The sequence below is a fragment of the Spermophilus citellus genome (assembly GCF_964194105.1).
Source record: "Spermophilus citellus genome assembly, chromosome: 15".
Lineage (NCBI taxonomy): Eukaryota > Metazoa > Chordata > Mammalia > Rodentia > Sciuridae > Spermophilus > Spermophilus citellus.
The window spans coordinates 66,338,064-66,626,421 of record NC_138195.1 but is presented as its reverse complement, the minus strand read 5'-3'; the positions used below and the strand labels follow the sequence as shown (position 1 = coordinate 66,626,421).

At 42.7% G+C, this 288,358-nt stretch overlaps 4 protein-coding genes and 1 pseudogene across 5 annotated transcripts in view; all 5 read left to right on the top strand.

The window, feature by feature from the left end:
• Positions 1 to 77,142, top strand: part of PIK3AP1 (phosphoinositide-3-kinase adaptor protein 1) — a gene marked incomplete at its 5' end in the record, with an annotated part of 117,228 nt that extends 40,086 nt beyond the window's left edge. Inside the window, 15 exons of the mRNA XM_081268242.1 lie at positions 14,272 to 14,408; positions 17,617 to 17,761; positions 18,441 to 18,583; positions 18,709 to 18,841; positions 21,123 to 21,319; positions 23,714 to 23,909; positions 37,360 to 37,455; positions 41,854 to 42,051; positions 47,867 to 47,932; positions 49,675 to 49,880; positions 53,108 to 53,180; positions 59,053 to 59,208; positions 66,273 to 66,343; positions 67,619 to 67,737; positions 74,175 to 77,142. Coding sequence (XP_081124368.1) covers positions 14,272 to 14,408; positions 17,617 to 17,761; positions 18,441 to 18,583; positions 18,709 to 18,841; positions 21,123 to 21,319; positions 23,714 to 23,909; positions 37,360 to 37,455; positions 41,854 to 42,051; positions 47,867 to 47,932; positions 49,675 to 49,880; positions 53,108 to 53,180; positions 59,053 to 59,208; positions 66,273 to 66,343; positions 67,619 to 67,737; positions 74,175 to 74,232 — 1,994 coding nt within the window. The 3' untranslated portion in view covers positions 74,233 to 77,142. The remainder of the gene's footprint in view (positions 1 to 14,271; positions 14,409 to 17,616; positions 17,762 to 18,440; positions 18,584 to 18,708; positions 18,842 to 21,122; positions 21,320 to 23,713; positions 23,910 to 37,359; positions 37,456 to 41,853; positions 42,052 to 47,866; positions 47,933 to 49,674; positions 49,881 to 53,107; positions 53,181 to 59,052; positions 59,209 to 66,272; positions 66,344 to 67,618; positions 67,738 to 74,174) is intronic.
• Positions 77,143 to 80,866: 3,724 nt separating this feature from the next.
• On the top strand, positions 80,867 to 143,261 carry TM9SF3 (transmembrane 9 superfamily member 3). The gene is made up of 15 exons (XM_081268859.1): positions 80,867 to 81,267; positions 91,094 to 91,289; positions 100,758 to 100,880; positions 103,386 to 103,546; positions 104,613 to 104,690; positions 110,900 to 111,031; positions 112,304 to 112,470; positions 115,503 to 115,597; positions 118,435 to 118,565; positions 130,289 to 130,428; positions 133,084 to 133,152; positions 136,740 to 136,886; positions 137,408 to 137,491; positions 137,607 to 137,683; positions 141,911 to 143,261. The coding sequence occupies exons 1-15, from the start codon at positions 81,172 to 81,174 to the stop codon at positions 141,976 to 141,978; spliced, it is 1,764 nt and encodes a 587-aa protein (XP_081124985.1). The 5' UTR covers positions 80,867 to 81,171; the 3' UTR covers positions 141,979 to 143,261.
• Positions 143,262 to 150,040: 6,779 nt separating this feature from the next.
• On the top strand, positions 150,041 to 272,826 carry TLL2 (tolloid like 2). The gene is made up of 21 exons (XM_081268857.1): positions 150,041 to 150,585; positions 176,729 to 176,839; positions 207,956 to 208,033; positions 222,320 to 222,475; positions 224,738 to 224,855; positions 228,520 to 228,698; positions 229,676 to 229,781; positions 236,428 to 236,552; positions 239,044 to 239,159; positions 243,278 to 243,380; positions 252,013 to 252,129; positions 253,306 to 253,451; positions 254,242 to 254,437; positions 258,959 to 259,084; positions 259,585 to 259,745; positions 260,918 to 261,098; positions 261,643 to 261,768; positions 263,170 to 263,297; positions 266,075 to 266,288; positions 268,425 to 268,675; positions 270,144 to 272,826. The coding sequence occupies exons 1-21, from the start codon at positions 150,393 to 150,395 to the stop codon at positions 270,276 to 270,278; spliced, it is 3,066 nt and encodes a 1,021-aa protein (XP_081124983.1). The 5' UTR covers positions 150,041 to 150,392; the 3' UTR covers positions 270,279 to 272,826.
• LOC308634783 (superoxide dismutase [Cu-Zn]-like) lies at positions 218,125 to 218,586 on the top strand (annotated as a pseudogene). The gene has a single exon. The product of its transcript is annotated as a superoxide dismutase [Cu-Zn]-like (transcript).
• A 2,318-nt stretch (positions 272,827 to 275,144) lies between the features above and the next one.
• Positions 275,145 to 287,810, top strand: OPALIN (oligodendrocytic myelin paranodal and inner loop protein; the record flags this gene model as incomplete). The annotated part of the gene is made up of 8 exons (XM_081268241.1): positions 275,145 to 275,165; positions 275,322 to 275,444; positions 275,942 to 276,019; positions 279,959 to 279,994; positions 281,708 to 281,743; positions 283,445 to 283,570; positions 285,919 to 285,975; positions 287,637 to 287,810. The coding sequence occupies 8 exons, from the start codon at positions 275,145 to 275,147 to the stop codon at positions 287,808 to 287,810; spliced, it is 651 nt and encodes a 216-aa protein (XP_081124367.1).
• Between the last annotated feature and the right edge of the window lie 548 nt (positions 287,811 to 288,358).

Here is a 288,358-nt window from a genome sequence, read left to right as displayed (position 1 = left end):
TAAGTTTGATTTGGCTACTTTTGGTTAGAAAAACTGAAGGTCGTTCCTCTAAAGATAAAACCCAGGAAGTTTCAGTGTGTGTTTTTGGTGACACTCTGGGAAATGGGGACTGGAAAAAAAGGCAGTGGTAGAAGAGGCAAGTGCAGTGTGGGGGCTCTTTCCTGGTCAGATCTTGGTCATTACTGTCACCAAGGCACAAGGGGAAGCAAGGTTGGCAGAGGCCTGAGCCATTTCAGCTGGGGCCATGAAACCTCTAAGGACTTCAGGCCCTCGCCAACCCAACAAGGGGATACTGTGTGACTCCAGTAAGCTGCAGGGGCCAGAGCCAGCAGTATTCAGGTGGTGAAAGCTGGCCATGTTTAAAACAAACAATAACAACAAGCCAATTAAGGTTGAAAGAGATCAAGGTAAGCAAGGAGTCCCCAAACAGGTACTTATGACATACACAGCATGACAGAGCCTTGTCTTGCAAGCCCCAGGAATGATCCTGTCTGGTGGGAAGGTTTCCTAACCATGTTTTCTTTTAAAGACAGAAAGTGGTTTCAAAGCTGGCAGGGGATAGACTGGGGACATTGCAGATGAACCACAAGCAAGCAAAAGAGAGGAGATTGTAACTATAGGTAGATTCTGGCACAGTACAACCCATCCTGGTGGCCCTTCCAGGAAATAGCTGAACTGGGAAAGTCCCTCTGACCTTTCATTTATAGACAAACTGGTTTGGTTGTTTGAACTGCCAAACCATGGTTTTAGGCTATGTACCATGTCCCTGTGGTGGCCTCATAAAGCTCCAAAACAAGTGTGCAACAATGGGGCTATTCTTGGGTCCTAATTGTTAATAGAAGTACTTCATTAATAATAATGATCAGAGAAATGGCAGCTTCCTTTTATTGAGCCCTTACTACTGGCAGCCACAGTGCTCAATGTTAATAATTCCGAGAGGTAGGAATTAGAGTCTCCATCATATAAATAAGGAAAATGAGGCTCTAAGAGGGTGAGTAACTTGTTCAAAGTAACCAGCTGGTAAGAGGCAGAGTGAATCCTGATTGTTGAGATCCTAAAGCCATGCTCTTAGGTACTGCCATGAATATGGCAGACATGAGAATGTGCCTCTGAGACCTCCGGCTGCCAGGAGTGGAATTGCCCCGGGACCCACTGCCTCACTCCACATCCATTCTGGAGTTTGAGAAAGCGGCCCTTGCTTCTCATGGGTTGCTTCAGCAGGCCCTCTCCTGAAACACTCAGGACTCCAATGGCCAGAGCCAGTTTGATGATTTCCTGGTCGATTTGCAGAACTTTCCTTAGCCTACTCTGTGGTCTAGGACACTTCCCCTCAGCCCTCCTTCCCCATCTTGTTCTTTTGGGCTCAGATGGTCTCAAGGTTCTCCCAGCTTCTCTCCCCATTTTCTATTCCAGGTACTTTGCATAATTAAATCTCATATGCTTAAATCTCATTTCAGCCTTTGTTCCAAGTCTTCTGGAACCATGGGGTACCAGGTGAATTTTCAGGGCAGCGTGGTTTGGCCTGTAGCACAAACTGGGAGTTATAAAGTCTCCTAATTCTCTTCCAATTCCATGCTAAAAGCCTCCACGCACAAGGCCGTGTAGTGGTCCTCCCCAAGATGGAGGTGGTGTTTTCCCTGCTAGTAATTTAGGTGGTTGGTCTTATCTCATCCATTGATTCATCCATTCATGCAAGAAGCATTTATTGGTTTCTCGCTATATTGTAGGCTCTGGGGATACAAAGATGAATGAACATCAGGGAATCTGCTCTCCAAGAAACCGCAGTCTAGTAGAAGAACAATTTGGCCAACAGATAAACAACATTAATTGCTTTAACTTTGTCTAGCGCTTTTCAATTTTTGGAGGGATTCTGCATGTTTATCATTTAATCCTGATAAGCCTGTGCAACAGGCCAGGCGGGTAAAAATATTCTCATTTTAAAGGAGAGGAAATTGATGCTTGGGAAGTTTACAATTATCCAGTAAATGGCAGAAATGGAATTGAATCCAGTTTTCTGTGGCTTGGATGAATCTCTCAGTAACTTCATTTATGATGCTAGGAAATATTACAGAAGGTGTTTAGATCCTTGGCCTCGGTAGCCCAGGTTTTATCATCAGACCAGTCAGCAATGCCTGGGTTAAGAGAGTTTTAATTTTGAGCTTAATCATTGAAACAGAAGTGCCATTTTGTCACTTCATGTTTCCTTTAGTCCCTCACCAAGGAGTATCATGCCACATCTGACTTGACCAGGCCTGGAAGCCAACACAGCGTTTTTCTGGAGAGGAGTGAAAGAGAGAACTGCCCCGAAAGTGGAAAGTGAAACAGACCAGCCACTTTCCTGGTTTCAGCTGGTCAGGAGACTTAGGGTCAGTAGCATGGGAGAAAGTAAACACCCTGGGAGCCATTTGGAGAAGTTGGAGGATTGGGTTGGAGAGCTACAGAAGGAATGAGATTTTCTTCTGAATTTCCTACCTTGGTTTTATTATCACCGGATGCCTTCAAACCTCCCAGTTCTTGGCTGGGTTGAAAAATAAACCATATTTATGTGGCCTGCCCTCAAACAAAGCCCATTTGTCTGTTCTTACACCTGCAAATCCAGACATCATTGTCTGTTTGGATTAGAATTGATTCCTGAATCAGGAAACCAAGAAGAGCCTGTTAAAAAGACCAGTTATTAATGGCCTCATTTCAAGCCTGCATTGTGCCATTCGAGACAAATTTACATAGAGAGAGGAAGCACATTTATAAGTGTCGGAAACAGATGAAGAAAGAGGAAACCTTTCACGGGGGCCGTGGCACCTCCTGCTTTGTTAGCAACACTGGGGTTTCCTGAATAAGCAAACAGGGGCCTGCAAGCCTCCAGACCAGGTTGCTCCATGGCTGGGCTTTCTCCCAGCACCAGCCGTTGGGACAGTGCCTCTTAAGGACTTTGATGAACTCAACCAGGGAAGCTTTCCTGGGCGCCTTTGGTTGCCTGGGGTTGGCCGAAGTAGCCCCAGAAATTCTGAGTCCAGGACAGAAGTGGCTCTGGTGTCCTGTTTGCCATGGTGGGGAAGCAGATTTCCCCTCAGCCCTTTCTAGGCTTCTCTCCCGGAATCTGTGGTTAGGAAGCAGCCCACCCAGCAGGATCATTCCCCCAAAGGTGGGTTAGCTACCCCATTTGCTAACCAGGTCTGGGGTCAAGAACCCTGATTTCTAAATGCCTACCTTCCATTCCACTAACAGCAGAGGAGCCAGGGCCAGTCAGTTCCCATTCCCCTGCCTCCCTGGTTCCACTTGGTAAATGGAGATAGTTGCCTTTGTCACATGAACCTAGGGATCCTGAAAGAAACAACAGAGAACAAATTAAGAAGTTCTGAAGCTCTGGGTGGAGAGAAACTCCAAATAACCCTTTGCTCTTGGGTGACAGGGGAGCAACTTGATTACTACTCAGGAGGTTGGAGGGCTCTAGCCAAGCCCCAGCCGAGAGAGGGCAGGGAGAGCCACAGCAGACTTTATCCCCAGTGGACAAGGGGGAGCACACTCTACTGGTTGTCATGGCAGCCTCAGCTGCAGTGCTATTTTTGTTCAAGCTGAAGAGCAGGTAGGGTGGGTTGGGGAGGGGAAGGGAAGAGCTGTCATCCTCTGCTTCAAAACAAAACAAAACAAAAAACCCTAACACTGAACAGTTCATTTAGAGCGGCGGGCCTGGGTAAAGGTCATAGAGGCCTGATGAACTCTCACCTCCTGTCCTGCCCCCTTTATCCTGAAACTTAAGACCTTGAGGAGGGCCAGGTGAATTACCTGGTGAATGCAGAACAAAAGGTTCTTTGTTCATGTGAACTGGAAAAAACGTGGATGGATGGACTGCAGATTCTTGACCAACACCTGCCCGGTGCTGCGGGTCCACTATGTGTTGTAAAGCCAGAGCACCTCAGGAATCTGCAACTGGCGCAGAACACCTGGATGGCAAGGCAGATTGGATGTGATAGGTGAGTCAGCCCCAGTGCCAAAAGCCAGCAGCACCCTGCCGGCCTCTGGAAGTCAGCACAGGACTGCAGGAGTGGCTCCCTTCTGTCTTCCTCCCCCTCCTTTCTCCTTGCTTCTGAGGAGGCAGAGTGGCCACCAGGAGTTTACTTAAGTCTGAACTGGGAATGTGTCCTAAGGATTCTGCCTTATGTTTTTGGCATCCTGAAGATGTTGGGGATGATGAAAATAATGAGGACGATGGTTGATGTCACTGCATTAGAGTAAACTACTCTAATGCCACTAAATTATCACCTCCTCCCTTCCTTGACATTCATGCCAGTAAGTTATTTGGTGGGTCAGAGCCTGGCAATTTCACTGACTCTTTTACCTTCAGTTTGATGACTGTATGTGACTTTGGGGACATCAGGTGACTTGGCAGGCTGGGTGTACTTGTTACTCTGTTTTAGAGCTTGGTACGTGAAAGGGGTTAGTTGGACAGGAAATTCAATGCCCCTTAACCAAAGTGGGGTGAACAAGGGCGGAGGATGAACTGTGGGCGATGACTGAAATGGAAAAGAAGTCTTGCTGCTTGCCAGGAAGCCAGGGGAGGCAGGGGTGTTGAAACCCAAGATCTGAACCCCACCATCGCAAGCTGTTCCCCCTCCACCTGGTGTTACCTGCATCTATTTACAGTGTAGCAAAGGATCCTTCATTGGTGGACTGGGCCAGACTCGAAGTCTCCCTTTTTGCTTTCTAAGGACACAACAGTAGGCAGGACATGAATTTCTAAACCACTAGCCAATACAAACAAGACGAACACGGTGCAAACAGGAGAAATGTTTATGGTCTACTTAAGACTCATTTTCTAAGCATTTTATAAACCAGGCTTGTGGTACATTTTCAGACATCAGTTAATTATAGTATCTCTCTTGTTTCTGAAAGCAGATAGAGCAGGATGTTGGCTTGGTAACACTTTGGTCACCACCAGTTCATGTTGTTTTAAAGGCAGAGCTTGCTCAGGGTGTGATGGGGTGGTCAGCTGCTCCTCAGTTCTAACGAGACTTTGCAAAAGAGCGGATATGCTCTGCTGGAGTGCCTAGGATTATTTTGAAACTGAATCTTCAATCTGTATTTGACACAATTTCCTCTTCTCATGAAGTCCTTTTGCTGACAGGTCTTCAATATGGAGACCCACCCCCCATTTGCATGACTTTCCAGGGTCCTCTCAGACACCCAAGCTCCCTTCCCCTCTGACACAGCATCCTCCAGTTGATGCACCATTATATGGCTCCCCAAATCCCCAGTGCATCATTGACTGTCATGTCTTTAACCATGGTTTGCCCCTGTCAGGGAAGTCCTTCCAGCTCTTCCCAATGGTGGTCTCCCCAATACCAGAAGGGACAGAAATTTTCTCACTCTTATCTTTCTTGGGGGGCTGGGGATAGACTTTGAATATTTGTTATTCATTGATGGGCAATGAGTGTTAGAGGAATAAGAGCATGAATGATAAATTATTTTATTAATTTAAATAGAAAATATCATACCTTTCTATTTCAGTTTGATGCCCAGCATCAAATTGCTCTTTGACTTAAGGTAACCAGGCATGTCCTCTTTATCCGCCACAGTTTTTCTCAGCTTTTTCAAACTTCTGTCATATTTTTCATGTGGCCACACTTTTCAGAACACTTAGGTTCATCCATTCACCTAGTTTAGTTATATTTATAGTCTCACCGTACAGATTTGTGTTTGATGATAAGGTATTACGTGTTCTCTCCATTTCTCCTGTTGGAACCCCATCTTCCCAATTCAGTTAAGTTCTTTATGGAACAAGATTAGGGAGGTTTCATTCTTGGGATTCCCCCAGGGATGGTGCTGGAGCTTGATGGATGTATATATTTATTATGTGGTGTTCATCATGTGATTAGGAAACATAAAAAGCTTAGATGTTAGAACATTTTACTCAGGACTTTGAGAAATCACTGTCTCGGTATCTTGTCTTCGTTTAGGTAGTTACGGTTGAGCATCCTAACAGCTGAGAAACCTCATTATGAGTAGAAAAGCCCCCAGAAGTTTCTCTCTGAATCCCTGACCCATCTGCATGGGTCCCATGGCTAAATTTGGGTCCCAGACTTGGGATGCAGACACAGAAGGAACACAACCCTCTCTTCTGGGGACCCCCAAAACTTAGGCTGCTTGGCTACTTATTTCTTCTGTATTCTTCCAAGGAATCTTTGCATCTTCTCCACTCCTTTCATCAGCCACACTGGAAACCTTGGGTGTGAACTGGTAACCCCCTCGGGCTTCATCTAGCATGAACACACATGTTGCCTGCTGGATGGCCGTTTCAGTTCCATTCCTGCTTTGACTAGATTGGTGGAAAACTACTAATTCTCTGTCGGAAGTTGTCTCTCAGATTCCTTCTCTGTTCATTTTCTTTTTCCTTATCATCGGCAATTTAGAGAAAGTACTTCAGTATGCTTACACTACAGGTTTTGACCCGTCTTTCCATCTTTGCTTGTCCAAATGGAAGCAGTTCAGCAAAATGCAACTTTCCCCAATCTTCAGTCATTTGGCAACCAACAACATGGTTTTGGGCTCATTTTTGTACCATAATCCTATTTTTTTTAAAACAGCTTATTGAGATATAATTCATGTACCATACATTTCCTTAATTAAGGTGTATAATTCAGGAACTGGGGATATAACTCAGTGATAAAACATTTGCCTAGTGGGTCCTGGGTTTGTTTCCCAGACTGCAAAAAACAAAGTATATATTTCTGGTGTACTATGTTGGTAATTTTTTAAAATTGTGGTAAAATATATGTAACACAGTATTTGTCATTTAAACCAATTTTTAGTCTAATATTTCACGGCATTGATTACATTTACAATATTGTGCCACCATCACCACATCTACCTGCAAAGTTTTCTCATTCTACTATTAACTTAATATTCTATTAACTTAATAATCTAAGTGCATTTACTGTAAAAGGAAACTGCCCCTGTAATTGAAAAAAATCAGCATTTCTCAATGTAGATAGGAGGTGATTATAAAATTTAGACCATAAAAACTGAACATTGGTATTACATTCTACAAGATTTGGGTGTTTACAGAGGCTACGGACTCAAGGCCTTCTTCCCACCATCAAGTTGTCTTATTGTAAGTGGGACTGAAAGAATGGAAAGGAATGCTGTCTTAATATGAAGGCCAGTGTAGTTAAGCATTTGTTGTCCACTGAAGACTCATCCTTGTAGCAAATGAGTGTGTGGCTCATGATGGGCAGACCCCTGGCAGATGGATAGAAATGTGCATTTGGGGGTTAAATTTCCACACAGCACGCACTGCGTGATTTGGACAACTTCATTAAATTTCATCTGTGAAATGGGTAGAATCATACCAATCTCCTACGGATAAAGTGGAATCATCTATACTGTGCTTTGAACGGTCCCTGGCATAACATAAACGTGCAATGAGCGGCAATTGTGGTTGTTTTCAGGAACAGTATTTGATTATACCTTCTCCAAGACTAAGCATTACCTTAAAGAGAAGTCAGCCTGTGTATTTCAAAAAAAGCTCTCAAGATCAGCAGAGCCATTCTCCCCTACCTCTGCCTTCAGGAGTGCCTGCAGAGAAGCAGTGCCCTGAAGTACGAGAGGCAGTAAGCTTCACTGGAAAATAAGGGGGTGCAGCTGTGGGTCAGAGGCTGCTAGGGCACTCGGGACCCTGCCTGGCATTAAGTGTGTCTTGACTTACACCCCATACTTGGAATGTGCCCATTCGCCCTGGTGCTGGGTCATAACCCACCTAAGCACAGCAGCAGCGGCAGAACCAGGCAGCAGGCCTCGGTGGCAGTGAAAGCTTCCTTTGTGCAGAGTCACAAGCCCAGACCAGGAACAGCAAGTGACTCTGCCTTCCACTGCCAGGACCATATCCAGAGAGGAGGCAGGGGAGAGGCCAGAGGTGCCCTGGGGGTGCAACGGGGGTTCTGGGTCTGCCCCTTGCCTGTTGCTTGACTCAACTTAGCTATTTCATTCCTTCCAGGCCCAGAACTTCTATCTATAAGATGAGAACAGGTTAGTGACTGTTGTCTGACCATGTATTTGGGAGGATCCAGGGAGATGGAGAGTATGGAGCAGTTATCACAGTATTCAGCACGTGGCCACTTTCTTTGTTCCCATGATTAGTAATAATAATGTGTCACCAGCCCTCCTGACTCATAGGGGCTGCTGCATGTGGCTTAGGGGTGGAGTATGTGCATGTGCTGGTTACATTAAAATCATTGTTTCCAAACCTGAACAGTGTGTAGCCTCTCATAAAGGAAAAAACAACAATAACAACAACAAAAAAAAAAAACCATTACGAACCTCTCGTGTTGACAGATTAATTATTTTGATGTTGTTTAGACAAGTATCACCATATTTAGTTCCTTCTGCTTACTGTTCTTTCCCAACTCTGAAAGAAAAGCAGGTAAACAAGACAAATACAGGCATAAAATAAATAAAAGGCAATGGGGTACGTTCGTCTTGTTGAAGACAGGGCTGGTTTTCTTGAGCAGTGTTGTGGGCTTGTGCTTCTGGGGGAGGGGGGCTGTCGCAGCTTCCCTGTGGCATTTCCAGATCTTGGATCTCTCGCCACATTTCTCTATTTAAAGTAGTTCGCAGGGAAACCTTGTGTTCACTAGCAGAATGCCTCATTTACGTATCATCCTGCCCCTTCTCCTTTCCTCACCAGACGTCAGCATTTAGCGTAGCATGATCTAGACACAAAGTGGTTGCAAAGACACACCCAAAGATGGGATTCCAAAATTCTGATTGTAACGTGACAGTCGTGCAGGCAATCTGAAATACTCTCAGGTTGCTTAGTGCCTCTCTTTTGTTGAGGCTGGCTTTGAACTCTTGATCCTCCTGCTTCAGCCTCCCTAGCCACTGGGATTACAGACATGCGCCATCACACCTAGCTTATTTCAAATGTTTAACAAATTTGAAATTTGCCATTGAATTTTTTTGGGGGTACTCTTAAAAAATGCATTTTTAAGGCATTATCTAGATGAAGAGCCCAAACACAAATCCCTGTGAGGAATATATCTGAGGACTTGGGTCAGTCACTCGTTTGAGAAATAGTGATCCACATGTGAACAGATCCCCAGAACATTTGAGGCAGCCTCCAAGATTCGAACCCAATATCAAAAAAGAGAAATAGGCAAAACTAAAGAAGTGGAAAGAGTGTAAAAGAGGTTAAGAACTGAATTTGTCACTGAGCTGCCTGGCAGCAAGGGCAAGAGATGAAACATGCCATGTTAGCTTATTCTTATTGTCTTATAAGAGAAAGCAAGTGAATTCTCTGCCATTGAATTCAGGTATTTGTCATTTGGCCCCTTTACAGATTTGGGGGCACTGGATGCCCGAAGAGGTCTTTCTGTATTTTCTCCAGCAGTTCTCTAGACCTGATAGGAGCCCAGTAGATTTTGTTATATTTTAAGGCAGCAAAGTTACTGTTGACATCTTAATAACATTTTTACACTGTGGAGGAGCCATTTCGATTTCCAGGGTGGCTTCACTCAAAGCATTTAGTATTTGAGTCACTGGCAGCAAAGATGGTATTGTCTTCAAAGGGTGGGGTAGGATGCAAGAGGGGTCTCCACATTCAAGTGGGAAAGTTTGGGATCATCTCCTTTGTCAGGTGGGTTTCAATGGTGCTCATGTCCGCATTGGCTTTTCCTCCAAAGGAAGCTTTTCATGTGCTGAACTGTTCGGATCCTGGCCCCTTGAGACACCTGGCTTCTCTGTAGTAAGAGGCCACAGTGACTTGTCAGCTGGCGGCGCCATCAGCATCACTCTATGGAGTGAATGACATCCTGCCTGACTTCCTGAAATGAGTGAGCTGCTGGTAGCTATCTAAAGTGATTCCCTGAGTGGACCCGCTGGAAGGAAGTGTTTACATGGCCCAGCTGAACACTGGGGAGTAGCTGCCAAGTGCCGCACTATTAGGATCAATCTCATTTATGTCAAGCTGGGCTCTGCTGGCACAGTGATTAGCCCAGGGATTCAGTTGTTACTTTTCTCATCACCCCACCCCCACGATCAAAGCAAGGCTTTCTCACTGTGGAAAATATGAGAAATGCACAAAAGGTGGGAAGGAGGGAAAATAGGAGGCGGGAGGAAAGGAGTCATGCAGAATCCAGCCACACAATTTCTTCTGACCTTTTAAAATGCATTTTGGAAACACAGTTGAAATCCTGAGGTATAGGAGATATATGATTTTATATTCTGCTTTTTTTTTTTTTTTTTTGCTTTATATGTTGCAAGCTTTTACCTGTGTCACTTGAAACTCTACAAAAAGAATGTGTTTAATGTTTTTCCAGACAGTGAGTTTTTTCACTGTTGCAAAGGCATCCTTAGTTCATTATCTTTGACTACACTTTGCACAGTTATTCTCCTTCTTAAGAGAGAGTTCTGGAAGTAGAATTATGTGACAAAAAAGTGTAGACATTCTAAAGCATTTCTCTCCTGTGGATTGGATGTGTGGCTTTCCGGAAAGCTTACCCTTGTTCAGTGTCAAGCCAGAGCATCTGCCCCATGGTGACCTTCAAACAGCACAAGGAGCAAACCTGGATCTGTTTTATAATTTGAAGAGATAAAAGAACAATGCATTATTTTTATTTGCATCTTGGTGATGATGAGTGAGAATGAGTGATATTTTATTTTACTTTATTTTTTGAATTGGGGAGAGAATTTATACATTTTTTTTTCCTTTGGGGAATTACCTACTTCCTGGTTATTGGGTGTTTAAAGAGATTCTTATGACCTCCTCTAACCTGAAAGAGATTAGCCCCATGTCATATTTATTTCAAAATTTTTTTTTTTGTACAGAGGATTGAACTTGGGGGCACTTGACCACTGAGCCACATACCCAGCCCTATTTTGTATTTTATTTAGAGACAGGGTCTCTAAGCAAGTTGCTTAGTGCCTCACTTTTGCTGAGGCTGGCTTTGAACTCTTGATCCTCCTCCTTCAGCCTCCCTAGCCACTGGGATTGCAGACATGCGCCATCACACCTGGCTTATTTCAAATGTTTAACTAGTTTGAAATTTGCCATTGGGTTTTTTTTTAGGGTAACACCTTTATTGAGATAAAATTCATAGACCATACAATTCACCCATCTAAAGTATACAGTTCAGGGCTGGGGCTATAGCTCAGTTGATAGAGTGCTTGCCTTGCATGCACAAGGCCCTGGGTTCAATTCCCAGCACCAAACAAAACAAAACAAAAAACAGTTCAGTGTTTCTTTTTTTAATATATGTACAGATTTGTGCAATGATCACTACAATCCAGTATCAGTACTTTACTTCTTTTTATTGCTGAATAATATTTAGTTGTATGGATATACCACATTTTGCTTATCTGTTCATTGATTGATGGATATTTGGATTTTTTTCCATCTGTATTGTTTGTTTACCAAGTTTTAAATTCATATCTTCAAGTCTGTGGCTTATTTAGATGGTGATTTCTTTAGTTGTTTGATTAACAAAGCTTCTCCCAAATCAATGACAACATATTTCCCTTGTAATTTTATCCTTTTAATTTTTAAAAATTGTTTTATTTTTGTTTCACATTTCAATTGACAATCCACCTAAATTTCATTTTGGAGTTATGAGAATTAGGAAAAGTTTAAATAATATTCCATGGTCCCCCATCTGCCCCAGGAGCTGATAATTTCCAGGTGTGTCTGCAGAGTTATCACTGACCATTTCCTTTTTTTTTTTTTTTTTGTACTGATTTATTTTTTAAAAGACTTCATTTTGAGGTTCACAGCAAAATCAAGTGGAAGGGACAGAGATTTTGCACACACTCCCTGCCCCTGCATATACGCAGCATCCCATGCTGACAGCATCCAGCCCCAGAATGGCAACTTGTTACAATAGATGAGCCTCTTGGACCCATCCTCATCCTTCGGGGTCCAAGGCTTATACTAGAGCTCCCTTTCAGTGTCTATATTCTGTGTGTTTGGACAGATGTGTAATGTAATGTATCCATCTCAAAATATCATGCAGAGTATTTTCTGTGCCTAAAAATCCTCTGTGCTCTGCCTGTTCACCTCTTCCTCCTTCCTGACCCCTGGCAACCACTGATCTTTTTATTGTCTTCATTTTGCATTTTTGTAGAACGTCATATAGCTGGTGTCACATGGCATGTCACTTTCTAATCCTTCTTTCATTTATTAATGTGCATTTAAGCTTCCTCCAGGTCTGTTGAGGAAACTGCTTGAGGGGCTCATTCCTTTTGAGTGCTGAGTAATAGTGCATCATTTGGTTGTACAGTAGTTTATTTGTCCATTCACACACTGAAGGACATCTTGGTTGCTTCCAGGATTTGGCATTGATGAATAAAGGTGCTGTAAACATCTGTGTGTAGGTTTGTGTGTAAGTTTTTAACTGACTTGGGTAAACCAAGGGGCGTAATTGCTGGATTGAATGACAAAAATATACTTAGTCTTGTAGGAAATTGCCAAACAGTCTTTCTAAAGTGGCTGTATCACTTTGCAATTGCCCCAGCAATGAAAGAAAGTCTCTGGTATTCCATGTCCTTGTCAGCATTTGGTGTTGTCAGTGTTCTGAATTTTGGCCATTCTGCTGAATATGTATTGGTATGATGTCATAGACTTTTTTGGGGGAGGGGTATTGGGGATGAACCCAAAGGCATTTTACCGTGAAGCCACATCCCCAGCGTCACCCCCTTCCCCGCCCCGCCCCCTGCTTTTAAAAAATCTTTTAGTTGTAGATGGATACAATACTTCTATTTTATTTATTTATCTTTGTGTGGTGCTGAGGATCGAGCCCAGTGCCTCACATGTGCTAGGCAAGTGCTCTGCCACTGCACTACAGCCCCAGCTCCCCCAGCCCTTTTTTTTTTTTTTTTTTTTTTTTACTTGGAGACAGGGTCTCACTAAGTAGCTTAGTAATTTGCTTGCTAAGTAATTTGCTTGCTTAGTAATGAGCTTGCTAATTTGCTGAGGCTGGCCCTGAACTTTCAGTCCTCCTGCCTCAGCCTCTGTGTCACTGGGATTACAGGTATGCCTCACTGTGCCCAGCACACTGTTTTTTTGTTTTGTTTTGTTTTGGCAGGGGTTGGGGTACTAAGGATTGAACTCAGAGGCACTTGACCACTGAGCCACATCCCTGGTCCTATTTTGTACTTTATATAGAGACAGTGCCTCACTGAGTTGCTTAGCAGTATATGGATGTTTTAACTTGCATTTCCCTGATGACCCAATATGTGGAGCATCTTTTTGTGCACTTATTTGCCATGCCTCACATGTCTACATGCCCCTGCTCACTTTCTCTGAACCTGTGCATGCCCTAATTTTCCAGGACAGGTGTTGGCTATGGTATTGATCTGGAACCCTGTTAGACTACCTAAGGTTTTTTTGAAAATGATTGCTTCTCACTGTGGCTTCCAGAGGGGGTGGGGGACATTGGCCAAACTTGACTCTGAGGTCTCATGACTTTTTGGGCAACACAGGTTTCACTCTGTGTTCCAAGAATGACTTTTAAGTAGTATCACCAGCTGGTGAGCTGGCGATATGAACTGAGTTCAAAGGGGTGGCTATATCAATAACCAATAAAACGTTGAAGAAACCACGCAGCACACGAACATAAGTTTCTAAGGCAGGACAGCTAGGCTCGGTGACCCCAAGGGTCAGCTCCAGTGCTGGAAGGAGCAAAAGAGAGGGAGCACATCCTGAACCCTGGTATTTGTTGGGGAGAAAGACATTCGAGAAAGTTCCACCCAAATAAGGCAAGGGATTGGATTTGGGAGGGTGGAGTCTTGCTTGGTGATGTCTTGTGGTCAGCAGATTGACTGACATGTTGGAAAGCCACACCCACCTCAGGTGCTGTGTGGGATCAAAGGCAGAGAGAGAGAAAAGGACGTCAGGCCAGTCCCCTCATACGCTCAAATGAGCATGGCTTATACATACAGCCATGGCTGGCTCGCGACAAAGTAGGCAGTTCCTTTTTGACTCCTCTCCTCACAACCATTTGACTTTGCAGAAGGCCTCGGTGAAGCTTCTGGAAACATGCTGATTGAGCCTAGACGTGACCTTCCCCTCCACTTTTGCTGTCACCCTACTTTGGGGCCGATGTGGTGGTTGACTTTTCCCCACTGGATCCTCTTTTATAACTTCCTGAGTTATTCCCTTCAGCTTAAATTTGCTTGACATTCAGAGCCTTTTCCTATGCGGTAATAATTGGGGTTCTTGTGGGGTGGAACACGCCCACTAGTTCTTTCTTCTGTTCCCATTCAGTGGTGTCCTCTGTTCTGTAGATTCTGGCTGTGACTCAGTCACTGACACAGAGCCTGAGGACGAGAAGGTCCTTCCCTACTTGAAGCAGCAGAACTTGCCAACGGAGACTTCACCTGGGAACCTGATGGTGGTGCAGCCGGACCGCATTCGCTGTGGGGTAGGCACTCCTGGGGGCCTGGGAGATCCATGTCAGAAGTGGGCTTTTCAAATGGATGCTTTTGTTATGGTAAAGGGAGGAGGTCTCATGTTGCACCTCAGTATAATCTCAGCCTTCCCTTGGGATTTCCCTTGGGACCCCCATGACCTAGGCTTTGGACACGTCTTGACCTGTAAGTCAACGAGGAATGTATGTATCATCCATGTAAAACTTCATTTTATAGGTCATTTACATAGAACATGCAGGACACCAGTAAATATGAATACTTTCAGATATTGTGCTGTCCTTGGAGTTAGAGGCCTGTGTCTGTTCCTGGCACTGGACCAGGAGGTGGGGCGTGCTGAGAGCTTGCTTTTTTTGTCACCTGGCCACTGGTCTGGCCCAATAGACTGCCTTAAAGCTTGATGGATGAAACTCAATAGCCAATACTGCTTGATAAAAAGGTAGATGAATGCCTTAGTATCATGTGATTGGCACTTTTAGTACAGAGAATATATTAACAGGTGACTCAACTGTGACGGCCTAACAGCTGAGCCACTCCATTCATCAACAGATGAGCAATGAACATGGTAGTGATATTTTCATTATCTTTCTATTCCTGATGGAAAATATATAGCTTTCTTTTTTTCTTTCTTTGCAGTGCTGGGAATCAAATGCAGGGCAGGCCTTGTGCATGCTGGGCCAGAACTCTACCTCTGAGCCACTCCCAAGTCCCCAAAATGTGTAGCATTTATGACAATTTGGGGCAGTGAAATGCATTTTTCTTGGTTACTAGCTCATAGCTAAGCTTGCCACTGTGGTCTCCTTGAGATGGCAGGGTGTGAGAGTCTTGGCGACAGGATACATGGGCACCAGCTTCCTTGCACTTGGGAGTAGGTTTCTGTGCAGCCATAGCCCCGAGACATCGGGCCAGGGTTCCTTCTGTGGGGTTGCAATCTGCTCCTTCGGACTCCATTGGGTGTTTGACTCATAGACATGTTTGGTTTGAACTTCACAGTGTTTTTAAAATTAGCCATAATAATCTGTGCTTCAAGCTTCCTTTGAATCAGAAGCGGGTAATATTAGTCCTGCGGTGACCAGCTGGAACTGAACAGCCTTTGCGTGGGATGTGCATCCTCTGGCTGGTGCCTACCACTTCCTATTCATTATTCTAACTTCACTCCCTTCGCCTACTGACTGGACCTGGCTGGGCATTTTAGTTTCAGTTTCCCATACTGCTTCCTGACGTCAGAGGGTCATGGGGAAGGGTGCATGTGGGTGCCTGTGTGTGTCTGGAACTCAAGCACGTTTCCCTTCCCTTGCCTCTCTGATTTTCTGGGTTCTCATTGCTTTTCCCATCTGGGCTGCCTATGATCTTGGGACTCTATTTGTTGCATTCTCTAGACTCTGGATCCACGGGTGGCTGGGTCTTGACTATCAACAGGACGGACACACATTATCTTTGGCTTCTTACTTCTGTGGGGTAAGGTGCATGTAGGACAGGGCTCAGCCTGCAGCAGGAGTAACCACAACTACAGTGTGTGTGTGTGTGTGTGTGTGTGTGCGCGCGCGCGTGCTTAGCCTTCACACCTAGAATTTGCCCCTTCCTCCATCTGCTCTGAAATCCAAGCTTGCTGTACTTTTCTTGTGGCCCTTGTCAGGAAGGTCTACATGAGGACCTTATGGCAGGACCTTAGAATGAACATTCGGATTAGCTGTGACCAGAAATTTCTTTTTCTCCCTGTTATTTTGGAGCCTAACCTTACCAGATCAGTTTGAAGTGAGCATTTTCCAGTTTAACCAACACAGTTAAAAAAATACAGCTTGAGTATCCTCTAATCTGAAATGTTGGGGATAGAAATATATTGTATTTCAATTTTTTTTGATTTTGGATTATTTGTAGATACATAGTAAAATATGTTGAGGAAGGGAACCAAGTCTAAAAATAAAATCCATTTATTTAATTAATTATTAACATTCATTGGACATCACACGGACATTCATTCATCCTGTGTATACACATAGGCTGAAGGTAATTTTATACAATACTTTCAGTGTAGCTGTGTTTAGGCTGCAACCTGTCATGTGAAGTCAGGCGAGGAATTTTCCACTTGTGGCCCCATGTTGGTGCTCCAAAAACTTTCAGATTTTGAAGCATTTCATATTTTGGATTTTTTGTGTTAGGGATGCTCAACCCTTAATTCCTTTTGGCAGGCTCAGTGTGAGTTTTTTTTTTAATTTGTCCTTTTTAGTTATACATGGTAGTAGAATGTATTTTGATAGATCATACATACATGGAGTACGACTTCCCATTCTTGTGGTTGTACATGGTGTGGAGTTACACTGGTTGTGTATTCATATATAAACATAGGAAATTAATGTCCGATTCATTCTACTCCCTTTCCCCTGCCCATCTCTCCTCCCTTCCCTTCCTCCCCCCACCCCAATCTGGTGAACTGCCACTCCTCCCTCCCCCCAGCCTATTCAGAGTCAGAATCAGTGTGAGATCTTACATCAAAGTAAAAAATAGCTGTTTAAGTTGATACCTTGGAAAAATTACTGCCCGCCCCCATCCCCTGCCACCTGCCAATGAGTTATTTTTGGCCCTCTAGGAACAGCATGAGGAGCAGAGCCCTGTCCAGGCCAGGGCCTCTCACCCCTCAAGGTGCAGAGGAGTCACCTGAGCATCTTGTTAAAATGCAGACTCTTGGTCAGTGGTCCAGGAGGAACCTGGCAGTCTGCTTTTCTACCTAGCTTCAGGGGTGCCAATGCTGCTGGTCCCTTGGCTGTACTTGGAATAATAAGACTAGTCTAGAACAGCGCTTCTCAAACTACCATGGGGAAGAACTTTCTTTTAAAAAAATATCCAATTTTGCAATGATGCAGTGATTTTCTAAAAACAATAATAAAAGGATCCTATAAAATGAAATTAAAAGACAATGACATACAAGCTCCAGTCTTTAAAAATTTATTATTACATGAACAGACATAAAATAACTCCATAAAATTGCTATAAGGGGTTATACATGTTTACTATTGTCTTTGGCAACTTGTCTTATTGGGACAGTATCCCAGAGTTCCCTGCCTGGTCCTGGACTGCTGAGCCCATGGTGCTCTGGAGCACCCTCGCCAGAGAGAGCTGGGACTCAGGGAGCTAGGGAGACCCTCAGCCCAGCACCCTAAGGGGACCCAGGAGGGAGAGGGGACCATGACCTGTCTCCCATTCCAGGCAGAAACCACTGTCTATGTCATTGTGAGATGTAAGTTGGATGAGAAGGTGGCAACAGAAGCAGAATTTTCTCCTGAGGATTCTCCGTCCATAAGGGTGGAAGCCACTCTGGAGAATGAGTACACGGTGTCCGTGAAGGCTCCCCGTAAGTAGTCCCAAGGTGACAGGTCAACGGTGCTTAACTGTCTTCTGAAATATTATCACTCTCAAGCTTATTTGCTGTTCCCACTCGGAACTGGCACTTTGAATAAATAATTTCACATGTTTTTAAAAAGCAGTCCATTGTTTTAATTTGCATTTCCTTGATTACTAATGAAGCTGAATATTTTTCCATGTCCTCTATTTGCAAGCATTTCCTCTTTTGTGAATTGAATCTTTGTGGTTGGTGTATTTTTAGTTTTTTTCTTTCCCCTCAAAACCCCTTCCGGTCCCACCAGCCCAGAGTGGCAGGAACAGTGTCACCTCCCAGGATCCTTCACCTTCTGCAACCACTGGCTTTTGTATCAAGTGCCTCAAACCCAGCTTTTTTTCCTGGTCATTGGGGCACTAGGCCTACAGTAGGAAGCAAAACAGACGAAAATCCTTCCAAATTTAAATCGCATACCCAGTGAGGACATTTGCTCTGACACAGCCCTGCCACTTTGGGCCTACTCCTTTTCCACTTCCACCCTTCCCCCGGTTCCCCTCCCCGGCTGGCCTCTGAGAACTTTCTCCCAACCCCCAATTAGTATTTTCACATTCGGTGAAGCATCCACTATCTGTATGCTTTTCCCTGGATCCTTGTTCTCACTGGGCATTTTCACACTAACTTTTCCTCTGTTTAGACCTTTCATCTGGGAATGTTTGTCTGAAGATATATTCTGGGGACTTAGTGGTATGTGAAACCATTATAAGCTATTATACTGACATGGAAGAAATTGGGAATTTATTGTCCAATGCTGCAAATCCTGTGGAGTTCATGTGTCAGGTAAGGACAGGAAGCCTGAGCTCTCTTGGGCGTGTAATTTCTGCTTATGTTTTTTTAGCCTCTTATCTTCTGGGCAGGAGATAGCTGGACATCTTTAAAATCTGACTGCCTTCACTTTTTTTCAGGCCTTTAAAATTGTGCCCTACAACACAGAGACCCTGGATAAACTGCTCACTGAGTCCCTGAAGAACAACATCCCTGCAAGCGGACTGCACCTCTTTGGAATCAACCAGCTGGAAGAAGAAGATATGATGACAAGTAAGTCTACAGTCAGAACCCTGGACCAGCAGCCTGCTGGTTTCAGCATCTAGCAGGTTCTTTCTGCTAGTCCCTGCTCTACAGCCCACCCTAGGAAAAGGGCTCTTGCTTCCCTGGGTGGCCGAGATTCTTCTCAGTTGCACACCCGAATCCGGTCATGCGTCAGTCACCTAGCCATGGGGATACCTTCTGAGAATTGCAGTCAGGTGATTTCATCCTTGTGTGGGGCTTCTAGGGGGCACTCACACAAACCCAGCCAGCATGGCCTGATCCACACCCAGCCTTTGTGGCCCACATATACCTGTGAGCCAAGATGAGCAGAAAGACTCAAGGATAAATCAGGCACAAGAGAAGATGGTGCAAAAAGAAACACAGTAGGCACAACATGTACGGGGCTGCTGCTGGGGCAACACAGCAGAATATTTTACAGTAATTTTTTAATAAGTATAATCTAAAGTAACAAAATCCATGGTATAGTGAATACACAAGCCATTTATCATTTGCTGTCATCAAGTGTTATATACTGTGCATAACCATGCCGTGCTTTTACACAACTGACCATGTAGCAGGTTTGCTCACACCAGCATCATCACAAACATGGTAATGCCTTGTGCTATGATGTTAGACGGCCATGTGTCACTAGGGGATGGAGTTTTTTAGGGGCATCCTAATCTTACAGGACCTCTGCTGTTGTCATGAGGGACATGACTGCGCTTCACCCCCTTCTAGAAACACATGGTAGTTCCCACTCGCCTTCTGGGTGAAATTCAAAACCTCAGCCTGCTAACAATCCCTTCCCCAGGGCTGCTGCCCTCACCTCTCTCTGCCCATTCCTTGGCTTCTAGATCCTGCTCTAAGGATGGGATGACCTTCTGTCACCCGTGTCTTGCCACTCCACTCATGGGAACAGTTTCTTTGTCCCCGCCTTGGTTGCCACTTGCGTGGCTCGCTTCTCCTCATCTCCCCATAGCAGCTCAGGCAGCGCTTCCTCTAGGAAGCCTTTTCCAGACGTCCACCTGTTGCACCACCTGCTGCGGGCTCCCCAGCATGCTGGGGCCTCTGTCCTCAAGCTTGACAGCTGAGTCTGACTTTTTTTGCTAGGTTCTTAGCTCAGCAATGAGTGGAAATGTTTCCAGGTGGCCAGCTCCTTATAGACCTAAACCAGTGTCTGTCCTGTGAGGGAGGAGCAGGCCTTGTACACTGTGGGACAGTCACACCACTCACACGAGGATGGTGCCCAGTGCTCTGGACAGGATGCCTTTGCAGTTTTCTTGTGGACACCATTCTTCTGTCATACCACGGTGGCCCTGCCCAAATGGAACCAAGTCCCATGGCTTCCCTCTGTCTGCGTCACAACCTTCCATAGCCTGAGGACCATAGGTTGGAGCTGCCTTAACAAAGCCTTGTCCTAAGGGTGTTCTTTCTTGTTGCCTCTCCTCACTTTTCTGCTGGAATGTTCTTTCATCATGTCTGGTAGATGTAACTACTCTATATGCCTCAACTCAGGGCTCAGGAGATAATATTTCATGGCCTGACAGTCTGGGAACCTGGGGATGGTTTTAGACCCTTCTTCCCAAGGATCATGACCTGGTGAATAGGAAGCTGGGTTTGCTATTATATCATATATGTATATATACATCTATATAATGGTATATAATATAAATTGTTAGTCCCACAAATCAACTTTAAGGAGAAAAAAGATTTTCCTTCCAACTCCACAACACAATCATATCTACTTTTTTGGCATTCTTATTATGAAATTGGGAATAAGAATTAAAAGGATGGGCTTCTTTCTCTTAGCACAAAACAATAGTTTCAAAGCACTCTGAACTTTGTGGAGAAGGTCAAAATATGATTCTTTGCTGCAACTTGTGGTGGATATTTAAGTCCCTAGAAATCATCACCTTGTAGGGCTGGGGTGGAGTTCAGCAGTACTGCCCTTGCCAAGTTTGCATGAGGCCCTGGGTACCATCCCTAGCACTGCAAAGAACGAAATCAGCACCTTCTGAATTGGTACTATTTCTAAGGTTTTCCAATACTTTTGGAGCAAGAAGGTAGGCTATTAATTATTGGTATGCTGATTAATTAAAATTTTATTTTTCTCTGTCATGTGAGTACATGATCTTCAGGGGTGCCCCAAAGGAAGCATGTCAGATGATATGCCAATCAACCAGTAAGTAATGATTGAGTGTCTACTGGGTGTCATGCTAGACTTGGCAGCTTCATCTCCTGTGCCTTCATTGTTATCTATCAATTAAGTTCTCCTTGACCCTTTTTTCAGATCAGAGGGACGAAGAGCTGCCCACCTTGTTGCATTTTGCTGCAAAGTATGGGCTGAAGAACCTGACCGCCTTGCTGCTCACATGCCCAGGAGCCGTGCAGGCATACAGTGTGGCCAACAAGCATGGCCACTACCCCAATACCATCGCTGAGAAGCATGGCTTCAGGGACCTGCGGCAGTTCATCGATGAGTATGTGGTAAGATCAAGGCAAGGGGACCCCATGATTGGAAGTGCATCATGTGGCTCTTGGCTTCCTCTTTACAAAGATACAGATTCCATCCCTGGAATGTCTTTTGGGCCTCTTCTGGCTGTGGGCAGTATGGGGGGTGGGCTTGAAATGAGCCCTGAAGTCACATGGGTCCAAATTCCTATATACACTTGGTAGACATGTGACTTCATGGACAGAAGGGAGATCATAACAGTTCTACTCATAGAGTTGTTTTGAGGATAAAATGAAATAATGCAAGCTCCGAGAAGCACCCTCAAAGAATTTAGAGAAGTATTTATAGGGTGGATTGGCTAAAGATTGTTGCTGATTCTCTTCATCACCTACCTACCTCCCCACCTACCTCCAGATCTTCCCAATTTACCTGGTCCAGCTTCAGCCCTAGGTGAACTGTGTTAGGATTAATTAGCAGATACCACAAAAAGGTTCTGCACCTGAGGCGGGCAGTGAGGTTCTGACTCTCTGCCTGGATCTGAACTTAAGACAGGCAGATGCACCCAGTTTATCTGCTCATCCGGTTTTGGGACTCCATTCCTCCTTGATCATTGGCTTCTGTGTCTTTCCCTGAGTCTGATCTCACCCCATGCCTACGTTTTTCCTGCGCCCAATATTGCCACTCTTGTCCTGGAGGCACTTGCTCTTCCTGACTCCACTCATTCCTGCTTTACCGTCTCCTTCACAGACCCTCAGAGGGCACCCAAGAATGGCTCAGTCTTTCACATGGGGCTGTGACCCCCAAGAGAAGCCATGAACACTGACTGTCCAGGCTGGCTGTCTACCTCCAGAAGGGAGTGAGCCTGACAGCTTTCCAGACTCTTAACTCTGCTCCGTATTGGAAAATCTACAAGGCAGGGACCCACCAAGGCACAAGGAGGGGACTTCCTCAGCATTTTTGAATGAACAGAATGGTATAAATCCTGATTTTGGGCCTCACTGACATAAATGGATCTCAGAGGCCCTTGTAGTCTCAGAATATTTCATTTAACTTTCTTGTCAATTATTTTTCTAAGGACATATGGTATTCATGGTAGTAATATTTATTGAGTTTATTTAATTGGCAAATGCATTATCTCATTTAATCCTCATCACAATCCTTTGAAGTTGACAGCATTGTGATCCCTGGTTTGTGAATGAGAAAAAAGACTTAGAAAGGCAATGTGGTTGTGCCTGGAGCCACGCACGGGGAAAGTGTGGAGATGGGATTGGAACCTAGTTTGATCCTAAAGCCAGGGCTTATTATCCTGCTTTATATAACAGGGAAGTTTATTTACTTATTTATTTCTGCAGTACTGGAGATTGAACCTAGGACCTCAAGCATGCTAGGCAAGGTACATCCCTGAGCTACACCCTTGTCCCACACAGGGAAGTTTAAATATACACTTTTAGTGAATATTTAAATATAGAATCAACCCACCTTATTTTCCCACCACCTCAAAATCAAATGCCCAACCTGGAGTCTCCAATACTGTATAGCTGTCACCAGTCCAGTCAGTCCTACCAGGAAACCAATGCAAAGAATCAGTGAAAGAGCAACTTTCTTGGGCAGTGATGATGAAAATGAGGATTTTCTGTGGGTGGAAATAAGGATTGTGACACACCTAAGTTTCTTACCAGAAAAGACTGTTGTAGCGGTTTCAGAGAAGTGGGCTCTCTAGCTTCACAACCACCTAGAGGCAGAATGACTGCGAGCATCTTTACTGACTCCAGGGCTCTTCCACCAGGACCAGCTCTCTCCTTGGGCATACAACATGAAGCTCTGGAAACCACCAGGCACCTTGAAGAAGCCTGCCAGAAGGGATGGGGTCTGAGGGAGTCACTCTGGGACCCAGAAGCAAGGCTCAGTTGGGCCAGCTTGCATTTCTCTGTGGCCTCTTGTGTCATTTGCTCCCTATTGAGAAACCACTAGGATGAAGTAGAAAGGTCAAAATCCAGGACTGTAACCCCTAAAGTAAAGCACCACAATTTTTCTGAGCTTTGTTTGTAAACTAGGAAATAATAACTTTCTCAAGCAGCGTGGAAAGAATAGCATGCATCTAGTTATACAACCAGCATCGCACTGACCCATGAGAGGTGCTCATGAGAAAGTAATTTCTTATTTGTATCCTCTAGCTGTTGAATATTTAATCAGTATCTCTTGAGAGCATAACCCTGATGAGTGTTAGGGGAAGATATGATGATTAAAGCAAAGAACACAGTGTAAGGAAAGAAAAAATAACGCCTAAAGCTTGGCCCCAGGGAGAACACAGGTAGGTACACCAGGCAAATGCAATCCCGACTCATGCGAATGCCTGCTTCAGGCCCCCTGGGGACCGAAATGCGCCTGGCTCAGTGTCATTGTGCCTGTGGGCCCGTCTTCTCTTGCAGGAGACTGTAGACATGCTGAAGAGTCATATTAAAGAGGAGCTGATGCATGGGGAGGAGGCCGAGACTGACGCCGTGTACGAGTCCATGGCCCACCTGTCCACAGACCTGCTCATGAAATGCTCCCTCAACCCCGGCTGTGACGAAGAGCTGTATGAGTCCATGGCTGCCTTCGCCCCTGCGGCCACTGAAGACCTCTGTAAGTAGCCCGGCCAGTTCTGGTTGCATGTTTCTGCTGAGAAATGACTTTCTTCATTCTGGTCTGTTTGGGGAAGTCCCTGCTTACCCCTGCCCCACTCAGACAAATGAAGATCCTGTGTTCGTTTTAGGCCTGCAGTCATGTGCTGTGGCACGTAGAACCCTTCCCCACACTTCCCCTGTTGTGGCTGCTGTGAGGGTTTGCCTGGAAGTCACAACTCACAAAGGCATTGTCTTGTGATCTGAGAAGCTCCAGGCCCCCTGCCTGGTCCAACAGCAGCTTTTTTTTTTTTTTTTTTTTCAAATTGTATTGGACACAATACCTTTATTTTATTTATTTATTTTTATGTGGTGCTGAGGATCAAACCCGGTGCCTCGCACATGCCAGGCGAATGCTCTACCACTGAGCCACAACCCCAGCCTTGCAACAGCCTCTTTTTATAACCAACATTTTGTAAAGCCCCCTTTGCTACCCTGCATGACATTCATGTATAATATAGTGTACCTACACATGAAACCCTGAGACACTCAGTTTCCTGCCCTATTTGAAATATTAAATAGAAATTAAGGGAGAGGACATGGCCAGGCACGCCTGCCCATGAAGACACTTGAAACAGTTCCAGGTAGACACCTGCATTCATGATCACTGTAATGTCATGGCCTCAGATGGAGACTGACATGCATCCAATATCTTGGTGACTCAAAGGCTATGAGGAATGTTGACATCAATGCCTGGATTTTCTGAAATTGTGAACTTCTCTTCACAATTTCCTAATAAATGAGTTCCTGGAAAATTCAGAGCATGCAAAAATAAAAGGTATTTACATATGAAAGAGTTAGGTTCTAGGCTCAGAAAATAAGCAGGTTTTTTTTGGGGGGGATAACCTGATTTTACTGGGTTAATACACAGTAAAATTATTTCTAAAATATCATGCTGCAGGATGTGATTTTTTTTTCTTGTAAATTTCTTAACTAATTTTGACCATTTGGGAGTAAGTATGTTGTTTTTATTTTATTTTTCCACTTTCAAAAGTAATAACATTTTTACAAACACTTGAAGTAAAATAGAAATGTACAACTGAGTTGATAAAAGTCTATATGACCCCCCCCCCAGTAAATATAGCATTAATAATAGTTTGGTATTACATCTTTTCCTTATATTTGTTGATATTAAATTTAAAATTTTGCACACACACACGTGTGTGTGTATATATATATATATATATATATATATATACACAGATATGCACAAATGCACACATTTGTATAAATATGTATTATAAACTTTTTTTTTCTAACTTATATATGTGTAATGGGATAACGAAAGCCATGGGGTACACCAACACTTCATTTTGCAAGGCTGTCCCACACATTGCAGGGTGTCTGGCTTCCTTTCCCCTTCTATTGAATGCCCTTGGTGTCCCTAGTCTTCGTGACAACCCAAAATACTCTCCTAGATCTTCAAAGTGCCCCCTAGGGGGCAGTGTGCCACCCTTGAGAATTGCTGATCTAATTAGCATCGGATTGCAATGCATGTACTGGTTGGTGGTGAAGCAGGAGAACCACACAACAGCTGTCCAAGAGGATTTTTAATGTCTTTACCATCATTTGCTATCAAGTGCTAAGCACTGTCCAAGACTTAGCCCTCCTTTCCTCTGAGTCTAATTAGTAGATTCAGGAAACATGACAGACTAGGGATGTAGCCAGTGGTAGAACACTTTCCTAGCATGCGTGACACCCTGGATTTAATTCCCAGCACCGTGGGGAAAAAGAGAGAGAGAGAGAAAGCGAAAGAAACATAAAGACAGATACCCAGCAATGTATCAGCTTTATGGGCAGAGGGCTTTCTGGATTGGGCTAGCTTGGATGTTGTCACCCTTCCAGGGACTGCAAGGAGGCAGTTCTAAGTTTCTCATGCACAAATTCCTGGTAAAGCAGGCACCATGAATGTGCCTTGGAGCAATAGGCATAGGCTCATTGGGGACTTGGGGTGTCCCTGACACCAGCAAGGTCTTTGACTCTGACCCCAGCACCTGCAAGATGTGGGCCAGTGATTGTTAGGCCTTTGCCATTGAGATCAGCTGCGTCTCTGGGGTAGAGGGTAGTAGAAGCCCCCTTCCAGCACCTAATTGGGAGGACTGGAAGCACTAGTGTGTGCTTTTCCCAAATAGCTATGGCCTGGCAGGCACATGAGAAGGGAAGGAATCATTCCTACCATCCACATCCTTTGTCTCATTGAATCCTTAAAGCAACCAGACAGGGCCACTTCATGATCTGCACCTTAAAAGTAGGGAAACTGAGGCACTGAGAAGTTAAACAACTTTCCCAAAGTGTCACAACTGATAAGTGGGAGAGCCTATATTTGAATCCAGGCCTTTCTCTAGGATCATATTTTTTATTCCAGGCTAGAAATTTTCCTCGAACATTGTAAATTTTAGTCCATTTCATTTAAAGAAACCCTTAACCTCTGTACTCATGCCTCCTCTATCTATGCTCCAGACATCAGATAACCAGACAGCCTCTGGCACCCCTGCACTTGCACATCTATTCGCCTACATAGCCAACAAGCATTTCTGGAGCATCTGTGTATTCTAGCTCCTTGCCTCTCCTGGGCACTGGAGATACAAGATGGACCAAGACCAGTCCTTCCCACTGTGGAACAGGGACCCATTCACAAAAGAACACTTGAAGAACCACGGGAACCCACTTGGGAATCCAGAGACTATGCATCATTTCTGCCCTGTCCCCTAGTTATAGGACTGTCCCACAATGAAAAAACTCCCCACTTTCCTGGCACTTTGTGTTGACATAGTCTTAACCCTTGTTATCCCCCTGGATGCTCCAGTACATGGAGCTCCCTACTGTATCACTGGACTCCTGCAGGGAATGCTAAAGGCATCCATCCCATTACTCCTTGTCTGCTGGGCCCTTCACAGTGGAAATTCTGAGGTTCCCCAGTTCTTCCCACAGCTCCGTATGCTGGGCAACTAGGCTGGTTTGTGGCTGATTGGCAACTTGTAAAGTCCCATGGCGCCTGGGGGTGGGGAGGTTTGGTCATTGTGGAGCTGGAAGGGGGCTACCAGGAGAGAGGCAGGCTATAGAATGTGGCTCCATTTTGAGTGAGAAATGGAAACCCATCACATTTTTCATTTGCTAGATCATATAATCTCTGAAATTTGGGATTTTAGACATGTTTGGTTTGTTTCTGTCTCTGCAATTATTAGATTTAACCTTGAGAACGGTCCCTTCCCTACTGACTCAGAAGATGCAGCAACTTGGACCTGGGAAGAGTCATTCATTTTACTGGTGTTGACTATCTGAGTGAGAAGGCAGCTTGGTTCCTAAACGAGTAGGATAGAGACCACACTGATAAATCTAAGATGCTTATAGCAGCACTAGCCAGGAAGGCCATAATTCAGTATCTGGCAGTCCTTTGAAGTCCACTGACTGCTTTCATCTCTGTCATCTTATTTGATGGTCCTTAGGCTTAGTGGATAGAATAATCTCCCTTTTCCAGGGCTCCAAGAGTTAGTAATTAATCTAAGTTCCATCAAGGAAGAACTTGGATCAGGAATCTGGGCGTTTGGATGGGGTTGAGGGCTTTCCTGGTGTGCCCTTCTGGGATCTGCATTTGCCAGCCCTGGGATGGGCACATCAGAGGAAGTGTTTTCCAATGTCTAAATAGCCAGGGTTATCTATCCCCTTCCTGTGTGGCTGTTTGTGATGGTTACTCTAAATGCCGAAAATAAACACATTACCAAATTGGGCTGTGTTCCTTCACTCACTTGCTCATTCATTCACCTGCTTGCTGGACCAGTATTGTGGACTAGTGGGCTTTAGACCAGTTTGCAGAACTACTTTGGAGATGCTCTAACTGTTTTGGAGACAGATCTGCCTCTTTCTGACTTGAGTGGGGGGAAAGAGATGTGATGACCTCCCCTTTACCAAAGGAGATTCTAGAACAACCACTGAGTAGAAAGATCGACAGGGGAAATTCCCAGTATTGAGTAAAGGGGAACTGGGAGCTGAACCTGAGATTTTATGATCCTGCTCTAGGCTCTCTTTCCCTGAAACTTTTGTGTGTACACACACACATACACACACACACACACACACACACACACACACACACCTCGCAGTCTTTAGTTTAGATATGCTGCCACCAGGTGGCAACTGCATGTCTTTAGTATTAGACCTTCTACTTTGCTGTCAATCCTCTTGAGAATTTTTTGATCAAGACTCCACAGATTTAAATCATCAACTTCCACACTTCACGATGTAAGAAATAAATGTCTTTACGGATAAGCTTATGGAAACACTGAATAAAAATCAAACCAAGCCTATCTTTAGGTGTTTTCATTATCTCCTAATCTTTTTCTCCTTTAGTTCTGTTGCCTCTCTCCTTCCCTTCAGAGAATGATGTGATAGATAGTCCTGGCAGTCCTTTGATGTTGGTCATTAATTTTATTATGAAAACTTTGCCTAGTGACTAGTCACTTCCCTGAAGCTCTGGGTATGAAGGCCTCAGGAGCTAGTTCTGGGAGGCCCTTGTCAGGTCTCCAAGGGAATCACTTGGTGGATTTTGTCTTTGCTTACATATCTCAGAGGCTTGTGCTTCTTCCATAAGAGAAAGGAGCCAAAGAGAAAGGTATAGTGTCTTGTTACTAGTAATTACAGACTCAAAAGGGTCTCTCTAATCTAGTCTCTCTAATTTAATAGTCATTCCAGACAGCTATTGTACCTCAGGGTAACCTGTTAGAGTTCCTTTAAACTCTAATCCCTTCTTTACCATCTGTGTCAGCTTGAATTTGTAGATGGCCAGAGTTGCTGTGGCCCTAGCTGAGAACTGGCATCATGTGACCGATCAGTTTGTGTTTTCTTGAGCTTTCTGATTGCATGCCCACCCACAACTGGGTTCCCTCCATAACGGAGGGCATGGTTGAGCAGCTCAGCCCTGTAGATCTGAGTGAAGCCAAAGGACAATTTCTAAGCAAAATTACTAAGTTACTGGTTTGCTTCTGCAGCCTGCGTTATCTGCACCATTTTCCCTCAGGAGCCTCCTTTCCTGCAGCTGCAGAGGCTATCATCCTCTTGCTCTCCCTTTTGGGAAGATTCTGACCCATACAGACAAGAGATGCTTCAGGGCAGTGGTGCTGGAGGGGGCCCCCATGGTGTTACCAGCTGGGATAGAACACTGCAGAGACAGTGCTGTGAGCACAGTGCACTTTGTAATTTCCTAAGCGTAAGAACTATGTTAAGATTTATGCACTTAGAAAAGCACTGGATTGATGGTTCTAAAGTTAATAAGTTAATAAGATTGTTGCAGCAGCAGCAGCAACAATCTCCTTCCTCTCTATTTTTACATGCTTGCTTGCGGAGCACTGCATACAAGTCCCCCTGGGCTCTGGTTATTCACCTGTTTCTTGGGCTCCTGGCCTCTGTGGGAAGTGTGTCTTGTGACTTTGTATCCTCCCCAGGGCTCAACACAATGTCGTGCACAACAGATGTCCAACCAGTTCTTGAATTTGAAGTGCTGGGAAACAAAACATCATCCCAGACTTCCTGGGAGTCCAAGTGTGAGATAGTTAGCAGCATTCCAATGCAAAGACTTCGCTTTCCTGACAGGTGGTGGCCAGACATCTGTCAGATGCCCCTTTGTGAGGGATCAATGGGGGCAGCAGTAACTCTTCCAGCCTCTGCCAGCTGCCTTTGCAGTCATGGCTTTCGTTTTCCCTTGCTGTCCTTTCTGCCTGAATTGCCCTTCTCTTTTCTTAGCTCAGGAAATGCCCAGGTTCCTTCCCAAAGCTGGATGCCTCTGTATGTGTGTCTTCCTTGTTCCTTCACTAGTTTGCTTGCTCAGTCATTCATTCATTCAACAGATATTTATGGATCCCTTTGTGTGTTCCAGTCACTTGGTGCCAGGTGAGGAGCAGTCAATGAACACCTGGCACAGTCCCTGACTTCCAGAACTTGTGTTCTGCTGGGAGACCTGGATACTAAACAAAAACACCATGTAACTAAACGTATCCCTCGAATGGACCCCTGCGTGGCAGAGGGGCTTCCTGCCTGCCCAACAGAGGGACCGCAGAGAGCCCTTGTGCTTCTCCTAGCCTTTTCACTCTTAGCCCTTCTTTTTTATCTCCAATGCCAGCCATCACTACCCAGCACCTCTGATTTCAGACTGTCATTCTTCTCTGTGCATATGTGTCTGTCTGTCTGTCTCTCCTTCCCATCACTTCTCCATTAGGGCATGAAAAAGTTGGGCTTCCTTATTGACGTGGTCAGTCAAACCATTTGGTGCAAATGAAACTGAGCTGTTTTCAGGTTATCTTCAGATGTTTTACTGTGAGAGTCCTGCTCTGAGGCTCTTTTCTTGGCCACACAAGATGCTTTCTGCAGGGAGAAAAGTCCTTTTGGCTTCCTGTAGGGTTGGGGAACCTTTCTCCAAGAATAGTCTGTCAGCAACTGACATTTTATTGTATTACATTCTCAGGCTTGATTTTATATTAAATTAACAACATATAATCTGCGTGGAGTGTCCACTCAGCTAAGTGGTCTAGATTTATGTCACCCGGGGAGTATCAGAGGCATCTTTATTGGGAATTCACTGCTGCTCTTGATTCAGTTCTTAATTAAGTGCCTGCTGGGGTGTTCTCTCATCGGAAAGCTCCTTACATTCCAGGAATGGATTCTTGCTGATTGACTCCTTAAAATATGGTATAAATCAACAGCTGGCTCTTCTAGAAGGGAACTGTGCCCCACAGTCTCCTTGTTGCTGTCATTATTGTCTTTTCTCTGCTGAAATGAAATGACTTTGCACTTCTCCTTAGACCAACAAGCTTCGGTGCATTTCCGTTTATTTTTACCTGGCAGGGGGTGAAGCTTATGTGCTTGGAATCTGCAGTACAAACTCTGATCATCCAGGAATGCAAGGATTGTTGTTCTGCTTCCTTTACAAAATACCCCGTGTCTGAAAACAGATTCCCTTTTCCTGAAGAATCTTCTTATGCATTTCAGTCACACCTGTGCTACTCTCTGTAGGCTCGGGTCATATACACACAAACAGTTGTCAAATTTCGACTACAAGAGGGTATTATGGATTATTAACTCTCAACATCTAGGTATCTTTTACTTATTATTATGAAAATAATAGCTGCTACCACCGTAAGTTTAGTGCCTAATATAGGTATGACAAATAGTGTTTAAAAAATAATTTTATGTGCCACGGCTAGTTTCCTGGTATTGAGCACCTGAGTGCTGTGTTGAAAAGGATTATGAGTTCAGGAGAATGTTTGCCGTAGATATAGAATAGGAGGGTGGGGGCCCATACATGTATTTGTTGTTCATGGTCTAACTCAAAGATATTTATGTGCAATTAAATATAAGATTGGCTTTTACCCATGATCCTGGCTGCTTGAAGCAGGGCCAAACTGCAGAACTGCTAGGATTGCCCCAGCATTTCATTGCTGCAGCCACTAATAAAGTGTGTGATGGGCCTAGGAAGTGGACAGGAGCTTCATGTCTGGACTGTACTGCAGCGGCACAGCCTTGGCCAAGGAGGCTAGAAAACTTGGTCTTCAGAGGCCATGAAAAAGAAAATGTCTGGCACATCTTTTCTATGAGTCAGACTCCTATAAATAAGTCTTCTGTAAAGAATTGGCCTTGTGGGCTGGGGATGTGGCTCAAGTGGTAATGTGCTTGCCTGGGATGTGTGGGCCGCTGGGTTTGATCCTCAGCACCACATACAAAATAAAATAAAGATGCTGTGTCCACCGAAAATTAAAAATAAATATTAAAAAAATTCTTTCTCAAAAAAAAAAAAGAATTGGCCTTGTGTTAAGATCCCTCATGCTTTAACTATGTTCAGATATTAAAATATCAATTGGATATAAATCTTTACTAAGGAATATATAATGTGGTATTTCAGACTGTGAATACATGCAGAAAGATTAGAAGACTCGAGTTAAAATAAACTTACTATGAAACAGTGCAAATTCAAGCAACAGGAGCAAAAATAGATAAATGGGGTTGTAGCAAGCTAAGGAACTTCTGACGCCACCCCAACGGGGAAGGGACAGAGTAAAGAGACAAATGGGAGAAAATATTCACCCAGTAAGGGATTAATGGCCAAGTATATAAAGAACTCAATAGCAAAAAATCCCAATAATTTGATTAAAAAATGTGAAAATCTGAGTAGACACTTCTCAAAAGAAGATATGCAAATATCCAACACATATATGAAAAGCACTCAACATCATTAACCATCAGGGAAATGCAAATCAAAACCACAATGAGGTTCCATTTCACCCCAGTTGGAGTGACTATGATCAAAAACATTAAAACAAAATGCTAGTGAGGATTCTGAGAAGGAGAGCTCTTATATACTGTTTGTAGGATGTAAGCTAGTTACAGCCATAGTGGAAAACAGAATGGAGGTTCCTTAGAAAACTAGAACAGAACTACCATGCAATCCAGCAAAATCCCACGCCTGGGTGTATATCCAAAAGAAGCGAAATCAGTATGTCCAGGAGACTTCTTCATTTCCATGTCCTTGACCCAAGATAATTGTGGGCAAAGAGTTAATACGAGAATCTGAAATTTGATTATCATTATCCATGATAAGCAAGATATGGAATCAACTGAAATATCCATTGGTGAATGAATGGATAAAGAAAATGTGATGTGTGGGCATGCATGCACACACACACACACACACACACATACACACCCACAATGGAATATTATCTAGTCATAAAAATGAATGAAACCCTGTCATTTGTAGCAGCATGAATGAACTGAAGGACATTGAGCTAAGTGAACCTAGCCAGGCACAGAAGATAAATGGCACATGTTCTCACTTATATGTAGAAGATAAAAATGTTGATATCTTAGAAGTACTGTCCAGCTCTATAGGTTAGGAAAGGGTAGTGGGGAGAGGAGATAATGGGAGCTTAGACAATAGTACCAAAATATAGATACAGAGGAAGAGTAAATTCTAGTGTTCTAGTCAGTAGGGTGACTATAGTTCACAATGATTATGTATTTATAAAAAACTAAAAGGGAAGTGTTCAAAGGTCCCCAACACACAAAAAAAGATATATGTTTAAAGAGATAGGAATGCTGATTACCCTGCTTTTATCATTATGCAATGTATAAATATACTAAATTATCACCCGGTACCCCATAAATATATACAATTGTTATTTGTCAATTTGAACTTTTTTTGTGTGTGTGTGGTGCTAGGGATTGAACCAAGAACTTTGCACATGCCAGGTAACTGCTTCACCACTGAGCTTCATTCCCAGTGTTAAAAATTTTCAAATGATTCTTCCTTTTTGAATTGTTCTCTGCTTAAGACGTTAGCCTCTGTATAGGAATTACTAATAACAGATAACAGTAATAATAATAGTCACATTCATATATGTGAAGCACTGTTCTTTTTTTTTATTATTGTGCTGGGGATTGAAAACCCAGGGCCTCACACATGCTAGGTGAGCTCTGCATCACTGAGCCCCAGCCCCAGCCCTGCTACGCACTATCCTATGCTCTTGGCAAGCTTCTCATTTAATATTCAGGACAACCCTATGAGATATGTACAATTATCATCACCATTTTACAGACAGGAAAAGAGAAGCTGAGCGGGTTAAGCAATTTGACCCAAGATAATTACGGGCAAAGAGTTACTATAACAGCTATCATTTCTCTTTCTGCATGAGAATTTGACCTTTGGTTGACTTCCTAGCTCTGTTACCCTGGTAACCTGATAAGAGCCAAATGTCAGCTGTGTTTCTAGGCAACATTACCTATGATAAAAATGACTCCTGATTGGTTAATTATATCTAGACCTGGGAGGAGCTATACATAAACTATAAATACCCGAAAGGGACCCATACCCAGGGCTTCTCTGAGGGCAACGACTGGAAGCTCAGCCTCTGGGGGTGCTATGGGAAAATGGTGGTCCTGCAATACAGAGGCTTTGCACCAGGGCAGCTCCTACACCTGCCTGCTAGGGATCTCATGGCCTTTCCTCTGGACTTACAGCCTGGCACACCTAGTCAATGAACGCTTCTTAACATTGTGATGCTGGCCTGCATCCTGCATTCTTTTGAGTAGACGGATGCCAGTCATGGTCATTTTGTGAGTCTGAACATTCTGATAGACCTGTAAATATTAGATGGTGTTGGACTGGTGGCTGTGTAGTCATACAACCAGGAGAATGAAAGAGGTAGAAAATTAAAATTGGAACCTGGGCATTCTGATCTGCTGCTCAAGCCTCTAACCATTCGGCTAGACGCTCTCAGGGAGGCTCAAGGAGGTTGGTAACTCTGCTAAGGTCACAGAGCACAGGTTTAGCAGAGTCTAGTTTGTCGACTTCCAGAATCGTGGTTAAGGTATGACTTTAAAGTGAAAAGATTTGTTTCTCACAGGAGGTGTGTTGAGCGCTACTTTGATCCCTGTACCCAAATGTGCATATGTCATCGGAAGGTGCTTGCCTTTACAGTGTGGGTGGGTGGGACAGAAGCTCAGCACAGGGCCACCAGTGAGTTATGCTTCTTTACTTCTTGTTACAGTTCCTCCCCTCCTCGTCTCATCTTTTTTCTTCTTTAAAAAAAAATATTCTGAGCAAACTTTTAGCCTTAAAGAAACGTTACAAATATACTAGAGCTCCCCCCCTTTTACCCAGGTTATTTGATATTAGCATCTGAGTTAGCCACAGTACAAAGGTCACAGTGAGGGGCTTCCGTTGTCTGGGACAGCCTCCTACACTGCAGACCTTGTTCAGCTTTCACTGGTTTCCCTGCTAATGTCCCTTTGCTGTCCTGGTATCCTGCCTAGGATCTAACAACACATTAGTTATTTCCCTTTAGTCTACTCCGGTTTGAAATAGTTCCTCAGTCTTTCTCTGTCTAGGTACTTTGAAGAGTGCTGATCCCCTATCTGATAGATCATCCCCCAGGCTGGCTGGGTCAGTGTTTTCTGTGAGTGTACTGAGGTTATGAGCTTTGGGTAAGAATGCAGTAAGAATGCTGTTATGTCCTCATCAATGCATAGTGCATCAAGGGCTCGTGGTGTGGATAATGTCTGATTACTGATGTGTCTTCTTTTTTCTTTTCTTTTGTTTTATTCATTCTTTAAGTCCTCCCCCCACCCCCATATTCAGCTCACTAAGATGGGGCTTGTGATCCAGGGTAGTTATTATTAGCATGTCAGCTCCAGCCAGGCAGGTCTTGCTGCTACTGTTTTCTAACATATTATATTTTGCTAATTTTCTTTGTAGTCAGTTCTGCAGCCACCTCTCAGACATGGAAAACAGTTCTCTCATATTGAACTTTGCTAGTGAAAGTGGCTGGGCCGTCTCATGACCCTTTCACCACCCTGTCAACAGGGATGACAGATTGTGTAAGTGAGGTCTGTGCTCTGCTGTTACCAACCTGAAGAATTTGGTTATAGTGATTGAAACTGTCCTGAGGTTGCTGGGCCCTGGGCCAGGTTCTTGGAGACACTAGGGCCTGAGCCAGCTATGGGTTTCTAGAGGGTTTTGTGACTTACAGTTTGAAGCCCAGCGATAGGCCTCCAGAGTTTCCCCCATCCTGCATTTCTGGGGGTATCTGACCCAAGCAGGTCTTTCCTTGGTCCTCTGTGATTCGTTGTTGGGTAAATGAAGTTTCAAAATGAAGAATTTCAAAAGTTGAGTGGGATCAGGGTCAAGGTCGGGCTGTGGAGGTTGCACTATGGACCGGGAGGGGATAGTAACACAGGGTCTTGGTCAATTAGATGAGGGTTCTGTTGTCAGCAGGGTACACACCTGTAGGATATGTCTTCCCAGTATTCTAACTCCATGGGGGAAATGCTCCATAAAACTGTAATTAAATGGACTAAACTGAAAATCTCATAAGTAGAAATTCTGTGGTCTTGAATTTTGCTGGTCTTGAATTAAGAATAAGTTATTATCAGAAAACATTTTGGAAAATTAACCAACCCCTAGGTGTGCACTCCAATCTCACTACAGCCTCCGTTGTAGAATTCAGGGGTTCAAAGAGGGGATAGTGACTTACTAACTGGTTCCTTGTTTGGAATCTCAGGGCTTTTGCACTTGAGGGTGTCAAGGCCTATGATAGTCCGTGCAATGTGTCCACTAAGAAAGGTAGAGATGAGAAATTGGTTTTGTTTTGTACCTTTGTGATAATAAGGTGACACAAACAATGGTCAGAGCACTGCATTTCTTTCTTCCTCTTCCTCCTCCTCCTCCTCCTCCTTCTTCTTTTTGTTTTTTGAATAGGGAAAGAAAAAATACTAAAATGTGACCAGTGGAATAACTTTCTCCATTTCTTGTCTTCATCTTTTCAGTTCCCAGGAAACCACTGATTCCAATTTCTTACATCTCCTTCCAGAGTTTTTTTTTTTTTTTTTTTTTTTTACATATACAAGCAAATACAAAAAAAGAATCTTATTTTCCCCCTTTGGGTAACATATTAATTATTTAAAATATATGCTTTGGAAGATTCTGATTCTTCAGATTTATCAGAATCTTCAAGAATATGTATTTTCTTTGTTTTTGTTTTTGTTTTTTTGGTCTCAGATTTTTTTAAATTAAATATTGTGGTCCCAGGCGCAATCCCTGTTAACACCTACTGGAATCTAGCTGTCCTTTTTCCCTCTCCAGAGCTAACCACTATGAGGAATTTAACGTTACCATTCTCAGCATATTTATATGCGTACTATATTTTTATGAATTTAGAAACAATTTATAACACTATTTAAAGGCCTTCAGACATTATATAAACACAACATATTGTAATCACCTGTCTGTAACTTTTTCACCCAACTGCTAGGTTTTTGAGATGTCTATGTTGATAGATGTGAATCCAATCCATTCTTTTTAGCTGTTGCATAATGTTCCATTGTTTGAATAACCCACAGTTTATCTATTTTCTATTGTTTCTACATCCATTTTGGTGTATATATTTCAAAATTCAACCTGTTCTTTCAAATGCATATGAGTAACTATACCTTCTGGGGTCTGTGACTGAGAAAAGGGTCAGGAATTGTGAATGTTGCTTTCTTTTATGCTCATACTCACTACATGTTCTTACTGAGTAGATAATTGGATGAAAGGATGCATGAGATGAATGCTTAAATCTTTTAAATTTTATTTTGTTTTCTGTTGCTGGGGAGTGAACCCAAGGCCTCATGCATGCTAGTCAAATGCTCTACCACTGAGCTACACCTCCAGCCCTTTTTTTTTAGTTTTTATTTTGGCCTCAAACTTGTGATCTTCCTACCTCAGCCTCCTGAGCTGCTGGGATTACAGGTGTGTTATGCCATGCCCAGCTCTGAATGAATACCTGGATCTTTTAAGAAAGTTGCTAAATGTTGTAAATCCATGTATAAAGTCACCTTGCCTGTACAGAAGAACAACACATCAACGCCTAGTCTCCCTTTCCTTCTAGATGTTGAAATGCTTCAGGCCAGTACATCTAAACCTGTCCCTGGAGATGGCTTCTCTCGGCCCACTAAGGACTCTATGATCCGCAAGTTTTTAGAAGGTAAGTTGTATCTGTGAACAGAGAAGCAAAAACGGAAACAGTGCCTGATTCCATATGAAGGTTGTCCCACTCAAGGAACAGGCTGTCACATAATTGCATCTGATGTGGTGATAGGTACTCCTCCTCCCCACTCATCTCTGCCACCTATTCCTCCTGCCCGTTACCCATGGGCCAGAAGCTCCTGCCACTGAAACCACTCATTTGGTAGACCAGTTGCCTCTAGTAAGAAGTCTTTTAAAATACATGTGTTTATTTGTATTTGATAGATATTTATGTAGTATCTACTACGTGCAGAGCATTATTCTGGAGGTGAGTCTGAGGACATAAGGAAAAGTAAGATGTGATTACTTTTTGGTGGAGGAGGAGAATATCCACAAGTTTGACTAAGTCAAGACTATTTTGATGGTGGACTCTGATCTGTACTCACTTCCTCCTTTGGTTAACTGGGACACCTCAGGCCAGTTACTCATCTCTTCTGGGCCTCAGTTTCCTTAGCTATAAATGTTGTGAGGATTCAATGAGTTATTGTACACTTAGGCTTCAGAGCAGGGCCAGGCACATAACCCAGGTTTATAATGTTGTCATTATTAGAATTGAGGATTTCATAGGTGAAAAGTATTGCATTGTATAAATAATTCCTTAACCCTATCCAGTGATTTATAACTTATAATGTGCCTGTTGATCAAGTAGATAGATACAGAAAGCAGAATGCTGAAAGGATGAGGCTCAGGATGGACAGGTGGCACATAGTAGGTGTTCAGTACATACTAGCTGCCAGAGCAAAGCTTTCTAACATTTTTTCCTTTAGCAGAGGTTCTCAAACTTGAATGTGCATCAGACCCACCTGGAGGGCTTGTCAAAACCCAGATTTCTGGGCATCTGATTCAATAGGTTGGGGTGCGACCTGAGATTCATCTTCCTGACAAGTTCCTGGGTGATGCTGCTGCTGGTCCAGGGACCCACTTTGAGAATCTCAGGTCTAGGGCAGTGCTTTCCTTTCCTTTCTTTCTTTTTTAAACAGTGGAATCCTCTTTTGATTCCCCTTTGTTTCTCACTGGTTGCTGTTGTTTTTTAATATTGTAAAATATGCAAATAGTAAAAATTCAAGTGATACAAAAAGTTAAGCAATGAAAATAAGTCTCCCACTATAGATTCTCCAAAAAACTCCTGAACATGTTCATATGCACATGAATGTATCTCCTTTTCTTTTTATTCACAAGAAATATCATAGAAGCACAAACATTCATTTTTAACAGCTAGTGTTCCATTATATATAATATTACCTAATGTATTTAACCAGTTTCCTGTTGAGATTATTTAGGTCATCTTCAGCTTTTTGCTTTTATAAACATTTGCACAATAATAGCTTTGTTGTGTGTACTATCTTTTCACATGTTTGGGTCTGTGTGTACTATAAATTACTAGAAATGGAACTGCTGGAGCCAGGAGTGGTGGCATGCCCCTGTAATTCTAGGAGAGAATTCTTGGGAGACTGAGGTAGGAGGATTGCAAATCTGAGGCCAGCCGCTGCAACTTGGCGAGGCCCTGCGCCAATATAAGTAAAGTAATAAGTAAAATGAAAGAGCTGGGTATGTAACTCAGTGATAAAGTGTCCATGGGTTTAATCTCCAGTGCTGGGGGAAAAAGAGACAGAGAGAGAGAGAGATAGCGAGCAAGTGAGAGAGCATGCGCACATGCAAGCACACACGTGCAGCTCAGGCAGGGGAGAAATAAAATTGCTGGGTCTAAGGAAGTGCATATTTATGAGTTTGACAGATCACTTTCCTTTGTGATATTCTACCAAGCTTTTATTCGCACCAGGGGTGTCTTGAGTACTGTTTTCAAATAAAATCTTACATGGAGGCTTAGTGTACAATGCAGACAAAACTGGAACTGTTCCCCAACTCTCTGCTCAGCCTCTCATTTCTATCTAATGTGATCTCTTGGATTCTGCAGAGAGGAAAGAATGCAGCTTTGAGGAATTTGTTTGGTAACAACATACCTGGTGTCTATGAAGGGTGGGAAGGGAAGCGTAGAGATGAGGCTGGGACAGGTGACCTGGGGCCAGGCTTTGAAGACTTGTCCCCTCACTTCATTCATGAGGCCAGCAGCCAGTCAGCATCAGAAAGTTGTGAAGTTCTAGGCAGGGATTAACTTTCTGTCCCCAATAAAATACAGTCCCTGGCACTAAGCAGTACCTGGATTATATTGGCAAATGTTTGTTGTTTAATTCATTAGTTAATTGTTTTAAATGGCTTGATCTGATCAAGATGAGAGTGACTGAGAAACAGGCTCAGAATTCATTCTGGCAGGGACTCCAGTAGCACAGAATTCAGTTCCTTTGAGGTGACTTTATACATAGGGCAGTAAATCTCTTACAATTTTTCTCTTTTGCTTCCCTAGCATTTGTTGGTCCCAGGGAGCCTGGCAGCTGGGGTGGCCTGCAGATTCTTCCTTCAGACATCTCTAGTTTGGCCAGCAGGAGCCAAGGGAGTAGTTGGAGTGCTTATCTGTAGCTGCTGATAGAATGAAGGAGGAGCAGGATGCACAGTCCAATAAAAGTGCTTCTTCCTGGCACTTGCAACAAACGTTCCACCTGTAGACAGACATTGCTAAGGAAGTAGCTGTTATTGGTCCCTAGGCTCCTGAGTTTCTTCTATGACTTCTAAAACCATAAATATTTCTCTGCCATGGAGAAAAAGCCTCCTCTTACCCTGATAGTGTAGTATCCTGAGATTTGCCTGAGGGTCCCTCAGAGTCTTCCCAGATCAGATCGGAAGAGTTGGGAAGGAGAGCAGTCACGGTACGCAGGCTGTTGTGTGGGCTCAAACCTGATGCATGGATCTCTGCTTGTCCCGGAGAGCATGTACCACCCAGAATTTATTCATCCATTCTTTCTAAGGATGTTCCTGAACACCTGCCATGGGAAAGGCCCTGCATTTGACTGGAAGACATTGCAGGGAGCCAGGGGCAGGAGCTGTCCTCCTGTAGCTGACAGTCCAGGAAGTGAGAGAGGCAGGAACAGCCTGAGCACCAATACATAGGGTGAGGATAAACCACAGGGTGGACTCAATTTAGACTGGATGATCAGTGAGAACTCTTAGAGAAGGCGGCAGTTCAGATGAGACTTGGGGAAGTCACTCAGTTGGCCTGGCACCACGTGGAGGGAAGAAGGTTCTAAGCAGAGGAACAACAGGCCTGAGGCAGTAAAGAGTTTGGCTGGATGAACTGAAGCAAAACCAATGTATCTGAGGACTGTGAGAGAGAGACAGGGGCTATGGGATTCACTGTCACCCCTATAGGGTGGCCAGCAGCTCCTCCAGGACTTCTCATTGTGTTAATATCAGACAACACCCCTCCACCCTGAGTTTCCTTATGCCCTTGCACAATATGTTCAAAGATGGGCATATAAATAGAAATATATCTTGAGGGCAGTGCCCTATGAACTAGAGCCCTCTAATAAGTTGGAACTAGCCTGGTCAATCCCCTGGACCATGATGCTAGAAAGCTAAGAGCAATCTCCCTGCAGCACAGAAACAAATGCAACAAACCAAAAGTCCCCAATAAGTCTCCCAAAGGCCCCGTCTCTATTCATTCCTGTATCTCAAATGGGCATTTAAGAATGCCCATTATTAAATGCTAGGGAGAAGAAACTGAACACTGCAGAGAAAACTTGAGGGCTGTGGGCCCCTGGTGGGCAGAGGGTGGGAAGCATGTTTCCATTCTCAATCTTTTTGGGCAGCGGGGAGCAGTGTTGGGATTAGAGGTTGCAAAAGAAGCAAGAGATTATGGGGGTTAAGAGTACAGCTGTGGTATGTTTCCTGGGTGCCAACCTGGCTCCAAGTAGCTTTGGGCAAGTTACTTAAATCCTCACAGGCCCAGTTTATTCATCTGCAAAGTGAGATTAATAAAAATAACTGTGCCACAGCATTATTATAAAATCAAGGGAGATAATGATGAGGCGATACACCTGGGGTAATGCTTGGCATGGAGGAAGTCCTCAGAAGCTATTTCTTGGAACCATTTTGAGGAGGACAAGGAGGATGCTGAAGAACTTGGTGGCAGGTCTCCAGGACATCCTCACACTGGGGATGGACCCACATGACCTTGACCTGTCAGGGTTGTGCTGTCTTTCCCCCAGTTCTAATGGGATACGGAACAGCAGTTAATTTGATGTGTTAGAGCCTGATGCTCACTTCTCTGGCTGCACTGATAGGTGGCAAATGAAGGAGACATTGGGTTTCTCTGAGAAGATGATGCAGAAGGTGATGCAGGAAAGCCCTTTGCCCAAGGCCAGAACTGTACTGATAAGGAATGGTCATTTTCTCTGCTCTCATGACTGGCTGTTACCCAATTTGTTTGACCATTGCTTTCAGATACCTTTCTCTGTGTTTCTAGGGAACAGCATGGAAAGGGCTAATTGGAAGAGAGAGCAGCACCATCCTGGTGGGGAAGAAGATGTTTATCACATAGTGGATGATGACGAAGCCTTTTCTGTGGACCTGGCCAGCAGGCCCCCTGTCCCAGTGCCCAGGCCAGAGGCCAGTGCTCTTGGCACTCATCAGTTGCCGGACAATGAACCGTACATTTCTAAAGGTAAGTGTGGCAGAGAACAATGCTCAGAGGGGTCTTAAGAGTATCTCAGGAATTTCCTGGGTCCCCTGGCTTTCTCAACCATTACTTAGAGGCTGTTCTCTCCTGAATGGTCTCTAGCCAGCCCTAGGAGCCTGGGTCATAGCTTGGAACAAGTTCTGGAACTAGATCAGAGGCAATGATGGAACTCAGTGCCAGCCTTCCCGAGTGTTGGCATTCATGTGCAATTGCAAAGACAGGCAAATAGAACCTCAGTCAGTTCTTATCTTCTGAAGCCCTTTTGGGTATTATTCATAATTTTAATAGCTACCATTTATTGAAATCTACTAAGGGTACTCTATCTGGAAGATGACATTTAATCTGTATGATGATATTTTAGGTAAGGGCCACTAACCCTATTTTACAGATAAGGAATTGGAGGCTTACAAAGGTCACTCAACTACCATGCAGCAGAGCCAGGATTTGAACCCAGGGATTCTGACTCCCCAGCCTTGACTTTTAGCCTTTATGCTAGGCTGTCTACCAACCTACACTAATAAAAATTGGTGAGACTGGTGTTATAACTGTCCCTGGGTCACCAGTTAAATACTTATGGCATTGTCAGTTTTACTTCTTTCAGAACTTGATTATATTAATATGGTTTCAAGTACTATAAGAGTAGAAGAATCACCAGATCTGTGCTCCTGACTTATATTCCACTTTTAATAGTTATAAGCATGCTGTGGAAAGTGTGCTAAAAAGAGATTGTAATAATACATAATTATACCCTGTCATAACCTAGTGTTCAACCAGAGTGCCCTGTAACTGGGTTGGGGTTGCCAGACAAAATACAGGATGCCCAATTTGAATTGAAGATGAACAGCCAATGAATTTTTAATGTATGTCCCAACTAGGTCCCTTCTTTGGTTTTGTTTTGCTCAATCTGGTAATCCTAAATGTGTTGCAATACAATTTGGGGATTTTCTGTACTGGAAAATGCCAACAATACTCACATTTCTTATTTCCTTGGGTGTGTCTCCTTTGGCATATCCAGCAGAAACTGTTGGTGCCCTGCCCGTGTCCCCTTAGCTCTTTATATTTTTGTCCCTACTGGCTGGATTCCACCTGTGTGCACTGGTTATCTTAGCCTGACTTTCTCTGTGGTCTGGAGCTTCCTCTGTCCTGTTGTGGGACAGTCTGGAGTCACTGGAGAATTAGCACACAGGGCCCTTCCCCCAACCAGTAGAGAAGTTGGTGGAGGAATATCCTTGCTTACTTGCCCGGCTGGTAGGAGAACTCTGAATTGCATGTTCTACATTGCTTTTCAGGGATCCCTGTATTGCTCAGTGTGGCAACTTGCTTGATAACCCAACATTTCTTGCTTCATCTACTTCTTATCTTGCCTTTATCACCTCCTGAATAGTCTACTTGCCCTTGAATTGTCTCAGGGTCTGCTTCCGAAAGAGCTCACATGAAGAAGCATGCAGATATATATTGGTAATTCCTAAACTATACAGGGGCTGGGGGCAGTGTTGATGGCACAGCTCATACAGGGAGGCAGTTGTGACAGGGGCACAGTTGATTCCCAAACAGCTCTGATGGACTCGCTAGGAAATTGTGGAGAAGGAAAGGAAAAAAACAAAGGCTTGAGGTGACAAAAGTGGCAATGTGTTGGAGGTTGGAATACCTGTGTTCAACCCTCAGCTCTTGTATTTTCAAGCTGTATGGCATAGGACATTAGATAATCCATTTCACCCTTTTTAACTTTCTTTTTTCATCTATAAAATGGGTATCATAATGATACATGTCTACACTAATACATATGTCATAATAATGCATGATTATACCCTGTCATAACCTAGTTGTGAGGGTCAAGTGAAATAATACATGAAGAAGTACTTTCAAACTTGTAAGATACTAGATAAACATCAGTTAAATTACCTAGTGTTTTTTTACTGCCTTGTCTAATGTCAGATTTTGCTTATCTTTTTTTTTTTTGGAGGGGGGGGTATAGGGGTTGAACCCAGGCATACTTTACCACTGAGCTACATTCCATCCTTTTTTAATATTAATTTTTTTTGAGGCAGTTGTCTCATTAAGTTACTAAGACTGGTCTCAAATTTGCAATCCTTCTGCCTTAGACTCCTGAGTCACTAGGATTGCAGACATGTGCTACTGCACCCAATTCTAGACCCAACGATATGTTGTTTGCAAAAGGCTCATCTTATAGGCAAAGACAGCCACCAGCTGAAAGTGAAAGGATAGAAAATTATATTCCATGCAAATAGAGCATGAAAACAAGCAGTAGTAGCCACTCTCATATCTGATAAAGAAGACCATAAACCAAAATTAATCAGAAAAGACACAGAAAGTCACTTTATACTGTTAAAATGAAAAATCCAACAAGAAGATATAAAGATAGTAAATATTTATGCCCCAAAGTTCAGTGCACCTAAGTACATAAAATAGACATGGCTCAATTAAAGACTCAGCTAGACCTCAGTACAATTATACTGAGTTATTTCAATATACCTCTCTCACCAATAGATAGGTCATCCACAAATAAAGTTAGACTAAATAAACTTAAAAAGTATTATAAACCAAGTGGACTTCACGGACATCTATAGAATATTTCATCCAACAACAGCCCCCAAATTCATTTCTCAATTGCTCATAGATCTTCACCAAAGTAGATCATACTTTAGGCCACAAAATTGATAAAATTCTTTGCATCTTATCGGATCATAATGGAATGAAATTAGAAATCAGAAATCAACACCAGGAAAAACTACAGAAACGATATAAACACATGAAGATTGAGTTACCCACCTTTGAACTATAAATACGTAAAAGAAGAAATCAGGAGAGAGATTAAAAAATTCTTAGAATTAAAAAAAAGTAGTGGTACAATATACCAGAACTTTTGGGATACTATGAAGGCAGTTCTAAGAGGAAAGTTAATAGCTATGAGTGCCTATGTAAGAATATCAGAAAAAGCTCAAATAAACAAACTAATGATGCTTCTCAAGGCCCCAGAGAAAGTAAGAACAAACCAATTCCAAAACCAGAAGGAAATAATTAAGATCAGAGTTGAAATAAATGAAATAGAGAATAAAAAATACCAAGAATCCATGAAACAGTTGGTTCTTTGAAAAGATAAATAAAATTGATAACCCCTTAGCCAAACTAACCAAAAGAAAAAAAGACCCGTATTAATAAAATGAGTGATGAAAAAGGAGAAATCACCACAGACATCACAGAAATATAAAGTATCACTAGGGACTATTTTGAAAACTTATACTCCAATAAATTGGAAAACCTGGAAGAAATCTCTAGACACATTTGGCCTGCAAATTGAACCAAAAGCATACAGAAAACTAAAATAGGCCAATAACAAGAATGAGAATGAGACAGTAATAAAAAGCCTTCTAACAAAGAAAAGCCCAGAACCAGATGGATTCTTAGCTGAATTCTATCAGAGCTTTAAAGAACTAATGCCAATCCTTCTCAAATTATTCTATGAAATAGAAAAGGATGGAACACTTCCAGATTTCATTCTATGAAGCCACCATCACCCTGATATCAAAACCAGATAAGGACACATTAAGGAAAGGAAATTATCTCTGATGAACACAGATGCAAAAATCCTTAATAAGACATTAGCAAATCATACTCGGCAAAATATTAAAAGATTATATACCAAGAACAAATTGGTTTCACCAGGGATGCAAGGAGGGTTCAAATCCACAAATTGATAAATTTGCATTTATTGATAAATTAATAGAAGCAAAGACAAAAATCATGTAGGTATCTCAACAGAAGCAGAGAAAGCTTTCGACAAAATTCATATTAACTAGTAGTGCCAAGGCATTATTGTGTTATTGGCATTGATCTTGAAGTTTAAATATGCATGATGATAATGAAAGCTAACATTGAACATGTGCTTGACACTGTTCTAAGCACTTTCCTAGTATTAACTCCCTTAATCCTGATGACAACACAATGAAGGCACCCTTATCATCTTCATTCTACAGGTAAGAAGTGGAGACAGGGAGAGGTCAAGCCTCTTGTGCAAGATCACATGGCTCATACGTGGCAGAGCGAGAATTTGGATCCAGGGAGTCTTATTCAGACCCCAGGGAACTGTAATACCTACTGAGGAAACATTTATCACTTCCAGATTTTCTCTGTTGTTCTTTATTGGTCTATCCCATGTGAGTGTCTTCATCTTAATCCCTTTGGAGCTGTGCACATACTTCACCTGCTCCACTGCCTGGAGTTCTGTCTTGTTGGCACTTGTTGGCCTGTTAAGTGGTAGGTACCCCCTTTTATTCTCAAACTGCAAGGTCTTCCATGGCTAGCTTCAGGTGTTCTGGGATCTGGGTACATCTCCTTGTTCCCATGATCTTTTTCTTCTTCTTCTTTTTTCAACTCAAAACTATTTTTTTTTTAGAGTTTATAGTTATACTAGTAGTTGGGTTCATCCAACAAACTCTTACATGCATGCACTTTTATTTCAGTTCATTATTCCCCCGCTTTTCCCTCCTGCCCTCCCTCCTCTCTCCCATTCTCTTTGCTCTACTTTACTAGACCTTCTTTCACTCATCTATTAATTTATATTCGATTGCTTCTTTCTACCTGTGCATAAATGTGAGGTTCCCTATTGTGCAGCTATACATGCACGTAGCATGATTTTCTAAGAATTTATTCTGCACTGCCTCCCCTTACCCACCCCTCTACTCTGCCTCTTGATCTCCTTCTTCTCCATTACTGATCCTTTATCTTTATGTTATCTTATCCTTCCCTCTTTCCTTAATTTATGTACACACACACACACACACACACACACACACACACACACTTAGTTGTAGTTGGACACAGTACCTTTATTTTATTTATTTATTTTTTGTGTGGTGCTGAGGATCGAACCCAGCGCCTCACACATGCTAGATGAGCACTCCACTGCTGAGCCACAACCCCAACCCCCTCTTTCCTTAATTTTACCCTAGCTTCTATATATGAGAGAAATAGTTGACCTTTGAGTTTCTGAGTTTGGATTATCTCACTTAGCATGATAGTCTCTGTTTTCATCCACTTAACCAGCAAATACCTTAATTTCATTCTTTTTTATGGCTGAGTAGAACTCCATTTTAAATATAATGTATGTATATATACACCACAATTTTTAATCTATTCATCTATTAATGGGCATCTGGGTTGATTTCATAATTTAGCTATTGTGAATTGTGCTGCTATAAACATTGAGGTGGCTATATCACTGTAGTATGCCGATTTTTGATCTTCTGGAAAAATACCAAGGAGTGGAATAGCTGGATCATATATGGTGGTTCCATTTCTAATTTTTTTGAGTAATCTCCATACTGATTTCCAGAGTGGTTTTACTAGTTTGTAGTCCCACCAACAATGTACAAGTGTTCCTTTCCTCCCACAACCTTTCTAGCATTTATTATTGCCTGTTACCTTGATCATTGCCATTCTGACTGCAGTGAGATGAGATCTCAATTTACTTTTGATTGGCATCTCATGATCCTTTTATTTAATGATCTTGTAAATGCTGACCTGTCCTCTGGCTGACTCTGTAAGTTTGAGATCTTGTTTGTTTGACCTGTCTTTTTTGACCATCTCTACTGCTTCTCTTCAGTTTTCTCCTTCTGGAGTCTTGGCTTACACAACTAGAAATGGTGGTCTTACATCTTCATTCAGTTTTTTCCCATTAGATTTTAATACATTATTTTTCTTTTGCAAAAGTTATAGAGCCCTGAAGAAAGAAAAAAGAAAAATGCTTTTTCTTTTACTCAGAATATTATTTCTCTCACAGTTTTTGCAGAAAAAAGTCAAGAGCAGCCTGGAAATCTCTATATTTCCTCAGAGAGCATCAGAAAAGGTAAGCCAGCTCTTGTCCTCACATCCCTTGGATAAATTGAGGAGAGAGGAGAGAGGTGTTCACATCTCAGGGAGGGGGGCGGGTTTCCAAGTATAACAACAGTTCCTTGGCATTGCCACATAGAGAGACCCAAGAGGAGGAGCTGTCTGAAAATCCTGTACTGGAGGTAACAGAAGAGGGGGAAGAAGCAGGTTCCCTAGGCTGTTGTACAAATTGATCATACAGAGGACACTTGAAAGTGTCCATTCAGCACATAAAAGCACAATCTAAACCTTGAGACTGATGCCAACAGAATGCAAGTGGTGACCCGGCACCTGGTCTTTCCTGTGATACATACCTTTCAGGTTACCTGTTTATCCTGTCTATGCTAGTTCAACTGTGCTTTGATTCAACTTTGTTTTGAAAGACATTTTTTTTTTTCCTGTCGAGTAATAACTTGGACATGTCATTTTTCTAAAAACTTGTAGTGGAAGTTTGAGGAACGAAGTGCTGCCTCTGCATTCCTTCCTGGAGGGTCTCTACTGGAGAATCTGTCTCTTTGCTTGTTCACATTGTGGACAGAATTTGTTCTCTGTGATTGTAAACGTGAGATCCCCTTCTCCCGCTGGCTGCTAGTGGAGGGCCAAGCCATCCCCAGCTTCTGGTGACCAGCCAGCCATGTTTAGTTCATAACCTTCTTCCTCGATCTTCTTTTCCTCTTGATTAATTTGCATGTGCTACATGGAAGCATATGCAAGATCCCTTCAAGTCTTTTTTAGTACCCACTGGTGAAGCCATCTCTCTTTTTCCTTCTTGCTATGTCCCGAAATCACAGTGTCCAGATGGGGTTGTGCTGAAGGAATTTGGAATCAAGTAGCCCTACATGAATTGAGAAGTAAAATGTCAAGTTGTCCTTACATATCCCAGTGGCCCCATTCTCTCTGCAAGTAGCTCATTTCCCCACAGAAATGAGGTCATAGCCTGGTTAGTGGGGTGGCTGGCTTCATATTTCCTTAGAATCTCCAAAGCAGAGAGCTGTGCATTTGTAATATAGAAAAGAGGTGGGCACAGAACAACCCAAGGAGGTAACCCAGCACTTCATTTATACCTGGAGGTATTGGACCTGGGCCACAATTCCATTGGCATTTCAGTCTCCTTTGGCATTTCATGGCTGTCTGTCCACAATTGTTGCTCAGAGACAGGGTGGGAATGAAGCTGGGAGATGCATCCTGGGTATATTCTCGGAGTGCACTGGAGTCTAAAGAAGTGGTTCTCAAATGGGGGTGACTTTGCCCTTCTTTACCCAAAGGATATTTGGCAATATCTGGGGACATAGTTGGTTGTCAGAACTGGGGAAAGGAGTGCTACTGGCACCCAGTAGGTAGAGGCTCAGAATGCTGCTGAGAATCCTCCAATGCACACGACAGCCCTGCAATAAAGAATCATCTAGCCCCAAATGTCAATAGTGTCAGAGTTGTGGTCCAAAGGTGCCTCGATAATTAAGGCTTGGAGGATCAAGTGACTTCATGCCTCCCTTTAATGTTGCAGCCTCGTCTGCTTTCAGATGACAAACTTTGAAATTATTAGCTGCTTCCCTCTCATCTGATTTTGTGTCATATTTTCCCCTTGTTGGTTTTGCATGTAATTGTTCCTTTGGGCCATGTCCTCTCGAGCCTGTGACCAGCCTCATTACCCCACCCTCTTCCTCGGGTTCGCTCTCCCTAGTGAGGAACTGTCAAGTTGAGTTCTGCCATTTTTTCCAGAGCCACCCGTCAGGCCATGGAGGGACAGGCCCCAGTCGAGCATCTATGACCCATTTGCCGGGATGAAAACACCAGGCCAGCGGCAGCTCATTACCCTGCAGGAGCAGGTGAAGCTGGGCATCGTCAACGTGGATGAGGCCGTGCTGCACTTCAAAGAGTGGCAGCTCAACCAGAAGAGGCGATCCGAGTCCTTTCGCTTCCAGCAGGTAGCCAGCTCCCTCTGCATGCTCATGTCACTTCTCAGCTGGACAGTGGAGTGGGGGCCATGGCCGTCTTGTGCGAATCTGTACTGAACACCTACAGCTGTGCCTCTGAACATCTGCATGGGTGTCGCTGTGAGTCAGGAGCCCCGTGTCTGTGTTCCCTTGTCTGGAACCCCACAGTTCCCTGGCTGAGAGCTGGATGGCTTTTTGGGGTGCTGTAGCTGGAGGTTAGGAACAAAGACTACTCTGTATACCCTAATTCTGTTACTCTGCACTTGGCCCTTAACTTCTGCTTCTCAGGTGTTTTTTTTTTTAATATTATTTTTTCTCCCTCTCCCTGTGTCCATCTCTCTATTTCTTACTTTGTTTTGACAAGGTTTTACTAAATTGCCTAGACTGGTCTTGAACTCATAGTCCTCCTGCCTCACCTCCCGGTGGCTGAGATTACAGGCCCCACCATGCCCGGCTCAGCCAGCTTTCTTCTTTACAGTCTTTCCCTACTCTCAGAGCCAAACCTCTCACAGAAGGATCCCTTTTTAGGACTCAAAGAGAACTTGGAAGGTTCCCAAGAAATATGATTAAATGAACAAAACAAGTTACAAATACAAAACCACTCGAGTTAAAACAACTCCTACACCAACAGGCTGCGTTTCTCCAGGCGCCTGGGCTGCACAGGCAGAGCCCTGGAAAGGGTCAGTGTGTGCCTATCCCAGTGGTTACCTGTGGGAGGGACTGAGATTAGAGGACAGGGTGTCACAGACTCTTGCTTTAGCTATGTGGTTTGGTTTTTCATGAGAATAGATAATTCCACGTTTTAAATTATACTCCATGTATATATGCTAAAAAGGAAGATATGGGACCCATGAGGCTAAGAAACACGTCCACTTCCCTACTAAGTGACTGAGTCAGGATTAGAACTATTGCCTTTCAATCTACCTCCTGTGGTGTGTATTCTAAGCCCTGTTCTCACAGCATCTGAGACACCAGCTACTGGGGCAGGGGAGCTTGTGGCAGCCACCCAGCGGTGACCCTGGTGTTCTGGGGTGGATGAGGCGGTGAGAAGGCCGCAGCAGTGGAACTCTGAGAGCAGTGTGTGGGCGCTGTGCTAGTGTGGAATAGACCTAGGCTCTTCCTCGCTTCATAGCATGCTTATAAAGTAATCATCACACCCATTTTACAGAAAACTGAGGCTTGGAGAGGTGATTCCATCCAGCTCCGGCTCCCTCTGACACTCCACCTTCCTCCTCTTGGTGCTCCTTAGAATGGGGCACCCTCCATGCCCAGCTCTCCCTCCCTCCCTGACCCTCCCTTCCTTCCCCTGAGCTCTGAAGGGTGAAGGGCACCCTGCAGGGCTGAGGGCAGGAATCCAGGCCCCTCCTCACTCAGGATCCCCAAGGTTGTTGCAGGTTGGCAGAGAAAAGACTGGCCCTGGACAAACAATGATTCCTCACCCCCACCCACCCACCCCGTGTCTATGACCACGTGGCACAGTATACCAGCAGCCAGGCTCTGGAGCCATCAGCCTAAGTTTACACCCTTGTCCTGCCACTTGCAACCAGAGGACCTTGGCCTTGCTGTGCCCCCATTTCCCCACCTCTGAAGTATGAGGACGGAGATTAGATGATGTAAACATGGAAATCCCTCACGTGCCAGGCGCAGAGTAAACACATACTGAAGGGAGCTGTCTCTGTGCCTCTCCATCCAAGAGCATCTTTCTTTCCCATGAACTTGCCCAGAACTCCTGGGTAGAGCGGACAACTGAAATTCAAGTTCAACACATCAGAGAACCCCTGTCCATGGGAGCACACCCTACTCTGTGCCTTTACAGCCTCCTGATGCATCCTGAGACTGGTGGGGTGGAGGCTGTTCTGAGGCCCCTCTGTTCTATTTCCTCAGCCTCTCTGTCTGCCCCCCTATCTTCTTCATCTCCCATTTCTACCAGAGGTTCCCTTCAGCTTCTCTGTGCAGGTGACTGTTGATTCTGAGTCTCCAGTGCCACAGTTCCAGCCACCAGCAGGATGTGTCCTTCTGAGGTGCCCTAGACCTGCTGCGTGTCCAACACAAACCATCCTTCCAGGCTGCTTCCCTTTTCCCACTCCCTCTTCCTGTTTACTGCTCTGCCATCTTCCAGAGACCTCAGGCCAGATTCCAGGATTCTATGGCTCTTGTCCCATGTCCCTCGTGTCTAGTCAGCTGCAGACCTCGCCTGGTCATGTTCTGTGGCATTTTCCTCTCATATCTGCTCCTGTCTTTCCATTACCCCAGCTGCATCCCACTGTCAGCTCTGTCATCTGCATCTGGTCTGTTACCTGGTCTCCCGTGAGGCTCCTTATCTCCAGCTCCTCCCCTCATTTCACCAGAACCTTAAAGCCATGACCCCTGCGCAACTTCCAGTGTTTCCGGGCTGCTTCTGGACAAGGCTTATTCTACTCATCCTGCAGTTATGAACTTTCTAGTTTTCCCACCTGGGATTCCCTAACAGGGACCTTCTTCTCCAGCCAGATTGTCTGGACATACCCTCCAGGGCATTGAATGCTCAGATGCTTAGCTTCCCTAGAATGCTCAGATACTGTTGTTGTTGATTAACTAAAGTAGAAGCAAATCTTGAGCCTCAAGTATCTATTCAACATTTATTGAATGGCTACTGTGGACCAGATGGCAGGATTATAAAAAGGTACAACACCTGGCCTCTCGCCCTTGGAGAGTACACAGTGTTCCTGAAGAGGCAAGGCACACACATAGGCAGGCACACATGCACACATGCACACACACACACACACACACACACACACACACACTTGCAAGTCAGCATATCCCCAAGTGCTGTCAGGGTGGACACCAAGGCCCAGAGCAGTCTGGGGAAGTTTCAGGGAGAAGGTGAGTCTTGACCCAGGCCCAGAACAGACTCGTGGAGAGAAATCAGCATCCTTCCAGGTCAGGGTGATAGTGGGAGTACACAGTCTCAGAGGCAGGTGTATGAGGAGTGTTTGTGAGCAGATCAGAGACCAGCTTACCTCTGAGGTGTCTGTGGAGGAGGGCAGTGGGTTATAGGGCTGAAAATGCTGCCGAGAGCCAGAGAGGAGGGAAGAGACGTTATTGTGGAAGAAATGTCTTTCTTTAGGTACAAATGTGAAAATGTTTTAGGCCTTGCCTATAGCTTAAAATCAGAAGGAAGCTCTAGAGTATTCAAAAAGTGTAATTCTGGAATATACTTACATTTTTTTCCCCAGGAAAATCTTAAACGGCTAAGAGATAGCATTACCCGAAGACAGAGGGAGAAGCAAAAATCAGGAAAGCAAACAGGTATGTGGCTTCCTGGGGCGCTGCACCGAGGAGCAGTTGTCCTAACTGTTGTGGCCTGAATGAGCAGACTGCTTGCCTAGCACCTGTCTCTCACTCTGTTTACAGATCTGGGTCCTCTACTAGACTGTGAGGATCTTTCAGACAATGATTCTGTCTTGTTGATTCTCTAAACAATCTAGTACCCAGCACACCAGAAACGCATGCCCACAAATGAATGAATGGAGGGAACTCTGCACCGCTCCACTCTCCTACTCAGAGAGGACGGCAGTCTCTTCTCCTGAGGCACGCCACTCTACCCTTGGCACTTAGGAAGACACATGTTCTTTGAACACAGAAAGCAAAAAGCCCATTCAGTAAAGCCCATTCCTGTTTAGAGGGGAGACTGATGTCATCAGAGTCCACACTACTCGTTGCTTCTCGAGGACCTGCTGTAGCAAGGCTCCCCTGTGCAGCCACAGGGCTGAGCATTTCAGCTGCGCACACTGCAGACTGGGCCTCTCTGCTCCCCTTGACTCCCCCTCCCCGAGGCCACCCTGTGGCACCTCCACCCTGAGCAAGTATCTGGCATATTCACACTGCATCTTGTCACCCAGAGCCTCCGGCCTGGTGGGTGCTTTTTCCCTGGCCGGGCTTCTAGAAAGAGGATCTGGTGAGAAAAGGCTTTCAGAGGCCCTCAGTCCTGAAGGAGGCCCCTCCCCTGAAGAGCTAAGTTGAAACCTAGCCTTGCTTTTGTGCAGCTTCATAGTCTGCATCCAGCTGCCATCAACCCCCCACTCCTCATGAGCTTCCTCAGGCTGGTGCTATCCTGGTCCCCAACAGAACACTTTCCCACCACAGGCCCCTTGCTCATGCCTCTTCCTTCGCACCTGTGTTCATATAACTGGGCTGCGAGACCCCACCTGGCAGCCTGTCTTCTGGGCCCACTGCAGGCCACCAGGTTCCACCCCCATTCCAGCATCTACAGGACCTGCTGTCTCTTCCATTCATCTGGCACTTCTGTTTTACTGCTCTGATTGCTGTGACTTCATTCCTTCATTCAAGCCACCAGCAATCCCCAGGGGTTCTGCCTCCAAACTACACTCTAAATCTGGCCATTTCTTTTAATTTTTTTTCTTAGTTGCAGTTGGACAGAATACCTTTATTTTATTTATTTATTTTTATGTGGTGCTGAGGATCGAACCCAGCGCCTGCACATGCTAGGCCAGTGCTCTACCGCTAAGCCACAATCCTAGCCCCTGGCCATTTCTGACCATCTCCTGTGCCACAATTGCAGCCTAACCACTCTTGCTGAGACTGTTGCAGTAGCCTCTTCAGTTGTCCCCCCATGTCCACTTTTGCCCCTTTACAGTTAATCCTCCAACTGCAGCCAATGCCTTTTTAAAAGTAACAAATCAGATAATGCCACTCCCTTGCTCTAAGCCATTCAGCGGCTCCTGTGCCACTCAGTTGACAGCAAACTCATCATGTGGCCTGCAGAGGCCTACATGAAGTAACCCCTAAGTTCATCCTCCATTTTCCTCCCACCTTGTATCCCACCCCACTCCCCCATGGATTCTTTTATGTTTATCTAACCAGGCAAGATTATTTCTCCCTCAGGGCCTTTGCACTTGCTGTTCTGCCATCTTTCCTGCTGGCTCTTTTTCATCCTCAAAGAAGACTTTTCTGCCATTCTTCCATGATTCACTTCCTGTTGCCTTGCTTTCCCCACTTTTGTGTAGTACAGGCCAGAATTGCCTTGTGGTTATGGCCTAGAACCCTGCCTCCCTCCTGCAGTAAGCTCCATGAGGGCAAGTATAAGTCTGTTTTGTGCTCTGCTGAATCCCCAGTGTGCAGTACAGTGCAATGACGGAGCTCATGAAGTCTCTGTTGGAATGATTGGTGTCAATAAAATGTGACACCGTTCATTCATTCCACAAACACTTATTGAGCAGTAGGCCTCCAGCCAAATAAAGAATCCTATGGAACCCTGTCTTTGCCCTCTGGTAGCTTATGAGTTAGTTGTCTTTTTATTCATAAAAGTCTGAGTTTCCCTGCAAGTTTCTGTCCCCTGATGCCTAATATAGTGTATTGTGGAAAATCATAGCCTAGTGAATGTTCATGATTTTGACTGTCAGATGGAAGAGGGGCTAAATGTTATAACTGTGGCAGAATCAGAGAGCTTCTGCCTGTGGGTCCAGATTTTAAATTTATGCTACCGCTACAGATTGTTATGTGCTCTCCTGGTGGAGAGGAAGAGAAAGCAGAGACGGCAGAATGTCTGGCTCAAGGTCTGGTCTGCACAGTCGTCTGAGGGTCAGATAATAGGGCTCTAGGTGGTAAAAGGGCTGAGGTGCATTTTAAAACTAGAGTTCATGAACCCAAAGATACAAGCCTTGATTAAATGAAACATTGCAAGCTTTAAATATAGGCAGCACCAAGAAACCTGTGATTTGGTGGTGCTCCCAGTGTCTGAAGGCCCAGGAGTTGTAGCGTTGGAGTCACAAGTGCTCAGCAGTCTGAGCCTTCTGAGTGTCATCACATCTTTACCACCCCCCTGGTTCCACCTGGCACCACAGGAGATACTGAAGCAAGAGAAGTTTCCATGCAGGAGATCAAGGGTCATAGGCATGAACCCTGGACCAGCAGGGTTGGGGTCAGATTTTTGCTCACTGCCAGCTAGGAAACATGGGTAAGATGCATCACAATCTAGTAGCCTCTGTCCCTGTCTGCATAATGGCAAAAGCAAAAAGTGCCCACCTGTTAGGGTTGCTGTAAGTAAGCCAGGGTATCACCTGTGCCTAGCATAGTGCCTGGCACATGGAAGCACTCTAAACCCAGCTGCCCCTGTGATTACACATGCCCACTCACAGGCTGGTATCCTCTCAGGCAGGGCCTTCCACATTGAGTGTATTTCTCTTGGACTTACCATCCAGGAGTGGGCCTTAGAATCATGAGTTCACCCAAGACTAATCAGGCTCCAGATGAGTGATATCTACCTATTAGTAGTGATAGTCTAAATCAGAATGGTCAATATCTAAAATTTTCTAATGAAGCATGTCTTAATTCCCTCCAGCTGCTCCCCAAGAAGCAGACCCTTTGATAAAATTTTTCTTGTTAATTTTTAAAAAACTTTTTATATCAGGTGATTTAACTAAGCATAATAACTATTAAGTATTAGGCTATATATAATTGGACACTTTATTAGTCAGTATTCCATCTCTGTAAAAAATACCTGAGATAATCAACTTATAAAGAGAAAAGGTTCATTTTTGACTCACAGTTTTGGAGGTTTCAGTTCTTAATCAATTGGGCCCATTGCTTCAGACCTGTGGCTGGAGCATCTGGCAGAACAAAACTGCCTCATGGCTAGAAAGTAAAAAAGAGAAAGAGGGAAGGGATGAAGTCTGATTATCCTCTTTAAGGGCATACTCCCAATGACCTAAAGACCTCCCACTAGGCCCCTCCTCTTAAAGGTTCCACCACCTCCCACTAGTGCCAAGTTGGGGACCAAGGCTTTTAACACATGGGTCTATGGGGAGGATTCCAGATCCAAACTTGAACAGGCACTGAATATTAATGACTAGGGATGGCAGCAGTCCACATGGGGAGAATGTTCTACCCCATAGGCCTCAAAATTCGACCTTATTTTGCATTTTTATTATATTAAAATATGCATAACACCAAATTTACCACTTGAACCATTTTTGAGTACAGTTCCATGGCGCACAGTGCATTCCCCAGGCTGTGCAGCCAGCAGCACTTCCGTTTTTTAGAATATTTCCCTTCTCTGGCAAGGAACTGAGAGCAGATAGCCCGAATGGAAGGTGATCCCAGGGGACAGAGCAGGGGGTGGGGAAGTGACACAGAGAAGGAGTTGAAGGAGAACACCTGCTCAGCGTTACCCTACCTGAGGAGCAAGCATTTATATACCAGCTCCCATCTGTCATTGGTTGAGGCCTGCTGGGAGGGGGCACTCATAATTTGGCTATCTTAGGTAGTTGGAAGTTGGACCCTGGACTGCAGGATGAAGCCCAGGGGCGTCAGAGCATTTGCCAAAGAGAAGGTATCATTTATGGCTGAGTAGATATGATTTATTAGTTAGCTCTGTAAACCTTGATTGTGTACTTACATGCTGGCTTGAAGTTATCTGTTCTGTGGCTTTTCACATTGAGCTCCTTGAGGGGCCTCGGGGCTGCAGTATGTGTGTTTATGGGGGTGGGGGTAGGAACTGGGCTGAGGGAATGGATTAGGGTCCTGGGCTGGGGCCACTGAACTCTGCTTTGATCATGCAGCTTTTTAAAAATCTGTTTTCTGTGTTGAGCTTCTGTTGTCACTAAAGGAAAGAATTCTGTTTCACCGAAAACAAAAAGCATTTGAAAATAATTGGCACGCAATCATTGTTCTACAGGAACATTTGGGTTGATGAGTGGCATTTCTGCCTAAAGGGCCTTTTCTAAGAATGTAACTCATTTTCCACACAAAGACTCAGTCTTAAATAGGCAACTTCATTTGTCTTAGCAAAATTGTTATTATTTTCTTTAACAGGGGTTGGAATACTAAGGATAATTGAAAACGGAGCCATGGTGTGCTGGTTTTTCTTCAGCCTCAGAGAGTAGCTTTGCTCTTACTGGGCTGGGGCTGGTGGCAAAGGAAATCAGCCAAGGCTGGTGTGACTTGGACCTTGGTGAATGCCAGGCCCCACAGAGAAGACAATTCATATTTATGTTCTGGGTGTATCCTATGACACAGAGGAGCAGCTGAGTCCCAGGGAATCCACATTTGTGCCCCCTCTTTGTCACTGAATTACCGTGCAATCCAGGACCGTTCCCTTTAACCACTCTGTGCCTCGGTTTCCTCACTGGAGTTACACTGACTTACCTACTTAGTGGAGAAGTCATGGCGCCCGGGGGGAATACAAATGTCAATGAAGACACTTTGGGAAAGTGCTATGCCAGATAATAATGATAATTATTCCTGACATTGTACCTTTATTCAAGGAGTGTCAGGACTTTGTAAACATGTAGACTGGCTCTACCTGATTTTTTTGAACTTTTGACTCCCATTTTTTTTCCCCTGTGTGTTTTACTTTCCTTCCTCATACAACCGGTTGAGGGTAGAAAATTGCCACCTTGAAGTTAATTAAACAGACAGGAGCCTCCCTTTAAAAGATGATTTTTTTAAAATGTAGGACAAAGCTGAGATGGAAAAAAAAATAATGTGACATCTGTGTGGGTCCTGGGACCCTGGGGCTCATACCTGGATGCCTGGCTCTTCTCTGTCCAAGTGGCTCCAGACCTGGTTGGGTGCTTCCACTGGACCCTTGTAACCAAGAGAGCCTCAGGATGTGTAAGATTCTACAGTACATCAACAGCTGGGAAGCTGCTTGACACAAGGCCCAGATGGTGCCCATGGACCCAGAGTTCTGCTGGACTGATGATAATACCATTGATTTCTTGGGTGTTATAGGGATTCGGTGACCTACAAATATGGAGCCCCTTAGAACTGAGCCCTGTGCACAGGATGGCCTGTCATTACTGCCAACCCCTACATAACCCCCACCTCAGACAAGGGGAGTAACTCAAGAGAGGTTGACTGACTTGCGTGATGCACTACACAGCTGCTATGCGGCAGGGCTGGGATGCCACAGCATGTTCTGTCCACTCCCTGTGCTTCTCTGCCTCTCTGTCTGGCTACCCCGCCCTTCTGTCTCCCAGCTTGGCCACTTAGCATTCCCTGGAAGTCCAGTGCTGATGTAGGCAGGGAGAACAACCCATGGCCCCAGCCCCTCCTCTTGGCACCCCCAGGCTCAGGCATGGGAGGCAGGCGGCCATGAGCAGTTTGGCAAGTGACAGACTGCCATCTGGAAGCTCATCTCTCTTTCCTCTGATTCCAGACTTAGAGATCACAGTCCCCATTCGGCACTCACAGCACCTGCCTGGAAAAGTGGAGTTTGGAGTCTATGAGAGCGGCCCCAGGAAAAGCGTCTTCCCCCCAAGGACAGAGCTGAGACGAGGAGACTGGAAAACGGACAGTACCTCCAGCACAGCGAGTAAGCAGCCCACACAGCTGGACTCCACCTTCAGAGACATTCAGTTATGAGCCCAGAGATCTCAGTTGGGGCCTGATATGTTTTTTTTTTAATTTTTTATATGTATTTTTCATTGTTGATGGGCTTCATTTTATTCATTTATTTACATGCAATGATGAGAATCAAACCCAGAGCCTCACACACACTAGGCAAGCAAGTACACCACTGAGCCACAATCCCAGCCCCCTCATATGGTTTTGAGAGGTGTAAAATATGGGGCATGGTTAGCCTGTGAGGTTTCTTCTTATCTTGTGAAGCCAGGTTGCATGATATTCTTCTTCTTCTTCTTTTGGTAGTTGGAGATGGACAGCATGCCTTTATTTTATTTGTTTATTTTTATGCAGTGCTGAGGATCAAACCCACGGCCCCCAAGTGCCAGGCAAGCGCCCTGTCACTGAGCTACAGTCTCAGCCCTACCCTTCTTTTTTATAAATGGCAAAACCTAACTATAATAGTTAACATTTATTGAGCATTGGCCATATGTGAAGCATCTTTGTAGATTATTTCATTCTCACAAAACCTCTATAAGATAGGTACTTCAACCTCTGTTTAATGAAGAGAAACTTCTAGGCTTGGTGCCTGTCCTGGGTTGAGAAGCTAATGGGGTCAAGCTGGGATTTGAACTCCCATCTGGATCCAGAGCCAAGATTCTTGACCCCTATTTTGCTGCTTCTCCAGCTGTGCTAAGGGGAAGGCAGGGGTGCAAGATCAGAAGCATTAGAAAACAATGGACTCAGATTCAAGAATTCCAGCTTTACTGGTGGTTGAGAATCTCATTAGGAAATGTCTTCTTTTGGCTTGAAAGCTTGAATAGGAGTCTAATTGCAGCAGACATTGCCTGCCAGCAGGCGGGCAGGGGTTGGGAGCTTTGTTTTCTCATCCAGGACTGTGTTAGCTGACTCCAGACACACTGGCTTCACAAGCCCAATAGGTTGGGCTTCTCTCGTTTTATATATTTCCATGTTATTAAAATAGCTAGAAAAGCAATGAAAGAGCCAGAGAGAAGCTGAATTTCAGAACTCATGTCTCCTTAGATGTGAGTCAGAGAACCCCAAAATGAATGTTGGAGCAGGAAGGTCATGTAATTTGAGGTTCTTAATCCTTTCTACATCACAACCCCCTTGAGAATCCAGTATGTGTTATGGATCTGTTCTCCAGAGAAATCCACACATCTGTACACACACACACACACACACACACACACACACACTCACAATCCTAATTTTGCCCATCCATGGACCTACATCAAGAATCTCTGAACTAGTTGCCCTCTTTATTCCATAGATGGGTTATTTGTGACCCAGAGAAGAAAAAATTTTTGTTCAAGGCCACACAGCGAGAGCATCAAAAGTGGGAGTAGAGGGCTGGGGTTGTGGCTCAACGGTAGAGCACTTGCCTAGCACATTCGAGGCCCTGGGTTCGATTCTCAGCACCACATAAAAATTAAACAAAATAAAATTATTGTGTCCAGCTGAAAAATAAATATTTAATAAATAAATAAATAAAAGTGGGAGTAGAACCCAGCCCTTGGTCTCTTTCAGGTTAAGGTTCCTGCCACTATTACCTGTCCAAATAGATCCAAAACTTAAACACTACCACATGGGAAGTCTAGATTGTACAGAGGAGAAAATCTCTCTATTAAGAGTGGGGGTGATAATGTGTAGTCACCCCTCCCCGCCCCCACCAGGCCATTTGGGAATTCCAACAACTTTAGAAATGGGAGAGAGTTTCCTAGCAATCTCAGGTGGCAGAGGAAGCAAGGGGCAGAGTGCTGCTCTGGACACATGGGAGAAGAAAAATGTTAGAGCAGGCTCCAGTGAGGACAATGTATTCCAGAGTTGGGGAGGGGACCGACAGCTGGAAATTTGACAAGACAAATGCAAAATCCCCATTTCATGTGAAGGGTACTATAATTGAAAAGAGATTATGTACATGTTTTACTTTGAAATTGGTTGGGATTAGGACAAGATGGAAAGAATACACTGTAGTTTTTACTTTGTGTAGTGGTTTATTGTCCAGGGATGGCTACGCATCAGTTAGAAAATGTTACTAAATGACAGACTAATGGATTGTATGCTATTTTGTGGCTATTTGTGACACTCAGTTTCTTTTTTATAGTTTCCATTATCTACTGCTATGTAACAAACCACGCCCAAACTTAGTTGCTTGAAATATAATCACTTATTTATGCCTGATTCCATAGCTTGAGCATATTTGGAGAGGATGGCTCATACCTCCTTTGTGTGGCATTGGCTGGGGTCACTCATGTGACTGCAATCCGCTGGAACATCCAAGATGGCCCCTTATCCTCCAGGGCCTCCCTCCACATAACCTTTAATTCAAAAGCCTGGATTTCTTACAGGGCAACACAATCTGGAAAGGGAACATTCCAAGAGGAGGAGCCCCATTTGTGCAAGTGCTTATCAGGCTTTGGCTTGCATCAGTTGCACTTGCTAATGTTACATTGGCCAAAGCCCACAGTGAGGAGGAAGGGGGCACACAGGGGCATGGATACCGTGAGGCGAGTTTCACTGGGGTTCCTACAGGTTGGCCTGTTACCTTGAAATTGAAGATGATGAGGAAAGATATTACCATGAATCAAATGCTTGCTTTTTGCAGGCATTACCACATGATCTAATTCATCCTATACCACAATGTCATGAGTTTCTACATAAGAAAACTGACTTAGAGAGGTTAGGCAACTTGTCCTGGGTCTCTGTGCAAGAATGTGGGGGTGTCTCTGGGGACTGAACCCAGGGGTGCTTTACTGCTGAGCTACATCCCCAGCCCCTTTTATTTTTTATTTTGAGGGTCTTGCTAAGTTGCAAGGCTATTTTTGAACTTTAATCATATTTACCCTTTCTTGATTTCTTTTTTGGGGAGGGCAGGGGGTAGCCAGGGGTTGAACCCAGAGGCCCTCAATCACTGAGCTACATCCCTGGGCCTTTTGATGTTACTTTTTGAAAATAGGGTCTTGCTAAGTTGCTTAGGGCCTCACTAAATTGCCGAGGCTGACTTTGAACTCTCAATTCTCCTGCCTCAGCCTCCCAAGCCACTTGGATTACATGGGTCTTGTTTTGCCTTTTCTTTCCAGCACTGGGGATTGAATCTACCACTTAGCTACATCCTTAGCCTCACACCCCCCCCCTTTTTTTTTTTTAAATTTTGAGACTATGTTTCCCAAGCTGGCCTTGAATTTGTGGTCCTCCTGCCTTAGTCTCTTGAGTTGCTGGGATTATAGGCATGTGTCACCTTGCTTGACCCTCTTGTTTGGTTCAGGGGACTGAACCCAGGGGTGCTTTACCACTGAGCTACATCCCCAACCCCTTTTATTTTTAATTTTGAGACAGGGTCATGCTGAGTTGCAAGGATATTTTTGAGCTGGCAATCATCCTGACTTAGCCTCCCAAATCACTGGGATTACAGATGTGCACCACCATGCCCAGTGTGCCTGGCTCTTCCTGAGCTCCAATCTTGGGGAAACCTTGCCTTCCAGAGGAAAATAACTCCCAGGGCAGAGAGGAAGTATGAGGGTGTCTGGACTCTGATCCATCAACTATCTCCACAGTCACATCTTGAAACTATCTCTATTTTTAGAGCTAAATAGCTGCCATCTTTGGGAACTATAGAAAAACATTTGCAGATTAATTCTGGTTAGAACTGAAAATTTAGGCCTGAGATATTAGTGTTATGTCTAAGAGAACAAAAGTTCCATTGCAGAGAGTCTTTCTCCTAGACTTTTTTGGTCCAGATTTCGTAAGAGTTATACTGTATGCATTTCCTTTTCCTCCTCATTCATTCATCCACCAAATAGTGAGCAGAGCTCTATGCAAACTGAGCTGACTGCATGCTGGAGACACAAAGATGAAAACAGAACCAGATCCTGTTTTTAGGGGTTTGTAATAGAGGAGAGAAAATACAGAAACAACACAAGTTAGACGCTCATCTGGTCCTTCTTCCCTGATGATGGGACCTGGTATGGGGTGGCACTGCTCTCCCAACCCCTGGCAAGACTGAAAATGATGGGGGGTGGGGCCAGGGCCTCCTACTAACTGTTCAACTCGGGGCAGATATGGGCCAGAGTCATCAGCCTAGAGAGGGGACAGGGCTGGGCAGTTGAATCCGGGGGCTGAGGTTTGGAACTAAACATTGGGGTTAAAGATTTAAAGATGCCAAGGGAGTGGACAGTGGGAGCACATAGGTATGAATTTCCAGAATTATGGGGCCAGTAGCCATGATTGCTTTTTACTTCCTGCTAGCTAACAGATGACCTTCACAACAACAGTCTGGTTCTTTAGGAGGAAATATGATGCTCAATCATGAATGACCTGGGGAGCTTACCACAGGCAGATGGCAGCCCAGGGCCCAGGAGTTGCATTTAGCTGGAGGAATCTGGGGGAGGTTTTGATGACATTTGTCAGTGATTAGGAGGTTTTAGACTTGTGAACAGCAATGAGCCAGGGGGAATGGGGATATAAAGACATTCTGGCCAGGTGGACAGTGTTCTGGTAGATAGGGACAGGATCCCATGTTCTTTTTTTTTTTAGATCCCATGTTCTTTAATAAACAAATTTGAATTTCCTAGTTTACAGATATATTTTGCCACATTATTTGAAATTTAAAAATCCCATATATAAAGAACTCAAAAAACTTAACACCAAGAAAACCAAATAACCCAATCAATAAATGGGCTAAAGAACTAAACAAACACTTCACAGAAGAAGAAATACAATTGATCAAGAAAGATACAAAAAAAATATTCAACATCTCTAGCAATTGGAGAAATGCAAATCAAAACTACTCTAAAATTTAATCTCACTCCAGTCAGAATGACAATCATCAAGAATACAAGCAACAACAAATGTTAATGAGGATGTGAAGAAAGAGGTACACTCAGACATTGCTGGTGGGACTGGAAATTGGTGCAACCATTATGGAAAGTGGTATGGAGATTCCTCAGATAACTTGGAATGGAACCACCATTTGACCCAGCTATCCCACTTCTCAGTTTATACCCAAAGGACTTAAAATCAGCATACTACAGTGACACAGCCACATCATTGTATATAGCAGCTCAATTCACAATAGCTAAACTATGGAACCAACCTAGGTACCCTTCAACAGATATATGGATAAAGAAAATGTGGTGTATATACACAATAGAATATTACTCATCCTTAAAGAAGAATGAAATTGTGGCATTTGCCAATAAATGGATAGAGCTGGAGAATATCATGCTAGAAGAAATAAGCCAATTCCCTAAAACCAAAGGCTGAATGTATTCTCTGATATGTGGATGTTAATTCACGATGGGGGGCCTTGGGAAAGAATAGAGTTACTTTGGATTAGGTAGAGGGGAGAGAAAGGAGGGGAGTGGGTATGGGGGTAGGAAAGATAATAGAGTAAATCAGACATTATTACCTTATGTACCTATATAACTACACAACTGATGTGATTCTACATCACTTACAACCAGAAGAATGAGAAATTATACTCCATTTATGTATGATGTGTCAGAGTGCATGTACTGTCATGTATAACTAATTAAAACAAATTTTAAAAATCACAAGAAATAATCCAAAATTACAACCTAACCAACTCTTTCCCAGCTAACATCTAAATAAATTAGGTCAAAGTTGATACCATAAGCAGGTCAAAACTAAGACTACTTACCTGCAAACTAAAATGATTTGGACCTATTTTAAGAGGAAACTCAGCAAACCTAAGATCTGGTGATACGATCAGTGGCATTATTGGTAAATCAAAGTTAAAATTTTCTTGCAAAATAGTTGATTAACTCTTACTTTTCCTTCTTCACTGCTAGACCACCATGTGCTTAGGCAGCTTCTAATGCTGTACTAGACAGTACAGTAGCCACTGGCCACATGTGGGTATTTATAGCGAAGTTAATTACAACTAAATAAAATTTAAAATTCATCTCCTCAGATGCACTAGTCATGTTTCACACTGACTACCATTTTGAATAGCCCACAATGGAACATTTCTAGAAAGTTCTATTGGGTAGTGCTATCTAATGACAGAGGTGATGAATTCCCAACTCAAAAACCTAAACACCTAAACACACATAGTCACAGTTTCTACCATGAGCTTAGATTATACTTTTGAATTTGTGTTTTGCATTTTTTTTTCTGTTTTTATGGTGTTGGGGTTTGAACCCAAGGCATTGCACATGACAGACAAGTGCTCTACTACTGACCTACATCCCCATCCCCCCCCTTTTTTTTTTCCATCCAAGGGTCTCTCCCTTAATTAGCATGGTATGTGGGGCTGGGGCTCTAGCTCAAAGGTGGAATGCTTGCCTAGCATTCGTGAGATTTGATCGGTTCGATCCCCCAGAACCACAAAGAAACTAAACAAAAAACTAATACAAGGGGTGTATGCATGTGTGATTCATGCACTCATTTCCTAGACTTTCTCAATGAGCACTGCAGCAACAAAACTAGCTTGCAGATTTCAAGAGATACTGAGCAGCGCTGGGCTCAAGTGGTAGCGTGCTCGCCTGGTATGCGTGCGGCCCGGGTTCGATCCTCAGCACCACATACAAAGATGTTCTGTCCGCTGAAAACTGAAAAATAAATATTAAAAATTCTCTTTCTCTCTCTCTCGCTTAAAAAAAAGAGAGAGAGAGAGAGAGATACTGAGCAACTTAGAATGAGACCACCTCTACTTCCCTGCCTGTCAAATCAAAGCTCTCCTATCAAATAGGATTTTCAAGGGAATTAACTGGCAATCATGTTTCTGAAGCACTTAACGTGTGGTAAGCCTTCAGTCAATGGCAGCTATTAAGCCACGAGTGGTCATCAAAAAGTGAACCATTTCATCTCATGCTGAAAGAAAAACTGAACGCTGATAAAAGGGCATACGATGGACACATTTGGAAGAATCCTCTGTTCACAGCTTATGTATTGTTTCTTTCCATAAAAATAAATAAATGCTAGAGCTCTGCATTTCCTTTCCTCCCGAGAGAATCCAACCGTCTGGCTGATTTTGTTCTTACTCTCTAGGTAGCACAAGTAACCGATCCAGCACACGGAGCCTCCTGAGTGTGAGCAGCGGGATGGAGGGTGACAACGAGGTGAGAACCGGGACTCCCACCCATCTGTCTGTGCTAGGTGTTGTTTCATTGCAAGAGACTGAAATCCAGGTGAAGAAGCCAGACACAAAAGGTCTTATATTAGAGGATTCAATTTATATGAAATCTTAGAAGAGGCAAATCCAGAGAGACAGAAGGACGACTGGTGGTTGGTAGGGGGTGGTGGGAGGCGGGGAATGGGGACAAACTGCTTAATGGGCACTAATGGTTACACGATTTCCTTTGGGGATTTCTTCCCATGTTGGGGATTGAACCCAGGGCCTCATGCATGCTAGGTGAGCTCTATACTGAGCTACATCCCCAGCCTTTTTTATTCCTATTTTTGAGATAGAATCCTAAGTTGCTCAGGCTGGCCTTGAACTTGCCATCTTCCTGCCTCAGCCTCCTGATTATCTGGGATTACAGGTGTGTGTCACCATGCCTGGCTATGAAATGTCTTGAGACTAGACAGACAGCAAAATTGTTCACTGTAAAATGGTTGGTTTTCGGTTATGTGAATTTTCCCACAATTTAAAAGGAAGGAAGGGATGATGGAAGGAAGAGAAGAGGGAGGAGTGGAAGGAAGGAAGAAGACAGAAACATTCAGACTAATTAAGCCAAAAGGGGTATCTATGGGAAGCAGCTGGGTGAGTCTCAGGAGATTCAGGGGCAGGGATCATGCAGGGGCCTAGATCAGGAGCTGCAAGCCCTGCCAGAGGGACAGGGCCAAATGTGTGTGTCCTGTGTGTCCCAGAGCCAGATGCTCTTTGGTCTCTGCCTCTTTGTGCAAATCGGCTTTCTTCTCGCCTGTACTCTGGCTTTTCCTGCTTCTCCATATGTGCAGTATCACAGTCCCCAGAAAGCCTCTGGGCAGAGAGGAATTTTAGGCTGAGGCCCCACTCCAAGTTGGCCCAATTTGGGTCAGGTTGTGTACCCTGATCTAGTGACCGGTGGCTGGGAGGAGCAGCAGGGACCACTTGCGTCACCACCGACTCTGAAATCTCCTGAGAACAGGTCAAAGGAGGCCATTTCTGGCCTCCTTTAAGCAATGAGGATTTAAAGTCCAGGAGTTTGTGATAATTTGGGCCAGATTATCTTTTTCAGTTACTCCAGGAAGACATAAAAAGCTGCCTGGTGTTTCTGGGTTGATTACCAGTTTATAGACACCTGTACAGTCAAAGCCCAAGAAGGGCTGATGGGTGGTGGGGATATGGGTGTCCAGCTATGTGGGTGGTTTAATGTAATTTTCACCTGTCTTTCTCATTTTCTTTGCTGTAGGACAATGAAGTCCCAGAAGTTACTAGAAGTCGTAGTCCGGGCCCCACACAAATGGATGGACCACTTACTATTCCCCTTGAGAGGCCTCCCAGGGTGCCTCCTCGAGCTGCCTCCCAGAGGTAACATTGAAGCTGATATGAAATATCAGGGAAGGGTAGGATTCAGGGGACAGAGCTACCTGGAATGCCAACTTTTTCAGCGTGGGCTTTTCATTAACTTAGGTGATTATTTAATTGCAGATACTTTAAGTAGCAAATGTACTACTTCATAAATGAAATTCATTGACAGATGTCAACTCTTAAAATAAAGTCTGTTTGGCTAGAATCCAAGTCCTTAATATTGAACTCGCTTGACTGTATTGTGGGGACAGTGTCTTTGGGAACAGGAGATAAGAAGGACTTGGAAATGAAATGAAGGAGGAAGCAGACTGGCCTGTTAGGTGTGCACATGGCTCCGGAGCTACCCTCCTGGGGCCAGGTGTCCAGCTGATGAATTCAGTGCTTGGATGAATTGTTGCACTTTTATGTGGCTCAATATTCTTTTCTATAAAATGTGGTCACTATCAGAAGTCTCTCACTGAGTTATAAGGATCGAGTTCATGGCCTATGTTAAGAGTTCAAAAATATGAATGGTATGTCTTATGCAGAAGAGCAAACACCCGGAGATTTGAAGATGAGCATTAGCATAAAGAGTGTGACTAATATACTAGGCTCTGGTGTATGTGTTTATGCATTTGGTACTGGACCTCTGGTAGGAATCTTCTTATAGTCTTTGTGGAGTAACAGAAAAAGTGGTCAAAGCTAGCTAGTGTGTCCACCGATACAGAAAGGAGCCATTGGGAATAAAAGCCTTTAATTGTCTTAGGAGTTTAATTCTTTGATGTTTAAAATATAATATGCTAGGTGCAGGGGATAAGAAAGGAGGAACCCCCCCCCCCACACACACACACACACAAACCCAGGATGTTTTTGTACATTCTGAAACTTTAACATAAAGCTCATTAGTGGAATTTGTAAGGAAGTGTAACCAGGAGGCTTTTCTTCTGGTTTTCTGAAAAGAGAGACCAATTTTGTGCTTTTCCATTTCTCCTTTGCTATTTACCACTTTTGCATGTGCTCACCAACATTTATGAACTGACACCTGCCTCTCAAACATCCTACGGCCCCAAGCCGCACCACATTCGACAGGCGTATTTCCTGGTGTGGACCAGAGGGCACATATTAGAATATCACCACTCTACAAGGAACCTGAGTGCTAATCTAGTCCAGTCTCTTGAATTTGCATTATGTTCTACTGGTTGAAAATTAGCTGGTGATTGTGGAGGCACCTTATTAAGAGCCATTATGGTAATAAATGCCATTATTTATTGTGACAGGTTTTATATCAAACACAGTAGATACGTTATCTTGTTTAATTCTCTCCACAACCCTAAGAGATGGATATTTAATGTTATCACATTTTGCAGATGCAGAAACTGGGGCTTAAAGTTGGGTGGAGACTTGGTCTGTGTGACATACCTGAGCATAGCTGACTCTGGGACAGTTTTTTTTTGGGGGGGTTATAGGGGGTTGAACTCAGGGGCACTTGACCACTGAGCCACATCCACAACCCTATTTTGTATTTTATTTAGAGACAGAGTCTCATTGAGTTGCTTAGTGCCTTGCTTTTGCTGAGGTTACTGAACTCACGATCCTCCTGCTTCAGCCTCCCAAGTTGCTGGGATTACAGATGTGTGCTAACACACCCAGTTTAGGACACAGTTTTTTAGTCACTGTGTCAAGAAAGTCTCCATGTCAGGGGAAGAGACCCAAGATCCAAAACCTTTTATTTCTGAAGGCTGAGGACTTTGGGGGCAGTTGTCTAATTGTGTTAAAACAAAAGAGTTGGGCTGGGGTTGTGGCTAAGTGGTAGAGCACTTACCTAGCATGTGTGAAGTCCTGGGTTGGATCCTTAGCACCACATATAAATAAATAAAATAAAGGTATGTGTCCATCTACAACTAAAAAAAAAAAAAAAGAGAGAGAGAGGAAAAAAAAAAGAATTGTCGAGTTTGAAACTATAGCTATAAAAGATTTTGTAGGATTTTGTTTATGGAAGATAAAAAGAGAGTGATCAAGGTTCCAGAAACTAGAGACTGGAAACTGGGATGCACTTAAATACCTAAAAAGCGATGGCAGATGAATTATATTTGGGGAGTTTGAAAGAATGTTGTGAAAACGATGGGAGGAAAAGGGGAAAAATACTCTTTGTTAAAGAGACAGCATTTGCAAAGAAACCTGTAATTGATGGAAGTTGGGGTTTCCACGCATTTTTTTTGGTGTGAAATAACATTTGCAAATATGCAATTGTATTGTAAGCATGCATTTTCATAATAAAATGAGGAAAACTTTGAGCAGGGAATAAAGTGAGCTCCTCTCCTGAATGGCTTGGATGACTGACCTGCTGGCAGGCTGCAGAGGCTGTGTGTCCCTATCTCACTCTCAGATCTGGGAATGGGCGATTGCTCTCAGCCCTTGTTCTCCTGAACCACCATTCCCACTCAAGCTGCACTGTCCGGTACAGTCTTGATCCCACACTATCTCAGACCTGGTCCAATCCTGGGCTCACTCCACGTTTTATCCCCAGAACCTGAATTGCCTTCAGCAGATAGCCTCCATACCTCCATTGTCATCTCCATCTTCATCTCCTGATGTTGACTGGGGATCTTCACCCAGATGCCCCACAGGGATGTCAGACACTGCCTGTGCAAAACTGAGCTCACCAGCCTATCAACCATTCTGGGCCCAAGCTGCCTCCTTCTCATGCATTCCCAGTCTGGGATTGTGGTGTCATTCTTTCTCTTCTCTAAGCCCCAAACCCAAGAGTCCTCCTCAAGATTCCCCACTCCAGACTTTGCCCATTCTGCTACTCTGTCAGCTCTCAGAGCCACCCCCTCCTTCCCATCTGCCAGTGCCTAAGTTCATCTTGTAGGCCCACACCTACCTCCCTGCCTCTCGTCAGTCCCTCCTCCACATGCAACCAGCATGCACTTTCTAGAACAGAAATAGCTGATGATGTCATTTCCTGGCTTAAGAGCCTTTGGATTTAAGTCTGTGGATTAAGTCCCATTCCTCTCCTATATTCACCTATGCTCCAACCCATTAGGAAATCTGTGTTATTTTGTACTGTTTTCTTTCTTCAATCTGCTCCTTTTGCCTGGGAAGCTGTCTTTCTAGTCCCTTCCAGTCTCTGCTTATACATTCTTTAGGACTCAGTCCAAACATTACCTCTTCTAGGAAGTCTTCCCTGATGTTTCCATGCAGAGTGTTTTTACTTTTGTTTCCCCAAATACCTCTATTCTAATCCACATTGCAACCCTTATTACATCCCTGTCTCCTCAAGTGGATGGTGAACCTTGCAAGAGGAAACTACTTTTGATTTAATTTTTTAAATGTTTCCCCTGGTGCCTGACACAGGGGAAACTGGGATGCACTTAAATACCTAAAAATACACTGACGTGTATTAGGAACTTAGTAAATATTTATTGTGTAAATGGATGGATGGATTGTAACAGCTTGGGTTGGACTTCCTAAGCCCTTAAAACAGCCATCAAGCCACCCACCATGGTGCTGGTGGTTTGCAGACAGTAGAAGGAACTTCTGCACTCACCTACTGTGAGTTCCCAGTACATTTATTTGAAGAGACAAAGAAAAGAAGGAAGATGGTGGTGAGGATTGCAGCAGGTGTGGTGTAACATTGCCTGGCATTTCCCTTGCTCCTTAGACCCCTTAGGGTGGGACAGTGTTAGCTCTGCGTAGGTAATGTCCTGTCACAGTTGAGGGGAAAAAGGAAAACTTTCACTAAGTATTTCCCTTTTGTTTTGAACTTATTTGGCCATTCACTAGTGAGTTGCCATCACTAGCCAACACTTGGATTTAAGGAAAAGCCTGTGACCTATATGACCAGAACCTGCTTCTGGAGGCCTCCTGCAGCCCCATGAGTTAATCCTTTAGTTTCTGACTGAACAAGGTCTGTGGAAATCCAACGAGGGACTGGAGAGGTCAGGAAGTGAGTGGACTTGGGACACAGCTACATATTAACTATTAGGGAAGTTAAAAATTATGTTAAATAGAGTAAATGACCACACAAAGGCATACCAGAAAGGATCCCTATTTTAAAAGAACATTAACCAACCTCAGGACTGAGTGCTGACGATGTGTGAACCAAAGTCTTCATAAGTGACCTGTCACCCTGAACAGGGAGGAGAAAGAGGCCAATGCCTACATGTCTCTGATCAGTCAACTCCAACTTCAGCTTCTCAGTGTTCTGGAGAGGCAGGCTCTCCACAGACCACTCCCCCATTTGGATCTAGAACCTTTCTACCTCCCAGGTTCCAATACGTGTACAAGTCCCTTTCTCCCAGATGGGGTTTCCAGTCTGTTCCAGGAGTTGCTCATCAGAATGAAACACAGTAGATGAGCATGGAAGCTCTGCAAGCGTGATATGGCATGCTCGCAGGTCCACCCAACTGCGGCGTGTGGCAGCAGAAGGAGAGAGAGGCATTGGGAGGGAACTGTGTCTTGTAGAGGGAGATAAAGTACCAGTCTTCTGGGGAAAAGATCTTAGACTAACCTTTCATCCTCATAGTGAAATTTTTAGCGTTACTTCTCAAGTGCCTACTCTAAGCCCCAAACTGTGCTATCTATCCAGTTGTCATTGCTATGTCACACATACTCTAATGTAGGTGTCATTAACTCTGTTTGCCAGATGAGTAGACAGTCTCAGAGAAGTTGAATTTGCATACACACACAGGTGTGCATAAATATATCCACTAGATGTTCCTGTATGTTCTTAGCTTCCCCTATCAAAACACTCTAACAGAGTGTCTGAGTTGGGCTATTGTCTGTCTCATCTACACATTTACAGTATCTTAAGGGCCAAATCCATGCCCATTTTACTTGCTGCTACATACCACACGCAGGAGTACATGCATGGTAGGCAAATGTTTGTAAAGAGAGGAAGGAAGGGAGGGAGGGAGGGAGGGAAGATGTTTGGGGAGGGAGGGTTTCTCAACCTTCATTGTTCTCTTATAACACACAGTTTATAGGGCAGGCTGGGGAGAATGGGAGCAGACCACCCTTTCACTTTCACTGGATAAAGTTCAGTTACTCAGCGACAAAAAACACAAAACCATCTATCTCAGGGAGCAGGGCAGGAAGAGGTCCTTCTGTGGTTATTCATTGCTACTTCTACCTTGTTCCTGAAGTGGCCCTGCACTTCCCAGCTCCGTTTTCATTTCCTTGACCTACGTAAAACTAATATTCAGGAGACATTTAGTAAATATTTACTCATTGATTCATTCAGTCCTCGAGTATGCAACTCCCGGGTAGCACAGTTCAATTACAGCATCTGACAAAGCTCTCTTTCTGGACTTATTGACTTGCTTCCAAGAGAATTAAATATTGGTTTTACAGCACACATGTGGAAATGCCATTTGTAATCATTGAACCTATCTGTAAATAGACTCGCCCTGGTCTACCTGGAGTGTCATTTAGGACCTTACAAAAACCTTCCAGAATAACACGGAGAGGGGCTTTAGGAAAGCAAATGCAGAGTTGAAATAAGACTTAATGGTCCCACAGGAGGTGGTTCGAGCAGCAGACTAAGTTCTCAATTCCTCTCTCAGCAGGCCTCCCTACCACACGTGGGCTCCTGCCTGGCTGCCTATTTGAATCACTGGTGTTTTAAGATCTAGGTTTCATTATTATTTAGGTGTGGTAAGGTCAACATATCAGGAGAAAATGGCCACTGAAAAAACATAGTTCCCAAGAGCAGGGAACATGTCACAGCATGGCGGGGGGCGGGGGTGTGCTCACACCAAGAAGCACCAAAGTTGGTTGGGAAGCAGAGGGAATGAAGGGAAGACTTGGGCAGGAGCTTTCATTATGGTTTCCATAGGAAGAAATGAGTGAGATAGGGTTGCTGATTTAGGATCCGCTAGTGGGATCTGGAGCATTGGCTCTCCCTAATTATCTCATATCTGACCCTGGGGAAAATCTAGATTGGATAATGGCCCCAAGGAAATGGTTGGATATGGGTGTGGATGAGGTGGTTTGTAATAAAAGTGTGCTTGGTGCTTGCAGATGGATATCTTGTTTATGAATCAGTCAGGACCGGCTAACCCTGGAAAACAGTCCCTCCAAGGGCGACAAGACTCCAAGAGGGAAAAGCATCAGAAAATAAAAGATGTAGTTAATACAGGTGGTTACAGAAGGGACACTATTAAAATGTTTCAATGCTTGAGCCATGTCCTCCAGAGATTATGATGGGATGCATCTCGGATGGAACCTGGGAATTGGTATTGTTAAAAGCTCCACTGGTGATTCTAATGTGCAGCCAGGATTGTGAGCCACCGCTGGCATGCATGTCACTCAGACACTTTCAGGGTGGGTCCAGTTTCATTAATTGAGGGATCTGTCCTTTGTATATTACACAAAGTTTACCACAAATCATGGATGCCTAAGAGGTATTTAATCAGGTTACTTTTAAAATCGAGTTGCCTTATCTTTCATTTCAGACCTCCAGCCAGAGAGACCTTCCTTCCTCCTCCACCTGTTCCACCCAGAGGTCGCTGATTCCGTCTCCTAAGACCTGCCTTTTTAAGACTTGCAATTTCCAGCCTGTTAATGATGACTTCATGTTGAGTTTTCTGGCATGACTGCTGACTTTAAGATCCAGTCTCATTGCTGACATTGTTGCAACCCTGCTGGCTTGGGTTATCCTTGAAGAGGAATGAAGAAGTGAAAACCAAGGACTTGATTCACCATCGTCAAGTATTTTCATCCTCTTTCTTGTTTGCCAAAAGGATGAAGACTCAATCAGGACACTTACCTCAAATCTCTCATATCAGAAATCTAACAAGAGTGATCAGAAATGTACTTTATAAGTGATTATATGGCAGTGCACTTGTATTAGTCCCTATGTATTTGCTAGTCCAGTCTAATTTCTAAAGGGAGTATAAGACTTTCAGTATTCAAGTAAGAAAAGAAGTGACCTAATTTAAAATAATTCTTCTACTTTCCTGTATGTTCAGGAGTGTGTTTGAGTGGTAGAACTAGTCATATACAAACAACCTGAAAAAGACTTTGGAAAAAAATTAGTCCTAATTCTTCTTATACAGAAGGCAAATCTAGGGTCCCCTACAAGTCTAGAACCAAGAGTGCTTGGTTGGTTAGAAGAAGAGGAAGGTTTAGAATCTGAGTCTGCTGATTCTAGGTTACTACACTCTCCATCCAAAAGGACAGTCCCTCTTTCCTTCAAGAAATGCCTAAATGTAGAAATTCACCAGCAACTGATTATTGGCGTTCTAGAAGCTTTTCTCTTCCATATCTCCAAGGCATGGAACTACCAAGTAGCTCTTTCAGTTTAGAAATTTATATTTTCAAAACAGTGATGTTTGCCAGGGAACCACTGAAAGTGGTTAGAACCTGAAGCTTGGGATTCCAGGGAGCCCATTTCTTGTTCTCTTATCTTCCTAAGTCTTAGTTCTGGCTATAAAGAGATAGGAAGAGCCTTGGCTTCCCCCCACCCCACACACACTGCTGAAGAGTCTAAAGAGGGAGAAAGAATCTAAAATAGTAATAGTTGTCTATTTTCTTCCAGACTTATTATTAAACCAGGCTTGGTAAATCTGTTTGTGCAGAGAAAGTAGAGACTTAAATATGTCATGAGTTTTGAGTCCCCATCAAACAAGAATACCTTTAAAGCTCACATCCTTAATGATGCTTAAACATTTAGTAAAATCAGTATCTTAACTGTTGCTTTAAAAATATCAGAAATCTGGTGGTTTCAGACCAGACCAGAGAATAGACTTATTCTCCAATCCCTCACAGATATATAAAAAACACATCATTAATGGGCCATTTAAATACAGTTTTATCAGATCTTTTTCTAATAATTAAAGGTTCTTTCTCAATCTCATTCTTCAGCACAGCAAACAAGAACTTTTATTGAAGTTAGGAGCTTCTGGGGGAGTCTTAGGTTTTGTTTGGTTTGGGTTTTGATATAAAATACAGTATTGGCCACGCCATATTGAGAGTGTTTGCACCGATTATCTTGTGTAGCGCCTGGCACATGGTAGCTATTCTGTGGATGTGCCCTCAAAGGTCCCTTTGCTTTCTTTATCACTTCTTGGGGAGAAACAGAAGTATGTGAGATAAAAAGAATAAGAAATTACAATGTTGATATGATTGTTCTTCCTGTTTTTTATAGATAGTCTTTTATCTAAAAAATATTTGATTTTGATAAGAGATACTTTTTAAATATTCAGTACCTCTAAATCTCTTTTTGAATGCCAAACAGTTTTTGTGCATAGTCTGATGAATAAGCATGATTAGTAATATGGTAAAATCTATATCGGCCAATGGTGTTAGCATCACTGTGCAATATTTTATTATTTATTGCATTTTGTTCTTATATTAAAATAAGTAGAAAACACAAAATGAAAATGCTGATGAGAAGCCTGTGTCTCATGAATGTGGCCCACTTTAGACATGGTTGGAACTGATCAGAGGTACCCAGTCGTAAGTGACAAGTCTTAGGCTCTCAGTGGATCCTCATTGAACATCCAAGCTGGTTAGCTGCATATAAAAGAAGGAAGTATTTAGATTAAAAAATGGTATTGTGTTATCAAAGAATTTTGCTAATGTTGAGGAGAAAATTTTATTTTCTAAAAAGAAAACTGCACATTATAACATAAACTTATTTAATTTCCACATACTCAAAGCATTTGTATACCTTTTTAGGAATACATTATGTGACAAAACCATAGACTGTGAATATCATGAGGATCAGAAACTAAACTATAAGCAGTATCTAAGTAGACTGTTCCAGAGTATTCTCTATGATGCTTTGGGAGACAGCTCTGCTTCCACCGTTCTTCTGCAAGATTTTACAGACTGGCTTAATAGAAAGGGAAGGAATTGGTCATATTCACTGCTATTACTTTTGCCCCTATTTAGAAGGTAGACTGGCCTCCAATTTCTAGGCCAGCACTGTTCCTTCATCTTATGTTAAAAGCCAGGAGCAGATAACCCAACTAAATAAGCCATAAAGTATAAGACTGAGAGATTCTGAACAAGAGGTTGTGTTGCTGTCAAATAATTTAACTTGACTTATTTAATGATGTGAATAAACCCTTATGCTTTGCCATAATTACACAAAGTGATGGAATGTAGATGACTTTAATGAATAGTTTTACAAGTCAAGTTACCCAACCCTCATTTTTTTCCTTTGCTTTGTTATTAACAAAAAAGATCCTAATCAGTCCAGTATCATTTTAATAGCTGGGATTTTTAGATACCTCTCCCATATTCCAGGAAGTAAAAGTTGTTTTTTCCTGCTCCTCCTTCAACGAATAGTGTGTAGTTTTACAGCTGCATGGTGGAGGAAGATTAGTAATATTTATTTTTGAGAAAGACAAGTAGTTAATTTGGATAATTCTAAGATTTATCCTAAACATCAATCCCTAATTTTAAGAAATCTGCTTATATAAATATTTTCTTTGATTGGATAAATAAATTTTGTTTGGTTCATTTCCAAGCAAGTTATTAAGAGTGTGAAATGGTCTTCATTCATTCCTGCTGGCCAGTTTCTGTGTTCACCAGGGTGGTAAAAGGAGGAGTGGGAGGTTGAAATGCATATTTTGAGATACAACTTGGAATTCATTTTCTCATAGAATCAGCAAAAAATAGACTTCTAGGCTAGCTCTCCAAAGCTCATTGAACCCCATGGTGTGGGAGAAGTGTCTTATTCATGGACATAGTATGAGCATGGTGTAGAGAAGAGAATGTGGGCTTGGAAGTCTGGAAGCCTAGTTTTTATTTTAGTCTGTTCCTAACTTGATGGCTTCACATGACTCACCTATGTGGCTCTGTGTTTTATCATCATAAAGTGGAGAGATAGAAGTCCATGAAACTCTGTAAGCTCAAGTCTAAGGCAAAGGATGAGGAATCTCTCATTCTGAAGAAGCATGGAGATAGCCTTATTTAACTGGCAAAGATTTCCTTATTTAATTGGTGAGGATGCTGAGGATCAAACCAAGGTACTTACACATGGTCAGCAAGGTCTCTACCTCTGAGCTACATCCCCAGCCCAAGGATCTTTTTATTATGTGAATTCCACTGTTGTGGCTTTCTGGATTATTTTACCTGTCATAAGCTCTTTAACCAAAACTGAGTCTTACTAAAATTATAAGTGGCTGTACAGCCATTTCACTGCCATTCCCTCCTTCCCTATTTTGGCATGAGGGAGTTCATTTATTTAGATGAAAAATCTGGTGGAATAAGATATATTGATGTTTTTTACTACCTACTTTGGCAAAACAACCCTAATTTTGATGGTGCTCCTGAGCCCCTTTTTTAGCTATGAAATCATCAGGTTCTAAGGCTCTCTGAAGCCACACTTCATTTCCTCTAACCAGTTCCTTTATTTCCTATTCCTGTTTTCCACACTTGCTGCTATCAGACTTATTATCACCTGATGCCATTTATCAACATCATTTCCCTGGTAATCTACCAGAGTTCCTGACACATAGCAGAGGCTCAATAGCTAATGACCTTACAAGCCCTGCCCTCTATTATACTTTCCCAAATACACCACTAGTCTCCCCTTTTCTCATTGGTCATTGCTCTTAATGCTCACATAACATCTGTTGGCTACATATTGTGCACATCTTTTTTTGTACTATTATTCTTGTTCTCTGTTGTATGTAAAGTTTCCTGGTTTTAAGTCTATCTTTCTCAGATGAATACTTTATACTTTTTATTTATAATATTTATACTTTTTCTTGTGTCCTCTACAACTCCAAGCATTTGCCAGCCCAATTTCCCCCACAAAACCCAGCAAGAGCTATGGCTCAGATCTGTGGAAGCTGGTGATGGATGTTTAAGAAACTACTCATCCATCTTAATGCAGCTCTTGCACTGCTTGTTCTTCAATTGCCCATCATCACTTCATTCAAAGGCTCTGTGATTATTCATTCACACAGCATTTACCAAACTTCCACTATGAGCAACTCACCAGCTAGGTGCTTGGAAGATATACAAAGATGAATAAGAAGCCTTCTCTGATTTCTATAGCAATTACTGATGTACGAGTCATACAGCAATTAATCTTGTACTGCCTTGTGATGTCTCTTATGCTATCTAGAAAGCATTCTTTAAATCCTGGTATGCTATTTGACTTTTCACTTGTTAATGTCTTCACTCATTCATTCAGCAAATAGTTGTTGAATGTATATGATGTGTCCAGCACTATCCTAGTAGCTGGGGCAGATAGATAAATGAGTGGGTGTGCTGGTACATACCTACAATCCCATCTACTCAAGAGGCTGAGGCAGAAGGACTGAAAGTTTGAGTCCAGCCTGCACAACTTAGACAATGTTTCAAAATAAAATTTTAAAAGGGACTTGGGATGTAGTGCATGATTGCATACTATGTGCAAGTCTCTTCTGAGTTCAATCTTTAGTACAGGGTGGGAGGGGAGGTGGTAACAAAGACAAAGATCAACAAATAATAGTTCCTACCATCAAAAAAAGGTCTGTCTATAGTACAGAAGAGGAAATGGAAATAGACCAGTAATTATGACATAATATGCCAAATGCTTCTAGAATCTCAAAGATGGGATGCTCAATTTCCTAAGGGCATTATGCAAGGTCTCACTGAAGAGGTGATCATTCAACTAGGCCTAGAAGGGTAGTGTCAAATGACAAGGCAAAGCAGAAGATTCTAGATTAAGAGAATATCCAAAACAAAGGCACAGACTATAAAGAACATATTCTTCACATGGATGAAGAGACTGGTGGGAAATAAAGTTGGGGAGATGAATTAGGGTCTGATTGTGCAGGTGCATTTTAACAGACTACGGAAGTTGGACTTTATCCTTTAGCAAGAAACTCCTCCCTTCCCTGGTTACCTACACAGTCATGCACACTGTAAAAAACATACTAACATTTACAGGCATGTACAAAGTAGAACATTAACCACTTGTGGTTTGGGTCATAATCTTTCAGCTTGTTTTCTACAGGTAAACAAACATACTACCATTTAAAATAAAATCATGCTCTATTTTTTTCTTGATGTAAGTACCTGTTAGATACCAGTCCACGCCAGTCCATGCAGGTAATATTTCACTTTTTAAAATGGTGTATAATTCATAATCCATTAGCAGAAAAAGACTGATTATGGGATCAGACTTCATAGTCTGGTTCAGCAAGCCCACTTAATAAGCTTGTGCTTGTTAATGCCTCTGTAATGTGAATGTAGTAAAGGTACTTGTTGCATAGGATTTTTTGAGGATCCAATCAATCAATATGTGAAGAGTTCAGAATAGTGTCTGGCAGATGAAAACCTTAGTGGTGATTCCATAATTTATTCAATATTCAAGTAGTGTTTTAAGCAAGAGAGTGATAGAATCTGGCTTCCTTTTAGAAAGATCACTCTGGTACCTTTGGTGAATGATCAACAGGGAAGGAAGAAGATTGGTGGCTGGGAGCTTATTGAGAGACTGTTGCAAAGAATGGCGATTTGGAGTATTAGCTGTTTACTGGCCGAGGAATGAGCAAACAAACTATAGAGATATTTTTAAGACACCAAATACTATGATTTGTTGACTACTGACGGCTGAGAAGAGACAACTACAAGTTCCCCATTTTTAGCTCGGAGGACAGTGTAGATAGAAGGCGGTGCCATATTCCTGTGTTCCCTTGACAAGTACTTTTTGAGTCCCTACTCCGGGTTTAGGTACAGAAAATAGGCAACAGGATCTCTGCTTTGAGAAGCTTAAGTTCCAAGATGCATTTATGACTGAAGCTGGGAGACCAACAAATAATTGGACAATAAATGAACAGGAATTTCAGCCTAGCCCACAACTGATTGAATAGCAGAGGTCCAATAAATATTCAATGACTTTTAAACACATCTCCAATCCTGAAAAAGTTTAACAGTCTGCCCTATATGATGATTATGGAGTCAGTGACTCATTCAAAGCGGTAGAGGAGAGCCCGGAATGAAAGGGTTATTTGAGCTGGTTCTCCGAGATCGAGGAGCGGCAGGTCAAACGACCAGTGCCGTTTCACAGCCAGGGAGAATTACGCGTTTGGGCCAAGGTCACACAAGCCCTAGCGCCGGGGCGCGTCCGGGAGGTCCTGGCCGGGCCACCGCGAGGGGCCGGGGCCGAGGCCCAGCGGCGCCGGCGCAAGTGCCCGCGGCTCCCGGGCTTCAAGTTGTTGCCGGCGGGGCCGGCGCGCGGCCCGGCGGCGGTTGCGGCCCCGCGTCGCGAGGCACTTCCGGCGTGTGCCGGGGTGGCCGGATGACGTGGCTGAGTCAGAGGAAGAGGCTAAGGCCGGGGGGGGCGGAGGAGGCTCGGGAGCGGGCGGTGACGGCGACGGCGGAGGCAGCGGCTGGGCCCGGGCCCCGTGCGTCTGTCCGCGCCCCGTGGATGCGAATCGGCCGCGGCACAAGCGGCGGCGGCGGAGGAGTCGGTGGGCCGGCGCCGGGCCGGCGCGAGCGCGGAGGATGAGGCCGCTGCCGGGCGCTCCTGGCGTGGCGGCGGCCGCCGCGCTGTTGCTGCTACTGCTGCCCCGGGCCCAGGCGGACGAGCACGAACACACGGTGAGGCGCCCCGGAAGGCGCGGTCCCCCCCCACCGTCTTCCCCGGCCGCCGCCCCAGCGGGCTCCGCGCGACCTGGAGGGTCGCGCGGGGCCCGGTGCAGCCCGGCGGCCGCCCGAGAGCTCCTTCCGGTTGGGCCTGGCTGAACAGGAATCGCGGGAGCAGAGAGGAGGCATTTCCGTGCGCTCCCGGGACGGGGCTCCCCTCCCGAGTGTCTGGGCCTCCCATTCCCGCTCCGACCTGAGTGGCGCCGCGCCCCCACTCTGGGAGCCCTGGGGGACCCGACGGAGCCTGGGGAACCCGACGGAGCCTGGGGAGTCTCTAGGTTCACTTTCCTGCGGGAGCTAGGCCCGCAGGCCGGAGTGTTCGGGGGTCGTGTTCCCGGGGAAGGGGCTGCTCTCCGGCTGTGGGGAGCTACGACGATAGCAGAAGATGGATGCATCACAGTTACCCCTCATACAGGAAATACCCACCACTTATGATTCTCTCTAGCCTTCTTTTTTTCTTCCCCCTCTTCCTCCTGCCCAAACCGGATTAAAACCCCGGGGTGGGGACAGCGTTGATAAACTCGAGGTGAGAGCGGTTTACACGTGTGTATGCTCTCACCCCGTACGCTCTCAATTGTGAGGCCCTTCTTGTAACTTTCTCCTCTTAAGTCCCCAGCAGCGGCTCCATCCCGGTGGTCTCCAACTTGGGCCACTTCTGATCATAAAGTTTCCCAGTCTAAGGCCTGGCCCCTGAACAGTCTCTTGCATTTGGTCTAAAGTTGATTGGCGGTTTAATTGCATTTTCACTTTAAAGCATGGATGTTAACGACTCTAGGAGTGGCTTTCACTTAGGACTGTAACTTGATGGTTTTCAGAATGGTGGACGGGAGCAAGGCGGGAAACTCAGGTAAATGGAGAAGGTTGCTTGGTCAGTAATTGTTTTTATATCATTACCCATTAAGTTATGATTTTGCGTGAGAGTTTGTGTACATACTAAATTTTAAAAATTGGGGGAGTTTTCTGTCATTGCTGTTAGATGAGGAAGTGAAGTAATTTGTATCTATTTAATGGACCCGGTTTTAGGTTTTATCTGAAAATAGCAAAATTTTTCTCAAGTCTTTGAGTTAGCTGGACTTTTATTTTAGATAAAGAAGGCTCTAAATTTGGCTATTTTACCTTCAGGCACAGCCAGAATTGTCTTACCTGTATATGTAGTTTTTTTTTTTTTTTTTTTAAGAGACGAAAGTCCCTAATTGGTGACATATTTTTTGTGGTATCCTGTGCTTTTCACGTTAAGATAATTTTGTCTATCAAAATTAGTTTGGGATCATTGATTGCTTTCTATTTTCCACTGGGCATCCTTTTAGTTAGTGGTATTTTAAGATTTTTCCAATTTTGTTGACACATAAGAAAAGTTATTATGTAAAACCCAGAACTCAACTATAGTTCTACCACGTATACATACAAACTTGAGAGTAGTAGTCTACTTTTCAATACTTGAGGAAGAAATTCTACTTTTTAATCTTGTTTCATAGGGCTGTAAATTGGTATAACTATTAATGAAACCATAGGGGCTGGAGATATAGTTCAGTTGGTAGAGTGCTTGCCTTGCATGCACAAGGCCCTGGGTTCAATCCCCAGCAACACACACACACACACACACACACACACACAATAAGTAATAAGTTAGGGGTATATAAAGGCTTTAGAATACTTTACAAATTTAAGAAGTAGATGCCAGTTTCAATGAAATTTTATTGCTAAATTGTCTTTTACGTTTTTATTAGTAAATACAAAATACTTGTGAAAAAGTTTTTGTTTTCTGCCCTAAAGAGAATATGGTATTTATGAAATAGTTATTGTACAAAAATTTAGAATCCATGTCATTTTATGTTTACATTACTCTTACTTGATTACCCATTATTACATACGAAGGCAAGAGTTATATGAAGAATAGCATTAAGATACAAACATAAATTTCAAATAAATGTCATTTTATTCCTGATGTTTGCTATTAGCCAAAATATTTTACTTTTTCTAAGTTTCATGAAAATATTTCTTGAAAACTAGGAATTCACCTTGTCCAGATTATAGTACTGGAAGAGGGCTATGATCAAGTGAACATTTTTTTTTTCCTTTCTACCAAGAAGACAGAAAGTAGCTAGTGAAGAGAGAATGGTACTAAAGAAGGAGGAGACAAATTGCCAAGGGAAGGTTGCTGAGTGTGTGTTTAATAAATACCTGTAGAATTGGATTATCAATTAAAGAACAGCTTTCAGAAGCTATAGAGCTTGCCCTTTAGATTAACTTTCAGTGAAGACTATTTCGGATAGAAATAAAACTAATGATTTTTATAGCAAAATGTGCTAGGTTCTCTTTTAAGTGCTTTACCCACATTACTTCATGTTGAACTTACATTAATAACTATGAATTGCATGATATTATGCCCTTTTTATAGATGAGGAAACCGAGGCCAGCATAGTTAGGTCACTTGCATGAGGCCACACCCAATGTAGGAGTAGAGGTGGGATTTGACCCTGGGCATTCTGAGTTAATAGTAGGTACTCTCAACTGATATGCTTTAAAGCCCTTTGCCCTAACAATTGAACAATAAAATCCTTGGTGTTAAATTGAGTAGTTCTGTATATTGATAGTATGTTTAAGTACTTAAGGAAACATTTGGGTGAGTCTAGCTCTATAATGGGTTAGCATTAAAGAGGGACAGGGCCTAAATTCCTGGGCCACAGTGGATGCATGACCTGAGCAGTCACATGCTGGACTGTTCTTGTTTAATATGCTGCTGAAATTCTTATCTTTGAACAAAGAGTTTTGCATTTTTGTTTCGTTCTAGGCTCTACAAGTTATGTAGTTGGTCATAACGGATAACTACTTCCTGCTGTTCCAAAAAATGCTTTTTTCTGCCTTTTTTACTGTACCTGCTGAATTAGGATTCAGTTGATCATGTAACCCACAGTATTTTTTATGTGCTTATTTTTCCAGAGTTTTTGTAATATTCTCAGAATGATGAAAATGAAATATATACTTGTATATACACATCTAGACTATATAAAGATATGTTCATTTTAATTCTTGAGTCAGAACTGAGTATAGTAGGTCAGTGGTAGAGTATTTGCTTAGCATGGGTGAGGCCCTGGGCTCAATCCCTAGCTCTTCATAAATAAGTAAATAAATAGAAGTTGAATCATATATGGATTATAGGATATATTTTTTGAAATCAAAAGGCTCCTAATTAGTGATTAGAAGGGTTATTAAAAGGTCTCTTGAGAGTAAGTGAAAAGTAGGTGTGTAGGGTTGATTACACTCCTCTCTTGGTTAAAGCACAAGGAAGCATCTGGAATTAAATGATAACATATCCTAAGATTCCAAATGATTCTATTAAAAACTATTTCAAATTGAAACTCAGAATTTTAGAACTGGAAAGACTGGAGATCATTTCATCCAAACTTACTTTACAAATTGCCTATAGAGCCCCAATGACTGGCTCAAGAGAGAATTGGGGATTCTGGGCTTTCTGATCCCTAGGCTTTCCTTTTTCTACCTGTCTATATATCTGATTTCCATAACAGCAATATGGAAATATGCCAACACTAAAACACCAATAATCCAGGGTAAAGAAATCTTAGAGCATTTGTACTTGGAGGTTTGCATTGTAGCATTGGATTTTTGTTGTCATTTTTCAGTGCTTTGGATTAGCCTTGCATTTTTATGAGTTTATTTACATGATCACAAAGTCACCCCCCCTTGCCCTGCTCCAGTCTGTTAGATATCCCAAGCACTGTGCTCTGCATAACTAGTAATGTTTTTTAAATTTGTTCTTATTACATACACATGACAGTAGAATATATTTTGACATTTTATACATATAACTTCCTATTCTTCTGGTTGTATATGATGTGAAATCGCATCCGTCATGTATTCTTATATACACATAGGAAAGTAATGTCCGATTTGTTTTACTATCTTTCCTATTCCCATTCCCCCTCCCTTCCCTTAACTAGTAATATTTGACAGTGCTTTGCTGAGTGACTTGAGTAATTAGGGAGCTACTAGGGACAAGGATTTGCAATATTTGAAGCATGAAACTGTTGCTTAAGGCACAGTGAACAAACCCAAGCCATTGTTAGTTTAAAGTGCATCATCTTGGGTATGACTCTTATGGTTTAAGTGTCCCTACCTAGGCCCAAATCCCATTTCCTTGTGGCCCCTTGTTCTGGAAATGTTGGGACATGTAATGTTGGAAGCACCCCATCTACCTGGGATAGCTTGCTTGGCTTCTGTCGTAAACTGTGTTGTACCACTGCATGATTTGAAAAAAGTTGTTTACTTTGGCAACTTTTCTTCTTTGTTGGGTGTATAGGACCTCTTGAAACTTTTTTGAAGATTTATAAAGGGAATAAAATATTTACTACAGGTGAGTTTGTGAGTGCTGCAATGCAGGTTTAGTTTTTAGGAAATGCCATAATCATTGCCCTATTTTCAGTGTCAGTCAGCGATAGACTAAACGTTTATTTAAGTACAAAGTTATTTTGAGAGAGAACAGTTTATCTCAAGAGACTATTCAAAAATATACTTCTAATTTAATTGTATTAGAATTCAGATGTGTATTTGAAATAGTTGAAAAACTTTGAAATTATGACTTCTAAAGTATTCTCAAAACTTAATTTTGCTTTCTCTGATACGTATTTAAAGTAAATATGTCCCTTTCCCATGAAAATGGAAGATAGTATTTGGGTGGTTAGTCTTGGCTCTCTGTATCTTGCTGGTCAGTATAAATTCTAATTTATTAATTCATATTTTTCAAAGAGTATGTCAGCAACATTGTCTACTAAAGTATAAGTAGATTCTCTCTCTTTCTCTTTAGGTACTGGAGATTCAACCCAGGATGCTTTACCACTGAGCCATGTCCCCACCCCTTTTTATTTTTTATTTTGAGACAGGTTTTGCTGAGTGGCTTAGGGCTGTGCCAAGTTGCTGAGGACGGCTTTGAACTTGTGATCCTCCTGCTTTAGCCTCCTGAGTTGTTGGGAATACAGGCATGAGCTGCCATGCCTGGCACAAATAGATTCTTAAGATTTTTTCCCCCTTTAGGGCAGATTAAAAGCTCAAATGGAACAGTTCACTATTCAGTGTCATCTTTATTGTCATCTTTATTTGCTTTGTACACTTTTTCATATTTCCTTGATTTTGTTTTTGCCCTTTGATTAATGAAGCTCACTAGGAGTTAGCAAAAGCATTCCTAAACTGATAAACTTGGTACTGCTTCGTTATGTATTCTTGGACAAATTATTTAACATCTATTTTTTGTTTTTGTTTTTAGTCTGTAAAATGAGGGAAATAATAGGACCTATCTTACAGAAATTTGAGAAGATTAAATGTTCATGTAAAGACCTTAAAACATTAGATGAACCTATGAAGTGTTGTTGACGAGATTTTGTTGCCCAAGCTATTGCGGTCATGTTATGTTAGGCATTTGGTCAGCATAGCTTCACATGGGGATATGAGAAAGGAAGACTTGAGCAATTCCGAAGATTAAGTGGAATTTGACCAAGTGAAGAAAAGAGGGCATTGTAAATTTGGGGGAATTACAAAAGAAGCAAGGTGAAGCATAAAAGGAAAGGAAGACAGTGTCGTAACTGTTTTGGCTGGAGTGGACAGTTCATAAATTGAGTATAACAGTGAAATTCTTCTGGGGGTTGGAAACTGAGTAGGTGAAGAATGCAGGTACCTGAACTGGTCTGCTTTCATGTGGCCAATTTTCCCTGAAGCCTTAGATGAAAGGAATTATTGCCATCCATGCTCAGAGGTTTCCATATCCATGCTGTGCTTACTCGCCATCCCCCCCCCCCCCCCCCCCCCCCCCGCTACATTTTTCAGGTAAGTTATAAAACTCCATCTTGCTCAGTGTCATTGGCAAGTCTGAAGTTTTTCCAAGGAAAGTATTTTAAAAGAGCTTGATAGAATTTCCTGGAATTTTGAAAAGGAATTAGATTAGCCTTTCTACCATAGGTTCCTAAGAAATAGGTTGGTCAGGAAGGAGCCCTATTTAGTGATCTCTTATCCCAGGGTTTTGGGGGCTGAGGGACTGTCTACAGCTTTAGGGAAAGAAAATTAAAAAAAATAAAATTTTTCTTAAAAAGCTATGTGAAGTTTTCCTTTTTATATGTTCTAACTTCAAGATATTTTAGAACATATTTTCTCTCTGGAGAAAGAACTCTTATCCTTGGCTTGGGAGCATTTATTTTTTAGGGACAATCAAAATCTTGAGATGAAAAGTAAATGTTTAAATTCATTGTATTTGACGTAGTCTGTGTGAAAAGGAGAAATAGAAAAGAAGCATAATTTTTGCCTTAATATTCACCCTTAGGCCCTGAATTTGTTTCAGTCCTTTTCCCAGAAAGATCCTTAGACTTCAAGGCTGTGTAAGTTTTGTTATAATACTTGCATTGTGTCATCACACCTCTATCGGCCTATTAAGATTTTTTGGTGTTTAAAATGAGTAACTTAAGAATGTGTAGTGTAATACACCCTGCAGCCCTTAGATTACTTTAATCCTATGTCTCAGTTTGTATAAAATAAATGAGTGCTATATTTTAAAGAAATATTTATGTTCAAAGTTTTTTTATTTTTTAAAGGAACATGTACATCGATTTACAGAAAAAATGTCTTTGTATTATTTTCCAAGTTATATAATATTTCTACAAATTCAGAGAATTAATGGCAAGGATCTCATTAATGGGTACTCTAATTCAATGTCTAATCTCTAGTACACTTTTCTTGTTTCTCATTTCTCTAAAGTACTGTTGCAGTCAGTGCACCTACCAGTCAGTGTATATGCTTCAAGCTTTTATTAAGTTGCCAGTAAACTTTACATTTTAGTATTTCTTCAAAATTTTCCCATTTTATTTATCAAATACTTATGTACATTGTACTGTGCAGAGAGAGCATTTTGTGCTGTTGAACAGATTTTATTTCTAATATCAGCTCCGGTTAGTTAGTAGTGGTTGGCTTAGAGCATGGTTTTGAGAAGAATTCTGAGGCTGTATATATATTTAGCAGAAAGGAGTACTTGGACTGATAAGTGCTCAAAGACCATGAGCATTGGTTGGAAGAGTGGAGACATATATTATCAATCCTCACAAAATTAAAAGAAGAATGAAGAATTGGGGCGTATGAATATATTAACATTCACATCTTTGATTCCTTACTTTACGCATGAAAATTATATACACTTTTTTGTACTCATTTGAAGCTATTTATTTTTCTATATTGTTACCCATTTTGACCCTTCTCTGCCAAAGCAGAATTAATCATTGCTACAGTAGTTCTTTATTACCTTAATTATAACACTTATTGCTCCAATGTTAATCATTTGCTTTTTTGGCTCCACAGTGGATTATGAACTTCTTAAGGGAAAGGAGAATATTTACTTTTATATCCTTTTGTGTGTGTGTGTGTGTGTGTGTGTGTGTGTGGTGTGTGCTGGGGATTGAACCCATGGCCTAGTGCATGTGAGACAAGCACTCTCCAGCTGAGCTATATCCCTAGCCCTACTTTTATATCCTTAATGCCTAAAACTTGCTTGGTCCATATTTCACATGTTTGAAAAGTGAGATTGTTTGCTCTTTCCTTGATGACCTGGATGATGTCTTACATGAACAGTGACACATTTATTATGTTTGGAGATGATGAAATTCGAGTCTTAGGGTTGTAGTGATGATGTGAATCAAAATGAGGAGGCAAATGCCTTGGGTAAGAGTAGGCAAGTTAATGTTTTTTTTTCTGGAATGCAGAAGATCTTGAGGTTTGAGTGTCCTAGTCTGAGAGAATGATAGTACCAGTAGGAAAATAAGTTGAGGAGACTAGATTCAGGTAGGATGAATTTAGGAAGACAGGAGATAAGGGTTTCATAGTGGACTCATTGGGTAGCTTTCTTTATTGCATGCTCCATAGCAGCCTTCCTTATTATAATTGCTTGTTCAATGTCTGTCTTTCCCTTTAGACATCAGTAGAGCAAGGAACACATTCAAAGCTAAACCCTCGGTTATAGACACAGTTGTTGGCACGTGCTGGGCACTCAGTAAATAATTGTTCAGTGGATAACTAATGCACTATTAAATTATAATATTGTCAGTTAATATTTCTAATTACAAGTATTGCTTTTGAAATTACCCTGGTAATCTGTTTTCACAGAATCATGTTTTAGTCAACTTTTTGTTGCTATGACTAAAATACCAGACAAGAATAATGTAGAGGAGGAAAAGTTTTTCATTGCTCACAGTTTAGAGGTCTCAGTCTGTAGACAGTGGAATCCATAGCTCTGGGACCAAGGTAAGGCAAAACATCCTAGTGAAAAAGTGTGATAGAGGAAAGTAGTTCATGATATGGCAAGCAGGAAGCAAGGGGGGGAGGGGAGGGAGGAGGAGGGAGGCAGGGAGGAGGAGGGAGAGAGAAGAAGAGGGAGGGAGGGAGGGAGGGAGGTGGGAGGAAGGTAGGGAGAGAGCCAGCTATAGCAAGCACACTTGCATGCACTCCACTTACCAGGGACAAAATACAAACTCAGACTTACCACCACACCATACCTGCTTACAGTTACCACTCAGTTTATCCATATCCATGGATTAACCCACGGATTAGGCTGCAATTTATAATCTAATCATTTTACCTCTGGGCATTCTTGCATTGTTCACACATGAGCTTTTGGGATCATCTCCTATCTAAAACATAACATTAGGATTTTAAACTTCTAAGCATCTTATAAATCTTGGGCAGACCCCACAGACCCTGGGAAGGTGAAGTCAGCTACCCCAGATCTTTGAACTGCTATCTCTATTTAGCAGTAGTTTTTTCCTTTGGTATTGGGAATTGAACCCAGGGGTACTCTATCACTGCACTACATACATACCCAGCCCTTTTTTTTTGTTGTTTTATTTTGAGACAATTTAAGTTTTCTCTCAAACCTGAGACATCCTGTCTCAGGCTCCTTAGTAGCTAGGATTATAGGTTTGTGCCAGCTATATGTAGTATTCACTGATGGGTAAAACCATAATTATTCAAAGAAATATGCATATAATATGTCTTTCAGGCTGATAACAAATGGCATGATGACTTGAATGGACTTGGGGTTTCATAGTATGGCTTTTCTTCCTTTTAGTTATTTTTCTCCTTTTAATGCTTTGACTAGTGGTTGTGTAAAAGACTAGAAGGGAGAGGAGGTTTTTTCTATGTGCGCTGGCAACTTTAGTTTTTGGGGTGTATATGATGATGAGCATGAGGTTCTGGATAAACTGTTGGTTTTGGTTCCTCCTCTCTTGTCCATGTTAACCTGGTGAATTATATTGGTTCAGTGTTTACTGTTCTTTGATAGTATAAATAGTAATTATAAACATACTCTTCTGAGCTATTGGACTTCATTTAAAACTATCTTCTGTAAAACAAAATTTGGAAAAGGTGGATCCTGAGACCACAATGAGAGCTTTTTTTTTTTTTTTTTTTTGTAGATGGACACAATACCTTTATTTTGTTTATTTATTTTTATGTGGGACTGAGGATTGAACCCAGTGCCCCACCCATGCTAGGCAAGTGCTCAAATACTGAGCTATAGCCCCAGCCCAATAGGGTATATTTTTGATATTTAAGTGTGGACATTGATTATGAGATTGAAATAAGCTTCCAGTATTCTAGTTTCCTGAACACCAAAAGTATACTTTTATTTGGAAAAGATAACAGATATCCCCTTAATTTGAATTAGATTTTAAATATATACATACACACATACATACATGTAAATATATATATATAAAATTTTCTTTTCTTATTTCAGTATCAAGATAAAGAAGAAGTTGTCTTATGGATGAATACTGTTGGGCCCTACCATAATCGCCAAGAAACATATAAGTACTTTTCACTTCCGTTCTGTGTGGGGTCAAAAAAAAGTATCAGTCATTACCATGAAACTCTGGGAGAAGCACTTCAAGGAGTTGAATTGGAATTTAGTGGTCTGGATATTAAATTTAAAGGTAAGTAAACCTTAGTAGTCCCTATGATATGAGTTAGACTATAGACCAGAACTTCTTAACTTTGGACCTGTTGACATTGGGGCCAGATAATTTTGTGTAGAACTATCATGTACATTGTAGGATGCTTAGCAGAAAAATTAGTAATAAAAATTATGTTTTCTTGACTTTTTCTGAAAATTTTTTCTAGTAAACCTTCTAGTGATTAGACATGTGGGTGGGGAAGGCCTTCATAATCAAGTATTTTCTGGAGGTATGAGACTGTTATGGGATATGTGGTTACTTAAATAATTTTATGTAAATTCTTAAGTTCAGACTTGTACCATTGACTTATTGACTTATTGTGTATTTATCAGTGTTGTATTAATTTACCTTCTCAACGCCTAAAGGAGATTTAAATTATGAGTCAAAAGATTTGTTAAACTTGGTAAAAAAAAAAAAAGTCATCTTTAGCTGTTTATTATTGTAGTTACCTGTTTATTTGGGCCTTTGAGTGTGTTTATACTTTGTTTTTCTCTGTGAAGTTTGTCAGAGTATATTTCCTGCATAGGCAATTTTTGTGTTCTGAACTAAAGCTTGAGTAATTGAATATTTGCAGGATCTTTAATTGGGTGTCTTGCTTTTTTGAATAGTGTATGGATTTTGTAATCAGGAACTTTGAATTTTAATTCCATTTATTTTACTATATTGATTTTAATAAAGTTTTTTTTTTTTTTTTTGGTGCTGGGGGTCGACCCCAGGTCCTTGTGCATGCAAGGCAAGCACTCTACTGAGCCTCAATTTTAGTAAAGTTGTTTACTCCATTTTTGACTTCATTGTTTCTTTGTGTAAAATGAATAATAACTGCTTTCTTAGTACTTTAGAGAAGAGGATGTGAAATGAAATATTGTAAAGATAATTTTACTTTAATTTTGATTTGCTAAATTTTATTCTTGTTTTTATAGTTTTTTGTTACTTTTATTGAAAATGAGAATGTATATTTACATTCTTTTCCCCCCATAATGTTCCTTTGGGCTTAACAATTAAGTTCTAAATTTAAGCCATAGTAGTGTGGCCTATAATTTTTTTGAATTATTATAAACATGCCCCATGGCATGTATTTTAATTTAGGTAATTTAAATATTTAATCACAAATTAGGAGGAAATTCAAGCTAGAATATGTAATCTTTGAAAACCTGAATACTATATTTATCTCTTTTTTTCATTTTTCATATTTGATAGACATTTCTAGTTTGTTAGAAAGGAACCAGCAAGAGAGAATAGGTGAAATCCTAGAATCATACTTTGCTAATATGATTTCATCAATTTAAAAAAAATTCTCGCCTGTACTTGAATTGAAGAGTACTGTCGATTCAGCAGTCTTAACCTTTCTTCTTTATTAGTTCCTTGAGACTGAGATGGAGAGATTGTTTAAATAGAGGCAGATAGCCCTCATGGTCTAGAAAAGTGGAATTTATTTTCTTTTCAGATTAAGCTAAGCACCTTTAGACTGAAAGAAGAGCTAGCCAGGTGTTGTTCCCTGATTGTTCCCTGTTCCTTGGGGTCTTGTCAGCTCTGCAGTGAGTCAAGTGGTCTAGATAAAATAGTAAATATTGATTAGATTTCTCTTTCCCCTCTCCTTTAAATTTTGCCTTCTCTGTTCAAGGACAAAATCGATCATGCTTTGAAATGGTTCTGGTTGTTACTTATAGTATCAAAGAATTTTAATGTAATGATGACCCTTGGAGATTGTATCAGCCAGTTCCCTCTCACAGAAACCCAGAGATGAAGGGATTTGCTTGGGGTATATCATATATACTAATAATGTAACAGAGACTAGAACATCCTATCTCTGAATGAAATACAGAAATATTTATATTGTTAATTTTTCATCCCTTAAATATTTGACATTTGAAGATTCTTAAGAAGGCATATTCAGATATAATAAAATTTTGGAAATATTTTGAAAATAGAATAAGCCATATGCACACATGCATATATGCATATGTATGCCCCACATGCGCGCGCGCGCGCACACACACACACACACACACACACTCACTTTTTTTTTAGTCTAGCAGATTTTGTCAGGCTAGATGGATTGTTATCATTTTGTAAAATGAAGGTCACTAGAGAGACTATTTTAAGGAACTAATGATAGTCTAGGTCTAATGTAGGATGCCTCTCAAAATTTTACAGCTTTTTTTCTTATGTGTTAGTTCTAGACAAAAATGCTAATAGAGACCATTTAGAGAAAATACATTAATTATAGAAGGGCAGACTTAAATTAGGCATCTTTGAACCAGGCTTGAATTTATTATCCTCTAATTTTACAGGGTATGTTTTAGAACCTTACCATTACAGAGTAGAAAAAACATGTGCTTTAGGGTCAGAGAGATTGGTGCATCCCAGCTCTGCTTCTACTCACCTGTGTGGTTGGAGGCAAATTATTTAGCTCTTTTGGGAAATTATATCTGTTTGATAGAATTGTTGTTACATTAAAGTGAGCTAATTCATTTAACAAAGTTCCTGGTATATAGTTTTATGTTCAAGAATTGGTAGAGATGGTAATTGCTATCATTACTAATTGCATATAGTATGGGTCTGTAGTTCCAACTTAATTTTGCCAGTAATTATGAAACATTAAAGTTGATTGATAATAGGATTTGATTATAAGCTGTTGTGCTAGCCTGTTGGTTCTGCCAGGGTAGGGACAGTGCATTCTTGTTCACCACTCATCTCCAGCGATTTAAGAGAAAGTAAGCTTGCTTTATTTATTTTTTTATTTATGATACTGAGAATTGAACCCAGAGTTGCTTTACCACTGATCTATATATCCCCAACTCTTTTTAATTTATTTTTTATTTTGAGACAGGGTCTTTGCTAAGAATCTCCCTAAATTGATGAGGCTAGTCTTGACCTTTCAATCCTCCTGCTTCAGCTTCTTGAATTGCTAGAATTACAGGTGTGAGCCATCATATCCGGTTTAAGAGACAGTAAGGTCTATTTTTTTTTTTTTTTTTTTTGGTACCAGGGATTGAACTCAAGACACTTGAGACCATTTAGAGAAAATACATTAATTATAGAAGGGCAGACATCCCCAGCCCTATTTTGTATTTTATTTAGAGATAAGGTCTCAGTGAGTTGCTTAGCACCTCACTTTTGCTGAGGCTGGCTTTGAACTTGTGTTCCTCTTATCTCAAGCCACCTGAGCCTCTGGGATTATACAAGCATGTGTCACCACACCCGGTGAAATAGTAAGGGCTTAATAAATTGTCTTGAACCGGGGTGGTTTGTGCCTACTTCTTACAATAATTGGTTCATTTTAATTATTAATTGATCTGGAATAATAAATTTTGGGGGGTGCATACTGGGGGTTGAACCTAAGGGCACTTAACCACTGAACCACATCTCTATCCCCTTTTTAAATTTTATTTAGAGAGTCTTGCTACATTGTTTAGGGCCTTGCTAAATTGCTGAGGCTGGCCTTGAATTTGGGATCTTCTTTCCTCAGCCTCCTGAGTTGCTGGGATTACAGGCATGTGCCACCATGCCCAGCTGGAATAATAATTCTTAACCAGGTGAAGTCACTGCACAGCCCTTCTATTGAGAATCCTGTAGTATAATGAAGAATATTAATTGTTGACAGTCATTTATTGTGCTAGCCTGTTGGTTCTGTCAGGGTAGGGATAGTACATTCTTGTTCACCCCTCATCTTAAATAGGTGATTTATAGAGGATTCCTTTCTGTTTTTAGTTGATCTTCCCTTAATTTTCTCTTCTTTGAATATCTCAACTTTGTAGAGGGAAGAAGTTATTCTACAGTATTTCTTCTTACCTAAAGTGAATTGCTAAGTTGAGAGTACTGCAAATAGGGAGAAATATCAAGGATTGCTTAAAGCCTTATGTACTTCTAGTTCAATGATTCTGTCCTGGCTATTCTGATCCTTACTATGCAGAATTTCCACCCAGATATCTGCTTGGGTGGTATAGAATTGATTGCCAAAGGATAGAGAAGAGGTCTTCGGGGTGCAAGATATGCCAGGCCCTCTAATTCAGCAGCAAGATTTACCTAAGGTCATCCCCACTTTGTTTTCAGTTCATAACTTCCACTGTTCCTGCTCAATCTTGTTTCTGTAGGATTTTTTAAAGCCTCTAGAAATTCTCTAGAGGAAGCTCTGCCTCTGTTCTACCACAGAGAATAGAGGGTATTTATCTTGTTGTTTGGTGGGTGGTGGGTGGAGACGGGGACTTGAGCATCCTACCTCTTCATATACACATGGGTATCTGTATGCAGTCCCGTGTGTGGTTTGCTTTACATCTGTTCCCCACCTTTCAAGGTCTGTGGTATCTCCACCTTGAGTGTCTTGAGTTCTGATACCTTTCTCCTCCCTTTGTCTAAGGATCAGCTTCAACCAGAGTGTTTTAGCCAACCAAATAATTTGAATCTGGAACTTGTCAATTTTTTATTAGTGATTCTTTGAAACCTTGTGTCAACTGCAGATTTGTTAACTGTGGCCTTTTAATTAATTAATTTATTTTTATTTAAGACTTAAATTACTAATATAATTACTTTATAATTTTAGGACTTTTCTTCAGCTTAGATTTTTTTGCATTTATTTATTTTTAGGTTTCTTTATTTATAAATAAAGGGGGACTACATGCAGGTGGGATGCTGTGTATTAGGTATATATATATGACAATAGAATGCATTTTGGTTCATTGTACACCATTGCAGCACAACTTTTTATTTCTTTGGTTGTACATGATGTAGCATACATGTACCTAGAGTAATGTCCATCTCATTCCACCATCTTTCCTGCTCACATGCCCCTTCCCCTCCCCCTGCTTTGCCCAATCACAGTTTCTCCATTTTTCCCATGCGCCTCCCCCCTACCCCCACTTATGGATCAGTATCCACTTATCAGAGAGAACATTCATCTTTTGGTTTTGGGGGATTGGCTTACTTTCCTTAGCATGATATTCTTCAGCTTCATCCATTTACCTGCAACTGTCATAATTTTATTCTCTTAATGCTGAGTAATATTCCATTGTGAATATACACCACTGCCTGTGGTCTTTTTATAAATTCTTATTTGTATCATTGATAACAATATTTTTCAGATTTATAGCCCCCCCAACAAATGTGCACATATTTTTTTTCTTTGTGATTTTAACAATGATAAAGTTTCAGTTATACAATTTAGGAACTGCAGAAAAATATAAAGAAGAAAATTAAAATCACCTGGTTGTAATTATCATAATGGTACATTAACTGTTTTGGTATATGTAATTCTTCTACTGTTTTCCTTCCCATTCATCTGCATTGCTTTAAAATATGTCAAAATTGAGTTCATGTTACCAATGTGTGATTTTTTTTTTTTTTAGAAAGTGTATTTAACAAACCCTTATATAGTGCTTATTATGTGCCAGATAGTGTTCTAAGCACTTCTAACTCATTTAATGTTATATGTTTTTATCCTGCTTTTTCTATCTTAATGTTTTGAGTTTATCCTTCCATTGTTAATTACTCTTATAAATGTGGTAACATTATATCTGAATACTATACATACTTAGATACTATAATCTTTCCTCATTCTCTTGTTATGATATATTTCAGTTATTCTTTTCATTCATCCTTCTTTCCTTTTTCTTCTTTTTTCCTGTTAGATATAACAAAGCACTTGTTTATCCTTGCACATGGTAGTTTAAAACATCTCTGAGTGTTTTATTAGAATAAATTTTTAGAAGTGGAATTACTAATTACACACACACAGACACACACACACAAAACAAAATAAAACACCCAAAGACTATATACATTTTTAATGCAATATGTGATACATTTTACCAAATAGCTAGCCAAAAAAATTGCAGTTTATGATGCTTGTAGGTTGGTCAGTTAATCAGTAGTCATAATATACCAGTTTGTCCGGTCTGTGTTTTCTTTTAATTCTTTTGACAATTATCAAATTCTTAATTGCATTCTAGCTCTGGTAAACTCTGGGTATAAAGAGTTCAACCAGGAGTTTTCACTTCATGGGTCCATGGGCCTTCTGAAATTATGCCCTTAGTTTGTGTGTATGTGCATTTTGTGGGGACAAAGAAATATTACTTTCATCAGATTCTCAGAGGGATGTGCGACCAAGGACACTTAAGAACACTGTGAAGAAAACATTGGTACTATCATTTCTTAAAACATCTCTGAAAAAGAGCTAGAACAGATGTTTTCTGTTTCACAGTTGAGGGAACTGAGGTTTACAGAGGTTCAGTGACTTCCTTTTATTCACATAGCTAATAAGTAGCAGAGCTCAAAATAAAACTCACATTTCTGCTCATTTCACTATAGTGATTTCTTGAAACTTTGCCAAGTGCTGCTGTATTTGAGGTAGAGTATTTCTGATTTTCTAGTTTAGTAATGTTATCAAAAGAGAAACTAAACAAAGTGTGATGGCATGACGTATTCTTAAAGAGCTCATAAATAATTATCATATTCTTTTCTCAGCTTTCACTGTGCTTTTCACTGTGTGTCAAGGGTATTATTGGGAATTGACAGACCAGACGGATGGGGCTTGGTTTTTAGATGCTACCTAACCTTGCCTTCTGTTTGAAAAATCAGTGTTAATGTTTGCCACTTTACAACTTGAGCTTTTTGCCCCTTCCTGTGTAAAGTATTTATATTGGTAAATTCTCAAGTATATTTTCTTCAAAATTTATAGGTTTGTGTTTTATCTGAGAAAAATATAAATTTAAATTATTGTAATTTAAAACTGATTTATGGTGATTTTCCAGATTGTTTTCTGGTTATATAGAATGCTGAATAATGATTTGGCATATTCATACATATTGCATTAGTTGCCTTCAGAGCAGCTTGCTCCTGAGAGAAGTGCTGTTTTGGTTAGGCAACCCGGCTCTTCAGTTATATGTGTTTGTATTTGTCTACATTCCAGGAAGAAGAATTTTGTTAAAAGATGACTAACCAGTGCCCTTTTCACAGCCTGCCATGATGGGTTTTCTCTTTTACCACATTTAATTTAGATTTTACACCAGTGAAAGATAAATCTGTAAGACCACTTTGCCAATCCTGTGAGAGACTGCTCAGAAGTTTCATTTGTTTATATTGACATTTACTTTTTTTACACACACACAAAACACACATAAATTTATACACATTCATATGCATTTGTGCCTAATATATTTAGAAATTTCATTTGCCAAATAAATGGCAAATCATATTCTTAAAATTTGTTAGAATGTTTTGTTTGTAGTTCTTACTCTGCAAGGTACTGAAGCAGGTATAGCTGGGGGTAAAAGAATGTAATCAGTCATGGATATTACTCTCCAGGCCTCATGGTGTTTTTTTTTTTTTTTTTTTTTTTTTAAATTTTTACTTGTAGTCAGACACAATACCTTTATTTATTTATTTTTATATGGTACTGTCGATCGAACCCAGGGTCTCGCACATGCGAGGCAGTGCTCTACCATGAGCCACAACCTCTCATGGTGTTTTAATAAGGCATTAAGATGCTGGTCTTGGGTAAAGAATGGTACATCCTATGTACCTAAAGGAAGTATGGAGAGGAAGCCATGGGACTTCAGAGAAATGAAAATGTTGGGGTGTCTGCTCTGGAGGAAAGGATAGGGGATGGGAAATATTTTTAGATGTACTTTGAAATGGAGTTAATAGCAGGAGCCAAAAAAAATCCAGAGGCCAAGAGAATACCAGGTATGTGGAAACTGCAGGTAGTTGAGTTAGGTTAGAGTGTAAGGAGAGAGGGTGATAACAGACAGAGCTGAAGTCGAGTTCAGACTGTGAGGAACATTTAAAAAGCTTTACACAGGTAATTGTCATATTGTGTATCTTAGAATTCCATACTTTAAAACTACCACATTGTTAAAGACCATTATCAATGAATGTCTTGTAATAACAGCAAGAAATTTCATGCTTTGCAGAGGTAGCTATGAGGTCTCCAGCCATTTGTTGCCCTCCAAACCTGGACTTCTTTGTTTCTGACTGTCCGATCTGTAGCTACAGCTGCCTGCTGCCCTTAGTTTGTTATCACACTCCATGGAGATCCCATTTGGGAATGTCTTGCCCATGGTTCTCCTAACTCCTGCTGTAGGAATCCTTTATAGCAATCTCATTTCCTAACTCTCCCTTTCTTCACTGCTCAGCTTCAGTTTTTTACCATTATAAAAATCATAAATGCCTTGCTGCCCTGAAAGGGTTTGGGTAGAAAGGAAATCTGTGTGGGAGTCATTGCTGGAAGATAAAGTTATTTTCTTCTCTTACTTCAAAGGAAGGAGTATTTTCCTGCTTCCTTCCATGGGACTTATTGTTTATCATTATTTTGAGGGTAATACCCACTCTGAACTGATCTATAAGTAGAAGCTGTTCTCTTGAGGGTTGGGGAGACATGTTGTGGAGCATCTTAAATTATAACTGCTATTTCTTATAGAAATAATGTTATAGGCAGTCATACAGTTCATGGTTCAATTAGTTTTTCTTTAAGAAATTTTAAGATATTTCAGAAATTTAATGTTTTGGGAAAACTGCATTTCAGATGCTAAATATATCCGGTATTTTACAAACAGTCAAGAGTGGAAATCAGTCATTTGGTAGAGTGCTTGCCTTGCATGTCGAGGGCCCTGAGTTCAATCCCCAGCACGCACACAAAAAAGAGTGGAAATGATTCCCTTTTGGGGGTAACTTTTTGGGTATTTTATAAATAGAGATGCCTGCTGGATAGAGGTTTGATTTTTAATCTTCCTAATTATGAAGAGTCGCTGGGATTCATCATAGAATCTGTGACTTCTGGTATATCAAAGAATGTTAAAATGCATGTTTATTTCAGAGCTCTTATCTTACAGCTAGACATTGTTTTCTGCCTCCCTTCACCCTACCCATGTACTGGGGATTGAACCCAGGGATATTCCTGCTGAGCAGTATCCCCCGCTTTTTTCTTTTTTCTTTTTTTTTTTTTTTAAGTTTTTTGAGACTGAGTCATAGTAAGTTGCCTAGTCTGGCCCAGAATTTGGGATCCTAATGCCTCAGTTTCTTGAGTGGTTGATATTTCATATCATATTTATTAAATGGAATCTTTCCTATGTGTCTTAAACTTTTTTTTGCTTTCTAAGTCAATATTAATTTTAAGGTTACTTTGTTAATGTTCTTGTAGTTTTTTTAATATGAGGGATTTCTTCCATTAGTGAGGTGATCTTTGATTATAAAGATGATTAAAGTACTTTTCCCATAAAAAATTTATAAAGATATACAAAGGAAACAATAGTATACTGAACCCCTATATATTTGTCACCCAGATTCAACAAATATGAATAGAAATTTTAACTTCAGGAAATGTTGGAGATATATATATATATATATATATATATATATATATAATTATTATATTATATTATTATATATATATATTATTTTCCCTGCAACTATTTTTGTAAACCAGGGCTAATTGGCTATTTTTATTTTATGCAGATGATGTGATGCCAGCCACTTACTGTGAAATTGATTTAGATAAAGAAAAGAGAGATGCCTTTGTTTATGCTATTAAAAATCACTACTGGTACCAGATGTACATAGATGACTTACCAATATGGGGTAAGTATTGTATGTTATATTTAAGGTTTGGGAATATTTATACAATAAGCAAGAGTTATGTAATGACTATTAAGGTGATTGCAAACTAGATCATGATATAAATGTGTTTTTGCTATTCCACAGGACGATTTTTATACTGATTTTATGACTCTTCCAGATGATTTTTGTACTGATTTTATGGTTCCCCATTTCTTGAGGGATTTTTGATATTGCCAAACCTTACATGAAACTCCTTCAGAGTGTAAATTTTATACGGTATAACTTTTCAAATTCAAGGAATCAAAAGATCAAAAGTTGCTTGGAACAATCTGAAATACCCTTTTGCTCTTTTTTTTGTTTTGTTTTTTTGGGTTTTTTTTTTTGGTAATGGGGATTGAACTCAGGTGCTCAACCTCTGAGCCACATGCCAGCCTTTTTATTTAGAGACAGAATTTCACTGAATTATACTAAGTTGTTAAGGCAGTTTTGAACTAGCCATCCTCCTGCCCTCAGCCTTCGAAGATGCTGGGATTACAGGTGTGTTTTTTTGCATTTTTTTAAAAAATCTTAACTTTAACTTGTTCTTTTAAGTATAGTTAGGAGGTGCTAAGTCGAATTTTGGAATTTAACTCTGTCTTTCTCTTATGTGGTACTTTGGAAGTATGGTTGTTGGGTATGATAGTTTCTTGAATGGCTTGCTGTGTTATTTTCCAAAAGCTCTTGCTTGTCCATACTGGTGGAGAAGAGCTATGGCATAGTTAATACAAACTTATGCATAATCTAAAAGTCATTTATGTTAGACTTGATTTAATTATTTAAAATGAAAAGCATAGCCAGCTATTGTAGTCAACATGTTTGATCACATTTTTCTTTTAGTGATTTTTCTTTTTTGTTCCCAGATATTTTGTTCTTATATATAATTAATGTTTCTTCTAATTCTTAAAATTGTTAGCAGACTATTATGTTCATGAATGGCAAATTATGAATGACTAAGCATTATCAGATCAGATGTAATATTGTACTAAGATAAAATTTGTAAGAAAGTTAATCTTAAGAGATAATTGCGTGAATTATCACCACTGTGTCACATGTTAATTATGTATATATAGTAAAGAGTTCAAATAAATGATGGTAATTAGTGTTACAGTAACACATGTGATCCGCTCTAAGGGAAGCAGGAAGATGTGTTGAATATTCACTCAAGATTTCTGAGTCTGTAGTTCAGAAGAATCTGTTAGGCTAGGCTTTCTTCATTTCTGGTGAGAAAGCAGGTTCCTCCCTTGTTCTTTTCTATTGCTAATGGGTTTTTGTCTGCTTGTTTAGATCCTTAGGATAGATAGAGGAGATATATCGTCCCTTCTAGTTATTGCTGTGGACTTCTTTAGCAACAGTGACAACTGTGCTTTCTTGTCTCAAATAATTTTTAACCCTGGAATTTCAGAGTCCACCATATTTGGGGGATGCTTTTATATATCCTTGAATGTCTGAACCATGGAAAATTCTCATCAGGGGAAAAAAATCCAGTCTGACTTTTCAGAATCTTTAAAAAGCTTTTCAGAGAAGAGCTGCTTATTGGGTATAATTGTGACTTTACCCCCAAGTCTGGTTTCCAGAGTACATAGTTAAATAAATTATAATGAAATTAATTGTTAGAAGGATTTCATTATCTTCTACAACCCCCCAAAAACAACTATATTCCTTGAATTTGTACTAATCAATTAGATTCACTTCAGTTTAATAAGCAAATATTCCTGAATAAGAAATAATCATATTTTCCCCTAATATTTGAATGGGATGCTTTAAACATAGGGGGAAGGCCGTAGGAATAGTTTCTAGAGCATAAGGCTCTTGGGAAGTGTGTAGGCTTAGGTGGAGAACATGGACAAATAACTGGCAGTTTGAGGCATAAAAGATGGGTCTCCAGCTATCACCTGTTGCCTCACATTGTTTAGCACTTCCCCATCTAATATCCCAAATTATGATCAAGTGGTCATTTTAAATTATTGCTTTATTGTCATTTATCTATAACATTCCTTTAATTTGATGACTTACCCAGTGATAGTTTTCATACTTGAGGCATAAAGAGAAGTATTTTAAGTTTTGGTACATTTTATACACATACAAACATATCTTTCCAGAGATGGTTATTAAAGAAAGTACTGGATTGGGCCTCTGGAAACCTTTGTTTTAATTTTGCCTTTATCACTAGAAGCTGGGTAACCTTGACAGATTGTGACATATTATGAACTTTATTAAAAATTTGAAATGTTAGAGAATATGCACACATAAGGTGATAATTGTTGCAATGAAGGGACTGGTAATGATAAAGCCTGAACTTTGAGGATTAAATGAGTGATCAGTTATGCTGAGCTATTATCAGTTTTTCACCATGATCTGACCATTGTGTGTTTATTAAGAAGTGCATTTGCTTCTTTGTATTTAAAAAAGTGTAATGAACTTTTAGCTTCTGGGGTGTTTTAAATACTAAGTAGTATTACCTTGTATAAAGTGTTTTTTCTTTTGTAGGTATTGTTGGTGAAGCAGATGAAAATGGAGAAGATTATTACCTTTGGACCTACAAAAAGCTTGAAATAGGTTTTAATGGAAATCGAATTGTTGATGTTAATCTAACTAGTGAAGGAAAGGTGAAACTGGTTCCCAATACCAAAATACAGATGTCATACTCAGTAAGTATTAAAATAATTGTAAATAGGAAGAAATGTTTGTGATTATGTTTTAAACATTAAAATTAGATGCAACAGAAAATTATTAAAGTTGTATTTACTTATGGTATTTGAGTAAGCCTTCTAAAAGCAGGGAGTAGATGAATGTCAGGTCTGTTGTATTAGATACCCATTATGCATTAGCAAGACCTATGTACCATTTGCCTTAGAAGAGTTTACTGTTGTAATTGGGTAGGTCAGTTAACCCAGCCATGTATTTTCATGGTTACATTTTTAGACTGCAGTAATTTATGCTGTTTTTCCTTCCATTTTACTGATGTAGATACAATTGATACTGTATTGGGGGGCCGGGGTTGTGGCTCAGTGGTAGAGCGCTTACCTAGCATGCGTGAGGCACTGGGTTTGATCCCTGGCACCACATGAAAATAAACAAATAAAATAAAGGTATTATGTCCATCTGTAACTAAAAAAAAATTTTTTTTGAAAAAAAAGAATTAATGCTGTGTTTAATCCCCAGCACCCCCAAAATCAAAACAGAACAAAAAGCCTTTTTTCATTCTGTTGTTTAAATCAATAAAGAGGATTACAGTACATGGGAAAACAAAATGCCACTTTTATTATTATTGATGCCAATATTGGAGAATGTGGCTTATAGTCATGGTCAAGAGGCTTCTTACTACTGAAACTGTGAATTAGACTTAACCCAGCCAGTGCTGTACAATTGCAAGCTACAGATTCTTATTTTAATTGATTTAAAAACTTGTGACATGGGCTTGTATTTATTCAGTTCTTAACACATTTATCAGGTGAGTCAACATCAGTAAATAGTCCTTGACAACTGAAATGACTTTGTTAAGAAAAATTTTAAGATTTATTAATACACAGAGAAGAAAAGTGTAGTTTTGTGATACTGTTTCAACTTTTTAAATGTCAGTAACTTTCCACCATTTCTCTAGGTAATTTTAATTAACTAAGTGTGTAAAATATTTCTAAATTTTGTTCAATTTGTTATCAGATTTTAATGTATTTAATTGGTCTTGGTTTTCAAATGAAAAAAAATTTTTTTCAGGTAAAATGGAAAAAGTCAGATGTAAAATTTGAAGATCGATTTGACAAATATCTTGATCCGTCCTTTTTTCAACATAGGGTAGGTAAATTTTAAGACATTGTATGTGTACACAAATCAATTTCACAAATATTGAGTGTTTACCCTATGTAGGGCACTGTGCTAAGGCTGTGATTACAAGATTTAGATAATGGTGATTTCAAATGTGTGCTTGGAGTAATAAGGGTGATAGGGAGTTTTAGAGGAACAATTGAAAGCTCTCTCTTGCTGGATGTGGTGGCACACGCCTGTAATCCCAGCTACTTGAGAGAGGCTGATCCACAAGTTCAAGGCCAGTCTGAGTAACTTAGACCTGTTTCAAAATAAAATAAAATTAACTTAGGATGTAGCTTAGTGATGGAGCACTTGCCTAGCATCCCGAATTAGACTTAACCCAGCCAGTGCTGTACAGTTGCAGGCTTCTGTACAACTTATGGTGTGGAGAAACAGCAGAATGAGTACATCCTCTTGGAAAGGATTGGATTGGAAAATGGAATGAGGCCAGGAGTTTTTTCTAGTGGAAACCCTTCCTCATAGAAAGAAATACCAAGAATGGGAAGAAATGCTTCCCCCATTCCTCATCCCCCACTAGCAGATAAAAGCCAGGTCTTGGTTCATAAGACCAGTGGCTGGCATTGATACTGGTTTTGTTCAGATAGTTTTGGTTCTTTATAACAAAAAGTAGACTTTATTTTGTGACTTCTTTCTTTAACAAGAATAGATATAAAAATATGACAAAGCATGAGGGGATATATATATTCTTAGAGTCTCTTCCTAACTTGCCTTTTCATTCTTTTCATCTAATCTTTTGGACTGGAATTTTGAAGTTTGTTAGTCACCTCTTTTTGAGATGGCCCATAAATTTTTGAGGTCTCAGATTTATATCGTCACTGCTAGGTTCCACCCTTAGACTACATTAGAATCTATCACTACTTCTTCCTCGGGGTCCTAGGACTTAAAAAAAAGAAAAAAGAAGAAAAAAAAAAGCTTTGGAGGGATTTAGACCTCACTGAGGGATTTGGCACACTGCCCCTGGAGCTACACTACTTCTTCCCCTTTCCACCATGTGTTCTGAGGTATAATGCTCAGGCAGTCCTAAACATGGGAGTCCAGTTACAGGTGTGGCCACAGAATACTTCACGGTTTAATAACATTTAAGAATATGAGAGCTGTTGACTAGCACTCCCTGCTGTAACTCATAAGTCTGCCTTGTTTCCCATTGGATATTAATGACTTGGGGAAAGATTGCCTTCTAGCATTTTTTTTTTTTTAACTGCAGAGCAGTATAGCTTGTTTATTTTTTCAACATATGTTAATCGAGCATCTGCTGTGTGCCACAAAATATCCTAGATAAATAGGACACTAAAAAATAAAAGCAAAGAGCTTACATTCTATTCTAGAAAATAAAAAGTAAGATGTATATTGTGGTTGTAGTCCACTGGGGGGCAAAAAAAAAAAAAAGAGGAGAGCTGCTGAGCAAGAGTGTCACAGGCAATTTTAATAATGCAATTTTAAATATGGCAGTCAGGGTAAACCTCTGAGAGAGACTTGTGATCAAAATCTTGAAGGAGTTGAAGGAAACAATGTAGATATCTGAAGGAAAGGTGTTCTAGGTATAGCAACACCATTGAAACACCTGTAAAAGTGGGAACATGCTTGTTGATTTGAAGAATAAGCAAGAAAATGAAATTAGGGCGATCATCCATGGATGATCTAGGAGTTTGAATTTTACTCTTAAAGGCAAAGGGTAGGGTAACATTGTAGTTTTCAGGGGAGTGACAAAAGAACTGAGCCCTTTGTCTTATTATCACCTTAGAGTTTAGGGAGAATGGGAGAATCTAAGGGCTTTGAGGGGAAAAATAAGAATGTATTGTGGAAGCCAAGGGAAGAAAGTATGTCATGGGGGACAGAGAGATTAATTCTAAGTTGTAGCTGATGGGTCATACAAGATACCTTTGTCAGCTTTCTTTCACTGTAACAAACTATTGGAGATTTTCAATTTATCAAAAGAAAAGATATATTTTGGCTCACCATTTCAGCATTTAGTCTATGGTCGGCTTTGTTGCTTGAACCCCATGGCAAAGCAGCACATCACAGTGGGGAGCATGTAGTGCAGCAAAATGCTCATTACCCCATGGCCCAGAATTGAGAGAGAGAGAGAAGAAGGAGCTCCAGTAACACTATTCCCTTTGAGGGTGTGCCCCCAGTGACCTAAGACCTCCCACGAGGCCATATCTCTCAGTTTCCACCATCTCCAATCCAAGCTAGGGACCAAGCCTTTAATTTACGCGGACCTTTACAGGATATTCCAGACCCAAACTTGATAGACCATTGGATTCATTTAGAGTTACTGGTGAACTTGAAAAGGAGTGGTTTTTGGTGTAGTGATGGGGCAAAATATGAACGGAACTATTCTAAAAGCAAAGGGGAGGAGATGAACTGAAATAGCAAATATAGTCTGTGTGCAGTTTACCTGTTACAGGGAGCAAAGAAATGGCACAGTAACCAGTAGAGAAGATGGAGCCAAGTTACCTCCCCCCAACCCCCGGTGCTGGAGATTAAACCCAGAATCTCATCCACGCTAAGCACTCTATTTCCCCATTTTTAAAATTTATTTTGAGGGAAGGTCTCACTAAGTTGCTGAGGCTGGGCTTGAATTTTTCCTGTCTCAAACTCTGGAGTAGCTGGAAGTATAGGCCTGTGCCAATGCCCTGTTTTATACACACACACACACACACACACACACACACACACACACACAGTTTGCCTGTAAGAGTTAAAACTACCCACAGACTATACTTCTTTTTAAGGTGGACACACAATAACTTTATTTTTTTATGTGGTGCTGAGGATCGAACCCCGTGCCTTGCACATGCTAGTGGCTTTACCACTGAGCCACAACACCAGCCCTAGATCTATATTTTAAGGAATAAGTGGAGAGAAGAATTACTACAATGTTTTCTAAAAGTTAGTGGGAGGTGATGGGATCTGCTGTGTAGGGCTTGTATAGAGTTTATGTCTAACTCATTGAGTAAAAGCACTGACATAGACGCTAGAGCCGAATCCGGCAGTGGCTCTGGTATCCCCATAACCTTAGTTAAATGACTTCGTTCTTGAGCTCCTTTTTTCTGAAGGTGTGGAGCAGGGATTATAATATCTTGCAAAATTGCTGGGCAGTTTCCCTTTAAATGTTTCTAAAACATTCATTTGGTGTTTGGCATGCAGCAGATGCAGTGTGAGGTTCATTGTTATTTCCAGCCAAATTTTCATCACAAATTTGTATGGCTTTAGGTTTAGCAACACTAGGGGGTGCTGGAGAGCAGTAGTAAGTAGGGTCAGTAACCTCTTTGTGATACCAGAATTTTTATTATTATTTTTATTTATTTATTTTTTTAGAGAGAGTGAGTTTTTTTTTTAATATTTATTTTTTATTTATTTATTTTTTTTGTGTACACAACACGCATGCCAGGCGAGCACGCTACCGCTTGAGCCACATCCCCAGCCCAATTTTTATTATTTTTAAGAAATTTTTCCCCTGGTATGAAAATTTAAAAATCAAACCATATTTCATAATTTTGGAAGAAATATTATAAATATCAAGTTATTGGTAGTACATTATAACAGGTATAAGTTTAAAGTTTATATCATAAGTTGTATATGTCTTAGATTAGAAAATAGCAGAAAATCTTGTTAGAAATTTTGATTTTTTTTTTTTTGTTTAATCCAAATTTGTGTGTGTGTGTGTGTGTGTGTGTGTGTGTGTGTGTGTGGTGCTGGGGATTGAACCCAGGGCCTTATGCATACTAGGCAAGTACTCTACCAACTGAGCTATATCCCCAGCCCTTAGATTTAAATTTTTTAAACTGATACATAAAAACATAAAATTATACATATTTATAGGTGCCATATTATATTTTATACATGTAAACATTGTGTAATATTTAAATTAGGTCAAACCTCTGTCCTCATTATCATTTCTTCATGGTGAAATCATTAAAAATTCTTTGTTCTAGTTTTTTGAAAGGTATATTATTGTTATCTTTAGTCACCACTCTGCCATGGCACATCAGTAACTGGGCATTCATTGCTCACTGTTTCCTCTTCCTTCTCTCCTCACCTTCTGGTGGCCACCATTCAACTCTCAACTTCTACAACATCAACCTTTTGACATTCCACATATGAATGAGGTCCTGTGATACTTGTTTGTCTGTGACTAGCTTATTCACTTAACCTAATGATCCCAGTTCCATCCAAATATATCTGTATAAAATTTGTTTTCTCTTGACCTTTTCTGGGTTATTAATTTCTTGTAAGTGGGAATAAAATCAAATCTTTGGAAAAGTCTGTCACAGACTGCTTTTATAAATCTTAAGCAACACATTTATAATAAATTTAAACTTTTAATATAGTCTTTTGGAGACACAATTTCAAAATATAATGGGATCATTGTTTCCTTTATGATTTTAGTAAGTACTCAGTAAGTAAGCTGTTGAATGAAGGAAGGAATGATCTTATGCAAAGGCAGAACAGTTGGCTGTCTCTTGCTTTTCAGGAAAAGCCATAGTGTGTCCTCTCCCTGAAACGTCAAGGTGGGTAACAGCCAGTACTGCCCTTCACCTTAGTGTACATCCTTAGCACATTAGCCAAAGTTAAAATTTTCCTAATCGTATAAGACAGTACATCTGTATGTTAAGTTTTCTCTGGATTTACCTGTAGAAATTTAGAGCAGGAGGATTTCTAAGGAATTTTGTAACATGGAAGATGGAAAGTTCTATAGATGAGAGGATACTGCTTGAGTTGGAATTTAAAGACTAGGTAGAATTTACAAAGGAAAATAGAAGCAGATCCCATGTGAGAAGAAATTAAGAAAAAAACAAAAGTGGAATTGAGTATGCTGTACTTGTGGGTCATTGAACAAGGGTGGGCCTATTTGAAGTCTAGGATATAATAGAAAGGTGACTATGGAATATGGGGTGGCCATATTACAGAGAATATAGAATATTAGGAAAATATTTTAGGTTTGGTATGGAAGAAAGAGAATATGATGCTCTTAAATTTTAGAATAGAGGAATGATATATGAACATGAAGTTTCAAAAAAGATTTGTTTGGTAACTTTTTATAGGATACATTGGAAAGAAGGAGATCAAAAAAGAAAAACCCAAAAGCATACCGCCAATCTTACAAAATACTTAAAATTATTACCTGTGAAAGATTGAGAAGAAAAAGCCAGAGATAGCTCTGAAATTTTCCAAGCAGTATATTAGCACCATTAGCAGAAGTTAAAAGAATCAGAAGTGATTCTATGTGAAGGAAGATTATGAGTTTAAGGTAATCTGAATCTGAAAGTTCAGCAAGACATTCAAGTGGAAATCATGGTGTTTAGCGAAAGTCTGAATCATGAGTGAGAATCAAGGCTGGAAACTTGGAGCAAGGCGGGGCAAGGGGTGTGTCAACAGCTTCACTGGAATGCTAGTTAAAGGTTCTGAAAGCCCAAGAAGTTATAGTACAGTACCCCAAACTGGAGCACTTGGAACCAAGTTCACACAGGGGTAGGAGAAGCAATGTGGAAGATGAAAGAGGAGATATGGGATGGGAAAGTGTCAGAGAGGTTAGAAGTGGTGGAGAGGTCAAGGAGAGTGGACAGAAAATTGACTGCTGAATCTGTTTAGAAGTTCATTTAAGAAGGTGACCTGAGTCCATGACAGCAAAGTGTGATAATGGACTTTTGTGTTTTAAGGTGCTTTTCAGGTTGTTGCTCAGTTGTGGGGAAGAGAAGAGAGCTAACATTTGTTGAGTACCTACTTTGCCAGACTTGGTGCCATTATTTTTAACATATGTTATTAAACCTTACAAATCAGTCAAGAAATAAGTGTTATTTCCTCCATTTTTTTTTTCAGATAAGAAAACTGAGGCCACATAGCCAGAAATTGGCAGAACTTGGGTTAAAACCTAGGCCTATTTGACAGGAAAGCCCATGTTCTTTCTGTGCAATGCTGAATATGCCATGTGGCCAAATTGCCCTTTATTGGTACAATAAAATTGTGAAAATCTGTATAGATGATAGCATGTTTTCAATGTATGGAAGCTTACTTTAAAGAAAGCCAATCCCTTGGCATAGTAAATACTCAGCCCCTATGTGTTTGTTTGGCTTTTTATGTAAGAGATTTTATGACTTTTTTGTTAACATCTTGAAACTTGTGGATCTTGTGTCTCTCTCATGTTGGTGACATTTTGTCTTCTGTTATTTTAGATTCATTGGTTTTCAATCTTCAACTCCTTCATGATGGTGATCTTCTTGGTAGGCTTAGTTTCAATGATTTTAATGAGAACGTTAAGAAAAGATTATGCCCGATACAGTAAAGAAGAAGAAATGGATGACATGGTAAGCAAACAGTTTACATTATATTTATAAAACCCATTTATCTCAGTGTTATTTTGAATTTTGAAATGGTCACAGTTTCTTACCTGAAGTTCTGAAGCCAGAGGAGTTTTCAAAATTCAGACTTTTTAGGTTTTAGAGAAGTGTAAAATTCCAAGTGGGATTCAGGACTATGCCCAATAATCAAATAACTGAATGTTTTTTCCACAAAACAGATAAGTGTAAGTGAGATAAATAAGCAGTATAAATAAATAACCTCTTGTTTGATGTCACAAAATTAGGACATATCAGACTAAGTAAATAAATTTTAGTTTCGAGAGCATTTGATTTCAGAAGTGCACTGGGAAGTTGTAGACCTGTATTATCTCTCTCTAATACTGTTAAATATTGCATAAAATTCAGGTAATGGATGGAAATATTATATTTGATTTCGTGGGTTAACTTAGTGGGTTCATATTTGTTTTCTATATGCTTTTAGTAAATTGTAGAACAAAAACTGTATTCCATAGAATATTAATGGCTATTCTACATAGGTACACCTTATCTTTGAATAAATTTGGGAACCAGTTTAAAAATTTAAATTTTAATATGCCCAGCTACATTGTGAAGTGTCAGAGGTTAGATAAAATATTTGGTCCTTTCTCAAAACATTATCTTCACCCCAAAACCTATTACCTTGAGGGATTGCCATTCCTTAAGAAACATTTATTTTAGAAATTATTTAAGAAAAACACTTGCTTACTCAGGATGAAAAGTAAAATTCAATTCTTTTTAAAAACTGTTATAAACATTTAAATAAACATACCCACATCTGACATTTTCCCCATAATTCTTACAGAATTCTACAGTTCTTAGATTGTAGGCTATAAAGGATGTTTCTTCATTTTTACAACAAGCTCTATTCAAATGAACATTCTCTTTTGTTGTCTATCCTGGTTACTTATGAGCCAGTCATGAAAGTAAGGGTGTAAAAGTAACAGTAAGAGAGTCAGTTCCCTGTTCTCCCAATTTCTTTTTGCATTTCTTTTTGCTCCCTCTTTCTTTTACTGTTGAGATTCTCTGAACACAATCAGGCGTTTCCTTCCTGAATCTTTTCACTTCTACATTATAAGTGACTGTTTTAAATTTGAAATGTTCTCAGTGTTTTGAACCCCTTTAAAAAGCTGTAAGTTTGGAGGGAGGGAACTTAATAACTATTTTTTTTAACCTGTCTACCATGTTTTAATTTGATTCTGAATTGTTTTGTTCTTTCTGTACATATGTATTTGTACATAGGATAGAGACCTAGGAGATGAATATGGATGGAAGCAGGTGCATGGAGATGTATTTAGACCATCAAGTCACCCGCTAATATTTTCCTCTCTCATTGGTTCTGGATGTCAGATATTTGCTGTATCTCTCATTGTTATTATTGTTGCAATGATAGAAGATTTATATACAGAGTAAGTGCTTATACTTTTATTACTTTTTTGTTCTTTGAATAATTTTGATAATTGAAAGCTTTTAAGGCAATCATAAATATTTGCTTATTTCCCTTATCTTAGAATTTAATATAAATGTCATTATTACAGACAAATAAGCTATGAGTACCTTCCTCTGCTCGTACTAAAATATGCTAACATTACTGAACAGTTTGGATGGTTACAAAGGTTACATTTCATTAGAAATGAGCAGAGGTTACTTTCATTCTAGAGTTGCTTAACAAAGTGAACAGGCTTTTTTTTTTATGTTGAAGATTCAATTATCTTCATGAAGAAATGTCAGTATTTCATAGTTACTAAGTTATTACTTCACATTTTCCTCCAAAACTGGGAGCCTCTTTTAAGAAGAAAAGAAAGCATTGGAAATAATGGCAAAAAGAGTGACAAAAAATATCACCTGGGTTAGAAAGATAATTTGATAACTTTTTAAAAAAATTCTTAGGCCAGTATCCTCTCTTTACATGATTTTTGGCACATTTTTTTCTTTTGCCAACAAAGACGGTTTGCAAGAAATTTTTGATTTGAGGTCTTTGAATTGTTTAAAAAGTTGTATACATTCACATAGATCTGAAGTCCCTGTTTAGGGTTTAATATATTTTTAGATGAACTGAATCCTAAATATTAGAAAAGCATTTCGAATCTGCCAAGAAGACACAATTTACATTAAATACTGACTTTAAGTTCATTACTTTTGAATTGACATTGACTGTACTATCACAGTTTTATGAACCACTAGAGAGTAACCTTTCCTAGAATTTAAGTTTTTGCTTTGTTAATCTGTTTTTGGTTTGCTTTTCAAAATGTTAGTGTTACAATTTAGCAACTTACTTTTTAATGCAGAAGCTCTTCTATATTCACTAAATTTCATTTCATAAAGACCTTTAATCTCAAATAGATGGTAGTAGCAGGCAAGTCATGGATTTTTTTTTTTTTACTGTCATTAAAATAAATGTTTGTTCTATGTTGTGTTTATTTGAAGCAAATATAATTAATTCCAAGCACTAAGTCAGTAAATAATACTGTGATATAAAAGAGTCTACTAGTATTGAGGTTCCGTGTTTTGTGCTTTATGCATATTAGCACCTTTAATCTTCACATCAACTTTGTAAAGTATTTACATACTATAGACAAAGTAAAGCTCAGAGAGGTAAAATAATTTGACTGATATCATACAGCTACTACTGAAGGGTATTAATAAGCTGGGATTTGAAGTTAGGCAATCTTACTTCAGAATTCTTAAGTTGCCTTGTTACAGAAATGAAAATAGCTATAATAATAAATTGAAGTGGTGAGAAAATAAAAAATGTACATGTAAAATTGGGATGAATCACTCCAGAGAAGGAATGATCCTAAAGAATAAAGAGTAGCTAATGTGACACATGAAATTTATTTTGTCTTGGGATCACCATAAGAATCAGAGAGGAAAATGTATTTTGCAGGTGTGGGTAGAGGATCTGTATCACCATGGATACCTGTTAATGTGTGGTATTAATTCTTGAGAAGTCATAGTGTTTGAAAAGTATTGGTGAGCCTGGTAATGCCACTGCTGCTGCTACTCTGAAACTTTCCGGAGAGAGTGGTAGGGTAGGGGCAAGTGTAGGCAAAGCTGCACCAGAATGGTTCCCCTTTATAGTCATGGGATTGGAGGCTCCCCCAGCAGATTTTTCAATGTAGATGAAAATGTTTTATTTTGGGGGGTGAGGATGAAATGCCCATAGAATAGTTATGAACAACGAAGTGGAGAGTATGTCTGCTTTTTAAAACTTTGACAGATGTCATGTTTTTCATTTAGTAGAAATGTCTTTGGGGACTGTAACTTTAAATACTTTGGTAGTCATTTTGTACTCCTTTCTGCTGGTATTAGGAACTTCTGACGGGTATTGGACTGGTCTTACACTGAAAGTAGCCTTGCTGTTTTCAGCATTGTTAGGTCTTTGTCTGCCTTAACACACACATTTATAACAGAGAATGGGTCAAAGTCATTAGCAGTGGTCCGGAAGGAGTAAATTAGTGCTTGCAGTGTTTAATTGGGTACTTGAAATAACAAATTTGGCTTTTGAAACTGATTAACTTTGAGACTCATGATCTTTTAAATTTGAAAGTGACAAATCTTTATAATATACTTACATTTAGCTGTGTACTGGTGAGAATGAAATATTGCCATGTTTCCACTGTTAACTCATGTACTTTAGGAAGGTGAGCATAGGTGTTTGAGTAGTGGAGTGCTACATATTGCAAGGCTCAGGCATTGAAATATGTGATGGGTTAATAAGTCCATGTCTATATTATGGAAAATGATATACTGCTATTTATCATTGTAATAGTTCTCTTTGCATCTAGCCTTTTAAAAATGTTTTTTTCCCTCAGTTTGCTGAACAGAAAGATTGGTCTGAACTTCCTAGATATCATTATTGGAAGGGGAGGTTAGAGATTGTTAATCTGAGTTAATGTTGACATGTGGACCTATACATTTTTTAAAATCATCTTTAACAGCACAAGGGAAAGTAGATCAAGAAAGTTCAGTGTTACACCACTTAAAGTCATAGTGCTTAATATAAATTGTCCTACTTCCATTTTATTTCTGCTAGCAGGCAAGAATCTTAAGCAGTTGATTCAGGTTATCAAAGGAATGTTCTAGTCATTTTTTTTTTTTAAACAGATGAATATCCTGTTCCATATGATGGGATTGGTTTACAGGGTTGCAAAACAGTTTTGGTGCCAGCCTACTATTTTTGCCAGAAAAATGTGAAATATTTATTGAGAGTTGATTATGAGATTTAACTGCAGACCAGAAAAAAAAATAGTACTAGCCTGATACACTTTTAACTAGAAATTCATTCACTAGAGATAATCTTTTGAGGCTTTTTGCAGTCCAGGGTGTGATATTTTGTGTTTCTGTCAAAATTTATCTTTGAAATTAAGTTAATGCTAATAGGATGATAATATGATATTTTCTTTAAATTTTAAGTTTTACATGTTTTTACTCTTTTTAGGAGGGGATCAATGCTCAGTACAGCCATATTTGTCTATGCTGCTACATCTCCAGTAAATGGGTATTTTGGAGGAAGTCTGTATGCTAGACAAGGAGGTAACTTATGAGTTAATACTGTGTATTTTAAATTATAGACATTATTATTTTGCCATGGGTTATTTGGAATTTAAAGTAGGTAGTACAGCTATTGTGAAATCCTCTGTTATTTCATTTCACATAAACTCCAATAAACTTATTATGTGCTCTATCCTGTTTTATGGAATCCTTATATTTTATTTCTTCAATTATGAATAATTAATAGATTATTTCCATTGTGAAATTAGCCCTGTAGGAGTGTGCATTTAAGTTGTTGAAATTATTGCATTGTGATACCAACTTCCTAGATGTGCCCCATATAGGGACCCCATGAGGCTATAACTGTATAGTGAATATGAAGACCTGTTTAATGGCTTGTGGGTAAACCTTCTGGACAGAGAAAAGAGAGATGTTTGTTTCTGTTGTCTTAATATTTATCAAAGGACTGTTATTTCTGTTATTCTGTGAAACAATCTCTTGTTGAGAGCACTTCATCCTTGGTATCCCCTTGGTTTCCTAATGTGACTGGAAATGATGGGAATAATACATAGATAACATTATGGTTACTGCTCCTTGATTTATCCCCCTCCTGCAATGGAATTTGGGGGTCTTTGAGTTCTTTTATTTTCCTATAAATAGTCTGGGGTTCAAAAAGTGCTGAAAATAGTAGATTTGTATATTTTGGTTTATGAATGAAGGGTTGTTAAAAGATCTTAAAATTATAGCCCCAAGGATGGAGACTTTCTAATGTGATTTTCCACAACCTGTCCTAAGCATTAAGGGATCCTGCCTTCCTTCAGGAGATGAGAGAGAGTTATAGGTTATAAGAAATCAGAGTATGTGATCATTTAAAATTTCCTCAAGATATTCTGGTTTACCTTTGTTTTTTTTTTCAATAGGTCCTACTAGACTATTCTCAGTATAGATACTACTTTTATGTAGATAATTCTTGGGATTGTCTGTGGGAGTAGCATTATGCATTCCTGATTATTCTAGTTAGATGTTTAGCTTCTAAATTCTATTTCCAGTTTTAGGAAACAAAATCCTATCATATAGGACTAAATCCTTAAAGAAATAAGGACATCTAAGATAATGTCTAAGATACATCCACTTCTACTTTGAGTTGACTTGTAAGTTAGTTAGACTAAAAATTTTATAGTTTATGGACTCCCCAAGAAAAGTCTCCATAGCAGAAACAAATTTATGTAAAACAGGAAATTTATTCCTACTTGGACAAAATTTGTTTTAATCTGATTGCAAAGTTAAGAGCATTCAGCCACACTTTTCTTTACTATACTTGATTTTGAAAGCTGACAGCATTCAAGTTCAAGTCTAGGATTATCAGGTTTTAGAAAGTATCATCTGAAGTTTTATTTTGATTAATAGAGACCTTAGAAATTAAGAATTTCTAAGCTCAGGATATTCAAATCCTGTAGTTCGGTATAGTGGGACTCAAGATACCTTGAGTTCACCGTCCCCAATAATGCTCTAGACCCAATGTGAAGCCAGGGATAACCTGGAACTTGATTAGAGTCTCCATGGGTGTGGGGAGCAGTAGAAAGTACAGCATAGATAACTGGGCTACTGGTTGTACCCATTGGAATGTACATGGAATTCTTTCTATTAGAAGGAAAGGGAGAAATAGAGTTGGATAAGGAGCTTTATTGATACAGGTCTGAATCTGAGAAGATATGAAAAGTGCAGGAAAGGAAAGTGCTAGGAAGGAGTTGGAATTAAATAGAAGAAATATTTTAGTTGCCACCCTTTTTGTGGTAATGTTGAAGTGCTCAATATTATTGGGAAGAAGGGGTTCTTGAAAAAGAAATGAAATAGAGGAGAAGGTTCCAAATCAAGGAGTTTTTCTGGAGGAATGTTAAAACTTGGGGGTGGTAATTCTGTGAGATGAATGTTTAAAAAGGGTTTTATAGAGAGAAAAACAAAAGTTAGGCTATTAGTTGTTTCTCCTGTGGCATTTTCTGTTTGGGGCCCTATTGCTTATGATTGTGGGTTTGAATTTTCATAATGATGTGGTGTTAGATCTTTACATTCTGTCCCTAAGTTGTATGAAGATGTTTTCCATTGGCAGTACACTTGTTTGTTCACTCTGCCGTATTAGAAAGACAGCTAGCTCCCTGTGTTGTTTTCCTTGTTGATATGAACATGATTTAAAGTTTGTTTGTTTTTCCCCCCTGGGTACTGGGGATTGAACTTGGGGGCACTCAGCCACTGAGCAACATCCCCAGCCCTATTTGTATTTTATTTAGAGGCAGGGTCTCACTGAATTGCTTAGCACCTCACTGTTGCTGAGGCTGGCTTTGAACTCATAATCCTCCTGTCTAAGCCTCCTGAGCTGCTGGGATTACAAGTGTACACCACCACACCTGGCTGATTTAAAGTTTTTGATTATAGTTAAATATTTCTTCCCTTGTTTACTTGAATAATATGTGCTGTGTGAATTTTGGCAGTACACGGAGGCACAAAAATAGTGAAACTTTTGGTGTGTAACTCCCTTTTCAAATGAAAACTTATGCGAAACTCCATTGTGCAAAACTGAAAATTAAAGTGTGATTGAAGCAGAGCCAGGGGACCTGGGGTTTTCCTTTGTCATGGACCTCATGGGCAAGTTGAAAGCTCCATAGCTCTAATAGATTAAAAACTCCTATCTAGGCCAATTTATAACCCAGAGAGATGGAGTGACTTACCAAAGTTCATAGCATTTCATTGGCACAATTAGAACAAAATAGGGTTTTTTGTTTTTGTTTCTTAAGTAAATAACTTGGTTCTAAATAGTTACATTTTAACATTAATATGCTTTTGTCTGTCTAGCTCTAATTTTTATAGTTTCCTTTCTCTTTTAGGAAGGAGATGGATAAAACAGATGTTCATTGGGGCATTCCTTATCCCAGCTATGGTGTGTGGCACAGCCTTCTTCATCAATTTTATAGCCATTTATTACCATGCTTCAAGAGCCATTCCTTTTGGAACAATGGTAAGTTGCTTCAGTCTTACTTTTTAAACTGCTAATATGAGGTCTGCTGTCTTTTCAGAGTATCTTATCTTTTCTTGGATGTTTTGATAGTTTGAGCCAGTCCCTATTCAGTCCTGAAAAGCTGAGTGAACAGAAAACTATTGTTGTTGATCTCTGTAAAGTTTTAATTAAGTTTAAGCCTATAGTTGCCCCTGCCCCCTTTTCTTGATTCTGTAAGCCAGTGAAGTGAAAAGTTTAACACAAGAGAGCACTATAGCTTTTTACCAGGTATGGGAGAAATTGGTGAATATGCTTTCAAGAAAAAAATGACATACCAAAAAACTTGAATATTTAAGGTTAATAGGAGAGTACAGTGGTAGAAAATAAAGCTTCTACCTAACATATTTTGTATTAACATGCTATTTTTAGAACTCCGTTAAGCATTTATACTGATAATATATTGCTATAGATATTAAAATTCTTTTACATATCTTAGTTGTAATCACAGACTTTGAAATATTTTAAATCATTTAAAACCAGAACACAGATATAATGGTACTTTATATGATTAACCCAGTCTCCTAACCACCCTGTTGGTTTTTATTAGAAACAGAATTTTAGACCTGGGTTAGATTTCAGTCTTAACATATACTTGGGCATAAGTATACAAATGTATGAAGTCATATAAACATGTGTATAAGAGCTCAATGATTTGAGCAAGGTCATACAAGTAGTTTATGGTAGAATTACAACTAGCATCCACATCTCTGTTTTATCTTGTTGAGGTTTTTTTCCCTGTTGTATGGGAATTATCAAATGGTTTCACAGAAATTCCCGATGACTTTAGTTGTTTACAATCCATGTTTTTCAAAGACACATTGAATTATGAAATTTTTACTAAATTTTTACTAAATATTTAATACATTTTAGTCAAAGGTTAGGAATATTTTAAAACTTGCTTTAAAATTGAATATTTTATTTTTAAGCCAAAGAAAGTGATACTGGTTAGAAAAGGATAAAGTAGTTAATTGCATGTAGATTAAAAGAATTTGCTTCCATAGTAGTTCCAGGGTATCAGAAAGTACATGTGAAGAGTCAAGTTACTTCTAAAAGATGTTCATATTTTTTGCTTGCTGAATAAATTATTTTCATAGTGCTTTAAAAATTAGGAGTCTGATTTTGTTATAATGTTTCTCAAAAGTTTTTTTGAATTTAATAAAAATTAATTTTAATGTTGCTTTGTCTCACTAAAATATTATAAATTTAACTGCTTTGTAATGGAGTTTGTTTTTTTAAAATAGTTTTTTAGTTATAGATGGGCATAAGATCTTTATTTTTTAGGGATAGGGCTATAGATTTATTTATGAGGGTCAAACCCAGTACCTCACATGTGCTAGGCACTTGCTCTACCACTGAGCTACAACCCCAGCCCCTGCAGTGGTATTTTGAATGATGAGATGTGTAAACCCTTTACTGAAGTTGTAGTGTTCTGGCAGAGGTGCTTGAAATTAGATTGATTCTAAGAACATAAAACCCTTTGTGAATTTGTACAATAGTGATATAGGTGTAACACCCAGAGGTTCTGGTCCTATTAGTTACTTGGGAATGGATTTGCCTGGATATTCTGAAGAAAGATTTTGGGCATGAAATCTTTCGTGAGCTCTAAAATTCAGATCCTGAATTTGATGTTTTGTAGACTTTCAAAGGTCAAAGAAATAAGTTGTAGAGTTTTAAAACTCAGAAGCAAGGTAGCATGGGAATGAATCACTTTTATGCTCTTAACATTATTCACCTGAACATGCATTCATAAATTGACTTACTGTATGCTTTTGTCTCTCAGTAGAAAAATTGATAAAGGAGAGCTACAGGTGTTGTGGGTGAGCCATGCTGTATTGACATCTTATGGCTTTTTTCAGCATGAGAGGGGAATATTGACCTTAATCAGAAATAAGCCATAGACTTTAGAAACCAGATTGCACAGAAATTTAGGGAAATGCTTTCTCATAACCTAAGACTTGAGCAATAGTGGGAAAATGACATGAGAATTGGATATCAAAATGAAGTGCATGATATGAAATGAGAAATAACCACAGTGAGGAAAAAATGGAGACCAAGATTAAGAACTAAGTATTACTTTTTGATGCAGACTTCAGAGTGCTGTCTCTCAGAGGTGGTCAGAAGAGTATAGCATATCCAAACATAAAAGAATAATGAAGCTTTATCAAAGTAATGTTAGAAAAACTCCTTTACTTGAGCTGAACTGTTGACAGATGCTAAGGCAAATGAGGATTTTGTGAAGATATTTTCACAGCAAAGCCTCCTTAATGGGATCAGTCACAATATCAGCATCAGTATTGTGTAAAAGTTCCAGTTGCTTCATACCAGTGCCAAGACTTGATTTTAACCATTCTAGTAAGTGTGTAGTGGTATCTCGTGGGTTTCATTCCTAGTGACTAATCAGTCATGTTGAAGATATTCTTGTTTGCTTATTTGCCATTTATATATCTTCTCTGATGTCCAAATTTTTTGCTTTTTTTTAAAAAATAGGTTGCTTGGGCTGGTGCTGTAGCTTAGTGGTAGAGCTCATGTCTTGTACGTGTGAGGAACTGGGTTCGATCCTCAGCACCACATAACAATAAATAAATAAAGATTTTGTGTCCATCAACAACTAAAAGAATATTTTTAAAAAATAGGTTACTCATCTTAGTGGAGTTTTTTAATATATTGTAGACACAGTCCTTTGTCTTACATAGTTTTACCTCTTAAATTAGGTCCATGATCCATTTTTGGCTAATTTAGTATGCAGTATGAATTAAAGGTCGAGGGATTTTGTTCTGTTTTATTTTGCATATGGCTGTTTACTTGTTCAAGCTGCACTTATGGAAAAATTATCCTTTTTCTATTGAGTTGCTTTAGCATCTTTATTGATAACCAGTTTATATATGCAGATATATAAATTGTATGTACATATGTATAAATTGGTTTTGGGGTTTTCTGTTTTATTAATCAGATTGTCTCTTTTTATACCACTGTCATACTCTCTTGATTTTTTTTTTTTTAATAAATCTTGAATCAGTTCTTTTTCAAAGTTTTGGCTTTTTTATACTCGATGCATCTCCATATAAAGTTTAGAATCAGCTTGTTAATTTCTACAAAAAGCCTGCAGAAACTGCATTCAAAAGCACATCAAGGGGCTGGGGATGTGGCTCAAGCGGTAGCGTGCTCACCTGGCATGAGTGCGGCCCGGGTTCGATCCTCAGAACCACATACAAACAAAGATGTTGTGTCCGCCGAAAACTGAAAAATAAATATTAAAAAATTCTCTCTCTCTCTCTCTTTTTTTAAAAAAAACACATCAAGAAGATAATACAACCAATATCTCTAATGAACATAGATGCACAAATTCTCAATAAAATTCTGGCAAATCGAATATAAAAACATATCAAAAAGATTGTGCACCATGATCAAGTAGGATTCATCCCAGGTATGCAAGGTTGATCCAACATAAGGAATCAATAAACGTAATTCATCACATCAATAGACTCAAAGATAAGAATTATATGATCATCTCAATAGACACAGAAAAAGCATTTGACAAAATACAGCACCCCTTCATGCTCAAAACACTAGAAAAACTAGGGATAACAGGAACATATTTCAACATCGTAAAAGGCTATCTACTCTAAGCCCCAGGCCAACATCATTCTAAATGGAGAAAACTTTAGAGGCATTCCCTCTAAAAACTGGAACAGGACAGGAGTGCCCTCTTTCACCACTTCTATTTAACATAGTCCTTGAAACACTGGCCAGAGCAATTAGCACTATTTGCTGATGATATGATTCTATACCTAGAAGACCCCAAAAGCTCCACCAGAAAACTTCTAGAACTAGTAAATGAATTCAGCAAAGTAGCACGTTATAAAACCAACACCCATAAATCAAAGGCATTTCTGTATATCAGTGACAAATCCTCTGGGAGGGAAATGAGGAAAACTATGCCATTTACAATAGCCTCAAAAAAAAAAAAAAAAAAAAAACCTTGGGGAATCAACTTAACGAAAGAGGTACCATTGGTCTACCAGTCTGTTTTGGTGCCAATACATGCTGTTTTTGTTACTATTGCTCTGTAGTATAGTTTAAGGTCTGGTATAGTGATGCCACCTGCTTCACTCTTCCTACTAAGGATTGCTTTAGCTATTCTGGGTCTCTTATTTTTCCGAGGAATTTCATGATTGCTTTTTCTTTTTTTTTTAATTTTATTTATTTATTTATTTATTTTTTTTATTGTTGGTCGTTCAAAACATTACATAGTTCTTAATATATCATATTTCACAGTTTGATTCAAGTGGGTTATGAACTCCCATTTTTACCCCGTATACAGATTGCTGTATCACATCAGTTACACTTCCATTGATTTACATATTGCCATTCTAGTGACTGATGTATTCTGCTGTCTATCCTATTCGTATTCTGCTGTCTATCCTATTCTGCTTTTTCTATTTCTAAGCTAAGAATAGAAGGAATTTGCCTCAACATTATAAAGGCTATCTGTATCTGGAGAAGATAATGCTAAGTGAAGTTAGCCAATCCCAAAAAAATAAATGGCGAATGTTTTCTCTGATAAAAGGTGACTGACTCATACTGGGGTAGGGAGAGAAGGAGTATAGGAGGAATAGACAAACTCTAGATAGGGCAGAGGGGTGGGGGAGGAAGGGAGGGGGCAGGGGATTAGCAATGATGGTGGAATGTGATGGACATTATTATCCAAAGTACATATATGAAGACGTGAATTAGTGTTCATACTTTATATACAAACAGAGATATGAAAAATTGTGTTCTATATGTGTCATAAGAATTGTGATGCATTCCGCTGTCATGTATTTAAAAAATAAAAGCAATTAAAAAGAGTATTCAAGTTATCATCAAAAAAATAAAAAAAGAAGATAATACACCATGATCAAGTGGCTTATATCCCAGGGATGCAAGGTTGGTTCCACATACATAAATCAATGAATGCAATTCACCACTTATATAGAATTAAAGACAAGAATTACATTATTGGGGCTGGAGTTTGTGGCTTAATGGTAGAGCACTTGCCTAGCACATATGAGGCACTGGGTTCGATTCTCAGCACTGCATATAAAATAAAATAAAGGTCCATCAACAACTGAAAAAAAAAATATATATATATATAAAGAATTACAGGATCATCTAAATAGATACGGAAAAGGCCAGCACCCATTTATGTTAAAAATGCTAAAGAAGCTAAGAATAGAAGAAATTTGCCTCAACATTATAAAAGGCTATCTGTAACAAACCCAAAGCCCATATCATACTGAAAGGAGAAAAACTGAAAGCGTTTCCTTTAAAACCAGGAAGAAGACAAAGATGTCCACTTTCACCATTTATATTCAATATAGTTATGAAAATACTAACCAGAGCTATCAGGCAAAAGAAGGAAATCAAAGGGGGATACAAATAGGAAAAGAAGAAGTCAAATTGTCTCTGTTTGCGATGATATGATCCTATATCTAGAAGACCCCAAAAAACCCCACCAGAAGACTCATAGAGCTGATAGAGGATTCAGCAAAGTAATAGAATACAAAATCAGCACCCATAAATCAGTAGCTTTCCTGTACTACAACTATGATTCTGGTGAGGATGAAATCAGGAAAACCATCCCATTCATAATCATCTAAGCAAACAACAAAAAACCAAAGAAATAAAATGCTTCGGAATTAATATAACCAAGAAGGTGAAAGATTTCCACAATGAAAATTATAAAACACTGGGAAAAAAAAAACACGAAGGAGACTTTAGAAAATGAAAAGACCTCTCATGTTCTTGGATTGGCTAGGATAGGTAGCATTAATATTGTCAAAATGGCCATACTACCAAAATCAGTACACAGATTCAGTATAGTCTCCTTCAAAATACCAACGCCATTTTTCACAGAATTAGAAAAAACAATCCTTAAATTCATTTGGAAGAATAAGAGACCCAAAATAGCCAAAACAATCCTGAGCAGGAAGAGTGATGCAGAAAGCATCACAATACCTGATCTGAAATTATACTACAGAGCATGTTATTGGCATCACAGTAGGCATGAAGACCATTGGAACAGAATAGAAGATACAGAGGCAAACACACATACTTAGAGCCATCTTATACTTGACAAATGCCAAAAATGTATATTGGAGAAAAGATAGCCTTTTAAACAAATGGTGCATGGAAAACCAGAAAGCCATATGTAGAAGAATGAAACTAGATCCCTATCTATCACCGTGCACAAAGGGCAAATAAAAATTGTTCAAAGACATAGGAATTAGACCCCAAACCTTGCAACTACTAGTAAAAAGCATAGGGTCAACATTTCATTATACATGTGGTGGCACCAACTTCCTTAACAAAGACCCCTAAAGTGCAAGAAATAAAGCCAAGAATCAATAAGTGGGATGCCATCAAATGACAAAGCTTCTGAGTATGAAGAGAGAACCTACAGAATGGGAGAAAATCTTTGCCAGCTGCTTTTCTGACAGAGGAGTAATATCCAGAATATATACAGAAGACCCTATCTCAAAATAAATGCTGGAAAAGATGATGGGGGCGGGGGGGGGGGAGTATACATTGCTGGTGGGACTGCAGACTAGTTTAACCACTCTGGAAAGCAATATGGATATTCCTCAAAACACTAGGAATGGAACTGCCATATGATCCAGCTATCCCACTCCTTGCTATTTATTAGAAAGAACTAAAATCAATGTACTATAGGGATATAACCACCTCGTTATTCACAATTCACAATAGCCAAATTATGGAATCAGTCCAGATGAATGGGTCAAAAAAATGTTATACACACACACAAAATAAAGTTTTACTCAGCCATAAAGAAGAATGAAATTATGGCATTTGCTGGTAAATGGATGGAAATGGAGAACATAATGCTAAGTGAAATAAGCCGCTGCAGAAAATCAAGGGTTGAATGTTTTCTTTCACATGTGGAAGCTAAAGCAAAATAAAGGAAAGAAGGGAGGGAAGGATCAGATATAGGGGAGATCAGTAGAGTGGGAGGAGACTGAGAAGGAGAGAGGAGGGATGGGAAAGTGGAGGAAATGGGGAATAAATTTTTAAAAATCATACTATGCATATAAATATACCACAGAGAATTTCACCTTTATAAGTAGAAAGAACCAATCAAAAATAAATAAATTGATGAGTGAAAAGATCAGTTAGAGTAAAGAACATAGGAGGAGGAATGAGGGGTCGGAAAAGTGGGGGGAGCATGAGCTGAAATCAAATCCCATGCATGGGTGAATTTCTTTGGATGAGCCCAACTACTATTTATAACTATAATGCTCTCATTAAATAGATAAGTAAAACCAAAAGCCCACTGGGATTTTAATTGGTATTACATTGAATCTCTAGCTCAATTTGGGAAGAATTGATCTTTCTTTTTTATTTTTAAGTTGTAGATGGATACAGTATCTTTATTTTCTTCATTTAGTTTTTTGAATGTGGTACTAGGGATTGAACCCAGTGCCTCATTCATGCTAGGCAATTGCTGTACCACTGAGCCACAACCCCAGCCCGAGCAATGACATCTTAATGATATTTGAGTCTTTTGATTCATGAACACAGTATGTCTGTTTTTGTATCTTTAATTTTTCTCAGTAACATTCTTTAGATGTTAGTGTTCCAGTTTTATACATCTTTTGCTGAATTTCCCCAAGTTTTTCATATTTTATGCTGTTTATAAATACTATTTTTCAAATTTCAAATTCTAATCATTTATTGCCAGTTTATAGGGAAAAAATTGATATTGCTTTGCATCTGACAACCTTGCTTAAATTCACTTGTTAGTCTTAGCTGCTTTATTGTAAAATTTGTTGTTAGATCATCTGTGAATAATTATCTGCAAATAAAGACAATTTTACCTCTTTTTTTCTAATCAGTATGCCTTTTTTCTTCCTTCCTGTCTTCCCGCCTTCCCATCTCCTGCCCTCCTCCCTCTCATTGCACTGGGCTAATTCCAGTACAGTGTTGAGTAGGAGTGGTAAGAGCAGACATCTTTGCCTTGATTCCAGTCATGCAGGAAACATTCAGTTTTGTGCTTGTTAAGATCTGAGCTACAGTTTTTTTCCAGATGCCTTTTGTCAAATTGATTGTTTCCTTCTATTTGTAGTTTGCTGAAAGTTTTTATTGGGAATGGATGTTGGATTTTGCAGCAGCTTTTTCTCTGTCCTTTTGAGATGATGATGAATAGCATTAGTTGATTTGTCTAATTATAACAATTTGCATTCATTTGATAAACCTCAGTTTGTTGTGATGTGTTATCTGTTTCATATTTTATTGGATTTCATTTGCTAAAATTATTGCAAATAGAATGATTTATGAGAGACATTGGTCTACAGTGTACTTATAATTTTTTTCTGGTCAGGCTGGGTTTATAGAACAAATAATTCATGTAAAATCTGGTGTTTCTTCCACTATAGTATTGAAGTACAACCTAAGGAAGAGAATGATGAGTGATATATTAATATATTATCTCTGGATAAAATAAATGGGCTTCTTAGATGCTTTTGTGTTTGAGTTGGTAATGCCCTAACCAGTATCATCCCATTTGTCCCTCAGGGTGGTGGCTGAAATGCTTAAATCAATGCTAAGCACTTCAGATAGAATAAGTAGTTGCTATCTATTACCTTAAAAAAATAATAATCTTTTCTATAGCATTCCAAAATAGTCCATCTTAGGCCATCTTTTCCCTTTCCAACCCGTTCATACCAACGGCCAGTCTGTAGAACAAGTAATACTCATATTCATGGTTTCTAGTTGGTAGATCTTTAGGGTATTAATACTTAGTATTTTTTTTTTTTTAAGAGAGAGAGAATATGAATCTTTTTGGTAGATGGACACAACACAATGCCTTTATTTTTATGTGGTGCTGAGAATGGGACCCGGGTCACACCCGTGGTAGGCGAGTGCTCTACCGCTGAGTCACAATCCCAGCCCCAAGTACTTAGTATTTTTTTTATAACTTCTTTTTATGTAGATAGGAGAGATCCTCCATGTGAAGTCTTTCCTCCCACCCCTGCCCACTTAAACTGTCTTTCTAGGGGCATGGGAAAGACCTGAGTTCCAGAGTTTCAACAGTGTATTAGACCAGTAGTTTTTGCATTCTTAGCTGCTAAATTTCATTTTAAAATGTAACAGTGTGGAAGCTCAATAAAGAAAACAGATATAACATGACTCCTATTGTTGTAAATGTATTTTAACACTTTAAATTTAATGAGAGCAATAAAGGTATGATGAATACAAATTCGTTAATTAGGGGTATGAATAACAGGTTAATCCTATCTCCTTCAATAACCAGTTTATTTAGTTGAATGTCAGTAACTTCACAAGTAAGTTAATTCCATGTGATTTTTAACAGCTTTCCCTGAAATCTCAAGATATTCTTCAAATAAACTCATCTAGAACTTGAAATAAATTGGTTTCAGAGATTAATCACTACAATTTTTAACAAACTGCTTTATTTTAAAATCATGTATTCAAAGAAGAGGAAAAATTTTAAATGTTTAAACATTGATAATGTCTTGATGAGACTGTGTGTAGGTTACTTGATTTGATTCTTGCTCTAGGTACAGAAGATCCTCCTTCATCTGCCACTCAATTATCTGTGCCACTAAGAGGTTGTAGTAGTGCCTCTCTGCTTGTACAACTTCAAGGAGAGCAAATCTGTAGAGGCCTGAATTGGGATGGGAGAGGGGAGGTAGAATAAAAGATATAAAGTGTAGCATCACAAACCATCCTAATTGATGACATTTACCAGAAGTTCAAATATATACAGATACAGCAGGAGAAACTTTATTCTGAGATTTTTGTAAAAATGAGTCAGTCGGGCTGAGGTATCCCTAATTCATTAAAATTGGTGTAGAACTCATTTGATATTCTGTATATTTTTAATTATGGTTAAGAATTTAAAAAAAAAAACTTTGTGCTTTAAAATAATTAGTTTGTTTCAGATTGCATATTAAAACAACAAAAATGAAAGAAAACAATGCCACTGCTATTCTACCAATCTATTTATTTTTCAGTATTTCTTCCTATGAGCTGTTTTTATAAGAAATACTGAAAACATGTTTCTATATTCTTAAGTTGAAGCTAATAAGACCAGGAAAACCAAACAAGAAATTCAGTTTTAAAATTGAAATTAAATTCATCTTATTTGTAGAGGTTTTCTTAGTTGACTCGTAAATATTGTAACAGATTCAGAAAGAGACTTTTCTCTCAGTAAAAATAACTAACATAGAACAAAATAACATCAAAGTTCCTAATGATTTTTTTCATTTTTTCATGCAGTTTGATGACATTTAGAAATTTCACAAAGTTCTTAGTACTAGCTTCAATGAAGCTTTAATAATTTCCTGTCTTTTTTTTAAATTTATTTTTTAGGTGTAATTGGACACAATATCTGTATTTTATTTATTTATTTTAATGTGGTGCTGAGAATCGAACCCAGGGCCTCACATGTCCTAGGCAAGCGCTGTAGTACTGAGCCACAATCCCAGCCCCAATAATTTCCTGTCTTAAAAATGCTTCCCATCATTAAAATTTATTATAGCCATTTTCAGGGATTTTTTTTTTTTAATGTTGCTTCAAAAGCAGTTCTTTCCTTTTCATGTAATCACTGGATTTTCCACCCTATACTTGTTCATTTCTCTCAGTTTCTTCAGTATTCATGCAGTTGTTTTCTCACTATTGCTGCTGTTTATTAGAATTCCAAAATGTATAATTAAAAGAGATTTTAGAGGTGATTCAATTCTACTCCATTTTATAGAATTTCATTGACGTTATCTGTACTAGATATTAGCCAGAGAAGAGTTTGCATGTCCTTGTATACCCAGATTTCATAAAATCCACAAAAATAAATTTATTTTCCTAATTATCCACTTTGGTAATAGAATCTCTAGATGGCCTTCTCTATAATTATCAGGCTGGGATTGTGGCTCAGCGGTAGAGCGCCTGCCTAGCACGGGCGGGACCTGGGTTCGATTCTCAGCACCACATAAAAAATAAAGGCATTGTGTTGTGTCCATCTACCAAAAAAAAAAAAAAGATTCTCTCTCTATCTCTCTCTCTCTCTCCCTCCCTCCCTCCCTCCCCTTTGAAAAATAAAAAGAAAAGAAAAATATTTATCTTATTTTTGTAAAGGCATATATAGAGAGAGATGCTTTTATTGTTAGGATTCCAACTAAGGTATTGTAGGACAGAAAAGGACATGGGCTTTGAGGTTAGCAGATCTGAATTGAAATTCTAGCCTTTATATCTACTAGCTGTGTGATCTTGGGAAGTTAGTAATTTTGCCTCTCAGTCTCATGTACTTCATCTGTAAGATAGTAAAATTAGTACTTGAACCTCCATGTGCAGTAAAGTATAGCTAAATAAGTTGGTTATAATGATGAAAGAGTGAGATTAGATAAGTTAAAAGCAGACAGCTGAGAAGAAGAGAAAAAGAATTCTATCTGGGACAGTATGGAAGAATAGGAAACTAAGTGGATTAAAAACAGTTCACCTTGTTTGGTTCGATTCTAACATTTTTCCTATTTTCATTTGTGTATATCTTGTATAATTTTAGCCCATTTTGAACTAAAACACTTTCTTCTGTGATCAAATTATGAAACTTAAATTTTTAAGTCTTTTATTTGTTTTTATTGTAATCACACACGTTTTTGTTTAATTTGCAGGTGGCTGTTTGTTGCATCTGTTTTTTTGTTATTCTTCCTCTAAATCTTGTTGGTACAATACTTGGCCGAAATCTGTCAGGTCAGCCCAACTTCCCTTGTCGTGTCAATGCTGTGCCTCGTCCTATACCGGAGAAAAAATGGTAAAGTGAATGTTAAATCTTATGTGATTGTTTATCATAATATGAGTTCTTAAGACTGTTGTATACATATAACTTTTATTTCATTTTCTGACTCTTGTGCCATTTACAGATATGCCAAATACTTTGCTATACTAGTGTGTACAGGTGGGAGGGAAGTAAAGCTGGAATTATGAAGGCTTACTGCCCAATTTTGTAAATAAGGTTTTATTGAACACAGCCATGTCTAATTGTCCATTTACTCTCTTTGGCTGCTTATACTTTACAGTATCAGAGTTGACAGACCAGTAGTTATATCAGAGATCATATTACCTGCAAAACCCAAAATATTTAGTATCTGAACCTTTACAGAAAAAGTATGCCAACTCCCGGCTTATAATTTCTTTTTTCTTTCCATGTATCTTATTATCATAGACAATATTGACACACATTTATAGACATACACATCCTTTTGAGAGATGAATTAAGACTGAAACCGTTAAAATTATCTGACAATTATATTGTTTATCTTTATTCTGGGATTGTATAAAATCTCTCAAATTCATGTTTGTCACATTTTATGCACAGAATATATTCTTGAGGACTTCCCATGATTCACAATTAATCCTGACAAGGGATGGCAAGCATTTTTGTTTAACAGCTGAACAGATGCCTCTCTGGCAATAGTATAAATATAGTATACATTCTGTTTGACCATTAGGTTTGAAATTATGATTCTTGATGGATTTTTGAGATAGTTTGTCCTTTCTCAAAATTTGCACATAAAGTATTAATATATTTATATTCCATTATGCAAATTTGAATAAAATATAGTATGTATTTTACCTTTTAAAATTAGCACATTAAATGTTTGCTGATTTCTGCAAGTCTGATTCTCCCCCCCCCCCCCCCCCCAGGTCTTAATGATTGACATAAAATAGAACAGTCTTACTGTACTTTTATTTCATCTCATAACAATAAGTAAACAGTAGATTTTTGATTTTGTAAGAATAGCTGAACTGACTATATCTTTACAATAAGGATTATATAATGAAAAGCCTTTGTTCTTAACTATTTTACCACATTATAAATATAACTTGCATGTAAGATACTTATACAAATAGATGATAATTACTCTGTGATCTTTTCTAAGTGTGTAAGCATATAGCTATATGTAGAAATGGAGGTTGAATAAAATAGCCCCTGTAGTTTAAAGGAGAGCAGTTAATTCTAGTCTCAGGAATTGGCCAGGTTCTTTTCTTTCCTTAGATTTGTGCTTGTGAGGGACTTTGGATGAAATTATTTTTATTAGTTTTATGATTTATATAAAATCACATAATTACATAGAATAATGGGTTTCACTCACGCAAATAACATACCCTTCCTAATTTTCCCTTCATGCTTCCTCATCCTCCTGATGCCCTCCTCTTTTTCAGTAGTTAGCTAGAAATTTTTTTTTAGTTTTTTTTTTCAACTATTTTTTTCTAAATTAATATTAGACTATTTAGGCTCAATAATATCCAATGTTCACCTCATCACTGGAGGGTAAGGGTAAAGCCAGAAGTCACAAAAGTTCTTCTAGTTCCCTCCCTAGCTAATGAAGGAGAAGAATGAACCATAGGTGACCATCCTCACAAAAGAGGTGTCACGTTTAGGTGTAGGAACATGGGAACCAAAATCTCAATACTGTGTCTGACTTTCACTTATTGTGTAACCTTGGGAAGATCACTTTTAGCTTTTGTATTTGTTTCCTCTAAAAAAATGAAAGACTAGATTAAATGATCTTTAAGTTATTTATTTATTTATTTTAGCTATCAATTTTTTAAATTTTCTTCTCAGTGTTTTAGTTTGTTCATCCTAGTGCTATTAGTTTAATGTCTTTTCTGTTCCAGATGCTGTGCTAGGGACTGAAATCCCTAGATGAATAGTTTCTGTCTGCTAGAGTTTATAATCTAGTGAAGTCTGATGTGTTTAGTTAGTTACAGAATAGTGTAGCAAGTGCAGCAGTGGACTTAAGTTCACGAGGTGCTGGAAGAACAGGAGAAAGGGCCACCTCTTCTTGGGAGGCTCAGGAGAGGCTATAAAGGGCAACACTTGAGTCAGTGCTTGCAGGGAGAGAAGTGTGAGAGGAGAGGTGTTCCAGGTGGGGAATTACAGATTGCAGTCAGTAAACATTTGTTGAACAAATAAGTGAAGTTTGAATTTTTTTATTCTTTGACCCATTGCAAATCAGAACTTCTAATACCTTAATTGTATAATTTGTTGGGGGAAAAAAATTACAGAGCCAAGGAGAAAGTGAATACATGACAAAGCCATAGTTTAGGACCTTCCTTCAGATGGGAGACCTGAAGACTCTCTCCTTCCCTATGGCTCTCTGTGTAGATGCCTATAGAGTTCTTAGAAGTTATTGAAAAGAAGTAACAAAGTAGAAGTAAACACATAGTCCTGGGGTTTTGCCAGTGCCAAAGATTTTGTTCCTTAAATACTACCTCAGGCTTTAATGTTGGAAGGAAAATTAATTATAACCTATGGCTAATATGAAGCCTTACCTGCGTATTTTGTGCGTCTTTGGAGTTTGGTTTTTCTTTTACTTTTTTTTTTTTTTTTTAAGTATTAAACATCACCTCTCTATTATCAGGATCATATTAGAAGTTTACTGTTAATTTTAATATTTTCCAGGTTTATGGAGCCTGCAGTTATCGTTTGCCTGGGAGGAATTTTACCTTTTGGCTCTATCTTTATTGAAATGTAAGTTTGGCCATTTGTTTATATTTTGAGGGATTTGATTGTAATGAGAATTTAGTGGATAGGATAGGTATAGAATCTTTAGATGACTTGGCATTTGTATTAGTCCACTTGTGTCACTATAATGAACTACCTGAGGCAGCTAATTTAGTTCCCAGTTTGTGAGGTTCAGAGTTCAAGATCAATCAGGTGAACTCATTGAATTGGCCCCTGATCTGGGCACCAAATGATGATACATCATGATGTGTGTGGGAAGAGAAAAAAGGAGAGAGAGACTCTGTGTGTGTGTGTGTGTGTGTGTGTGTGTGTGTGTGTGTGTATTTAAGAGCACACCCCCAGTAACCTAAGGACCTTCTCCCAAACCAAAGCCTCCATCTCCCACATCTTCCACCATCCTGGAGACTAAGACCTTTAATCACAATGGATCCTTAGGGGACACCCAGTCCACACCCATGCCATTGTAGCATCTAACAGTCTATTAATTCTATGCCTTCCAGAAAGGGGTCTGCATAGGCTGTCTAAAGGTGATTGCCCTGTTTTCAGATATTCAGGTGAAGTGCATACTTTTTGTTTTGTATTCTAGGCCTCTCTCTCTTAACAGGAGAGCTAAAAATTCAAAGCATATATGCTAGAGATTGGTAGGCCTGCTTTTCATCACATGTATGATGGAAGGAATTTCTGATTTTTATTGTATTTTTGAATATTTTTGAAAATCCAAGGAACTAGGTAAACTATTACCTATTAGTCTAGATCCTGAGATCATTTGATGTCACTCTGAGGTTTCTTCCAAACAGACCTCAGGAGTGCTGGGAAGGTAGTAGTATATGTGTTTGGGGATGAAGGTTTGTGCCCACTTATTATGCTTCATGTCTGCATCCTTCACCATTGCAAAATATAGGTCTTTATTTTCTCTGTGGCCCTGTATTCCTTGATGGCAATGTTCTGTTTATTTTAGGCAAGGTATTTCTTTGTATAGGACTTTCTCAAATACTACTCTTGGCTCCAGCCCACTAAATTCCAGTCTTTGTGACAACTCTAAGTACCCTTACAGGTTTTCAGATGCCATTGAGTACAGTAGAAGTTCCATAACAGACATGATTGGTTTGGTAGTGGTTAATTTAAAAGGTTGGTTTATGTAAGAGAAATATTAAAAAAGATGACATCTATAATATTTTAAAATAATTAAATGTACATCTATCCATTGATTTTTTTTTTAAAATATATAGAACCAAAATCTTACTTTGCTTATTGGTTGCAGTTTCAACCGTTTTTTTTTTTTCCTATGACATTCATAATATAACTTCTGTGTTTTTGAGTCTTAAAGTAGAACAAGAACATAAAGAACCATCTGAAGCATTCTAGATTTGTCTATTTGTCTCACAGTCTTTTTTATTTTATTTATTTATTTTTGGGGGGGGTAGATGGACGCAATACCTTTATTTCTATTTATTTATTTTTATGTGGTGCCGAGGATCGAACCCAGTGCCTCACCTGGGCTGGACAAGCGCTCTGCCACTAAGCTACAACTCCAGCCCTGTTCTTAAGTCTTTTATAGCCATCTCACCCATACTTAATTTTATAGCTTTTTTAAAAAAAATTCACCTTATTAAATCTTTCCAAAACATTCAACACACTTCATAGCAGCGACACATCTGTTTTATAAATGCTCTAATGTTTATTGGTTCATGTAACATTTAACTAAATTGTCTCTGTTAGTCAGTATTCTATCACTTGACAAATGCCTGAGATGAATCTACTTATAAGGAACCAAAGCTCATGGTTTCAGTCCATAGTTTCTTGCCCCCTTGCTTGCCGACGCAGCTCATCATAGTGGAAGCACGTGGCAGAAGAAACTTCTTTACCTCGTGGTAGCCAGGAAGCAGAGAGAGAGAAAGAGGACGGGGCTGGAGTTCCTCTGTCCCCTTTAAGGGCATCCTACGTAGTAACCTAACTTCCTTGTACTAGGCCCCATTTTCTAAAAGTTTCATAGCACTACAGACTGGCTACTAAGTAATCAACACATGGTGTTTGGGGGATTTTTAAGTTCCAAATCATAATATTGCTTAATGATACTATGAGTACAACTAAATAATACATATGGTTGTCAGCTACCAGCTGCGAGTACACTGAGCATTAGTCAGTACCTTAGAGGAAAACTAGAATGTGTGTCACTAACTTATGGTTTCATTGCATAAGTTTAGGAACTGCCTTTGTACTTCTAATCTGGTACTGCTTTGTGTTCTCACTCTGACTTGACCTCTCTGTTGTTCCTTTTCTGCCCTTGACACCATTTTTCTGGATAATGTCACTTTCTGCTTTCCTAGGTACTCTGTTCCATTAGATAGCTTCTCTGTTCTTTCTTTAAAGTTGCCTCTATTTTGAACACCCTCAAATTTATTCTCATAGCCAAGGGATTTTTTTAACCTGTCAGTCTGTTTGTGTTACTTCTTTGTTAAAAACTTTTCATTTTTATTGAGATGGGGTCCCAACTCTATAGCATAGCTTTCATAATAGGAGCTGATCCTGTTCACTGACTTAGCTCTTGCCTCTTCATTTAAAGTTCTGGCTATACTGAATTCTTTTGAGTTTTTCAAAACACAGGGGATTCTTTTATTTGTAAAGTCCTCTGCCTTTTCTGTTGTGTTCTTTTCTGTTTTCTTTTCCTGTGTCTAGATCATTCTACTGGCTTTCCCCACTCCATGCATGCCCTATCCAGGTCTTCTTACTGACTCCCACAGTGTGCACCCAACCAAAACTAGGAGATGCCCTCTTGTGTCCATTGGGGTATTGCGTATCACAGTGGATAGTGATTGTCTTGTTCTGATGTTTCCCAATTAGCCAGGAAATGTCCCTGAGGGTAGAGATATTGTTTTCACAGTGCTATTTTTCCTACCTTCCTAGCTGATATGTGGTGTAGGGCTCTTGTAAATATTTGTTGAAAGAATGAATGACCATCAGATTAACCAACAAACAGAAGAGAAAAAAAAGAAGCCAAGCTAAAAGGCCCCGTTCTGATTTAGTGATGACTTGAGTAATAGATTTAGAGTAAAAAGTCTTTTTTTCTAATGAAAAATCTTTCTGCTTTCCCTCACTGTTGTCTGAAGACAGGGTAGATCTTCTTTGAATTTTCTCTTCCTAATCTTACATCATACTATTACTCTACTAAACTTATTTTACATACTACTATATTACTCTATCAAACTTATTTTTCTATTTGATAGGATGTTTATACGATACACTGGATAGTGTATCTACAGGCAAATGAAAGAATGAAAGAATTGACTTCATTTTACAAGTACAGATTTTTCACTGTTTTCATTTGTTCTTTTCCACATTTAACTCCTTTAAGCTTCTAATTTATTCAGTTTGCTTAGAGATGAATACCTTATTGAAGAATCTTGAAAAACTATAAAAAATATTTTTAGGATAATTTTCAAAAATTTGATAAGAAAGGGTAAGGGAAACTGTTGGAAGTTACTGAAAGAAAGATACTGATATAAGTGAGGTGAAAATGAGGAACTAAGATGTGAGAGCAGAGTTAGCTTCAAGAATGAAGACTAGAAACCTGTGTCTATATTGCATTTTCTTAGGTATTTCATCTTCACGTCTTTCTGGGCATATAAGATCTATTATGTCTATGGCTTCATGATGCTGGTGCTGGTCATCCTGTGCATTGTGACCGTCTGTGTGACCATTGTGTGCACATACTTCTTGCTAAATGCAGAGGATTATAGGTGGTAAGTACTTGTGAGCAGAAACCCTTAGGTTCATAATATTTTATGATGAGTTTGCCTGTGAAGTGTATCAAACAGAGGAAAAGATCTGGATAAAAATATTGTTACTTAAGATAGCGTAGAGATTTTTCTTTTTTTTTGGTTATAAAAATAAAGAAGATTTTAGAGGAAAAATAATATCAATCAGATTTTTTGTGCTAATGTTAGAGAGGAAATATTTTTGTAAAGTGCTTAATGTGGAAGGGTTTTATGAGGAAGCATCTTTTCATTTTAAGCAGGAATAGCATTAAGTCTGAAAAAGGAAATTTTTTATATTTCATGTCACTTACAATAGGGAAAGTGAGAAAATTCATGATCTCCCCTAATTTTTAGGCTCTCTTCTTGTTGACTTTAAGCACTGTGTACAAACATTTGTTTTTTTTAACATACAGAATTTTAAAGGATTTTTTTAAATAAAATGCTTTGCTTTAAAATTCTTGGTTTTAGTGCCGTTCATTTAAAAGTGTTCTCTCTTCTTTTTCCAGGCAATGGACAAGTTTTCTCTCTGCTGCATCAACTGCAATCTATGTTTACATGTATTCCTTTTACTACTATTTTTTCAAAACAAAGTAAGTGGAGACATTTTCTCATTTTTTCTTTTCAGTTAGAAAACTAAGTCATAAGACCTTATGTTGAAAGCAAAAAAATATATATGCTATATGTAGTTATTTTGTTTTATTGCAGGATGTATGGCTTATTTCAAACATCATTTTACTTTGGATATATGGCGGTATTTAGCACAGCCTTGGGGATAATGTGTGGTAAGTTCTGAAATTCTTGGAACATTATGAGTAAAAGTTAAAGTGTTTCAAAATTAGAAAAAATAATAATTAGAAATTAAGAGAGTATTCTGTTGCCAAAATAAATGACCTTCAGTTCTTTTGACTCTTCCTCCAAACCTATTTTATCACCTTAATTTCTATTTTCATAGAAATTTTTAATAATTCCGTACCACAATTAGTTTTTTATTAATGTTAAGAATTGGAATTTTTAAAGTTTTGGTTCGTTGGAAAAAATCATGTGTAGGCAGGTTAAGGTGTTGCCCAGATGACTTCTGTTTGGAAGATCCTCAGACTGTTGATAAGAGGTACCAGTGTGTCGAAGGCAGCATGGTTTACTGACCGTGAGTACATACATGGTTGTCTGCAGACTGGGCTTCACTTCTGACTGTGCCACATGTATTCTCTGCACCTTTATCTGATGCCCCCTCTCCAAGCCTCTATAAAATGATAATAATGCTACTTGTTTCATGGGTCTTATCACAGTCTTCTATCAAAAGGAAGAATAGTTGTCACTATATGATACAGTCCCTATCATGTGTGAAATACCTAGAAAATAAAAGAACTTTTGGAAGCAGCATGTTGAATGGAAGGGGCATGAACTTTCCAAAAGTCCAAAAGGCCTAAATGAGCTTTCCATGCTGCTGCTCACCTTTTTTGTGGTCATGGAAATTACATTGACCTATGACCCCTTCTCATCTATAAAATGAACATATCTTTCAGAGTGGTTGAGAGGAATAGTGTCATGTGCAGGCAGCATCAGAGGTAGTGCCTGGACTGTTACTAAAGAGAGAGCTGGTTACACAGGAGAGACATGGTGAGGAAGGGGAAGAGCTGAGCTGAGGCTTCTGGGGTCAGTCAGCCCTGAGTATAAATTCTGTTATCCCTACTTAACAGCCATGCTTTTAAACTGTTCTTCCTCAGCTTTCCTCATTTACAAAATAGAAATAAAACCTACCTCTTTGAGTTGTCAGAGAATTCAGTAACTGAGTATGGGTGGTAAGTAGAGTTCTTACCTAGCAGATGAAAGGCCCTGGATTTGATCCCCAGGTCTGGGGGAAAGAAAGCAAACCCCCCCCCCCAAAAAAAAAAAAAAAAAAAAAAAAACTAGACGGTGTCATGTACAAGCATCTTAATATCCTCAGGCAGTTAGATGATTCCTTTAGTGTTATTGGCCATCCTTTCTTCAGAATATTCTTTACTTTATTTGAGCTCTTTCTTGATTGTCATCAGCATTCAAGGAGGTATAGAATTAGGTGATTCTGAAGTGTGTAAAAAGTTTTTCTGGCCTTGAGTTTTTCTATATGTGATCGTTGGAAGACCTAGAGAAGTATTATCTTGTCATTTACAAAGAAAATGGAATAAATCTAGCTAAATTTTTTTTAGTGCTTTTCCCAGTGAAATTTCATCTTGCTTCCTAGAAATCTTGGCAGTTCCCTGCCACTTTGGCAGTGTACCAGTGTTCATTCTTGAATGGGTTTTGTATGCCTTTGGAGCTGGGTGAGGGGGGAGAGATTACTGTTCAGACTGGAACTGATCATAATCATACAAAAATTATGCATACCCATCAATTTATGTTGCTGTAATGTTTAATTCAGTAATTAAAAGAAAGCTATGTGTTTAGAAAAAAGAAACAACTACATCAAGTTGTTATTTGTTTAGATTGCTATAGTCTGTATATAATGAGCATAGCATTTCTATTTTAAGGAAATTAAAAGTACATCTCTCTTATTCCTAAGACATTTGCTTTTCTAGAGGGCATATTTCAGCATCCTTTATAATAATGTTTTATAAAATTATACTTTTATGAGTTTATTCTTGAGATACTCATAAGATTAGGAAAAATGATTCTCTAGGTCTATAATATTTTGATTTTAAGCATATCTGCTCAAAGGGGAACAATATTTTGTACATCTAGAAAATTAGATTTGGTTATTGAATTTGTGTTTTATTTTTCCAGTGAAGTTTTTTGATGGTAATTAAAATTTTATAGATATTTTTATGTTCTAAGAATCCAGGTTTATTTTTATAAAATTGAATGATTTTTATCTTACATTAAGAATTTTATTGTAACTTTTTAAATGCATTATCAGTATTTTGAAGTGTAATATCATTATTTCATATTATAAAAGAAATATTTTTTTCTTGAAAAAATATAGGTTTACATTGTCATTTTGGTGGACTTTTTGCATTTTTAATATTTCATTATGAGAAAATTTTCAAACATACAGAAAGAGGGACAATAATGTATACAGTGAGACCCCATGTACCCAATACCCAATATCAGTAATTATTGTCTCATGGCCAATCCAGTTTTATTTATATCCTCATTGCACTCCTTTTATTCTGATATTAATCTCAGGTTTTATGTCATTTTAGCTGTAAATATTTCAATGTATCTATCTCTCTAAGCATAATTTTTTTTTCTTTTAAATGAACCTTTATTTTATTTATTTATTAAGACCTTTTATTTATTTATTTTTATGTGGTGTTGAGGATCGAACTCAGTGCCTTGTGCATGCAAAGCAAGCACTCTACCAACTGAGCTATATCCCCAGCCCTCTAAGCATAATTTCTTAATATGACAAAATATTCAGTGAGTATTCAAATTTACCCAACCTGTCCCCACTTGCTTTTTAATGCAGTTTGTTTGCATAATAAGCCAATTAAGTCTCATCCATTGCTTGGTTTAAATGTCTCTTGGTGAGCTGGGGATATAGCTTAGTTGGTAGAGTGCTTGCCTCACAGGCACAAGACCCTGGGTTCAATCCCCAGCAGCATACACACACACACACACACACACAATACACAATACACAAATGTCTCTTGGCTCTTCTGACTATATATGGTCCTTTTCTTTTCTCTTGCTGTTTATTTTCAAAATATTTATTTATTTATTTAAGTTTTCCATATTCTGGTTATATCCCTGCTGATTGTATCTGTGAGGTGTCATTTAATGTTTTACCATGAGTGTCCCCCAACCCATACTTCCTATTAAGTACTAGTTAGAGCTTTAACCATTATAATCCCCAGTACTTGTCCAAGAATACTTAACAGGTGGTTTGTAAATTTTCATTACATCGTGTATGTCGTGTCTGGGCCTCTCTGTATGTGAGGTTAGCAGCCATTGACAATTATTGCCTACCTGAAGTAATTAATTAGTGGTCATAATAATCTAATTCTGTTGTTACTTTTGTATTTATTAGGTGGGATACTTCTATATGGAGAGCCTGCCTTCATCAGCCATTTGGTTACCTTGAGGGTACAGTTCATGTATAGGAGATGCAGGGTAGATACATGTTTGTTTCTTTGCTTTCATTCACCAGTTGGGTGAATAAAAGATGGTTCAAAAGTGACCAGTTAGGCACATGTGTGTGTACCATTTTTTAATTCATGGACAGTTTACCTTAAAACTAAGAAAACTGAGCTAGGTAGTGAATTCCTAAATCTAGTAGAGAATTTTCTCTGACACTTATTCTAAAGAATCCCAAGTATTTGTAGTAAGGAACTATCCAATTTGTTCATTCGTTCAACAAATACTTATTGAGTACTTTTTCATGTACCAGTCAACTACTTTAGACGTGGGAGGTAGATATTTTATTAATAAAATGACAGATATCACTGCTTTCAAAACTGCTGATTTACGTACCTATATCTCTTGTCCATTTCTTCAAATATGTTATCCTTTCTATCACAGACACACAGCTTCTAACTTAAACATAAGAAGATGTCAGAAAGTACCTTTTCTCTAGAGCTATAGAAGCCACTGGGCCAGGGTTCTGTGTTCCTCTCTGAGACTATCCCTCTTCACTTCTTCTTTTTTTTTTTTTTTTTTTTTTTTTTTTAATGTTTTGTTTTAGTTGGACATAATACCTTTATTTTATTTTTATGTGGTGCTGAGGATGGAACCCAGCACTTGCTAGGTGAACATTCTACCGCTGAGCCACAACCCTAGGTGCCCCCCCTCTCGTGATGTATCAATTTCATAGTTACTGATTATACAAGTAATAATTGCTATTTGATCAAAAAAAATTACATTAGTTCAAACTTGGTATCTGATGGTAACAGATACTTTGCAAAGCAAATGATATATAGTTCAGTAAGTTCAAAGAGAATGCTAATGTAAAGACATTATCTTAGAATAATGTTTGTGTAAATAATGGATACTGCTCTATGTTTGTTTTAAAACATCTTATTTTATCTTTGCAGGAGCAATTGGTTACATGGGAACAAGTGCCTTTGTTCGAAAAATCTATACTAATGTGAAAATTGACTAGAGACCCAAGAAAACCTGGAACTTCGGATCAATTTCTCTTTCATAGGGGTGGAACTTGCACAGCAAAAAAAGCGCAAGAAGAGATTTGGGCTTAACACTGGGTACTTTGTGGGTCTCTTTCGTGGATGGCTTAAAGTAACATCTATTTCCATTGATCCTAGGTTCGTACTGACTGCTTTCTCCAACTGTTCACAGCAAATGCTTGGATTTTATGCAGTAGGCATTACTACAGTACATGGCTAATCTTCCCAAAAACTAGCTCATTAAAGATGAAATAGACCAGCTCTCTTCAGTGAAGAGGACAAATAGTTTATTTAAAGCATTTGTTCCAATAAAATAAGTAGAGGGAAACTTGGATGCTAAAATTACATGAGTAGAAATCTTCCTGGCACTTAGTGTTTCTACATTATTGAAAAATGATGTTCCAGAAAGATTACTTTTTTTCTCTTATTTTTACTGCCATCGTCGACCTATTGTGGGACATTTTTATATATTGAATCTGGGTTCTTTTTTGACCTGTTATAGGTTTTTTTCTCCTCCAGTTCAACTGCATCCTTTTTTTAAAAAAAGAGAATTAAAAAATATTAAATTCTGCATGTAATATATCTGCTGTCATCTTAGTTGGACCAGCTTCCCATTTATTTATCTTAAAATTATCCAGTTATATCTTAATTCCATCCAAAGAAGATACAGTCTGAAGATAGAGGTGTACTCTCTACAATGCAATTTACTGTACAGTTAGAAAGCCAAGTGTTAAATGGAGAAGATAAGTTGTTTTTATTAAACATTTTGAGATTTAGATAAACTACATTTTAACTGAATGTCTAAAGTGATTATCTTTTTCCCCCAAGGTTAGTCTTAAAATTTTTTTTTGAGTTTGAATGAAGGCTTTACATAAGAAATTATTAAAAGCAAGGGGGGTGGGTAATAAATGTATATAACATTAAATAATGTAACGTAGGTGTAGATTCCCAGATGCGTTTGGATGTACAGATGGACTATGGAGTACTTTTTTCTGATGATGATTGGTGTAGAAATGTGTGAATTTGGGTGGCTTTTTACATCTTGCCTACCATTGCATGAAACATTGGGGTTTCTTCAAAATGTGTGTGTCATACTTCTTTTGGAAGGGGGGTTGTTTTCTTCTGTTTCTTTTCTGAGACTCCTACAGGAGCTAAATTTGTAATTTAGAAACATTTAATTTTGTTAATCCTGTCTGGGACACTTAAGTAACATCTAAAGCATTACTGCTTTAGAATGTTCAAATAAAATTTCCTGACCAAATTGTTTTGTGGAAATAGATGTGTTTGCAATTTGAAAGATAACTGTTCAAAAGGCAATATTACTTAATGCCAGTTATTTTTTAATAGACTATAAAATATGCCTTTCTAATACAGAGGACCCTCACTTCAAAATCCCCAAACTGTCATACATCTAGATTATCCAGTATAGTCACAAAGTAAATGACAAACCTTTTGAATGAAACTATGGTGCAAAATCTGTTAGGTTGGTATAACGTGTAAAGTGGGGTGGGGTATAAGTGGTTAGCAAATATAGGTTACAGTTTTCTAAGAGATTTTAATTTTGATTACATTTTTCCCAGAACTATCCATAATGTAAAGTTTTCCTAGAACCACTGTTTCTAGTTTAATGGTTTGCTATGCAAATGACCACCTAAAACAATACTGTATATTGGTATTTTTAGAAAGTCTCAAATCAGTTGTATTAAACCTTAATGTGAAAATCATGTCAATAATAATTACATTAGATGTTTTCATTACAAAAATATATTTCTATAAAGTAATGGACTCCATATCCTATGTTGTAGCATATAAGACCTATGAAGAGTGAATTTCTCACCTCAAGTGTGGTTGATATAAACAAACAGAAACTGTAGGTAGAACTTCTTTTTCAAGACAGAATGTGATATTAAATGTAATCCACTGGTTCTTCCACTTTGTCTTCTCACCTGCCTTTATGATCTTGTAAGAAAAGAAACTAAAAGGCAATATTTAATTGCTTATATTGTGTAATTTTTTAACATGTTAGAGCACTTTTAGTATAAGAACATAGGCTATCTGATGGAGTATAAACTGAATGGCAAACTTTTGTCATCATCAAAATGCAGTTTATTTTTGTGATATGACTCTTGCAGGTAAGATATAAGGTTGAGAATATGTTTAGCTGCTTTCAGTTGCACCAACTCTACTAAGTTGAGCTGTATTTGACATTCTTTGGAATCTTAAAAATGATTTTCTAGTTTCCAAATACATTAAGAACATCAACATTAACATAAATCACTTTGAAAAGTCCTTTAGAAAAAGGCTCATTGGTTTGTGGCTTCATAGAGAGGTAAATATATATGTGAGTCTTGAAAAAGATATAATTTACAAATGGTTTAGCTCCCTAGCACTCATCAGTTGTAGAATAGTAAAGTAGAATATTATTTAAGTTAATTGAAAGGTGGGGTTTTTCTACACTCCATCAATGCTGCATATGTCTTCGATTTGCTAACGTTGGCTCAACTGACACTATCAAAAACTAAGGATAAACTTTCTCTGTCTTTAAGCATGCTTCTCCTGAAATTTAACTACATTAGTAGTTTACATTGCTTCATATATCTGCTCATCCAAGGGTAGGATAAAGTAGAACTGTAACAAAAGGAAGGTGGTAAAGTTTTCTTCAGTATGTACCATGTTGGGTTCTTAGATGGTACTGGGTTTGCCCATAAATCAAATCCCATACTCTTAAAATTCATTTATTGTGGTGATGTCTGAACCTAGTGAATGGTATACTCGGGTATTTTCCTCTGAAAGTGGATAGACCTCTTTATAAAGGTGGTTGCTGCAAATTCCAGTTCTTCCAAAAGCCACTTTTAGGGTTTATCCACAAATTATATTCATTTTGATATAGCTTTTGTTTCCTAAATGTTTACCAACCACCATATGCCAAATGTCTTGCAAATAAATATTATTTTAAAGTATCCTCAATTTTTACAAATGTAAAAAGATATACAGCATATTAATGTAACTTGTTCAGGAAAAGCTACATACTGAAGGGCTTCTGTATATGAATTCTAAGGGGGAAAGGCCTGTTTGTAAAAATCTATACACCGCAGTTCCATCTGGGTTTTAAGTTTAGATTTCAGTGTGTCTTAGTGCTTCATTCTATTGGTTTATTGGAACATACAATAAGTAGGAGTAGTGCTGTATAAAAACAAATATTCATTAATATTTTATAAAAGATTTTCATTAAAGTTCTATAATTATGAAGCTATGTTTTAATAATCAAGAGATAATCAGAGAAGTGGAAATTTAGGAAGATTGTTTGAAAATGTGTACAGAAATAGACTAGATTTGCAGATAGAGTAGATCAGAGTTAACATTATACCTGCAGAAATTTTGTAAGATTTAAATTCAGTCTGAGTAATAAGTCTAGTTCTCTCCTTTGAGCATTCCCTAAAAGGTATCTGATTTGACATTCTTAGAGCTGCAGATAGAAATATACAAAGACAAAAATAAAATTAAGTTCTCATTCACTGTTAGAAAATGGCAACAAGAAACTTGTGAAACTGACTTACAATGAAGTATTGGTGAACTAGGCTCATAGTAACTGACCGACTAAGCATAGTTTGTGTTTACCCTAGTTCTTCAGTTTAGATTATTTGAGAGTTATAAAGATTATTAAGAGCTTAAGGCAAGGAAGAAAACATGGAATTCTGTTGGAAGGACAACAGAGCATTCTTGGAAAAGCAATCCCACTTGGGCTTTTCATCTGTGTTAAACTTGAACCTATAAATCCCCACAGAGCATGGACAATCAACAGAGTTGGAAGGAAACAAGTTTTGCCCGATGATCACTTCCATTTTGTATACACCCTTGGTTTGTGTAGGCCATATTCTAGCTGGCTTTCAGTCATAAAAATCCCAGTATATAATGTATCAGATACAATTGAGGTTCTAATCTAGTCTGTTAATTTATCTGAAGTTGGATTTTTAAAAAGTAATAAAAAGTTAAATGTACTTCCCTTGGATGCTTTGTTTCTTTCCTTTTTGAAACAGGTGAACCAAGCGTAAGGGATCACCAACTATTATTGGCACACATATTAAGAGATTACTGATAGCTTTCTGCAGTTAAGTAGAGCAGGAGTCAGAAACTGTTGAGAGCCAGGTAGTAAATAATTTAGTTATTGAAGGTCCTGCGGCCTGTCACAAGTATTCTGTCACAAAGCACCTATCACAGGTAGTACATACATAAACCAGCACTACTGTGTTCCATTGAATATACAAAAGAAACCCTCTGGCCATAGTTTGCTGGCCCATGAAATAAAGATTTAAAATTTAGGGTGTGGGTTTTTCCCCTAAATTTTAAATCTTTATATTTTGGGGAAAAAAAAAAGTCAATGTACTGAGAAGTTGGAAGAATAGTTTTGTTCCTTTAAAAAAATGATCTTTTTTTCTTTCTATTACCATTTCATTTGACTATAAGCTTTGGATCCTGTACTTAAGTCCTTCACCCCTGTCCTGATTTTGTCCCTCTCCTGATTGATAACACATCGCCTTTTGTCTACTACTTTTTACTTCTTCAAAGACATTTCATGTGTATCCTTAACCATCTAGGAAGCTGGAAGGGTACATTAGAGTCTAAGTCGCCTAAAGAGGCTCTTATTTTTAGTCCAAAAATAATCAAGATCAAGGCCCTGTTGTCTTGGTGATTGTAACAGTAAAATGGAGGTGTCATCTTCCTAGCCTAAAGCAATGGATAATGCCTGGAAAGTCACATTGAATATTAGTGTCCCTGCAAATAGAGGGGATTATTTGTAATGTGCTAAGTTGAAATCAGTGTAATTTTTCCAGGTCTATTTTTACTTTTTCATTTTCATATTTTTAACTAGTTTTCATGATCTTTATTAACTTATTTCGTTCTTTTCTCCCTCTAATTTTATTAGCTGCCTTTATGTTTGGCAATTTCTGTTAGCCAGATTATTAGTACAAACTTCTGATTTTAATTAAACATTATGTCTGGTTGGAAGACTAAAGGTAGAGGGATCTATTATGCAGTCAGCTTCTCCATTTCAAAATTTAAGTTGTTAAATCTATGATGTAACATTAGAAAAGGAGGAAATAGACCTACACTGGATCCCATGGAGTCAACAAGTCTAAAAATGTATTTAAAGTCATTTGATTGTTTTAAATGATTTTCCTTTTCAAAGTCTGCATACTTTATGGTGAAAGGGGTTTCAAATGAAAACAAATGGAGGTAGTTGTAGGGAGAAGTTAAGTCATTTTAACTGGCCAGTGTTAATAACATATAATAACAATCTAAGTCACTGAGGTTACTTGACTTGATTCTGAAGGTTGGTGAAGGAAGGTGAAGGTCTAGAGAGTGAGACATGGAAGGTGACTCCTAGCTGGATTTGGTCAGAGAGGTGTGCTACAGTTAGAGACCAGTAGGGTAGGGCAACCCTGTTGAATAGGCAAGGACTGTGGATGTAATAGTTGCTATATTCGATGCTGGATGTAGGGTCTGTGGCTATCAATCTTTCCCAGGCAGAGACTTGGAGATATGAGATGGCAGGATCCCATTAGGATGACTAGGTGTTTACAGGGGCAAGAGAATTGTGGGAGATGGCAGGAGCCAGTACTGGGAAGGTAAGAGGCCTGAAGGTGAATTCAGGGCCTGGTTTGTTACCTCCAGCAGGGACAAAGGTTTTGAAGAGCCACAAAGGGTCTTAAGTACTTGCTAAAAATATTAACAATTATTTTAATTGCCTTCTCTAAAGAACATAGCACCTTTTTAGTGGTCATCAGTGTAAAGGAAGAAATGAGCTGGTAGGGGAAAGTGCCCACTTCATTGTGGAAATTCTACCCTCTATGCTAAAGGAGGTTTTGATATATAGTGATCTGGAAAGGTAAAATGATAAGTGGCCAAGATGATATAACTACAGAGGATCAATTCAGTTGTCTGGGAGGGGTCTGAGAGCACTGAAATGAACCTAGTTACTTTGGGCATAGGGGTACAGATGGAAGAAGCTGGCAGGGTAAGACATCTCACCAAGCAACGAAAATCCACTTGCAGGTTTTCTACTGAACCTGGAGGTAATGGGGAGGAAACTCTCACATAATTAGGAATGTAAAATGGAACTAAATTGAGCAGCTTTAGGTCATAGAGCCTTTTATTTTAAATTTACTCAGGTTTTTTTTTTCATGGGATTTAAATTAAAAATGTATTTTTAAAATTATTCAAACCCAGAATTTACTGTAAAAATGATGAGTGAAATCAGGAGCCATAGAATTAAATATTGACCATCCCTGTTATTCCTAACAATCTAAATATTTTATTGCTGTTTATTGATAGAGCAAAGTAGCATCTAAACAGGCCTTCTGACATAAAACTGTACAGTTTGCTCATCCAGGAGCACCAGCCTTCAAAATATTTGGACAAAAGGTGTTGAGAAGATCTGGTAGCTCCTCACTAGGTGGGTTGCAGAGGCAATAAAAGCTCACAACCTCAGTGCATCCCAAGAGGTGGTCTCTCATCTATTTTCCTCTATTTAGAGGAATTCCCTGCTAATGAGGAAGCCAGTTGGCTGTTTGCCTAGTGCCATCTGGAGACCTGCAAGTGTCGCAGAAGTTTGTTAGGCCTTTTAGATGTTGACTTTGTGGATTTGTCTACTGACAGGTGGTGACCTTCACTGGGGTGAACTATGGCGTTGGGTTTGACTCCTTTCAGCATTCAAGCAGAAATGCTGTTCAGTTGCCTCCCACACCTATTGCCTATTTAGTGGCCACTTGGCCTTCCCTGCCATTTGGTGGCATTGCCCCTCCCCCCTCTGCATTCCTTCCTCCTACCTGCCAGTTTCTAAACAGATCTTGCCCAATCTGGCTCCATTCTATGTGTACCCATTTGAAAAGAACTTGGGTAACAGGCAGAGATAGAGGAGGCTCTGCATTTCTTTGAAAATTCAGGACAAAATAATCCTACAGTACCTTCCAGTGGTTATGCTTTTACCTTTTCCTGATTTGAAGAAATCATCTAGTTAATAGGTGAGAAAACATAAGAAATTGAGAATCTGGTGTAAAGCCCAGCTCAGTGTCTCATGTGAACTATTTTGTCATTAGTGGTTGTAAAACCATATGGAAACTCCGAAGAAAAGTTCAGTCTAATTTTCTGCTTTCAGTCTGAATGCAAGAAGATTCTACTGGTGTGTTGATAAAAGCCTCTGCATGTACACATTGCAGTGTTATACTTAAGGCAATTCTGCTTGCATAAAAAGATTTTTCAAAAGTAAATGATAATGTCTCTAAATCAAGATGGCTCAGTTCTGACAATTTTTACACATAAGGTACAACATTCAAAACATAGGTTTCAATTTTTTTTTTAATTGTGCTCCTAAGCTATCTGGGCATATGTTTTTCATTGGGGGAAAAATTCCAGAAATTGGTCATTTTTATCAAATAAGTTCCTCACCATTTAAATTAATGGTGAGGAACTTATTTGATAAAACATGTCTGTAATTCAACACAAAAAGCACGTTCATTTGTTCTTTTTGCCTGTAGGAAATATCTTAGACTATTTTACTAAAGGATAGGGTCACCTAAAGGGGAAATCTGTCGTCTTAAATCGTTCTTTACACATCATCAGCCAATACATGAGCTTGGGTGGGTGCTGCAACAACTGGAGGAGGGGATGTTGAGAGAGCTCAGAGAATCCTTGCTTTTTCCTGCGGTGAGAGGGACTTCATCTCTTCAGAGAAGCGATGGTCTGAAAACACACTACGAGTTGGTAGAGACGCAAACCGCTCAAATAGGGCTGCTGGCCGTGTTCCTGCCTTCGTCCACGTGTGCCTCGGGGAGTTGTAAAGTGAGTTTTGAGAATAAGGCGGGAAGCCCAGGTTTGATATCCTGGAGCTATGTTCCCGAGGGCCCAAGGCCAAGGTGGCATCCAACCAAGGGCGCCTTCCACTGGGTGGGCGCGCTGCTGGTCCCCGGCCCTTGCCTTCAGCATCTTCACCTTGCTCCCCTTCCTCCGAAGTTGCGGAGGTGCCGGGAAGAGGAGGGGCCTCGTCTCGGGCGCCCGAGTGATTGGTTGTCCGGGGTCCTTGGCGAGGGCTCTGTGGTCCAGCCCTGGTGGAGAGGGGCGGAGCGGCCACTGCTCCAACCACCGCCGCCACCGCTACAGTCGCAGCCGCCGCAGCCCCGGCCGCTGGGCAAGTCACTCCGAGCGGCTGCTTTCCGGGTGCCCCGACACGGACAGGGGGCGCCGCGCTCAGCTCGTTTTGCTCCAGAGCCATGCCGGGCAGCCGCGTGTAACCGCCGAGCTTCGACCGCCGCGAGCCCACCTCGTGCACCGTCCCTCGCCCGAGCCGAGCTTTCTGTGCACGCAACTCTCTCGGCCCCCGCCGCCCCGCACCACCATGCCCAGGGCGACTGCCTTTGGGGCCCCGGTGTCACTGCTGCTGCCGCTCCTGCTGCTGTTGCTGTTGCCGCTGCCCCGCGGCACTGGGGGGCTAGAGGAGCGCTTGGACGTCGCCTCGGACTATTCGGCTCTGGAAGGCGAGGAGGGTGCGGAGCAGCAGCTGGAGCATTACCACGACCCGTGCAAAGCCGGTAGGTGCTGTTGCCTCCGGGGAAGTCCGGCAGAAGTTTGCCTTTGAAATGCAAATGAGTGGTGGGCAAGCCGGCGCTGCAGTCTGTGGGGCTGGTCTCCCCTCCCCTCCCTGGAGATGCCCCGGGTTTCCCGGGAAAACAATGCTTACTAGGAGCTGCTTAAATACCCCTCTGAGCCCTGGACGTTCCGGCAGGTTTGCTGCGCTCACCGGGTGGTGGCCGCAGGGACGTTCCCAAAGTGAATCGAGTTGAGTACCCGAGGCCGAGAGGGCGCTGAGGGTCCGAGGCTGCCTGTCAGCCGAGGGTTCAGCACCGGCCGCCGCCGGACGCTTTGGGCTGTAGCAGAGCAACCGGCTGGGCGCGGCGCTCCCGGGCTCAGATGGAGTTGCTGGCTCTAGCTTCACAGCATTTGTAAGTTTTGCTCAAAGTTTCCCAAGATCTGTAGGTACTGTTGGGAAGAAATTTTAAGAAGAAAGAGAAAAGCTTCACGGTCTGTAGAAGGAAAGGTCGCCTAGGAAGAATGCGCAGGACTTGAATTGCGGCAAACTTCCCGGTAGTCCCCTCAGCATCGTCCCGGCCCGGAGATGCCCTGGGCAGGCGGAGATGGAAACCGGCAGGTGCTCTAATCCTGCCAGGAAGCGGCGCCCGGGACGCGCGGCTTCTGCTTCCCGCGAACTACCAACTAGCTGGGGGTTCTCTGGGTAGTGGCTTCCGAGCAGGAATCCTTGAGTTGTCAGCCCCAGAAGGACCCAAGCTCAGGTTCCAAAGATAGCTGAAGGGGCAGTTCCCAGCCAGGCCAGGGGGTTGCTCTCCTCCCGGGGAGGTGCTGGGCTCAGAGGACCCCACTCCTGCTCTGTGGCCAGGGGCCCGAGGGTAGTGGTGTTTATCTCTGAGCATTGTCTAGCCAGTGTCACTTAGTGGCCAGCTGAGACAGCAGAAAGAGGTAAGCCGTCACCCTCAGAAGGCAGGTTGCATCTTCCAGGTCTGTGCCAGTGTCATGGTCCAGAGCTGCATTCTCTCCTTCCTCTTTCAGCCTCGTTTCCTCATCTCTAAATTGGGGAGCAAATAGGAAGGCTCAGATGATTTATGGAAAAATTATTTTCCAATGGAATGACGATGATAGCATTTTAGTTATTTTTATTGTTACTGCAGTGGCTCTGGTATAGCCTGGGTGGAAACCAGAGGAAGACAGGAAAGAAAAGGTTCCTAAGAGACTAGAGGACCTAGGGAATTTGTGAGACCTCAAAATTACATAAAGGTTGAAGATCAAACCAGGCATGAGGAGCCTGGTTTTACCACAGGGAAGATTCTTGCAGAATATCCACCTAGTGCTATGTCTTGTGGGTCTTCTGAGTTGAGAAGGTGGGCAGAAGTAATTCAAGAGAATGTCAGCAGGTAGCATGCGGTGCCTCAGGGGACATCACTCATAGCCAAGGGAGAAGGGTATCCAGAGTGCTGTTGGGATGGCAGTCTGGCCCTGAAAAGAGGGTACTGAGTTTGGGAGAATGGGGCAGGGGTGAATCAGCCACTAGTGACACCTGTCAGGTACTAGTCTCTGCCAGGTGGGAGCTGGCACTTGCAGAAGGCAGTCCAGCAGCTGGTGCTCAGGAATAGGTTGAGCACCTGAAGTATGTTGGATGCTGGCCTGGACACCGCAAATCCAGAGGTAAAAAAGACACAGTGCGGTCTGTGAGAGCTTCCCAGCCTGGTCTCAGCCTTGAGGGAGATCCGTGAGGCAGTGTAGCCTGATGGGACCTCATTTTCTCTAGCAGTTTTGGAGAGAATGTTGGATAACCAGGGGCAGGCATGTTCTGCAACTGTTGCCCACAGGATGGGATGGGCTGGCAGGGCGAAAACGTGGAGGATCCTGGGAGTGTGGTTTCAGTCAGCTCTGTATCCTCCCAGCCCTCTGGCCTCTCTGGGCTATGTGATGCTGAGAGTGGCCAGAAGAGGGCAATGGCAAGGGAGACCTAGGGAGAAGGAAACAAATCTCATTCTACTCAATCTCATGGAAATTCCTTGATCTAGGGAACAGCCATATGGAAGGGCAACAAGCAATTCAGAGGGCACTGAAGTCTCAATGAAAGGATTTGCCTTTGTGCTCAACTGAAGGGAACTGCACTTCCTGGTTGCGTATTTAAAGCAAACCTTTAAGAGCAGCTCATTCCTGTCTCAGCCAGAAGCCCTTCTCCTAGGATCTGCTTCAGGGTTTCTAATCTAAAATATTTCCCACGTATCTCTTCTCCATTGTGGGTCTCCATTCTCTGTGGATCCCGCTTGCAGAGGGGAGAGACTTAGATCTGTTCCTGGCCTCTCAGTAGCCATGTCACCTTGGACGCATCCCCTGTGGAAGGAAGATTTTGGTCTTGTTAAGAGTGACAGTTCTGGGGTACTTTCCTCTTGGTTCTCATCAGCCATCTTTCCCTGGGACCACTTTACACCTAACAGGCATTTGAGCCCCCCCCCCCCCCCCCCGTTCCTTCCTATTCAGTGTTTTATGGTTTTGTGACCTTTGATTCCAGCCAGGCTTTCAGAGGCTGAGCAAACTTGCAAGTGTTATATGTACTATTTACAATGTTAATGTTTACAGTTCATCACTTTTTCAATTTACTTTTTACCATTTTTACCAGTTTACCTTTATTTTTACCATTTGCTCTGCCGTTATAAGTTGCATGACCTTGAACAAGTCATTTGATTTATAATTTCTGACAGATGGAAGTGCTTAGAACAGTGGTTGGACACATTGTTAGGTACTTTATAAATAGATTTTCTAGAAATATGTGGAAAGAACATCTTCATGCAGATCTTTTGAAGCAGATTTTAAGCTGTAAATTCTATATTTACTAATAGATAGTCTTTGATGCTGTGAAGGGGGATGACTTTTATATCAGATGATTATGGAGTGGGACTGAATCTGTGAAGCACTCCTGGCCTGGGACTGGTGAGGGACGTTGGGTTTCTGGGGTACATATTTTTGTCCAGTGGTTTATAGCTCTGCTGTTTTGCTTTTCCTCTGATTCAGACAGAACAACCCTGTACTATACCGTAAATCATAACACCCTCCCACTACCAGGCCTCTGAGAGCAAAGCTTGGTGCGTCTTTTGCTGCTGCCTGACCTCATCCATAGCTCTTTAAGTAGATTCAAGCCAGAAGGCCTGGATCCTTATCAGACCTTGCCTCTTACTCTCTGTGTGACTATTAACAAGTCATTTTACTTCTGCGTGCCTCAGTCTCTCCATCTGCAAAATGGAGATGAGAGCAAAAATACTTGTCTTGTAGGCTAGATATAAGGCTAGTTTTATTTGAATTCCTCAGAGAGCAAGGCCTTATACAAGGACTTGTGTGTAGACAGTGTATTTGGAAAGCAATCCCAGGAACCAGAGGGGAGGGAGCAGGAAGGGTGAGATAGAGAAGGAAATTCCATGTAGGGAGTGGGATTGAGGTAGCTGTTTTATGTGATGGGATTTTGACCCCAATGAGACCTCAGAGAAGCTTGCAGAATATTTCCTAGAATTATCTGCCCAAAGGATAGGAGGCTGGAGCATTTATCCAGAGGCTGCTCCCTTCGTTGTTTGCTCCCTGATCCAGTCTATATTCCTGCACAAGAGACCACCCCCAACTCAGTAGTGTAGAACAATCACCATGTTCTTATATCTGGAGTCTGTGGATTAGGAATTTGGAAAGGACCCAGCAGCACAGCTTTTGTCTGTTCCATGTTGTCTGAGCCTCACCTAGGAAGATTTGCAGGCTGGAGTGACTCACCAGCTAGGGGCTAGAGTCCTCTGGAGGCTCGTTCACTCACATGTCTGGCAGTTGAGATTGGCTGTTGCCTGGTACCTCAGTTGGACTGTTGGATAAAACATCTGCAAATGGTCTCTTGTGGTTTCTCTGTGAGTGCTAGTTGGGCTTCCTCATAGCATGGCCACTGGACTCTAAGTGAATCCATGAGAACCAGATGGAAGCTATAGTGCCTTTGATGGTCTTGCCTTGGGCTTATGAATCATCACTTCCACTGTGGTCACAAGCCCTCCCAGACTCAAGGGAAGGGAACAGAGACTCACCTGTCTAATGGGAAGAATGTCACAGTCACATTGTTAAACGAGAATGTAGGATAGGAGATATTGTTGTAGCTGGTTGGGGAAACTGACCTGCCATCCTCCTGCACATCCAGGCTTTGTGGGCCCTCCAGGTTCAGAAAGTCCTAGAGCAGAAATGTGGGGAGACATGGAGTGAAGGCATGGAATTGCCCAGAGTTGAGCTGAGAGCATGTGACTCAGGTCATCAAAATTGTTTACATGAGGCTCAGATTATGTGAAAGTGCTTGTATAGCCTTTGAATTTATTAAATCCAAGGGAACCTGTGGGCAGCCAGCTTTACTTTTCAGCCAGTGGTTGGACAGGTGCCAGAGCTTCCTCACAGCTGAGTCCTGGGTTGGTGATATGATAAAGTTGGTGGCACCTGATGATGCATGGCTCAAGAGCCAGTGGTGAGGGTTGTGGCCTGGGAACTGGTCTATTTCTTTGTGAGCAGGTTTAGATCCCTTTCACACTTTCAGACCTTACTTCTGCCTAGAATTTGGGCCTCACTCTACCTTGTCGTTCTCTCCAGGATGCCTTACTAATCAGGTGTGTTTTGGAGGGGGTCACCTAGATAGAGCACTCTCTGGGGCATCTCTTGCCAGCAGCCATCACATTGCTGATGTAAGACTAGAATGTTAAACTTTACAGAGTCGGGGATTTTGTCACAACGCCGGTACCTACCGTATCCAGCATTCTGAAGGCATTGGTCATCATCTGTTGTACCAGGGAGGAGTGATTCAGGCCCTGTGTGGGTTGGGTCCTTTGCTGATGGAACTCCATACTTGCTGTCAGCCTGATAGGAAAAGTAGCCCTGGCCAGAGGGCTGCAGACCTCATGGGAATTCCTGGAGCTCTTGGGCCCCAGGGCAGGGCTTCTCCAGCCTTTCTACCCTTCATGGCAGGCACCAGCACCCTGGTTCCTATACAGAGCTGAGTCTCACAACTGGCATCCCAGTGGTCCCCCAGGAGAGTCCCACGGGCCACGCCCTGGTTAAGGCCCCTGGCATTTCCACAGCTTGATTTTCATTCCCACTTGTCATGAGGTGCTTGCTGATAGGCAGGTGCTGATTTGATGGAATTGAAATGTTTCAGGGCCATATTGGATTTATGTGTTCGTCTTCCCAGTCTCCAGGCAGAAGCAGCATCTAGTCTACCTCTGTCTCTCCTAGTTCATTCCATGCAGTGTCCCAGAGAAGACTGGTTAAAGGTACAGGATCTGACACCTGCCAAACATGGATTCAAAATCTGCCCCTTGAGCTGGGCATGGTGATGGCACCTAAACTCCCAGCTACTTGGGAGGCTAAGGCAGGAGAGTCACTTGAGCCCATAAGTCAGAGACCACTTTGGGCAAATATAGCAAGACCCCATCTCAAAAAGAAAAAGCCCCACAAAATCTTTCCCTTTGCAAGACTGTGTGACCTTGAGTAAGTTGCTTAGGCTCCCTGAGCCTCAGTTTCCTCACTTGAAAAGAAGTGCTAAAATCTACTTGCTATAAGCATTATTCATTAATTTTTCAGCAGTTTCTGGCATGAGGCAAGTGCTCAATGATATTTATATAATTATAGTTCACAAGAACTTATTGAACTTATTTGCTGAAATGCTGTAGAAGAATTTGAATTTTTGCAATAAATAAATTAATAATTTCATATAGTATAATTAGAGTTGGGGATCTTTTTAAAAATTAAATACTTTTTAGTTATAGGTGGACACAATATTTTTATTTTTATTTTTTATGTGATACCGAGGATTGAACACAGTGCCTCATGCAAGCTAGGTGAACGCTCTATCTATGAGCCACAACCCCAGCCCAGAGTTGGGGATTCTTAATTTCAGATCTGCTAATTGTTGTTAAACAGTCTCAAAATTAGGTGAAGAGGACTGGGCATAGTGGCAAGTGCTTGTAATCCCAGCAACTTGGTAAGCTGAGGCAGGAGGATCCCAAGTTCAAAGCCAACCTCAGCAACTTAGTAAGAACTTGACTCAAAAATAAAAGAGGACTAGGATATAGCTCAGTGGTAAAGCACCCTGAGTTCATTCACCAGCACCAAAAGGAAAAAAAAAGTAAAGGGTGAATTTTATAGTATAGGAGTTTTATATATCAATAAAAATGCTTTAAAAAAATAAGAGTAAATAAAAATGAGGAGCAGGGGCCAAATTGTGGGAATAACTCACTGTCTTGGCTTCTGAATTACAGTCAGCTAAGAAGTCAGCTAATCCAAGCAAGCCTGATGTGTGGCCATCACATGTCAAATAGCCCAGGGCTCCCAACAGTGGCCGCTACTCACACGGGGTAAGCAGTGTCTGGAAAAGGGGAGACTGGGCTGGGAAGCATGCCTGGTACATGGGGCTGCTCCGAGAGGTAAAGATAATAAGAACTCCACCCGTGACCCTCAACACTGCACCCAGAGTACACAGCACAATTTTGCCTTAGAGGAAACTGAGATTTGGGCCTGGACTTTCTACCTGATAATAATGCTTCTTTAACTTCCAGTGCTCTCCCTGTGAACAGAGCCCATGTTTGCAGACACAAAATCCACATTGACATCATCATAGATAGGTCCCCAAATCTTTCTCTTTTTTAAAAAATATTTGTAGTTGTAGATAGACACAATAACTTTATTATTGTTATTTTATTTTTTTATTTTATGAGGTGCTGAGGATTGAACTCAGTGCCTCACAAGTGCTTGGAAAGCACTCTACCACTGAGCTACAACCCAGTCCAGGTCCCCAGGTCTTGCAGTGGAGTCCATTTTTCCTTTTTTCTGTGCCCAGAGGTGCAGTGATTAGAATTGCACACCTGTTTTAGTCCCCTTTTTTTGCTGCTGTGATTAAAAGTTTCGACCAGAACAACTATAAAGGAGGAAGAGTTTATTTGAGGGCTCACAGTTTCAGAGGTCTTAGTTCATAGAAGGCCAGCTCCATTCCTTAGGACCCAAGATGACACAGAGCATCATGGCCGGAGAGTGTGGCAGAGGGAAGCAGCTCACATCAGAAAGCAGAGAGAGACTCCATTCTCTAGATATGAATATATACCCAAAGCCACGCCCTAATTCCCACCTCCTGCAGCCACACCCTGCCACTCAGTTACTACTCAGTTAATCCCTGCCAGGGGATTAAATCACTGATTAGTTAAGACTCTTAGAATCCATTCATTTCTCCTCTGAACCTTCTTACATTGTCTCACATGTGAGCTTCTGGGGGATATCTCACATCCAAACCATAACAACACTCTTCCTCGAGGTGGCATGTGTGTCATAAGAGTGTCCTTTCCTTTGTCCTGCATAATGAGACAGGAGGAGGGGAAATAACGTTATTGCAGAGCCACCCACAAAGCCCCAGATCTGCAGGGCTTCTGGCACATGCCAAGCTCTGCACTGATGATCTATGTACCTGTCAGACCTCGACACTGCCCCTGGCTCCTCTTGCCTGTGCTGACACAGCTGGCTGCCTGAGCAGGAAGATGCTCTGAGATGGAAGCTGAGTATAGACAGGTCAGCCAGGTGTCTCATTCCCCAGCACTTCTGTGGTCAGTTTTGAACATCTGGATGACCACTGCTTCTCCGGACACCCTCATGGTCCCCCCTGCCTGGGCCATGGTTGTTAGGGTACTTGGCTCCTCCCAGGTCCACAAAGGACAAGGACCTTGTGGTAGCATTGTGGTTCCATACCATGATTTGGCATCAGGCTGACTTAGGTCCTCCTTCTCGGCTCTTACTAGCTGTGAGACCTTGAGCAACTCCTCAACCTTTTAAGCTGCAGTTTCCTCATCTGTATTATATGGTTAATAGAAACTCCTATTAGCAGGCTGTTGAGGTATGAAAGATAATTGATATTGTGCCTAGCAGATAGAAGCATTTGATAAATATGCTACATACTCTTAGCATAGATTCATTGCTAGAATTACATGGGGCTGCTGAAGAACCTGTCATGGTCCCCAAAATGTATGGATGAATTGGTTCACGTAAACACCACTGCTTTCCGTTCCTGTAAGGCAGCAGGGGCGAAGCAGGCAGACACTATAGGCCATTCGCCTAGGTTCAAGTCCTGGCTCTGCCACTAATAGCTGTGGGACTCTGAGCAAACCTGCTTAAGCTTGCTGAGACTCAGTTTTCTCATCTACAAGATGGAGATACTAATGTCTGCCACATAGGATTACTATGAGGATTGAATGAATTCATATAGGTAAGGTACTTAGAATAATGCCTGGAGATGGTAGATGTTTAGTAAATACTTTTGTTTTTATTATCATCATCCTGCAGAAATCCAACAAGATTTCCAGCTGGCAGGAAACCCAATATCTGAACAACCAAAGCCCGATGATGTTTTAGGAGTTTGATGTTGACTGATGACACAGGTAGCTCCTCTATATCTGGAGACCTACAAACTGAAACCTACCTAGAAGCTTGGGAGCCTCCTTGGGGACGGTTAGGCTGAGAGTTTCTGTATCACCAAGACACTGACATCTGGTCCCACCTGAGAAACCAGCTCCTGGTTGTTGGGAGATGTGCCTCCTGGCCACTTTTCTTCCCAAATCAGTGTTCCTATGGCCTTCAGGTTCCAAAGAGCTCCAGGCACCAGCCTATACCACATTGTTGGTGGCACACAAGGTCTCCTAGGAGACCTTGCCCCTCAATCTGAAGAGAAGCTGTAACTCCACGGGTCCTCAAACCAAGAAGACTTGGCTCTCGACAATGTTTTTCAAGAGGAAAAATGAAGATATTAACCCTCCCATTGCCAAATTTCCTTGATTCTGGCTACAACTAATAATTTACAAAGCTTCTTTCCTTCCATTCCCTCTACTGGTCTCTCAAACAGATCAGATTATGCGGATGCCCCTAGGACATGGCCTGGCCTCATGTAATTTCCCGGGCATTGTAGAAAATGGTTTGGGTGCTTGTGTAGGGGACAGTCTGGGCTGGCCCTGCCCAGGATTGAGCTTGGAAGTGGTAGAACAAGGACCTCAAATCCCTGCTCTCCACTCCAGGCCATGTGGCCTGTCCTAACTTGGATCCTCTATCTTTTCTCAACTCTGCTACCCACAGTAAACAAGCATCTAAACTGTGCCTTGTCTGAAGGTCATGTTTGTTGTATTTGTTCCCCAGACTACCATAATGTACCACCTTGTCTCTGCCCTTAGCATAGGAATCTGACAAGGATGAGAGAATTCTGGCCTTCAAAGCACTCTCAGTCCCAAAGCACTGAGAATAATAACGAATAACCCAGGATGTTGAAATAATCTGTCCCTCTCTCTGTTCCTCCATCTTTCTTCCAGAAGGCCCAGGGGCAGTGCATGAGTGTCAGGTCCAGCCATGCTCTTTCCCCTAGATAACCTAGACGATCAAGTTTCCCAAGGAAGCTCTGGGTTTCAAGAGCAGAAGCAATGAAACACCTTGCAAGTGACTCTTTTGGGGCATCAGGTAACCCAAGGCTAGAAGCCCATCTCTTCCCTTACTATCAATTTGGCTTCGATCAAGTTTCTTAACCTCTCTGAGCTTCAGGTTTCCTCATTTGAAAAATGGGAATGATATGAAAACCCATCATATGGGTTTGTTTGAAGATTAAATGTTAATGTGTTTAGCAAGCTATCATTCATTGTTAGCTCTTCTCCTTGCTATTATTAGTATTCCTATTATTGTTCCCCACTTAAGAATTTCCCTGTAAGTGACAATCTCAGTGGCCTGCAGATACTTATTTCTCCCTCTCAGGACTGCCAAGAGTTCTCTGGGGATCTGCAGCATGTGGCAAGTGATAATGTTTTCTTCCACTGCTTGCTCGTTCTCACCCATGAAGCAGGGAGAGGATGACAGATAAACCAATGCATATAAACAGGTTTATCCTGGTGCCCTCAGCCTGCTCATAATCCAGTTCTGCCTGGATGCAAACATAGCAACAGGAACCGAGCTTTCCTGCTGATTGGTTATGGACCTATCTGTGATCACGCCACCCTCTAACCACTTCTGCCAATTACCAATAAATATTCCCAAGCTCGCCTGCATGAGCACTTGAGTGTTGATGTTCAGCCCAGGTCTTTGCTGCTCCGCCAGCTGGGCCACTTATCTCCCACCTCATCCTGCAATTTGCACAGAGCCTCTTCCCCTTCCTCCCACCTGGATTCCTAGCCTAGAGTTGCTGCGAGTCCTCTGAGCTGTTCTCACAGAAACAGCCTCAAACTACCTGCCTCCTGAAACTCTTTTTCATGTCCCTGGACTTGTTATCTCCCTGTTGATCTGGGCCTGGTTTCCCATCGTGTCCTCCATGGCTCACAAAGTTCTGGACCCCATGGTCACAGGTGCCAGAGTCCACCCAGGTGGACTGGTCACCAGCCTGGCCACCTGACTCTCTCTCCCTGTGTTATGCAGTCCAACCCAAGTCTTGTCAGTTATGTTTCCAAAATTGAGTCTGTCCATTTCTCTGCATCCTTACTGCCACCATGGTCCAAGACCCCACCAGCCTGCATTAGAGCCTGACCTGATGCCACTTTTGCCTCAGGAAATCTGGTTTCCTTGATGTAGGCAGAGGGATCTCTCTGAACTCATATCTGAGCATGTTTGCAAAGTTGGACCTCCTTAGGACACCTTCGTGATTTCCAGTGTACTTGGTAGGAGAGCAGTCTGCAGCCCTGTGTGCCCTGGTCATTGCTCAGCCTCCCTCTCCTTACTGATCATGCTGTCTCAAGTAGGTTCTTTTCCTGCCTGCAAAGATTCCCTGACTGTCCACATGGTGAACTCCAACTCCTCCTCCAGGACTCATCTTGCTGTCACTTCCAGTCACAATCAGGCCCCTTCTCTTAAATCACTCTTCCCCCTTGTTTTTCAGCATAGCACTTTTATACACCTAGAACTGTAGTATAGTTGCTGTGACTTGCTCAGCGACTATTTCCGCCTTGCATAATGAACTCCCAGAGTGAGAAACTGGACTCATTTGGTTTTCCAGTCACTGACACAATGCTAGCCCCTGGCAGGTGCTCAAGGAAATACCATAGAGATTCAGAAAAAGTAGCAATCACGGTGAGACAATTAAAGAAGGTCTCCCGGTGAAAAACTTGGGAACCCCTGAGCTTGGCTGAAAGCATGGTTGGGATTTGGAAGAGCTGGGATGCCGGAGAAGGCATTTCAGGTATTGTGAAAGGTGAGGCCACAGGCGTGTTTGGGATCTGTTTGGAGCTGGGAGTTTACTCTGGTTTACTTTGCAGAATAGCAGTGACAAGATTGAACTAAGCTTGGAATGGTAAATGTCAAGCTGAGGCATTTGAAACATATCCCTAAGGAAATAGGGAGCTGTTGCTGGGCTTTGAGCAGAAGACTGTTGTACTGAAGGATATAGAGCTTGGGATCCACAAAAGCAGGAAGCAGAGGAACCGCCAGTCATCCTGGCCTTGGGAACATGAAGACTGGCTTGTGGCCTTGAGGATGGAAAGGGAAGGAAAAGATCATAGTTTTGTGGGTGGGAGGGATCCTGAGCTGTACTGTGCCTCAGGGTCATGGTTGAAATGTGAACTAAGTCATCCAGATATGTTCCAGATAAGGTACACCCTTGAGGTGGAGAGGAAAGGGAGATTATGTTTTAACATGAAACATTTTTCTGAAGTACATGGCAAATATGCAAGGGCTAAATATGTTCAGTAATCCTGTTGCTTAGAAGTAACTGTTAACATTTTATTCTATCTTCTTCCAGATTTTTTCTATGAACATTTTTAACATTTTTTTCCCTGAAAATACTGCACACAATTGCTTTGAACCATTCTTCTATTTCACTTTCTCTTAGTTCCATGAACATTTTTCTATGACTGGTAATAAATGCACTTGTAGAGCATCCATTTAAGTTGTTTTGTACCTGATTGCATAGATGCATCATCATTTATTAAACCAATCTCCTTTGTTGGGCACACAGATTTTTTCCCCCTGGCAAATATGCTTTTATAAACAATGATGCTGGATCATCCTTTTAGCTCGATTTCTATGTGCATCTCTAATGATTTCTCTAGGATAGATTCCTAGTGGTGGAACTGCTAGGAATATAGCTGCTTTTAGAGCTTTTCAAACTACCCTTTGGACTGGGAGTTTAGTTCATTGGTAGAGAGCTTGCCTAGCACTGCCAAGGCCCTGGGTTCCTTTCCTGCCCCTGCAAAAACAAAACCAATCAAATCTCCCTTCAAAAATTTCTGACTCCTGGGCCCGGGGTTGTGGCTTAGTGGTAGAGCATTTGCTTAGCATGCGTGAGGCACTGGATTTGATCCCCAGCACCATATAAAAATAAAATAAAATTATTGTTTCCATCTACAAATTAAAAAAAATCTGACTCCTTTACATTCCCATCAGGAGTAAAACTTTGTATTCTAGTTTTTAAAATTTTTTTGCCTTATTTGCCACTAGTAATTTTTGGAGAGAAGATTTTTTAAAAAACACTTTAAAAAACTTATCTGTACCTTTCACTGACTTTTTTCCCATGAAGGTTAATATGGCTGAATCAGTTAAGATGAAATCACTAGTAATGGACCCAAGTTCATTGGCTGTGTCCATCAGGGTCCAGTTGGGGGAATGGAATCACACCAGTAATTTGAACAGTAATTAGTAAATCTAATATCAATAATTGTTAACTCACAGAAGAGGACTGACTGCTAAAGGAGAAGAGAACTTGAAGGAAAGCATGACTAGCAGAGGAAAGGAACAACTACCAGGGAGGGAGCCTACCCAGCCTGCCCCTCCAGGCTGACATTCTGACTTCACAACAGAGGGTGTGGCTGTGGTCGGCTGAAGGTTGGACAAGTTCGCTGAGAAACAGTGCCCACCCTCGTTTTGTGTTAGTCTACTTTTTGTTGCTGTACCCAAACACCAGACAGAACAACTTAGAGGGGAAAAATATATATATTTCGAGCTCACAGTTCCAGAGGTTCAATCTCACTCTGGACCTTGAGGTGAGGCAGAACTTCACGGCAGAAGGGTATGACGGAGGAACACAGTGCAGGAAGCAGAGAGAGGGAGAGAGGAGTCAGGGGTATGAGATCCTGTCCCCAAGGGCACACCCCAGATACCTACTTCCTCCAGCCTTGCCTTATGTGCCTACAATTACCACCCTGTACAATAGTCCTTTCAAATTATTAAACCATCAAATGGATTAATCCACTGATTTGGTTATAGTTCTTATAATCTAATCATTTTACCTCTGAGCATTCCTGCATTGTCTCCGACATGAGCTTTCAGAGAAAACTTCATATCCAAGCCATAACACCACTTATCTGCAGGGGAGATGTTTCAACACTTCCTGTGACGTACTCTGAAGCATTGCTATGTAGTACCAGAGGTAGTCTGTCCTGTGTTTTATTTCCTGCTGCCTCCTTTGCATCACTACTTTTGCTTTGAGGCCCTCCAGGCTGAAATTCTAACTTCACAAGAGAGGGTGAGGCTGTAAAATAAGGGTTACTAAACACAAGCCCTGTGATACTGAGATAGTCACCTGATATCTGAGATGGCTACTAAGAGACCAGTGAGGCAATAACGTATACAGCATGGATATGCTAGATGTGTTGGTCAGCTTTTTGTTGCTGTGACCAAAATACCCAACAGGAACAACTTAGAGGAAGAAAAGTTTATTTGGGCTCATGGTTTCAAAGATTTCATCCATGGATGGCCAACTCCAGTGCTCTGGGCCTGAGGTGAAACAGAGCATCATGGTGGAAGGGTGGAAGAAGAAAACTACTCAACTCATGGCAGTCAGGAAGCAGAGCGAAAGATGGAGGGGCCAGAAGAAGAGAGATAATCCCCAGGGCATGCCCACAATGACTCACCTCCTCCAGCCACATACCACCTGTCTGCATTTACCCAGTAATCCATTCAAATTATTAGTCCACTAAGTGGATTAATCCACTGACTAAGTTATAACTTTCCGGATCTAATTATTTCACCTCCTGCATTAACACAGGAACTTTTGAGAGAGATCTCATATCCAAACCAAAATCTTGAACAAAAAGATAAGTCACATTCTAAGCAGGAATGGGGCAGGATGACATATGATTTCATTATGCTATTCAGAACAGTTGCACAATTTAAAACTTGTGAATTGTCTTTTTCTGGAATTTTCTATGTAATATTTTCAGGCCATAGGTGATGGTGGGTAACTGAAACAATGATGGTGAGGGAAACAACAGATGGTGAGGGAGGGACTACCATACTGCAGGAAAAGACTGGCCAGTAGAAATTTGTCCATTGGAGACTGGCAAAACTCTGAAGGTTGGTACCAATGGTTCTCCTGAACACTGTCAGCAGCAATTCTTATAAAGTAAGACAGACGAGCTCACCAGAATCAGGATGAGAAGTCCTCTCTGCATGCAGTATCCCCGCAGTGCCCTCCACCTACAAAACCTAACATTGTGCCAGCAGGTGGAGAAAGGTTATAGGGCCCAGCTCCAGTACCACACAGCAAGACGAAGAAGGATAGATTGGGGGCTGAAGGCAGTATATCAGTAGCTGGGGGAGTGGCTTCAGCAAGCAGGAAGTCTATTTCTTTCTCACATCAGAGTCTGGAGGATTGCAGTCTGGGGCCAGTATGGCCGTTCATCCCCAGGAGGTCCTCCAGGACCCAAACCCTTCCCCACTGACCATTCCACTCTCCCTAGCTTGAGGCCCTTGTCTTTGGGGTCCAAGATGGTGTACAGTGCTCAAACCATCACAGGCACTATCTAGACATGGGAGCCATGGAAAATAAAGAGAGAGAGGGTGGGGGGGTGGGAGCAGGGTAGGGGGACAAAGAAGAAGATTCCCAGGAGCTGTCATTTGTTCTTTGTACCTCATCTCACTGTCTGGAACTTGGCCGTAGATGTGCCCAGATGTGGGCATCTGGAAGATCTTGCTTCTGGAAGGCCTGGAACTAAAAATCAGAGGTTTTGTTAGTATAGAAGAAGGAGAGAAAATGTGCTGGTGGGCAATGAAGCAGTCTCTGCCACAATAGACCAAAACTGCTGGACGTTTATGTAGAAGATTCAGTCAAGATAATAAGGGGCTGCTACCATTTCTAAAAGTTAACCAGCTGAACCATGTAAAGTCTTTTTTTAAATTTTTTTTTTTAGTTGTAGATGAACACAGTATTTTATTTATCTGTTTTTATGTGGTGCTGAGAATCAAACCCAGGGCCTCACACATGCTAGGCGAGCACTCTACCACTGAGCCACAACCCCAGCCCTGAACGATATAAAGTCTTTGAGTCAAAGCTGGTAGAATGTTAGAGCTGGGAGGAGCCTATGGAATTGTTTATTCTAGGTTTTCTGTGTTTCCTACAAGAACCCTGAGGGCCTAGAGGGGCAGTAACTTATCCAAGAGCACATGAGTAGCTATGGGTCTGATTGGAGGTAGACTTTAGGCCTCCTTGGTGCTACTCCTACTGTATCTTTCCACTCTCTGCACTACTTAGGGTCTCCAATGGCCTTCATCATCAGAACGAGTCATGCGTAATTACACTCATAATTTATGGCTCTACAGAAGATCATTCCACAGTGGAGATATTAGGGTTTATGAGATTGCCTAGTCCCGGAATCAGACACATAAGAGGAAAATTACAATCCAAGAAGCTTTTGGCTTTTAGGACCTAAAGTGAATCCTTGTCTCCATTATTGAGAGGAGCCCATATGAGCTTGCACTGTGGGAACACAGCGGGTGTGAGATGGTAGAAAGTCATATTCTGCTGAAATGAAGCAGTGAAAAGCATCGTTTCAGACTGAAGTAGTCATCCCTGTTCCCATCTTCCTTTTTAGCTATAGAAATAATGGAAGGATTTTCTTAGAATAGCTATGTAAGTCAGGAGCCCAGTAGGAAACAGAATTTAAACCCCATGTTTCCGATGAAGAGACACTAGGGAAGGGACCAGTTAGACACACAGGGTTAAATAAGAGAGGTGAGACACCCAGAGACTGGACAGCTACCCTGTAGGGAAGGGACAGGAGAGGAAGCAGCATTCCTACAACTGGAACCAGGTGGGAGGGGAAGTGGCAGAGAGAGGCATCTATTGCCAGGCCTGCAGAACAGAAAAAGGTCTCCTCTTCTCTCTAGTTTGCCAGAGTCTTCTCGTTGAGTGCAACCAGAAGCCAGAGCAGGCAGGAAATTGGAAGATGAAGCCTATAGCAGGAGTCATCTCCCTGGGCACAGAGCAGAACAGAGAGGATGGAGAATAAGACAAAGAATAACTGAAATCAGAGCTCAGGACTTGACACAGATATTCATTTACATAGGCTGAAATTTTTCAGTATTTTTACAATATTTTTTAAGTGGCAAATGTGTGGCACATACAATGCTGCCACCTCCCCACCTCCCCATGCCAGTGGCAGACATTGCTCATTGATCGTGGGTTCAAGAAGTCACCTCATAGTGCTCAAGGAGACACCATCAATTGAGTAGTGTTGGCATGTGCAATGAAGTCTATTTGGAGCTATAAAACTTCAATAGCCTTTCATGGCCCACCTGCCCATGCCAATCTGGTACATATTTTTTTTTTCCACCCACTGAGCAGATATTTGTTGAGCCAAGTTCTTAGAAAGCTGAATTGTGGCATGGCTCTGGAATATATTGGTGCAACCATATTGTGACATGCAGATGAAGATGTGAGATAAGAGGCAAGGTGGCCACCAGCCTAGGCACCAGCCAGACCCTCGTGGCTCATCTGTAAAGTAGGATGATGCCCACTAGGTCAGAGAGCAGTACTGGGTGTTCTTTTGAGATGCGATCAGTTCTTGAACTGCTCTATAGGATGCCTCTGGATAGGGCGCTCTCCTAGGTCCTGACCGACCTTTAACACAGGAATCTGTGGAGTCCTAGGTCCTGTAGGGTTTCTAATGTGCACATACAGATTGGAGTAGAGTTTCCGTTTTAAGTGGCTTTGAATAGCTGGAATAAATAGATAATAGGCTTTGGATATTGCTGGTATGACATAAGGTATGAATGACAATAGGTCTCAACTCCTGCCATTTCTATCAATTCGTGCTGGCCCTTCTGTGGCAGGCATTGTGTTGAGATGGACTCAGAGACTGTGTCCAGGTTGAATGGACAGTTGGGGATATTTGTCCTGGGCAAGAGTGGGTAAGAGAAGGCACATGTTAGTCATATCTGTCATTTCTGGTGTGGTGAAGAGACTTGGCAGACACAGTCTCTACATGTGATATTTTGAGTGTGTTGTTTGGCCTTCCTGGGCCCGTTTTCTCATATGGAAAACAAGGACGTCCCTTAGATGACTTTTAAATTTTCCCCATCTTAGAAATTCCTTGATTCAAATTAGTTTTTTAAGTCTCAATATACAACTTGCAACAAATCTGCTTGATCCAATTAAAATATTTACAACTTCCCACTCCTCTCTGCCATATGCTCGAATAACTAAGCCATCCGTCCTTCAAGAAGGCCATTTCCCCAGGAGCAGCTGGGGATCCTGGAGACAGGAGGCTTCCCATACTAAACAGATCCTACCCTTTAATCTCAACCCAAAGATCCAGGCAGTGATTCACACTCGCCCCTTTCCTCTCCTCTGTCCTCTGCAAGCCTGAACCTCTCCCCTCCTGCTCTGCAATTGCGCCTGAATGCAGAGTCCTGAAATTTAGGGTCATGGTTTCAAAGTTCATGGTCCTGAGAATAAACAAAAAAACTATTGTGGTTGCATAGAGCTGTGGACCCCATTAACACCGTCCCATGAATATTTATAGCGTGGAACTACAAAAGAACATAGAGGCCATATTGTATTTCCTAGAACTTTCCTTCCATGGGGTCCTTTCTCTGTGAGTCACTTTAATGTAAGCTTTGCTTATTTAGTTGCACACTTTAAGCCGATTAACTTTTTACTAAAAAAAACCCTCCCTGTTTGTTTGTACATACACTCCCTCGACAAAGATTCACAGAAAACTGCTTTAAACCTGTTAAATCCCTCCGCTGGAAACTTGAAGTGAACTAAATGCATCTCTGGGTAGGATTTCCCTGTAATTCTCCCCGCCTCTGGCCCCTCCACCCCACCTCCGCCTGTTTCCTGAGAGGAATTCCAATGGTTTGCATGCTTCCTCTTTAGTTCCTCCAATAACCTAGGCTTATCTCTAGGTGACTACCTGGAGGAACTTTAGTGAGGTTCTTCCTTGCTTCTCAAGTGGCTTGCTATTGGGTGAACAAGCAGCAGGCCCAGGCAGAGGCACAATACTTCTCTAAAATCAGAGTGAAATTAATTGTTGGCTCTGGGGGGGCCACAGAGACCATCAGCTCCATAGGTTCCTGAACTTCAGTGTATGTTCCTGATCTACAGGGGTGAGGCAGGGCTTACATTTAAAATGTATGTTCCTGGGCCCTGGCCCCGGAGATTCTGATTTCATAACTCTGGGTTGGGGCCTGGAGGTCTGCATTATCAACTCTCAGACATTTCTAATGCTTGTGGGTTGTGCATAGCACCTTCAGAAATACCAAGCTGGTTCAGCTGTCTCATTGTACCAGTGAAGAAAATGACACTGAAGGTCAACTTGACCAAGGTCACTCACAGCTTCCAGTGTAGACCATTTGAGTTGCACCCTCACTGTGGAATACCTGTGGTTAGGATCTAAGTAGAAAGTGACTTGAAAAGCACCCACACTTCAGTGCAGCCCCAAGTTATAAGTGTAGATGTGAAAACCAGGAAAGGACTGATTGGTGGAGGTGAGGTGAGGTGAGTGAGCTGAGGTACCTGCTGGAGGTCTCCCTTGGTTTTGGAGTGAACCCAGGACAGTGTAGGATATGTGACCAGGATGCACTGGAAACGTCTTGCAAGGGGCTGCGCTGGGCCTGCGCCGTTCTGGGAGCCAGGGAGCTGAGTCTTGGGGAGGGTGCAGTTAGCCATAGAAGGTGGCAGCAGAATTGAAGGAGTCCCCCTCTGACTGCCTGGGCTGCTCCCTGCCTCACAGACCCCACACCGCAGCTCTGCAGGCCACCAATCAGGAACCTGATTGCATTCAACACTGCCAGGATTCCTCAGCCCCAAGACTCTTGGAATTTCCATTGGGGAGGGCTATAAAGCACCCTCCAGGACCCCCCTCCTCTACCCAGTCCCAAGCAACTGCCAGACTGTCCAGTTTTTGCCAGACAGGAAGCTCCTCTGCAAACAGAACACCTCTTGCTGACCTCACCTTGAGTCTAAGTCCTAGAAACTGGATCTGGGTGGGGTAGAGAGACAAGCTCTAGGTTTGGAGTTTGGGCCCAAAAAGTCTGAGTTGAGGCCCTCCCTCTTTGATATAGACTCCCATATGTGTTGTTCCTTCATTTCCCTAAGCATCACTTTCCCACGTAAAATCAGGGTTCTGGCCCACCTTCCCTCCCCTAGGACTGCTGCAAGGAGCACTCTTTTCTTGTTCATTCATTAAAATGTTCTGAGGGTCAGTGCCAGGCCCTGTGCTGAATGCTGGGGTGCTGGGAGTCAGAGGGAGGAGGATGTGTACATGGAAGCCATGGCAAACTGTGAAGTGCTGTACCAAAGTGAGGGACTCCTTTCGACCCTTCCACTTTAGGTGCTCTTACAGCCTTGGGACTTGTTCCCTGTGTCTGAGCCTCCATGTCCCTGCCCAGCCTCTGTTCCTGCAGCCACATGTCTACCTTGCTCTTGCCATCTTCCATAGTCCTTGCATCTGGACCCCCCACTCCAGCTGTCCCCCTCACTGCCCCCTTTCAACCCCTGCCCTGACAGAGCCTTGCTGTGTCACCTCTGGACCTTTGCATGTGCTATCTCTTTGGCCCATATGACCTTTCCTCCTATTAGCCACCATCAAGCTTCTGCTCATGTGTCATCCTTCTACTCAAGTGTCACCCCTCAGGGAGTCCTTTCCTAATTCCAGCTCAGAGGCTGGGATCTGTCACTCCTCCTTGTCAAGGTCACCCAGGGGGACTTTGTGTAGAGGATAGCAAAGGCACATGGCAAGTAAGTTAGAATTCAGAATTCAGCTGGAGCAAGCTGCCTAAGCTGGCTCAGCCCTCTCCTCACCTGAAAAGTGGAGCCAGTGATGTGTTGATTGTCTGGCTCATGTGAAGGTAGAAGGAGGCCAAGAGCCTGCTTGTGGCTGGTGCTCAAGACGGTGGCTTTTCATCCCTCCCATGCTTTCCTTCTGAGAGAAGATCCAAACACTGGATTTGGGAAAAAAAAAAAAATAAGGAAGGATGTGAACTCCATGTCTCTGGATGTGTGTCAAAAGAGACTGCTCAGATGTCAGATGGGAGATGGGAGATGGGACCCTTTTACCTGCTGGGCCCCTGCTAGTCCCAGGAGTCTATAATTCCTGGAGCATTGCTGAGTAGCTCAGCAGTCTTTGAAATTTGTCCCTTAGGAGAATAATCTCAGTGAAAAGAGATTCCAGGGGCAACCATGTTGGGAAATGAATGAGGCATTTCAACCTTTCTCTCGGCATCCTGATAGTCATTAGGATTTTAATGGCTCTGAGTAGTCCTGCAGGAAAGAACACGATTTAACACAGCATTCTTCAGAAACCTCTTAGAATGTAAAAGTTTGGGAAGTGCTGGTTCGGGGTATGAGGGTTCTGATTTGGGAATCAAAGAGACATCGGTTGACTTCAAACGCCTGTTCTTGCCTGCATGATCTTGGCCAAGTCCTACACCCTCTCAGAGATGAGGCTTTGTTTGCCTATCTGTGAAGGAGGAGCAAGCAAGGCTTCCTCACATACCGTGGAAGGATGGATTTAGGTAATCAGTAGAAGACATTTGACCTGATCCCAGAGATAACAGTGAGCACTGCATGCTTCTGCTGTAGATGGGGACAGACAGACTGGACAAGATGCGGTGCTGTGCAAATCCTGGGTGGGGCTGCACTCAGGGGTGGGGCTGCACTTAAGGCCCAGAGCATGGCTATGTTTTGCAGCTGTGGGGGTCAGGCACACACACACACAGGCATCAGATGGGGGAAACAGAGCTTGGAGACCATGAGGTACTTTGCACATATTGTTGTCACTAGAGTCATGTGCTGGAGCTGGCTGTTACTTGCTTGTGAAGGCCAACTGTGCATACCTCTTTCCTACTCCATGTTCAGTGACTCTGAAATCAGCCATGGTGGACATCAGCAAATACTCTCCCAGCCACTTGTTAAATATCAGCCTACCCCTGAGAGAAGATATGGTATTTCTATACTTATTATATAATAGCTTTTCAACTGTATTTGACTAATTTCTAAGGATTTCTTTTTACGATTTCTGAAAAGCATTTTTCCTATTGGGTTTCATTATCTGTTCCTGAAGTGATGTTTATTTATGAGCCAGAGCTTCCTAAGCAAACACTTCCACCTGATGGCAGTGACTTGAATTGCAGGTTGAGGTTCCCCTGCAGCTAGCCAGTGTTGGAGTGGAGGGCAATTTCCTTGTTGTGTATTTGAGTTGCTTCCTGTGACCTCTCCATTCAAATTCTACATCTCTACAAAGAATTGCTCTGCTTGACCTTTTCACTATAGCCATGACATGCATAAGAGAAATGGTGGTGAGCCCGTGACACCAGGGTCACAGTTGTTGGAGATTGTCTCTGGTCCCTTGCTTCAGTGCTTCTCAACATGTCATGTGCATATGATTTACCTGAGGGATCTTGTTAGCATGCACATCCTGATTTGGCAGGTCTAGGGTCTGAGATTCTGCATTTCTATCAAGCTCCAAGATGACGCTGATGCTGCAGGTCTGTGGATTGCACTTTTAACAGTTGGAAATGGAAGAGGTGATGAAAATAATTTGTGAGTCTTCTGCTGGCACGGGTCATGTTTGCCTTTTAGTAAGAATTCAATAGCTGTGTGTGATAAATGTGCAAATTGTCATGTGGTATCTATGGGGTGTTGGTTCCAGGACTGTCCTTGGATATGGAAATCTATGGGTTCTCAGGTCCCTTATAAAAATGGCATAGTATTTACAATCTTCTGCACTTCTTCCTGTATACTTTAAATAATCTCTAGGTTACTTCTCATATCTAAGGCAGTGTAAATATGTAGTAGTGGTTATACTGTATTGTTTAAGGAATAATAAGAGGAAAGATAATCTTTTCATGTTCAGTATAGACACTGTTTTTTCCAAATATATTTGATCCATTTTCAGTTGAATCTATAGATGCAAAACCCATGGATACAGAGGCCTGACTGTATAAATTTAGCTCATTTGCTTCTAAATATTGTTGAGCCAGTTGTTGATTAAATTTTTTAATTTGGAATTTATTTTGGTGTTTTATTTGAAGTTCAAAGCCAACTTGATTTTTCCTCAAATAGCTAACCCATTTGTTTTAACATAATTCATTCATTAATCTCTTACTTTCCACAAATTAACAAAACCTCATTTAATCACAGAGTCTTCTTATATAGTCTAGAGACTGCTTTCGAACTATTCTGCATGGCAGGATGGTTGAAACTTTATCCCATTTTGATGTATGATGAAACCAGTTCTCCTTTGGTCCTCTTGTTCTTACTGTTATCACCTACTTTTGCAGATGAAATTTAATATCAGTTTTTTAATAATAAAAATTATTGTGATTTTTGTATTAAAGTGTATTAAATATACACATTAATTTGAAAAGGGTTAATATTTTTTGTTATATTCTTCCTTCTTCAAGAATATAGTAATATGGGAGTTGAATTAAGCCTTGTGGGGGCAGGGTCTTCTGGAGAAGGAAAGGGAGCAGGGTAGAGACAGGTGTCTAGGCAAACTCAGTGAAAATTAGAGTGGCACCACTCATTACCTCCAGTGTTCCCTGTGGGCCAGGTCCTGGACTGAATGCTCAATCATTTAATGAGTAATCAACACATCTCATCTCATTTCATCTCACACAACTCTACAAGGTATTTCCAACCCTGTTTCCAGATGAGGAAACTGTAGCTCAAAGGGATCAAGTGATTTTCCTAAGATTACACAGCTCTTAAATAGCAACAGAAGGGTTTGACCCCAGATCTTTCTATCTCGAAAGCATGTACTTTGAATGCCCCTACCTCTCTGAACTCTGTGTCATCGCCTCAGAGGTATATGTCTCATCTCACATCTTCACTCTGTGTCCCAGCCTGTGGAGCCACTAATTTATGAATCATCCTTCTATCGATGTGGGAAAAGGGAACATGAAAAACCTTGTGCCAGGTCTCAGAGGTTCTGCTTAGAAGTGACTCATGTCACTTCGCTCACTTTCAATAGCCAGGAAAAAAAAAATCACATGGCGAAAACCGACATCAGAGAGACGTGGAAGCACAAATTTATATCTAGGAGAAAGAATACATTTACAAACAATAATAGATTCTATCATTCATCTCCACTCCTCTGGTGATTAATATTTGCTTTCCTTCTCCCATATACACAATGTATTTATCCTTCCACAGGGGAGACCCCAAAGTCCTGTGCAGTCTTGAAACCAGCCTCAAAGTCCTCGGTCTTGTGATCCTCTATACTGAGTCATGAGGTGACTCCTCTTCCTCCAGAGACTTGCAAACTAACAAAACAAAACTAAATAGAATTACATACTCACTCCCTCCCATTTATACTCAATATTCAGTGATAGATCAGAAATAGGATAAGTGTAACAGACATTTCCATACAGAAAGGGGACGCCTGGGAGCAAGAATAGTCATGGTTCCATAAAAACACTGAAATCATGTTGGGCAAATGTTGCAAAAGGCCCTACAACTATTAGGTCTCTTGTGGTCATGCTTGGGGCCCCTTGGGCACTGTGCTGTTCTGAAGATGTTGGTCATCTTCACGTCTGTGTGGACCACCTCTGTACCATGGCCACACAGTGATTTCCCAGCCAGGTGTCTCTGCTCCTTTGCTGTTATTAATATCCTGTGAGAGAATTTCAGGATTAGTCTCCTTTACTTGTACCTTTCTTTTTTCAATGGAAAGGATTTACTGGGCACCATCCTGATTGGTCCTTGCTACAAGGTTGAGTTTATTTTCCTCTAATAGTTTCCTGTAGGTGTAACTTTCATACTGTATAATTCTGCCCTTGTTAAGGGTGCAATTCCATGATTCTAGTAAATTTAACAATTTCTTGAATCTAATTTTAGAGCACTTCATCAGCCTGAAAGTCCCCCTCATGCTCATTTGTAGTCAATCCTCATTCCCATCCCTGGTCCTAGTCAATTACTAATATTCCTCAGTCTATCAATTAGCCTTTTCTAGACATTTCATGTAAGTAACATCATTTAACATGTAGTCCTTTGCATATGGTTCTTTCACTTAGAATGATGTTTTTTGAGATTCATACATGTTGTAGTACATGTCTACAGTTTATTCCCTTGAATTGCTAAATGATGTTCCAATGTATAGTTATGCCACATTTTATTTATCCGTTCAACAGTTGATGGACATCTAGATTGTTCTAAGTTTGAGGCTACCCTCAATTTGAGTCCCCCAAGTCCTTATGAATAAGGATGCTACAAACATTGAGTATGTGTCTTTGTATGAATTTGTTCTCATTTCTCTTGGGAAGATCCCTAAGAATGGGGTTTAAGATTCTTATGATGAGTTTATATTTCATTTTTTAAATAAAGTTGCCAGTTTTCCATTCCCATTAATAGTGGATGAGTGTCCTTATCTACCTATACCACGAAGCTGAGTTTTAATCAGTCCTTATGACTCAAACTTCTCAGTTTTATTGTTTCATTTTGAGAAGAGATTGGCTCTTTCAACTCTCCAAATCCCTAAATTTTTGCACACTTCTTATTTATTTGTTTGTTTTATTCCTAATAAATTTTGTCCAGTTCTTTTCTGAGCTTGTTTCTTTCTTTAGGACCTTGTTCACCATAGCTAATAGCAACCAAAGCAGGCAATTAACATTCTGAGTTTCAGTCCCTTCTCTTAAAGCCATATGCTCATTCAGTCCATCATCTGCCTTCCAAATTAATGAAGGCAACAGTTTACCCGATGCCTCATCACTGCAAACATCCATCACCTCTTTTCAGCCTTTAGTAACAATCTCCTTGACAGCTGGCCTAAAGATAGTGGGTTCTTATTATACTACCAGACCACCTTTGATAGCAATTTCTGTATTAATCAGGATAAAAAAGTTGTGCTCTAGTTACAAATGTTCCAGAATCTGAGAGGGTTATAAAAACAAGTTTTTCTCCCCCCGCCTCCATCCACGCTACAATCAGCTTTCTGTTACTGTAACAAATACCTGCAGTAATCAACTTGTAAAGAGAAAATGTTGATTTGGGCTCACAGTACTAGAGATCCAGTCTGTGTTGGGTTGGCCCTGTTACTTTGGGCCTGTGGTGAGGCAGCACATCATGGTGGGAGTCCATGTGGAATAAAACTGCTCACCCCATCACCAAAGAGCAAAGAGAAAGAGGAGGAGGCCAGGGTCTCCTTCAAGAGCATCCCCAGGACCTAAAGCCCTCCCATAGGACTCCATCTTTTAATGGCTCTACCATCTCCCAATAGTGTCACCCTGGGGACCAAGCCTTTAACACATGGACCTCAGATCAGAGCAGCACATCCTCCTGACAAGCCCTGCCTGTGCTTCACATCATCTGTGCTGGAGATCCCAGGGTGCTGGGCTTACCCTGTGCAGAGCCTTGTTGTCTTCTGGGAGAGGGAAAGGAGAACATGGTGAATCATGTGCTAACTCCTAAGGCCTCCTCGCACACTGGATTAGTCACCGCAGGTTATGTGGCCAATCCTGACATCAATGGGGCAGGGAAATATAATCTTCCTCTGGGGAAGGGCAGCAGATATTGTGAACAATAGTATGAATGATGACATTATGCTTTTTTGTTGTTGTTTATATCCTGGGGACCGAAGAAGAGAAAAAGCTTTCTTTATATGGCAGCTTTACCCAAAGTTGCCTAGAATTAGGGTAAGTTGGGGGCCTTTCAAAATGCCTTGTACACCAAGGATCTGGATTCCCATGGATGTTGGCCCCTAGCCCCATGGCTTTCATGTGCAGAATAGCTGCCGTTCCTCTTTCTCTGCCAGCAATTTGAGTCCCCCCAGTTGCGCAGGGAGAGATTTGATTGGGGGGACTGTCTTTTCTAGAGTTTGCTCCTCAATATCCCACACCTTCTGGGGACTTTGTAAATTCATTTTCTTGACTTCCAGCTTTAGTTGAACCACTTTCGTTTTTCCTTCCTAGCTGTCTTTTGGGGAGACATTGCTTTGGATGAAGATGATCTGAAGTTATTTCACATCGACAAGGCCCAAGACTGGACCAAGCCGTCAGTGGAGGAGTCGGGTCATAGAACGGGTAAGTACTGATTCCCATTCTCCTGCCCCAGCTGGCAGGGATGGGGGCTCCAGCATGTCTGACTGTAGGTCCAGGGAAAGCCAGGGACAAGTTACCCGTCCTTCTCTAGGGAAGAAGTGCAGTGGGGCCTCCAAGTTGGCAGGTTCTTCTAAGATGTCTCCATTTGCCTCTTTATCTGAGGATCTAGGCTGGAGCCCTGTGTTGGTTCTTTGGACTCTGGCTAGGGGTCTTCCTTATCCCAGACTGGAAAGAGTTGCCCATTGGGCTGGTTTTAGGACATGTCCATTGAAAATGTTAAGAATGACCACCCAGGGGGAGGTGTTTGCCCTGGGTGTGTGCCTGTTTGGCTGACAAGCCAGGTGATAGTCACCTGGGGCCCAGGCACCACCCAGCCTTCAGACTCTGGTTGCCTTCTCCCTCCTTGCTGCCCACCTGAAGTAAATACTACTGAGACTGGTCTTCTGGGTTCTCCTCACCTCCCTGCTCACTGGGTCAATGGCCTTGGCTTTATGGCATCTTAGACATAGTCCAGGGAGCTGAGTATGGGAACAGGTGTCTGAAGTGGCAGGCAATAACCTGTTATTTGGTGATCAACAGGTAGGAGGCACCTGTGACCCTTTTTCCACCCTCCCTTCCTTTCTCTTGGAGCTTTTTGAGCACCTTCCTGGGCCAGCGGCGGTGCTGTGGAGGGAAAGAGGAGGCGATGCAGCTGCTGCCTTTAGGGAGGCTGGTGTGGATCTGGCCCAGCTCCCTGTACAATGGGGGTGAGACCAACCTCACCCCATAGAGGTTTGGGGGGAAGACTCCAGAGGTAACAGGCTGCCCATGGCCTGGCACATAAGATCTTAGGAAAGGGCAGGGATTTTACTAAGAAACTCCTCTGGCAATGTGTAAGGAACCAAGGGCAATAGGAAGAGAGAAGGGTGAGCAGAGCCTGGCATCCTGTGAATGGTACCCTTGCGTTGTGTCCTGAAGGACAATCAGGAGTCCCTAAGTGGGAAAGGGCATTTTGGGTGGAGGGGAAGCCAGGTACAAAGACAAGGAAGGTAAGAGGTACTCTCTTTCTTGGGGAGACTGGGATAAGGCATAGGTCCCTGGAGGGTGGCCCTTTGGGGTGGGCCTGTGGGAGATGTGTCTGGCTGGGTTGGACTGGGAGGGGCTTATCTGACCAGTCAGTGAACTCGGGCTTTACCTGTGGGCTGCAGGGCTCCTGCCCTTTCTGAATAGGTGTATGTAGGACAGAGTGCCTTGGGAGAATCCCCCCACCCCCCACTGCTCTCCTGAGCTAGGTTCCTGGCTGGAACCTGGGCAGCCTTGCCATGCTGATTGCTGGTGATGGGGACAGGGTGAATCAAGCAACCCCTTCCTCAGCTGCAGATGGACTTGGTGACATCCAGGAACATCCCTGAAGCTTGGAGGGATGAAGGTGGGAATGTGACCAGATTGGGGCATTGGGAAGGGAGGGGTGGTGACTTCCGTGGTTCATGAGGAACATGAGCAGCTAGAGGGACCAAAGCTCAGCATAGGGCTTGGTGGATGAGGGGTCAGGGTTGTCAGGAGGTCAGGGGGAACCATTGCCAGGGACTGGGGAGATGGAGGTCCCCTTAGCCACACAGACCTTCTTGGTGGCATCTGGTTCTATGACTAGTGTTCTTAGAATTTCTGAGGCCTCTTTCATATGATTTGGAGTCTTAAAATTTGACATGAAGTCTTAAATTATTTTTCTTTTTTTTTCTTTTTTTTTATTGGTTGTTCACAACTTTACAAAGCTCTTGACATATCATACTTCATACATTAGATCGAAGTGGGTTATGAACCCCCAATTTTACCCCAAATGCAGATTGCAGAATCACGTCGGTTACACATCCATAATTTTACATACTGCCCTTTTAGTAATTGTTGTATTCTGCTACCTTTCCTATCCCCTACTATCCCTAAATTATTTTTCTTAATGGTACATCCACAGTCTTAATTGAGCTCCACAAAAAACGAAAAGTCTCTTCATAATTCTACCATCTACCATGCCATCAAATCACTCTTCTCTTGCTTTTCCCAGAAGCCTAGAGAAATTAACCTCACTAGAGTCTGTGTGGTTAAGATATTTTCTTAAACGTTTCATGTTGCAGTGTTACTTAAAATTAGTGAACTTCACATATCTTGAATATACATTATGATAAACTTTTATGTAAGTAAATGCCCCTGTAACTACTCCCAGGCCAAGATGTGGAACATTCCAGGCTCCAGAAGCCTCCTTTCCCCTGGTCAGCTCTTGTTCCAAAGTCACCTCTAGTCTAACCCCCATTACCAGACTCATTTTCCCTGCTTACAGGGGACCCTATAGCATGTGTTTTTCTGTCTTCTTTCACTCAGCTTTATGACTGTGAAGTCCTCCCATGTTGCTAGGTGGTATTCTATTGTGTGAGTAGACCCTGGCTTCTTCATTATGTGACAGACAGTTGGGCAATTTACAGTCTTTGGCTATGAGAAATAAAGCTGCTGTTGACATTCTTATATGTATCTTTGGTAGACATAGAATCATTCATTGCTGCTGGCCATGTACCAGGGAGCCATGGCAGGGTCCTAGGGTACACTAGTTTAGCATTAGAGGAAACTCTCAAACTATTTTCCAAAGTAGTTGTACCAATTTACACTCCACACCAGTACTTATTTGCTTAGAAAGCAGGAATGATGTTCACACAGGGTCTGTGAAGGCCTCTGGTCTTGGATGTTGAGAGCCACAGAGAAGGGGCCCCAGCAAACTTTCAGACTGCCAGCTGATGATTGGCTCACAGAGGCCCCAGCAACTTCTAGCTGATTGGCTCCTCTGCAGTGATGCTCATTGAGCTGTTTCCCCGCCCTTTCAGACTGCCAGCTGATGATTGCCTCACAGCGGCCCCAGCAACTTCTAGCTGATTGGCTCCTCTGTGGTGATGCTCATTGGGCTGTTTCCCTGCCCTTTCAGACCACGGAGCTGCTCATTGGGGGACTTTTTTGGCTCCGCCCACACGACCCAGCCAATTGGCCTCAAGAACAGGAGGAGTGGGGAGGGGGAGAGGCTTGTGAGAAGCCGGTGGTGGCAGTTGGGCTCTGAGGGTTTTTCCTGAGGAGCTGTTTTGTTTGGCGTGTGTGGTTCTAAAAATAAAGTTAGTTTCTTTTGACAAGTGGCTCCTTGAGTAACACTGCAGCCAGACTGTAGCACTTGGGCCTCCCAGCTTGGGCCTCTTTTTGCCCTCTGGGCCTGAACAGCGATCAGGTGATGTCCATTAGTCATTGCAAATGCTCAGGCTGCTCCTAGCTGCTTTCTGGCACAGCTTAGGGGTTCAGGATTGGCAAATATGAGTGAGAGGCACCAGAGAGAGACTGGGTGGTGGCCAGTCACCATGCCAGCTGTATTCCCAGCTGCTGGAGAGACCTTGTTAAGGAAGGTCTCCTGAGGATGCCATGGCAAAGGGAAACCTAACGCTTCACCTGTCACCGCACTTCCTCTGGCTGGATGTGGAATGTGAAGGTGGAAGTTTCTGTCTTTTTCCCCCTTGAGGTGATAGAGGGCAGAGGCTGCATCACATTTAGCTTTGGACTCGGGAGAGGTAGGCCAGCTGTTTTAACTTAGAAGGCAGTGGCCAGAATTGGTGAAGACAAGAAGAGGTGGACAGAGATTGCAGACCTTGGAACCTTCTTCCAGAGCATGAGAGGAAACCAAAAACTCCGCACATCTGGGAAGGACGCTTAGAGAAAAATGGTCACAATCACAGCCTTAGAGTTACGCTGCCTGGGCTGAATTCTTGAGCTGGATCTTAGTTTCTTTATCTGCCAATGGGAATAGTAATAATACCTACCTCAGAGTGATGTCATGAGGACAAAAGAAAAGAATATGTGCAAAGTGCCTGGCACAAAATAATGCTCAATAAATAGCAACGGATATCAATAAATATCAACAGTCTTCTCATTCCTATTAACATTTCTAGAAAGAAGGTGGATCGAAGAGGATCTAGGATGAAAGTGGGAAGTGGAGATTTGCTACGTGTGGAGGGAATTTGGGGGCGTGGGCGCGCATCTTTAAAACATAGACCTGGTGTTTCCTCCTTCCCAAGCTAGTTATGTATTTTTTTTCTTTTCGGTGTGTTTTTAGGGCAAGGTAATTTTTATCCTGATTGCTTTTCTCTGCGGGCCAATAGGACTTTGCATCTATCTAGAATAGTTATTTTATTTTCAGAATGGGAATATGTTTTATTGTTTAGGCTGATTAAACTAATACCACTTGTAAAAAAAATAAAAAGTTCAATAGCTCATAATTGTATAAAGCATAAAGGGAAAATCCCCTGTTATCCCAGCCCCAGGGATCCCTATCATTAGTTGCTGCACTTTTCCACTATTAATGTGAGTGGGCCACATGCACAAATATGTACACATATGCATGCATATATTTTAAACATAAAAGAGATACCTACTTTTTAAACATAAAAGAGATTTTACTGGACATACTCAGTATAGTCTGTGCTTTGCTTGACACCGCATTGTGGTTCCTCTTTCTTGCAGTACCTTGTGATCTCTCTTATTATCCTGTGGCAATAGTGGTCCATTGTGTAGTTCTGCCACACTTCATCTCACTAAGTTCTTACATGTGGATGTGAAGGTTGTTTGTCTCTTTTTTTATAAAAAAAAAAAAAAAGCCTTCTTAAGAAAGGAGCTATACCTTGACCCCCTCTTCCTCCATCCAAATGAGCAAAAGATGCCTTCCTAGACAGAGGGTACTGCATTTCGGAACTTTGGTAAAAGCTCCTGTTTCCTTTGTTTGGAGGCTGAGGAAGGGAGCTCAGGGAAGAGGGCTGAAGTCTCTGCACAGGGATGTGGGGGAAGGGCCCAGAAATCTTCAGGGCCTCCTTTCCTGATCAATGCTATGAGCTGAGCTACTTTCCTGGATGAAGAATGAAGTTGTCATTTTCCCTAGATGTGGCCTGGTCAGCCTCATTTCCAGCATTCCAAGTTCAGTCAGTGGCAGAGTCAGGACTAGAGCCCGATTTCCCAGCTCCCAGGTTGCTGCTTCCTCCACAATGTACCAGCCTGCCTGCCATATTGCCAGCTGGAAGGAACAGAAAACCACCTGGAAGTAGGTTGAAATGTGGGTGAGCAAAGACCCTGGCCTGGTTTAGGAGCCCACTCAAGGGTTGCACTAGGCACAGAAGAAGCCACTGAAGGCTTTGGGACTCCCAGCAGGGGGCACCGTTCTATTCACTTAGGGGCAACTGTTCCAGTCCATATCAGTGCCTCTAATCTCTCTTTCCCCATCCCCATTATCTTCCTGTTAACATTGCAACAATTGTGGGTGGAATAGCACCCCTCCAAAAACTTTCACCTGGAACCTCAAAAGGTGACCTTCTTTGGAAATAGTGTTTTTGTAGATCTAATTAGATCGTTAGATGAAATCATCCGGGACTCAGGCCCACCCTAAACCCAGTGACTGGAATCGTTATAAATCCAGAAAGGCACAGGGAAGAGGCCATGTGAAGATGGAGGCAGAGACTGGAGTTTGCAGCTGCAAGCCAAGAACATCAAGGATTGTCAGGAGCCACCACACCTAGGAAGAGGCAAAGGATTCTTCCCCAGAGCGTACAGAGGGAGCACAGCCCTAGCAGCCTCTTAAATTTCAGACTTTTAGTGTCTAGAATTGGGAGAGAGTGGAACTGTTGTTGCCACCCAGTTTATGGTAACTTGGACCGCAATCCTAGGGATCTAATGTGACGCCACCCTAGAAGCCCTTCAGAGCCCCCCATGGCCTATCAAAAACATTCCTTGGTCTGCCTCCCAAGGTCCCTGTCTGCTCTGTCCACATTCCAGGCTCCCTTCCCTCGGCTGGCCCTCCAGCCAAATGCAATGACATCGTGTCTGCACACGCCCTGAGTTCCTTCCTTCCAGCCTTCTGTTCCAGCTGCTCCCTCTGCTCCAAGTCCCCATTATACAGACCAAGAAATGAAGGCCCAGGAAGGGCCAAGACTCATCCATGGCCCTGCAGCTGAACGCATCTGTGACACCTCTTAAGTCAGCACAGCTGCCAGCTATGGGAAACTGCCTGGCAGACAGTGCCATGAAGAGTGGCCTGTTGTGTACTTGGGATGCTGAGAGCTGCCTTCCCCCATGTGGGGAAGGGCCCATTCCTCTGCTGTGGGAGCTGCCAGGGGATACGGGGATACCGGCAGCAGCATTTTGGATGTGTGTGGGGCAGGGAGAGCATATCCTTTGGACAGAGAAAGTCCTTCTGTATGCATTTTATTTGCAGTGAGAAGAATGGGAGCTCTGCGCAGGCATGGGCCAAGCTGCCTTTGAATGGGGCCCTTGAATTAACATTGCAGAGTTTCCTAAAGCTGCTAATCGGATTAGCTGTGTAGTGAAGGAAGTACTTAGAGGGAGGCACACACACTCTCCGTCTCTCTCGCATCCTCTTCAGTGTGATGGTGGCAGAACCTGTCGCCTTATTTCTGAGTTCTTAGACACTTCACTCAACCCCACAAGATGTGGAGAAGGCTGTGTGGTGGCTTCTTTGGACTTTTTACTTGTTTATTTTTTCCCTGAAAGACCCAAGGAAGCTATCTTTGTAGATGTACCTAGAGAGCAGTTGTCTCTGTCCAGATAATGGATCTGATTTCTTGATCTCTGTAATGAGGACTCTGAAAGGGGAAGCGGTTTTAATTACTTATTGGCTCTGATGGAAGCTGACGTTTCCCGCCTCGTTTATTCTGAGCCACTGGGCCATAGCCATCTCTGTTTAAGAAGCCAACCTTGTTCTAAATCCTTGCGTCCTTGCCTTCTGTATAGAGCATCAGCAAAACCCCAGCAGTTTGACATCTGGGTTCAAAATAATAAATGAGCAGGAGAGAGTCCAGGATGTCACTTTGGATAGCCTGTGTCCTCTCTCTGGGCATCAGATCTCTGAAGTCACGAGGTCTCTTCACCCACCACACTGTTGTCTACTAACAGAGAATTCCTCTTCCAGCTCTGTCCAGGACGTGGAGTGGCACAGGATGCCCCCACCAGGTCTCCAGTGTTCCCATTTGAATAGAGAGGCTGATGAAACCGTATCCTCCTTTCTCTCAAGCCCGCTCTGAATTCAAGCTCCGCATTTCACATGACAGAAAAGGGAGACCGAGCCTAGCAGACATCACTGGGCTCACTTTTGGCATCAAAGGCTACTGTATATCTGAATCAGAGAACTGTGGTTCAGTTTCTGGGCTCTGCTTTCTAAGATTGAAGGATCTAGAAAGAAACTCAGATGTCTCAAGGCTCTTGAGAGAATGTGTGTGCAGGGTTGTTTTAAGCAGCCTTGTTGACAGGCTGTGATTTCTCAGCCTCTAGGCCCATGGACACATTCCCCAGGCTTGGTAGACAGTGTTTCAGAATTTCACTCATTTTCTTTGTTGGGGCAGGAAAATGAACTAACAAGTGTCTGGGTGAGTGGCAGCTGGTGGCTCCCTGTGATATTCTGTGGAAGGAGCCATGTCTTACATGCATGAATAAATGCCAGATAGACTTTTTGCTAGGACAGTTCATTGGACTCAAGTCTGTCTTCTTTCGCATCACGCATTGCCAGGTGCCACCTCTGAGGAACCTGGTGGCCTCTACTGCTAGGAGGGACAAGAGTGTGACATGGGCCTCCCTCATCCTAATTCTACCTACAGTCTCCACAAGAGCTGGGTGAGCAGGGACCCAGAGAATAAGGTCACGATGACTTCTTTTTTCCTAGTATGTTGCACTTGACATTTTGAGGTTCTTGGACTTCTTTGAGAGTCTGATGAACATTATGAGCACTTCTCTGACACAAATACACATACACACACATACACACACACAATTTTGCTTGCAATTTCAAGAGATTTAAATTACTCCATGGATCTGAAGTTAGGAAATTCTATTCCTTGGCTTCCCTTTTCTGTGGGCTTCCACCTGTTGGCGATGTTCATGTGCACATCTGCAGTGCAGAATATGGCGGGTATGGAGTCAGGTAGGCCTTGGTTTGTGTCTCTGGTTCTGTACTAATTAGCTGTAGGACTTAGCCTAACTCCTTCCTTATTCATAAGATGGGATACCTGCCTTACTGGAGGATGAAATAAATGTGATAGGTAAAGCATTTTTCCAGGTTGCTGGCTCCATTGTCTTCTTTTCTCTCCAGTCTACTTCTGTGTCCCAGACCCTGTGCTCCCAAAGTGTGTGGCTCTCTTGGAGCTCCTCATTGTCATACTCTGCCAGGACCTTGGGGAAATGCTGGAGCTGGGCCTGCGGCAACACACTCTGGTCAGTCCTTGGATTTGATCCCACCGAGCATATGTGAAATCTCTGTCAATCAGTCCCCCAATAAGGAGTTCCTTCATCATCCTGAGCCAACCTCCCGGGTCACAAGGTCTGAAAATCAATTAGGTGCTGGTTCGTCTTCAATAGCCACAGTGAAAAGAATAATAACAATGACCATTTTGTGGGTGTTGGATTATGGATTAATTGCCTTGTACACACGATCTCATTTAACCTTCACACAGTAGCTCTGCATGGTAGGTACTGTTGTACCTGTGGATGTGAGATCCAGGGTTCAGAGGGGTAAGTAACTTATTTGTGATCACACAAATAATCATTGGTAAAGTAAAGATTAGGACTTTTATGTATCCAGGTCTCTGTTGTCTCTAGAAATAGCCTCCAGCATCACCTCCAACCTGGTCCTGCTGAGCTGATGGACACTTGGTCTCTGCATCACCACCCAAGAGGTGATGCAAAAGACAAGCAGAGCTCCACAGGTGAACAGGAGCTGCCCCACATCCCACCTTCCATTGCTCCTACTTGCATGCAGTGGTTGCCTTTCTCCATCAGGCTGTCAATAGCGGTGACTCATCTTTGTTGAGTCATGGGCCTCCTGCGTGAGATCCTGCAGACTGGGTAGAAATGATGCCCCACAAATACTCAAGAACCGTGGATCCCATGTGCTGTTTGGATTGTTTTCGTCAGCTTTTTCACTGCTGTGACCAAAACACCTGACAAGAACAATTTTCAGGAGGAAAAGTTTTTTTGGGAGCTCACAGTTTCAGAGGACTCAGTCCATAGACAGCCGGCTCCATCCCTTGAGGCTTGAGGCAGAACATCATGGCAGAAGAGTGTGGTGGAGGAAAGAGCTAAGGACATCACACTAGGAAGCAATGAGAGAGAGAGAGAGAGAGAGAGAGAGAGAGAGAGAGAGAGAGAGAACACGTGGGCACTTGAGAGAGCATGTTCTGTTCACCATGACAACATAGAAACCCCAAAGGCACACTCCCAATGATCCACGCCCTCCAGTCACACCCTACCTGCGGTACCTTGCAGTTGACCCCTATCTGGGGATTAATTCACTGATTGGGTTAAGGCTCTGATAACCCAATCATTTCACCTCTAAACCTTGCATTGTCTCACATGTGAGCTGTTGGGAGACGCCTCATATCTAAACCATAACAGGGATCAAATCCAAGGGTCTAACCAGGGTCTCAGGACTGTATTGAGGGTTCTTCTTCTCCCCCACTTGCCTAAAAGGCCGTCAGGGTTGGGACTGTTTGCTTGAAGGTGTGATCCTGCAAACCCTGGCTTGGGGTGGATGCCAGCAACAAAATGATTTTCAGGCCCAGGATTGTGGCCTTGAGGCTGCACAGGCCCACATCACTTTGCAGGGAGTGCCCAAAAGGGCATCCTGTAGCCACATGCCAAATACTAGGTCCCCTGTCCAAATTCCCAGATGGAAAACATGGTTCTTAGCACTTCTCTGAGTCAAAGAGTGTGTACTGGAGTTCCTGCTCACTCCTCCCAGCTCCTCTTAGCCTTCCACCTCTTGACAGACAAGGCATCCAGGTGACCACCCATAGTTATCCTGTCCCTGCTAACTATGGGCTCCCACAGGGTAGAACTTTATCTCCCTGCGCTGGACTCCTAGTCGTCTTCAACACCCTCCCCTGGGGTTTACTCCACAGCTTTGTTGCCTCTCTGATGTCAGCTTTATGTTTAGAATCACTTCCTCCCCTCTTTCCTTCCTTCTGTAGACAGTGCTAATGGGGGACCCCTTCTGTGCTCAGCACCAAGTATATATCTATATCCACCTTTCCCCTATCATTGAGAAGACTAAGCTTTAATGATGAGAGTGATTATTGTCATGCTTTGGGTGCACTAAAGAAATGGGGCAGGCTGGAGGAGTGGGACCTGGGATCAAAACCCTGCTGGCATGGGTGGTCACCTACCCCCTAAAACAGGCAAAGTCCCCACTTGGAGGGAAGGCTCCATATGACAACTGTCATCCAGGCTGGGAATTGCTCAGGAATCCAATCTGGGAATCCAGAAACCTAGGAAAATAGCAGGGATCCTTGCCTTGCTATTTGGAGCTCCCAACACTAGAAGCTAAAGTAAGCTTCTAGTTCCATGCTGGGAGCTCCAAATAGCAAGGCAAGGATCCCTGGGTCTTGTGAGAAGTGAGAGTTAGTGAGGAGGCAAGCCAGAGTGTTGGCCTGGGAGAGGAAGATGGGGACGGAGTTAGAATAAATCATAAGTGCACAAATAAAAGTCAGGGGCCAGGTTAGAGCCAGACCAGAGGTAATGGTGATGTGCTACCCAGCCTCTTGAGTGTGGAGTCCCAAATCCTTAAACCCTTGCCTAAGGACAGGGCTGGTCGGAGCCAGTGCCTGAGCTCAGCTGACAGAAGTCAGCAGGCCCTGGCAGAAAAGGAGGACCTCAGGACAGGAACCAGCAAGGCCTGGCAGTTCCCCCACCCAGAAAGTTTTTAATTTAATAAGTTGATCTGAGATGATCAAGAAGCATCTGATAAAGTGCACATCTGCTCTTTGGGAAGGACAAAGGGATGCAACATAAGGATGCTATCATCTTACTCTCTGGGGCCTCATTCAGGCTGACTTACAGCTTGGATTGAAGCCAGAGTTCACTGAGAACTTGAAGGATTGGGAAAAGCAAATTCACCTTTGAGTTGATCTCTATTATGACTACATTTGTCAGGATTTGAAGAAGCAGTGCTGAGAGTCCACCTGGAGCTGTAGAGGATACACAGCCAGCCAGGCGGATGCTCTTGAGTATGCATCCAGACAGCCAGGAGCCTCCCAGGCACGAATCTGGGAGCCTGAATCAAAATTGGGAGATTAGCTTGAGAGGCTGGGACAAATGAAGAGCTAGCACCTGACATGCTAGCTGAGGGTCTTTCAGTTGTAAGATACAGAATCCCTCTCAAGGTAACTCAAGTTAAAGAGTTTATTGTAGCGGGAGGCAGAGTATGGCTATAGCTATCATGCAGTTGACCCCTATTAGGAGATTAATTCACTGATTGGGTTAAGGCTCTCATAACCCAATCATTTCACCTCTAAACCTTCTTGCATTGTCTTACATGTGAGCTGTTGGGAGGCACTTCTTAGGGACAGGAATAGGAATTGGAAAGAAAGGAACAAGGCTGATTTCTCTTCTCAGGGGCCAAAAATGTCTCTTATTTTTGCTTTTTGTCTCCTCTTTTTTGCACCTGTCCCAATGGCCACCATGCCTAGCTCAACATCAGGATCCCTCAGCTGATGCATCCTCCATTGAAATCCTGTGGTGTTTCTCATCCTGATATAAAAAGAATGCAATGGTGAATTCTTTTGGTAAAAATAAAGGATGCTTTCATTCAATAAGTATTATCCCTTAACTTTATTTTTCTTTTTAAAATTTTTAAATTTGTTTTAATTAGTTATACATGACAGTAGAATGCATTTATGTACTTTGATATATTATACATAGATGGAATATAATTTCTCATTTTTCTGAGTGTACATGTTGCATTCTACTATCTTTCCTATCCTCCCCTCCCCTCCCCTCCCTTCCTATCACTTCCCTCTACCTAATCTAATAATGCTATTCTTTCCTAGTGCCTCCTGCCTTCTTGTGAATTAGCATCTGCATATTAGAGAAAACATTCGGCCTTTAGGTTTGTGGGATTGGCTTATTTTGCTTAGCATGATATTCTCCAACTCCAATCATTTACTGGCAAATGCCATTTCACTCTTCTTTAAAGCTGAGTAATATCAGAAATTCTTGAAATGAAGGAATCAGTAAGCCAAATTATAAATTCAATAGAAAGCATCACCAACAGACTTGACCACTTGGAAGACAGAACCTCAGACAATGAAGACAAAATATATAATCTTGAAAGTAGAGTTGAACATGTGAAGAAGATGAAAAGAAACCATGAACAGAATATCCAAGAATTATGGGATAACACAAAAAGACCAAATTTAAGAGTTCTTGGAATAGATGAAGGAACAGAGATACAAACCAAAAGAATGCACAATCTTTTCAATGATATAATAGCAGAAAATTTCCCAAACCTAAATAATGGAATGGAAAATCAAATACAAGAGGCTTACAGGACCCCAACTGTACAAAATTACAGTGGACTCACACCAAGACACATTATAATGAGAATGACTAACACAGAGAATAAAGATAAAATCTTAAAGGCTAAGAGAGAAAAAAAATCAAATTACATATAGGGGGAAAACCAATTCAGATCTCAACTGATTTCTCAACCCAGACCCTCAAAACTAGGAGGTCCTGGAATAATATATTTCAAGCTCTAAAAGAAAACAGATGTCAACCAAGAATTTTATATCCAGCACAATTAAGTTTAAGATTTGAAGATGAAATTAAAACATTCCATGACAAACAAAAATCAGAAGAATTCACAACTAGAAAGCATTCTAACAAAATATTCCATAAGGATGAAGTGAACTATTTTTTTTGTACATACCTGTGGTACCCAGGTCAGCGTACTGCAGAAGTCCTGAGCGTGGAAGAGATATCCAAGGGAGGGGATTATATAATAAGCTGAGCAGAAGACTGACAACCTCCCGGGGGGAGATTGGAGGTGGAAATGAAATAGCAATGAAAGCATGCAGTGGGTTCAGATCTGTGGCCCAAGAGAAGAAGAAATAATGGAGCAGTTTTTGGTTTGGGGAGGTGGTAGATGAGTGAACTGACCCCCTGTGATGGCCCAGTTTTCTTTGGAGTTAACTTGGCTTTTAGAGACAAACCTGGTAATCCCATCTTCATCTTGCCATTTATGATGTCATTTTCATGGAAAAAATACTTTATGAGTTCCCATCAGCCATCTTAATACACAGAATTTGGGAACACAGCCTCACAAGAGCTGGGGACAACTTTTATCAAAGGAGAAGCCAATATTTGCTTCCCAGCTTTGATGACAGAAACTCTCTCTCTCTCTCTCTCTCTCTCTCTCTCTCTCTCTCTCTCTCTCTCTCTCTCTTTCTCTTTTTCCTTCAGTGCTGGAGATTGAACCTAGGACCTTGCACATGCTAGGCAAGTGCTGTACCACTGAGCCACATCTACATCCCCAGCCTTTAATTTACACTCCTTTGACTGTGTGTTTTGTTGAATTGATTGAATGGGATTTTATGTTTCCTGATCTTAGATTAAATAGCAGGTGATGTCTAAAGTAGAAATAGATGAAATAAACTCTACAAAAGTAACTCTTCTTATTTATTTATGTAGCCCTCCAATAAATATGTCCAATACCAGTGGCCTAGATTTAAAAAGTGTTTCTCATCCTGATGTAAAAGAATGTGATGTGAATGCTTTTTTGATAAAAATAAAGGATGCTTTCATTCAATAAGTAATCTCCCCTTAACTTTTTTTTTTTTTTTGTAGGACTCAGGGATGCTTAACCACTGAACCATATTATGAGCCCTTTGGGGTTTTTTTATTTTTATTTTTTTTGAGACAGGGTCTTGCTAAGTTATTTATGGCCTTGCTAAATTGCTGAGGACAGCTTTGAACTTGCAACTCTCTAGCCTCAGCCTCTTGAATCACTGGGATTACAGGCATGCACCACAGTGCCCAGTCCCTTAACCTTTTTTGACCTAGCATTTTACTTTTTCTAAAGTGAGGTACCTTTGTTTTTGAGTTTCTCAGCCCCTCTTAATTGGTGCATTTGCTATGGCTGGACACCAACCTTCCTCATGCATGCACTGACTGTTCAAGCATATTTACTGGAAATGATAACAAATTCAATTGGTTTTTGACAAAATCAGTGCTGCAACCCTCAGTGACCTATGATAGGGAAGACTTTGGGGATGTCACTTCACTCTGGGGGACCTCAGCTTCTTTATCTATAAGATGGAGAGTTGGACTCAAAGCTTCCTGAGCGCCAACAATGAGTCTTTTGGTTCTTTGGTGAGCTCCCTGAATGCAATGCGAATGGGACACGTGATATCTGCCAAAAGAATTGCTGATTAGACACCCATGATGGCTTTGATTTTCCTTCATTTGATGTCTCATGGAACTTCAGAACAGTCTGGTTAAATCCAATATAATCTGGGGCCTTCCAGGGACCCTCCAGGGGGCTCCCAGAGATACAGGCAGAAATATGGCTTTGGCTTTTCTTGTCCCTCCTTAGAAAACAACAACAGCCATGGGCTGGAGGGAGAAGGCTCAGGAAGCCCAGCTTCTCCTACAGCAGAGCCGCAGGAGGGATGGGAAACCAAGCACCCATTGATGAGCAGGCTGGATGGACCTTTAGAGCTGGAGACAGCTTGAGGGGTGGCAGGTGGCCTTGCTGGTGTAAGTTTGGGATGTGGCTCCCTATCCTGCTGTCCTGTGGCTGATGTGCAGGATGGCCTGGATAAACCCATGTTTTTCTGGGGATGTTTTCTGGGTTGTTATTTCTGTAGTTTCCAGGGAGATGCAGAGAGAGAAGGTGATGATGGTGGTGGAGTTGCCAGTGGAATCTCACTTTGTGTTCTGTCATCTTATTTCCCTTTAGTCTCCTTTAATGACCCTTGCTTGCCCACAAACCCTGAGGACAAAGCCCCAGCTGACCTTGGTGCTGAGCCTGTGGACTTTAAAAGCTCCTGCTACCGCTTGCTTCTGCTTCCCTGGTTCTCCAACACCTTTGCATGCCTGGGGCTTGGCAGCCCCAGCCGAAGGCCTCCCTCCCTTCTCTGACATTAGCATGGCCATAAGCATGGCTTTCCCATCCATCCTCCAGCTCAGAGGTCTTAGCGGTCAGCCCACCAGCCAAATCTGGTCAGCAGATGTGTTTTGTTTGTTTTGTAGTGCTTACTTTTTTGAATTTACTGCCAACATTTAAAAATCTGATTTCTCATAAAAACCCAGAACTCTGGCTTCTCTTGAAAAGTTAGAAGATGTGGCCATGCTGGTCCAGCAATCCCACATGGCAACAATCAGCGGGGTTGCATAACGATGGGCCGGGCTCTACAGGGGCAGGTGCCTGAGATTTGCTGTCGTCCCCATCACTCCCTAGTCATCTTTCACACCCAGCCTCTCTCACCCCAAAATGTTACCTGCCTGACCCCCAACTTTAGGCTGGTGGGTAAGGGTGCCACGTTGGACCCTATTTCAGGTCCTAGGACACTGGGTCAAGGTCACTTCTCTCTTCTCCATCGGAAAAGGAATGTCCTAGAACTTCAACTATGACATGGCAGCCTAGGAGATTGTCCTTTTGGGGGGTCTTCTTTTCTTCTTTCTGTTAAACATTTGTGCTCTGGCACCTATTTATAATGCAGCATGACATGCCCCAGGCTCTGGATGGTATAGGGTGGGGGCACAGAAAAGGCAGACGGGGGCATGAGGGCTTGGGGCACTGCACGTGTGCTGGTACCAGAACAGGTTCTTCCTGATCCAACAAATGCAATGATGGAACCATGAATAGGTGTCAACCTCTCTGGGACAAAGGGGTCATTGTATTTTACTGATTAATGCCATCACCCCCAACCGCTTACCTAAGATGCTTAGTCCAGTCTGTCGTGTGCTGGGAGAACTCAGGTTCTTGCTGATGCTCTCAACTGTCCTCTGCTGATGGATCAGAGTGGCCACTCCTCTCAAGGCCTCCACTTATTGTCTTGGAAACTAACACTTGATCTTGAGAGCCAGTTCATTTGTTTCCTTCCTTTGATAAGGCAGGATGCTGATGGCCAGACACTTCGAATGAAGCGTCCATCATGAGTCCATCGGTGAGGACTTAAGGAATCCTTGGGCCCGTCAGTGTGAATGCCTCTTCCCTCTGTCTTCTTTACTGAGGTGCAGTTGATCTCATAATCCACCAATCTGTGAATTCTCCTACTCACCTATCTTTATTTGCAATGCTAAAACCAATACAGCACTTTTGTGGTTGTTCATAGACATGCAAACTGAGAACAGTTTTAAAAAATATCTTTGTGGTAGATGGACACAATACCTTTATTTTATTTATTTATTTTTATGTGATGCTGAGGGTCGAATCCAGTGCCTCATGCATGCTGGGCAAGTGCTCTACCACTGAACCCCAGCCCCAACCCCTGGAGAACAAATTTTAAGTGGATATGTTTGCATGCTCCCAGCTGAGGCCGGATGATGCACCTTCAGACCATGTTTCAACCCTCATACTGTGAACAGGGGTCTCTTTTGTGGTGTACTTAATGCTCTGTTTTTGTTGATGATTTTGATGTTTAAAATGGTCCCCAAGTTCAGCGCTGAAGAGCCAACTAGTGTTCCTGATGGCAAAAAGGCTGTGATGTGCCTTGTATAAAGGTCTGTGTTACTTTCAGGCATGAGTTACGGTGCTGTTGCCTGTGAATTCAATATGAATGAATCAATGACAAATATAAAATAAGGTGTCTTTAAACAGAAGAAAACATGAAACGAGGTTATGTACTGATCAGTTGGTGGAAATGTGAACAGCCCAGTGCATTACATAATACTTTATGTTTTTCTGTTTAGTAGGCTATACTATATATCTCTTCCCTAGGAGCCATTGTTTGGTATTATCTAATTTAGTGTTCACAGCAAGTTCATAGACCGTAACCCCTACAAATAATGAGAACTGACTTTATCTTCTTTCTGCAGGATGAAAGCACCGAACTGAGTGTTCTGCATTGTCTAAGATTTCCCTCTTCCTTCTTTGCTCCCGTTATAACACTAGGGAAGAAGCAATGAGGTGAAGAGCAAGGGCTGGAGTCAGACTTTCAGTTTTGCCAGGTACCAGGTGGTGACCACAGATCAAGTGCTTTACTTCACTGGACTTGTTTCCTCATCTGTAAATGGGAATAGCAATAATATGGCTGATCCAATTGAGTCTACTTTGTCTGAACCTGCTAAGCATCTGCTATGAATAGCACATGGTTAGAGATTTACAGGATGATGTCCTGGCCCTCCAGGAGTACATTGTCCTGCAGGGGTGACAGCCTGGTTTACAAAGTATTGTACTATAGGCATGATATGATCAGGGCAGGAAGCCCCTTGAGGGCAGGGACTGTGTCTGATCTGTTTTCTGCCCTGGTCTCTGGTGCAGTGCCTGGCACAGAGAGACACCCTATAGAAGCTTGTTGGGTGAAGGAAGAAAGGAAGGAATATAAGGTCATGAAAGAGATGAGAAAGCACAGAGGAGGGACATAGCTTTGTGGAAGAGACCAAGGTGGCCTTGCTGGATTGTGCTTAGGGTTGCCATGGGGTGGGTGCTGCAGGTGGAAGGTGGAGCTGGTCAAAGACGTGGAATTGGGAACTGGGCAGTGAGAACTGAGCAGCCCAGGAAGTAAACAGTTCAGGGTATCTGGCAGGTGGATGAGATGGTGGGCATGAGGGTGTTGGGGGGCATTGGAAAGGCTTGTTGGGATCAGCCCAGGGGAGACCCAGGGCAGAGGCCTTTGCTTGTCCTCCACAGTCTGCCCTCCTCCCTACCTTTGTCCTGGAAGATCCCACCCTCCCCTCTGCCTTTCCCTGGAGCTCACCAGCTCTTCTCAGGGAGACCTCTGGATGCCCGTGTCTTCCTCTGTCTCCCACACTGTTTGAGGCTTGTCAGTTATCATTGTCTGGGCATACCCAGTGCCTTAATCTCATGAAGAGCACATTTTAGACGCGTGCCAAAATTTGCCAGATAAGTGACCCCAACCAAAATGAAAATTAAACCTCCACCAGGATCATCACAATTGTTTATTTTATTTATTTTGTTTATTTTACTAATTTAATAGCTGAAAAATGGTGCCTTGTTTTGGGTTTTATCTTCATTTCTCAAGGCTGAACTTCTATATGTTTATGTTAGTCACTTTTGTGTCACTGTGACAAAAATACCCAACAAGAACAAATTAGAGGAGGGAAAGTTGGTTTTGGCTCATGATTTCAAAGGCTTAGTACATGGTGGGCCAAGACCATTGTTGCTCTGGGCCCAAAATGAGGCAGAACATCATGGCGGCAGGGCATGGCAGAGGAGCAGGGTTCCAATCATGGCAGGCTGGAAGCAGAGAGAAGGAAGAAATGAAGGGGCCACAGGGAAGATGAACCCCTTTGGACATGTCTCCTCCAGCTGTTCCCTACCTGGCTCCCGATACCCCTGACACTCCCCTTCTCCAGCCATGCCCCACTTGCCTACTGTTAACACTCAGTCCATTCAAATTGGAGGGACTGATTAGGTTACAGCTCTCATAGTCCAGTAATTTCACCTCTGCACATCCCTGTAGCAAGATAGGAGCTTTGGGGGGACACCTCATTTCCCAACAGTAACAATGATCATCTACTGCTTTAGCCCTTTGGGCCACTGTAACAGCACACCTTGGACTGGGTAACTTACAACCATCAGATATTTGTTTTTTACTGTTCTGGAGGCTAGGAGGTCCAAGATGAAGGCTCTGGCAGATTCCATGTCTAGAGAGGGCTCACTTCTTTGTTCATAGGTGGCACCTTCTTCTCTCTGTGTCACACTTGGAAGAGGGGATGTGAGAGCTCTCTGGGGTCTCTATAAGGGCACTGATTGATTCGTGAAGATTTGGCCCCCATGATTTAATTGCCTCCCAAGGCCCCCCCCCCCCAAATATCATTAGGCGAGGGGTTAGGATTTCCACATGGGAATTTTGAGGGGGCCACAAACCTTCAGTCTGTACTATCTACTTAATTATATTTATCTTCTCTCACATGTTTGTTCATTTCCTTCATCTGTATGTCTACTGGATACAGTTTTTTTCATTGATTTGCACAAGCTATTTATACAACTTTATTTGTGGATAATAATTGTTATCCTCAGTGCAGATATTTTCCCTTGTATAGGTGATGTATTTTCATTTTGGAGAATTCATTTTTCTGACCTCAAAGTTTTAAAGTTTCTGAAGCTAAACTATCAAACCAAGTTTTCTTTTTCTTAAACTTTTCAATTTCCAAGATTATTTCTACCGTAGCTTTGGAAAATAACTTTCTCTCTCTCTCTCAATCTCTCTCTCTCAATCTCTCTCTCTCTCTCTCTCTCTCTCTCTCTCTCTCTCTCTGTCTTTGTAATTTTTCTATGCTTGTTAAAAATTACATTTTTAATCCATTAGGCTTTTTTGGGGAGTGGGCTAGACACCCCTCCCCCTAATTCTCAACACCATCTGTTTTATATTCTTTCCTCATGTTTGGTGACAACTCCTTTATCACATGGTGTGCTCTAATGTGTACTGTTAGCAGTTCAGTCCCATTTGTCTGTGTGTCTCTCTGTGTTAGTTTCTTTATATGCTTTAATATCACTCTTCAATTTTAGAACTGAAAGGTCTCATATTGTTTATTCTTCTGGATGATTTTAAGGATCACTTTCTACAAAATATAATAGGATTCCAACAAAATTCTCTTAGAATTTGGGCTGTGATGGTGTAAATCCAGAGTTTGGGAAGCTATCACAGGTATCCGTCTTGCCTATCCATCCGGGAGCAGGATGTCTCTCCTTTACTTACTACTTTTACAAATTGCAGTAAAAATATATACTGCTCCTCCTGCGGCTGTATGCATTTCCTTACCAAGTTTATCCCATGTCGCTTATGTTGACTACTCTGAATGGGGCCTCTTCAATTTTCCTTTTAATTGGCAAATTTCACTGTGTAGAATGGGCTGTGGGTGCCTTGATCACATCCCTGAAAGCTTTCCCTCCTCCTCCCCTCACATCCACCCAGATCTCTGATTTTGTTTTGTGCTGTCACCTCAGCAGCTCTCCTAAGCATCCCTCCCTCCTCCCCATGGCCCTGCCTCCCCTTAGAACATCACCCCTTCTTGCTGGGAGAACGGTACGGATGTCCCACTTGACCTCACATCCTCCATCCTCCCTCCTCCCCATCCTCTCTCCCACCGGCAGCCCATTGTTCCTACACCTCCCATAAGTCAGCACGTGCCAGGGCTAGGACACACCAGTGAAGGAAACAGAGCTTGTGTTTTCTAGGCTGTGAGGGAGACGGGCTGTGAACACACAAGCAAATAAGTGAGATCATTGCTGATCCTGCCCAGTGGACCCCAGAGGAAATAAGTGGGGGCTGAGAAGAGTCTTCCAGAACCTTCTCCTATGCTTTAGCTTTTGGTGCAGTTTGTGATCTTCCATGTTTCAGGGAAGAATTTAATCGGTGTCCCCTGTGCTTTGGTCCCTACTGCTCCATTCCTGCTTCCCCCCAGCCATGAAGACTGTGATTCTGATCTCTCCCCAGTGCTGCCACCCCAATCACTCCCTGCTTCAGAAATCACCCTTCTCAGAAGCTTCTGGAAGACTGGGTGAAGCTTCACTCCCTGAAGGCCTCTGAGGATCAGCAGTTTCCCTCTAGAGTTTCACAGAACCCCAAAGAGCCAAATACCCTGTCTGTTCAGGTGACAGCCATTTCTGTGAAGGAAAGAGCTGTCACCCACTTCCTGTCTGTTGTCCCCTCCTTCTCACACCCTGCTGACCTGCTGGCCTTGGGTGAACAGAGATAAGCTGTCACCTGTTGGGCAAGTTCAGGCCAAGGCTTCATCTAGCAGCAGGTGGGGTCTGGAGAGCTGCATGGGGGAGATGGTCAGCGGGGGTAGAGTTTGGGCCACAGCATGGTCATCAAGATACGAGGTTGTGGCATCCTAAGGTGACCTGAAGAGTAATCAAGGCTATGGGCTACAATGATTGTGCTGCTCACAACCTAGAAAGTTAGATCCTATTATACCCATGTTTATGGGCTAGAAAACAGGCTCAGAGAAGCCAAAGATCAGTCAGGTTATAAAGGCTGGAAAGTTGACTCACTCCCATTGCCATTTGTTGAAATCCCTCTTGTCCTTCAGCATCAGCTCCAGTGCCCCCTGCATCATCCCGGGGCTTCCAGGTTCGGGGTGAGATTTCATTCACCTGATAGCTGTCACTCAGCTTCATGCCTTGTGGCTTCTGCAGTGGGGCAGAGTCTAGTTCACAGCCGCATGTCTGTCCAGTATGGCTCAGCACACCTGGAGCAATGGGCCTTTATTCAAGGCAGGTGGTGAACCCTAGTTAGAGGTGGGCACTTGGAAGACTCCAGGGAATCCTGTGGTTCTGAGATCAACCAGAATTGAAGAGCGAGGCTTCCTTTGTGCCCAGAGGGGCCTGTTTTCTATTGCTGAGGAAGGACCTGCTCAGCTTTTGAGGGCATGGGCTGATCCCTGGTTTGGGGTCTGAGAGCACCTGTATCTAGGGCAGCCCCTGGTGGTGGGGAATCGAGCTTCTGGGGGAGGGGACAATGGCTTGCTAGAGGCAGTGTCTCTGGGGTCTCAGACTCCCACTCCTTCTCTGCCTTCTCCTTGATGCCCTCCTCTCTCGTCTCCTCCTCTTCTTCAGAGGTACTGCCCCTCTCTCCTGGGATCTTAGTATCTCAGAATATACATAAGGCTTCCTGAAGCCCGAGAACCATCCCTGAGAGGTACACTCAGAAAGCTCTCCCAGGGAACATGATCCTTTGTCTTCTAGATGCTCCCGGAGGAAGAACCTGAGATTTTCCTTACCTTTTCTATTGGGATATTAGCTATAGATAATTAAGGTTGACTCTCTAGCCCTGTACTGCAAAAAGCACCTATGGAAACGAATGGGTCTGGTATTGCATCTGGGTTTTGCCCCTTACTTTGTGTTAAAGTTTTCTAAGCCTTGGTTCTCTCACTTGCAACTAAATCTAGCCAAAGTCCTTACCTCATAAGGACTGTGTTAAGAAGTACATGAGAAAATACAGGTAAGGCAACAAACACAGCGTTTGGCATATGCAAGGTATCCAATAACCATTCATTAGTACTCTCCATGAATGCCAGCCTGCAACTTAGGAGCCATTACACAGGGAATCTTGGCCAATCAGCTCTACTTTCCCAGAGGAATAGAATGGCTATATATAAACTGGTCACATGAGCCTTTTCTTAAAGTATTATCTTCAGTTAATTTTTTGTTCTGTTATTTAATATTTCAAATTGTTATGGGTAAGCAGCACCATATGGAGCAAGATTTGAAGAAATTTCATGCCTAGTCATGGTGGGACACCTTCGTTTCACTGATTGTCAGTGACCATCAATGGATTCTCAGCCTGAGCTTGGTTTCATTAAGTCTGCTTTAATGAGGACCTTAACTTTTTCCTTGGCCTGTGATGCTTCAAGTATAATAACATATGTTCCTCTATGACATATTCCTTCCTTCCATTCTGTTCCTTCAGACTTCAGAACAGTTTTGGAGTCGATAATGATAATAATAATAGTAGTAATAACTAACTCAATGAGTGCTGATGAGAGCCAGACATCACTATATGCTCTGTATGTATTATCCCTTTCTTTTTTTTAATATTTATTTTTTAGTTATTTTAGGTGAACACAATATCTTTATTTTATTTTTTTGTGGTGCTGAGGATCAAACCTAGTGCCTCATGCATACTAGGCAAGCACTCTACCACTGAGGCACAACCCCAGCCCCTATTATCCCTTTCTTAATCTTCATAACAACCCTATGAGGTGGTTTAGTTTTTATGTAGCAGTAAAGAAGTGGACATAGCCAAAAAGCCAGGGCCAGGCTAAGTGTGAACAATATGGACCAAGGATACAAGGATACCTCAAGTTCAGGGATCAGGAGAAAACTGGAGGTTTGAAGCCAGGTAAGCAATAGGTATCCCAAGAGCATGCCTGTGCAGAAGGTCTGATGGTACCTCATCCAGCAATCAGGGAACAGGAGGAATGCAGATACAAATATTCAAGATGAGTGGAGGGTCCAGTATCAAGCAAATGGACGGCTGAAAGAGGAGTCTCCCAAGAGCCTCTCCCTGGGGTAGGAGCAAGTTCTAGGCCTCATCAGCAAGTGCCAGGATGCAGGTAATTGCCCATGAACTTGGCTGGAGAAGGAAAGATGGGATCTTAGAAGACACCACTGGTTGAGAGAAGGTGCTGAGGGGCCATCCCTTGTTCTCACCAATGAGCTTTCCTCTCTTCCACCTTGCCAAGCTGTGGACTCTGTTTCTTTCTGTGGTCAGAGCAGAAAAAGGGTTATTAGATTATAGCTTTCCCATCTGCATGAACACATCTTTTTTTTTTTTTTTTTTTAGTTCTGTCAGGAAAAGGTTTTCCTGGCAACACTGTGTGTGCATGTGTGTACATGTCCACCTGTGTGTGTGCACGCCCACCTGGGTGTGTGCACACCCACCTGTGTGTGCACTATAAAGTGCAGAGCACACATTCTTAGGCACAGTGTACGCTGTCATCTAGTTCTTCTTTTAGAAAATCCTTTTACTTGCTGATTATGAAAATAATGTGTTGAACAAAATTTGGAAATTACAAAAAGTAATTTTGAACTTCACCAGACAATGGTCCACCAGAGATGATGACAGTGGTGATTGTGGGTATTTCCATCCAGTATGTTTTTTGTATACGCTTTCTATGAAAAATAGAATTATACAGGTTTCTATAGGAATCCTACTGTGTACCAGCTTTTTTTTTTCTTTTACTTACAATATGAACATTTTTTCATTTAGGGAACTTCTAAAACTGTTTAAAGGTGAAAGTGTTCCATTATATCATAATTTATCCCATTTGTTGTTACAGTCTTTTTTAATCATATTAAAAAATTTTGAGATGAACTGTGTCTTCATTTCCAATTAATTTCTAGTACAGATACCTAGAAATCACATTATTGCCATGTTTAAAAGATTTGGATACATCTTTCAAAATTACTTCATAAAATATTACCAATTTATGGCATTTCTTCACCAGAAGTGTATAAGAATTCCCATTTTATTACACACTTGCCAATATTAAGTCATTTCATTAACAAATTCTGGCAATGATCTTTTAACTCATGTTCCCTTTTCTTTCTGTAGCATTTGAAATTTGGCATGGATATAAGAGTCACTTGGCATTGAATTGCTTAAGATTACACATTAATTACCATAGTGATTGGCTTGTTTGTTCCTAAATCAGTCTTTTAAAGGAGATTTGCCTTTGTTTTGTTTTGTTTTTTTTCATAGTGAATAAGTGAAACCTCAGCTGAGCAGATATGGCTTGTAGGTAGTTTTGTGACAGAGGCGTGCAGATGTTTCTTCCCAGGATGCTGCTCGGTTCACACCTATGTATAGGTGGGGTTGTGCACATCTGAAGTAGATGCAGGGTCACAGGCAAGGATTCTTGAGTCAGGTGGACTCTCCTGGCCGGGACAGTCCAACCACCAGCTAGCTGGGTGACCTTGGACAACTTACTCACTTATTCATGAACCTCAGGTTTCTCTTCTGTGAAAGAGGAATAACATTACTTACTCGCAGGATTTCTGTGCATAGTATGTGTGACCAAAGGGCCCAGCAAGTTAAGACAAGGTTGTGAAGAGAAGGCTCGCTCAGGTGGCCCTCTCAGGTGTCAGTCCCTATATGCTGGCATTAAACCCTGGTTCCATCCACACTGGACTCTGTATTTTCCTTTCTCAGGATTTTTTTTTTCTCCTCAAAGTTGTATGTTGTTTTTTAGGCTAATACTCTCCTCAAATGTCCACTTCTCGCTACTTAGCTCAGATGTCACCTTCCCAGAGAGACCTTTCCTGGGCTTCATTCCCCATTGCTCTTTCATAAAACTGTTTTAAGTTTCTTCAAAGTGCTTCATCATCCCACAAAATGATCTCATTGTTTATTGCTAATCTTAAGCCCCTCCCTTAGAAGCAGGCCCCTAGGCTCTGTCTGCAGGAACCCAGAGCAGGTGCTTACCCAAGAGTCTTGAATGAGTGGACTAAGAAGCAAAATTTTTTTCAGGATCTTGCACTGAAGATTATTTTTTGTTTTCTTAGGGTAAAACAAAGCAATTTTATGCTAGATTTACCTGGGATGGGTCAAAGGTGTAAATACAGCTATTAAATTCATTCAGATTAAGAACTGAGGATTCCCCAGCAGGGTAGCTTTGACATATGATGTAGATGGGGGGTTTGGGCACCAGACTGATCCAGACAGAATCTCGGCTTCTGCACTCAAAGACTGTGAGTACTCTAAGCCTCAGTTACCCTGCAGGTAAAATGGGAATAATACCCACTGGTTGTCCTGAGGATTAAATGGAGAACATATGTGATATACCTTCAAATAATCTGCAGATAAAAAAAGATAAATAGTCTGTGTTTAAGAAAACCAAGGATCAAGTAATATCAGGCTTTAAGAATGAAGAACAGAAGGAATAATTAATACAGGTTTTTTTTTATGAATGTCCATATTAATGAATATTCATAGCCACTATTGTTCAAATGGGCAATATTGATCTATGGCCCAGGGGCTTTGGAAAAGTCTTCTGTCTAGGCCCTCTCTCTGTCTAGATGTCTTTGGATGGATATCGTTAATATTTCATTAATTATGGTGGAGGGGCGTTGTGTGTACATCAATGTATCATATGATGCATATAATTAAAGGCACTTTTTGTTGGGAGCGGAAGAAAATTGGGCTTTCCCAAAGAAAAGCAGCTTGCTCCCAAAGTTGCTAACAGATTGCTTCTTAATTGAACTTGGGAGGTGAATTATATGGTGAATTAGAAAAAAGAACAACTCTGAATTTAGTGAATTGTTCCATAAAGGAAACTGTGGGATTGAATTGCAAATGCTGGATAGAAACATTTCAGCAGGGCCCCATGCATCACGGGCTGCTGACCTCTGCTATGTTTCAGTGAGAGCCCGAACAGGCCAGAGCTCTCTTTTCAAGGCCTGGAAGGCATTCTTTCCCAGAGACCAGCTGTAAGCCTGGGTTTCTTATGCAAAGGAGGCGTTTGAATAAACCCCTGTGACTAATGAAATCTACAAGGTCTTTGCATATCCTCTCACTGAAGAGGTAATTAAGCAAAGACCAAATATGGGGAGCTATTTTTATTTCAATTTTTTTTTAATCTTGCAATCATACACCAGGAAAAATATATCTCCATACCCAGGATGCTGCCCACTTTGCTCCCAGTCATTGTCTACATCAGGCTCTATCTTCTTCCTTGTTCTATGGTGCCTACAGCTGCAGGCCCAGCCTAAGCCTCACCTGTCTTGCACATTAGCTAGCTTTTTCAGAAAACAGAGGCACACTTTTCATCTATTTAGAGGTGAGAATGGCTTTTCCTAGAGTTTGATGCCTCTGTCTCCAACTCCACATCTTCCATTCCTGGTGAGCTTTGGAGACGGGAGATCAGCTGTAAGGAAATGAGGATTCTGAGTGGCCCGTCTCCACCTTGCCTGCGCCTCAAGATCACCCAGGAAGATTTTCAAAGTTCCTGTGGCCAGACACTGTCCCAACCAGTTAAATAAGAGCCTCTGGGGGTTCGGCCCAGATCTCAGTATTTTTTTTTTCAAAAATTTTTTCCCTAGATCATTCAATATTGCAGCCAAGGTTGAGAGCCATTGTTCCAGGAATAGCTACCTCCCCCTCTCCATAAAAGCTGATGAGGACAAATGTTTCTAATGGCAAAACTGAGCTAGGAATTCTAGTCCTTCTTTTAAAACTGGCTCTTTTGTTTTCTTATTCTCCCATCTATCGATTGTTACTGAGTACCTGCTATGTGCCAGGCCTCTTCCTTCAAGATGCTAGAAGCTAAAAACTAGCCCACAGGATTCTGCACACTACAAAGGAGATCCCAGTACCTTGTGCTGAGGGATGTGAATCAGCCAGGGAGCTATGGGAGTGGCAGAGGATGAGGGCTCTGACCGAGGAGGAGCACCTGGCAGCCTCCCAGAAGAAGTGGTGTCTGAATGGAGACTTGAAGGACCAGTAGGATTTGGGCAGGTGAAGAGGTATTTGTAGCTAAGAAAGCTGAACAAGAAGATGAAAGTAGAAATTCAGTCACTGTAGGTGCTTCGTGTGGCTAAGCTTGCAACGGGAGTGGGAAGTGGCAAGAGATGAAGAACATGAACTCCAAATAGATCCCACTGGACCACACTGGAAACTTGAGGTTTGCTGCCCTTCTGGGGGGAAAATAAGATGGAGCCTGCATCTATTGAGGATAAGGACAGAGGGGGAATTTATGTTCTTAACTACTATGGCCCGACTATGTCTTTAGGTGTCTTCCATAGACCCACTGGGCAATGCCTTATGACCCTTGGGAATAAATGGCCCCTATCAGGAGCCTCCCCTGTGCTTGTCTTCATTCCTGGGGAAGGAGCACAGGTGTGAGATGAGACAGCACCCACTTCTAGCCATTATCAGTATTAACCATCTCTGCACCCTCAGAACAGGCAAGTCACACACAGAGACCCTCATCTGTCAATGGTCCCTGTGTTAGTGGGTCTCCATGAGGCTAGAACTGGAAAACTCCAAGGAAAGTACTTAGCGCTGTTCTTAGCACATGATCAGCACCATGACTGGTACTTAGTACATGATAGGCTCATGCACTTAGGGCACCTGGTTTTCCCCACCTCCAGGATTTCTGCACCTACTCCAACCCCAAGCACCAGAGACCCAAGTAAATCAGGATCTTCTCCTCTCCCCTGTCTGCTGCTGAGCTTAGTCCCTCCCAGCCCTGGCTCTTTCCATTACAGCTTGTGGCTCCCCTTGAGCCTGAACTGCTCCCAGACACAGCTAATGCTCTTCCCCTGTCCTCCATCTTTCCTTTTGTAGGAACCAAGGAAATCTAAATTGCTGACCATCAATACTGGACTTCCACTGCTGTATGGAATCTTATTTCAATCCCCTTCTACTCACCTTTTTGTTTTTCTTTCTTTTGGTGCTGGGGATTGAACCCAGGGGAGTTCTATTACTAAGCACATCCATAGCCCTTTTCTAATTTTTATTTTGAGGCAGGTTCTCACTAAGTTTCCTAGACTAGCCTCAAACTTGTGATCCTCCTGCCTCAGCCTCCTGAGTAGCTGGGGTAATGTACACCATGTACACAATGCCCATCTTTTCTTTTTTCTTTTTTGGTTACCCCTACCTTTTAATATTTTATTTAGAGACAGGGTCTAGCTGAGTTGCTTAGGGCCTCACTAAATTGCTGAGACTGGCTTTGAATCCTTCTGCCTCAGCCTCCAAAGCCACTGGAATTAACAGGCATGTGCCACCATGCCTGGCCTTGTCCACTTTTAATAACCCCTGTCACATACAAAGCTGGTGCAATTACAAAGCTCTTTCATTGTGCTCTGGTTCCTATCTACATCACTCAAAAGTCCAAGTCCTGAAAATGACTGGCAAGGTCCCACATGAGCTGGCCCTGCAGACCCCCACTGCCCACTGACCTCACAGCCTACCACTCTCTCATCCCCCTACTGCCAGGCACACTCCCGCCCCAGCCTTTGCACCTGCTGGCCACTCAGTTTGGAATGCTCTTCCCCTATAGCCACAGTCTTTCCCCTGTTCTTTCCAGACTTCTGCTTTTCTACCTTACCTGAAATGGAAAACCCCTGTCCCCCTTGCCCTCACTTATTTTCTTCATAGCACTTATCAACAGCTGTCTTGAATAGTTAGCTGTCTATTTGTTTATTGCTTTCTTCCCTACCCTGCATCAGAATATAATTTCCATGAGGTCAGGGTAGAGTTTCTGCAGTGTCGTATCCTGAGCAGCAGAAACAGTGTCTGGCATGTAGCAGGTGCTGGATAAATATTTGTTGAATGAACGAATGCCTAAACAAACCTATTACCTCATTTGGTCCTTGCAACAGCCCATTTGACAGATGAAAGATGCTACGGCCCAAGTTCTTGTCTGCAGTTGCTCAGAGAGTGGAGGCCGAGCTGGACCCGGAGCCCTGCTGCAGCTTGCCTTCCCTCCACAGATGGCACATTCCTTGGCTGGTGAAGGATTTCAGACCATCAGGATTTCCCCTGACCTTTAGCCTGAGAGGAAATGATATCGCAACTGGAAGAATCCCCCGAGGGCCGGGAGCTGGCAGCAGAGGCCCCGGCAGCTGCAGGGAGTGTGTGAGTGGATTCCGAGTTGGCCAGAAAGGCAGCAGAACGAGCAGGATGCAGTGTGGAGCCTCCTGTCCCCGCCTGGCGTTACCGGGACCTTTCTCTACAGGAGGCCCCGCAGCTGCAGCCCCTGCTAGATCAGAGTCCTGGGAGGGAGGGAAAGGACTTGCTGGTCAGGCATCCATCAGGAGTTGGTGTGGGGGCCACACGGTGGGCTCCGGTGGCCCAGGGATTAGGTTTTATGCTGAGTAGCGCTGAACACCCATGGGCTGTGGCACAGGGAAGATCAAGGGGTTTCTGACCAGGACACTGCTTCCTGACCCCTCAGCAACCCTTATTGGCTGAGTGACTCTGGGCTAATCATCTTAGGGTATCTTTTCCTCTGTAAAATGGGGGTTCCACTCCCACCTACCACAGAGTGTTCTAATGGGGATCAAAGGGAAATACAGGGGAAATGCTTTATAGACTCCAAGTTTCTAAACAAATGAAATGTGTGTGTGTAAAGCATATATATATGCTTGTAAATAGATTATCCTTTGAGAGCTTCCATGTGGTTTCATCTGTGCAATTGTCTCTCTTCTGGGCACAAGTCTGCTCCCTGGTGCCCTGACCACCAGTCATTGGTGGTTCCTCTCACTCTTATATCCACTCTTCCAGCCCCTGCTATTGGCTCTGCCCCCAGCTAGGTTCCTGATCAGCAGGTGCCTGGCACCTCTACTACAGTGTGCTGTCCGCCCACCGACCAGGGCAAATCTCCTAACTGATACTACCTTCCACTCCTGCCTGCCCCAGAGCAATCTTAGAAAAACATGCACCCTCCTCCCTCTCCTGTTTTAATACTTCCACAGGGTTGTGACAAAGAGAATAAAACCAAAGGTCACAGCATGACTGGCAGGGCCCTGTGGATCCTGCCTCCCTCTCGGGCCTTCCCCCCCTCCACATGGCCAGCTCACTCCGGATCCATGTTCTTTCTCCATCCTTCCTTCTCCTGAGGATGCTCTGGCCCAGATCTCCACGTGGCCGGATCCTGCTTATCTCAGATTTCAATCCCAGGGTCACCTCTCCAGAAGGCCTTTTCCAACCACCTTACACATGATTCCTGCAGTCGCCCTGGGCACACACTGCACTGGATCTTCAGAGCACTTTCTGAACCTGCAGTTATTTTCTTCATCTGTTTTCTCACCTGCTTATTGTCCAGCTTCCTCTTCAGAATGCACATACCTCGAGGACAGGAACCCCATCTTCACAGCTGGACCCACAACACCTGGAACTGCACCTGACACTCACAGTAGGACTAGGAAGCACTTGGTGATTGACATTGTCCTGGTGGAGAGGAATGTGAACCGGGTGTATGGATGGTGGCTACTGGCAAACGCACACCAGCCTCACTGACCTTGGTGGATGCAGGACCCGCAGGATCTAGTTTATATAGTGAACAGCAGTTTCTTCAAGGTTACTCTCCCCCAAGGGAAACCAGAATTCCTAGAGAACACCCAGAGCACCAGGGTACCAGCCACCACATTCCTTCTGGGCAGACCCCAGACAAGACAGCTTCCTCTTGCTTCTGGGCTTTCTTTCCTTTTTATTTGTTCTAATTAGTTACATATGAAAGTAGAACGCATTTTGACAGATGATACATAAATGCAGAATAACATCTCTTTCTTCTGGTTGTACATGCTTTGGGCCTTTCTTATGGAGGTAGGGGTCAGAAAATGGACTTCTGGCTTGCCTGTTTGTAAATTTGATTCTGAGTACTCTTGAGTTGATCAAGATTAATTGATTAATTGATTAATTTGTGAATGATATACGTGTTTATAAAAAATAGGTTCTCTTTTTTTGCTATAGTATCTAGAATAGTATCTAGAATAGTGCCCATCACATGATGGGTGCTCAATAAACCTTGGTGGAACAAATCACCGCTGATGACCAGGTATGGTTCTTCCTTCCTGAAGCTGGTGCAGAGAAGGCTGATGTGTCTTCCTCTTTCTTTTCTCTGGTCTTATAGGTGGTCTTGAAGAGCAGCCATCTGAGAGCTGGCCAAATGCTACCGCCTTGAATACCAGCAGCCAGGAAGCTAGAAAGGGTAATGTATGTGAGGCCCCACCAGGTCTTTGGGTACCTTTTATATTTTTTAATGGCAAAAACCAGATAACTGCATATTTACCATACTGACCATTTTAAAGTGTACCCTTTAGTGGCATTGAGTACATTTACAATGTGGTGTGACTATCCCCACAATCTATCTAGTTCCAGAACTTTTTCATCACTCCCAAAGAAGAACTCATACCTGTTAATTAGTCCCACACTTCCCTAGTCCTTGGCTTGAGAGATGACAAGACATGGGGAATCAGGCATCTCAGGGAATGAGAGGTCCTGGGAGGCCAGGAAGAGGGACAGCTGGGGTGGAGATGGGGTGGGTGGCTTAGACCAGAACCCTTAGAGAGGGAACAGGTGAGGTTGCAGGCTATTTGTGGACAGGGACCACCTGTCAGACTGGAAGTACTCCCATGGCCTCTCTGCACACAAGGCTCAGACATGAGTGTGGCCTACCAGTCCTGAGAGCTTCTAGCTTGGAGGTCACTGGAGGCACCTCAATTTTGGAGAAGCCTTTCCCATTCAGAGTGAGGGTGGAGGAGAGAGCCTGCATGACTCTCCTCTGGCTGTGGCCTTCAGGATTCGGCTTATGGTCAGCAATGGCATTTCTTCTATATCAAGCTAACTGCAAAGCAAAGCAATAATTTTTTTTTTTTTTTTTTTTTTTTTTTTTTGGTATTGGGGAGTGAGTCCAGGGGCACTCAACCACTGAGCTACATCTCCATCCCCTTTTTGCATTTTATTTAGAGACAGGTATCACTGAGTTACTTAGGCCTCAATAAATTGCTAAGACTAGCTTTGAACTCCTGATCCTCCTGCCTCAGCCTCCTGAGCTGCTGGGATTATAGGCGTGCCCCACCTGGCAGGAATGATTTTTAAATACCAGAATCTTTTGTTTCAAGGATGCCTCTACAGGGATGAAATAGAAATAATTATTTGCTTTACTTTATGTTTTTGCTTTAATGTTAACTTTCATACATATTCACGTGTATATATAATTTCACACACATTCCCACAAATGCATAAATGTGGTGATGTCATCATATACTATTTCTTAGTGTTTCCTTTTGTTCTTTTCCCTTTAATTTAGTACCCCCTTCATCTTCTTTTTCCCCTACCACCCTCTACTCTCTCTCCGATAATGCCTGCTAATGACTTTGTGTGTACCATGCACCTATGTTGACATATACACTTATATAGAAATATACATATGTAAGCAGACATAAGCATATATACAGATATAGGCTTTGTCATTGTTTTAAAATTTGATACATATTCTTAAATGCATCATGCTTTTCTCATCAATACTTCATGGGAAACCCCTCCAAGGTACTTGTTTTAACTTAAATTTATGCTTTGGAATAGTTGCAAAATATTCCTGGTATGGATGGATCATAATGTGTTCAATCATTCCCTTCTTAATTTGCATTCCCTTCACTTTTGGTTCCTGACTCCACGAACAATGCCTGACATTCCCTCACAGATAGCCTTTAACACTTCGTATGTTTTTAAGAAATGTTGCTAGATTGCAAGTCCTCTGTACACATATACCTCTGTGACAATTCACATTTCCATAGCATCTTATAAGTGTGCTCCTTTCCCCAGATCCTCACTAGTACAAGGTGTTGTCAGTGTTTTTAACCAGTGAACAACAGCTTATTGTTACTTAATTTATATTTCTCTGACTGTTGGTGGTTTTGAGCATCTTTTTCTGGGTTTGCCAGTAATTTGGATATGCATTTCTGGGATTTGCCTATTTCATTTTCTCTTTCTTCTCCGAATGATTGACTATTGGGCAAAACTACCTTTAAACTTGATGACTTCAAAAGGTGATTTGTTATCTTTCATCACTTTGTGGGCTGACGGGGCTCAGTGGGGCAGCTCTTGGACTGACGTTGCCTGGGGTCGCTAATTTGAAGGCATTCATCTGGCAGCTGAATGGGGCTGGAAGGTCCAGGAAAGCTTTAGTCACCCCTGGTCCCCCAGTGTACCTCCACATGGACCCTCTCCCCATTCAGTTGTCCAGACTGAGAAGTTCTACAACATGGCAACTGGCTTCCTCGAGGGAGGAAGCAGAAGATGCAGACCATCCAAGGCCTAGAATTCAGAACTCCAAACATGCTGCCTCTGCCACATTCAAAATGGATTCCACAGCATGCGAGAATCAGCATGAGCTCACGGGATGAGGGGACTTGTGGGGGCCATACCTGGAAACTATCACTGCATCTTATCTGCTCACCAGCAATAGAAATTATTAGAGTTTTTTATGCTTACTGTTTTTGCAGGTATAATAAACTGGGATAGACAGATACCCTTGGGTTTGAATCCCAGCTCACCCATTTAGTAGCCATGGCTTTGATGAAGTTATTCATCTCCTTATATGAAACTCGGGGAGAATTAGAAATTATATTTATGTAAAGTGCATAGCCAGGTGTCTGGAACTTAAAAGGTGCCCATGAAGGTAGCTCTTCCACTTTTTCCTCCCCACCTCCACTTCCAAGAATTATATTATCCAACATTGAGAGTGCATCATTTACCTCTGGACTGGGATTCCACAGCTGTTCCACAGCTGCACAGAAACACAATTACAGAGGACAGGAAGGAACAAGTCTGCTGCAGCCCATTGAAATTCTGCCTCTAGTTGGGCTGCATACGGGACCCGCACTGCAATAAAAGGTCTTGGGCTTTCTAAGGAGGGTGAGGACCACACTGCCCTCTCTACACATACACCTCTGAAACTGGCTGTGTTCATAGTCTGCAGCCCCTCAGATGATCTTGGTTTGTTCAGAGAGGTTAGTGATGTCAAGGATAGGCCAGTCTCTACTCTGCATTACAGGGGCAGACAAGCAGGTCTCTAGGCATCCAGGGCAATCCAGAGGAGGAAGGAGACTCCACAGGTGAGGTGAGGACGGGCCGATCCTTCCCATCCCACCCCTTCAGGACAATGTTGGGCACCAGCCTGGTGTGCCTCTTGTTTTTGCTTGAATGATAGATAAGTGTGCCAATCTCAGATTCCTCTTTAATTGCAACCTACCCCCCTTCCGCTCCCGGAGAACAAGAGACCGCCCAAGCAGGAGAAAGGCTCTGGGGGAAGCGTCCGGGCCGCTGGTTTCAGCCGCAGGTTTATTTCCTGGCATTATGTGGCTCCCTTCAGCCCTGACGGTGGGGATTTGTGCCTGTGGCATTGTGTGTGTGTGTGTGTGTGTGTGTGTGTGTGTGTGAGAGAGAGAGAGAGAGAGAGAGAGAGAGAGAGAGAGAGAAAGAGAGAATTGCTGAACAGCAAGCTCTCTCAGCACCCCCGGCAGAGGCTTTGGTCAGAGAAGCCCCTTCCCTTAGAGATGGGAGCTTAGCTTTCGGTGGCCGAGAATGAGATGGATGAAATGGAGTCTGTCACTGCTCCACAGTGGAACTGTGACTGGACAGAACTGTATTTCTAGAATCATATTCACAAAAGAGAATGGAACTTTCCCTTCAGTCGTAGGCCCTCAGGCCTTTATACTGCAGTAAAGAATAATGGAATCTGGTTGCACCGAGGAACAAGGGGCCCACAAACTTGGGTGCAAAATGTCCCTACATGTCACCTGTGGCAGTGCATTTGGGTGTAATCACCACGCCCGACTAGCTTCAGGCCCACATTTTAACCTGTCCCCAACCCAGGCCTTCATAGTAATCACTGTAGCTCACACCAAGCCCCTCCTCACCGCAGGTGTTCGATGTCCTCTGGCCAGCTCAATGCTCACTGGAAGTCAGGCTCAGAAGGGGAAGTGGTTTATTCAAAGCCACACAGGTAGCAAATGGCAGCACTTTTCTTGAGCTTAAGTTCCCTTGCTCCCAAATACCTTCGTCTTAACCTTTGAGCCCTATCAGTGGTTCCCAGACTTCACTGAGCTTGGTCAACAGTGGGGAGATTTAAAAACTGCAGATGCCTTTACTCTAAGATTGGCCTGTTGAGTCACAATCCTTGGGCGGAGGACCACACCAGCATTTGAAAAAGCTTCTATCTGACTCTAGCTGTGCAGCCAGGTTGAGAACCCGTGTGTAGGATAATCTACTATCTCCCTTTTTACCAAGGGGCTGCTCTTGAGTTTTTCAGGATTGGGGCAGGTAAGGTGTGGATTCGTCCATCCGTCATGGGGTGAGGATTTTGCAGATGGCCGGACAGTCAGGTGTATACTTCCGGTGTAGGAGTGACCCTCCGCTTAATCTGAAGATTGCAGTTGCTTGCTTGAGAATGCTGGACCAGGCCTGGTTCTGTTTATGACATGGCTGTGCCTTCAGCCGGAAATGGAACACTGAACAGTTTTGCCGTTTTGCTCTGTCAGAGAGGAAAGGGCCCCTCCCAGAGCCAGAGAATTTAAATGGGCTTTATCCCCCTCCCTTCTCCACCCCCAGCGTGTTAAATCCTTTCAGACGCCCCTGAGCTCCTCTTCAAATGCAGGACTCTTGGCCATAATAAATAATTACATCCTTCTATTTGGACTCCAATTCCAGATAGTAGTAATCCAAGAAAATCCAATAATGACAGTTGCATTAAGATCCTCCTTCCAGGCTAAGCAGAACATCTGTTTAGACATATTTTTAATCGGCAAATGCTTCCTGTGTTGAGTCCTCAGCAAATTAAATTTCTCACTGGACCGAAGGGGAAGCTGTCATTCAATAACCCATCTCTGGAAATTACACCCCAGTCTCTTTCCAGGTGCACTTAAGATTTTCCCATGCTGACTCGGCCGCATAAAATCAGCCCTTACAATACTGGGTCACATGTGTATGTAGCACAGCTTGTCCGAGCGGCCTGGGATGTCTTGGTGTTATTCCCTTGAATAGAGAAATATTTTTGCCCAAAGAAGAATTGGCAGCAGAGGAAAATTAAGAGACTTGTTGAAAACCATATGGGAAACGGATAACAAACTTCCACTTGCTACATCGCTGCCTGTGATTACTTAAGACATGATGATTCTCAGGATGTAAACATTAAGGGCTTCAGCCTTGCCAACATTTCAGAGAGGTTTCCGCCACAGAATTGTTTGGACTGTTGGGCTGTTTATTTTTAGAATGGCTCATCCATTCTTTCATTCATTCAAAATACAAATATCCTGGATGCTTAGCACCAGCCAGGCACGGTGCGGGGTCTGGATCATGGAGGGTGAACAAGCCCATCACGGCTCATGCTTTCATGGAACTTCCATTCTACTGGAACAATTCACACTGGAAACCTTGATGCACTGGATTCTAGGGCTGGGATAGCAAATTGGAATATGCAATAGGGCCAGGCAGCCGGGGGGAAGTGGGCTGAATGGGGCAGCATGAAACAGGGAGAGGGGTTCTGGCAAACAGGAAAACAAGTCCCCGTTCCCTGACTACCGGGAACAGGTGCTCCTTTACCCCAGTGGGTTGTACTGTGGTGGAAGATGGACTCACTGCTGCCAGTCTTTCCATTTTTAAAGTAAAACTAGGAAATCTGGATTGTTATGTGAAATCCCTTGATTTTAAAACGTTGGCTTCCAAAGTGAGATTTAAAAAAAAAAAAAAAAAAAAAAAAAAAAAAAAAAAAAACATACTGTGGGCCAGAGTGTCTAGGCCAAACAAAACACATCTGTGGGTTGGGTTGATCCCAAGACTGCAAGTGTATGACTTCTGTTCTAGAAATTCTAGCAGTTAAACAATTAATTTCAGGTTTAAAAATATATCACATATCAACTTTCTGCGCTGGGAAATAAGACCAATTAAACTAGGTACCTCTTACACCAGCATAGAAATGTTGGGGGGCGGGGAACAAACAAACCTTTCTACTACCCCAAATCAAAAATATGAAGTGAAGTTTAAGAGGGAGAAAAAAACAGTAAATGGCCATGATGAGAAGATAATAGGAAAGTTAGCCTCATAGAACTGAGCTTCAGATGGTTGTGAAACTATGCAGAGGACACAGAAACTGGACTGGAATATGAGGAGCCAGGGACTGCTGTTTTAATGGCCAATGTTATGTCTATAGCGATCCAGAAGATGTGGCTTTTATCCCAGGTGAGGCAGGAAGTAGAGACGGAGATGCACATCAAATAAATGCCCTCAAAGGGCTCAGAGGAGTGGAAACAAATCTTGTTATCTTTCACAGGCTCTAATTTTGGAGGCAAAAATATCATTTTCAAGAGACTTAATCCCCAAACCTGTTCCACATGCAGGTATGATACTTCCTGTATATGGAAACTCCAAAGTGAGAAATCAACATTAAAAACTGATCTGGAATGAATTACAGTAGATAGGGTAGAGAGAGAAGATGGGAGGGGAGGGGAGGGGGGATAGTAGGGGATAGGAAAGGTAGCAGAATACAACAATTACTAATAGGGCATTATGTAAAATTGTGAATGTGTAACCGACGTGATTCTGCAATCTGCATTTGGGGTAAAATTGGGGTTTCATAACCCACTTCAATCTAATGTATGAAATATGATATGTCAAGAGCTTTGTAATGTTGTGAACGACCAATAAAAAAATAATGATAGTAAAAAAAATAAAATAAAATAAATAAAAAATAAAGACGGTGAAAAAAAAAAAAACTGATCTGGGATCCATAGAATCCCAAGAGCTCTGAAACAAATGTAAACTAAGGTCACACCCATGATCCAGGGCACCTGGTATTCTTGGAAGAAAGGAACACCTTTGCTTTAAAATGAACTTTAAAACTTTAGAAACACAAAAAGCTAGTCCATGAAGGAGAATCAGCAGACACAACAAATTGAAGAATTGGTATCTCAAGATATTCAAAGATAAGACAACCTGAAGGAATGGCAATCGATGTGACTAAAATGAATAATGAACCAGAAGAAGATCTAGACACTATAGTGGAGGGGAAAAACAAGACAGTATGGAAAAGAGAAGACATATTTGAAAAAGCACCAACATAAGTCTTCAATAAATGATGACTGTATTCATTGAGACTGGAAGAAGATTAAAAATCCTATGTTGAACACAACTAAAGAAAGAAAAAGGGAGGTAAAAATAGATCTGAGGAAATATACAGGGTTCAGCACTGATAGACAAAGAGATGTAAATAAAATGTGAAAAACACGTGAAGAGAGGTGGAGGTTAAAATGGCAACCAATGGGTAATCAGTAAGAATTTTAGAAGGTGAGATGACGCTTGTGCAGAGACTGGGGGAAAGGCCAAATAAAACCCACGATGAATTAGAATTTTCCAGAATTGAAGATGTGAAATTTTCAGAATGGTACTGAATCCCAAATAGAGAAGTAAGATAAATCTACCTATATATAGACAATTATAGTGATGCCAAGGAACACCAAAGACAAAGGGCAAAAGAAGGAAACCAAGAAAAGATGAGACATAATGGGAAATAAAATGACCATTAAACTAAAAGTACAGTTCCCACTGGCAATGATGAGGGCCACAGGCACTGGAATACACTCTCACCATGAAAGAATATTAAAAGAGACATTTCCAGGTAGGAGAAATGGGATGGAGGAAGTAGCAGTGAGCAAGGAAATGGGTGGATTTGAAGATAGCTATACATCTATATTGCAGACACACAAACCAGGCCTTGATAATAGAGACTGATTTTGGAGCTTGAAAGCAAGTAACCAAAAACATGAAAAATTGGAGTTTTCTGTGTCTTTAAGACCCTTTTGTTTTTCAAAATGAAACAGGGGCCTCTGGTTTCTTCTGATTCATCTTCTTGTCCACTAATTCTTTATACTTTGTTAAATTAAACATGAAGTTAAAAATCAAAGGCAATGCTATGTAAAACACAAAGGGAACAATAGAAGTAAAAAGGAAGTCTATAAAATGTAGAAATCCAATAGAAATCAGGAAAGAAGAAAAAAGGGGGAAATGGATAAAAGGAAAAAAGAAAGCACAAAATGAAAGGAAGGCAAATATCCAGGCATATAACTTATAAAATACATAATGGAATTCACTTGTTAAAATAATCTCAGGAAATACACTCTGGATATTTACTGTTTAAAAGAGCCCCACCTAAACCTAGTTAAGCTTACATGCAGAAATCCTAAATAAAATATTTGCAAATCAAATCCAGTAATGTATAAAAAGAATTACATACCGTAACCAAGTGGGATTTATTCCAGGAATGCAAGGCTGTTTTAACATTTGAAAATCAATATTTATGTATATAGCCCACTGTATCAACAAGCTAAAAAAGAACAATCTGGTGATCTCAAATCAATTTGATACAGAAAAAAACATTTAACAAAATCTAACACTTATTCAGGATTAAATTTCAGCAAGTTAAGAATAGAAAGGATTTATCTTAACTTGATATAAACTCTCTACAGAAGGACCTAGAGTTTGTGTCATACTTAATTGTAAAAAACTCAATGCTTTCCTTACTGAAATCCAGAACAAGACAAGGATGCCTGCTCTTGACACCCTTATTCAACATAGTTCTGGAAGTTCTAGACACTGCAATAAAGCAAGAAAACAAATAAAAGACATACAAATTGGAAAGGAAGAACTAAAATGTTGTCTATATTTATAAGTGATGTTTGTCTGTGTAGAAGAACCTAAGGAATCTACAAGAAAACAAAATTAAAAACTCCTAGAACAAGTAAGTGAACTTAGCAAGATGGCAGAATACAAGACCACCAAACAACAAATATGCAAAAGCAAAAATTTTAAAACCAATATCCTTTACAGTCACTCCAAAGAAAATGAGATACTTAGATATACATTTACCAAAATATAGGATTTGTATGATGAAAATTTACAAATGCTGACAAAAGAAATCAAGGAAGATCTAGATAAATGGAGAAGCATGAGTATTCACAGGAGCTTTATCTGTAATAGCAAGAAACAACCCAGATGTCTTTCAGTAGTTGAATGAAAAAACAAAACTGTGGTCCATGCATTCTAAGCACAGCTACTCAGAAACAAAAGAAACTTCATAAACACATCCTGGATGACTTTCCAAGGAATTATGCTGAGTGGTAAAAACCAATCCCCAAAGGTTATATACCACATGATTCCATGTATACGTTTTTGAATGAGAGAATTTTAGAAATGGGGCAGACTAGTTGCCAGGATTTAACAATGGGTAGGTGGAAGGAGGGAGGGAGGTGGATGTGATTATAAAATAGCAACATTAAGAATCTTTGGTGATAGAACTGTTCCTGTTCTGTGTCGTGAATATAGTAGTAGACACAAAGTCCATGTATGATAACATTGTGTAGAACTATGCGTGCACACGAACACACACACACACACACACACACACACACGTAACAATGGAGAAATCTGAATGAAATCAGTGGGTTGTGTCAATATGCATATCCTAGTTGATATTGGACCATAGTTTTATAAATGTTACCATTAGGGGAAACTGAGCAAAGCATATACAAAATCTCTCTCTTTTATGTCTTATATCTGTGTGTGAATCTACAGTCTATCTCTATAAAAATTTCATTTTACAAGAATCCATTCTGATCATTGCAAAGTTCTATTGTTCGTTGTGGAAAGTATAATTCATTTACAGAATGACACCTGTTGTCTGACTAGAAAAGACAAAATTACACAAAAAGATTGAAAATAAATGGATGGGAAAATGCCATATGAGGTAAACGGTAGTGGAAAAAACTAATATGGTAACATTAGTAGCAAACAAAATAATCTTTTGTGTAGGTGAACATTATTTTTATCATTATAAAGAGGGTCAGTAATGATAAAACAAATAGTTTATCTGGAAATTTAACAATCCTAAACTTGTATTACTTAGCCAACATAGTTTTAAGCAATCTAGAGCAAAAATGAAGAACAAAGGAGAAAACAACAATTCACCTTAGGCCTGGAGGTTATCTAAAGCATTTTTCTCAGTAGCTGTTGTTAGTACATTTTTATCATTATAAGGAAATACCTGAGGCAGGCAGCTTTTAAAGAAAAAAGATTTAGTTCAGAGTTCTGGATATTGAAGAGCATGGTGCTCAATTCTGGTGAGGACCCCATGGCAAAATAATGACCAAAGCATGTATGAGAAGGAATGATCTGGTGCCAGCATCTCCTGTGACATTGTCACAGCTACCTTAGCAATGCTTGGGGTCGGACTGGTGCACTCCTCCAGCAAGTTATGGCAATGAAGGCCGTGTGCATGCTGAAGGGCAATGGCCCAGTGCAGGGCACCATCCACCTCAAGCAGAAGGCAAATAAAGTTTTAGTATCGGGACGCATTACAGGATTGGCTGAAGGGCAGCACGGATTCCATGTCCATCATTTGAGAGATAATACAGAAGGCTGTACAAGTGCAGGTCCTCACTTTAATCCTCAGTCCAAACAACATGGTGGGCCAACGGATGAAGAAAGGCACGTCAGAGACCTGGACAGTGTGACTGCTGACAAAGATGGTGCGGCCAATGTGTCCGTTGAGGATTCTCTGCTCTCACTCTCAGGAGAGCATGCCGTCATTGGCCACACAATGGTAGTCCGTGAAAACCAGATGACTTGGGCAAAGGTGGAAATGAAGAAAGTACAAAAGTGGGAAATGCCGGAAGTTGTCTGGCTTGTGGTGTAGTTGGGATAGCTCAGTAAACATTCCCTTCCATGTGGCTGGGTCCCAGTAACTCATCTGTTATCCTGCTAGCTGGTAGAAATTTAACTTGGTAAACATTAAACATTGTAATCTTAAAAGTATAGCTGTGTGACTTCTTTTTAATTGCTCTAAGTATTTGTAGTGAGAGGGAGTGGTCACATGATGCGGCAGAAAGCTGAGATTCAGGGCTCAGGCTCACTCAGATTTTATAACATAATGCTCTTTTGAGAGCTCAGGGGTGTATTTTTGCTCTAGATTTCTTAAACACAACTACCACATTCACTTCCATATTGTCTTTGACTGCTTTTGTACCATAATGGCACAGTTGAGCATTTGCAACAGAGAATATATAATCCACAAATCTTAAAATTCTTACTATCTGACCTCTTGTAGAAAAAAAAAAAGTTGACTTCTGTCTTGGACAACAGGTCCTTGGAATACAATGCAGTGTTAGAAATCAATGACACACAGAGGCAAATATTTAGACATTAAAAATCACACACTGAATGGATAAAGAAAATGTGGTACATATACACAATGGAATATTAATTACTCAGCCTAAGAAGAATGAATTATGGCATTTGCAGGTAAATGAATGGAGCTGGAGAATGTCGTGCTAAGTGAAATAAACCAAATCCAAAAAACCAAAGGCCAAATGATTTCTCTGATAAGTAGATGCTGATCCATAATGGGGGCAAGGTAGGAAAGAATGGAGGAACTTTGGATTGGGCCAAGGGAGTGTGGGGAGGGGGGAGGTGTGAGGTGGGAAGGACGATGGAATGACATGGACATTATTACCCTGTGTACATGTGTGATTACACAACTGGTGTGACTGCACCATGTTCAGTCAGAAGAATGAGAATTTGTGCTCCATTTGTGTATGATGTGTCAAAATGCATTCTACTGTCATGTATAACTAATTAGAACAAATTTTAAAATTTTTAAAAATCACACTGCTAAATAATTCAAGGGTCAAAGAAGAAAGTCTAAATGGAACTTATAGAATGTATTAGTACCTAACATTGAAAAAGTACATGTCAAATGCAGGATGTAGGTAAAGAGAAAGAGAGAAATTGAAGTCTTAAAAAATGTTAATATTAGAAAATAAGAGGTCTGGGTTGTGTCTCAACGCTGGAGCAATCATCTGGCAAGTGTGAGGCCCTGAGTTCGATCCTCAGCACCACATATAAATAAATAAAATAAAGGTATATATAAATATATATGTATGTACGTATGTATGTTTATATGTGTGTATATATATATGTTTATATATATATATATATAGTGTGTGTGTGTATATATATATATATATATATATATATATATGAGAAAGGTTGAAAACTTATGTGCTAAGTATTCATATTTGACAGGTTTGCCAAAACGATTCCATGAGGGAAAACTAGTCTTTTCCAAAAATAACTCCAGAATAACTTGGTATCCACATGCAAAGGAATAAAGTTGGACCCCTACTTCATACCATATATAAAAATTAACTAAAAATGGATCAAAGACCTATATATAAAAGCTAAAACTCTAGAACTCTTAAAAGAAAACACAGGTAAAAGTCTTTGTGACCTTGGATTAAGCTATGGTTTATTGGATATGATAGCAAAGGCATAAACAAGAGAAAAAAAAAATAGATAGATTAGACCTCATCAAAGTTTACAACTTTTATACTTCAAATGATGCTAATATAAAGAGTGATAAGGCAATCTAAAGGATGGGAGAAAATATTTAGAATTCATGTATTTAAAGATTTGGGGTGCCTAACATATTACAAGTAATTAAGGCTAGGTATGCAATTCAGGGGTGGAAAGCTTGCCTAGCATGCTCAAAGTCCCAGGTTTGAGCCCCAGTACCAGAAAAACAAGCAAATAAAAAGAATAATTATTGTAATATAATGAGAAAGAAAACAGTTAAGGTGTGCACAAAGTATTTGACTAGATATACAAATAACCAATAAACATATCTGAGATGTTCAACGTCATTTGTCGTCAGGGAAATACAAATGAAAACTACAATGACATGCCACATCGCACACATTAGGATGACTATAATAAAAAAAGACTAACAATACCAAGTGTTAACAAGGAACCCTGGTGCATTGCTTCGAGGATTTGAAACAGTGTGGCTGCTGTGGAAAATCTGGTAGTTCTACAAAAGGTTAAATAGAGTTGCCTAGGACTCAGCAAGTTCATGCCTAGGCATATTTGCAACAGAATAGAAAAGTTAGTCCCAAAAAAAAGTGCATGTGAATGCTTTTCACAGTGTTGTTCATAATAGCCAAAAAGGGGAAACAATTCAAATGTCCATCAACTGAAGAATGGATAAACAAAATGTGGCATATCCATACAAAGGAATATTATTTAACCATAAAATAAAATGAAGAACTGATTCATGTTATAACATGGATGAACCTGAAAAACGTACCAACTGAAAGGAGCTAGACACAAAAGGCACCTGGGGCATGATTGCATTTATGATAGACACATCCATAGAAACAAAGGAGACCACTGGCTGCCAAGGTCTGGAAAGGGAGCTGTAGGAAGAGACTGAACAGATACAGTGATTTCTTTGGAGTGATGAGAACATTGTACAACTTGAGAGTGGTGATGGTTGCACAACTTTGTGAATATACTAAAAATCACTGAATTGTACACTATAAAAGGGTGAATATTATGATTGTGAATTATATCTCAATTTTTTTTCTTGCTGCTTTTTTTTTGGGGGGGGGGGTTGGTGGGGGAGGGAATTGAGCCCAGGATCTTGTGCATGCAAGGCAAGCACTCTACCAAGTGAGCTACATCCCCTGCAATATCTCAGTTTAAAAAAGAAAGAAAGAAAAAAAAAGAAGCTAGAAAGGAAACATCAGAATAAAAAATGAAAAGAGAAGGAAATAATAAATAAAATTGATGAAGTAAAAAAAATGAAAAGAAAAAAACCCTGATTTTTAGGGGGTGGAGATGAAAACTAAAGCAAAAATGCCCCAGGTGAGACCGATGAGGGATTCCAGGCAAGCAGACCTTTTGTTTTTACAAAACCACAAATTATCTGAATGATGAATAACACAAGTGTGGATTTAGGTATGCGGCGGCCCCAAGCTTATACATTCTATTCCACCTGTCCACCTCTGCTATTTCCAGAAGTCTAATGCTTGGACTCAGAACCTTAAATCAAACCTCTGTTTGTTTCCTACATTCTTCTCTTATGGGTCCAGATGTGACCAGACACTGGGGAGAGCTGGGAGGTTTTATGAGGCTCTGTTTTTTCCAGGGTTTATCTTACAAATAATTTATTTTTGCAGCATCACACTCTGGTGCACTTTCTTTGCTGTACTGGACAAATTATTTCAATATTTGCAACACTGACTATCTTGAGTCAAGGCAAAGGATTGACCCAGCTTGCTCCCCCAAAAGTTCATGCTTTGAAAAGAAAGTTCACCCCAATCTGGCCTCACACAGAGGGATCTAGTCTGTGGCCCCAGGGGGCACCTTTCAATATCTCAAACAAGCCAGACTCTCTCCCATTAGAGGCTGGTCCATTACTATACTTCCTCTTCCTCTCATTGGAATGCCACCACCCAGGACGAAGCCCTGCATGTTGAAATGCACCCCCCCCACCCTAGTATGCAGGTTTTAATGCCCCTCTGTGGCTTCGTGGTTCATGCAATCTTAAGGTAATGCACAAGAGGAATCAGAGGGCAAAGTACATGGTGCTCTGACTGTCTTATAGATGGCAAGGAGGACATCATGCTTCTGCACAGCACTGGGACCTTGGATGCCACAGCCAAGACCTTCTCTGCCCGGGTCCGAAGAGCCACAACTTCAAGAACAGAGAGGATATGGCCTGGAGGCGTCATCCCCTATGTCATCGGAGGGAACTTCACTGGTCAGTAGCCCCAAATAAGGCTGCTTTGGGGCTAGGTGCTCTGGCTCCCAGGGTTGAGAGCATCCTTCCAGAAGGGACTTGGGTGGGACAAAGTGGATGCCAGGACCACAGCAGTCCCAATCTGCCTAGGCTCCCTTGTTCCCAGGAAAACCACAATCTCTTGGGGGACTATATCCTCAAAGTGGTCACCTTGTTCCCAAGGATTAGGTAGGGACAAATCACCCTGGTCCCGAAGGACAGATGGGGTTTGCACTGTAAGCATGTGAGGACAAGCCAACTTCCACCCCCAGACACAGAGGGCAGCACAAGTGGCTGCACATGGTAGCCTGTCATCCTCTGCCCAGATGAGCACCAGGACGTAGTGGTCCCTCATCAACACCCATCAGAGTAGTGCTTTCTGGGGCAAGCAGGGGGTGCCAGTAGAGGTGACACCATGTGGCATTACTCCCTGGGTTCAAATACTGACATTTCCCATCCCACAGAGATGTTTTGAGAATCAAATAAATTAATATAGATAAAGCACTTAGAATTGGGTGTAGCACATAGTAATTAGTATTTCCTGTTAGTATTATTGTCTTTAGAATATGTGAGTCATCCCATTGGCTTCCCATTGCCTCTGAAACCACCCATCACGGCCTACCAGGCTGTCCCCTGGTGGCCTGCCTCCCCCGCTTCCTGGTCTTCTACCTTCTCCTCCTTTTCCCTAGTCCCTAGGCTCTGGCCTCAGCAGCCATCTTCCCGTTCCAGAACATGCCCACCTCCAGCCCCCTTGGCACATGTAGGCTGGCATTTGCCCTTCTGTTTGCCAAGAGCTTTGCATGGCTGGCTGCTTCTAATCAGTCAAGTCTCACATGAAGGGACACACATCCACAGAAAGTCCCTCTGCCTCCCCATGACCCCACCAGGTGTCCCAGAGCCCAGTTTAGAATCTTTACGGCACTTACCATCACCCAGAATGACTTCCCTTCTTATTTCTGGTTGCTTTTCGCCTCTGCCTGAGCTCTGTGGGGGCTGGGTTTTTTTTTTCCTTCCTATTTTCTCTCCCACATCTCCAGCACCTAGGACAGGGCCTGGTCCAGAAGAGGCAAAATCTGTCCATGGCAGGCCTGTGGCCAGTACAGCCAGAGTTGAACACCTCAGTGAAAGCCACAGAGTGAGCCCCCAGGTTCTCAGTGCCCTTTATGAGTCCTTCAGATACCTGTGGCTCTGTGACTTCTACTATAAGAGGTATTTGATAAAAGAAGGTGTCCTGATGACCTGCCATGGCCACTGAGAACCACAGATGAGCAAGTTGGTGAAAGAACTACACAGACCTGGAGAGTGGTCCCCTGGAGCCTGGAAGGAGCATGGAGCTGCCCCTTTGTCTCTTCTTGGTGGCATTACCCACACTTCCTAGAGCCAGATGCATCATTAAGTGCTGCAGTAAAGAGATGACTAGGACTTTGTCCTGCCCTTGGGGAGCCCCCAGTTCTAAAGCAGAAAAGTATATATGCCTAAGGAACCGAAAATTAGGATTATGAATGGCTGCTATTGTTTTTGGTATCTTAATTGTGTTCTGACCATAGATTATATTACCTTCTGTGATCATCTGACCACAGATTATATTACCTTCATCAGAATGAACTAATGGTATATATTAGGATTTTGTTGTTCTTTAATACGTAGGATTGCTATTTTGATGAGTAATTTAGCCATCAACAAATTGAACTGAAAATGTCAAGATGTCAAGAAGAGTGGACAGCTGTTATTCTTTATTCTGTGTCTGTGTTTTGGGGGATAATATGACAAGGTGCCCCACATCTTCTAGACTATGGAAGGAGTTTATTGCAGTTTTTTATGTTTTAATTTAATTTAATTTACTTATTTGTACCCCTCTAACACTCTTAACTCCTAGCCTCAGCCCTGTTTGTACTTCCCAAATACCTATGTTTTTTGAAAGCTTTTTGAAAAGCTGAAAGATATTTATTTAATTGATAAAATTATATATATTCAAGGTGTTCAAAGTGGTAATTTGATACATGATTCCATTATGTAATAATCACCACAATTAAATTAATTAACACATCCATCACCACCCGTAGTTACCATTTGGGGTATATGTGTGAGAACATTTAAAATCTGCTCTTATTACATTTCAAGCAAACATTACAATATTATTAGCAGGTCTGTTTTCTTTGATCATCAGAGCAGGCTTAGGCCAGCATGTTTAAGGAAGGCATGACCCCAGGTATGAAGTGATCAGCCCTTGCCCTGTCGTTCCAGGCAGCCAGAGGGCCATTTTTAAGCAAGCCATGAGACACTGGGAAAAGCACACCTGTGTGACCTTCATAGAGAGGACGGACGAGGAAAGCTTTATTGTTTTCAGTTACAGGAACTGTGGGTGAGTACACAGAAGCAAGACCCTCTTAGCAGAATCAAAGGTGCATGAGTCTTGAATTCCTCTGTAACACTAAGGTGGTGATTTATAGGTGTTGAGGGTTTGCTGGAAGCTCTCCTTGCCCTCAGTGAAATTGCAATCCATTTACAAAGCAGATAGGTCCAGAGTGACTCCAGGAAGACCTACTCTTAGTGGGTCCCATTGTGTTTTTATATGGAGAAAAGGTTAGGCCAGTGGCTCTTAACCTCTGATCCCACTGAGAAGCCGGTAGCTGGAAAAAGCTGTCCTTTCTCAAGAATGAATGTACATAGATGCAAAATTCTGCATAGCCTTACACACTTCCTACAGAAACATTACACACAAGAAAATGACTGAATTATGAAAAAAAAGATATCTGTTATGCTGATAAATGTGTGAGGTACTCTCTACTGAAAAAGAAAGGTTCCCATTTAAGGTCAAAAATCAAAATCGAACTGCATGCTCTACATATAAGCTTAGGATCATGAGCTGGGTCCATAACCCAGAGAGGTTTAAAAACAAAAGAAAGGAGGTGTACAGACAAACACTAGCAAAGGGAAGTTGGTATCATGATTGTAATTATAGATGAGGCTTTTCTTGTTTGGGTTTTTGTTTTTATTATGCATTTATTTATTTTGTGGTGCTGGGGATTGAACCCAGGGTCTCGCCCATGCTAAGCAAGATCTCTCACTGAGCTACATTCCCAGCCCTGTTGTTGTTTTTGAAGTTATAAAGTGTTAAAAAAAAATGTGACACTTTATAATAAGGAAGGGTACAAGTTATGGTGAGAATATGTGTCACAAATATTTATGCACTAAATCACATAGCATTAAGAGTCATAAAACAAGCCGTGGGTATCCAAGGGGAAATTGACAGAAATACCAGCAGCAGGAGATTTACTTCACTTTCATCAAGTAGGTTAGCATCAAGTTGACTAAAAAATAAGTAGAGAATTATAGAGGATCTAAAAAGTATAATTAATACAGGTGGCAGGAGAATGAAATAAACACCATGAATACTGACTCTGTAGGTCTGTCGTATTCTGTAACATCTTTTTAAAGTGCATGTTGAAGGTGTATTGACCTTGTCCATCTATTCAGCATGAAGAACATCTCAGTAGACCCTAAAAGGCAGAAATAACATTAAAATATTCTCAGATTGCAAAGCAATGAAACTGGACACAATAACAAAAATAGAATTACCATTACTTGATAAGTTAAAAGCTCCTCCTATTTTTTTAATAGCTCTTAGGTCTTAAAAACTCAAGATTAACATGGCAGAATGTCTAGATAATGAAAGCCGTATGGTTCAAAATGAAATAGATAAGGCCAAGGCCTTATCCACAAAATATCCACACCCATACTTAAGAAATAAGTATCCAATTAAGAGAAGTCAGCTACAATAAATAAAATAGATATAAACCACAGTTGTCACACTAACAACAATAACAACAACAACAAAAAACTAATGAGAGCTCAAGGAGGCATTATAGGGCTAATCAATCCAAGAGTGAAATCTTCAAATAAACAAGAGACAACGGATAAACCACTTGTTGGTGTAACTGAGACCAAAAGTGGCAGCACAGAAACGCACAACATTAGAAATGGAAAAGATTTTATGATTATAAAAGAGTACTTTGCAACATTCCAGGGCAAGAAATGTGAAAATCTTGATAATGTGAATGACTTCAAGGTAAATATAAAGTCCTGGCACACACCAATGGCTTTGAAAGAAATTGAAAAATGGAGGTAAAAAAGCTTTCTTGCCCTAAGAACCAAATGCAGAGTTCAATAGGGGAATTCTTTTATACCTTCAAGAATCAGAATATTCTTATACTACTGAAACTTTTCAGAGCATAGAAAGAAAACATTTTCAAATTCCTCTAAGGAGCTATCGTGGGCTTGCTTCCCTAAAATGACAAGGAGGGCATTGACAATAAATAAATAAATAAGTTATAGACATCTCACATATGAATAGTCATGAAAAATCCCAAGTAAAACATTAGACTCAGCAGTAGGAAAAAGGAAGAGTAGGTTGCCACCTAGGGTTACCTAAAGAATACAGGACTAGTTCATCATTAGGAAATCTACTCACAAGATTGATAGGCCAAAGGAGGGAAACCATGTGCATATCTCAATATGTGCTAAAAGGCATCTGCAGGTTTCAACATGCATTTTCTGTCTTCAAAAAGGGGGTAGCACAGGACTAGATATCAATTACAAAAAGATACATACGTATATATACACACACATATATTCATATATACATATGAAATACATTTATATTTCATTGCATTTGAAACCATAAACCAATATTGGTAACAATCCTAGAAGCATTTCTGTTGGAATTAGGAACAAGCCAAAGATGTTTATGGTCACTACCATGATTTGACCTTGCTTTGGAAATACTAAATGATATAATGAGGCAGGAGAATGAAATAAACACTATGAATATTGGCAGGAACAAGGCAAAGTTCGTGTTATTGGAAGTTAATGTGATCATGTGCCTAGAAAACCCAGAAAATCAATTGAAAAACCATTAGAAACCTAAAGAGACTCTACTAAGGTGGACTGATCACAAAAGTAACTGGCAAAAAAATGAATTGCTTTTGTTTATACATGAAATAGCATGATGCGTTTTACAATGGAAAAATATCGCTTTTTAATCATTATCAAAATTTCAAACGCCCATATCCTTTTGTTCATTAATTCCATTGCTTGGGATTCACCCTGCCGTGAACAAGGGAGATTCCAGCTTTTCTTTGTTTCCCTTTTGTTTTGGTGTTGTTTATTTGTTTTATTTCTCTCTTGCAGCTTTGTTTAAATAGCAAAAACTAAGTGCATTTTGGTAAGAGACTGATGAAGTAAATTTTAATGCTATAAAAACATTTAGTACCGAGAAATAAACTTGGTAATGTATTGCTTTGAAAAGAATTAAAGAGGTCTACAGTGGGCTCTTTAAAGCCTAAAATGAGGGAAAGAGGCAGGCTGAAAAACAAGGTCCATAGTGTATTGTGTAATTTAAATATATACTCGTATAAAGATAGCTTTCTGTCTCTCTGTATTTATATCTGTCCATCTGTCTGTCTTTCTTTCTGTCTTATAATTGTCTGGGAGTACATCCAAGAAACTGTTAGCAATGTTTAGCTTTGGATAGAGATTGGATGTGCAGATGAGAGACTTCGATCTTTTGAAATATGATCAATAGATGTTATCTGGATGATAAGATTATGGGACATTTTAATAGTTTGACAAAATCAGTGTTGGTCAGTGTATTAGGAATAATGAATAAATACTTGAAAAAAGAATTGTGCCCAGAAGGGAGTCTTGTTTCCTCTAACAATGGTACTAAGAGGCATACTTTTCAGAAACTTCTGCCGCCTTCTCCCATCTCTTTCCCTCGTCCTTATAAATGGTCCAATCAAGCCTCAGGTGCATGTGCTTAATTCCAGGAGGGGAAACTCTTTCTTCAGATTCCCAGAAGGTTTGAGAAGCATCTTTTGAGGACATCTCTATATTGGGCGGGGAGTCAAACAATGGGAGGGCTTTCACCTCTGAAGCGTGCCAGTGGGCGGGGAGGGGTGGTGGTCTTGCCTCTTGCCCTGGATATCCCCTGACCTGCTGACCTGAGTGTTTCTATCACTGTCCAGCTGTTGCTCCTACGTTGGGCGTCGAGGAGGGGGACCCCAGGCCATATCCATTGGCAAAAACTGTGACAAGTTTGGCATCGTGGCTCACGAGCTGGGCCATGTAGTTGGTTTCTGGCATGAGCACACCCGGCCAGACAGAGATCAGCATGTCACCATCATCAGAGAAAACATCCAGCCAGGTAAGGAGGCCTGGGTGGAGTCTGGAAGCCACCATCCAGGAAGGTGGCACCCACAGGGTCAAGAGGGAGTGGAGGAGAGGGCCTGCCTGGAGCTGAGCAAAGCTGACAGCTAAACATGGGGCAACAACCCAATTGTGTGGGTACTTGCTGCCAGCACTGCCACTGACCGTCCCACTGTGGCCTTCTTGGGCAGTCATCTGCTCAAGTTTGTAGAACAGAAGTGAAATAATGATTTTCCCTTGTTGTAAAGGACAATTCCCTAAATGGAACAGAATCAACCAGAATTCTGTTGCAGCATCAGGGCTGATCAGCCAAAGAAAGTTCTCCCGGCTGCCGTCTCGAGTCATTTTTGCTGATTTGGGCAACACATGGTTTTGAAACTGCAGTGCAGTTAAGATACCAGTGCGTGTAAGAGCCATGTTTCTGCCTAGAAGCCTTCTGCCCCGAGGCAGCTAACGGATCTAGATTTTTAAAAACATATCTTCTCACGTTAAATAATTCAATTTAACCGTTGATATTTAACAGGAAACTTGCTTGTTGAGTTATAGGCTTGCCTTCAGCATGCTTTAGAGAATCTAAACTGTGAAGTCCTTGGGATTGAATTTAACTCTGATTCATTTTCATTTCCTCCTTCAAATTGCAAGAATGGAATTTTTGGTTTTTAGCCTAACTTTTTTTTTTTTTTTTTTTTGACAAGCAGATTGAGTGCTAATCAGCCTGCAAATATAGTTCAAGATCTTCAAGTGGCATTTGGGGAGGGGTGTTGGGTGGCAGGGCTGGGAGAACAGAGGGCTTGTGTTAAGTTTCCAATTTCCAACTTCTGTTAGAAACAGCAACAGGAAGCTCCGTAAACCCTGTTACTTGACTAGCTGGGGTAAGAGTGGCGGGAAATGCTATGGGCCCTCCCTCTCCCTCCTCTGCCTCCTTTCAGGTGCTGCCTTGGTTTTCAAAGGCCTTAACAGAGTGTTGTGTCACAGGTCAGGAGTATAATTTCTTAAAAATGGAAGCTGGAGAAGTGAGCTCTCTGGGAGAGACCTACGACTTTGACAGCATCATGCACTACGCCCGGAACACCTTCTCAAGGTCGGAACCCTTGCTTGTGCTGTCTGTGTTTTATCGTGCCTGCCGCAGGCTTGGGTCAGATTCCTGAGGTCTGTGCAGAGCGAGCGAGTCTCTGCATGCTCCTAGCACGGCTGGCCTGTCTGTCCTTGAAATACAGTGGCCCCTGGGCTGCAGTGAAATATAATCTAATCAGGTTCCTGCTAATAAGATTGAATCACATTGTGAAGCTGGCGTTCCATCATGTCCTAATGTCACAAGCAGCAAACTGGAAAAGGGGAATTATTGAGAGGTTGGCTGGGATAATAACTTAGAAGCTGTGTGTAAAATTTTTTTGGGGGGTGGGGGAACCTCTTTAAAGCATGTCCTTGTGTAAGTGTGGTGGTACTCACTGCTTCTCCTAGAAGAGGTTTGGTTTATTGGAAGCTAGGTCGTGTCAGAGGCTGGAGGGCTGAAAATCACAGATTCACCTTAGAGGTAAAGAAAATGAGGCTCCAGCCAGCTCAGAGGTGCACAGGTAGCTGGGGTTGGAGGGAGAACAAGGATCCAGGTTCTCTGCCTGCCGATCATGGATGATGGAAGGTATTTTACTGAGTGGGGCTGGACCTGTTTTTTATGGTTGGCATTGGCAGAATCTGAAGAGCTGGGTCACTGTTCTCCTCCTTACTGTCCTGCTTCTAGGACACATAAATGTTTTTTTTGTGTATAGAAGTTTTTCCCTACCAGTTCCATTTTTGTAGGTCTTCCCACTCTTGAGTTAAAGAAGATACACAGTTCAGATATTCTCTCTCTTGGCACTTTCTTTTCAGTGTCCTCTTAAAACCAGCTGTTTGTTTATTTAATTGTTCCCCCCAGAAAAGGTTTGAGGTGACTTCCAATACATGCATACAAGGAAAAAAATGGATTGAGAAAACTGGGGGAAAGAGAGGGAAAAAAATAATAGAAAGTTACATTGAAGCCTGGAATAACTTTAGTACTCAGAATACATGCTGTAAGTTCTTGTACATCTTGTTGGGGTTGGCAGCAGACCTTGCCCTGTGCATCCTAGCAGTCACAGCAAAAAAGGGAAACAATCTATTTTGGGAGTTGTCATTGTGCATAAAGATTAAAGGTAGCCATTGGCTCAGGAGACCGTTTCTAGACTGAAATAGATACCAGTCACCAGGCCTCCTTTGTTCTGGTGAGACTGGTGGAGGCATCCTGTTGATGCCGTCATAAGATTAGTAAATCTCAGCATCCCAGGTTCTCCAGGGCACTGTTCCCTGGCCACACAGCTGAGTCAGTCCTGACCTCTCCTGAATCCAGGAGGGAGCTCCCGAGCTCTAATGGGAGAGTTCAGTCAAGTCAAAATCTTTGACAGCATTTCATAATGGTATAGGCCGAGCCACCCTTGGTTCTTCTTTCTCCTCCTGGCTCTTCTTCAAAGACACAAGGGGCAATGGAGTATGACCAAGAGGCCACTGAACTGAGAGTAGGAAGACTGGGTTCCAACTCAAGGTCTCTCACAGCCTGGCAGCGGAGGTAGGTGCAGACAGCTGTGTAGTTCGTTCAATTTCCCATTCCATGGGGCTCAGTCTTTCCATGAGGTGGCCTGAGTGTCCTCTGAGCCCCATCTCTAACCTTCATGTTTCACTTTCTTAATCTGGTGTAGATGGGTGAGAGGTTGACAGATAGGATCTTACCTGATTCTGTACAGGAAATATGGAGCTGGCTGGGCTTCCTCTTCCATGTTGGGAGGCTGAGACTTTGAGAGCCCACTGTGGGGCTTTGTGTGCAGAGTCTCAGGAAGCCAGTGGAGTGGGCAGGATGAGAGCCTGTCAGGGGTGCATGTCCCTGTGTGTTGGGCTGACCCTCCAGTTTGGGAAATGGCACAGGGAATAACCAAGTATCATTCCATCATCCCATCATCTGTCATGTAGAGATCAAGTATTACAAGAGTAGGAACCTTTGTTGAGTTGGCCCCACTGAGAAGCTGGTACCTTGGATCTTGTTTCCGTAACTCTTCATATTGCTTTTTAATTAATTATGGAATTATTATTGATCTATTACTATTTGCATTTTGTATTCCTCTCTCCCTTGGTAGATGAGATCCTTGGGGAGAGTCTATCTCATTCTCTTCTAGTCTTCAGCACCCAGTAGGGTGCTTGGCACATGATAGATATTTGTTAAATGAATACCTTAGTGTATGAGTTCAAAGGGACCCTGGAGGTCAGCAGTGTTGTTGCAATTCTCTGCATATCTTCACCATAAGTGACTTCAGTAAGGAGAATCTGTGAGCTCTCCCAGCCTGAGTGCGCTCTGGGAACTGTAGTGTTCTGTGCCAGGTGCTGCACAAAAGTTTGGAGCCAGAGGCCAGACATGGGCTCTTTTGACATCAGCACTTCTTTCCTTGTCTTTTTTTTTTTTTTAAAGAAAAATTTCTTATTTTTTCCTCTTGAGATTTCTAGCTCATAATCCCATCCCTTTTGCCCCTCAGGAGAAAACCATTACTGCTATCTATTATCAAAGGCAACCATTTTAACAGCATGAACCACTGGAAATCCATGATCCAAACCCATGAAATAATCTCTCCTCATCCAAAGTACCCACAGTTCCTAGGAGGGAGATTGACAGGGGCAGCACTAGGTGTGATGGGCAGCTTCCCCAAAGGCCATCTTCCCTTCTGCAGCTGTTACCTTATCTATTATTGCAGAACAATTCTCGGCCTAACCTAGCAGAACAATCCGCTGCCAAACTTAGGGACTTAAAACAGCAGCTCATTCTTTTTTCTGATACTCTGGGTCAGTCTGGCTCATTTTTCTCTAGTCTGCCCTGATATCACTCACGCAGCAACAGTCATTTGACAGTTTGAACTGGGGGTCAAGATGACCAGTCACACAGCTCACAGTTGGTGCTGCTTGGCCGTGCCAGTCGGTTCCCCTTCCCACGGGCTGTCATCCTCCAGTAGGTGTGAGCAGGCCCTTCTCTGCTTGAGGACTCAGCTCCTGGGGGCGAGCTGGGAAGCAGCAAGGCCCAGGCTTAGAACTTGCATGACATCTGTCTCTTCTGCTCCATTTTATTGGTCAGAGCAACCCACAAGGCCAGCCCAGTCTCTGGTGAAGAAATAGATTCCACTTCTGAACGAGAGGAGTGGTGACTTCACATTGCAAAGGGATATAAATATTAGGAGGTGTGATTAATTATTTTATTAATCTATCTCTGCTCTCTTTTTACCTCTGCACCAGAGTTTGGAATTTTTTTTTCCAAATCTATTTTGCTACAGGTAGATACCTAAATTGTCTTTTCTGCCAATTTTCTGAAAACTATTTTTTTCTTTGGGCCCTTACTAGGGGGCTTTTCTGGAATTTTGTCCAAAGTTTCTCAAGTCCCAGTGGCTCAGGAGGCTGAGGCAGGAGGACAGCAAGTTTGAGGACAACAATTTCACGTTCAGCCTCAGCAACTCAGTGAGGCCCTAAGCAACTTAATGAGACCCTATCTTAAAACTAAAAAAATAAAAAGAGCTGGGGATGTGACTCTATGGTTAAAGGCCCCTGGGTTCAAACCTTAGTACAAAAAAAAAAAAGTTTCTCTATTCCCTAACTTGAGGTCATTACTCCTGTTTACATATCCCTGAAACCATACTGTACCTTGTCTTTGATTCTGTGAAAGAGCAGAAGACAGCCTACAAATGTATACTCATCTAGGAGACAAAGGCTTTTCCTGCTGATGGGAAACCCGGTCTTTTTTTCTCTTTACAACTGAGCCATCTCCTTACAACTTTATTCCCTCTGGTTTATTGTGCTGCTTCTCTGCTCTCCCTTAGTTGGACCCAAGCTGTGGGGAGTGATATCTTTGGAGAGGTTTTGTTGGGCATAGGTCCAGGGAACAGGGGGAGACAGTCTCCTAGTACAGGGATGTCTTTGTTTGGAGAACCCAGAGCTGACAGTTTTATTCCCTATGGCATCTGCCAAAGCCTTTCTTAGTCTAGCAGAATGTCAATGTCAGTGCTAGGGGTTGCCCCCATGAGAGGGGGAAGGATCACTATGGCAATGTGTTACTCAGGGCAGCTCTTCCAGCAGATCTCTTTCAGTGCCCTGTGCCTTGCTGGTAGCTCAGAGACATACAGGGATATCCCAGCTCCAAAACCTGTTCTCATGTGAGCCAGTGTGCCTGTTTGAGGTCTCCAGGGCTTTAAGTCTCCTGGGCACTTAATACTATCATTGAAGGCCCACTGTTTCCTGTCCACTGTTTCACTGGCTGGGAAGGAAGAAGATGCTCAGGGGTGGGTTCCAGGGCTACCTGGGTTCCAGAGCTGGCTGTCCACTGGGCAAGTTGTGTAAGCCCCACAGGTTTGGATTTCTCACCTGTAGAGTGGGAAGCCTAGTGATAGGGGATCTGCCTTCCAGGGTGTAAAGAAGATTAAAAGAGAAGATGCTTGTCAAGCTCCCCCCCAGGCAGGTCTCTTATCACTAGGCTCAGGGATCAGAGCACAGTGGGCCTCAAGAAATGGCTCTTGAATTAAATTATGCAGCCATGACAAGGGCTGACTTCAAAACATTTGCAAAATAGCTATTTACATCCACAAGGAAATGCTGAAATGCACACAATCACCTAGCTACTAACTGTGCACTCTCCTTTTTCCTGGCTCTCTCACTTTCAAACACTGTTTCTCTTAACTCTGTACTAACCTAGAAAATGCATATTATCTGTATTTCTTCCTGGTCACATTACATTGTCATATTTTTGCTCTAGAGGTGCTTGTTTTTCTAAATCAGACTCCAAGCTGACTTTCTCTCCAACACTAGCACGAGAAGTCTAGACCATCCGCTGATTTCCCTTTCGGCTTTCCCTAAATGTGCCCTGGCTTTCTCTAACTCCTCCTGTCTCCTCTCTGGGTCTGCAGTCCCCTAGAGAAACCTCAGTGGAATCCTTGGTCTCCCTTAGTGACCTCACCAGGTTTTAAACCATAAGTAATGACTCTAGAGAACTCTAAATTCAATCACCTATTATTGTAAAAATGGGCACCTCCGCTCTCACAAATGATGTGTCCATTTGTAGATATTTCCCTGAAGAAAGGAATTTTGCAGCACAAACATAATAATCACCACATTGTCCAAGCAGCCCAGGCTCACACAGCCTGCCTGGCAAAGTCACCAACAGACCTGGCATGTGGAGACCAGGTCTCCTGCCCTCCGTCACCATTCTTAGGACACATCTGAGCTAAGGCAGTGGCTTGGGAATGAGAAGGGTAGGGACTGGAGGGACGCCGTCGTAGAAGGCGTGGGACTTGGTCATTAGTCCAAGGGAGTGTGAGGGAGAGGAGGAGCTCAGGCCCCTTTGGTCCAGTCTCAGGAGACAAAGGTCATGGAATTAGCAGGAGAAGACTGGAACAAATTTGTTTTGGGACATGTTGGGTAAAGAAGCCCCTAGGATAGCTCAGAGGAGGTGGGACCAGGTGTCTGGGGCCTGGTAGATGGTTCTGAGCTGGAAACAGAATTTACAGTGTGTCTCAGGTGGTGGGTAAAATCCTGGGAGTAGGTGGAACACGGAGAGAGGAGAACAGAGGAAGTGGGCAGAACCCCAAGGGACAGCATTAGTCAGGAAGCAGAAGTGACTCCTGTAGCTCAGATGAGAGCAGTGCTCTGGGAACAGGGAGAAGAGAGTGAAGAGGGGTGGGGGGTGACAGGTCCCAGGGCTGTAGAGAGCACAGGCAAAGTCTGAGAAACACCCATTGGTAGGTGAGTGGTGACCATCACGGATGGTATCAGATAGCAGTTGGAGTGAGGAGTGAGTGATAGGTGATTATCAAACAGGGAGGGGATGCAATTCTTCCCAGAAACTCAGTTAAGAAAGAAGGAAACAGGTGGTACCAAGAGGAGCTGGTTCAATGCAAGGCCTAACCTCCAGGAGAGGCCCCACACAGATGGTCTGGAGGCAGAGGAGGCTCAGAGCTGGCAGCAAAGCAGGAGGGGAGAAACCACGCCCACACAGGGCAGTGCAGATAGGACCAGGGCTCAGCCAGGCATCCTGGTTTCCATTTGTGTTTTAGAAATGAAGCTGTCATTTTAGATATCATTCACGTGGGAGTAGAATATGATGCTAACCCTGGGAAGGGCTGCCACAACCATCCAGGCCACCCTCTTTCAACTTCCTCTTGTTCTCTGCATTTCTCTCTGGCCATCACGACCCCTCAAGCTCTGATTTACCAACTCATTTGCCTTCACTTGCTGGCTAGCCGCCCAGAGCCACACACTGCACCAGCTCCGGTGCTCCCTCTGAATGACTCCAGAACTTATCTATGCATAGCACTGCCCAAATGCACACCTCCAGGGGGCGCCACTCACACCTCCATCTATGGTGCTCCCTGCCTTGTGCAGTGTGCTGACCCCAGGGCTAGGCCTCTCAGGGACTTCATGAAATGCTCAGTACACATCAGTAAGGAAGGCTCTGGCAACCAGGCTAGTGCATATTTTTCCACTTGGCAGTCATCTTTCCTTGGAAAGTGAGCAGGCAGCTGATGAGATGAAATGCTGAAAGGCCAGCCAGAGCGAAGGAAGCTGCTCCCGTCATGCCAGCCCGGGGAGAGGCAGGCGGGGAAGGAATGCTGAGGAGAATGGGGCAAGGAAATGAAGACTAAGCCCACGGTGCACAGGCTGACTTTTCTTCCTCTCTCTCTTTTTTGTTCCTGTAGAGGAGTTTTCTTAGACACCATCCTTCCCCGTCGGGATGACAATGGCGTCAGGCCCACCATTGGCCAGCGTGTGCGTCTCAGTCAGGGAGACATAGCTCAAGCCCGGAAGCTGTACAAATGCCCAGGTAACTGTGAGCCGCAGGGTTTCCAATACCTCTGAGCTTCCCACAGAGCGCAGCTCGCTGCTGTTTGCAAATGGCATTCTTGTGATGACTTGGGGAACCTAAAGGGACAGATCCTTGGCAGTTATTATTTCTGAGACCTGTCTTAGGAGGTGTGAGATAGCATAGAAAACCAAAATGGTGAGGAGAATTAATAGGTTCTCAGAGTCTATAGCAAGACTTGTGAAGGTCTTTGGACTTCTCTGGCAAAGCCCGGGGTCCAGAGGGGAAGAAGTCGCAGTAGGAGAGCAGTACAAAGGCATCCAGGGTGGTTGGCCCCATAACACTCAGAGCACTGTACGATTGGGACTGGTGATGTGGATTTGGCAAGACAAGAATCAAGGAGCTGGGCAGGAAGACAGAGTGAGGGAGAATGCTTGGGGAAAATGGAGATCTGTTTCCCAAATACTATGGGTAGGGGAAGCCTCGGTGCTATAAAGGAGGCCATTTCTATGGCCTTAGTCAGTGACCAGTGGCTGCTATTGAAGACTGGGCAGTACCCATGGGTTGGAGCAAATGCCTATTCTCTGGCCAGTTCAGCAGTCCCCATCCTTTGAATTGGCCCTCTTTGCTTTTTGTTCTCTTACTTTCAGCACCATCTCAACCCATGCTACCCTGGGGGTGAGGTCTCCTTTCATCCCCTGAGCTGCTGGGTGACAGTGCAAAGCATTGGTTGCAGCAGCCAAAATTTTACCATGGATGGGACAAAATACATTCCTATGGTTTGGGGAGGACAGTAGGAAGTTCCATTACCAACAGTCACTTTCCAAATGCAAGCCTCTGGAGAAATCCTGGGCTGTCACATTGCTCTACTACACAGGACCATGGGACCTGCAAAGGACTGTATGGGGCTTGCATCCTCATGAAACTAGGAAATATGTCCATTCAGCTATCAGTCATCTGGGGGCATGTTGGGGCCGAAATACAGAATAAGTATATCATATAACCTTGCTGAATTTAAAGGGAAACCTTATAGCTCTCCCTGGGAAATGCCACAGTATTTATTTAGTTATAATGTATATGCTGCTTATTTCCCAAAAGGGTCCAAGGCAGCTGGTAAATACCACGGAGCTACACAGTAATATATCTGTTGTTGCAGAATGTTGATGATTATTCTAAAATAATTTCCATGGAACCCTCGGGGGCGTTGACTGCCGGGCATAATCCTCGTGATGCCTGGCAGTTGTTCGGTAATATGATATTGAAGCCCCGATATCCAGGATTTCCTGAGGCCAGGGATGGGCCGTTCTCCACACATCTCTTCCTGCAGTTCCAAAAACTATGGATCTTCAAGTCGTTTCACAGAGTAACTGAAAGCTAAGCTGTTGTCAGGCAGAGGTTGAGTCACATGTAGAAGAAGATGTTTAAGGACATTTGTTCCCACGCTTTGGAGGTGTCCCCATAAGATGAGAGGCACTCAGCAAGCGTCTTTGTCTTTGGGGTTTAAATCCCTGGAGCTCAGAGAAATCCAAAACCTGAAGCTCCCAATATATAGGTACCTTTTTTTTTTTTAAGGACAAATCTGGGGAAATATTTTTAACATCCATGTTCTATGTTTTAGACTCATGACCAAGCACCCTTCAAACACACAAGGGCAGGATAGCGTACTGTAGAATATTTTAGCTTCTTGTGCTTCTGCATTCTTCTCTGTTTTCTTGACTAGATGATAGCTTGTTTGGAGGTTTGTGGCAGGAAAAAAAAAAAAAAAGAAGGAGGAGGGGGAGGTGTGGGCAAGTTTCAAACTAATAGCTGAGGGCTGGGGATGCAGCTCAGTGGTAGAGTGCTTGACCAGCATGCTTGGGGCCCTTGGTTTGATTCCTAGTGCTGGAGGAAAAAAAAAAAAAAAAAAAGATTCACACTAACAGCTGAAATGAGTTTAAAAGTATTTTTTTTTCTTGCCTCACTGACTGGCACTTCCATATTCTTCCTGTGGCATATGTTATCATTAGCAATCATAATGGCTGCAGTGTATGGAGCTCTCAGTAGGTCCCAAGCACTGAGCACACCCACTTCATACAATGCAAATGATTCCACTCAGGCTCTGAGTGAGGCCCTGCTTACTTTACAGGTAAGAAAACAAAAGTCCAGCACACAACCACACTGCTGGCCAGAAAGCAGATATTCCAACCCAGCTCTGGGCTGTCCTCAGTCCTGAGAGTCTCAGCAGAGCCCCCTGGGTGTTACTCTTTGTACCCTGATGCTACTTTCACTTATGTTAGCTAGAAAAATGTCAACATGCCAGAAAAATGTCAGCGTGAGCTTTTGGGAGACACTTCATATCCAAACCGTAACAGATGTTCACAGAAAAATGTCAGCGTCCAAGATTGCTTCTTGCCAGTGGTTCTGAAGGCTTTGGGTGGTGAAGGGTGTGTTTGCCCTGCATCCCTGAGCAGGGGCTGCTTGGGCAGGGACCAGGTGCATGAGCCATGTCACAGTTCTTATTTTGCTTATGCAGCATGTGGAGAGACCCTGCAGGACACAACAGGAAACTTTTCTGCACCTGGTTTCCCAAACGGGTACCCTTCTTACTCTCACTGCGTCTGGAGGATCTCTGTCACTCCAGGGGAAAAGGTAGGCGGAGCATTAACTGCCCTGGTTGGATCATTGCACGTTACGTTGTATATAGGTACTGAAGTCTCACAGTGTACTCCATAAATATGTACTATTATTATTAATAAAAAATTAATTAATTAAAAATAAATGTTTAAAGAGATGAAACTGTTAACTACCCTGATTTGATCATTACACACTCTATACTTGTATCAAATTCTCACTTTGCCCCATAAATATGTACAATTAAAATAATAATAAATAAATATTAAAGGTGAGAAACCTCCTTGTGAGTTGGGTGAGATAGGAGGACTTATTTTTACAGTTACTAGTAATCATAAGAGCAGTTTTCTTATGAGTACACAATACGTGCCGGGTACTTCACCGGTGCCATACATTCATTATTTCTGGACTTTTCCACCAGTCTCACCTGTACATGAGGAGGCCTGGCACATACTAGATATCTATGTAAGTTACAAATCAAGCTAACTGTAAAGTAGACTGTATTTCCTACTTTGATAAACACACTGTTATTATGCCCTGGAGAGCAAGGTTCATTTCAGAATTTATTGACAGCTCAAAGTGCTGCTCTGGAAGGTGTCAACATGGCAGAACTGGCCCCAAACCCACCGTTGTTTGCTTCAGGAGCACTGTGTTGACACCCTGGCCACAATCCCAGGCATCAGCCACTCCTACTTTGCAGACAGCTGCTCCTTGGCTAGTGGATGTGGGTAGCTACCCTCAGGAGGATGGGTCCAAAGAATAGTTCCTTGCATGCCCTGCAAGTGGGCTGAGAACTATATGGACAGGGAATTCCAGGGTCCTGGATCCTTGGAGTAGGGCTTTGAGACCAAGGAGTATAAGCTCTGGGTTCACATGTTCCTTTGGCCCTGAAGATTCCATGACCCTCTAGAGCTGAGCCTAGGACAAGGGCCTCTTTACTCTGCAATAAAGGTGGCATGTTCTCAACCCTACTTCAGAGTGCATATTCTTATATCCAGTCTATGAAGTAAGAATTAAGTCTATGAAGCTCAGACATTAAGGTAATTGCCCAAATTCATGGTGAGATATAGAACTGGGAATGGGAAACCAGACCTTGTACTCCAAAGTTTATCTTATTACTTAATAACTACAAATGCAAGTGTTCTTCAAATTGTCTTAGATGTTGTTTTAGTCAGCTTTTTCGCTGCTGTGACTAAAAGATCTGACCAGAACAATTTTAGGGAAGAAAAGTTTACTTGGGGGCTCATGATTTCAGAGGTTTCTCAGTCCATGGATAGTTGGTTTATTCCTCGGGGTTCAAGGTGGGGCAGGACATCATGATGGAAGAGTGTGGTGAAGGGAAGCAGCTCACATGGTGATCAGGAAGCAGAGATACAAATATATACCCCAAATCCAGGGCCCCAATTCCCACCTCCTCCAGCCACACCTTACCATTTCAGGTACCATTCAGTTAATCCCAATCAGGGGATTAACTCATCGATTGGGTTAAGGCTGTCACAACTCAACAATTTCTCTTCTGAACCGTCTTGCATTGTCTCAAATGTGAATTTTTGGGGAAACCTCATATCCAAACCATAACAGATGTTCACTGATCTCTGTAATCATTCCTGTCACGGGATGTCCTACAGTTCCGTGACTGCTGATTTATTTGTCCCACTTCTAATCCTTCAGCTCAGAGATTGTCCCCCACTCAATCCCAGAGGCTCACATAGTCTGTGGCATAAAAATAGTCACACAATGGATATTTGTTGAATAGCTATGTGGACACCTGAGGGGCTGAGTGACAGCAGGGGCATAGCTTTAAAAAAGTGTCCATTTAAATATTGAGTTAAGCATAGTTCGATAAAATTTTCTAAGGGCTGGATTCTATTCTTATCATGTAATGTAGATCATTTGATTGGATCCTCACATCAACCTCATATGCTTGGTGCCCTTACCATGCTCATTTTACAGGTAAGGAAATGGTTTTGCCCAAGAATACTGTTTGTTGCACAGTTGGGATTTGAACCTGGGTAACTGAACTAGGAACCCACATGCTTGGCCATCATCTTATGTTATTACCCAGAGGGGACAAGCTGGTAGACACTGTGTGTGCATTTATACATACACATTTGCACACATACGTGTGTCCTCACACATGTACACTCTTTCTTTGACTCTGAGCATTTAAGATGGTGTTGTTTCCATCTTGTATCCAAGACTCCAGATCTTCTTCCTTGGGCAGATGGGAGGTGTCTGTGTTGGAGGTGCTAACAGGGGGGAGGCAGGGAAGAGGAGGAAGAGGAGCAGGAGGAGGAAGGAGTCTGATAATCTCCAAATTGTTGAATTGCCCTGCACAGCTGAGGCTGTGATATGTAAGCCTCAATTATTTGTGCTAACTGGGGGCAGGGAGAATATACATCATTGAAATTCCTACACCAATTATTCCAATTTCTGCTTCACACAGCCTTCCCCAGAGCTGCTAGTAATTAGCAAACTTGATTGACTCAAGTATCACCTCTCGTTCATCACCTCTTCCCCTATGGTCTTTATGGTTCACTAACACACTTAAAATAATTAGCCTGAATAATTATCCTGTTCATTCAGATCATGAATGTGTTACCAGGGAAGTTGTACTAACATTTCCTTTCTGTAATTTTAAAAAGCAAAGACTAAAGAATTATCGCGCAACCAACTTCTAAGTATTGTTGAACTCAGTCACCTGAATACAGGCACCGTGGGGGATGTGAGAGAAACCTAAGGTAGATCCCTATCTTTAAGAGGCTTAGCATTTAGTTTGGGCTCCCCCTTGCTCCCTGGGAATCTGGTTTAATGGAAGGAGGGGCATTGGCTTGGTACCAGCTTTTTCCTGAAGTTTCCAGGGTGATTCTAATGTATAGTATGGTTGAAAAACACTAGTTTTAAAGGAGAATGACATATCGTACTCATGCATGCGCACGCGCACACACACACACACACCCAGTGACAGAGATAAGCTGGCCTCTTATTTTCTGGAACACACTCTTCATTTCCTAGGAGACTACAGGGCTTTGTGAGAGAAGATGCTACTTGTCCTGGGATCTTGTGGGCACCCCAACACCTTGAGATGGGCAACCTGTGAGGGTTTGTGTCAGTTGTGTTGTCTAAGTGCACACTCTTGGGACCTGGTTTTAATTACCACTTATGGGGTGCCTCCTACATGCTGGGCAGGCTTCCAGACAGTGATCCCCAGGGCTGTTTGAATATTAGAGAAGTAGCCAGTGGAGAAGCAGAGAGTGAAGGTGCTGGGGACAGATGAGCTGCTGACAGCAAGGTCCCTGGAACTGTAAAAGGAGTAGGTTCTGGGTGCAGGGCAGGGGCCAGGGCCAGCTGAAGAGCAGGAAGAGCTGAGGATTGAAGGAGCAGGGACATGCTGAACGTGGGCAGAGAGCCAGCTAGAGAGCTTGGACCAGAAGGCTATTGCTTCTCAGTGTGACAGCCACCCCTCGCTCTTAGGTTTTACATCAGAGTGTCCTGGTTAGCTTGTCACACCTGTCCTGCCTGCCTTCGCTGACCTCCCTAAAAGCAGGACACCCTCTTACTGATCTCTCAGTCACTCAACACAGACTAGCACACAGTAGGTGGTCAACAAAACATGGTGGAATGAATGAATGTACTAATTATAGGAAGGCTATTAGACACACCACACCTCAGAACAGTGAGGTCATGGCTGAGGGGACATTGATCACGGAGGTGCTCAGATGCACTCAGGCTAACCCCAGACCCCCCAGAATGATTGATGATGTTATAAGATCTTTCCGTATCTCTGAACTTCACTGACCCCTTACCTCCTTCCAAATCCCAGTCTCAACGCGCCCTGGGCTGTCTTTTTAATGCATTGTGCTCTCTGTAAACCACCTAGTGACTTCAAAAGCTCAAGTGATTCCCCAGACAGAGTCTAAGGGCCCATCTCCTTCTATTTACTCCCCATCCTGCCTAAGGTTTATTATTTAATGTCATGAGGTTTCCTGTGCCTGTATTTTTGAGAAAACACTCCTACTGCATTCTGGGGGCTCTGTATGCTAAACGGTAACATGAGAACACCGGTATGCGAGACACATTGTGCAGAACTCCTCGGTCTTTGTTGTCCAAACTCACTTTATGGTAATTCCTTACAGATCATCCTGAACTTCACATCCATGGATCTGTTTAAGAGCCGCCTGTGCTGGTATGATTACGTGGAGGTCCGGGATGGTTACTGGAGAAAAGCCCCCCTCTTGGGTGAGTGGACTTCAGACAGCCTTAAGAGAGAAGCCATCAGGTGTTCTCTGGGATGCTCCCGCTGTCTCTAAGGGACCATCTTGTCGGCAGTCACAGGAAGCTCTCAAGGGCCTGTGTCATTGTAAAACTGAACACTCCATTTGGCCACACATGTTAAAAGCTTTTAAAACTGCTTATACCCTTTGACCCAGCAATTGCACTTCTTGGAATTTATCCTAGGGAGCTAATTAAGGAAGTGCGCAAAGCTTTAGCTACAGGGATGTGCACTGAAGCAAGGAAAATTGAAAGCAATTTAAACGTTCGATGGTAGGGGTTAGCTGAAGAAATGATGATACATCTTTTCCATGGAAGACTTTCTAGCCATTAAAAGTTGGAGGTGGCTATGTGTTAATATAGAAAGGCGTTCATGGTATGCTATTACACAGAAAAAAAAAATTGTGACAGAATAGAATATGTAGTAGCATTAATTAAAAATATGTGTACTGATATACATACATGCATACATACCTAATGTAGACATTGCAAACTTAGATGCCCTCGAAGGTGTAAAGGAATGAGATGGGATTGGTGTAAGAAGTGGTAGGGATTGTGATGAACTGAATACCAAATGTGCTACCCCAAATCATTCCAAACAAAATGACTTTTAAAAACATTGTGCAGGCTGAATCCCACTGGAAGAAACCATTTTGTGACCTAAAACATAAAAACCAAGTGAAATTATAAATGTTAATGATAATAGTAGTTATCTCAATGTGGTGGAGTATTTTTTAAAAAATTTTATTCTGTTCTTGATTTAGAACTTTTTCCCTTTTCTATGCTGGATATGTATTTTTGTGAGATGAACAGGGTGTGAACTCTATCCATGAAGAGGCAGCTTGGACCTTGGAGTGAGGGACTGTGAGCAGCTGAGTTCATTCCAGACTTGTCACAAAAGCACAGACCCCTCATGAGTGACCTGGGAAGATGAACACCGTTGAGGACCAGGGGGTCAATGACTTGGGAGCTGACATTGGGACTCATCCGGCTCAGGAATGGCAGCCATGATGGAGCTGGAGCGAGAAGCAGATGAACAGGAGCTAGAGGGAAATGTCCCAGCTGAGGGGGCTGTCCTCCTCATTAGAGCCGGCTGTAGGGTGGGCTTCTGGGTTGGATTGGCCTGGGGGCTCCGTGAGGACTTGGTCTCTGGCATATATTCCTATGATCAGAGAAGAGGCAGCTAGGCTGAGCTTGACGAGCCTGCAAGTGAGCTGCTGAGCCTGTAAGTGAGCTGCTGCTGCTCACTGGGCTGAAGTTCATAGTGGGAGTTGAGGAGAGGGCTAAACTGGGAGTGTCACTGCATTATGCCGGATCCTGGGGAACCACCTGTGGGATACGCAGAAGATACAGTGACAGAAGGTCTGGTTGGACTCAGGAGGGGCCCTGGTAGCTATTGAGTTTCTTTATGACTAAGGGGATTCCACCTGGTCAGCTACCACTGTGAATAGCTCACAAGCACCGTTGTCGGGCAGGCCATGAGTTTAGATTTCTAGAGGTAAAACAGATAGGCATCCATGTCCTTGGGAGCTCTGAGGAGCTGGGAAGCAGCCAGGCAGGCTCCGAGTGGGGGTTCCAGGTTGCCACCATGAGGAGGAATCTTCTGGGTAGACAGCAGCCCGGGTAGACAGCAGCCCCGGTAGACAGGACGGGAAGGTGATCCCCAGGCCAAGCATGCACAGGAATGTGTCCACTGCAGGACAAGTGGGTTGTGCCACCCAGTGGCAGCATAGAGGCTGTCTGTCCCCACCTGTTTGCTGCCTAATACAAGCAGACGTGGCAGGTGCCAGCAGCACTAGTGCTTCACGGGCAGCACTGATCAGGTATGGCAAGATGACAGAGGGCGGGATCCCTGGGAGCAGAGGTTCTCAGACCAGCATGCTGAGCACCAGCATGGCCTGGGAAGAGTACCCTGAAGAGAGATTCCCGGGAGACGACTGAAATGGGTCAGAGAATGGTCCAGCTGACCTAAGGATATACGTGCACGTGTCCAGATACAAAGAACGGGGTCTGCAAGGACACTTATCAATGAAGTGGTTGCCCCTGAGAAAGGAAGTTGGGCTGGAGTCAGCTTCAGTTGTGTTTTGCACACTTCTCGATTGTTTGGACTTTTTATAAGTACATTTCACAGGAGCTGTTTGGGAGGAGCCCACGAGAACACGGACCCACAGACCCCCCACCCCTTCGTGAGAAAGCCAAGCTCCCCAGTGTGCACTAACTTTCGAGGGTCACAGCTGGTAGTGATGGATAAGAGAGGCGATATTCAGAGATCCAAGGGACGGGGAGAGATGGCTGCTGGGTCTGAGCAGGATGTCCCCTGAGGGTTGTCATATAAATACATTAATCTGTGTTCATCTGAAATTTAAATCTGACTGACTTCCTGGAGTTCTGTTTGCTAAACCTGGAGCCTCTCCCCCTGGGAACGGGATGGGCTTAAGACTCAGGAGGAAGAAGCTCTCTGTTACCCGGTTTCCCCAGAGAGGGCCAAGGCACGTTCCTGGGAATGGGCACTGGCAGAGGGCCAGGCGCTCCCTTGGCTGGAACTTGAAGCAGGACTTTTCTTACTTCAGGTCCTGGTGTCTCTGGCTTTCATTAATGAGATCGGACTTTTGCAGCTTATTGGTGGTGGCGATGGTTTGGGTATTTTTGTTGTTTTAGGAGACCTGGGGTATATATTTCACCCACTAGTGCAGTGTGTGGTGTGTGTGACATGTGGTGTGGTGTGTGTGGGGGTGTGGTGTGTGGTGTGATACATGTGGTATGTGGTACAGTGTGTGTGTGTGGTATGTATGTGGGGTGTGATGGGGTGTATGTGATATGTGTGAGGTGTGTGTTTAGTGTGTGTGTGATATGTATGTGGTGTGGTGTGGTGTGGTATGTGTGTAGTTTGGTATATGTGGTTTGTGGTACAGTGTATGTGGTATGTATATGGTATGTGGTGTGTGTGGTGTGCTGTGTGGTGTGTATGTGTGTGTGTGGTGTGGTGTGTGTATGTGTGTGGGGGGTGTGGGGGGTGTGTATGTATGTGTGTGGTGTGTGCTGTGTGGTATTGTGTGTATGTGTGGTGTGTATGTGTGGTATGGTGTGTGTGTGTGGTGTGTGCTGTGTGGTATGGTATGTGTGTGTGGTGTATATGTGTGTGTGTGGTGTATATGTGTGTGTGTGTGGTGTGTGTTTGGTGTGTGGTGTGGTGTGTGTAGTGTGTGGTATGTAGTGTGTGCTGTGTGTGTGGTGTGTGCTGTGTGGTGTAGTGTATGTGTGTGGTGTGTGTGTATGTGTGTGGTATGTGGTGTGTGTGTGTGTGGTATGCTGTGTGGTGTGTATGTGTGTGTGTGGTGTGTGTGTGTGGTGTATATGTGTGTGGTGTGTGTTGTGTGTGTGGTGTATATGTGTGTGTGTGTGGTGTGTGTTTGGTGTGTGGTGTGGTGTGTGTAGTGTGTGGTGTGTGTGTGGTGTGTGCTGTGTGGTGTGTGTGTATGCTGTGTGGTGTGTGTGTGTGTATGGTATGCTGTGTGGTGTGTGTGTGTGTGTGGTGTGGTGTGTGTGTATGTGTGTGGGGGGTGTGGGGGGTGTGTATGTATGTGTGTGGTGTGTGCTGTGTGGTATTGTGTGTATGTGTGGTGTGTATGTGTGGTATGGTGTGTGTGTGGTGTGTGCTGTGTGGTATTGTGTGTGTGTTGTGTGTGCTGTGTGGTATGGTATGTGTGTGTGGTGTATATGTGTGTGTGTGGTGTGTGTGTGTGGTGTATATGTGTGTGGTGTGTGTTGTGTGTGTGGTGTATATGTGTGTGTGTGGTGTGTGTTTGGTGTGTGGTGTGGTGTGTGTAGTGTGTGGTGTGTGTGTGGTGTGTGCTGTGTGGTGTAGTGTATGTGTGTGTGTGTGGTATGCTGTGTGGTGTGTGTGTGTATGGTATGCTGTGTGGTGTGTGTGTGTGTGTGTGGTATGCTGTGTGGTATGCTGTGTGGTGTGTGTGTGTGTGTGGTATGCTGTGTGGTGTGTGTGTGTGTGTGGTATGCTGTGTGGTATGCTGTGTGGTGTGTGTGTGTGTGTGGTATGTGTGTGGTGTGTATGTGTGTGTGTGGTGTGTATGTGTGTGTGTGGTGTGGTGTGTGTGTATGTGTGTGGGGGGTGTGGGGGGTGTGTATGTATGTGTGTGGTGTGTGCTGTGTGGTATTGTGTGTATGCGTGGTGTGTATGTGTGGTATGGTGTGTGTGTGGTGTGTGCTGTGTGGTATGGTATGTGTGTGGTGTATATGTGTGTGTGTGGTGTATATGTGTGTGTGTGTGGTGTGTGTTTGGTGTGTGGTGTGGTGTGTGTGTGGTGTATATGTGTGTGTGTGTGGTGTGTGTTTGGTGTGTGGTGTGGTGTGTGTGTGTGGTGTATATGTGTGTGTGTGGTGTGTGTGTGGTGTATATGTGTGTGTGTGTGGTGTGTGTTTGGTGTGTGGTGTGGTGTGTGTAGTGTGTGGTATGTAGTGTGTGGTGTGTGTGTGGTGTGTGCTGTGTGGTGTAGTGTATGTGTGTGGTGTGTGTGTATGTGTGTGGTATGTGGTGTGTGTGTGTGTGTGGTATGCTGTGTGGTGTGTGTGTGTATGGTATGCTGTGTGGTGTGTGTGTGTGTGTGGTATGCTGTGTGGTATGTGTGTGGTGTGTGTGTGGTGTGTGTAGTGTGTGTGTGGTGTGTGTATGTGTGTGTGGTATGTGTGTGTATGTGTGTGTGGTGTGTGTGTGGTGTGTGCTATGTGGTATGGTATGTGTGCGCGTGCTCAGCTTCTGTGACCGCCATTCTTCCTCTGCGGCAGTTCTCCTTTGCCAACTCTTTGGCCCGCTGTGATGTTTCCAAATGCAGTTGTTAGTGAACTTTTGTGTTTGGAACAAGTGCACCATGTCAGCAGAGCCGGTCCCTGGGAGGGGTCAGTGCCATGAAATCTACTGGAAGGAGGCAGGTCAATGCCCCTTTGGCAGGAGGGAGAGCGGATTAGGGTGGATTGTGAAAGTATGCATCTTGCTCTGAAAAACTGTGCGTTGCATTTTTTCCCAGGGCAGTGTGTGAAAATCCAGGCATAATGCGCGCATAACTTTTTATGAATGAACCCTTTATGACTCCCCATGGAGCCCACTTGTAGTGGTCCTCATCTGCATTTCCTCTTCTTGATATCCTTATTAAACTCCTCCTCCAGATCCGGGAACCAGATTTCAGTTTAAGAATTTGATACCTTTTCTCTATTCCAGTTTCTCTCCAGCCTATTTATTCTCCCTGGAAGGAGGCTGTTTGGGACCCAGATTTTCACATAGCGATTTCAAGGGAAAATTAAGGACAAGAAGAACATTTCATAACTGGGTACAGGTCTCAAATTGGTTTTTCAGTTTCAGGGGCCACTTAAAAGATCGTGCTGAAAGACAGGAGGTGATGTTGCATGGAGAACCTGTCCAGTATTTCTAAGCACTGTCCTGGAAACTGAGTTCCTCTTGCATATTTCTGTTAGAGGAATTACTCTAAGAAAAAATCCCTCAGAAGCCTATAATTTTCAGTAATTGATATCCTTATTAAACTCCTCCTCCAGATCCGGGAACTTTTGTACCTAGCTTTGGGCATTCTGGAACTCCACCATACACACAAAAGCCCCCTTTCCCTGAAATGGGGAGGAAAGTTCAGAAAGGCCAGTCTGGCCATCAGTGTCATGTGGCCTCACTGTTGTGGAGTGCCCTAAGCCGGAGCAGCTTCCCAAACCAACAGGAATGATAGAATGAGGCCAGCAGCCAAGACCGCTGTTTCACTAGACTTGCTTCCTGGTGTGAGGCTTTGACCTTCATTTGGAGGAACTCGGCTGTTTCCAATCTGGGAAATGGACATGGTGCTTACATTCCTAGAGAGCAGAGTCCAAGTCTATCTATCCAAAATTGTGCAGTGTTCAGAATTTCACCCAAGTTCCTTTTAATGGTGGTGATGATGAAGGAGGTCATATCGATGATGAAAGGCCAGATCTCAGACGACGAGGTACAAATTCTGTTTCCAATTTCCAGCTTTGAGAAAAGTTCTCTGATCCTCAGTTTTTTCCCCTATGAAATGGGTTAGCAATAGCACTGAGGTCAGGGAGTATCGGGAATGAAGTGAGATGAAGCCACATGAAGCGCCTAGGACGGTGGCTGGCATGGACATGGTCGGTGACAAAGGGACTTTTCTGAGAGCCACTGTGGTAAAGCTGAGAATGCTGGGGTGTTACTCTAGGGGCCAGGTAATGGGGTCCAGTTAAGAATGAAAAAGCAACTGGGGAGAGCACTTAGATTTTTAATCTATCCGGTCAAGTCTGGCTTTGCAGAGGCTGCAAATATACTCAGCCGCCGTTCCTCCCTTCTCCAGGGTCCAGAGCAGAGGCTGCTGATCCTCTGACCCTAGGCTGGTAGGTGGTTCTTATCCGGTTAGGTCCTCGGGCAGTGAGGCAGCCAGTGTCCCTTTTTCTTTTGGAAATAGTCCCCATTGACTGTGACAGCTGGGGTTTCAAAAGCAGGAACTTGGACTTGAAACTCGGGCTAGGCTAAGAAGGAATTCCCTTTGTGGACTGGCATTGTCTAACTGCTGTTCAGCGCGCTGTCTCCCCGCTGGCGAGCGCTGGTATGTGTCTTTTTCCAAAAACTAATCGAAACTAATTGGCCACGCCAGAGGAACAATTACCGAAAATTTATAGGCTTCTGAGGGATTTTTTTCTTGCCAAAGTCTCTGCAGCGGTTTCATCTCATCTCTCTGAATATTAAGCTTACCAAATCCAAATGTCTACAGGTGCCCAGAATCAAAAGGAAGCAGAGATTAGCGGCTCTCTATCCCATCTCTCCCCAAAGAATACAAACCACAGTTGACCACTAAGAAATGCCCGTCATGACATCTAGACCTCCCCCAGCCTCGCTGCTCCCCTCTTTCTCAGGAAGGTAAAGCAGAAGTACAGCTTCAAGTGGTCTGCCCCGTGCCTGATGTGGCATTGACAGCGAGTGTGCACTAAATATCTGTTAAGTGAACTTTAGATAAAAGAGTTGAGATAAAATTTACAATCTGTGAAGTTCACCATTTAAATTCAGTGGTGTCTAGTATGTTCACAGAGGCACACAATCAATTTTAGAATATTTCCATCATCCTCCAAAGAACACCATATTTGTTGGAGTCTCCCCACTACTCCTGTCCCCAAAGCTAAATAAATTCTTTGAGGACTGTGCACAATAGGTGCCTGGCAGAACCATGAACTTCCGGTCCCCATCGACCCTGGTTGCTTTGTGTTCTGACCAGTGAGACTCAATCCATTCCTGCCCCACCCCATCCCTGCCCATGACCATGGATCACCATGTACTAGGAAGTACTAGGAAGGCATCCTCCATAGAGGGTCCAGATTTCAGACCACATATACAAGTGTCTAAGAAATATTGGGATTTTTTTTCAAGAACAAAAATATCTATCTATTATGAGCCATTTTTCTATCAGGTATGAGGAACTTGATTTCATTCAACTTGTGTTTTCTTCCCCTGGGTTGGGGGCATGCTTTGTGCCAAGGCATGGAAGGGAGCCTCCATATTGCCATCCTGACTGGCCTTGCTGGGATGTCCTCGTCTCCAACTAGTCAGTGCTCTGGTCAGATAAGTGGCTACCGAGTCTCCTCTTTGCCTCAATACTAGGGCAATTCAGAATGGTACCATGTCCACATCTCCCTCCAAGCTAGGGAGACATTCTCTGCCTCCTCAAATTCTGTGGACTGTGAGAAAGTTGCTTCTGCAGCCCCACAGCAGCCTAGAATTGTGTTGCTGAGCTATACCATGCTCTGCGGAGCAGCTCTGCATTCCTGTCTCGTGGCCAAGTGTCTTGCAGAACCATGTAGACACTTCTGCTCTGACTCCACAAGGGGCAGGGGAATCTTAGGGTCCTGTTGCTCCTCAGACTCTGGCCAAGGACTGATGATGCAATTTTCTGCTTCTCCCAGATCCTAAAACCTTCCTGAGGTTTCTATTGTCCTTTTCCATACAGTCTCAGCTCAGAGTGGTACAGATCCTTTTAGGGATTGCATGGTGCCCTCTCCAACCCTGCCTCCTAGTCCATTCCCTCCTGCCTCCTAGGAACCTTTCTAAGATTCCAAGGGTGAGGAAATGTGCACTCAATCACTGTGCGGGCTTCCACATCTTCTGTATCGTGACTCGGCTTGTGAGATTCAAAAGCCAGGTTTTTTTTTCTTTGTTGTGTCTTCTCTGGCCTCCATTCTTGAGGCAAGGAAAGCAGAATGTCCCCTGCCTTTGGGGATGAAAGAATAGGAAACAGCAAAGAAGCAGGTCTCACTCCCTGACCACCCTTCCGCCACACCTGCAGAGCCACCACATTTGGCAGGGGAGGGGCCTCAGTGGTACCCCGGGTGCTTAGAGTGATCAGAATCTGGAATTCTCCACATGAGGCACAGGAGAATGATGACCAGACATTCAGTCCGTCCTGTGTGTGCTATAGATCAGCTGTCACTGGTTGGGTTATCGCTCACTTCAATCCACTTTGAAAGACCATGATGGTCAGTCTGCAGTGAGCACCTTCTTGGCGTCCCTGGGTATCCTGACTGGGTCTTTTGCACTTTTCAGGTAGGTTTTGTGGTGATAAAGTCCCAGAGCCCGTGGTCTCCACCGACAGCCGGCTCTGGGTAGAGTTCCGCAGCAGCAGCAACATCCTGGGCAAAGGCTTCTTCGCAGTGTATGAAGGTTTGTTCATGCCACTCAGGTGGCTGCTGTCCTTCCCACACAGGCTGCTATCCCTCTCCCACCCCGGGGATGCATGGCAGCTTGCCAGAGCCTGGGGCCCGCGGGTGCACACTGAGGATTGCAGGGCTGCCTCTGCCACCGCTGGAGAGCAGAGAGCAGCTGCGCTCCCCTCAGAACCCGAGGCATATACCTGTCACCAGCCTGCTGAACCCTCCTTCTGGACCATCCAGTGAGTGTTTTACCCACACAGGGATAGTGTCAGGGTTATAGAGCAGTGGCCTCTGAATAGCTGTGTGAGCCTGAGCAAAGACCCTGATCTCTCTGGGTCTCTGTTTGTTTCACTTGTGAAAAGAAAACTCTAGACAACATCAGGGAAGAGACTGCACTTTTTAAAAGCGCTGCCATAGAAAGTAATACTGCTTCTTCTTCTTCTTCTTTTTTTTTTTTTTTTTTTTGGTACTGAGGATTGAACTTGAAGCACTTGACCACTGAGCCACATCCCCAGCCCTATTTTGTATTTAGAGCCTATTTTTTTTTATTTAAGGTCTCACTGAGTTGCTTAGTGCCTTGCTTTTGCTGAGGCTGGCTTTGAGCTTGTGATCCTCCTGCCTCAGCCTCCCAAGCCGCTGGGATTACAGGAGGGTAATGCTGCTTCTATGTGCCCAGCTTCTCTGGCTCACTCCTCACACCACCTGCCCCACCCTAGGGGGGAAAAAAAAGGGACACTGCTAGAAAATTATGAAGGCTCCTGTTGGCCTCAAATTATTATACTTTTGGAGAGGCTGGAGGGGTTTTTTCGTAGAATAATAATAACACTAACATTCTTGTCTGTGTGAGTGTGTGAGCGTGCATATATGTGCCCACATAGTCAGTGTGTGTGAGAATCACCCTAGGACACCGCTGTTGCGCAGCGCTCCCCAGAGCCAATCAAATCAGAACCTCTGGGAGTGTGGCTCTGACATCCACAGTTGGAGTGATCTTCCAGGTGAATTTGATGCCCCGGGAAGGCTCCATATGGTTATTTTCTTCATATGAAAAAAATCCAGATGCATTTGTGCCTTTCTGAGGCAGTCTTTGTTGGATGCAGATGAAAATGTTGGTGCATGGAGCCACCTACTGGTGACAAGCGGCCTCCTGCCTTCCTCTGACCTCCTTCCTCCCACACTCTTTCTAAAGCTACCTGTGGAGGAGACATTAACAAAGATGCCGGCCAGATTCAATCTCCCAACTACCCAGATGACTACAGGCCTTCCAAGGAATGTGTGTGGAGGATCACGGTTTCTGAGGGGTTCCACGTGGGACTTACCTTCCAAGCTTTCGAGGTAAGGACACTCGAATTGTCTTACCTGGGAGGCAGTAAGTGGCAACTTTTGTTGGAAAAGCACTCTGTAAAGATATGTCTTCATGTTAATCTTCTTCTCCAGCTCTTCGTCTCTACCCTGTCCTTGGTTACTCCCCTTATATCAAAGAAGACATTTGGCATTTGTTTTTTAAGGATTGGCTAGCTTCGCTTAGCATAATCTGCTCTAATGCCATCCATTTCCCTCCAAATTCTATGATTTTGTCATTTCTTAATGCAGAGTAATACTCCATTGTGTATAAATGCCACATTTTTTAATCCATTCATCTATTGAAGGGCTTCTAGGTTGGTTCCACAATCTTGCTATCGTGAATTGTGCTGCTATGAACATCGGAACAACCAACAATAAAATAATAATAATAATAAAAAAAAAAGGTATGTCTTCATGTTACAAACGGGAACCCAAGAAGCCATTTCAAGCCCCTTGTGAGTTGTGCCTGGACATCTGATATCAAAATTTTTGTCGGTTTTGAAATTTGTCTCACCTCCTTTCTGCAGGCTGCTGTGGGCAGGCTGAGGGCTCCAGGTCGGAATCCAGGGCAGTTTTGTAGAATCCTTCTTCCCTGTTTCTCTTATTCTCTTCTCAGCTTGATTCGCCCTTGACTTCTGTAACAAGGAAACAGTTTGGAGAAGTTCAGGACACGCCGGCTGGGTTAGCTCGTGAGGGTGAAGTCTAGGCTTCATTCTCAAGTGGGACACCACGAAGCCCTGCCATCTGCCACCTTCCACACTGTCTCTGTTTCTCCCTTTAGATTGAAAGGCACGACAGCTGCGCCTACGACTACCTGGAGATCCGGGATGGCCCCACGGAAGACAGCGCCCTGATTGGCCACTTCTGTGGCTACGAGAAGCCCGAGGATGTGAAATCGAGCTCCAACAGACTGTGGATGAAGTTTGTATCCGATGGTTCCATCAACAAGGCGGGGTTTGCGGCCAATTTTTTCAAGGGTATGAATTAGTGTTTCGCTTCCCCTTTTAGTCACAGGAAGAAATATTGCTCCCCCAGTGTTAGAATCATAAAACCCATATGGCACCTCAGCACCAAACCAGACTCCTTGCAGGGAGGAGGCAGTGACCCATTTCAGAGCTGCATGTAGGGTCCCATGGAGCCCCCAACTGATCTGGAGCAGGCTCAGCCTTAGCCTCTGCAGGGCCAGTGGGTCTGTACTTGGAAATTCGATTTAGCAAGCTGACAAGGTCAAACCACACTTGAGGGAAGCCAAACATCCATAACAACAAATATTTATATAGAAGTGATCATCAGTTGAGCACCTACTGTGTGCCAGAGCTGTGTTAGGTACTTGATTTGCTTGATGTCACTGAATTCCCCAAATAGCCCCTGAGTTAGGTTTGGGTTACATTTGATCAGCACTGAATAGGGCTGCTCAGGATCAGCCAGGAAAGTGGCAGATGGAGGAGCCCAACACAGTGTGACTTCCCAGATCAAACTCTTCCTAGGGTGCTGCCTTGCACTCCTTAGTGTGGGCCAGAGGCAACCCAGGACTTCAGCTCCTGAAGCGTCAGCCCCCAGCCCCCATGCCTTCCCCTGGGGGAGTGTGGGGAGAACAGAGTAGGAGATGCTCTGGGAACAAACCTCCTTGTTTCCTTGGGGACCTGCTTCTCTGTAGGGTCTTGGTGGAAGCAGTCCCAGCATACTTGGCCCCAGTGTGGGCTTCCAAGCCTCCTGTGAATGGTGGGTCTTCCTTGTCTGTTCCCGGGGGCCCCTGGTGTCCTGCAGACCACACCCTAGGAGGAGAACATGGATGTTGCTCAGTGCATTGTGATTGGCGCCCAGTAGCATTCCTGCAGTCCGCGTAGAGACAGCCTGTCCTCTGCCGTGGAGACCCCTTAATAAGTGCCAGCACTTCCTGAGCTGCCCAGCTACTCCCGCCCAGGGAGGCTGCTTCTCTGTCTCTCCACCTCTCCTGGGCTCGTGGCCCTGCCAGCCCAGAGATCCTAGTCCCTCTTCCCTTCTCCCTTCTCCCTTCTGCCTGCTTTTTAGACTCTCTTCCAGATTTTACATGAAGGATCTGGGTGTCCGAAGAACCCTCTTCTAACCATATCACCCAAGCAGGCAGCCAAGTGTCCTTACTGAAGCCTCAGTTGTCCCCTTTGTAGAGTAGGGAGGAGGATATCTGCCCCTTTTCTCTAACCAATTTCTGTGAAGCCCCTGTGAAATGGTGTCTGTGGAGGCATTTTATAAGCTGAGTGCCACACACGAGATGTGGGGTTACTCTTTTTCTCTTTATGAGGCATCCTGGGGATGGCAAGAAAGAGAACAGGAATCATAATGACCAGCTTCCTCAGCCCAGCCTTCTCCCAGCCAGACCAGCTCGTGTGGCAGGACTGAGCCAGTGAAAGAAACTGGAAGTGTAACTACAAGGCCTACAGGAGAGCTGGAGCGAGAAGAGGCTCTTGCCTTGGTGCCAGTTGGCAGCAGGCTCTGCCCAGGGCCCAGCTGGCCCATGACACTGGCTGGGGTGCCAGTTGGCCTCAGCCTTCATCTCTTGATGCCAGATGGCAGCCCCTCTGAGGGCCTGCTGGCTGGGCATCAAGCAGAGCACCTTGGGCTTCTGTTGCTTTGGGAGATGGCAGTGGCTTTCAGGGGTTGGGTGGGCCAGTTGGTCCCACGCCCCCTCCATGACGAATGCAAGGATTCCACCTTGAGCCCCATGTTCCACTGTCCAGTGCACATGGGCAGTGCTGGGTGTCTAGTGGTGGGGACTGGCTTCCTTCAAGGCATTTCCTCAAAAGTTCTCTCGCCCCTTTCCCCAACTCTCTCTGAAAACATTTTTTGGGATCCTGCCTAAACCATCTCTTAGCCACAGAATGGCTCCATCTACTTATTCCACCCAGAGCATAGAAAGAAGCCAGAGCTGACCATACTGAGCAGAGTCCTGGCTCCAGCTTCTTCTCCTACCTACCTCTGTGCTCTCCCTGGCTGGTTGGCCTTGGCCACAACAGCCCAGAGCAAGCAGGAGCCAGTGGACTTGGAGCAGATGCTACTTTGTGGCATCGCAGAGGTGATGCAGACAACCAGGCTCCCGCTGAGAGCAGGGCCCTGAGACACTTTTGTACATCTATGAAGTGGTGAGATGCCACCACCACCACTCTGGAAAAGGCCGCCCTTTCTCCCCCTGAGCGGCTCAGTGCCTTACCCTTCCAGTCTTTGCAGGAATTGCATTTCCTTTGCTTTAAGCTTAAGTCCACTCCACTGGACTCCCTCCTGCACCTGGCTAAGATGGCAACTAGAAACTTATCCATGGTTCTGTGTTCTGCCCACCGCCACTGTATCTTCTGGCATCAGAATTCCTCCTGTCCCTGCCTTGGGCGTTTATTTGTCTTCATCTACTCTGACAGACACTCCTTGGTTTCCTTCTGCCCTTCACCCATTTTTTAGTGTCTGCTGTGCATTCCTCCTGCCCATTTGGTCTTCCTCCACCGGTCCATTCTTGATGTATTTTCCATCATTCTGTCCCCCCCCCCACCTTGGCTCCTTCCCCTCCTCAGACCTGCACTGCTCCACTCACCTGGTTCAGGTGTGGCCAGGTAGTTTTCTCCTTCCACTCCCCCATCGTTATGTGTCTCTACCCACTGAATTTCAGCAGCCACTCCACTGTTGTCTGTAGTGATCCCCCTGCGCCCCGTACGCTGGGTACTTCATGGGCATCATTTCCAGTTACCCCCTCAAAGCAAGGACCGTTCTTCTCCTGCTCCTGCACAGGAGGGAGGCTCAGAGGGGTTAAATCCCAGTGGTCACCCAGTTTGCAATCGGGTGGGGAAGAGCCCTTGGTGGACCCAGCCTGGCTTGTCTCACTTGAAGGCCTGGGTTCCGTCCACTGCTTCTTGTTATCTGTTCTCTTCTTTCTATATTTTCTAGCTGATGTCTAAGAAAGGGCTTTTCCTATTGTAAGGTGAGGAAAAAACAATTGCCTGATGGTTACTATTTCAAAGTACTTAATATTAAATTTATTGGAGGCCATGGATAATTTCAACTCCCTGCCTGGGCCATCTTTAATCCCAGTGGCCCCTAACTGGCCACTGCTGAGCCCAAGAACACCCCACCCTGAGGGGTACCTCAGTTTACTAGCGACTGTGTGAAGCAGTGGGATGTTTACATGCCATCCAGGCCGGTGAGAGATTGGTGCAGCCCAGAAAGGGGAGATCGGCACTCACAGGCTCATCAAGTAGGGAAAGCACAGAGGAGAGGGTGGGGTGAAGCTGGAGGACTTGTGTCTTTGCAGGGCCATTGGGTTGGGACTTGCATGGAGTTAGACAATCCAAGAAACACCTTCTAGAAGTAGCCAGAGCCCTGCCCTGGACTTTTCAGGCAGGATCTAGAAAGCCGTCCATTGGGACTGTTAGGAGAAGGACCCCTGCCTGCGGTGGGAGACTGGGTGTCTTTCTTAGATGTCCTGATTTCTGTCATTACAAGTGTCATGTCTTCTTCACAGTTTGGGGAACAACTCCACGTCCACGCTCTTCTTGTCTTCCGTGGTGTTATGGAACAATACTCTCCTTCCTGCCCCGCTCTACCCTTTCCTCTTCCCAGGCTGGACTTTCTATTTTCAGTGTTTTGTTGTCCCTCGGCTAGACTCCTCTACCTCTGTGGACTGCAGCCCGCAAGCATTTTTTCAGGGCTAGATGTTCCAGGGCTCGGCAATGCAGAATATTTTTCCTTTTATTCCTAATGCTCTTTGGAGATGCCAGTTGCTAGGATTTGTCTTGTCTTCAGTAGTGCCTGGGCTGGCGTGGGGGGAGGAGCCTCCGATGGCTCCTGTGCTCTTCTGCATGGCACTCATGGTATTCCACTTCCTGAAATTTAATGCTCCAAACGCACCCCTAGGAGCTTGTCGGTGCTGAATCCCTCGGGCTCCCCAGCCCTTTCTCCCCCTGGCTTCTCCATGCAGTTTCTTCCGGGAGCAATGAGAAGCCCAGTGTTTTTTGTAATCTTTCAGATCTCCCTACATATATTTATTGAGGCTATCTATAAGAAAGCTGAATGACAGATTTCACTTTTAATGTCTACAGTACTTACACATCTTCATCTAGAAAAGTGTCCTTTCATTGTTCCCTTTTTGTGAATGTCTCTGAGAAGTTCTGTATTGGGGGTGGGAATCCTCCATTCCATGGCATTTAAATGGTATGGAACCCTGTGAGACTTTTTAAAATCACACACATGCACACTGCTTACTGGACACCTTGTAGAATCTGATTGTCCAGGAATGGGCTCCCCAGGAGGAGCCCCACACTGGCTGACCAGGTGCTCCTGCTTGGGTTGTCAGGATCCCACCCAAATTACAGCTACCTACCGCCAGTTCAAATGTGGACACAGGGCTCCTTGGAGGTGGTCAGCAGGACTGCACTGGTTCTTGGAAGACTCCAACTGGAGTCCCTGGGATGTGAAGGGCGGGGAGTCGGCCAGGTAGCTGTGTGATGATTTTAGCGGGGTGCCTTCCTCCCCAGCAGAGGTGGATGAATGCTCCAGGCCTGAGCACGGTGGATGCGAGCAGCGCTGTGTGAACACATTGGGCAGCTACAAGTGCGTCTGCGACCCCGGCTATGAGCTGGCCACGGACAAGAAGACATGTGAAGGTTGGTGCTGGTCTTCCCAAGCTGGAATGGCAGGGGAGGGGGGCAAGTTTTAGGAGAGATGGGGCAGAGATGGGGCAGCAGGCTGGCTGTGGACTAATAGCTTATTTCCTCCGTCCCTTTTCTCCCTGGCCAGGGTCTGTGCACCTTGCCCACCTGTGTGAATCAGCTTGCTAATGCAATCCAGGTGTGGTGAACAGCTTGATGCAAACACTTCTATTTGTCCTTTGCTCCAACTTATGTGGAACCCCCACCTGTGCTGACCACAGGTCAAATGCATGGCTGTCATTTTTAAAAGCAGTAAAGACTCTTCTCAGTTCTGTCCCTCTAAATCCTCAGTCGAAGCAATTAGGTTAGAAAAAAGGACACTACATTCATCAGTTCAGATTGCCTAACTTTTTTCATTATTACTGAAGAACAGCAGGGCTTATTGCTGCCTGGGGGAAACTGCAGTCACTTGGAACTAAAACCAAATGAATCTTGTTTCTGCTTCCCTCGTGCAGTGGCCTGTGGCGGTTTCATTACCAAGCTGAACGGAACCATCACCAGCCCTGGGTGGCCCAAGGAGTATCCCACAAATAAAAACTGTGTCTGGCAGGTGGTGGCCCCTGTTCAGTACCGCATCTCCCTGCAGTTCGAAGTGTTTGAACTGGAAGGCAATGACGTATGTCTCTGCGCTCACTGATGCGGGACTGTGTTGAGAAGTGACTCGGAGCTGGGCACCGGGGAGGGGCCCCGCAGGCAGGGAGGTGGCTGGTGTTGGAGCTGCTGTTTTCAGAGTCATAGAATCCTGGGGCGCATTATCCAGCAGTGTTGACTGCACATCCTCTGTGAATAGTGCCTCAGGTCCTCTTGTCATCAATAAATCCAAGGAGAAGGGGGACAAGCATGAAGGAGGCAGGTGTCGGGGGTTTGGGGTAATCAAGACAGGTCTGAACACTGGAGTGCAAATGTGGGGGTTGGTGTTCATTTGTGGATAACAGAGGGGCTGAGGACCACTTAGACACAAGGATGCTAGAGAGGACCTCTTCCCTCTCTTGAGAGTGGTCTTGGATGACCAAGTCAGGCGAGGCCCAGGCAGCGTCCTGAATCAGAGTGCTTGTTGGAAATGCTCCCTGTCTGCACCTGGAACTGGAGGGACACTGGGGGCACACAAGCCCTTTTCCATGTTCCCCCTGCCCCAACCAAGCTGGGATTCTCACCCTAATAGTGCCAGCCAGGTTGTCACCTAGTCAGCCCTTTGGGGTACTCAGAAGAGACCTCAATGCTAATGACCCTGATACACAAAGACTCAGGTGCTAGTGAGGGATTCACCACCAAGTAAATGCTGCATGGGAAAAATAAACCCTCGAAAGTAATTGTTCAAACCATTCAGCAGTCAAGTTGCTTTTAAGAAAAGTCATTGCTACAGCAGGTAACACGAGCCATTCCAGTCCTGGCTCCACCACTGGCTAGCTGTGTGACTTCAGAAAAATGTCTTTCCCCTTCTGAGCTTTAGTTTCTCTCCGTGGGAATATGATAGAGTTGGATTGTGTCCTCCTCTTCTCTTCCTCCTTCTCCTTCTCTAGCAGTGGGGGCCTTTCTTCAAGCAAACTCTCATGTAGAAGCCCAATATACAAAATAAGTAGAAATCAGGCTACAGTTAGCCATAAACTACGGTGCCAGGCACAAGAGCCTCAGCTGGAAAGCCAAGTCCCCGTCATTGCCCTCTGGGACTCCCTCTAGTGCTGACACAGAGAGTCAAGGGGAACCTCCCCTGGGGTGGGCTGAGCCCATCAGGCTCCATGACAAAGTGCAGCTCTCAGAACAGACTGCTCTGCACCTTGCTCCCTGTAGGTCTGCAAGTACGACTTTGTGGAGGTACGCAGTGGCCTGTCCCCTGACGCCAGGCTGCATGGCAAGTTCTGTGGCTCAGAGACCCCCGAGGTCATCACCTCGCAGAGCAACAACATGCGCGTGGAGTTCAAGTCTGACAACACCGTCTCCAAACGCGGCTTCAGGGCCCACTTCTTCTCAGGTGTGTGGGTTTGGAGGTGAGGCCAGGGACTGGGCGTGAGGTGGCTTTACAGGCCCTCAGCCTCCCGGGTGTCCTGGGCACCTCCTGTCTCCTACTCCCTCTCTTCTCTCTTGGGCCCTCTGCCTTGGCAGTAACGAGCCTGCACCTAGAGGTTCTGTCTGGTTTGGTTTGGTATCAGTGGCTATGCTTCTTACAGCTGCCATAACCAACTACCACACCTGGGTGGCTTAGAACAACAGAACCGTATCCTCTTAGAGTTCTGCAGCCAGCAATCTGAGATCAAGGAGTCGGCTCTGGAGACAATCCTCCTTGGCCTCTTCTAGCTGCGGTGGCTCCCTGCAAGTCTGGGCATTTGTTGGGTGGTGGCTGCAACCCTCCCAAACAAAAGCCAAGTGACACCCAAATCTGAGACTCCACATCAGGAGAAAAGCAGGGGTGGTCAATCAGGGAGGCCCCTGGAGGAGGCCACTTTGGGCAGGTTCTGAACCACAGGGAAGTTCCCAAGTTGGCTGCTCCTCTTAGGAGAGTCCCTTGACCTCCCCAGACAAGGACGAGTGCGCCAAGGACAATGGTGGCTGCCAGCATGAGTGTGTCAACACGTTTGGGAGCTACTTGTGCAGGTGCAGGAGCGGCTACCGGCTGCATGAGAATGGACACGACTGTAAAGAGGGTGAGCAGGAGCCTGCAGGGCTGACGCTGCCTCGGCCACCTGCCCTGCCTTCGGAGTGCGCATGTGCTTGCGGGAGGGTGGGGCGTGGGCGGGAACAGGCGTGGGCAGCCTCCTACCCTCTGCCAGGTTTCCGCAGTGTTCCTAGGCTGGGCCTTTGCCCTCCTCCCAGCGACCACTTGCGGCCCTCCTGCCAGGTCTTAGCAGGCACGGGGCAGCCTCAGGGGCTTTAAGCTGAGTTACAATAGCAGGGTGGGTATACATGTGGGCAGCCGAATCAGACTACCTGGGTCTAAATCCTCTCTCTGCCATTCACTAGCTGTATGACCTTGAGCTAATTACTTAACCTCCCTGAGTCACAGTTTCCTCTTTTGTTAAAAAGGTGCTAAATATCTCCTTCCTAAAGTTTTTGTAAAAATGTTTAGAAAGTATTTCAGGCAGTCTGATACATATTATACCCTTAGATGTTAATAAATATTGGCCATTTATGCCTGTCATAGTATTATTTACTTATTACAGTAATACAGACCTCATAGTGAAATATATTTTGCTCCAGCCCCATTCACTGCTGGGAGTTCTTCAGGGCCAGAAGGCTATCAATGTCCAGTCATTCTGGAAAAAAACCTTCCCTCTGTCCTGTCAAGGGAAGGGAGTTTGCCCCTCTGTGATCAACACAGACTTCATGCCTTGGCCCAGCCACGAAGCCCAGCAGGAGAAGTCGTGGGTGGGGAGGATAGGAAGACCACAGGCCCCTTCTAGTTTCTTCTTTAGACCTGGAAAGGATTGAGTGAGAGGATGCATACAAAACACTCACCACAATGCTCAGCACAGAGGGAGACGAAATCTAGCTACTGGCCAAAGTGCTAGGCCTTGAGCAAGTCGTGGGACCACCGTTTGCTAATGCACTGTAACCAGGACGAAGCAGGCCGACTCCAGGTGAAAACACTTTGAAAAGCAGAAGGAAGCGTGTAGACGGAGGGATGAAGCGCTCGGCTCGGGCCTCTCACACACATGATCTCATTTAATCCACATGTGCAAGGGTGGCACCACTTCTACAAATTAAGACACAGCCCTGAGGCCCGTCCGTGGTAGAACCAGGACTCGAACCAAGCTCCAAATGAGCCTGGGGTCTGTGCTCTTAGCTCTACCAGATTGCAATGATGACCTTGATGTGAACAGTAAAAGTGAGGAGGTGACCTGGCTGCTGAGCCACAGCCAGGAAGGCAGCACAGCCAGTTCAAACAAATAGGCAAGTCTGTGCACCAGGGGACACTTGATCCAGGTTGGCCACCCATATGTTGATGACCCTGAGACAAGGGAGAAGGGGGGAGGCTCCCCTAGAATGAACGCCTTTGGTGCTACCCGCAGTGATTGATTCTCTCTCCATGTGTCCGAAACGCCCAGCTGGCTGTGCGCACAAGATCAGCAGTGCAGAGGGGACCCTGGCAAGCCCCAACTGGCCTGATAAATACCCCAGCCGGAGGGAGTGTACCTGGAACATCTCTTCAACCGCAGGCCACAGGGTGAAACTCGTGAGTCATTTTTGTAGTTTGAGTCTCCACTCAGCCACTTCCCAGATCAGAAACTTGGGCGAGTCATTCATTTCTGGATCTTGGTTTTACTCTCTGGAAAATGGGGATGCTAATGAAACCCACTTCCTGGGGGCTGTTGTGCAGATGAAAAGAGAAAATGAAGAACAGCTCTATAAACGTACCAGTTTACAGGGGCACCTGGGTGAGGTGGTGCCCAACACACAGATCTGCAGTGCTGTTGGAGATTCGAGTGTTTCCAGTTTTGACTTTTTACACAATGTTTCATTCTCAAGGTAAAGAAAGAAAGAAGGAAAATTAATAAGTATGGAAGGTTGGGGAGGGGAAATCAAAAGTCCCCAGATCCCATTGCACTCTAGAAATGACCATTCTCAACCCTTCCTTGCAAATTTCTCCAGAAATTTCCTATGCACGTACAGTGCATACATATGCATGGGAAAATAAAGGTCTTTTTTCTTAGTCTTCTCAAAGGGAATATTATTATTCATTTTCTTCTATAACTTAAACTTTCTTCAATTTTCTATAGCAGCATTATGTGAATTCTTTCTTGAATTAAAAACAACAACCTTGCATCATTTATTAAAAGTATCTGATGTGTAGTCACGCTCAGTTGTTTCAAAGGAGAAATGAGTCTCTCTTCCAATTCTCATTCCTCAGCCCCCAGAGGCTCTCATATCCTGGAGTATTAGAGAATTTGTTGTACTCCTGACAGACAGACATTTTTAAAACGAGTCCTCTGCAGAGATGAAGAAGATTGGCCCCGAGACTGCCGGAGCAGTAATTCAGGGAGAATGGAAGAGAACAAAAGAGAACGTGGTGGTCCGCAGACTATGGCACAGGGATTTGGGAGGGTGTTGACTGATGAGAGCCACGAAAGAGGAGCAGAGGCAGGAGAATGGGCTGCCGGGATATGGAGGGTGCAGAAAGGACCCCTGACTGCAGGGCGCCCTGGACAGGCACCTCCTGTGCATGCTCTGCCCGCACAGGGGATGCTACTCAGCTGCGCTCCCAGGAGCTGCTGCCCTGGGTTAGTCAGAATGGCCTGGAAACTGGGTGAGGGTGAGTTAGAGTGAATGCAGAAAGACAGTCCTGCTGTCTGCTGGAAAATGTTCCCAGGGGCAACGTACATCCCTGACAACCCGAGGGACTGGCGCCCCCTGGGGATGGGATTGTGAACCTGCACAACCGGAAGCTTTTATCCAAGGTGCCTGCACACACCTGTTCCTTTAAAAAAGACATTCCCTTGGAATTCTATCTTTCGCTACTAATAGAATGTGAATTGAATGCTTCCCAAGGAAGCTGGTGTTTCACAGTGACAAGGCAGACATGGCTTTGGGGAGCTCCCCACCTCCTTGGCCTGCCTTCTCCTTCCCACTGCATGGCCCACCCAGGTGCCCTGCTCTCCCTCTCCTGCCTGGTGTCTCTACCCATCCTCCCTCATCAAGGCCCCCTTTTACCTGAGGTGTGAGAGCTTTTCCCATTCGTGGTACTTGCCGTCCTGGTGAAGTGTTAGAGGGGTCTTTCTGTTTTCTCCTCCCTACCTTCACCTCTGTCCCATTACCCCAGCCTCCCTGTTTTAAATTTAGATTCCCCCAACTAATGGCCTCGCTCCTGCTTTGCCCTTCAGTCCAAGACTTCATCCAACACTGTCCTTGCTCACCTTGTCCTGTGTCCTTGACACCATAGGCAGCCCGTCAGTTGGTCCTCTCTTCAGCATCCAAGCAGCCTGCACTGGGGCTGCAAAGCCTGTGTATTACTGAAGTTCAGGGGTCCCCTGAACACCTTCAGGGAATAGTTTTTAGGGGGTGCAGGTAGGAGGGAGGTGATACAACCATGTGATCATTAAGAGTTGGGGTTAGAGATGGCTCGCTGGGGGTCAAGTTTAGCTCTGTCTCTAGTTGCATTATTGGGCAAGCCAGGTAGCTTCTCTATGACTTGGTTCCCCTTCTGCATACTGTTTTTCTTATAGCATCACCAGAATTAAGTGGGAAAATGTTCATAAATACTTGGCATGGAAAAAATGCCCAATAAAATATGGTCACTCTGATCTGGCATGGAGCAGCCTGCCCTCCTGTTTCATTTGTAGAGCAGAATTTGAGGATCAGGGTCTTCAAAGCCACAGCTTCTGGGTCATGGCCAAGCTCTGCCAGTGGATGACCTTGGGCAAGTCAGCTGACATCTCCTTGCCTCAGTTTCCTCATCTGTAAAAGTAGGGATTGGACACGTGACAGGATTATAAGGACCCATTAGGTTCTGAGTTTTCAATCCTGAGAATGTTTCAGTGAAATTGACAAAGGTGCTTTTAAATAAGTTGGAAATTATAATTTGGAGCTTACTTGTTATAGTAATTAGTATTATAACATAATCATAATGTTGTTTTTATATAATCCTGGTATATAATGTGTTGTATGTCATGTATTTAAGTTTTTATGTATATTCCACATCTGGGACTATGAGACAGAAAGGGACTTTCAATAAGGTGATATTGTGAAGCTCTGAACTCAGCTGCTGGCTCCAGGAGCACAGTCGGTGCCAGCTCTTAGGATGAAGCAAGGGTGGAAGAAGTCAGCTCTGGGTGGTCAGTAGCAAGAGTGTAGGTAACTCATGGGTTGCTTTGGGGACCAAAATGGAGGCCTAGGGGAGACCCCGCCCTCTGCACAGTGGCTGGACAGGTGCCTCTGGGCACTACCTCCCGCCTTTTTCTCTGGTCTCGGCTGAACACCAGTCCCTTTCCTTACTTTTTCTTCCTTCTTCCCCAGACATTCAATGAGTTTGAGATCGAGCAACACCAGGAATGTGCCTATGACCACCTGGAGATGTACGATGGGCCCGACACCCTGGCCCCCATCCTTGGCCGCTTCTGCGGCAGCAAAAAACCAGACCCCGTGGTGGCTTCCGGAAGCAGCCTGTTTCTCAGGTTTTATTCGGATGCCTCCGTGCAGAGGAAAGGCTTCCAGGCAGCGTACAGCACAGGTACAGAGCCTCAGGCGATAAGCACTTTGGCAGGAGGAGAGTGGGGTCAAAGGCAGGGAAGGACTGCCTTGTGTCTCTTTGGGGGAAGGGGAGGGGAGGGCGGCTGTGATAAAATGTCCCTGTTAAAAGGAAACATTGGCCACCACAGGCAGAGGGTGGTTTTCTATTGATGTTAATTAACTGATAAAATTTGACAGGGAAAGCGTTTCTTTCCTTCCTTCCTTCCTTCCTCCCTTTGAACAATGTATTTGTGATTTTTTTTTTTCTGGTCTGCAGAACCCAAGTCTGGGAGCGGGCTGGTGATAGCAGCCCTCTTTATCTCCAAGGACTGATTCAGGAAAATGAAACATGTTTCTGCTCCCCATTATTTTTTCCTCAAGATATCAATAGTTATATTGGGTCCTGGGAAAATGTATATGCTAGTGACTTGTTTACTTTGCTAGGTAGAAAAAGGTCAGTAAGTAAACTAGCTCTGCTCTTCACCCATTGCTCTGTTAGCTGTCACCTGGGACCAGCACTCTGGGGGCAGTGTCGGCTCTTTGATCCTGGCTTAGATTGTGGCAGAGCCCAGGGCTACCTGAGAACTGCTCGGCCACCTGAGTGTGATGCTGAGTCTGAGGACGTGATCATGGGACCCTGTGACCCCTTTTTTCAGAGGTAGAAAACAGGAATCTGGTCAGTAAAATGGCAGCCAGCATCCTCAGGCAGCCTCGCTTGCCCCTGCCTAGCCCAAAACACTGGATGGTTTGTGAGACTCTCTTCAGCACCTTGAGGATTTCTGGCTTCCCCCACCGAAGTTGAAAGGCCACTGACTAGTGACATTACCCTCTTGTCCCTGTAGATGGAAATTGGAATGTGGGTGTTCAAGGAGGGTTAGGAACCCAGCAGGAAATGGGGACACACTCAGAGTTGTTATTTGTGGAGAACTTAATAAAAAGACTGTTTACAAAGCATGGGCAAGGTGTGGGGACACTGCAAGGGACAGGACAGTCACTAGGACTATAGACCCACAAAACTTCTATCACTCCAGGCACAGAGGCCCTCCAGCCCCAGCAGTGACTTACAGGAGGAACAGGCAGAGAGGAGCTGGGATGCAGTACCTGACTTCTCTCCTGCTTTCCCGTGCTCCCCGTGGCTGGACAGAGCTGGAAGTGAAAGAGGGGTAAAGGGGCCTGTGCAGGTAGACTAGAGTCAGCCCCTAGGGCCCTGGAGCAGGCGGGAAGGAAGCCTCCTGCCTTGCTCTGTGCTCATTGCTGTCTGCATCTCAGGAATTTGAAATTTCCCAGACTCTGAAGAAATTGTAGGCAGAGCATGGCAGTAAGAGCTGGTAGTCAGAGTGGGGCCCAGGTTGGGGTGCAACTCCAGCTGGGCCTGGGCATTCAGAACAGGATGGCCGGAATCCACACCAGGGGAGTTGCAGCACCTGGGAGGTACAGCAGTTTGAGGTACAGGGTGGAGGAATTTGCCTCCAGGTGCTTCTGATCTAGCCCCATCTGGTCTCATTTACCCATTTTATTTTAGTAGCCTAGACACAAGATGGTACAGGCCCAAGGCATCCTGGGCTTCTGTCCTGGTAAAACACAGAAGCCAAGGCTACGGAATCCAAGCCCAAAGCTGAGGTGTGGCTGTGACACCCGCGTCAAACCTCCCAAATGCAAGAGCGAGTCCAGTAGATTGAGGTCTCTGGGTTTGGGCACTCAGCTGCAGTTCTGATGTGCCTTTATCGCCCTCTGTTGGCAGAAATGAAAAGTGACAGTAAGTCTAGGGGGCTGCTGAGCCCATCTTGAGCTGCTGGCACTTCCAGGACTTGAAACCAGATCCCACATCCCAGCAACCAGTGGGGCACACCGTTCATCTACACCCGTCTTCTTAAGTGTGGGGAGAAAAACAACAGCCAGCTTTTCAGCGCCATGCTCTGGGATTCCCAGAGGCCTTATGTGGCCCAGCATGGGAACATGGAACCTTGTTTTGTAAGGGCCAGTTTGGCCCCTCAGGGATCCCTGACCTTGGAGTCCCGGGCCTCTGTTGACTCCCCTGTGACATGGCATAATGGCCTTGCCTGGCCTCCCCTGCAGGCCACGCACCAGGCACGGGGGTTCTGGGTGCCGAGGGAATATCTCATTCTCTCTGCTGCAGAGTGTGGGGGCAGGCTGAAGGCCGAAGTGCAGACCAAAGAGCTGTATTCCCATGCCCAGTTTGGGGACAACAACTACCCAAGCCAGGCCCACTGTGACTGGGTGATCGTGGCAGAGGACGGCTACGGCGTGGAGCTGATATTCCGGACCTTTGAGGTGGAGGAGGAGGCCGACTGTGGCTATGACTACATGGAGGCCTACGACGGCTACGACAGCTCAGCACCCAGGCTCGGCCGCTTCTGTGGTTCAGGGGTGAGTCCCGGGTGTCAGTGCCATGGGCGAAAACCAGGGATTCAGAGCATGAGTTTGAGACCTAACTGTCCCTAACGCGTATAGCAACAGTCAGGAGGCCCATGTTTCCTGCAGGGGAGGGGGAAACAGGAGGCTCCCGGGAGAGGAGGTTGGGAGGGAGTCGGGAACCAGTTCATGAAGGCTTTGGACTGAGGTCAGTCCAAGGAAGAGTACTGGGCTTTTAGGCCCTATTTTTACAAAGGATCCTCTCTCCCATTTTTTTTCTTTCAGGATTTTCTTACTATTTAATTATGATTTTGTGTATTCCCTATACTTATAATTCTCTCCCCATGCAAAGCCAAATGCTTATGAAATAAGCAGTTACTGTAAATAATACTTATACTCAAAGTCATTGTCACTTTTCTCATGTTTGTCTCTTTCCTGGACCACCAACCCAGGACCAGGACAGGCCTGTTTTGTTTATTCTTTTCCCAGCACGGGGCTCAGGGCCTGGCTGTATACTGCGCTCAGTGATGTAGTGAGCCAACCAGTACAATGCCCTGGTGGCTCCCTGGCCCTGCCACACCGCACACTGTGCACACTGGGCTCCAGCCCTTTTCTCTGCCTCCAGGGTTCATCACTCAATCTTCTTTGCTATTGGCTGGACTTATGTCAAAGCCTTTGGAATCATGGGAGCTCCTTGTATACAGAAAACTGACATGGTATTTATGTCTTTCAATAATTTCCCTCCATCTACCTTCACCCTCCAAAAAAGAAGGAATGACAGAGTGTGACTTCCCAGATGCACTGCCTGGGATATGGTCCTTTCGACTGTGGAGAGGAGCCTTGGTGGGTCTCAAGCACAGCGCTCTGTGGGAAGCCCCATTTGGCTCTACTAGGACCTGGCAGGTGGCAGTCTTGGAACTTGCCAGAACCTTTCTGACAGGTGTAGTCAGCTCCAGTGCACTTTTTGTCCTTGGACAGGACATAACCTGAAGATTTTGGTCCCCCGGGAAACACAGTGGTGAATTGACAGAGCTGGGTGATGCATGGCACGTAATTCACAGTCAGAAAGAGCTGAGCTCAGATCCTACCCACCTGTGTGCACTTGAGTCTTGGTTTCCTCAGTGTGAATGGAGGGAGAATCTGCCTCATAAAGTTCTTGCAAGTGTCCATGAGGTCAGATCTGGAAGTGCTGGGCACAGTGCCTGGCCCACCCGTGCACCTCATAAACCACAGGTTCTCTGTGATCTGTGGGTCTAGGAGCGTGTTTGGAAAAGCAGGGCTCAGGGAACTTTCTGGAGAATTTGCAGTGCTTTCCTTTGGAAAGGATCTCATTTGGATGCCCTCTGTCTGCAGTGCCAGGGACACCTCATGGCTGCATTGGCCATCCTGTGTCCTTGGGTATGGTCCTGTCCCATCCTCGTTTAAACTCTAGTCACAGCCAACTGACCTCAGGTCTCCTGGTTTCCCTTTCTCCTTTTCTTAGCCACTGGAAGAGATCTACTCTGCAGGGGATTCCTTGATGATTCGCTTCCACACTGATGACACCATCAACAAGAAAGGCTTTCATGCTCGATATACCAGCACCAAGTTCCAGGATGCCCTGCACATGAAGAAATAATGCCCACGTCCTCGAAAGATGGGAACTGAGAATGTTCTTACAACAGCAGCACCTGGCAAATCAGCCCTAAAACAGTGTACAGTATTTTTTTCAAGCAAAAACTCAAAATCCAGTCTTGAAGGTCTATATTTGGATGAAGCCCCACATGCATGTTTGGCCAAGGAGGAGAGATGTCTCTCTGGTTCCGGTGACAGTGTTGTCAGTGGTGGGCCTCTGGAGATTAAGGCCTGAAGTCCACTCAAGCTGTGCTTCTTCCTGCTCACTCTCCTTCCCTTGCTCCTGGGGGGCAAGAGGCCAGCCATGGGGTTGGTCAGTCCTCTTCCTCCTGCTTCCATAGGTGCCAGGAAATGTGACCAAATCCTGGAGACGCAGGTTACGCTGAGCAGTGAGAATAAAAGCTTGGCTGACTTGTTACAGCTTTGGCTGGAAACTTTCTCCTTCTCTCCAACAGAGACATGTCGACCAGGAAACCTGAAAAGGTAGACATCCAGGGAAAAGAGACATCACAACAAGCAGCACACACAAGAGCTCTGAGCACCAGCATTATCATCGCTAAGGTGGAAGACCTCAGGCATGGCCCTCCCTGCCCCCTCTAGGCTTCTCCATCCCTCATTGCACTAAGGGGCCATAGCATCCACTAAACTCCAGCAGAACATTTGCCGGGGAGAATTCTTAGTTTGCCAAGAATAAAACATCCTGGCTCATTCTGATAGTCCCTCGATCACTGACTTGAGGATCCCCATCTCTCCTTGGGCCTGGAAGACCCTCCAGCTATGGAAACATGCGCTGCTGTGAACCTTGACTCCCTGACAGCGGGTTCAAACTGCACCTGCAAGACGTGCAAAGACATCTCAGGAGGGGCCCGTTCAGGTCCCTCTCGGGTGAACACTGTGGAAAACTGGTTCATTCTGTTATGTAAGAATCATCACCTGGTGGAACAAGTCTACTTGTGACCAATCTCCTGTAATCAGACAGGTTCAAGAGTATGCTGATGACTTTTCTCAGATTAACTAGCATCCGATCAATGGAACGCTAGCATCCGGTCAACTTGCAATCAGGATTCACAACACATGGCACTTGTTCTAGGGATGTATGGGGGATGATGTTTACATAATTTTAGCACCTCAAGGTATAATTTAAACAGTGATGTAGTTTTGAATGGCATTTCATTAAGGCATCTATGGGCATTATGAGCTAAAAGCTGTGGTATGTTAGCTTTAAAAGAGTATTTATGTTGGAATAATTTTAAAATAATGTTTACATTGACAGTAAGTCCTGTTTGGCTGGTGTTGAAAACAGGGCGGCCCCTGAGAGTACTTCCACTCAGAGCCAAGACGCTCCCCAGCCCTGGAATTCCTTTGGGATCAATCATCGTTTTGAACACAGTATTTGTAAAACGCTAGAGGTTCTATTTTTAAAAGATCAGGATATGCCGCCAGAAGATGATGTTCCATTAAATGATGGCTGGGAGTAAAAACTCGAATAATACAAAGAAGAGTAAAAGAAGTGCAGGGGAATACTTTTTTTTCCCCTTAAAACAGAAAGAAATCAAATTATTATTATTAATAATAATATATGTCTGTATATATGTAAGTATGTAAAGGATCAGCTGTCAAAGCCTTAATCAATGCAGTGTGAAGAATGCCCACCCACTAGTGGAGCTTTGTTGTACAGGCCCCCGGTGCTGTCACCAAGCTCTCCTCTGGCTTTCCTTGGCCCTGGACTGAGTTTCAGCCTCCATTCTCACATCTTGGTAGATGGCAGACCCTGCCCAGGATGAACTTTGAGGTGACCAATGGAGTCCCTCTTCTCACGGTTCAGACCCCTCCTGCCTGTTCTGGTGGGTTCTGCTGCTCAGATCTGTGGATCGTCTGAGGTTGATTTTGTCCCATTTTGTCTGTCAACATTGAAACTGAAATCAGAATGCATAAGGAGGACGCTAAGGGTCTCTCTCCAAGGAGATGAGAATTCTGCATTTTTAACCTTGAGAAGTTTTAAGTAAGATGATGAGATTCCACGGAGAAGTGGGAGGGAGGGAGAAACAGAGCTGGTTTCAGCATTGGGCACCCTGGTGACACACTGATGATTCATTGCTTTAGTGTGAATGTTTCCAAAAGTACACGACCCCAACCACTGTCACCGTGTGGCCAATTCACAACAATGGGGCCCTTATGAAAACCTTTATTTAGGCCTATGAGTGACGTAGACCCAGAAGATAAGCTCTGATTCAGCTGGGGCTGGACAGGCCCCTCCTCTGGAAGCCTGCACCCTTGGGGATCTACGCAGGACACAGTCCTGCAAAGAGCAGAAAGACCCAGGCCCCTGCATGGGCTCTTCCAGTTGCTCAGCAACCTGCCTGCAGATGTCTCTGGAAGTGGAGGAAGGAGCCAGAGGATGACCCTTCATCTTGCTTTGTCCTTTAACTGGGTGCCATGCCTTGGGTGTCACAGAGCTTCAAGACTAGAGAATTAACTTCAAACAAAGGACCTGATGGAGTTTGGGGGTCTGGGTCTCCAGCCTGGTCTAATTTTAGTGTAATCAGAGCTCACAGAAGCCAGGGCCTGCAGCCTAGAGCAGGAGAAGGGTCTCAGTTTAACATCAGGCCGTAGAATTTCTTCAAACAGTGCCGCAGTCTTGGCTGGGCACAGAATCACGAGCCAATCAAGCAGGAACAAAACTTTATTTTGAAAAAGCCGCTAACACTCTCAGCGCCAGCAAGTCAAAAACCGGTCCTCCCACGAGGGTGTCCGACCGGAACCGCGCGCCGACCGGAACCCCCCGTCTCCTCCCACCTCCTCCGGAATTCCCTCCTACTATCCTTCCCCAACCAATGGGAACTCTCCAGCAGTCCCGTAAAGTCCCGTAACTTGAGTCCGGTAGCAGGCCAAGGTGAACAGCGGGAGTCCAGTTTGCATATGAATGTAAATTTTAACATAATCATCTCAGTGGCTAGCTGGCGTCACTTTACAACCAAAGGTGCCATACATCGTATATATGCTTGTGGCTCCTAGCAAAACAGAGGAGGCAAGGCTGTGTACTGATTCACTATTTTCTCTATTTTCCTCTAAAGTTTCCATTTCTATTTTACTACTTCCCTCAAAAGTGTCATAGAATCCACAAATGGCTCAGCCTGTTTAAATTATTTGTTAAATATGGGCTAACTGGCAGATTCACATAGGAATTTACCATCCACCTGATCCGTTTGATAATTCCTGGTATTGTTAGTACTCAGTTTGGGAACAAACTTCCTTTGGCTTCGGCAGATGTTTTCAAGGTTTTTCTTTATAGACCGAACTTCTGAAAAATAATCCCAGATGCCTAAAAGGTTTCTTTAAAAAAAAAATTAAAGCGTTATCTATAAATGTATGGGTATTTTTTATTTTGAGTAACTTTACATTTCAGGAAATGATGTCAAAGAGAATGTGTGTGTGGAGGGGGGAGCTAACATACATCTGTTTAGAAAGGATGCCTCATTAAACGATGTGGATTTATTGGTGTGTCCCGGGTGTGTGTTACTAGTTCAGACAGAATGGGTTCTCTTCATGATCATTTTCTCCACAACCACCAGCGCTCGGGCAGGGTGTGGCAGGGGGCTTTCTCTAGAGCCTTCTACCCCCTGGTGAGTCTCAAGCGCATAGCCCAGAACACAATTCCCTGCTGGACTCAGAAAAGCACAAGCAAAGCAAAGCAGACAGCTCTCACACTTGTCCCTTAGCCTTGCACATCCCCAGCCTGGCCAGAGGGTATTGGGCCTGAAACTTCAGTTCTTCAGCACAGGTTTGAATCTTCATGTGATAGAAGCATAATTGGCACCAGTTGCATTGATTCGAATGGTTTAGTCATTGGAAACTGTAACATCCCCACTTTACAGATTAAGAGACTGAGGCTGCCAACTGCCTACGACCAAGCAGCCACCAGCCAGTAGGGTCTCCATGGCCCTTAAATGCAGGAAGGACCTACTGTATTCTCTGTCTTCCGGGTACCATCAGATTCAGCTTAGTCACTTTGGTCTTGGGAACTGGAAGCACCCTGAGGCAGAGACCACATTGCTCTTGTTCAGTACTGTGTCCCAAGCCTGGCCCCTCAGAGGTGACTGAGTCCCTGACTGTTCATTGTGTCACCCGAGGATGCCCCTATTTCATTCTGGGCATTTCAGTTAGTCTCTGAAGTTGGATCCAGGCATCAGGGTTTTTATAAGCCTCCCGGGTGATTCAGGTGTGTAGCCAGGATGGAAAACCCACCTAGTTCCAAGATAACCTGGTCCCCTCCATCGTGCCACTAATTGTCCTCCTCAGAGTCACTAGCAGCCACCAACTGAGAAGCAGATGGCTGCTCCAACCTTTCCTAGGCAGCTTCCACCCCCTCTTCTTGAAACAGGCATTTTCTGTGACCCCAGACCTCGGATTTTCCTCTCACGAAGCCTTTCTTGCTGGCTGTGCCTCCTCCACCAGGCCTCTAACTGTCCACCACCCTGGGTCTCTATTCTGGTCCTCTGCTCTGCCCACTTGCAGCTTTAAACCCATCCACAGGCCGCCACCAAACGGACATCTTCAGTCCCAGACCCCCTTTGTCTCATCACCAGTCAGCACCTCCACCTGGCTGCCTCAGAGCTACTTAAGGTTACAGCACCCGATGTGGAGCTTGGGTTCCCCCATCCAAATCTGCTTTCCCAGTAGCACGTCCCTAAGCCTGTGCCTCAAGCCCCATCAGTCAAGCCCCAAGCCTGGGAGTTCAGCCCTTTCCCTCACCTTCTCTCCCCACTTGCCTCAGATTTCCCCATCATCAGCTCTCGCTGCCTTAAACTCCAAAACAGCTCACAAGCCCATTCCAGCCAGTCTCCTGCTTCCACCCTTGTCCCTGTGATCCATGCTCCAAGGAGAAGCCAGGGTGAGCTTTGTTGGTATCACTGGGATCATGCTCCCACGTGAAACCCTCGAATAGCTTCCTGCTGCCCTCAGAATAAAAATCCCCCCCTCCCCGCCGCCCGGCCATGTCTGGTCATCGGGCATCAGGCTCACTCATTTGCCCTTACCCTCTTTCCAGGTTGCTCCGAGGTTTCTGTTGGCCCAGCTGCGCTGGCCTCCTTCCCCTTCCACGACACACGGAGACCAAGGAGCTTTGCCTTTGCTGTGCCCCGTGCCTGGGGCTCCCCTCAGCCCTCCACGTGTAGGCCTCTTCTCATTTTCCATGTGCAACTTGAAGGTCATCTCCAGAGTTGTCTAAAGCTATGACCGCGGGTCATTTCACTTGCTGTCTCCTTACGCCCCTCTTTGCTCCTTACAGGGTGGTTTCCATTTAAGTGACCCGTTGGTTGACCATTGGTTGCAATTCTGTGGTTTTGTTGGCAACTCACTCACCATCTTAAGGAAGCAAATTCAGGGCTACTGAAAGCTACCCGTATCCACAGCTTCCTGAGCTAGAGGAGGGTCCCACTGGGAAATGTGAGGACAGGAGGCCAAGAAGCCAAACTCACTGATGACTGTGTCCTTCACTGGCAGCCACAGGCCTGCCTCAGAGTGGCTCCAGCACCCACCCTGCAGGCGTCCTCAGCTCAGGCTGGTAGCACGGGACTCCCTCATGGCCAGGAACATGGTCTGTGTAGATGCCTGTCAGCTGGGGACATAGTGGCCAGCCTCAGCCCGTGTGACCCATTGTTTCTAAAGAGCTGGCAGCTGCAGGAGCCGCCAAGCTCTCAGGCCAGCTGTGATGTCTTTGCTGAGATTGAAGAAGCTGCCCAGATAGTAAGAAGAACAGAAAATAAAGGCAAAGAGGATGGAGGGCCCCGGCCATTGATAGTGGCCAGGGAACAGGAGCCCATCTTTCCCAAGGGATGGGCCCAGGGCTTGGCTACTCCCCTGCCCATAAATGGCGTGGCCCCGCCTCCCCAGCACTAGTTCCTACAGATGGGAGACCCAAGCCAGTAAGGCCAGTGTTTGGAGAAGTTCCTGGGAGGCTGTCGGCAATGGTGAGTGGGTGCTGGCCTCTTAGCCTAACCTTCCTTTCTCTCCGTAAAAACTAATTCCCAGGCCTTAAGGCACTGGTCTCCCAATTCAATCAAATACTGCACCCTCAGCACAATGAAGGGCTTGGGTTTTAATTATTTTCCTATCTATAAAATACTAATTATTCCCCAACATTCTTATCTAACAATAGCTGATCTCGTCTTTAAGTTTGATATTTTTATTTTTATTTATTTATTTTTATTTATTTCTTACAAGGATGGGGAATGGATGTCTCAGCTCTGTTTCCTTCCTGGGGAAGCCAGGGGTCTCATCAATGATTTTACCTTTCTTGTGTGTTCTGTCCTCCCTCTGCTATGTTATCAGCAACATGTGTTCATAAGTTCCATCTGAAGCTTCCCACCTTTCTTATTGATTTATGATAGGAATTTGGTTGAATCAAGTGAAGTTTGCTAAGTTGGGAGAGAAAACAGAAGAGGCCTTTGATTTCTTTATTGAAGAATTATGGAAACAACCTGGGTGTCTGTCAACAGATGAATGGCTGAAGAAACTGGTGTGTGTGCATGTGTGTGTGTGTGTGTGTGTGTGAGTGTGTGTGTGTGTGTCTAGAACGGAATACTATTCAGCCTTTAAGAAGGAGGAGATCTTTGGGTCAGCTTTAGCTCAAGCTGCTACCTCCTTACACGGGACTCTCCATCCATCTAAAAAGGAGGAGATCCTGCTATTGGCCACAACCAAATTGGCCCTGAACGTTACGCTAAAGGAAATAAGCCAGACACAAAAAGAAAAATCCACATGATCTCACTTATGTAGAATCTAAAAACAAGGATGGGGGATTATTCAGAGGAGTTAAATTTAGACTTTAGAGTTAGGAAGACCTGTGGTCTAACCTGATCTATGCTTACAAGCCGGCGACCTCCAGAAACCCATCTTGTCTCAATGTCCTCACCTGTGATGTAGGGATAAAAGTACTCCCCTCGTGGGGAGGTTTTGAGAGCAGTGTCCAACACCAGCATACCTTCAATGACCGTGAGTGATTGCCTCATCTGCCTATCCCCCTCACAAGCAGCAAACTCCTAGTGAAGGACAGCATCCTCCTTTGGAATCCCCCTGTAGCTGGGATACACTGCTCAGCACGAGGCAAGAAGGGCTGGCACTTTGAATTTTGCTACTTATACTTACAGTTCCATCTAATAAGAATTTCCCGAAGGGCTTCCCCACCCTAACTCTGCCGGCCAGGCCTAAAGGAAGATGGCACCACATGATCCCTCATGTACTAGAGGGAAGTACATGGAAGGAGCTGCCACAGACATTATATCCCTTATGTTTACACTGTGAAGTGGGCAGGGCAAGTTCATAGTATCCATTTTGAGGATGGAAAAGCTGGGAGAATGAATTTGCTGCGAGGGAGTGGAGACCCAAGAGTTTGAGTGACGTATCCAAGATCATATAGCCATTAAGTGGCAGGTCAGGATTTGAACCCAATCAGGTGGCTCTGAGTCCAGAGTTGCCTCATCCCACCCAGCTGCAGCTCTAAAGGGCACTGCAGCATGTTTTTCTCTCCATGAGAGCACTGTTCTGTTTCTACAAAATGTGAATGTCTTTCTGAAATCGGTCAAAGTCATCGTCATCCACATGTTGATAAACAACACATGCAAAAGCCTGCTTGTTGCTCTCTCGCCTCCTCTGTCCTCCCTGCAAAGGAAGCTTTGTCCTGGGCCTGCTGACATCAGAGCCCAGCACCCACTGATGAGATCAGCCTGGGGCAGCTGCGTTCAATGCCTTGTAGCCAGCCCGTTTGGTGATAGCATGAAGAACAGTGGTTAGATCCCCAGAGCCAGAGAATCGTGACCTGAGGCCCAGGTGATCCCTGGCTTTAAGGGTGTCCCAGAAGAAGAGGTCTAGAGTGCCTGCCGTTCATCTGCAGAAACCACAGGAGTTATCAGGAAGCTGTGTGGTGGGAGACCCTGGTTCTGGTCGCAGCTGATGAGTTGTGTAGACTCAGGCAACCCATCACATCCTCGAGCCTTGGTTTCCTTCTCTGTAGCGTGAAGGTCCTCTGTTGCTAAGAGACAGCAGTGGGCAGAGTCGCCACTGAAGCATTTGAGCTTTTTTGTTTGTTTGTTTAACTATTTTTTTAGATGTAGATGGACACAATACCTTTATTTATTTATTTATCTATCTATCCGTTACTTATTTATTTCTATGTGGTGCTGAGGATGGAGCCCAGTGCCTTACACATGCTAGGCGAGTGCTCCATCGCTGAGCCACAACCCCAGCCTTGGATGAGACCATCTTAATTGAAGGACAATGTTGGAGGCTGAGCAAGGGGGAGTATATGTTGTGGGTGCTCAAAACACTTTCGATTCACGGAAGATGATTTTGATTCACATTCAGTAATTCATCTGAATTCCAACCCACCTATTAGCCAGAATGAGTTTTGCTGGGGGGACTATCTGCTCTAACTGTCTCTCAGTTCAGATCAGGGTCACATGGATCAAGCTCACTAGCCTGTTTTCAGAGTGAAGCTCTAACTGTTCTCATTTTTCTATAAGATAATTTCTAATGAGCCCCTGGGTCTCAGTCTCTTCTGTAAAATGGGGTTATGAGGTATAAAATGTCCTTGGAGGCACTTTGGGTCCAAAATATTAGGATCCTTTGGGATTCTTTAATATTTCACAATATTCCTATTTTTGGATAACATTTAATGTTAAAACTCAGCAAACGCGTTGTTCTTAGAATGAGAGAACCTATTCTTGGGGGACTACAGTAGATCAAGAACTGGAACACAGGCTGAGCCCCTGGTGGACAGGGAGGCTGGGGCTGAAGGAGGCCCGGCCACGGGGTCATTAATTAGATGGCAAGACTCAGGGGGCGGAAATTCCAGAAAGTGAAACAAGGCCTCTGCAGCCCAGGGCAACCAGGGCCAGAAAGGGTCATCTGTTGAGTCAGAGCAGGGTCTACCCATTGTCAGACAGGAAGGGACTTGGTAAGACACACCAATGAGCCCAAACTAAGTGACAGGATGGGGACAGGGAGGAGAAAGGAGCCATGGGTAGCTTGAGCAGAGCCTGACCCAGATAAGTGGGCACCAGGGCAGGCTATTTAGTGCCCCCTGAGCTTGCAGTCTTTAAACACTGATTCCACACATGGGGATGGGTGAGACTGGGTGCTGAGTGGGGGTGGGGGTGGAGGGGGGTGAGCTTCTCCTCTGCTGTCCTGACCAGTTCGGCTCCACAGCCCAGAACCTCTCCCTTGACTTGGCAAAATGAAAGCAGGTCTTTTTCTCAGTTAACTCTCTCCAGAGATGGTGGTTTAGGATCAGGTGTTAGAACATGACTCTTGGGGGCTTATCTTCTGCTCTAAATTCCCATAGTTCTTTCCCTGAAAGAAATTCTTGGGGGAAAAATTGCAACACCTCTCTGAATTTCGGGTGATGTTACTACTGCCCTCGTGGATCAGGGATCCTGGGCCAGATCCTCCCTGGCTGGTCCCCTAATCTGATTGACAACCTAGAAGATTAAGCGTGGGGAGACTGACAATCTGAGGGAGGGGGTCCTGTTGACCTCAGCTCCCCTGCTCCCCTCCTGCCTCTGGGGCTCCCGAGCTGCTCTATGGAATCCATACATTCTTGGGGAGTCCACCAGTGGTGGGGAGCTTGAGGAGTCAGGAGCTTGCTGATGGTTCCTGCCAGGGTTAATATTCCCTTCTCTCTTGCAGAGTTTTTCACTAAACTTCACACTGCCGGCTAACACAGTAAGTACAGCCCCCCTGTTCACCAGTCTTCAAACACAGCGAAGGTCAAGGCTGAATTGACACAGGGAACTCCAAAACTCCTCCCATGTACCTTGTGTACAAGGATGAGTTAGTCAGAGGCACTGGTGAATAGCTGAGGGGTGCTGAGAGCAATGTTTTCAATACAGAAATTATAATAGAAACCTCCTCCCATCCTTAATTCTAATCAACAGAACCCGTGGGTGTAACCCTTTCCCACTCTTTGGAGACTTCACCTACATTTTGACTTTTGTTGTCTTTGTACTTGTGTGTTCTTACTCACCATATAATATTATGTCTTTAAACGTTTTCTGTCAGTCTTCACAACTATAATTGAGGGTAGGCATATGTTATTTCTTCAAGTAAAGTATTTCATAAATTGGGAGTGATTTGGTGATTAGCATCATTATATGCTTGTCTGCATTTAAGATGATTTCCTCAGTATGTTTTCTGGAAGAAGAATGTTTAGGTCCGAAATGAACATGCTCAGGCTCTTGATCATGACACTTAGTTGTAAGTCAAAATAGAGGGTTTTTTTGGTTGTGGAAGGTGAACAGTTTCAATCTACAGTTGATCTCCTGGCTTCTGTCCTCATGCAGTGCAGAGGTGACACTAACAGCCAGAGTTGTTTTCTGATCAGTCTGTGCCATGATCAACTGAGGCATCTTCCTGGCCCAGTTTTTTAGGTTTGACTGTGCCAAGGTTTTCTGATGAGTTAGGTGTTATTCAAAGAGGACTCCTAAGCTGGTGCTCATTTTGGCTGTAACATGGGGGTGTAGCTCTACGGAGTAGCAGATGGTTGGACCGTGGTAACTTACTGCTGAACTTCTGGTGCCCACCAGTCTGTGTCCAGCTGACTGCCCCCTCCTGGGTGGGGGTCCCTTTCTTCTGAGCCTTGACTTGCTTAAACTTCTGGTACCCATGTGATCCCTGTAACAACCCTAGAGGTAGCTAGCACTGTCCCTGTTTTATAGAGGGAGAAAGGAGGCCATGGAGCTTGAGTGGAGAAACCACCAGCCCATGGGGATCCCAGACCTGTGCTCTTAATCCCACCTGAAAACACACAGCATAGTCGCAGGTTGAGTTGCTCAGGTAGACCTTTGTTCCCTGAGATTTATTGATCAAGGCAAGACTCTTGCCTGAAGCAGCTCAGAAGTGGATGAGATCCAGCACGCTCCCCCGTGAAGTGGCAATGAACCAGAAACATGTAACATATTCATTCAACATGGACTTGTCCCCAGGAGTAGGGGCCATTTGCAGGCTCAGCCATTTGTGTCATTACAGTGCAAGAACAAGTCAGTCCTTCCTAAAGAGCCTCGCTTCCGCCAATGTTGAATGTTTATACTCACTTCCCCTCTAACTCTGGGGACAAGTAGGCCAAAGCGTGATGAGAGTCCTAGGAAGGCTGTGGGGACCAGGGACAGGAGAAAACTTTTTGAGGTGAAAATGTGCCATGGCAGATCCACAGTGTGAATAATAAAGATGCCACCTAAATTGCTGAATTCTTCCTCTTTGTAGCCAAATTTCATTTCAGTTCTTACCTGGGAAGCAGTCAAGGGAGGTTCTATTTGGTAGTGGTGGTTGTTGACCACTTAGAGAAGGAGTGCGCTTCACCATTTTAGCTTCTCCAGACTGTTCTGCATGGTGTAGTCTATCTATTACTGTTTTCTGACAATATGTTCTGGTTTCACACAGACTTCCTCTCCAGTTGTTACAGGTGGGAAAGAAGCAGTAAGTATACTCTTAAATTATCCAGACTTGGCTTGGTCATTTATAAAATGGGGATAAGAATGCTCTATCCATATTGTGCATTTGTTTTGAGGATTAATGTTTGGCATGTGAACAGTCACCAAGCCCAGACCCTGGCTCAACCATTATTCTTAGGACCCTCTAAGCTCAAGAGTGAGGAAGAGCTCTATTTTTGCAATAAGAATTGTAATGCATTCCACTGTCATATATAAATAAAAAATAAAAATAAAAAGAGTGAGGGAGAACCTACACAATCACAGGTGGATTTTACAAAGTGATGAGCAAAAGAAGCTGGACATGAAAGACCACACACCTTACATTTGCTTGTATACAGTGTTGAAAACAGGCAAAATCATCTATGGTGATAAATTTCAGTATTTTAGTGCTCACAGGTGGGGAGATGAAGGGAGTATGGGGGGCTCCTGGCAGGATTGTTTCTTGGTGTGAATGTTGGTTATATGAGTATGTTCTTCATTGAAAAGTCATCAACCTGTGTATTTATGATTTTATACTTAACTGTTCTATAATAGAATCATACCCCTCAGAAAGTGAAGGAGAACCCAGACTTTCATAAAGCAGCACATTAATAAGGATTCTGTTGCTTGTCTTCGGTATTTCCAGAAACAAGTCTGCAAATCCAAAAAGTCTTGTGGCTACAAGCATGACTTTCCTCTCAGATGAAATGGACATTTGAAAACTGGCTAATGCATTTAAGATAAATACATTTGAAAAGTCACAACAAAATGGTGTGGGTCATAATAAAAGCTTTTGCTTTTTGCCAGACTCATAGTTGAATGTGGTGTCTAGTTGTTGCTCTGTGTTGCTCTATGTGGTACCAGAGCTTTTCCTACGTGGAGACATTTGTGTTTCTTTTCCCAGGAACTCTTGTTTAGATCAGTTGTCCATTCTCTTCTAGGTTGCCCCTCTTAAAAAAATACTTTTTAGTTGTAGATGGACACAGTACCTTTATTTTATTTTATTTCTTTAATGTGGTGCTGAGGATTGAACCCAGTGCCTTCCACATGAGAGGTGAGCACTCTACCACTGAGCTACAACCCCAGCCCATAGATTACTCTTCTTGCAACTGATTTAAACTAAGTAAATCAAGTCCTATGAAAGCAAGTCCCTTGTCATGCAAGGTACAAACTTCTTAAAAAATAATGTTTCATTACTCTTTTGATTTTGTATATGATACTTAAGCTTCATGCAGCCTTTTTTTTAAATTTAATTTTTGGGGGTACCAGGGATTGAACTCAGGGGCACTTGACCACTGAGCCACATCTCCAGCCCTATCTTGTGTTTTATTTAGAGACAAGGTCTCACTGAGTTGCTTAGAGCCTCGCTTTAGCTGAGGCTGACCTTGAACTAGTGATCCTCCTGCCTCAGCCTCCTTGATTACAGGCATGTGCCACCATGACCAGCTTTTTGTTTTATTTATTTGTTTCTTTCTTTATTCATTCATTCATTTACATATTTTTTAGTTATAGATGGACACGATGCCTTTTTTTATTCACTGATTTTTATGTGGTGTTGAGGATCAAACCCAGTGCCTCATACGTGCTAGGCAAGCACTCTACCACTGAGCCCCAGCCCCAGCCCTTGGTTTTATTTTTGATCTGCTGAATTATTCCTTCCATCTTGAAGATTGGGGCTTCCCTGACCATGTTTCTCTCTCTGTGCCAGGACTGTGGGCCTTCTCTTGGGTTAGCAGCCGGCATCCCGTCCCTGGTGGCTGCAGCCCTGCTGGTGGCCTTACTACTTACTTTGATTCACCAGAGAAGACGAGGAAGCAGCCATGAGTCCGCTGAGGTGACGACCAGCTTCTTTGGGTCTGGACGTGCTGCAGGAATCAGTATTTCAGTGAACTTGCTTTTAGGCTAAAAGCGTGAGAATCCACAGGCAGTGTTGCTCCCTGAGGCCATGGTGGTGGGAGTGGCTGTGCCACAATTCCCACTTCAGACCTGACGCTGTGCTCGGCAGAGCTGAGTCGCCCACAACTCTCAGGCCCCTTGAGGAAGTGCCTGGCCTTGGGGATGTATGAGGTGCCCTCCAGGAGCTGGGGAGGGGCTGTTTGCTGCCTTGGCAAACGTGTCTGTACGGTGGGTCTGTTTTCTAAGTGGAGGGGCAAAAAGGGCCCAAGCTTCACAAGGTGAGGACGGAGGTGAGGTGAGGAAAGACGGAGAAGAGCAGTGCCGAGGTATCACTGGTCGGGATGCGGCCAGGACAGACCTGCCCGTTTCCTCGTCTGCGCACAGTTGACAAGAGCATGCACATCCGCCTCCCACGCCCGGAGTGCCAGATTGCTCAGAATTCAAAGGCCGCCCAGACTGATACCCAGCAAGCTTCCCTGGTTGTGATCACATAGACTCTGACTTCTAATTCTACCCTGTTTATAAACATCCCTGGTTGTTTTCACAGTGCTAAGTAAGCACTAACGGGGAGATAGAAAACCTTGGTTCTTATCCCGGCTCTGCTGCCCTATGATCTCTATGATCCTAGACCAGTGATATTTTCTATGCTTTGGTTGGTTCAATTCAAAATCAGGATAAAAATTACCTCTCTGAGCTGGGGATATAACTCAGTGGTAGAGCACTTGGCAAGCATGTGCAAGGCCCTGGATTCAATCCTCAATGCCAGGAAAAAACAAACAAACAAACAAACAAACAAACAAAAACAACCCTACCCATCCTAGTCTAAGGAGTAGACGAAATCATAAGAACAAAATGACACCTTGGATGGTGAACATCTGTATAACACATGTAAAAGGTGTGTTGACAAGATGTGAACTTTAAACACAAGGTGACTGTGGTATTATTTATTTAAATGATAGTTTCTGACCCTTCAGTGCACTTTAAAATTACCATTCACCAAAACAAATTAAGTCAGAATTTCTGGACAATAGAGCTGTGGCATTGACCCTTTAAAAAATAGATATTTTTATTATGGACACAGTAGTGCTCCCAGTCTTAGAATGATACATTCTAAGACTCCACAGTAGATGTTTGATTCTGTGGATAATACTGAACCCTACATATTCATATATACGTTATGCATATATACCTATGAAAAAGTTTGATTTATAAATTAGAGTAAGAGATTAACAATAACTAATAACAAAATATAAAAATTATGATAAAATGTTGTAATTAATGTTTTGTGAATGTGGTCTCTTAATTGCATGGGATGGGTAACATATACAGCATGGATACACTGGATAAAGGGATTGTATAATTACTTTCCAGGTGGGAGAAAGCAGGATGGCCCAAGACTTCATCATGCTGCTCAACATAGAAATTTAAAATTTAGATTGTTTTAGGAAGTTTTCATTAACATTTTTTGGGCCCTGTTGTGTCATAGTAACTAAAACTATGTGCCGCAGTCTTGGCTGGGCACAGAATCACGAGCCACCACACAGCTTTGTAGATTCAAACAGCATTTCTTTATTCCCGAACTCACACCGGCCTCCACACACGTTCTGGGGCAATCCCAGTTCTGCTGCCACCCAAATCACCTACTCCACGAGGCTTTTTCCCCAAAATCTCTCTGAGTCTCACGAGAGCTCAATGGGAGCTCAGGCAGCAGGAACGCCCTAATCCCGGCAGCAATAATCTTCAACCTCCAACTTCCCTAAAACCCTTGTCTTAAACCGGGAAAGCCCTAAACCCAAGGACCGGGATACTTCCTCAAACCTGGATCAGCTCTAAACCCGGATCCGCCTTGGTCTTTGAGCAAGGTCACCTTACATGCAGTGTCAACAGCGAAATCATTAACATGGGGTACGCTAGCAAGGAAATTTTGATGCGTCATTTCTACTTGGTAATGGCTCTCAGCAACTATGGAAAGCAAAATCTTGGACAAAGAGGGATTATTGTAATTTTGAACATATACTAGAGTAAAACAGTACAGTGAATCCAATTATCAACTCATGGCCAGTCTTGTTTTATCTCTCCACCCCTGATAATTCTGGATTATTTTTAAATAACTCATAGTGATATTTCTTCAGTTTTTTAAGGGAGGTATCATTTTTATTATGTATTTGCTTTGTTTTTAAAGTTTTCTAGTGATTCTAATATGCATTCAGGTTTAAGGACCACTGAGTCTAATCCGTGGTTATGGTCAAAATTTGTGACTCTTCACTTTTTTTTTAACCAATTTAGGAAAGTGAGAGACCATGTGAAATTTCAGAAATCTATGACAATCCCAAGATAGCTGAGGTAAGAATTTTTATTATAATCTCTATAAATGACTAATACAATAGTAAGCAAACTAATGCACAAAGTACACATGAGCAAATGGAAGGGATGCAGCCAAATGAAGCTCAAGCACAAAGGAGGTTCTTTATGCATTTTTATTGGAGTTCAAGTAAATTTAATATTAGAAAATTAATTTCATATCATCTATTTCACTGACAAATTGAAAGAGAAATATTGTGTGACCACCTCATTGGGAGAAGAGAGTTTGAAACAAACTCAACAATCCCTTCTGATATGAACTTTTCGAAAACCAGAGTAGAAACTTCTTAACTTGCAAAATAACATCATTTTAATAATTACACAAAAATCATACCTAAGCGCAAAATTTTGAAAGCATTCTTTTCTTTTTCTGTGATTACCAGATATAAATCAAGAATGCTCATCACTTCTATCAAATATTGCATTTAGGTCCTGGTGGATACAGTAGGCTAGGGAAAAAACCAGAAAACATAAGACTAAATAGGAAGAAACAAAATTGGCATTATTTGCAGATTATATGTTTGTCTACATAGAAAAGCCAAATAATCTAAGCATAAATTATTAGAATTAACAAGATATTTGAACAAGTTCAGTGGATACAAAAATCAATATACAAAGTAATGTGCATTTCTTGAGATCAGCAACAATTAGGAAAAGTAATTTTATGAATTATTATTTTACAGTGGTAATAAAAATATATAGAATGCTGAAGAACAAATGTAACAAAAATAAGTAATCCTTTTATGGAAAATAATAAAAATTTAGTAAAAGACACTAATACCTGAATAATTCAGATATATACCATGCTCCTGGGTAGGAAAATCAGTAGCACAAAGATGTCAAACACCACAAATTTATGGTTACTTTACTACCTAGTTAATAAACATAATTTAATTTAATCCTAGTAGATTTGTTTTCATGAAATTAATTAAAGTTCTTCTACAATCTATATGGAATAAGGCAGAAAAAATATTTTAAAAGAAACCATGAACAGATAAAACCAATAGAAAACCAATAGCAAGGGGCTGGGATTGTGGCTCAGCGGTAGAGCACTCGCCTCGCATGTGTGGGGCTCTTGGTTCCATCCTCAGCACCACATAAAAATAAATAAATGAAATGGAGGTACTGTGTCCAACTACAACTAAAAAATAATAAAATATTTTAAAAAGAAAAGAAAACCAATAGCAAGATGATAGATTTAACCCCAACCATACCAATAATCCCATTAAATGTAAATTATCTAAATACTCTCAGTTAAAAGGCAGAGATATTAGATTGTCTATAAAAACAAGATCCAACTATAAGATGTCCACAAAACCCAACTTTAAATATAGAGACTGGGACAGATTAAAAGTTAAAGGTTAGAAAAAGAGACACTATGCTAACAATAAGCAAAAGTGTTGAGTGACCTATGAGCCTCCCATGGCAGTAAGTTCAGACCCTTCTTTTCTGTTTTCTGTCCCTCGAGGGTTACTGCATTTCCTCACCTGATGTCCAGTGTCCTGAATACTATTATTTTAAATGTTTTATCTGATTTGGGTTTGTTTCATATGGGAGGGTAAATATATATGGCTATTGTTACTCCATCTTGGTCAGAAGCAGAAGCCTCTAGTGTATTTTTTTTTAATCTCTGCTCTCTCAAGAATCCTAGGAGGTCACCCACTGCTGAGAATACAATAGGAGCACAAGAAGCCCACATATACGTGAAGACTGTAGTGGGAAGCGAGGAGCCCCTGCCTGACACTTACCGTCCTCCTGAAGAAAGAGAGAGGAGGAGGGGACTCTGGTGGCTTATACCCAGACTGAGTCTAGAATGATACGGCTTCATCATGAAGCAGAGAGGAGCCAAAGACGGCTGAAACCCAGAGATTTGTGCTCGAAGAGGAGATGTACCAAGCTGCTTTTTAACCACTTCAAATTTTATTTATAGGTCTGGAACACTTTTGGGGTTGATTTATCTCTTTAGGGGATGGTTCCAATAAGATTCATTCTAACTCTCAGACCTTGTGTTTTAATAAGCAGTGAAGCACCAGGTGAGTTGCCGTTTATCAGATACAGCCCCGTAGGTCCTATTCCTGACCCCAGTGGGAACTTGCTTTTCTTTGAGATCTGGGGAAAAGGGTCCAGTTTCTGAGTGTCTTGCTGTCTTCTCATCTTTTTCTTACATCCCTTTTCTTTAAAAAAAAAAAGAAGAAGAAGAAGAAGAAGAAGAAGAAGAAGAAGAAGAAGAAGAAGAAGAAGCAGCAGCTGTCAGACCTGGCTTCTATGTCCACCCATGGTCAGCCAAGATCAACCATAAGTTAGGATATAAATGAAACTTACATGAACTGTGCAAGGGGAAGCCAGTTCCTCTTTCTGAATATCT

What these genes read in the sequence shown, in the direction of transcription:
- TM9SF3 (XM_081268859.1), top strand. Translation starts at nt 81,172, where the DNA reads ATGAGGCCGCTGCCGGGCGCTCCTGGCGTGGCGGCGGCCGCCGCGCTG. An exon ending in ATAGAAGATTTATATACAGA is followed by an intron (nt 112,471 to 115,502) that starts GTAAGTGCTTAT and finishes TACTCTTTTTAG; the next exon opens with GAGGGGATCAATGCTCAGTA. An exon ending in CCATTCCTTTTGGAACAATG is followed by an intron (nt 118,566 to 130,288) that starts GTAAGTTGCTTC and finishes TTTAATTTGCAG; the next exon opens with GTGGCTGTTTGTTGCATCTG.
- TLL2 (XM_081268857.1), top strand. Translation starts at nt 150,393, where the DNA reads ATGCCCAGGGCGACTGCCTTTGGGGCCCCGGTGTCACTGCTGCTGCCG. An exon ending in CAGCCAGGAAGCTAGAAAGG is followed by an intron (nt 208,034 to 222,319) that starts GTAATGTATGTG and finishes ACTGTCTTATAG; the next exon opens with ATGGCAAGGAGGACATCATG. An exon ending in GGACAAGAAGACATGTGAAG is followed by an intron (nt 259,085 to 259,584) that starts GTTGGTGCTGGT and finishes TCCCTCGTGCAG; the next exon opens with TGGCCTGTGGCGGTTTCATT.